This window comes from Denticeps clupeoides, chromosome 8, assembly GCF_900700375.1.
Source record: "Denticeps clupeoides chromosome 8, fDenClu1.1, whole genome shotgun sequence".
NCBI classification, from domain to species: Eukaryota; Metazoa; Chordata; class Actinopteri; order Clupeiformes; family Denticipitidae; genus Denticeps; species Denticeps clupeoides.
The window spans coordinates 15,498,651-15,761,404 of record NC_041714.1 but is presented as its reverse complement, the minus strand read 5'-3'; the positions used below and the strand labels follow the sequence as shown (position 1 = coordinate 15,761,404).

The 262,754-nt window shown below is 44.4% G+C and overlaps 17 protein-coding genes, 2 long non-coding RNA genes and 1 pseudogene across 33 annotated transcripts; 8 read left to right on the top strand and 12 right to left on the bottom strand.

Moving 5' to 3' along the window:
- Nucleotides 1–1,860: 1,860 nt before the first annotated feature.
- On the top strand, nt 1,861–9,239 carry LOC114795762 (zinc finger protein 518A). The gene is made up of 3 exons (XM_028989377.1): nt 1,861–2,164; nt 3,567–3,632; nt 4,378–9,239. Exon 3 carries the CDS (start codon nt 4,396–4,398, stop codon nt 9,172–9,174), a length of 4,779 nt encoding a protein of 1,592 aa, XP_028845210.1. The 5' UTR covers nt 1,861–2,164; nt 3,567–3,632; nt 4,378–4,395; the 3' UTR covers nt 9,175–9,239.
- An 8,439-nt stretch (nt 9,240–17,678) lies between these two features.
- Nucleotides 17,679–37,348, bottom strand: adgra1a (adhesion G protein-coupled receptor A1a). Its single transcript, XM_028987971.1, has 7 exons — nt 37,042–37,348; nt 36,526–36,695; nt 27,999–28,126; nt 26,204–26,327; nt 23,466–23,617; nt 21,472–21,567; nt 17,679–21,123 (listed from the first exon to the last, which is right to left on the bottom strand). Exons 2-7 carry the CDS (start codon nt 36,526–36,528, stop codon nt 19,572–19,574), a joined length of 2,055 nt encoding a protein of 684 aa, XP_028843804.1. The 5' UTR covers nt 36,529–36,695; nt 37,042–37,348; the 3' UTR covers nt 17,679–19,571.
- Nucleotides 37,349–62,622: 25,274 nt separating this feature from the next.
- gabrz (gamma-aminobutyric acid type A receptor subunit zeta) lies at nt 62,623–92,901 on the bottom strand. 2 transcript variants are annotated; one of them, XM_028989466.1, is made up of 10 exons: nt 92,705–92,901; nt 86,158–86,243; nt 76,997–77,097; nt 75,811–75,878; nt 74,141–74,358; nt 73,264–73,346; nt 70,284–70,421; nt 69,868–70,020; nt 69,067–69,260; nt 62,623–64,397 (listed from the first exon to the last, which is right to left on the bottom strand). In XM_028989466.1, the coding sequence occupies exons 2-10, from the start codon at nt 86,208–86,210 to the stop codon at nt 64,062–64,064; spliced, it is 1,344 nt and encodes a 447-aa protein (XP_028845299.1). In that variant the 5' UTR covers nt 86,211–86,243; nt 92,705–92,901; the 3' UTR covers nt 62,623–64,061. The 2 variants fall into 2 exon arrangements, with proteins under 2 accessions (XP_028845299.1, XP_028845300.1); XM_028989467.1 differs by lacking the exon at nt 92,705–92,901 and adding an exon at nt 92,428–92,490.
- A 14,745-nt stretch (nt 92,902–107,646) lies between these two features.
- On the bottom strand, nt 107,647–108,453 carry LOC114796214 (uncharacterized). Its single transcript, XR_003750632.1, has 3 exons — nt 108,440–108,453; nt 107,829–107,927; nt 107,647–107,696 (listed from the first exon to the last, which is right to left on the bottom strand). It is a non-coding gene; the product is annotated as an uncharacterized LOC114796214 (long non-coding RNA).
- A 3,679-nt stretch (nt 108,454–112,132) lies between these two features.
- Nucleotides 112,133–120,434, bottom strand: valopb (vertebrate ancient long opsin b). The gene is made up of 5 exons (XM_028989102.1): nt 119,750–120,434; nt 118,871–119,081; nt 117,905–118,022; nt 116,387–116,626; nt 112,133–113,672 (listed from the first exon to the last, which is right to left on the bottom strand). The coding sequence occupies exons 1-5, from the start codon at nt 120,120–120,122 to the stop codon at nt 113,400–113,402; spliced, it is 1,215 nt and encodes a 404-aa protein (XP_028844935.1). The 5' UTR covers nt 120,123–120,434; the 3' UTR covers nt 112,133–113,399.
- Nucleotides 120,435–126,182: 5,748 nt separating this feature from the next.
- LOC114796247 (uncharacterized) lies at nt 126,183–126,301 on the top strand (annotated as a pseudogene).
- A 5,887-nt stretch (nt 126,302–132,188) lies between these two features.
- On the bottom strand, nt 132,189–135,211 carry gall (galanin-like). The gene is made up of 6 exons (XM_028989213.1): nt 135,165–135,211; nt 133,668–133,713; nt 133,350–133,427; nt 133,204–133,258; nt 132,991–133,041; nt 132,189–132,247 (listed from the first exon to the last, which is right to left on the bottom strand). Exons 1-6 carry the CDS (start codon nt 135,209–135,211, stop codon nt 132,189–132,191), a joined length of 336 nt encoding a protein of 111 aa, XP_028845046.1.
- A 384-nt stretch (nt 135,212–135,595) lies between these two features.
- On the top strand, nt 135,596–143,207 carry cd37 (CD37 molecule). Of its 3 annotated transcripts, none has more exons than XM_028990220.1 (13): nt 135,596–135,743; nt 136,643–136,710; nt 136,908–136,971; nt 137,274–137,404; nt 137,505–137,579; nt 137,676–137,783; nt 137,946–138,113; nt 138,221–138,304; nt 140,103–140,984; nt 141,298–141,347; nt 141,427–141,558; nt 142,219–142,843; nt 142,942–143,207. In XM_028990220.1, the coding sequence occupies exons 2-9, from the start codon at nt 136,645–136,647 to the stop codon at nt 140,172–140,174; spliced, it is 768 nt and encodes a 255-aa protein (XP_028846053.1). In that variant the 5' UTR covers nt 135,596–135,743; nt 136,643–136,644; the 3' UTR covers nt 140,175–140,984; nt 141,298–141,347; nt 141,427–141,558; nt 142,219–142,843; nt 142,942–143,207. The 3 variants fall into 3 exon arrangements, with proteins under 3 accessions (XP_028846053.1, XP_028846054.1, XP_028846052.1); XM_028990221.1 differs by adding an exon at nt 136,311–136,348 and having other exon boundaries at nt 142,219–143,207; XM_028990219.1 differs by having other exon boundaries at nt 142,219–143,207.
- An 80-nt stretch (nt 143,208–143,287) lies between these two features.
- Nucleotides 143,288–147,293, bottom strand: znf668 (zinc finger protein 668). Of its 2 annotated transcripts, none has more exons than XM_028990216.1 (2): nt 146,847–147,293; nt 143,288–146,312 (listed from the first exon to the last, which is right to left on the bottom strand). In XM_028990216.1, the coding sequence occupies exon 2, from the start codon at nt 146,310–146,312 to the stop codon at nt 144,384–144,386; it is 1,929 nt and encodes a 642-aa protein (XP_028846049.1). In that variant the 5' UTR covers nt 146,847–147,293; the 3' UTR covers nt 143,288–144,383. The 2 variants fall into 2 exon arrangements, with proteins under 2 accessions (XP_028846049.1, XP_028846050.1); XM_028990217.1 differs by lacking the exon at nt 146,847–147,293 and adding an exon at nt 146,624–146,802.
- On the top strand, nt 146,586–156,186 carry znf646 (zinc finger protein 646). 2 transcript variants are annotated; one of them, XM_028990214.1, is made up of 4 exons: nt 146,586–147,191; nt 148,529–151,368; nt 152,105–153,124; nt 153,854–156,186. In XM_028990214.1, exons 2-4 carry the CDS (start codon nt 148,721–148,723, stop codon nt 154,686–154,688), a joined length of 4,503 nt encoding a protein of 1,500 aa, XP_028846047.1. In that variant the 5' UTR covers nt 146,586–147,191; nt 148,529–148,720; the 3' UTR covers nt 154,689–156,186. The 2 variants fall into 2 exon arrangements, with proteins under 2 accessions (XP_028846047.1, XP_028846046.1); XM_028990213.1 differs by lacking the exon at nt 146,586–147,191 and adding an exon at nt 147,253–147,551.
- A 71-nt stretch (nt 156,187–156,257) lies between these two features.
- LOC114796228 (tumor necrosis factor receptor superfamily member 12A) lies at nt 156,258–160,985 on the bottom strand. Of its 4 annotated transcripts, XM_028990224.1 has the most exons (6): nt 159,514–160,984; nt 159,109–159,288; nt 158,486–158,584; nt 158,003–158,152; nt 157,307–157,359; nt 156,258–157,215 (listed from the first exon to the last, which is right to left on the bottom strand). In XM_028990224.1, the coding sequence occupies exons 1-5, from the start codon at nt 159,527–159,529 to the stop codon at nt 157,319–157,321; spliced, it is 486 nt and encodes a 161-aa protein (XP_028846057.1). In that variant the 5' UTR covers nt 159,530–160,984; the 3' UTR covers nt 156,258–157,215; nt 157,307–157,318. The 4 variants fall into 4 exon arrangements, with proteins under 4 accessions (XP_028846057.1, XP_028846055.1, XP_028846056.1 ...); XM_028990222.1 differs by having other exon boundaries at nt 159,109–160,985; XM_028990223.1 differs by having other exon boundaries at nt 156,258–157,212; nt 159,109–160,985.
- A 694-nt stretch (nt 160,986–161,679) lies between these two features.
- rnf40 (ring finger protein 40) lies at nt 161,680–170,885 on the bottom strand. The gene is made up of 20 exons (XM_028990215.1): nt 170,760–170,885; nt 170,241–170,386; nt 169,741–169,908; nt 169,199–169,508; nt 168,169–168,366; nt 167,242–167,363; nt 167,000–167,146; nt 166,846–166,920; nt 166,594–166,713; nt 166,313–166,492; nt 166,106–166,241; nt 165,811–165,932; nt 165,224–165,477; nt 165,020–165,137; nt 164,780–164,929; nt 164,490–164,702; nt 164,278–164,403; nt 162,851–162,991; nt 162,149–162,250; nt 161,680–162,056 (listed from the first exon to the last, which is right to left on the bottom strand). Exons 2-20 carry the CDS (start codon nt 170,376–170,378, stop codon nt 161,880–161,882), a joined length of 2,997 nt encoding a protein of 998 aa, XP_028846048.1. The 5' UTR covers nt 170,379–170,386; nt 170,760–170,885; the 3' UTR covers nt 161,680–161,879.
- A 1,999-nt stretch (nt 170,886–172,884) lies between these two features.
- dmc1 (DNA meiotic recombinase 1) lies at nt 172,885–177,179 on the bottom strand. The gene is made up of 13 exons (XM_028989166.1): nt 176,866–177,179; nt 176,043–176,087; nt 175,820–175,966; nt 175,329–175,411; nt 175,123–175,175; nt 174,914–174,955; nt 174,718–174,787; nt 174,041–174,132; nt 173,855–173,928; nt 173,658–173,772; nt 173,514–173,574; nt 173,318–173,434; nt 172,885–173,184 (listed from the first exon to the last, which is right to left on the bottom strand). The coding sequence occupies exons 1-13, from the start codon at nt 176,914–176,916 to the stop codon at nt 173,115–173,117; spliced, it is 1,020 nt and encodes a 339-aa protein (XP_028844999.1). The 5' UTR covers nt 176,917–177,179; the 3' UTR covers nt 172,885–173,114.
- Nucleotides 177,180–178,915: 1,736 nt separating this feature from the next.
- Nucleotides 178,916–181,693, bottom strand: tomm22 (translocase of outer mitochondrial membrane 22 homolog (yeast)). Its single transcript, XM_028988875.1, has 5 exons — nt 181,598–181,693; nt 180,377–180,650; nt 180,085–180,203; nt 179,854–179,971; nt 178,916–179,500 (listed from the first exon to the last, which is right to left on the bottom strand). The coding sequence occupies exons 2-5, from the start codon at nt 180,464–180,466 to the stop codon at nt 179,426–179,428; spliced, it is 402 nt and encodes a 133-aa protein (XP_028844708.1). The 5' UTR covers nt 180,467–180,650; nt 181,598–181,693; the 3' UTR covers nt 178,916–179,425.
- Nucleotides 181,037–185,723, top strand: maff (v-maf avian musculoaponeurotic fibrosarcoma oncogene homolog F). Of its 5 annotated transcripts, none has more exons than XM_028988871.1 (3): nt 181,037–181,263; nt 182,872–182,927; nt 183,467–185,723. In XM_028988871.1, exons 2-3 carry the CDS (start codon nt 182,892–182,894, stop codon nt 183,917–183,919), a joined length of 489 nt encoding a protein of 162 aa, XP_028844704.1. In that variant the 5' UTR covers nt 181,037–181,263; nt 182,872–182,891; the 3' UTR covers nt 183,920–185,723. The 5 variants fall into 5 exon arrangements, with proteins under 5 accessions (XP_028844704.1, XP_028844706.1, XP_028844707.1 ...); XM_028988873.1 differs by lacking the exon at nt 181,037–181,263 and adding an exon at nt 181,308–181,463; XM_028988874.1 differs by lacking the exon at nt 181,037–181,263 and adding an exon at nt 181,517–182,052.
- Nucleotides 185,724–185,866: 143 nt separating this feature from the next.
- Nucleotides 185,867–194,520, bottom strand: tmem184ba (transmembrane protein 184ba). 2 transcript variants are annotated; one of them, XM_028988867.1, is made up of 10 exons: nt 194,295–194,520; nt 193,408–193,641; nt 192,174–192,339; nt 190,673–190,763; nt 190,521–190,596; nt 190,351–190,442; nt 189,782–189,951; nt 189,002–189,196; nt 188,019–188,045; nt 185,867–187,786 (listed from the first exon to the last, which is right to left on the bottom strand). In XM_028988867.1, exons 2-10 carry the CDS (start codon nt 193,639–193,641, stop codon nt 187,557–187,559), a joined length of 1,281 nt encoding a protein of 426 aa, XP_028844700.1. In that variant the 5' UTR covers nt 194,295–194,520; the 3' UTR covers nt 185,867–187,556. The 2 variants fall into 2 exon arrangements, with proteins under 2 accessions (XP_028844700.1, XP_028844702.1); XM_028988869.1 differs by having other exon boundaries at nt 194,366–194,508.
- Nucleotides 190,322–192,870, top strand: LOC114795505 (uncharacterized). Its single transcript, XR_003750518.1, has 4 exons — nt 190,322–190,462; nt 191,412–191,588; nt 191,714–191,833; nt 192,108–192,870. It is a non-coding gene; the product is annotated as an uncharacterized LOC114795505 (long non-coding RNA).
- A 1,864-nt stretch (nt 194,521–196,384) lies between the features above and the next one.
- Nucleotides 196,385–208,862, bottom strand: tnrc6ba (trinucleotide repeat containing adaptor 6Ba). The gene is given in 22 exon segments (XM_028989088.1): nt 196,385–197,503; nt 198,171–198,310; nt 198,417–198,484; nt 198,599–198,817; nt 198,916–199,008; nt 199,182–199,325; nt 199,519–199,677; nt 199,746–199,898; nt 200,042–200,345; nt 200,705–200,845; nt 200,974–201,099; nt 201,581–201,703; nt 201,851–202,060; nt 202,187–202,264; nt 202,332–202,516; nt 202,816–202,986; nt 203,186–204,863; nt 204,865–206,006; nt 206,912–207,262; nt 207,368–207,389; nt 207,595–207,682; nt 208,689–208,862. Coding segments are annotated over 21 exon segments (6,138 nt in total). The 5' UTR covers nt 207,652–207,682; nt 208,689–208,862; the 3' UTR covers nt 196,385–196,929.
- A 512-nt stretch (nt 208,863–209,374) lies between these two features.
- Nucleotides 209,375–216,565, top strand: LOC114795599 (hyaluronan-binding protein 2). Of its 2 annotated transcripts, XM_028989090.1 has the most exons (14): nt 209,375–209,603; nt 210,160–210,315; nt 210,533–210,620; nt 210,948–211,043; nt 212,787–212,897; nt 212,975–213,091; nt 213,401–213,511; nt 213,916–214,087; nt 214,222–214,310; nt 214,390–214,840; nt 215,167–215,309; nt 215,395–215,529; nt 215,927–216,072; nt 216,190–216,565. In XM_028989090.1, the coding sequence occupies exons 2-14, from the start codon at nt 210,256–210,258 to the stop codon at nt 216,364–216,366; spliced, it is 1,896 nt and encodes a 631-aa protein (XP_028844923.1). In that variant the 5' UTR covers nt 209,375–209,603; nt 210,160–210,255; the 3' UTR covers nt 216,367–216,565. The 2 variants fall into 2 exon arrangements, with proteins under 2 accessions (XP_028844923.1, XP_028844922.1); XM_028989089.1 differs by lacking the exon at nt 209,375–209,603 and having other exon boundaries at nt 209,612–210,315.
- Nucleotides 216,566–244,734: 28,169 nt separating this feature from the next.
- fam204a (family with sequence similarity 204 member A) lies at nt 244,735–259,429 on the top strand. The gene is made up of 7 exons (XM_028989697.1): nt 244,735–245,115; nt 245,424–245,514; nt 245,666–245,708; nt 245,974–246,076; nt 247,973–248,062; nt 258,860–258,969; nt 259,202–259,429. Exons 1-7 carry the CDS (start codon nt 244,852–244,854, stop codon nt 259,251–259,253), a joined length of 753 nt encoding a protein of 250 aa, XP_028845530.1. The 5' UTR covers nt 244,735–244,851; the 3' UTR covers nt 259,254–259,429.
- The last annotated feature ends 3,325 nt before the right edge of the window (nt 259,430–262,754 follow it).

Here is a 262,754-nt window from a genome sequence, read left to right as displayed (position 1 = left end):
TGAAAATGTTGTCAGATAAGTAGTGTCCATAGGGATTCTTTATCAATATTATTTACAGTATATTGTATACAGTTATATAAGCAAGATTGTATTTCTGCTTAAATATGCATCCCCTTTTTTTGCATCCACCATGATGTTGGGAAAACTCAAAAAGGTAAAGTCATGAATCTAAAGATAACAAGACAAAAGAAGTTGGCCAGTTTTTATCTGGAGACCTTCCTGCTCCCAGTCAAGTGGTTCAATTGGAGTATGTGGGGTTCATAGGCACCTGTGTTACCCTCTAGGCTATGCTACTGCCCCATAAACCAGACTGTTTTGGTTTTATTGAGTTTTTATTTTGTCTTTTACTGAACAATTTAATTGGATTAATTGGCTAACTGTAATATTTGCCATTGACTGTAAAATTCTGCCACTAAGATACCAAGCTCAAAATGACCCCTGACTATTCCATAACAGTTAGATCCACATTCACTGTGATGATCATGTCAACTAGACTGTCAATTGTTGCTCTCAACATGCACCCAGGCATTCTACCACAATCATGCAGTCCCAGCCGCCTGGGTTTAATCTGGCTCTCTCTGAGCTACTTTGACTTTGAACTTCTGCAGATATGTACCAGCATGGAATGTACCAGAGGGCCACCAAAGCCACAAACACCATATCTGCTGAAGCTAGAGGACTCTTAAAATGAACCAGTATCATCATAATGGTCATACACTGTGGACCATGACACTAGACTAGTTGAAAGCTACGCTGCACTGTCCTGTACCTTCATACATTAACAGATCTTTCCTCCAATACACCATGTTGGACTATTTAATACCAACATTGCTCGTAATATGAAGGTTGCCAAGGTGCCAAAAGCAGAGGACACATTTTGTTGTGTCACTGTGAGCTGTGCTGTGTTTTACAGTCACAATCACTTCACTTTTTTTTTTTTTTTGGACAAATCAACACCACCCGGCTCTGAAACTTATTTCACACTCACTCTTACATATGTGTGTGTTTTTCTGTTCGTGCAGAAAGGTTTTAAGCATGTCAAAATATATGGGTGGTAGTCGCCTAGTGGGTAACACACTCACCTATGAACCAGAAGACCCAGGTTCAAATCCCACTTACTACCATTGTGTCCCTGAGCAAGACACTTAACCCTAAGTTGCTCCAGTGGGGACTTTAGCTGTAACTACTGATTGTAAGTCGCTCTGGATAAGGGCGTCTGATAAATGCCGTAAATGTAAATGTCAATAGTAGGCCTGTCAAATCTCATTGAGACATAGTGCTTGTGTGGCCAGAATCAGATCGCATCATTTCATGACTGCCATTGTTTATTAAAAGCTAGGAAACCAAATGTCAGGCATTGAAAAAGCCAAATATATATATATACATATAAACCTAAAGTCTTCAGAAAAGTTGAATTGTCTGACAATTAATATATGTTCATGGATACATTTGCACTGCTTTATTGCTCGGCTCATGATAAACAGTACATTGTTACATTGTACTAGTATTACCTTAGCATTCTAGCCACATTGTTTCTGCTTTCCCTCGGCATATGTATTATAACGGTCGCATAGATAGCCACAATTAACAATATGAGACGAAAGCATTTTTAAATGTACTTTTGTAATGTAATATAATTCAAGAATGTCAAAGGGCAGTTACTAGAAGGAAACAGGAACGAGCCACGTGAATCCTTCACTGGAACATTTGCATTAGGCGTAATAAATAAAGAATCTGTTTTTAAGTCACTTGGCCGATAAAAACGACCGCGGCGTGGTTAGTCTACGCTTGTCTCCAGGAGCCTAAAAGGGGATCTGCCAAGTGCGCTCGTTGAGAAAATGGCGCTCGGTCACAGAGTAATGGCGTCGCCCTCGACTGTTATAAACGCACGTCGCATGCGGCCGCGCGTCCAGCCGCAGAGCGCGGTCTACTGACCGCCGCGCTCTGTGGCGCTGCCATTTTTTTTTTTTAATCATCACTGTTTTTATTAACATTATTGTGTTTTTTAACGTTTTATCCCCGCGGAAGTGCTGCAGGTAAAATCTGCCTCCATCCGCGTCGGCCGCCCAGCGCCGCTGGCGCGCAGCTCCGCTGCCCGCCGGTACCCGGATGGAGCTGTCATGGCCGCCGTCGAGGACCCGCAAGTCTAAAAGAGGAGAGGAAGGTAGCGAAAAACCGCGTCGCCGGGCCCAGCGTTGCCGTGCGCGGCGTTGCTCGCACGGGAAACGTCCCGCTCGGTTTGCGTTTTTAAAGCCTCGCCCTTTGCGTCCGCGGACGTCGCTGTTATTTTTTAATCCCGGCGTTGGCACGGCGTGGGTGGGGGGCGATTGGTTTATTTTGTTGATTAAACGGAACCCGGTTGCCGAAGTGCGGCGTGTGGACCAAGTCGAGCGGCGCCGAGTTGTCGGCGGAACGCTGGTCCGTCAGGACTTCCGCGAGAGTCTTGCGTGTTGTCGGTTCGTCGCAGGTTTGTCGCGCAAAGTTGGTGAATTGTAATTTGCGCTGCCAGTTCTCCGGGCGTGGAGGCATGGGGCTAAGGGCAGCACCGTGGCTGCATTAAAAATATATAGATATTTTTTAGAGCACGTTTCTGCACAGAACGGGATAAAGCGAGGGTGCAGGAAACTTAAAAAAAGAAAAGACGAGGAAACGTCTTGTGCTTCTCTCCCAGCCATCGCCCCCTCCCCTTTTTAATCGGGGTCACTGGGTTTAATGTCAGCGGGGAGAGAACAAGTTTCCTCTTCGTGGCCATCGCTCACTTCTGGGTTCTGAGCATCATTTGGACTGTTGCATAACTGCAGCCAGGGCACAGTGATGCCTGCTGAGGGGTTAATAAAATACAGATGTGAACTTGATGACCTCAATAAAAAAATATATACTTTGTTTTATTTGAAATGTATTTTAACTTCATAATTCATACCCCGCAGTGAAGGCACTACTATTTGAGAGATTTTTCTCTATATTAAGTGTGAGCATCCATAATAAATATTGCCTTGGTTAGTCCAATTACAGACATTTTAGAATTCCCAGATGGTCTTTGAGAAGAATAGGGAGTTGGACAAAAATTAGTATCAAACCTGAAATTTGTCTTCATATCCTTTTTTAGGAAAATAGAATTAATATGGACCTTCAGTTAAATTAAATCAGCATGCTTAATTTTTTAATATGTAATGGGAAGCTTGAATCTATTGTGTAGATTAAATATTTGATTAATAAAGTGCAGTGATTGTCACATGTGATACACAGAAGCACATTAATATTTCTCTTACATGTATAATATAAAATCTGCATTGCACGGATTCTGTAAAATCATAACAAAATTTGCATGCTGTCCATGTGGTACAGTGGTAAATTCTTTTAATACCCCTTTAGTATATTATGTTTGTTTTATTGTATAGTTTCATATACAATGCTTGGATGTTGCTTGTGTTCATGTATCATGTGTAATCTGTTTGCACAATGCTGTGTGTGTGTTTTTTGGAATAATAATTTAAAGAGGGCTTTGCTAAAAGCACCCATTGGAAGACATAGTCACAGCATCAATAAACCATCTCTTTCCTTTGAAGGTATACAAGCTTATCATGCACCTACATGTGGAGAGACCCAGCTGCATAGCACAGAACCACACCAAGGTCAGGTGCTTTTTGCATGCAGGCCTTGAGATACACGATTGAGAACTGTAAGCTTTCATTATAATATACACTGGACAAAGGATCAGTGAGTCAGTGTTGCGTCTGATTTTGGCTGAGAGACATTTTTCCTTTGCATAGTTACGGTCATATTTCTTGCTATTCCAGTGTCACTGCCTACATAATGCAGGATAAAAATTTTACTTGTCATGGGATGCTGGGCACATGTGACAGACATTATTACAGCAATGTTACATAACATACATTTACTTTATATTCATTTTTAAAAATAGATTATGTTCTCCAATATACAGGGTGGACCATTTATATGGATACACCTTAATTAAATTATATTAACATCCTGTTTGTGGCACATTAGTATATGTGAGGGGGCAAACCTTTCAAGATGGGTGGTGACTATAGTGGCCATTTTGAAGTCGGTCATCTTGGATCCAACTTTTGTTTTTTCAATGGGAAGAGGGTCATGTGACACATCAAATTTATTGGTAATTTCACAAGAAAATGATTTGCTTGGTTTTAACGTAACTTTATTCTTTCATGAGTTATTTACAAGTTTCTGACCACTTATAAAATGTGTTCAATGTCACCAACCATTCCCATTTTATTAAGGTGTATCCATATAAATAGCCCACCCTGTATGTATTGAATGTATATTTATGCAGTGAAAAAATGTTTTGAAAAATAAATCTGATTTGATTTTAACTCATATATATTTTGTCTTGTTCAGGAACCTGCCCTTTGAAACATGGAGGCTGATGTTGTAATGCAGGAGGATCCCCCAGAAGGCCAAGAGAGGGATGAAGGGGAGGAACGCTCAGAAGACTGCACAGCTCTTTCCCCAAAGGACGTCCCCAGCCAGCCTCCAGAACCTCCATGCGCCGAACAATGTGGACAGAAGGAGCTGTTGCCTGAAGACACAGGGCCTACAGACTCCAAGAAAGCCAGGAAGGCATCCAAAAAGTCCCCTTGTAAAATGCAACAAGGGGCAGTGTTCTCTGGCAAAATTTTAAGTTTTTGCTGTTCAGAATGCAAGGGTAACGTCACCTACAGTCCCAATGACTTGTTGAAGCATTTCCAGCGTGTTCACAAAGGGATTCTTCCAACATATCCATGTGACCTATGCAGTTTTGTCACCCATGAGTTCTCAGCACTTCAGTGCCACCGCATTGGGCACAGGAACACTCAGGTCACGTGTGAAATCTGTAACGATGGTGTCCAATACTCGCTGCTACTTCTTACCAGACACTATATAATGTGTCACAGCAAGAATGGTCACTTTCACTGCGACAAGTGTGAGTTCTCCACAAGAGACGCAGGCACTTTTGTCCAGCACATTCACCACCACAACGAAGGCAGACATGACATTCGGCACAAATGCATTAAGTGCAAATACGTTAGCGCAACGCGAGGTGAACTTCAGAGACACATTCTGGTCCACTCTGGAACATTCCCTTATACCTGTCATTTTTGTGGCTATGGGGCTGCAAGGAAGGATTACCTTACGAAGCACATTGCTGCTGTCCATGGGGAGGAGAATGACAGAAAGAACAGGTGGAGATTGGGGGATGACAAGCCACTAAAGGCCTCAACTCCTGGACTTAAACTACTGCTGAAAAAAGGCCCAGTTGCAGGTGGGTCAAGGGAGCAACAGTGGATGTCAAAACTGCACACGTATCCTGGAGTAAGTCTTCTGGACCAAAATGGGAGTCTTTTCAATCCTGAGAAGACATTGGAAGAAACCCAGCAGTTCCTCGAAAGAGCTGTTGGGGTGAAAAAAGAGGGCAGCAAATGGACAAAAGGTGTTGCAAAGAGTGAGTCACAGAGTGGCACTTATCCTTCCTCACCTGCAACACCTCAACCAAAACCACAGGAGAGTGATCTCAGTCTTGGCTCAGGACTCTTGAACCCCAACAGCAGTAATGGTTTAACCATTCTCATGGTCAAAAATAAAATTTCCATTCCTCCAAACTGCACTACGAAGGTCATGGGTTTCAAGATGGTAGATGGTAAGAAACATTTGGTCCTCAAGGTCATACCAACAAAGCAGGAACCCTCACCTCAAAGTGACTCGATTGGTAATGAAATGGACTCTAATTACACAGAGACTGTTGAACGCAAACATCCAAACTCGACTGACGAACAAGAAAATACAGTTGGTTCTCCCTGTTTACAGGCATACGACGTAGAGAGTGAATTTGATGAAGAGTTGCCTGCGACAGTAGAAAATGATGACAGGCCTGAGGAGTCAGAAAGTCATGGCAAGCAAGATTGCACTGATGTGGCTGACGAAAGTTCAGTTGAGAAGTTTTCTGCTGTGTCTGACTGTCACAGTGCAAAAGACAGTATGCATCAGTCAAAAGTCAATACATCACCACTTTCAGAGATTAATGCCACAAAATGTCTTTCAGTTATTAATGAGACCCAGACGACCAATCCAAGTCTGACTGAGGCCACACACACTAACTCTGAGGTGGAAGGTTCATCCCTGGACTCAAAACCCTCGGATTCCCAATCAATGAACGATCCCAACAATGATCAATTACATAAGGCTACAGTTGCAAGCATCAGTATGGATGAGCCTATGGGTTCAGACTCTCCTGTGGACCTTAATCACAGACTGGATGAGGATATGCTTTCAAATTCCAGACTGGGTGAGACGGCACCCTTAGATTCCACAGAGGACAAGATCAGACCCTCTGATTCTGTCCTGGATGACTCTACACCCTCAGATTTCGAATTGAATAAGACCGTATCCTCAGAGCCAATTCTGGAGGAATGTACAACTTCAGATTCTTTGTTGGATGAGTCAATAACTTTAACTCCTGCCTCACTTCCAGAGTTTGGTGGCCAGGAGTTGACTTTACCAGATTTAGTTAAGGTTGAAACTGACCAATTCATTGATGATGCGCCTTTGCACACTAATGCAGTTGTAAGTGGAAATTCAGACCCTGTTTCAGTTCCTTTGTCACAAGAGTCGACAGCTATGGACACCACATCATTGAAAGAACCTTCTCACAATGTTCTATCTTCTCAGATTTTAGTTACAAAGACCCCCGACCATCCTGCTACTGAGACCCCTGAAAAGCCTGCTGGGAAACACTTTGCTCACTCTGATTTAATAGCTAATGAATCGACTAGTGGTGGTGATGTTCATGCACAGATGTGTTGTAGCTCGTTAGATGAAGCTGAGAATAACACTCTTGATGAGTCTCAGGAAGCTCAGCTCAAGAAATGTCATAGTTTTGGAGATGAGAGTCTACCTTGTGAAACCTTTAGTGAGAAAAAACAGCCCCCGCCCAGTGCTAATCAGGTCATTCCCTTAGACTGTAATAGCAACAAAAATATCCCATCTCCGGACACCTCGGGTGATGACAGTTCATTGGTTTTGAATGGATCATCATGCCCCGATTTGGCTTCTGAAATGGAGCAAGTGCTCAATAGAGACAGTCATTCGGACTGTGACGATTCAACTCTTCACTCCCCTATCCACAAAGTCTTCAGTTTCCACAATTACTCTAAGGAAACTTCTGCCAGTTCCCAAAGCTCACTCCATGACCACTCATTGGAGGCTAAAGAGCTTGAGGAGTGTGAGGAAGAAAGCAATGAGGACATAGTGCCATCAGAATGGAGTCTAAATCTGGCTTCTACACCGGTGAAAGATGAAAAGGAAGTACCATGTAGGAAAGCGGCCATTTCAGGCAACAAACCTGATCTTGAGAGAGTGTCAGATAGTGACATTGAGGTGGATGAGTGCATAGCTACTGTAGATGAACAGCCAAGCACAGTGTTAAAGGACTCCACACTGGAAACTTCAGCTGAGGAGGGTGCCAGAGCAGTCGGTGAAAGGGGATTAGGGATAAAGAGTAACGTAGCTGTATTGGGTAAGATACTTGAAAAGCATTCTGATGCTATTATCAGCCAGCAGCTTGAAAAGGAAAGGATGGTGACCTCAGCTGTATCCCAAGATGCTGTTAGGCCCACCAAAACGACCCTGAGGATCCTTCAGACGTCGGAGGGTAAGCAGCAGATGTTCCTGCATACTTCAGAAAACAAGTTTGCTGTGCCAGTACAGCTCAGCAGTGGCTCAGGTTTTAAGTTAATCACAAAATCTTCGCCACAGATTAATGTGTCCTACATGAAACCAGGGATTGAAAGGCAGACCAAGACCACAGGCCTTGCTCTTACTTTGAACGGTGGCAGAATTGGCATGACTGGTCACGCATCTGTTGGTGACAAAAGTCCTGCACAATTTTCTCCTGTTAAACTAGCAACCAGCAGTAGTGGAGGCCATTACCTTGTTAACACTGCGGCGCTAAAACGTCCTGTTCTCTTGTCAAGGACTGTGAAGTCCTCTGCAGGAGAGCAGGCCGTGACCAGGTCACCAACCTGTTACTTGGTTCAAAGACCTGTCCCTATTGCACCGGCACCAGGGAATTCTGACCAAACTAGTGCAGGCACAAGCGCCCAGTCTCAACTGGCATCGCGTCAGGTTTTGGCTATGCCTGTGAGTTCCATAGACGGATCAAATTCCCTACAAACTGGAAGGCAGGCCTACTTGGTGAGGTACCTTACTCCGGCTAAGTCAGGCATAATATGCAACAACCAGGAGGGCAATTCGGTGAGTTCAGTCCTAGGTGGTCAGCAAAATGAATGTGGCAAAAGGGTTTTCCTCAAAATTGTCCGAAGCCCCAGTGGTGCAAAGTTCCTGTCTACTGTTCCTGGCTCCTTAGACACTAGGCCCATTTATCTCGCTACAGGCCACCTACAGTCGCCATGCTTTCTGATGTCTTCGAATAAGTCTGTAGTTAATGTCTTGGGGGACTCGACAACCTCAGACGTTCAGCTTGGCTCCACTGCCTCAGTGCTACCTGGCTTTACTTCAAAAATGGGTAAAAAGTCTGCCGTTGTTCTGAATCAAACGCGACAGCTGAGCCAAAGGAAGAGGCGGCGAAAAGCGCTTTTTGATGAGTACTCTGAGACCTCCTCCAAAGCGAGAAGGGTTTCCAGCAAGTCGGCAACAGAAAGGGCGATTCCACTGGTGTGGGAGCCTGCTTCTAAAGAGGTTGAGAGGATGCTCAGACTCTCTCCGTTCAGCACACGCCAGCACGTGAAGAGCCCTCGTCAGAACCAGCCTGTGGTGGTGCTCAACCACCCTGACGCTGACATTCCGGAAGTGGTTAGCATCATGAAGTCGGTGAACAGGTTCAAAGGCGAAGTTCTCAAGGTGGCACTGTCCCAGAGAACAATCAAGGCTCTCTCTGGGATGAGCCACATGGGGCGGGGCTCTGTTTTCACGCCTCACGCCTCGGTTAGGGAGAGGTTCATCCTGAAACTGAAGTTGAAAAAGACCAGCCGGAACAAATACGAGGTGGTGAGAAAGACCTCCACCGGCAGTTCTGCAGAGCAGTTGTCCACTTTTGCCTGCTGGTTCTGTGGTCGCATGTTCAGCAACCAGGAGGATTGGATAGGCCATGGCCAACGCCATTTGATGGAGGCAACGAGAGACTGGAATAAGCTATTTTAACGCATCCACAAAGCCCCTGGATTGGGCCCAATGCCGTCCTTTAGAAGCAAAGATGTTCTCTCTCTCTCTCTCTCTCTCTCTCATATATATATATATATATATATATATATATATTTTTTTTTTTTTTTTTTGTTTGTTCTCCTTCCTAAAAAGTTTTTATCAGGCATATTGTGATAGAAAACGTGTGGTACACCCAAGTCCATTTGTATGTAAATAATCTGTTATATATTTAAATCGAAACGCTCACTTTGAACTGTGAGAACTGGACACACTGTACATCTAATGGTGCAAACTGAAAGATCACTGGCATAAGGAGACGGTGCTGTCTGTCACACACACTTTAATGCAGACAATTCCCAAATTACTCAGGTAATTTCTTTGTTTCAGAGTGAGACGATCCAGTTTTTGTTTTGTTTTTTTTTTGGGTCATTGTAATTTTGCATACTAATTTCCCCCTCTTTCTGTTTAAGGCCTCAGTCAAATGGTTTTAAGTAAAAACTATAGTTTTATGGGGATATTTGTACGGGTTACAAAATATTATTTTTAATTTTTTTGCAATAAGTGAATGGTTGACTACATGTTCGATTTTCTTCCTTGTACCTGTTCCCTCAGCCTTTTGTTTATACTTTTCGGTGCCATGCATCCATTTTGAGAAAATCTGAGTAAGACCCAATGTCAGAGAAGTAGCAGTATCTGTCTTTAGCGGTCTTTGTATAGTTTTATCTCACCCAGCTTCACCCAGTGTTTTATTTAGATCATTGCTTTTATTTCACATATTGTGTATGTGCAAGAGGATGTGCGACAAATTTTAATTTAATTAATACCAACAGACTTCAGCTAGATACTTCTACTTTGTTTCAGTTGTTTGATTGGCTATTATGTACAAAGAAGTAAGGGAAGATAATCGTAATTTGCATTTTGTTTATGCATTCCACTTTCTTCCACTGGATAAGATTGTCCTATAGTTATTTTTTTTCCCTGTCCAAGTCTGCCTTTGCATGTTGCTTGTGTTTCAGCTCTTAACCACACACGGAAATGAAAATCTCTGCTTATTGCAAAGTTACTGTGACTGTTGGATTCAGTCTCATTTATAAAATTCAGAATTTGTCCAGACGTTTTAATGTTTGTAACGTTCATTTTTAAAGTGGTCATGGTACCAAAGGTCTATTATACCATGCTAAGGGGGTGTAAGATGTTATGGTTAAATACATAGGTTTGTGTAGTGCATAATGGACAAAGTACTGGAGCACACAGCATTACATAAATTTGATCTGGTGAATAATCATAAACCTTCACAAGCTTAGACGGTGCTTCATTTAATTTTTTTGGTTTCACTCATAATGATGTCGATATTTTTACAGGATATAATGGTGCAGGGTACATAGTCACAGATTTTCGTCCTCCTTTTGTCAATTGACAATCACTGTGATTTAACAACAGTCATGAAGTTAAAAGTTTGATGCCATATTGCAGACGAAGAAAAAAAAAAAAAAAGAACAGATCAACACTAGTTTAAAAAAAAAAAAAAAAAAAAACTTCTGAGCCACAGCCCTTCCATGGATTCATCTTTTCTTGGCAACCAGATAAACCAAAAGGACACAAAGCAAGCTGGTTTATTTATCTGTTTTATGTAGAATTCGGGTCAGGTTGTTTGGTTTGGTTGCAATCTAACAGACGTTTATTTTTGTACGCAAAGTGCCTACAATGTGATGTACCAGGTCGACACTATAGTACTGTATTTACCTCCTCCTGCAACCCTCTCTTCTTAAATAAATGTAAATACTTTTAAGCGATGTAAAGGTTGTGTTCTTTTATTTATCAGGGCAAGTTTACAAATCATGTTGAAATGTAATTTTTGTAAGGGCATTTATATCATAACCGTGTTGTAATGCAAAAAAAAAACAATTGCATTTTCACTTTATTTATATTGTGCAAATTGTGATAATATGTGATTCATTTCCCACCTGGGAAAGGCACAGGGAAGCTGCCAATAAAAAATTTACGCGTGTTCTACTTTCTTCCTCTAGAGGGCAGCACAGCACCGATCTTAGCTGCAGAGGGCAGGAAGAACAGAAACGCTGTGGAAGTGCCTGCTGTGGCCACTTTTCTATAAGAAAACCAAAGGGTTTTGTGTTTCTTTGCTACAATGACTGTTCAATATGCGTGTTTCAGTATACCTGCATTGTCCAAAAAAAAAAAAAAAAAGTTTGACCTTGGACCTGAAGCGAAAGCTGCGTAAAAGCAAATTTAGTGTCCAACTGACTGTCTGTCTTGGTTTCTTGATTGAGAGCGAGTTCATGCAGTGGCGTACTGCAGAAAGTTCTGCACGCTTCCTCTAAATTAAAATGGGTCAGGATTGCATCAGAGATGTCTTCGGACTACTTCTGACTTCCTGCCACATAAATTGCCTGGGGGAGGACAAGGGTGGAAGGAGGAATGTGGTACGAGCTCGATGACAAGTGAAGCGTTAACGTGCAGAGATGAGAAACGTGAATCCCGCTCTTTCCTTTTTTTTATCTGCGAACCCACCGATAATTACACACACATATACATGCACGAATGAATGAGCCAGTCGCAACAATTATTCACTCAGAAGATGACTGGAGTCAGACTAAATAATGCATGACGGAGAGTGTCATGCCACAAAATTAAAGTTGTGGTCCGGAGTCTCATTTAAAAACTATTTATTCTCACATTTGTGCGCTACGTGGTTTCCTGACAGGTAAACTCAATCTTTTCGGTGCCATTTGAAGATTCGATGGTGCTCAAGAGATCTTGGAAGAAGTAAATCTTTCATTTTTTTTTGCATGTCCCAGCATTCATTATTCTTGCATGCAATTCTCACAGTAAAGGCCAACTGTATCACTCTATATCTGTTTTATAAATACTGCATATCTGCTTTCATTATGGGGAGAAGTATGACATGCATAATGCAACGCCACTGTTGCAGTTTTGTATGAGTGTATGTGCATCTGTGTGTGTTTTAATGATTAATTAAGCCAGACCTTGCTGAGGCTAGTCTCCATGCCATTAATGATGTCACAGGGGGGCCAGACTGAGAATGAGTAAGGACGCTGACATTTAGACCACACAAAATGTCAAAAATGCGTTGAAACACAAACAAATCCTGGACCAGAAGTGTATAAATAACTTGGAGGAAACGTGCAGCATGCATCTAGAAAGTCCCGTTGCTCTTCTCCCGGCCGCCCAGCTTCCCAGCTCTCATTTCTCTCTTCTCTAATAGCTTCTGCCAACTGACACTTCAGCTTCTGTGGCCCGTCCGTAACCCACTCTGCACACGGTACAAAAAGTGGGGGAAGAAAAGCAGGGGCAGCTAGCAAATCACTGCCAGCGTCTTCACTACAGCACTTCATATAGGTCACACAACCCAGCCAATCTGAATAAATGATAAGACCATAGGTGATTTTCATTTTTTTCACCGCACATGACGAAACGTGATGTGCAATGGGCTTTTCTGGAGACAAAAGGACTAATTCACAGAAAAGACATGCGACTCTCAGCATTCTCCTTCACCGTTTCCGCTGCACTGGTTCTGTTTCAGGTTCGGGTGGTTGAACCTGCAGGCAAATTTCTACCGACACGAGAGCTTAGTGGGAGCCTAACTGCTAGGCCTACTACACAGAACACACAAGGGCTTTCACATCTTCCGACACTGGCGTCCCTCGCTTACTCCACCCACAGGTTCTTGGTTCCAGATCCAGAAAAGTCTTGGGGGACCCATTTCAAATTCAAATTTTATTTGTCACATACACAGTCATACACGGTATGATGTGCAGTGAAATGCTTTCTGCAACTGCTACAGACCACAGTATTGCAAATGTTGCAAGTAAACAGTGAACCAATATGCAAATATTGCAAACATAACCAAGTATTACACTTTTACGTCTTTAACATAAAATATGTGCAACTGGTAGGGTGAAGGTGTGCAAATGAGTTACAGTTTTTTACAATGTTTAAGAAAGAAGAAAGAGCCATAAAAGAAAGAGCAGTAAGGACCTAAAAAGCGCAGAGTCATTTTGTGCAAAGTGATTATGTGCAAAGTGGTTTTGTGCAAACAATTTGGAGTCACCAAAACACCAATGTTTTTCAGTGGAAGAGCGTGACACTGGTTTGTAATCTGAAACTGGCACCAGATCCGAAGGGGTTACAGCAGCCACACAATCACTGGCTGCATTCTGATTGTCCTGTTTGGTCGTGGACAGCACAGGATGTTCTGGCATGTCAGATTCCCAACTACAGTGTGTTAAAACACTCAGTTTAGCACCACTGATTCAGCTTTGCCTTCATCTTACCACCCAGTTCTCAAGATGAATCAGGTGTGGTGGAACATGGAAAGAACTAAGCAGTGACAAAGAGAGAAGTTTTGTCTGCAGGGAACAGGGAGTTCTATTTATGCCTCTTGTGCCCTCCACAAAGGTCATACACAAGAGCCAGAGGATAAAGCAGCTGTACGTCAGCAACTGAAGACCCAAATCATAAACCACCCATTCATAAAAAACAGTCTTGTTCTTGAATCATAAAATCCCCCATTTTACCTTAATTATTAGTCCCCCCACTCTGGGGACTCATTTAATTGGAACCCGGTGGCTTAGTCAATCAAAAATCCCTCACAGACAACAGTCCAGCAATACGAAGGCCTGAAATGATACATGCATGTATACGCTCACATGCTCATGGCTTATTTTTCACTCTTCTGAGGGTAAAAGAACTTTTTTAGCATGTTTGCTAATGCATCCTTTGAACCAGAAACCATTCATATCTTTTTGTACTGACTGATGCAGCATGTTTTTTTACTTCTTATAGCATCTATAACATTATGATGTTATAAATAAAGTGTTTTTAAAAATGGTTATTTCTAAATTACAATAAGCAAATGCTGTAAAATGATGCAAACATTTCTTGGGGTACAGAGGATCTGTTTTTATGGGACTTATCATGAATTTTCCATCCATGTGGTTAGACAAAATCATTAATCACACGCAAGCTTAGTTGGAGCCTTCTACACAGAACACATAAGGGCTTTTACATCTTCCGACATTGGCATCCCTTGCTTACTCCACCCACCATTCACAGGTTCTTGGTTCCAGATCCAGAAAAGTTTTGGGGGACCCGTTTGGAGTTGATTATGCGACACCGGCACCAATGTTTATCAGTGGAAGAGCGTGACACTGGTTTATAATCTGAAACTGGCATCAGAACTGAAGGGGTTACAGCAGCCACACAATCACTGGCTGCATTCTGATTGTCCTGTTTGGTCGTGGACAGCACAGGATGTTCTGGCATGTCAGATTAAAACACTCAGTTTAGCACCACTGATTCAGCTTTGCCTTCGTCTTACCACCCAGTTCTCAAGATGAATCAGGTGTGGTGGAACATGGAAAGAACTAAGCTGTGCACCAAATTCAAATGGTACAATGGTCACCATTGGTACTCTCAGGTGACAAAGAGAGAAGTTTTGTCTGCAGGGAACAGGGAGTTCTATTTATGCCCCGTATGCCTCAAGAGCCAGAGGATAAAGCTGATGTACTTCAACAACTGAAGACCCAATTCATAAGACACCTATTCATAAAAAAAACTTTTTGCTGGCATGACAGTCTTGGTCTTAATCATGTGGTTAGACAAAATCCTTAATCATTATAATTTTTTAATTCCAGCATATAAACATTTTATTCACTGCTCAAACACTTAACACTTAAACAACATAATGCAACTTCAAGTCAATCAAACTTCTGTGAAATCCAATTAGGAAGCAACACTGATTGACAATCAATTTCACATGCTGTAGTGCAAATGGAATAGACAACAGGTGAAATTATAGGCAATTAGAAAGATGTCCCCAATAAAGGCGTGGTTCTGCAGATCCACTTCTCAGTTCCTATGCTTTCTGGCTGATGTTTTGGTCACTTTTGAATGCTGCCGGTGCTTTCACTCTAGTGGTAGCATGAGATGGAGTCTACAACCCACGCAAGTGGCTCAGGTAGTGCAGCTGTATCTGTCAGCATAGTGTTCAGAGCATGGAGGCTCTACCAGGAGACAAGCCAGTATATTAGGAGATGTGGAGGAGGCCGTAGGAGGGCAACAACCCAGCAGCAGGACCACTACCTCCTTTGTGCGTGGAGGGACAGAAGGAGCACTGCCAGAGCCCGGCAAAATGACCTTCAGCAGGCCAGACACACTCCATATAGGTGATAAGAAGGCCCGACGTCCACTCTGCTCGGCAGAGGTAGCCTGACTGCCATTAGGTACTGAGATGAGATCCTCAGACCCCTTATGAGACTATATGCTCATGGGGTTGGCCCTGGGTGCCTCATAATGCAAAACAATGCTAGACCTCATGTGGCTGGAATGTCTGCAGTTCCTGCAAGGTGAAGGCACTGATTCTATGGACTGGCCTGCCCATTCTTCAGACCAGAATCCAGTTGAGCACATCTGGGACATGTCTCACTCCTTCCACCACACACTGTCCAGGAGTTGGCGGATGCTTTATTCCAGGTCTGGGAGGAGATCCTTCAGGAGACCATCCGCCACCTCATCAGGAGCATGGCCAGGTGTTGTGTGGAGGCCACACACACTACTGAGCTGCATTTTAAGTTGTTTTACGGACAGTATTTCAAAGTTGGATCAGCCTGTTGTGTGTTTGTCCACTTTAATTTTAAGTGGGGCTCCAAATTCAGACCTCGTGGATTGATACATTTGATTTTGTGTGATTTCGTTTGCCAGCACATTCAACTATGTAAAGAACAAATTTTTGTGTTCCCTTGTTTTTTTTTATTTTTTGCAATGTATTAAATAGATAATTGTGGAGGTGGACTTTTTTTTTTTTTTTTTTCTGATTCATCAGTCCTGCATTTATATGGGTGTAAACTCCAGTCCAGCCAACTGACATCTTGAAGAAATTCAACTTTCACCCAGACGTCCTGACCCAGTAAACCAGCTGTGACCTGCTCTGGGGTCCTGGGTGACAGCGATGCAGTCTTTTCTCAGGTTCGGTGGCAGTGTAGCACTGTTGCACGGCAGGTGGCACTGTACAGTGATGACCCCAGCATACCGAAGGTGTTCTTGCTGTGGGAGTGCCATTAGAACCGAATGAACTCCATGATGTAGGTCCTTGACGTTTTTTTTATCCCTTTTATCTTTACACTCCTCTGTCTATTACAAAGGTGTGTAAGTCCTGAGTGCTTTTCGCTGTCTTTTTGTCACATGGCCCATGAAGTCCTCTCTGACTACCTTTTCTCCCTTTTGTTGCACAATCAGAGCTCTGAGTCTGCTCTCCTAGTCCTCCACCCCCTCAGATCCTTACAAACGTACACGGTTCTCTCAAGGTTACAATGGTGTCACACTAAAGTGTTCCCCCATGAAATATTGATTACTGAGGAGAAGCCTCACAACGACGTTAGGGGAGATGACATCACATCGTCTAATCCCCCTTGAAGAGTGGGGAGTGCTGTGGCAGTGCAGACATCACTCTTCCTCTGCCTGTCGCTCTCTCTGCTTCCTGTAGCTCAGCAGCTGATGTCACAGCCCTTGACAGCCGACAGAGTTGGATCAGCTGCAGAGTGGAGGGGGATGATGGGTAAACAACCGGCCCTGCAGCTCTAACAGCACAGACACTGCCAAATCAGTCCCCAACGCACCCCCCCCCCCCCCCCCCCACACACACACACACACACACACATACACACACACATCATACAAACCAGCCACTGTCAAACACACACCGTACATCGTGTCCAGTGCAACATATAAAGTAAAGCCACACATTATACATCATATAAGTCCTGCCAAAAACCCAGAATCACACAAACACACACACACACATCATACGAGTCCTGCCACACAAAAACACACATAATGCATGATACATGTCCTGACATAAACAGCTCCTGTCACACACCCACAACTCATCCATTCATCATATAAGTCTTGTTAAAGACCAACATCATACACACATCATACATCATGAGTCCTGGCAATAACAAGCATATACACACACATACACAATGCTGTCACATATGACCTTCAATAAATCACCAAACCCCCCCCCCACACACACGAATCCTGACAAACCAGCCACCATATCACACACTTCACGAATCCTGCAAAAATTCGTCATTGGCACACTCACATACACTCACACATATACACACAGGCACTGTCATGCACATCACAAATTTTGCACACCCACGCCATACATAACGCAATCTCAGCCAATGAACACATCGTCCTCTCAGTCATTTGCACAAGCACTGCCAAAAAACATCCCCCCATGAACATCACTCTGTACCAGATCTGCCAAACACACACACTATACATCATATATTCCACCCTGTCCTGAAATTTCTCTGAAAAAATTTTCATAGTCTTCAAAATAATAAATAAAATTCTAAAATCCAAGCTAATCTACTTTTCCATTCCTGCATGGCCATCTTGCCATGTTCGAGTGACAGCCTTGTGCACAGAGAGAGAAAAAGGCGGTGTTTGCGTTGTGATCAAATACATTTATTTCAAAAACGTGGCAAATGTAGAAAACAACACATGATTTAAAAAAACAGAGCGTTCGGATTCAGGTCAGGTCACAGGGCCACTGATGAACTGAGAGAGAAGGTAGTGCAGCACTCGTGAACGTGGTGGGTGGGAGGGTTGGCAGTGTTACACAAAGACACAAATGAAGGAAACGGACCAGACGTGCGGTGGGGCGTCCGCGGTTCAGGGGAAAGGCCAGTGGTGTTCACAGTAAAAAACATGGATGCTGTGTCATATGTCCATGTTGTTTACAGGTCCAACGAAAAGAAGTCTATTTACATCTACAGCCTGGTCTTGACTTTGTGGACCACTCTCACGTCTTCTCCTAGCTAGCCATCAACACAGAAGCATTCTCCACCCCCAGATTCCTGTACTCAGATTTCTACACTATTCTTCCAGTATTATTATAACAATAACAATAAATGTTTGCCAAAGGTTTGAAGCCAAAGCCTTGGTTCTCAACCGGAGCACATAATTAATGTTCCACAACACTGGAGTGGGCTGAGAAATGCTTGGCTGAAGCAACCATGTGAGCCAAAATTGCATCATTGACCTCCAATATTTCAGTGCGACCCCAGAGGCCTGAAGCACCACTGCACATACTAAGAGTCATAAACACAGACATTGTGAGGACATCATAGTTCTGCCGTGAATCTTTGTCACTTGGAGGCTGGTTAATAACACCATTACGACCGCTTGTTACAGTGAAACAATAATAATGACAAAACATATAAATAAATAAATAAATAAATAAATTACGATACTTAAAACGTTACTAATTAAAGACTAATTAAAAATGAACACATATCCTTATCATGGGACCTTTGCCCTGGAAATTAGCTACATTTGGTGCATGTTAAGTGCTTTACAACAACATGACACCCATGGCTTATGTTTGAGCTAATGAACAGGACTGGATGATGGTTTTTCTTTCGTAGCTAACCTTCAGGAGGAAGCTTTCAACGGGCCAGTATTTTGAACCATTTTTGGCTAATGGAACTCATTTGGCTACACATTTCAAGTGAAAATACAATTTCCATACCACTGGTGTGAAAAACCATCAATGGACATTAAGGATTTAGAGAAGGCATAAGGGTTTACAAGGGATACAGTCTGTTTTAGGACATGTTTGGGGCAAGCACGCATGTAACACATGCAAGGTAGTATGTAGACACTAAAACACATGCATCCTTACACACACACACACAGAAGTGACCAGAAGCACCAAAACCTTCTGCCATGGTTGTACAAGTACTCAAAGACACGCCATTTGCACTGCGTGCTCAGTTTTCAAATTGCCCATTAATTTGACAAATTAAAAGAAAGTAAATTTAGAAACCGTAAGTACATGTGAGACATAGAGCCATATTTTCTCAGTGCTATATAAAACGGTGCACACTGGGCGTGTTCAGTAATGTCCTGGCCTTTATGTGTTCAGAATTTACAGAATAATTTATGTAGAATTAAACAAGAAAGGACTTGATGACGATGTTTTAGGCATGATTGACAGCTCTCACTTCTTCTTTGTCCTGTCAATACGTCACACGCCCAGGTGTAGCGCTGTCTCCAACTCCTCCCTTTCTCTGGTGAGTGACTCTGTGAATGTGACATTTTTTGTATAGTGCAGAGAAAATATGGCTCTTGGACACAAGATTCAGGTCAGTTTTAAAGGTTGCATGAAGAAGGGTGAAATGAAATGAGGAAGAAGAAAAGAAGACTACACAGTAGTTGGGTTGACAAGGGACAGAGAGGCCTAACTCACAGCCCAGGTACTACACAGTAGTTGGGTTGTAGGAAGAAGGAAACAAAACTCCCAGTCCCAGAAATGGAGTGGCTAGTAGCGGAAGGCGGGGCTACACAGTGGTCTCGTTTTTCCAGGGCCCAGTCCGTATGTTCCCCGTGGCATCTGATGCAAACAGGTAGTCCTCCTGGAGGCTGCCGTTGCGACTCAGCGTGCCCCTGCGACTTAGCGTGCCTTTTCTGTTCAGGGTCGCAGCCGACGAGCATGGCAGCGCCACCCGAGGTGGCGGCAGATCCATATGCAGCATCGCCTCTTCCTCTTTGTCGGCCATCTTGGTGCCTCCGAATGTAGTGGCACCTGGGTCCAGATTGTCCGCCTGACAGGCTGCTGAAAAGGGTTCCATTTTGGAACAGCAGATGCCAGCAAAGGGGTCAGCCTTGGGGCAGCACATGTGCCGATGGCAGGAGTGGCTGGTGTCCAGACAGGCAAGCTGGCAGGAGGCGTCTAAGCAAGAGGAGTGGCAGGAGAGACCCTCGTGGACGCTGCCATGGCAGGACAACTTGTCCAGAAGGAGGCTCGGGCTGGGGCAACGCAGCTGGATGTCCGGGTGCGGGCTGTGGCAGCTGTCACGGAGAGGGCTGGTGTGCAGCTCCAGGTGGGTGGTGCTGTGGGGGCTGTCCAGGTGGGAGCCCGCAGCGCTGTGCACACTGCCGTCCATGCTGGTAGAGGTCATGTGATAGGCGTAGTCGCGCAGACAGGGTCGTGGCCGGTTGAAGGAGCGAGATTTAGTCCGGTCCTTCAGGCAGCTTTGCAGGGGCAGCGTGGGCCGGGGCAGCTCGTCCGGCAGCGACTGTGGCCGCGGCGAGCCTTCCAGAAGTGGGGAAATGGGGCCATGCAGGGCCGTACAACAGGGCCCGCCATGATTCGGGGTTTGGGCCACTGGCAGTGGGCTCAGCTTGCAGTGGGGCAAGGGGGTGTGGAGGTGAGGGGTGAGCAGGGGCTTCACCAGGCAGGGGGAGTCCAAGTGGCAGTGGATCTGAGTCTGGGCGGTATGCCCGTGGTTCTGAGGGGGAGCATTGGAGTTGGCGTTAGCATTAGCCGGTGCGGCTGCCGCAGTGGTAGCCTCGCCATTGATGTCCACCTTGGGCCTCGAGGACGGGCAGCATGCCCACCAGCGATGCCATACATCGTCTCGCTTGGCACAGTGCTGGATGAGCAGGAAAAGGCCCAACGTGACAGAGAACGCACCATACAGGCAGCTGAAGATCATGTCCAGGAAATGGCCCTGTGACACTGCCAGTGCCCCGAACGCCCATGTGGCCAGGAACAGGAAGAGGGTGAAGGCCGTGGCCCTCAGCTGGGCTTTAAACGAGTGCTCATTAGCCAACATTGAGGCGGTGATCATTGAGCAGCCAGGATGATGGTGGTGATGATGGTGGGGTCCGCCCTCCAGGCCTCCGGCCATTGGGTCATGGCAGTGGGGACCCATCTCAGCCGTGGCCAACCGCTGCTGCTCCTCGCTCACAGCCTTCAGCTCGTACTTGCGCTCCGGGTGGCGTTTGAGCTGGACAAAGGTGCAGAGGAAATACACACACATGACCAGCACCAGGAAGGCGACGGGACCGTAGAACCCCCCGAGACTCGGTTCCCAGGCCATCCAACAGCTGAGGAGAGAAGAGACGAGATGTATTATTCTGCTAAGCCATTTCATTACGCTTCTCCTTCGCTAGATCAACATGCTTCATGGTCATTTTACACCATTAATCAAGACGTGTCCTCCACAATCTATGCTGCTGTTATTAAGCTGTTCGGCACTTGACTACAAGCACTAAAATAAACAAGATACAATTTAGACAACGCTGCTGTCGCAGGCACGCTAAAACAATTTACACAGGCTGATCTTTATCTGCTCGTTTCATTATTAATAAAGCTCCTATTTCCACAGCTATCAAGCATGAATCAAACGGAAAAGGAGGGGAAGAAGATAAGGTGGGGGAAAGCCGGGGACTCACTATGGGGCGCCATCTCTGGTGCCGTAGTTGTCCAGGCTAACGGCTGCGGTAACCCCCACGATGATGAAAGGTAGCCCGCCACTCACCAAGTAAAATCTGCAAGAAAGACATGGTGGGGGGGAGGGAATCAAGGGTGACAATCTCTGGATATGACACCGTTGGGCTCGTTTTAAAGTAAATATGAGTACAAATTTGAGCATTTTTCTATATACTTCTATTATTACTTCCACCTTTAAGAAGCAGTTGAAAACCCACTTGTTCCTAAAGTATTTCAGACAAATCTAACACTTACACACGCACATGCATACACACTGCACAAAAAAAAAAAAATGTTTTCTTCATCTAGCAATTTCCGAGCATGTTCTTTTTCTGACAACTTAGGTTTTAGCAGGGCTCTTAGTTTTATAAACTCAAAATCTACAGAAATCAAACGAGAATTGCTGGTGTCTTCCTCTTGTAAGTTGCTTTGGATAAAAGTGTCTGCAAAATAAAGTAAAGTAAAGTAAAGTATTATTAAAATTGTACCTTAGTAGAACTAGAGCCGAAAACATTGAGAACACAAATAGTTCCCCCTGCCTGTATCCAAGACAAACCCCATTCTTTTTCGCATGCAGACTTTAAAGGAATAAAGTGATTAAATTACAATCTTTTATCTGCAAAAAATGAACAGCAGTTGTAGGGTTTTGTTCTCTTTCTCTTTGTTTTACACTGTATGCTATATACTCTATATAGCCCACAGGATTATCCAGAGTTTTGATGATTCTATTTGGTGTGTTTATTGGGATTTTATAAATTTAATGTACAAATATATTTTTGCTAACCTCTGTGGACTGCCTACGATCTTTAGCGCACCACCACTGAACTACGTGTAGTTTTTACTCTGTGCAGCAAGAATACTGGTAACAGATATGAAAAAGTCAATAAACAAAGGAAAATACCATGCAATCATTCGCAAATCTCATAAAGTCTCATTTTATTAATGATTGAACACAGAGGACATATCCAATGTTGAAAGTGTGAAAGTAAAACACTTTATTGTGTCATGTAAAATATTAGATCATTTTACAGATAGTTTAAAATTTTGTACTATACGTATATATTCGTATGCAAATATGCATATATGCATATTTGTAGCACACGCTTTGGTAGATTCTGAAGTATTCCACAACTAATCCTGTAACACTCGTCGACTGTGCACTAAATAAACTTACAGCTGGTGTAGGTGCAGTGAACTCAAAGCAGTAGTATACTTCGAATACCCTAGTATTCTGAGGTAATAAGCCATTTTTCGTTAAACTGGTATAGAAGAGTTCGAATTAGCAAGAATTAGTGACTATGTTCCTTTATTTTGAAATTTCTTTAGCATATGTCTGATAATTACTGTAAAACTGAACTGAAAATTATACTCCATGCTTCTATATTTTAAAAACAGTTGACATTAACGAAGTTGTGTAAGGGGGTGGATACTAGAACTTGCATTGCCTTTTGTCGCTGACAAACTCCCCGCACAGTGCCGTGAAACAGCTTGGCGCTGTTGTGCCTGATTACAGCCTGTCATTCCCAACTCAGAGTTGTTTTTGCCCAGGTTTTTCTAGTCTTGTAGCTTCCTTCCTGCAAAACCTCGGCGCTCTTCAGAGAATTTGCCCATTAGTCCACTCATGTATTTTATCTAATTTGCGCCGGCTTCCTGGAAGAAGCAATTACAGGCACGGAAAAAGCTGTGTAGGGCTCCCTTCGCAAGGTCGTAAACAAATCACAGCTCAACGACAGGCACGGCGTGTGGAGACGCCAGGCGGGCGGCGTGATGACATGATGTATCGGCCCTGTTGGCGCCGCGACCTCAGAAGGTTGGCACACTTGATGAGTGTGCTCCTGCCCAGTGGTGCCTCAGCGGCGACCGCTCATCTCTTCTCTCTGCACTTCATTCACACTTTGGCCATGTTTAACAAGCTTCCTGTCAAAAAGGCATAGATCTCACAAGAAGAAGATCTCACCTGAGGATTGTGGGCTTTGGGCGTGGCTGAGCAGGTGGAGCTCTCTCCTGGGCAGAAGGCGGAGCTTTGGAAACCTCCCTGCACAGGTTTCGGGCCGTGAATACCAACCAAAGCATGGCGGAGAGAGAGGAGTAGTGCAAAACAGCACCCACCTGACACAGGATATACACACACATATGTGACATACCATAGCACAGCATCCAGTGCACACAGTGAAATGTGTCCCATCACCTTTGTTGAGCAGTAGGCAGCCATGACAGGCTCTCAGGGAGCAGTGTGTGGGGACGGTACCTTACTCAAGGGAACCGCAGTGGCAGCTTTGGGGTTCGAGATTTGAACCTGCAACCTTGAACCCGTAACGGGTCCGCTTTCTTAGATGCTGTGTGAGGTCAATTTGAGGATCACTTGCGTAACTGCAATGTACTGAACTGCATGAAAGTGCTGGCAAATCCACCTGTTGAAACAGCATGCAAACACCCTCTCCAAACACAGCTGAGTGATGAATATTTCACGTACAGTCTTCTCTCTCTCACACACACATGCATGCACATAGTGCTTTTTGGTACATTATGCATCAAGTGCACAAAGGATGCACACAAACGCACACACACTCACACAGAGTCATTTACATTTACATTTACAGCATCTATCAGACGCCCTTATCCAGAGCGACTTACAATCAGTAGTGACAGGGACAGTCCCCCCCCTGGAGCAACTTAGGGTTAACTGTCTTGCTCAGGGACACAATGGTAGTAAGTGGGGTTTGAACCTGGGTCTTCTGGTTCATAGGCAAGTGTGTTACCCACTAGGCTACTACCATCCCCGTCTGAGGTAATCCTGTGGGGACAGCTGGGCCATGCAGGTGTCCTCATTGTATGTCTGCACTCAGCACTCTCACCCTCACCGATAACCAAATCCCTCACACACACACACACACACACACACCTACCTTTTCTTATACCTAATTATCAATAACTCTAAAAGTTGCATTAAACAGTTATCCTGCATTATTGGAAAAAGATGTGGGGGACAGTGAATACAGGCTACAGCCAACGTTTCCAGCACAACACACACTTTAGTTGTTTTTATTGAAACTGGTGTTATAGGGTTGCGCTCTGCACCCTGAGCCAGCAGGTGTTACTGACACCTTTCCTGCCAGACTGACCACGGAAGGTAGAAGACCTTGGAAGCCTGTAGTCTACCGGCTGCTGGTTATCTACTTTCAGTCTGCCGTCTAGACTACGCTAAGCTCTGCTGAATTTATCTGAAGGCAAGAGGGGAGGAAATTGCATTGCAGCTTCATTATGTCTGTACAGTGTCCAGTGCGGGTCAGTTACTGAGTTAAACAGGTCGCATATATGACTCCGAACACAGGATCATTAGGCCCACGTAATTTGTCTGGCTGATATCTGGAACAGGGGGCTCTGCGCCATGTACTGCTCTGGCTCTGGCCCTAGCAAACAGGCCTGGCTGCAGCTTCCACAAACACAGCCAACGCTGGAGTCAAACACTCTGGCAAAGATGGACAGATGGACACATGTGGGACAATGTACCTAAACACATATATCTATTTCATTTACATACATTTACATTTATGACATTTGCCAGACGCCCTTATCCAGAGGCGACTTACAACATGCTTTCAAGTTACCATTAACAAAGTAATCAGTTCTGGTTCACTAGGACCCCAACTATGAATACAAATCATTTTATTTGCTCAGTTAATAGTTTTTCTTGCAAAAGTCAGACAATGAGAAAGTTAGTCTAAGTATTCTCTAAAAATGGAAGGTCTTAAGCTGCCATTTGCTCCAGGATTGGCCAGCCCAGTCACCAGACATGAACATCATTGGGCATGTGTGGGGTAGGATGAAAGAGGAAGCATGGAAGACGAAACCAGATAATATCGATGAACTCTGGGAGGCATGCAAGACTGCTTTCTTTTCTCTTCCTGATGTTTTCATCAATAAATTGTATGAATCCTGCCAAACTGCATGGATGCAGTCCTTCAAGCTCATGGAAGTCCTACAAGATATTAAATTTGGATCTGACAGCACCACTACTTAATTTGCTGCCATAAATTTTTTCAGTTTCTGTATAGGCGACAAAACTTTTGTCTTGCCAAATTTTTACCCTTCTGTCTTGATTAAATGAGAAATCTTTTTTCAGTGAAACTAATTCATTTCAATGCATTAAACATAATTTGGTAGGGTTTTAGCTTTTCATATGAGCTAATTCTATCACAAATTGATTAATGAAAAGTCAGGTTAATAGCAGGTGTTTCTACTGACTTTTGTCAGTGACTGTATTCTGTATTATTGGTAGAGGTCGGATGGATTTCAGAGGTAGACCTGCTAGAAAGGAGTTACAGTAACCCAGTTGTGAGAATACTAGGGACTGAAGTATCTGAGTGGCCTGTGTTGATTGATAAGGTGGCAATGAGTAAGGTACACACTGCTCTCCGGGCACCCACTGCTCACCAAGGTGATGGGTTAAAAGCAGAGAACACATTTAGTTATGTCACGTGTGCTGTGCTGCCATGTTTCTCAATGACAATTACTTCACTTTCAATTTCATTAATAGTAAGTCGAGTTTGAACGTGTGACTTTGTGGTCTTCTGGTTCATTGGTGATTGTTTTACCTGTTTTACCTACTACCACCGTAAGCTGCATTCATTGCTCTTAAAGTAAAATATGTTATATTGCTGATAGCTCTTTGGAGTAGACATAGTGGGGACTCACCACTTTGCAGATGATGGGGTATGTAATCTGATTGATGCCTCCCGCGAACACCCCAAAAGTCACCGCCGTGTGGAAGAGAAAGTTGAGCAGAATGTGCCACCCTTTCCGGCCGATTCGGATCGCCCTGCAGCAAGCGTACATGCGTTATGTTACATAAGCTTTACTTGAGGGAGAGTCGCTAATCATGACAGAGAAGCTCGGGGCCGTCAAGACAACATCTGAAGTTAAAAAGCTCAGTGAGTGCGGCGTTGCTCACCGGAGAACAACGGGCCGACAGAAATGGCTGTTGGCTCAGATACGTACCTGGCTGCCTTCCTTCACATCACATGAGATACTCTTAGGCCTGGTATATTCTTACAGCGATCTACGGATATCTACAGCACTGTGTGTAGACCACGGAATCGTGAAGAATCTTCTGGTTGTGGTTGTGACGCCAGCACTAATAAAACATGTGTGGCATGAGGAAAACGTGCCAGCATGCTCGCACAAGCAGCTCCAACATTTGTGTCGATACTGCATCTTTTGGGCGAATGTTTTGCGGACATGTTTTTAACAGCGATGAGAGCGATGAGGGCGGCCATGATCTCTGTAAAAATGCTCCCTTGGCCCATTAAATTTAGATTAGATAACGTCAGATTCTTTAACTTTCTCATTACAAGATACAGTTCTACATCTATCTTGAAATGCTAGTGTTGATGGTATGAACACTATATTATATGTCTATATAACAATTAGTTGTTTATATGTGATTATATAAGCATGATATGTGTACAGATAAAAAAAAAATAGATGCTGACAAGGCACGGGGGATGAGACATACATGAAGAATGACATGAGTTATGAATATTTTATTACATACAAGTAGAGAGTTGCAGTGCTTGGTGATAAATAAGTAAATAAACAAAAATAGATGGGTATGGAGCACAGACACTGCAAGGTACTTGACTTTGTGAGGATGGACTACTGCAGGGTTTGGGGGTCGCGCTTGCATTCCTGAACCTCCTGTACCATCCGCCTGATTTGAGGAAGGCAGTGATTTCATAGTGTAGCACATGGGATGTGTTAAATAATTCAAATTCCTTACGCTTGATTTGAGGTGCTGAAAATCTACATTTACGTTTACGTTTGTGATGTCCACTGACATACTCTTTGACAGAAATCCCCCAGGGCCGGGTTGGTAGTTAGTTCCTCCTCTCAATATAAAAAATAACTAGCAAAAACACAGCTCTTTATCTATCTATCTATCTGTGTAAATCCAGAAATCTTGTAACTCAACCTCTAGTCAAATCTCCGCCTCAAAATGAAACTGAATGACCTTAATAACCAATGTCTGACAGCCTTAAACTCTTAAACGTAAAACCAGGGGGTAGCTAGCTATGGGGAGGAGCTAATTATTCCTTTAATTTAAATAATGTTTGGTAAGGTCTGTGTTCCTGTGATACATGACGTGGGTGGATGAGAGGATCCTGGGAGGTTTGTGACGTAGGTGAGGATTATTTGTAGCTGTAGTGGGCTACGTAGATAGTGATAGATCCTTACCGTGGGTGTATGTGGGTTTATGATGTGGGTGAGGTACCGCACTGCTGGGATGAGATGTTCTTGATGGGTTTGTGCATCATGCCTTTGTTTCCAGGAAGCTGGCTATCTAAATACACACTAGGCCAATGCTATGCAGGTGAAGTGCAGTTTTGGTGAATCGTAATTGTGTGAGGCAAAGTTGGTGATGATGACACTCGTAGACGATGAAGATGAGTTCTGGTAAGCCTGTGGCATACAATGTAGGTGAGCTGCTCACCTGTAATGTATGATGTAGGTGAGGATGGAAGCCAGCAGGCAGAGCAGCATCACCGCCGTGCAGGCGTACACCACTGGGTGCAGGTAATCCCCTGGATACGGCGGGAACGACAGCACCCGCTTCAGATCCTGCAGAAAATAAATAAATAAGTCAATTACACGAAGCCCACCTACACTTGGGATGAATTATTAAATTCATTATCTCTAATCCACACATCAATATTCCTTTCAGAATATTTCATTTGTGATCTTGTGACCAATGAGAACTCTTCATGCCTCTGAATTGCGAGGTGAGGCCGTAGCATTTGCTATTTTTAATACTAACATTATTATAATGGCATTGTTCATTATATGGCACTTGCTCCACTGAGTCCTACTGCGCAGCACTGAACAGCGTCCAAAGTGTTGGTGAGAATATTAAACCATTCTGGCCCATGCCTTGGAGCTGAAACTGGCTGCGTCAGGTGATCGCAGGGTGGAGGTGAAACACAATCATTACCTCAATTTAACAGGAAAAACACACTGAACCAAGTCACTTCAGTGAACAAAAACTCTCCATGTGTTACACCCCTTGTATCGTTTAATGCATATTATGGACATGCTATGCAGTGTGTGGGGGCGGTGCTTTGCTCAGTGGCACCTGAACCAGCATCCTTCCGATTTTGGGTCTATTGTAAAACAAAATAAGCAGACGTGAGCTCATGTAGCAACCAAATAATGCAAACAAAGATGCTCTTTAAAAGCAGAAATACTTAGATGACATACAGTCCTGAAAGACTTGCAATGCTTGTCCTTCACTCATGTTGAAGCTGCTCATGATGATGTCAGTAGTGAACAGCCGGATTCATACCTTGTGGTCTTCTGTGTTAGATCCTTCAATATAGCTTCATAGTAACTCAGAGCAGGTTTGTCAAATCAGATGAGAGCAACGTATCTTGACAATCTTTTACTCATTCTACTGACTTTTTATATTCCACAGGAACAGTGAAACGTGTTATGAGCTGAAACAATCACATATCTGGCAACACCTCTCGTAGCTCCATTTGCAGGTATGTGAGGTTTTCAAAAGACGGGGTTTAAAAGTCCAATGACATGAAAAATTCACTTTGTGAGATTATTTAACATTAATACAAGTTCCCTTGGCCTGTCTATGGTCCTGCAGTGGCTAGAAATGGCGTAAAAGGTGTAAAGAGTGCTTTGGTCATTCTGCTTCGCCGTTCAGAGAGCAGCAGCTCAGACGGTCGGATCTGGAATTTGTCCCCTTATGGTGTCATAAGGGGAAAGGTAACCTCCCCTTTCTCATGCCAACATGCAAAGCATTGCAGTTGTTCAGTGATTGGATGTAAAAATGAGCACAAATCACGTGGGCCGTTGCCATTAGCATTTAAAGCATTAGCATTTAAAGCTACACCAAAATGCCGCATCCTGGGGAAGTCTCATTGTGGGACTCGCTAAAAGTGGCTGTAATTCTGCACCACGGCTGAATTTTGGAAAGAGACTTCAGATATAGTATTAAAGGACCACTAAGAACGATCATGGGACCTTTAAACCACACAGAATGAAAAAGTAGGGTGCACAAGAGAATTGTTCAAACCATTTTAAACATAATTACATTTGGCCAGTTAGTTCAGACAACTAGCAAAAAGTCCCTTTTTGTTTTTATCCGTTAATTTCTGTACATTACGAAACATCACACTTGCCCCAAGCAGTACAGCTATTATAGCGCTTTGAAAATAGGTCCCTTAATATTCTTTGAACATCTTCTACAATTCCTTTCATTGGTGTCTATGTATATTTGACACACTGCATGTTGGGAAAACACACTCAGCATGTGCACATTTACACGTGTACACACTCACGGTTAGTTGGGAAAGTGATTTTTATGTAATGGAAGCAATTGTAATTTAAAGCTTTAGCAACGCTTGTTATCCATGCAAACATCTGTTTCTAGCTGAGCCCAGCTGGTGTTCTGCATCACACTGGCTTCTGTAATGGACCGGCGTTTTTCATCAAACCGCGTTTTTTTCTGCCATGCTCTTCCAGACTGAGCAATGGGTTTAAATTAAGCAGCTCTCTACGAGATCTTGTACATACAGAGCACTCTTCAAAGCCAGACCAATGGTAACACGATGAGCCAGTGCGTCATTTAACAAAGTCAAGGACATTATATTCATAACACTCATTTCCAGAAGATGTAAATACAGAATGTTCCCACAAACAAGCAGAACCACAGAAACCGCAACCTAAAACACACACACACAAACATTCCTCCTCCTTCCCCCATTCTTTCATATTTAATTATCAAAAGACAGATTAGGTTCCCCTGTGTGTCTAGTCCTTGTAGCAGTGTGTGTGTCTAAGAGTGTGTGTGTGTGTGTGTGTGTGTGTGTGTGTGTGTAAAATTCCCTTTCTGAAAACTGTGTCCCCGTGAGGCAAAGATCTACACCCACACACTTGTCTCTCTCCCTCTTGCTCAGTAACTCTCTCCCTCCCTTCCTCTTTTTATCCCCAATTCAGTTACCTATCTCCCCCCATGCAGGACCCTCCCCTTCTGATCCATACATGCTGAGGGTCACAAGGGTCCCCTCCAAACCCTGGCATGAGATTTATCTTCATCAAACGTTGAACACTTTGTAAGGCAGTGTAACGTGAGAGATTAAAAAGGACAGCAGTCACGAGAGAATACATCCTAGAAATCCAACCCTGTTTTTTCCAATATATTTTACATCATTTAGAACAAATTTAGGGTGGAACTATTTTGTGTCCAAAAGAGCAAACGTGCATGAGGTAATAATGCATTAATAAGGTGTGCAATAATAACAATATTATCATAGTATTATGGACAACAATGGGTTCCAGTATTACACTGAACTATGATAAGTAATATAATGATAACAATGAATTCTCATTACTTTTGTTCTGGTTTTGATCTTGTTTAGTGTACAGATTAATTACATTTTCTTTCTTTATGTCTACTAACCATATTCCACAATGAAATACATTATTGCTAAAAGTAAATAATTGTTTTAGCAATGTAAATACATTAAACCAACCATAGGATATTTCTTATTTATGATGATTGCTGAATGAAATTGATCTAACAAAATCAATAAACCCTGTGGAGCTTATTTGCACTCCGTCCATCCATTCAATTCCCATAATGCTGCAACATGTGGGATAGTCATACTCTGGCAATAAAGGCCTTCTGTCTGTGTGTGTGTGTGTGTGTTGCTGATCCCTCTGCTGTGAAACTGCAGCCCATTCCTCCTAGGGCATGCCACATCACACACTCCCAAAATCCTCAGCAGGACCTGCATCAAACAGTCTGTGTTCCACCTTTCGCACGCTTCCTCAAAATCCACATCCATCCAAACACTCAGGCCTGATTTACATTCCCCAGCCTGCATCCCAATCCTCCTGATATCCACGCCCGAGCCAACCTGGGCAGAAATCTTTCGATATTTCCGTGTGAACTTTGTGTGAGTATTTGGGGTGGGTTGCTTAACTGGTTAACCATAAGACGCTGCATGGCAAAGACTTTCATCCTGAAATACTACTTTTAAATCTCAGAGTAGAGGGGAATTTAACAAATATATACAGTATACACATTTCTTCTTATAAGTTCTGAAGCAGAAGTCGTGCAAAACTGTATGTATGGAATAATTTTGACTGGACAACTCCTTGTCCAGACGTTGACCATCCTACCTCCTCGACCTGCAGAATCCAGCCCGGGACAAAGAGCCGGGAGTTGAGGACGACTGCTGGCCTGGCCTCAGCCAATGAGCACACAGCCGGGAAATAAGGTCAGGCCTGAAGGACGCTGGCTGTTCTGTGCATTGACATTCTTTTCGCTCCGTGAACCCCCTGGTTCTTCCGGCTGCAGACACAATTGCTTCTGAGAGGAAGGTAAACAAACACAGAGGGCGCGCTGCTTTTGGGAAATCTTTCGTGGTCCCGCTACAGGTCCCCGCAGAAGGCGGGGGTTTGGTCTAGAAAGTGTGAAACATATTCCCGGAAGGACGGTGTGTAAACAGGCGCTTGTACCACCCGCCTGGATCTCAAGAGTCTTTCATCGTTCATATTCTTCAGCAGCCTCTGGGTTGTGTTGTCCGGTATTAACCCCCCCCCCCCCCCCCCCCCTCACACCCCAGCACCATTTCCATGACGACGAAACAACACATATAAATGATGTTACTCGGCTAATTAAAGTAATGAATGGTATTTGTGATATGCACTGCAGCCATCATGTGAGAAGTGGCCATAAACAGCTTCCTTAGGCACCAGGCCACCGCTGGCCCAAAGCAGAGGTGTGACCCTTCACTGATTCGATTACGATTACCAATGCCTCGACATCAATGCATCGCAATGCATTTTCTACATTGTCACATGATGACAATGACGGCGTTCACCTTGTAACAGTTGCATATACGTCACTATGCTGATGCAAAGGGCGTGATGGAAACCCCAGAAAGCAGCGTGAGATTCTCATTCTTCCCCGCCGGCCTCCTTTCTCTGCATGCTTCACCAGAGTTTCCTCCACTACCCACAGACCCAAACCCATTTAAACCTGGAACCATGAACACGTTTAAAATTTCAGTATCATGACAAACCTACTTGGGACACCAAGAAACGTTTAAATTATTTGTACTTTAGCATTTACTGTTTTCTTTTAATTTAAAAACACTAAAAACGTTTTAAATAATTTATTGAATAAACTTGCTTCTAATGTCACATGGTTAGAGTGGGTTACGTATAATGTTGGCTGATGCTTTTATCAAAAGGAACCTACTGACATGGACTAGCATTCAAGATTCAGGAATAACCCACTTTCCATAAAAGATTCATCATGCTACAATGGCAACAGGCTACAGCCCCGAATCACAAACAGTGCAAGAAATTCAGAGATGGACCCTCTCTGCACAAGTCAGTGCAGCATTAGCCAGCATTGGGGCCAGTGGTGGCCTAGCGGGTATGGAAGCGGCCCCGTAATCAGAAGGTATCCGGTTGCCACTGCTCAGCAAGGGTGATGGTTAAAAGCAGAGGACACATTTCGTTGTGTCACCATGTGCTGTGCTGCAGTGTTTCACAATGACAATCACTTTACACCCTGCTCTACATGTACAATATTAGACACAACTCATATTTGTATTCATATTTCTGTTGCCTTGTATAAAATCTGTGTACTGCGTTGTCTGTATATTGATCTTTATTGTATGTTGTATCATCAATTGCATTGTTTTTCACTCTATAAACTCTATTGATTTGTATTGTATTGTACAACTGATTTTTACCTCTACTGTGAATAGTAAAGTAAATAGGTCTACAAATAAATGCTCGTAACAGTAACAGTGAAGGGCGTTGAGTAAAAATGTGATATACTTACAGTATCCTATAGTGATAAAGTGGTAAAAAATAACTCAAAAGGTAGGGAATAGCTGCTAAAGTGGTAAAAAATAACTCAAAAGGTAGGGAATAGCTGCTAAAGTGGTAAAAAATAACTCAAAAGGTAGGGAATAGCTGCTTTTTTTGCTGTTGAATGCATTTTATTCGTCACCACAGTTTCTCCACTCAGTCCACTTCATTAACTGTGGGTTTACAGTGGGCGAGTGACAGCGTTGCACGGGTCGATTTGAAAATGTGACATGACTGAGCGGCACACATTTCTCCAGCGCTCCAGACTGCGAGGCAAACGAACGCAGCCAGTCTGAACGAGGCGGAGGCAGAACTTCGCCCGAATCAAACACGGTTGCTGCTGCCGGGTGAAAAGTGGGGTGGATTTACCACAGTTTACTGCCAGGGGTCAGTCGTGAAGTGTGGCCAATCACAGGTCGCCACGACGGCGAATAATTTTAAAGACCAAAACTCATACAGACTTAGAGCTTCGCGAGCCTGAGACACTCTGATTGTTCAAAATCTGCCGCAGACTTCCTGAGGGCAAACATAGAGGTCTGGCTTGCAGGGTTCTTCTAACTGAGGGTTCCAAAGTAACTATTTTCATGGCGCTACACAGGACATGATGTAATGGGCGTGTTCATTATTGTCACGCCGTTTTCGTCTTCTGAACTTACAGATGAACAAGACGTGGTTGCTTGCTAGTTGGCGGCATGTTGGAGAGGGGGAACAAACTACCCACCAAGCGCTTTTTGTTGGTGTGAAATGATGATGTTTTATAATATTTTTTTATGAACCAAGGTTAAAAGAGGATGATTGGCAGCTCTCACACACTTAAACACCATCCTGTCCATACGTCACACAACCAGGTGTGGCGCAGCGTCCATGTCCTCCCTTTCACCTTTTACATTTACAGCATTTATCAGACGCCCTTATCCAGAGCGACTTATAATCAGTAGTTACAGGGACAGTCCCCCTGGAGCAACTTAGGGTTAAGTTTCTTGCTCAGGGACACAGTGGTAGTAAGCGGGATTTGATCCTGGGTCTTCTGCTTCATAGGCGAGTGTGTTACCCACTAGGCTACTACCACCCTTAGATGCCACTTTCACCTCCGTTCATGCACTCCTAATACCTAACACCGGTGAACACGCCCCGCGTGCTACGTTGCACAAGCTTCATGAATATCTAGATGTTTCAAAGAGCACCTGCATAAAAACTACTTGTGTGCTTTTATCACACCTCCGCGATGCTCTCACCACAGCGCTACTCGACGTTTTCTTTTTGTGCCAGCATGGGTTGTTGTATCACGTATTGACTACCTGAGTATTTCTCCTCCACAATGTGCCTGATTAAGTAGAATTACATCATTACAAATGGAACTAGCGGCGACTGATCACGGTTCACGGTGGGCGCCGCTGACACGTGTCTGGTCTCGCGGTTTTAATGTCAGTAATGCTTCTCTAACACCGAACGGCAGACGTACACGCCATTTTCCCGGGAACGGTAAAACACCACACCTGCACAGCTGCCAGGAGGGCAGAGGCCATTGATTGGCTGTCACCGGAGATGGAGAAGGTTTTATTGTGTGACTCTCTCTCTCTCTCTCACTCACACACATTACCCTACACTGAACCCGAACCAGCGGCACTAACACGCGGCCCCGGCAGAGGCTCTCCTCAAATCCCACAGAGGAGATTTAAAACCGCCATCTGGGAAACGCTGTTTATAAGAATTACTGTATGCATAATGAAGAGGATCAAATGAACTGTGAAGGGAATAAGTTCAAGGCTTTTTTTTTTTTAGATTTGCCAATGTGCTGACAAGCGCCTGGGAAATGGCAATATTAACTTCACTTGGGAAAGTTTCAACATCTATTTATTGCCATTATTTCAGTCACAGCAAAAAGACCTTTGAAGAAAAAAAAGGAAGTAGTGATGTTCTGCATGGAAGCTTCACTTCAGGGGGACGAATCTGCTGATCCTGCTGGAGCTGCGATGAAGAACAAAAAGCAACAGGCAGAAATACCAAACATGAAAACTGGGTGAAAAGCGTGAAGTTTGCCACTGAGCAATACAGTGCGTGATAACAGACTATAGACAAATAGATAAATGGACCAACACACACACACAAATAGAATATATTTCCATCTGAAAAACTGTCCCCAGGGCGACATAAATGCACGCATTCGTGAAGTCAATTATGATCCAGAATATGCCACTAGACCAACTGGCCAACAAATTCGCGAAATATACAATCATGCAAATTAAATTAGATAAAAAAAAAAAAAACTGTGTTCGTGAAAGAGACCCAAGGCGCCACGGCCACGCGCGACCATTGAAATTCGCCGCACGCCTTCTCCCGCTCCCACAGTCCCACCCTCCCTCCCTCCGAGCGACAGCATGTCGCGGCGCGGCGGACTGGCCACTCCGCGCGGTCGCAAATTCCGCGATCAACGAGATCCGGGATCAAGCTAGCCAATCACGCAGAACCGGATTGGTCGGACGACGCGAGAAGTTCGAACTTCGCGCCGCGGAAACGTCACCGTGGCCTCCGGTAAATCGGACGCGGAGGGTTTATATACTGTAACCGTGAATCTACAGCAAATGGCAAATCTGCGCTTTTATAGACTTCGTCAGGGACCGTCAACAAACTACTGCAGGCGGTGCAGAGCGTTTACAGAGAAATTCACATTCGTCGTAAACGTAAAAAAGAACAGATGCTGATTTTCTGAGATATTGATTTGCTTCTTTTCCGCAGAGAAAAAAAAAATCTTTTCAAACAAATCTATTGCTCTCCTTAACCCTTGACACGTGCCGGGGTCATGCCCGTATTATTATCTCTCGCATAAACCCGTGGGTTGTTCTCAGAAATATTGATTTCATTCATTTTATGCCCGGGAAGTCGAGTAAATCCAATGATCTCCTTCTAGTAAGCGGTCAGGCGGTGTCAAACCAACTCCACATGCACAGATTAATGTCCCGAAGCCAAGCAATGAAACGGTATTATATATTGGGGCTTATGGGGGCCACGTTTTGTGTCCAGCTGGACAAAAACTTTAAAGAAAAGCGAGCCCCAATTCCACCGACCCGGGACCCGGTTCTGTCTCGCTCTCTGCGGGTGAAATGAGATCAACTCACCATCAGTCCTATGAAGTTCTCGTCCAGTTTGAAGGCTGCTCCGGGCAGATAGGTCCGTTATAGTAGGGCCCTCGGCCCCGTGGCCCGCGGCACTCCGTTGGGCGTCGCAGGGCTCAGCCCCATCTCCGCGAGGGTAACGGGCAGGGCGCAGGACCCGAGGCTCGGTCCATCTGCGGGGCGACAAACACGATCAGATACGGGCGACGTGGTGAAGAACGCGGAAACGACGGACGCCGGGTTGGAAGGAGCAGACTTTTCGCCGCCACGAGTCCGGAGACAGGTGAGTCCGGACTTTTTTTTATTTATTTTTTTTGGCCGGTGACGTCAGAGACGAGTTGCGTTTTTTTTTGTGCGTTTTCTGTTTCGCATTATCCGAAAGGGCCGCCGGTGACGCGCTGGTGACGCCAAGAGAATAAAAACCGCGCGTCGCCGCATGACACATCCCGCCACGAATGCCAATATGGGCCAATAAAGGCGCCGCCGTCGGTCCCGTTACTCGCCTTGCGCGGTCCTTACCCGAGCGGAGAAACGCAACTGGTGCGGCAGCCTCGGCGCGCCGTCCCGTCATCTGCGGAGGAGCGCAGGACCCTCCATCACCACTTCCAGCAGCGGGGCATCGGCAGATCGGAGTAGATCCAGGGGCGCGATTTGACGTTTAAACTCTCCTCCCGCGCGGCGTGGGGCTCGGCGGCCGGCTCGTGGGCGCCGTGCGGAGGTCTGGCCGCGGCTCCCCGACGCAGAGGTGGAAATGGTTCCTACCATCTGCGCCCCGGGGAACGTCGGCGCCGCAGAGCTGATTTAAAGAGACAACCTACCGGGTCCCGGCTCTTCACGCGCGGCCACGTCACGGCTGCGCCCAGGAAACTCAGAGGATCAAAGTTTGATAGGTGGCATCTGACGGGTGGCACCGCCCACTTCACACAGCTGGTGCCACCGGCGCTGCTGGGACACACGCGGGTTTGCAATTCTGTAGTGGGGTAGTAGCCTAGTGGGTAACACGCTCGCCTATGAACCAGAAGACCCAGGTTCAAACCCCACTTACTACCATCGTGTCCCTGAGCAAGACACTTAACCCTAAGTGTCTCCAGGGGGGGACTGTCCCTGTAACTACTGATTGTAAGTCGCTCTGGATAAGGGCGTCTGATAAATGCTGTAAATGTAAATGTAATGTAATGGCAGATGTTTCATTTAACAAGGAGGACACTGGAGTCCTCATAATTGAAGGTCCTTTTTTCTAATCTTCCCAACAGCAATTCTTAAGTAAGAATGTCAAGTGTAAAACATTCAAAGAATAATGATGAAAAAGTTTAAAAAGGGCAATAATATTCATGTTGATCACGTAGAGATGAAAGTGAAAAAGTGAAGTGATGTGTCCTCTGCTTTTAACCATCACCCTTGGTGAGCAGTGGGCAGCCATGACAGGCACCCAGGGAGAGGTATGTGGTGACGGTGCTTTGCTCAGTGGCGCCTCACTGGCATCTTGGCAGTTCGTATTTAGAACCGGCAACCATTTGATTACTGGTCTGCTTCCTTACCCGCTAGGGCACTACTGGCCCTCTAATGTGCTTGTAACGATGGCTGGACATGGCAAGGAAAAAAAAGCACTCTTACGCAGGACAAGAAAAACATCACCAGACAATGACCCGACAGAGAACAGACATGAACAGGGCAGCTTTATACAATCATACACAGGTGAACTCGATCAGGAAACATTACACAGGACGAACATGAAACGCCGGTCTGAACTCTGGACCCGTAGTAGCCCCTGCCTGATGCCAGCTCTGTACACTACTGAATGATCTCCTACAAGCAAATGGAGAACAAAATTGGATCTATAACAATATCATAACAGAGACTCTTCATCTAGACACATAACGTCATGGTCCGAACGGAACCTGGCACTCCGGCCCAGGTTTTCCCGACGTTCTGTGCCACTGCTTGCAGCGTCGCAGGTTTTTATTAGAACAGCACTGCACGTGTAACCAGTCGATGCAGGTGGAACAGCGATGACCACGGAAGGCAACCGCGCTGTGATTAAAGCAGCCGCCCGTCTCCCCTTCATCACCCATCGGTGTCTTACCGGCCTCGTGCCGCACGTTCTTCCTCTCAGGATCGGCTCTGCTGTGTTCTCCTCCTTGAGAGGCTCATTATATTCAGTTACACTACAGCATTCAGTATGGTTATATTAGCATGCTAATTGAAATTTTAAAATGTGATTGCCCCCGAGAACCACGCAAGGTCCCTCACTCCAGTCGCTGTTGTGCTAAACGCATAAAAGCGTAACCGCGCATGATTAAAACGCGCAACTTGGTTCCCATGCCCCCGCCATGACTGTTTCAATTTAAAGGTAGATGGGCAGACCCTCAGAGGAACACTCAATACAATTGGATTGTGTTGCATTCAATTAAGACGGAAACTGACCTCCCGGCATCTTTGGGCAGAAGGACGCACAATGGCCTCTCTTGGCCGGCCCACGTTGTGAAAAATTGGGCCATCTTTCATCCCTGCAGAGAATCCGTGTCGGGGTGCACTCTGCGATTATTTGGATAGGACGTTATTTATACGCGCAGATTTACATGACTGGCGTTCGAGGCTCCCACAGTCAAATCGCATACGACGCCAGACGTTAGGACGCCCGATGGAAAGTGACAAGTAGCTGGGTGCGCAGGATTAGTAAAGGGCCACTGCGATTGGCTGAGACAGAAGGAGAAGGGGCTGGGGGCTCAGGCCCTGCCGGAGTGCAGTGTCAGGTAGGTGCCGTGCTTGTGCGTGGCTAAGCAGAAAATCGGGCGTGCGCTGCATATACACTTGTCAGCTAAGTCGCTAACAACTTTACCGCATTAATTATGCTGTAAAAGCACGGCAATTGAACAGCGTCGCAGCACGAGGCGCGCAGGCGGCCGCCGAGCATGGGCAGGGTGGAGAATTGGGCAGGTTACGAAACAGGTAAACGGAGTCGGCTGTTTAACTAGGGCAGCGCGAGCAAACTCTTCTCCGGGGGTGCCGCGGATTCCGCTCTGCATTTTAAACCACCAAAAGGCCTGCATGTCTTAAAGAGACACGTCCCAGGTGGCCTCTCAAACTCGAGACAGAGAGAGACATTCAGAAAACCCCTGTTAAGGTTATGTCTGAGGAAGCTGGATGCATTAGTTTCAAATTATTTATCACGATACATGGGACACAATACGATTATATCATGATATATTGTGATACTACACATATTGCGATATTCTACAGTTCACCGAAAAGGTAAAAAACAGAGATGCAATATAAGATGCTGTGTACGATCTGTGTGGATCACATTGCATTAATGACTCAGCCGAAACATCATAACTCAGAATAGATTTTTGGACTAGATTCGTATACCAAAATATTGATATTTGATGTCCCTGTATTGATACAACATCACCACGTAAAACATCATGTATTGATATTTTCTAACATCCCTAAAAAAAAGAACAGCTACATATTCCCACAGTGAACACCGAGAGCAGACGATTCGTTCAGCAGATTCATTTTGTGTTGTGCGGACTTTATTTATGTCTGGCTGTGATGCTGCTGCAAGAACATTTCCGTCCCGAACTAGCTAAAACACTGCTGGTACACGGTACACACACAGTGCATAAATGTGGGGTTCCACAGTTACACACCTCTCTCCGCTTCTGTTTTCTTTAACGAATGTGTAAGACCATGTCGACTTAAGGCAAACTTTTTTATAAAAAATTCTATTACAACTATAAGGTAAAAAAATGGATACGGTAAACTACAATATAATTTCCCTCAGTCTGCAATAGAACGTTAATCTGCAATAGAACGTTAATGCCTTTTGCATGTCCACAATATGTATGGCATTCAATTTATGCTCAGTATGAGTCACTAAAACAATGAATCATATTTTGTCATTTTAAATAAAAATTTACATAAGGTAAGATACATCTGCAATATAAAGGCATAAGTAGCTAGCAAACCATAGCTAGCTAGCATAGGTAACCACCAATACTAATGTGCTCATCTAGTGATGAACTGCGCATGCCCAAAAAAATGAAAACAGTATATTGGCGAAACAAAGTCTAGCAGTAGTACATGTTTTCTGCCATAATGATCGGATATGAAATTTTAGAATGGTGGCATTTTATTGGTTTGTAACAGCTCTGCTCTGACATTTGAGCTCAATAATCTTTTACATTTTTGCTCAACGTTTTTATATTTTGCTCCACTATGCAGCCTGAGCAGTAAAATGTTCTGAAACATGAAAGTCATTATTGTTTATAATGGGCATATGAAACAATCTATCGTCACCTTCGCAAAGCGAGTAATAAACCTTCTTTATTGTCCCAGTTACCCCTATGACACATGTCGACATGCTCCACATTTTAGCGGTGATGCAGGATAAATGCAGCGAGCTCCCGTACGCGGCCTTCGTACAGCTCGAGGACATGCTGTCTTTGCAGAGGTCTTCCGCTGCAAGGCTGATGTTTGACCACGAGCGCTGAGAAAGCCGGCGATACTGAAAAGCACCAGTGCAGAGGCCAAGCCTGTCATTTCGCTCACGTTGAAAAATGTGGTCCTCTCCGGGTCTCTTTTACACAAACATGTGGGAATATCTCGGGCTGTATGCTGCAGGAGGTTCAAAAGTTTCGCGTGCTGCAAATGCTGAAGGACACACACCTTACATGATACTAGTGTTATTTTTTACTTTCTACAGAGCCCTGCAGAATTCTGTATTTTTGTGTGTGTGTGTGTGTGTGTGTGTGTGTGTGTGTGTGTGGCAATAAACCCATCTTTGATTTCCACAACACTACCCTCCTGTGGGGCTAATTAAGTTTTGGCCATTTGGGTAGTGAGGTGAAGTCTCGGCAGAGCATTAAATTCAGCAGAAGAACGAAATGAGGCCATTTAACAAGGGATGAATGGCGCAAGAGAAAGCAGGAGAGAAATGGAAGAATGGTATCAAGCGCGCCTCCTCAACGAAGCCTCTTTATTTTAGCCCTGAGTGAGTGACAGCATTGTCTTGGACAGAGAGGGCCTGTCAGGTGTCACATGTCATTGGGAGGACAGTTTCATTTTTGCCAGCTTGCCTTAGAAGCCACTGTCTGAAGCGATCACCGTTATCGCGAACACGCTTTGTGCTTCAGTTACAATGCGACTGGAGAGGACTCTGGCAGACCGGATTAGCAGCTTGTCCCCGCCAAGGCGGAAAGCATCAGATCCTCGGATCAACCCATCCTAACGAGACCCTTTAGGCTCCGAAATGCTACAGTATTCACTGGAGTGGGATACACTCCGTCAAAGCATTCATTTAACTACTTCATACCATCACAGTGGAAAAGCTGCCTTAACACGCGGCCGTGCATCTACCTTAACAAAAAAAATGCGCCTCTGACAGACCTAAACAGCTTCTGATGCATCCAATTTTCTCCATGCAGTGAAATGATTATTTGAATGAAGTCCAGCTGTGTGCAATTAATGTGATCCACAGGATTTGAGATTAATTACACCTTCCTCCGAGGCTTTCCGCGGTGCCTTGGGCCGGCACCCGCACAAAGTCAAATCTGGGAGAACGTTCTCGAAATGCAACTCGTGGAAGTAATCCTTCACCAGCAGAAGCAGGGAGGGCCATGCGGTCCACATTCAAACGGTGCATGAAGAAGCTTTATGGAAGGCCAACAGTAGGAAAGCTGTTGAAAGTCAATATCCTGATAAAGGCAATATTACACTTACACTGGTCTCTGTACTGACTATGTGAATGGGCGGAAATGAAATAGCACTGTAATTACAAGGATTAAACGTTGTGTAGTAATAAAGTCAGAAACAGTTGCATTGTCTGAGGTTCCTAAATTCCGGTTTTAATGGTCTAATGGCTCCATGTAGAAATGTCGGGGTCAGAAAATGAAATAATGGCGCAGGCTTAATGGTGTAATAGCAGAGGTCTAACTGTTTAATTGTCTGCACTGGTAATGGCAGGGGTCAGCCACGACTGAGACAAAACGGTAATAAGGAAGAGGTGTTGTAGAATAGAACCAACGCTTATATTCCGGAAAGTGCCGCGATCACGTGACTCGCGATCACAGCAGAGGGGGATATTCACCGGGGCACCAGGTTGAGAGTGGGATCTGTGCCTACGTTATGAAATATAAGGACAAGTAATCATCAGCGCTGTCAGCAAAGCAGTAAGCCGGGGAGGTCAGGGGAAGCTGGACTGATGTCATGACAGAAGATATCATCATCTGGAGTGAGTCACTCTCCATCACTAGTGCAACTAACTGGGTCAGTCACTCAAAACCTGGGGGAAGTGGGGGGGTCAAACATTTGCAGAGGTTCCAGAGAGGAATTATGGGTTACAGGGTTAGGTGCTGTATTAGGGTGGTTAAGGGTCGCCATGGAAACACGCATCCTCATGGGATATATCTGAAATGGAATGAGGGGAAGGAGAACGCGTGGTGGGAGAATTCATTAAATGCGTATATGCATGTGAATGGGTGCACAATGACACACATGGCGCATACACACCCACGACCACACATGAATGCACAAACAAACAGACATATACACACATACACACATTTCTGCATGCACCAGTGCGCTCTCTCACACACACACACACACACACACACACACACACACACACATACTGCACAGCAGGGCCAAGACATGGCTCTAACCTTTTAAAACCTGATTGAAACTGGCATCGGCAAACACAGCAGATGAACAGGCCATGGTGCTCTTCCTGATCTGGCTGATGTGTTGATGCTCATTTTTCCTATTTTTCTCATGCGCACGAAGCCATGTGATAATTAACCCAACTTGCACAGATAGTAATTAAATCAATGGTTATTAATTACTGCCGCTTTCAAATCCAAACATGAATTGACTGAATATCTCAGTAACACATTAACAGATTTTCATCGAAGGTGCTCTAAGAGCAATATCATAACCATCAGCGTAAAAAAGAATCTGAAGGGATGTGAAGGTGTCACAGAACAGCCATCCACAATCGTTTAATCTCCACCAGTTTCTAATGTGCGCGTGAAATTTTTACAAACGACTCAAGGCCCCGTTCCCCCGATGCCACAGACGAATCTGTGATCTTTCAGTCAGATATCAGTCCTCGTGTTAAATGGCCTCAAATTCTTCATCCTGCACTTTGGAGGACTCCAGCCGTCTAATTATTGCAGGCATTTTGCATTATGATAAAAAATTTGTTTGGCTAATGAACGATGAGGCCCAGTAAGCGCCGATAGGTTTTTTAAAAATGCAGAAAGCTGCATTAGATGAGCGGAGGTGCGCTTTGGCACCAACTGGTCTTTGATTCGCGGCTGGGTAGGAGAGATTCAACCCAGCACAATTCTACAGCGTCAACACAAACCCACAGGCACCGTGAGGTCCTGCTTTACAAGTTAATCTCCATGCTGCGCCCTTCCTCGCTCCCCTCCCCCTTCCTCTTCTTCTCCATTTTTCATGTGGCTGAGTGGGAAATATGCTGAGATGAGAGTCATGACTTTCATGTATTTAAAAAAAAAAAAGAAGCTCAAAAGGGGGAGAGCGAGCGGTGCTGACTTTTAAACACCCTTCACTTTCACCATTAGACATGAATATGAGTTATGTCTGACCTTCTCACGCGACTGTAAAACGATGTATTTTACCACTATCGTGTTCAGCTCAGCCACCTTTTTTTAAGAAAATGTGCTGTACTGTGACCTGTATCGGTAAAATCATTATTTGTAACGTCCCAGGAGTCTGTGGGAGACTCAAGCTGAGAGGCCAACATTCGTTCCACGTGCCTGGCTTCCTCTGCTGGCTCAGGCTGCAGGCGTGAACTGGTCCTGACCGAGTGTAAAACAGCAAACCAACACAGTGAAACCGAGACAAATATCCTGCAAAATCACACACACGCTGTCATAATCTGAGAACAGCGTCGAATACAAATATAAAAAAACGATGGTTAAGCTTGGGTTGCACATTAAAGTTAAGTTTAAGGACTTTGAGTTATCTTTAACGTAATGTGTTAGATATGGGTTGGCCACATATGTCGAATATCCTCCAAGCAGACAGTTCACTCCCCAGCCAATCCAGAAAACTCTCCTTGAACATGCACGTTTTTTCTTATCACAGTATCACAGTAAAATCACAGTAAAATGATACTGTTGAATTACATCTCTACAGTCAACCCATAATGGCTGTTATAATGAACCCCTCTCCCACCTTGGTTCGAGAGCTCGCTTCGATGCCCCGTTTTTATTGTTTGCGCATCACAACATGTGTCACAACAGGCAGAGGTCAAAGTTCAACAGAGGTTCGCAGAACACCTCTGTCCACTCTTCTGGTCTTCTGAGCACACCATACAAAACAATTTCAAAGCATGCAGTTTTAGAGACAATATATGGAGATGGAGGCAGACAACTTGGTTCTGAAGAAAATGGTAAAACTTTGTTTAAATTCATTATATTGGTGTAATGTAATGCAATAAAGGGCAGAATTATAGAGTATTTATACAGTGATTTAAAAGAAATTTCAAGGTATTGACCTAAATATCGTGTAATGTAATATACCTTAAAAATATACCAAAATTATTTTTAGGCCATATCATACAGCCAGGGTGTTGTGTTGATATGCAAATTCCAAGTATTAACCGGGATGTGGCATAATTTGGGGTAAAAATCATGTGTAATCACATATCAATTCATTTCTTACTAAATAATGATACTGTTCTGTGAGGATTCAAGATTTTTCTCTTTTTCTCCCTATCCCACCAAGACTGCTATGCCAAGACCAAGGCCAAATAGCGTCAAGACCAAGACCAGCTTGACACAACAAAACATTGGTCTTGAGACAAAGGTCTACAGCACTAACAATTCTACACATGCATTAAAAATATGTATTTTAATGCATGTAATAGTAAAAGTAAAGTGGTTGTCAATATCATCATGTATTCTGAATACATTTAACTATTTATTGGAATAAACCGTTTGGTCGATCAAGGTTAAGTGACTCTTACTAGCAAAGATCTAATCTGAGACTAATGTTTCTTTTTTCGACAGGTGAAACCAGAAAATTCACTGCATTTCACCAATGTCCATGCTTTAAGAATTCGGAAAAGCTTTTATATTTGGAAATGTAACAAGAGAGAAAGATCATCAGAGACAGAGTAAAAAATAAAAAGTGAAAGGGGTGTCCACAGGAATAGTGAGATGGATAACGTGATGCACTTCTCTATCCAAGTGTCTGTGCCGATGGTAGCTAAATGGACTGATAGCTGGGCATGCTTTCATTTAATCATGTAATGAAACGATCGTAAGTGGAGCAAATGCAGTGGTGGATATGGTGCGGAGGGGTGGGAGGTCGTAAAATTAACACAGATGAAGTTCCACGCAGATATACAGCCGCTAATGTGGCCATTTCTCAACTAATATAATTATTATAATGATTCAGATAATGATGTTGGCATCCTGACATATTCAGCACAGTCACGAGTCCTTCATCACTGAGGTCTTTACTTCGGAGTGCACGCTTCATAGCCTTGTGGACTTGAAATGGTGCAGGTGATGTACACATCCTCACATAAAGCCCAGATCATAGGCGAGTGTGGCTGCCCATGTCACTACAGTTAACGTGATCCTTCATGAAGAAGCAATGAATCTACACCACAGAACTGGAACTAAGTTCAAAGCACTCATTATGTTTAACGTTGAGTCAATGTCGGATGATGGAGCGACGACATTAATTAAATGTCAGCATTTCAAGGCATCCTTCAACTACACTGATTCAAATATATATAATGTGATTGCTATAGAAATAGAGAGCAACTTTCTGACTTTACAAGCTACCATCAATTCAAATCTGTGGTCCCTTGCTAGTTATAGCTGTTTGGGCATGTTGTCTAATTTACACAAACTGTGTGCTTTGGTTAATAGGTAATCACCTAATAGGCTTATAAACAGGACTAGAGTGAGATAAACATGAGGGGTTCACCTGAAGCTAGAGAGATCTTGACGCTCAATGAAAGAATAATTCTCACATCACCAGTCTGCTACGTACAAGAACAGAAAACGGACAACTACCTTTTCTTAGCATTTTTCCTAATAAAGGCCGTGATTGCAGTCATGTTGTCAGTTCAGTGGAGCATCACGCGGGAGAGGGGCAGTTCCCCCCACCAAAAAACACATTTCACCTCAGACTACACAAAAGTGTGCCCTGGTCGGTTAATTGAGACAATAATGTGCTATTTAACTGTAGCTAATCGGACATGTTGGTTGCATCGCTAATCGTGTCCGGTTGGTGATCCAAAACCTATCCATACTTACAATATGTGCGAGAAGAGCGTTAGCATGCTAGTTACGTATGCTGTGAAATGCATCAAATGTTTTTTTTTCCCACACCAGACTTAATGGCTTTTTTATTGATTTATGAGCAGAGTTCATCTTTTTACACTGCGCGTGTGTGTGTGTGTGTGTGTGTGTGTGAGAGAGAGAGAGAGCGAGCAGCATTACATGGAGTCTCTTTTAGACAATTGCTCTGGCCCACACTGCCCTTCAGTCACAATCATATTCATTTAAATCGATCAACAGGGAGCTCGTTTACCAATTATACCACTTAATGAGGGACCCGAAGCCCTGTTGCTCTGCCTCATCTGCACACTCAGGGAGCCTGAGGGAATTATTTGCCAGGTTGATATGCAAGACTGTGTGTTTGTGTGTGAAGACGGCTGGGTACGTTCTGGCTTTTCTGCAACTTTGACATGGATAAAGCAATATGGGAAATGCATAGTTGGTTATTATAAAACGTATCTTAATGTGGATGCGATTCTGGCCTAAGGGGTTGAGTGTACACATACACAGCCTCCTCAGTGGTAAAAGTTGCTTATTTATGCTGCATTATGCACAAAATTGACATCTTTGTACATGTACATAACACCACCTTCCAGCCATACATGAATAATTTCTACTTCCTTTTGTTCTGGGGAAGCGGTGGGTTGTGGGTAGGTACATGGCATGGCGAGGTGTCAGTGGTTATGATTGATTAGGCGTGTGCCCGGGGCAAACTAACCCCACTCCGGTACCCTGCCCGGCCGTCGGCTCGTGTTAACAGCCACCGGCCGCTCCCTGCTTCCCCCGTGGCGGCCGCCAACACCCCCCTCAGCTCCCCAAGCAGGTGGCTGATTGCAGGAAAAGCACAATCAGCGGGGCTGCCTATTTATAGCCTCCACACATGCTAAATGGCGAAACTCATTTAACGCTACGGCATGAATCTTCTGTAGTGATTAAATCTGGTCATTTTGCCCATTTTTACTCCAAGTACATCCGTTCATAGGGTGCCATCGTTCGAGCTTATAATAAGTCAGGTCATGATGTTGACCTGTTTGTTGGGTAATGAAGACTGCTTCGCAATATGTGTTTTTTTTCTCAGCGTTATGAATTCTGTTGGTGATAGCCCTGTGTGTCACAGTAAAGTACCTTAAGCATAGTTGCAGGGCAGAGGGATGCAGCTGTTCACACTGTTCATGACTACACACACACTCACACACACTTCCTGTGCTCATGAGGACTCTGGCACAGGTCTCACATGCACGTGCGCAACACACACACAACGTGGATGGGCATTCTGTCTGTCTCACGGCTGTGATCCCTTGTCAGTCGGGCTGAATCTCGGTGGCATGGACCGAATCCCCCGCAGTGATGTGGGGCCTGGAGGGAGGCTGCGTTCCCGCCGCTGTTAATTTAATTAGAGCGAAGCTCTGAGCAGCTCGCAGCAGTGCAGGGTGGGAGGATGAGGCAACATTACTTATTATCCCAGGATCTACGCCCTGCGATGAAGGAGAAGAGGAGCACTCCTTTCAAGATCTCTGATGCGGGATCCGGCGCAACGTGTGCCAGTTAAAAATAGCGTGTTTCGCAGAGCCATGGAAAGGGGGCAAATATATATCGGTGGTCAGAGAGCAGTAGAGCTGCATGCTAAAACGCTACACTTCATTCAAGAAGACAATGCCGATCCATTCAGCCATACAGTAATGCGTGGCAGGCTATTTATATACTGCCCGTGCAAAGAAAATACTGGCCACTCTAGTGGTTTTGAATCCAAATTGTCCATCTAAAACGTGAGACCAGAGAACAGAATCATTTATACACTGAACACGGGTTTATACACTGAATAAGGGTGCAATAATTGCCCTCAGCAGTTCAGCAGCTAATGGCAGGAACACAATCAGCCGTAAATTTTAAATCATAGAAGTAAATTGCAGATTATTTCAGGATTTTCCAAGATGTTGTAGGCGTTGTGGGGTTCTGCCGAGGTTTTGTATGCCGCAGGTGATCCACTCAAAATGATTTATGTTGTTTGGTTGCCTGTTGATAGTAGAACGCGCAAAAATATATATATTTTTTTATAGCAGACTGCATATGGAGACGTTGGTTGCACTCTGAGGTGAACTGGGAAAGAACAATTTATTATAAGGCATGTGCTTATGATTTTATAAGGCATGATTTTCAGTGAAAGTGAAGTGATTGTCATTGTGATTCACTGCAGCACAGCAGACGGTGCACACAAGGAAATGTGTCCTCTGCTTTTAACCATCACCCTTGGTGAGCAGTGGGCAGCCATGACAGGCGCCCGGGGAGCAGTGTGTGGGGACGATGCTTTACTCAGTGGCACCTCAGTGGCAACTTGGCGGATCGGCAACCTTCTGATTACGGGGCCGCTTCCTTAACCACTGCACCTCAGGCACCTAATATGAATTTAAATATGAACTAAATAATATTTTTTAATGACGTCTGTCAAATGCTGGTAATGCAGTGGTCATGTTTAAACATTATTATGGAATATTAGCAAGAGGTAGAATATTGCTTGCTAAATGGATTGATTACACAAAATTGAAATCATGATGCTGATATAGCATAATTTTGAAGTTGAATTTTGAACCAGAGAAAACTTTATGCACATGTTCACCAATGAGACAATCACTGCAAATGGGGCCCTGTGCATCATCAACATAACATGCAAAATGTCACCGGAAATGTTTCCCAGTGAAAGTGGTTTGGCTGGGCTTCAAATAGTGTTATTAGTATGTTCCTGATTGATGGGCTCCGGGGTAGAGGGCCAGCAGGTGTTATCACGCCACATGACCGTTTGTAATAGTCGCCTTCATTCAAGCCAGTCTGAGCCTTAAAGGTTACAACTGAGCATCACTGGTCTAAGGGAAATACTTGCTACTTGCTATGAATATTGACATGCCTTTTGACACATTATCATTAGAGTGAACTTAAATGAAAGGACAGACTGGCAAAAGGCAGGTCCGCCGTTACTCCCCCACCCCCACCACCCATCAGCCAATGAGCCCTGCATGAGCTTCTCAGCCTTTACTGCACGTGCTCACATTCGCTGTCTATCATTACATGTGTCACACAGGATGAGCTGGATGAACTCCTCCCGTCTCTCTCTCTCTCTCCATGGCTCTCTGCTCTCATATATGCAGCCTTTCATGTGCTGTGGGCGTTGGGCTTGGCTGCCATGTACTGCTTCACACTTACACCACATCATTTTTATGGCTGTCAACCCTGTTAAGTGAACGAAGAAAGAGGGCACCTGCTGTAACAGTGGGTTCAATTCTGGAGGAATGGGCTACATTCACACTGCAGGAATGCAATATGGCCCAAATCTGATGTTTTTTTGTTCATGTGTGACTCAGATCTGAATGGTAGAAGTCACATGGAATCCCATTTTTCAAATTTCAATTTGGGGCACTTCGGTATATGGTCATAAATCGGATACAGATCATTTTTTTTGCAGCAGCACAACCTCAATCTGAATGAGGAAGTGGGAATTCATGGGACTTTATTCGATGTTCATCACAGTTCTGCTCAGGCAGAAGTCATTACATCTGTGTACCAAACATGTTGGAGTGCACAGACGTTGCCTACTTCCACTGATGCAGAGTGCATCACGCTCGCTGCTACCCCATGCTGTAGATTGCATCAATACTGTCATGTCTTTTTTTTTGTTTTTGTGCACGCGTATGAGGTCTTCGTTGTTTCGTGTGCATGCGCAACCATTCAAACGGATCAATTTGACATTGGCCATATTAAAAAGATTCATGAGAACAGGCAAACAAAGAGCAGACATTCTGAATCGAGCATTACGACCTGTATCCTGAACTCAAAATTCAAAAGCAAAACCTAAATCTTTCATTTATTCATCAAAGCATGTTATCGAAATGAAAAATGTTATATTTGAGAATAGGTAGCAAATGATTATAAACATTAAATGTAATAATGTAAATGTAATGTAATTCTAAAATGTATTGGCTTAATTTTACCATGGGCATGATTCCAGTGGAACCCTGAAGGAATTTCTACCACATAGGAGACAAGAAGAAATCTGCTCTTGATCCCCTTGCTGAAGAGCCCTATGGATCGAGGCAATACCGCTGGCAAGGCAAGTGAAGGGAATTTTATTCCTGCAACAGAGTCACTTGCCCTTCATTCTGCACACTCACATGCCACACACTCACATGCGTGTGTGAGTGCATGACACAGTGCACATTTCATTTCTGGAAGGTTATTATATTTTAGAGCTTGGCCCCCGTGGTGGAACTGACAGTTGTTGTGGGGGGTATAGTCGTTCACCTCACGAAAGTCAAAAATTCATTTCTAATTCTTTTGTAACGGCAGCATTTGGATCATCATTATCTTCTTGACTGTCGTACTGGGGCTCTATAACGTGTAAATCAGTGGAGGCGCTTTCAGCATTTCCCGTCCGGGGTTATGGTTCGGCTGCCATCATGATTCTTGGCTGCTACTTCATTTAGAATTTTAATTGTTACCAGTGAGAGAAAGCAGATTATGACGTCCTGTTATTTCTGGATTTATTACATATGAAATTTTTTGAAGTGAAGGTTGGTAAAGTCACTGTCTCTCGAAAGTGAAGTGATTATCATTGTGAAACACTGCAGCACAGCACATGGTAACACAACAAAATGTGTCCTCTGCTTTTAACCATCACCCTTAGTGACCGTATGACGGCATATGGGGTACCCTGCTCAGTGGCACCTTAGTGGCGCCTTGGCGGTTCGGAACTCAAATCAACAACCTTCTGGATATGGGTCCATTTCTTTGCCCCGTGGTTCAACCATAATACTGATCATGCACAACATAATAAAAAATTGTTTTAAATGCTTTCTCAATCAAAAACATGAAACTAAAAATGCAGGCAACAGTTCATCCCATCAACATTGTCACAAAACAATTTTGTAAAGATATTACAATATATAATAACTGCAACAACAACAAAACGAATTAAATGGACATTTAAATGTATCTTTACTCATGTCAATGTAACCAGTAAAATAGTTTTCTAAATGCAATGTTTCTAGTGTTTTGCAGTCCATATCGACAGCATGGCTACTGAAACACTAAAAGATTCATACGGCATCTGGATGTACTGTTAGATTAATCACAACAGCTAAAAATAAAAACAGAGATCCGCGGAAACAGTCTCCGTGTGAGTAATAAAGGCCAGATTTCATTCTGTGCTTGTTTTTGGTGCGGCAGCGGCACTGTAAGGACCATGTCTGGCACAAACCTGAGGCTTTTCCGCTCTGTCCATCTGGGGAAGAGAGGAAGTGATGGCGTATGCCTGCGATGATACTGATCCACAGTGTTTCTGAGGAGTGGCGGGTGCAGTGGCAAAAACAAATTGAAAAAAGTTGACTTGCAGTGACAGATCTGCTCATTAGGCAGGGGGCTCTGGGAACGCGGCTCTGGGAAACAAGATTTGATAACTGTACACTATGTAAAATTAAGATTTGTACCCTGAGGTGACCCCTTTAGCAAGTTGTCCTATCCCTTGAAGTATGATGTTTATAACAGTGTGTTCATGTGCTTATTGTGTGTGTGAGTACAAGTGTTTGTATGCTATGGGGCTTCTATGGCCTTGGTTTTATAGTTGAGCATTTCTACTTTCATACATGGTCTCAGATCCAGAGGCGAGAAAAAGATTTGTGTGTGTATGATGTGAATATGAATCTTTGGTGGTTAGCTGCTGTCAGGTGTTTCTGAAGGTCGTCTTCACTTTGATAGCGAGATTCGCAAACCATACACCAACAATTGATGAATACAATCAGTTTATTCACTCTGCTGTAGTCAGATTACAAAAAAAGACTTAACAAGACACACAATGTTGGACACCGATGTCCAAAGTTCACATTAAAGTTATTGTTAGGCATTAGAAAAAAATTGACACCAACATCAAAAAGCACTGTGTCACGACTACGGGCTTACGGGGGAAGAAAGCGCAGAGGTTTGACATGCTGGGAAGGGGGTTTTATTAACAAATAAACAATAAATACAAATAAACAGCGGCGCGGTGGCCGAAAACAATTTAACTTAAATAAAGAACATAAACTAACCCGTAGGCGTGTGGCGATTGCCAGAACTCAAAAACATAAAGACATTCACTCACTGAAGTCAAGTTCATGTCTGAGTTCACGAAAATGCCGGAGACCTAGAAAGGGCGGAAACATCCGGCATTTATGGGGCGTCAGGATTGGAGTCAGGTGTGGAGCCCAGCTGCAGGCAATCCTAACACACTGGTTGGGTAGTTAGTTCCTATTAACAAACACAGTATCATTGAATGACATGCAAACGAAGGATGGAAGATCAAAATCACCTTAAAATATTTCCACCACTTTTATTAATATTATTAATCCCACTGTTGGCACCGGCATCACTGACATGGGTCCGGAAGCTGATGCTTCAGATGTCCCTTGCTGAAATATATTAACCAGGGTAGGCCTGACTTGACTCCTCTCCTTTTCCGACTGCGCTCATCATCTTTTTTTGAGCAGCTGGCTGCACCCCCAGTCCTTGCCCCTCCTCCGCAGACAGCTTGTCCTCACTCACTGCTCACGGTTTGTCCTCCCCGCCCGTCTGTTCCAGGGTAACATGACTCAGTCAAACCGAAGCGTTTCACAGGAGATGGAAGCGCGGCCCCCACCTCCACCTCCATTTCCCAGATGTCCCGCAGCCCTAACGGCACCAGTGGCCCTCGGCCCCTTTTTTACACACTCGCGCACAAACGCACAAGCTCATGCACTACTCACTAAAACACACACGCCGTGTGTGTTGGACAGACAAGAGGAACGGAGCAGAGCTGGCCTAGATTCACAGCGTGCCAAAGGGCACCACTCCCCTCGTGAGTGCTGTGTGCTCTGAACCGTACTCTCTTATCTCTTTCTGCTCCTCCACCTCCCTCTTGAGAGCCCACCCTGTCGTTTATTTTATACTGCACCCACTCTCCTGCCATCGCTCCATATATGTGGGAATCTGTGAAATATTTCCTGTCTTGTGCCTCGGTCAGAGGGCCTCGTAATATCTCATTTCAGAACCACAGTAAAAAATTAAGGTAATATAGATATATATTACCTCCATTTTTATATATATATTATATAAATATAAATATATACACACACAAACACTCACATACACTTCTGCATGGTATTGTGTTGTGTGTGTATGCTACTTGTGCATCTTCTGTATTCATTTGTGCCTTTGTGAATCTGGTCCCATGACAGGAGAGAGGATGAATATTCATGAGGACCCCGAAGGGATAGAGCTCAGTACAACTGAGTATCTAAAAAAAATTCTCCTTAAACATGCACACACAAAAAGACATAAAAACATCAGATGCAGAAGTAGCCGCCAGACCTGAGGCTCATCTCCTAGGAAGTGTGAGTGTGCATGTACCACAGTAGTCAAAACAGTGGACACATCTGTCAGGTGTCTCCATTCCTGGACCTGGAGGGAAGTTGCCTTTTTTAATCCTAATTTGAGACATTTCTCTGCTGGTTACCAGCCCAGTCACTGAGCTGAATCAGGTGTGCTGGAAACTAATGCTGCATTTGAAATTGCACATTTGACATCGAAATTGCAATTCACTTTCATCATTCATAATTCATCATTCAAATGTACATACAAAGTGGAACAAAAGTGAAGAAATAACACGCATGAAGTTACTTAACAAAACTTTGTAAGCAATGCAGAATGTTTTGAGGCTCTTCAGTGATAATTTGCTGCAAGGACATCATTTCAAGCTCTTGGCTTCTCTCAACCACCTTAACATGTTTCGGCCAACTTACACAAAGTGGGAGAAGGCGAGGAGAAATGTACCAAATGTACCCTGGCCGTCTGTTGTGCAGCAAGGTTAGTGACCCAATGTACCACCCACCCCTCAAACTGCATAAAAGCAACCTGACAAGCGGTGGAGTTCACCTGGCCTGGCCTCCACAGTCGCCCAATCTAAACCCGGTAGGTGACATTGGGGACAGGTTAACTGGAGAGCAGGTAAAAACAGTTTTAAAAACAATGTGAGCATTTTTTGATGTTGCTGTGTTATAATGTTTTTGACTGGTACTGTACATCGCTGCGTACAGGGGATCAATAACAAACAGTATTTTTCCATGATGTCTGTCCTTTCTCACCCCCAACTGAATCACCGGTCCTCCATTACTGACTTTATGTCATCATCTGGACTCAGAACACTGATGACAGGGTGACACTTCACAGTCGTTAAAACCACAGTCTGTTTGACCTGTGGTATGGCCTGCCATGCAGCAGTACTGTCTACACAGACTTCCTCTGTGCCCCGCTACATTTGCAGTGTTAATATCATCAACATCCTTGTTTTAATTAAAGGATGTTTAGACATGAACATAACTGAATGAAACTGAATGAAGTGATTTTAAAAACTTGTTCAAGTGAAACAAATAAAAACACCAGCTAAACACCAAATAAAAATACTAGATCTATTTGAAGACATTTCATTAGCTAAAACCACTCTTAAATATATAATATTTCATCTTTTCATATTAAGAAGCAGTATTTATTCAGCCAACTACAGCAAACTTTTAATTAATTCTTTTAATAGAGGGAACTGTGCATGGACCAAACTTGTTTTAATGCATCAGCAGAAAAGTTCATGGGGGGTCATACCATGTGGGCGAAGAGTGTTACTTTGGACTAAAAGACTGACCGCTGCTCCCTGGAGAGTGCATTGCGAGCCCAGGAGAGGACAACACAGCATCCGCTCCTCGCTTCACAATCACTTACCATCACTCCGCTTGCTGGAATCAATAATGAATACCTCCATTTGTACCCACAGCTGCAGAGAGGAGGATCCCACCACTGGATTGTTGAAAGCCACAACATGCTCAATAAAACTTTTCAGAACAACTATGGAGATTATAACACATTTGACCTGCAGATGATTTCTGTAATTCTTACAATTTTATTGATTCCCTGCATCTGCAAGTAAGTATATACATTTATATACACATTATGGTAGTGATAGGGTGGTAGTAGCCTAACACACTCGCCAATGAACCAGGTTGAAATCCCACTTACTACTACACTTAACCCTAAATTGTTCCAGGGGGACTGTCTCTGTAACTACTGATTGTACATTGCTCTGGATAAGGGCGTCTGGTAAATGCTGTAAATGTATATACAGTACAGACCAACAGTTCTCATTCAATGTGTTTTCTTTATTTTCATTACCATTTACATTTGTAGATTCTCACTGAAGGCATCAAAACTACGAATGAACACATGTGGAGTTATGTACTTAACAAAGTTTCTTCAAAACTAGAATATTTGCTCTGAATACATTTACATTTACAGCATTTATCAGACACCCTTATCCAGAGCAACTTACAATCAGTAGTTACAGGGACAGTCTTCCCCCCCGGAGCAACTTAGGGTTAAGTGTCTTGCTCAGGGACACAATGGTAGTAAGTGGGATTTGAACCTGAGTTTTCTAGTTCATAGGCGATTGTGCTACCCATTAGGCTACTACCATCCTCATTACTGCTTTGCACACTCTCGGCATTCTCTCGATGATGTTCAAGAGGTAGCCAACTGAAATGAGTTCCCAGAGTTTAGCACTTGTTGGCCCCTTTGCCTTCACTCTGCGGTCCAGCTCACCCCATCTCGATTTGGTCTGGTGACTGTGGAGGCCAGGTCTCCACTTTTTGTTAAGTCCACATGTGTTCATTCATAGTTTTGATGCCTTCAGTGAGAATCTACCAATGTAAATGGTCATGAAAATAAAGAAAACACTTTGAATGATAAGGTGGGTTCAAACTTTTGGCCTGTACTGTATGTATACCGGTGCTAGTAGCCTAGTGGGTAACACACTTGGCTATGAACCAGGAGACCCAGGATCAAAGCCCAGGTGTCTCCAGGGGGACAGTCCCTGTAACTACTGATTGTAAGTCGCTCTGGATAAGGGCGTCTGATAAATGCCTCTGAACTCTTCACTTTCCATTCACTTTGAATGGGCTGATATCATGTGCCAACAAACTGAATTGTGGGTCTGTTCCTTCATGGAGCTTCTTGCAGCAACTTGCCAAGTCCCAGCCAATCAATTTATGTCAGGGGAATGAATATATTGAATGAAAGTGGAATATATGAAATGAAAGTCTGCTTTCACCAAGACAACATTTTGATTTTTCATTAATGATAGCAAGGCCCATTCTAGTCATGGGCGGGGGGTAATGCCCCACCAAATGCTGCCACACTAGATGTGGCATCATGAAGAAATAGGCATTTAGGGAGAGCTTTGGCCTTAAAGTAACATAAAGTTAAAAAAAAAGTTATTATCTGTCCTAATGTTGTGTGCACAAGATAAATAACACAAAATCTAGCAATGCTGTCTAGCAAACAATCGTGTTGTTATCCCCAATTCAATTGCCCTGTGTATTTTGTCCATTTAGCAAAAAGGGGTGATAACCAAGAAAGAGAATATAAACTAATAAAAGACATTTTAAAAGGCCAGGATTTTTTTCCATGTGAATGACATTCAATGTATCCAATTTTTATTCAAAATATCCATTTTAATTCCATTTATTCAGACTTTCATTCAATATATTCAAGCTTCATATTGTTATATATTAATCCAATTACTGTTGCATGTGTAGGGATATATATATATATCCTGTTCACATCTTGTTACACATTGTACTTGACGTGCTTCTGGCTGTGTGCTTGCTTGTACCTGCAGCCACAACCACACTGACACTCTCAGGAACATGGGGCTCATCTGAGCTGAAAGCCCTGTGAATCACTGACCTAATAAACACCACCACAGCTTACCAGCCTGGTCTGCCTGCAGCAGACAACCTCGCACCAGCCACCTCAGAGCTCTGCCCTGAGGGACCTGGCCACAGACCAGGGGTAAACAGAGAAATATCCGACAGCCAGCTTTATGGTCATTGTTTTAATGCCTCTAGCACAGTGATTCATTCAATTAATTTGGGGCCAGTCTTGTTTACAGACTGACCTGTGGGATGGGCGATTAGTAATTAGAGATAATGTGGTAAGTATGGAGAAGGAGACCCACCACTGGAAGCAGCCTGTAAGTGGGAGTGTTGGGAGAACAGGTGTGGAAAGCAGCAATTTAAAACAAATCTCACGCACTCGACTGAGTGGCGAACATTAAACTCAGCACCAAGCGGCTCTTTCAGGCCCTGCGAGCTACCTGAGCCATCGAATGCCACTGATTTGTCACTGTGGCGTCACAGATGACTCCATGTCGGAAGGAAGGTGGAAAGTGAGTGTCGCTCACAACCCCTCTGGCTCACAGCTGTGAGAATTCTGACCAAAACAGCCAGAATCTGTGTCCGGCTCAATCAGTAAATCAGCGTTGCCAGCAGGTCCATGTATCCTTCCAAGATGCAGAAAAAAATCCAACGGAAATAAAGTCAAACTGATTGTGAAGCACAGCACACAATAACCCAATGAAATGTGTCCTCTGCTTTTAACCCGTCACCCTTGGTGAGCAGTGGGCAGCCATGTGGGGCGCAGTGTGTGGGGACGGTACCTTGCTCAGCGGCACCTCAGAGGCATCTTGGCGGTTCGGGATTCGGGAACCGTAACCTTCCGATTACGGTTCCACTTCCTTACCCGCTAGGCCACCACTGCCACCGATTAAGCCACCTTGGTTTTTTTGTATGAATGTGTGAGAATTGAAATGAATTGCGAAAGCCTTCATTTACCTGTGCAGAATGGGACTGAGGTCTCAGTTCCCCACGTCACCCGTCTTAGGGGTGGAACAGGAGAGTTGTGTCATTCTTTCAACAACTCCCCATGTCCTGCCAGATACATGTGCAACTGTTTGGCCAATTTGTTTTAATTATTTCTATTATTTTCATTTTATTTCAGTTGCGGTTTTGATTTTGTATTTGCATGGTTATATGCTTCGTTTGAGTTTCAAATTGTAAATCGACTGAATTGTAAATTCAGCGCATCATAACCTAAAAAAAATTATTTGCCTTACTGGGGCAGTGGTGGCCTAGCGGTTAAGGAAGTGGCCCCGTAATCAGAAGGTTGCCGGTTCTAATCCCGACCCGCCAAGGTGCCACTGAGGTGCCACTGAGCAAAGCACCGTCCCCACACACTGCTCCCCGGGCGCCTGTCATGGCTGCCCACTGCTCACTCAGGGTGATGGGTTAAATGCAGAGGACAAATTTCACTGTGTGCACCGTGTGCTGTGCTGCTGTGTATCACATGTGACAATCACTTCACTTTACTTTTGCAGAGTGTTCTCAAGGCCGGCAAAGTTGTTTAAGTGTAGTACATCTGGGTGGCAAAGCACCAAAAAAAAATCTGATTCATATTATGAATAAATTTGCCTCTGTGTAAACTGTACATTTAGTTAAATAAACGTATTCCACTGTATGTTAATGGCATCCGATACTGTAGGTGCTACTTGGACAGGGTGGTATAAATACATATGAACTTTAAATTGACAATGCACCTCTATATTTAAGATGTTACTTGTGACACGTTGGCTGGTTTGCAGCAATAAATAGTTCGCTGTTATATAACTTTATAACACTGAGGGTTATTTTTCTTTGTGTGTGTACCTGTCAGTCAAAGGCTCTGCCTACCCAGAAATGTGCCTCCCCTCCCGCTGCTTCATTCCCACAATAACCTCCTGCTCCCACAAATCAGTGTCATTTAGTCCGGAAACAAAGCAGCCCTCTTTTCTCCGTCCTCCACACACCTGCGTCAGCTGCTTTTAGAGAACCACCAGTCACCAGCAGTCGCTAAGAACATTTGTATGTAAGCCATTATTATTTCAACAGGGTGAAATGGCACTTGGTTTTTGGAGGAATATAAAAAAAAAAATGACCATTTAATCCCAAATCCCTACCTTAAACTTGTGACGGCCATAATGTGCCAATAGCCAACAGAGAGGTCCATCTGCTATCTAGGTTGGAATCTTGTCTGTTGACAATCATCAAAGTGAAGAACATCAAGTGGCTGGACTGCCAGCTGCTGAGAAATTCAATAAGTAAGTGTTGCCAGCAGTGCTGCTTCAAATGCGCCAAGCAGCAGGCTACTGCCACAGATGTTTGTCACAGATATTGTATATTTCTGAGAGAAGTTTGTCATTTATTAAGAAAAGGCGGCAATGTGCTCAGATGCGTGATTGTCCTGATGCAAGATTTTGACAAAGATCTAACTACCCACCCATTTTGCTGGGGTGTCATTATTTCTGACACCCAGAAGATGAATGTAATGATATTTTTATAATCAAAGTTTTAAAAAGGGAGGAGCCTGAAGACATTATTGACTGCTCTCACACACCCTCTCTCTCCATTCCGGACAATTGAAACGCTATTCTGCTTGTTGGTGTTGGTAATGGGCGTGTTCGTGATTTATCTGGGCAAGGGTGCAGCCATGAGCTCCACCACTGAAGGGCTCTTCCAAATTCAGCGAAACCACCAGGAACGTGGAGGACATCCACCCAGCTGCAGGCGAGGCTCTTTAACGCTGACCTGTCAACGCGTTTCACTGAGCACCGCTGATGAGGAAGGCTTGCCATGACCGAGCAAGTAATGGGGCGTTGAACGCTCTGGGTCTCTAAACTAGACAGAATCACTAATGAATGTTTGCGAGCGCTGGCTCATGTCAAAGGGACCGTTGTCATGGCAACAGAGAAGAAATAATGGACGCTGGATGTTGCAAGTTGGCATCGGTGGGGAATCTGAAGAACTAACTATTTGATGTTCTGATATGTAAAAAAAAGAAACATTGTAAGTAACTAAAAGGAATATACTAGTTGCTCCTTATGAATATTTAGGTTAGAGCTAGTTTAAATATAATTAATTGTATTGTATGTATATTATCACACTACACCATATGTTACACACTTGTAGCTGAACACACTTGTCATTGAATGAAGTTTCATTTGCATGCTCTGATTGGCCCATAATTCAGCCATTACCCCCAAACACCCATCTTATTACAGACTGACCCAATTATCTGAGGCAGTCTGACTTGAGGCCTTAATAAGAAATTCTCATCCTGCACAGGAAATGAAGGAAACATCTGATCGTCTTGCAGCTCCTTAATAACAATATCTGTACTATTAAATCTCCTCCAACATTAGAATTACAGCAGTTGAATAGAAATTAGGGCAACAGCGCCACCACGTGGACGGGCATTTGTTAAATGAATGCTTTCTGGGTAGAATACAAATAATTCCTGTACACTCACTAGAGTAGACTGGGCTTTCATTTTTAATTTATAACATGTACAATTACTGAATGTGGCAGAGATGCACTTAGGAAAAAACTATATTTTTTATCGCCCTTAAACATCAACTTACATACATGCAGAGTGAAACATTCATTTACAACATGTTTAAACCTCTATAAAAGTAGCATAAACATCGGAATGCATCAAACAAGAGGTATTACCTGAAAATTGAGAAAGGAGTGGGATTTCTATATGAGATCCAAAGTTGCTGTGGGGGCCACCAGTCAGCACATCAAACATGTTTGCGCCTATCTTTGATTATGAGTTATGTTAAATTTAGATCTGTGTGGGCAGACTTTTCCTGAAAAGCTGCTTTGATGCTGCTTTTGTTCTTAAATAGTGTGTTCTGTGTGATAAGTCAGCAGTTTTCCTTAGGTGCCTTGCATGCTGCGCCATTCACATTTAGTAGGGTAGCGCAGCAGGGTGCCCTGGGAAACGGCCTATGAGGCGCTGCTTCTCCAGGATAAGATCTGGCACTGACTAAACTGCAACACACATGTGCAACACGCTGACTATTTTCACACATTTATCATCGACCCTATAATTGAAAATTGCTGGCAAGTTTAGTGTTTTGGCCTGGTCATACTCGAGACGAGCGAAGCGACAGAAGCAGTTAAGTGAAAGTGATTGTTTTTGTCATTGTGTCCCACAGCACAACACACGGTGCACACACTGAAATGTGTCCACTGCATTTAACCCATCATGAGAGGTGGGCGGCCATGAAATCTTATTAACCCTTTGGTTACGGGTTCGCTTCCTTACCTGCTAGGTCAGAATTGCCCTAGAACTTGAGGGGAGTATGTTTTGAATTTTTGTCTTTTTTTCCCCAAAATTCTAGGATATTTTTGTCCAGGGCATGCATCCTGGAATTCTAGATTTTTTTCATTCCCGGACAATAACCATCTTGGCCAGAGTCCCAATGTTCTCGAAACCTAATATTTTCAGTATCTGTAGTAGCCTGTGATCATCGGGATTAAAGCGTTGCCAAATGTTTGCTGATCGGCGTTTCATAATCTGTCAAAGGCTCACAGAGACGGAGAGCAAAAGAAAGGGAGATCAGAGAGCATCATCTCCCAGTAGGCATGGGACAGATCACGAGATCGCTCTAGTATCATTGAATAATACATGAATTACGTTGTGCTGAACACACGTTCTGCTTGATCACAGCGAACATACGCAGTGACAAGAGGAAGAACGTTGGAATGTATTGCTCTTTATTATGGCCATGGGACAAATCAAGGTATTTTGTCCAAAAAAGTCCTTCAATAATGGGTGTATATATTAAGATAATTAAATTTATGTATTGTGAATCCTCTCTTGCATTAATATTGGATGACCTAGATACCACAAAGAAAAGAATCTTTATGTATATTGAATAAAAGTTTACTTTTTTGGGGGGGATGCACTAATGGGACAGTGAAACCTTCTTTCAAATCTGTCACTTGCGATTTCAAAGAACAAAACAGTTATGTTTTTTTTAATTGGAACATAAACAGACGTCATTGGATGAATGCATCAGGAAGGTTATTTTATTTTTATTACATGCATGGCAAGCATGCCCGACTCTGCGGCATCTCAGAAACAGTTTCACAAGCGCGGCCGGCATGCAGATTACAAAAGTGTCCATTAATCCAAACCTGCAAACCTGCTCCGATCGGTCGTAATATTATATCGAGGGCAGAGAACAGAGGAAAACGATAGATGCTGCTGGCAGCACTGGGCTCTATTGCAGTTGGAAGACGTGGTATCTGTACAGCGCAGCTTGCACACACTGCTGCGTTCAAATACAACGAGCAAATACAGTAATATTCCAATGACAGAAAATAGACATTTATGTACAAAACGCAGGGAAAAATTAAGATCATTATGCATGGATATTTGCATGTTTGCATGTCTGATTGCTTGTTATTAGAAATAGCGGTAATGCCTTGTTTCCTCTCAATGAACAGATAAGTATGAGGAGTATGTAGTAGATTAAATAGCACTGTGAACCATGCCACCAGAGCATCATTAATAGTGTTAGTTTTCACTTGAAAAAGGTGCTGACCACACACAAGACAGGTGAAGGGCTCAAAACAGGGCGTAACTGGGATTTGGATCATGCAGAGCTGTGAAACTGGTGAAGAACCAAACAAGGACGAAATCATGTACATCAGAACAGGAAAATGATTACAAATGCAGACATCCTTGATTATGCCAGACAACTTGTTAATAGGGCTGTCAATGGATTCATTAATCATGGCTAATTACTTGCTTAATGAATTTTGGGTCCATCACAACACGGTGCTTGCTAGAGGCAAGAGGCTAAAAATGCGGAGCAAGCACTAGCCAGTCAAATCATTTTATTTCATTTTAAACCATTAAATATTTCAAATGAATTGCAACGATTCACATGTTAATTTTGACAGCCCTACTTGTTCAAAATATTGAGTTGTGTTGCCTGGGGAACAGTCTTTGGTTCTGCAACTTTTTATTTCTTTAAATAGGGAGCTGCCATCCATCTTTCACATCCAAATAAACCTCCGACTGGTTTTATGGATTTAATCTTAGTTTTAGGTGAATTATTTGGGCCATTTTGAAACATTCACATTACTTGTTGTTTACACATGAAACTAAAGAAAAATCTGATTTTATTGCAGTGCAGAGTCCATGGATTTTAAATGTGTGAAAAAAAATTATCCTCTAAAATACAAAGGCCACCTGTTGCTGGCATAGAGGTACAGTAACACACACACACACATTTTCCTCACTCATGTACACTCTGCATCCTGTGCATAGCTATACTAATTACTATATGCACGAGACGGAGGAATGATCATGAACAACCCAAACGTGTAAAGAATCTATGCTCAGAACTGACTAATAAACTAATAAACTAATAAACATGCAGCTGAGAATCACACACAAAGTGCCTGTTGATGTTGGATGAAATTCTCACACACACATTCAGAAGTACAGGTAGTACGTCCAGTAGATCAGGTTGATGAAGATGAATGACAGAGGGAAGCTCAGCCGGGAGTAGTTGTCGATGTAGTGCGGGTTCTCTACGTGGCAGCAGTTCAGGAAGCGGGCGACGCGGCGCACCACCCTCAGGGTCTTGGCGCAGCGCCCGCGCGGCTCGTCCACCGCCGACTCCTCCTTGGCCTGGCTGTGGGTGGGACTGGTGGTGCTGCCGGCCCGGCTCAGCATCTCCTCGCGCTTGCGGGCGCGGAGCGCCTGGGTGCCAACTGACGCCACAATGCCGTTCATCTCCTCCTCGCGCTCCTGCATCTCCTGCCCATACTGACCAGAGCACAAATTTAGGACTGTGTTAATTTCTTTACAGTAAAGTCTGGAATAACAAGAAGACTAAAGTAAATATGGGGACCAGTACTATGTCAACAATGCATATAAGACAAAGCAAAACTTTAATATGATGCTGACATGTCATCTAAACTCCATCTATTTTATTCCACAGAACACCAGATGAAAAAAATACTAATGGCGTCTGTCATCATCTCCATCAAGCAGTGCAAGTTCATTCCATTGTTGTCATGATCTTGACCTTTAAACTTTTCAAAACAGCCTAAATACATTCCATTCCTTCTGAATCCTTTTATTTTGATGGCTTAAGCTCATCTTTCGGCAACGTGCTCTGGCAGTGCTCCTTGCACAAAGGCGGACATAGCTTCAAGATTCAAGATTGGTTTATTGTCAGTACAACAATATACACAGTATACCATGTATTGAAATAATGTTTCACACAGACCCCCCATAGTGCAATCATATGGGGTGGTAGTAGCCTAGTGGGTAACACACTCGCCTATGAACCAGAAGACTAGAGTCACAGGTTCAAACCCCACTTACTAAGATTATGTCCCTGAGCAAGACACTTAACCCTATGTTGCTCCAGGGGGACTGTCCCTGTAACTACTGATTGTAAGTCGCTCTGGATAAGAGTGTCTGATAAATGGCATAAATGTTATAATAAAAGACAATATATATGTACATACACACATACTAACTAAGCTATACTAACTAAAACTAAAGCTTAAATACTGTACAGGTTATCTCTATAGGACAAAAGTAAAACTTTTCTGTACAATGAACAGGTTGAACAGGAAATAACAGGACAACATCATGTAGGAGGCTTGTAAGTAATGACACACAAGACAACACAAACTTGCAAAATGTGCAGGAATGTGGAAGAAAAGCAGAGATGTGCAAAATCAGTTGAGATGTGAAAAATCAGGTGCATAAGGCTAGAAGTGTATTGTTGTTGTAGCAGGCCTGCTGCTGGGTTGTCACTGGTCTGTCTCCTGGAGACTCCATCTCATGCCACCACCAGAGTGAAATATCAGCCAGAAGGCATAGGAACTGACAAGTGGTCTGTGGTCCCCACCTGCAGAACCACGCCTTTATTGGGGATGTCTTGTTAATTGCCTATAATTTCCACCTGTTGTCTATATTCTATTTGCACTACAGCATGTGAAGTTGATTGTCAATCAGTGTTGCTTCCTAAGTGGACAGTTTGATTTCACAGAAGTGTGATTGACTTGGAGTTACATTGTGTTGAGCAGTGTTTTTTTTGAGCAGTGCACAATTAACTGCAGCAATTAACACTTCAAGCCGACAGACGCGGCTTGAAGATTACACATTACAGAGACTTTTACTGAATGAGCAAATGAACTGTAGAAGTGTAGTCAAACGTAAACTTTACAGCTGGTATTTTTATTACTAGCAACTAAAATAAAAGAAATGACCACTCAAAATTAGAGACCTGCTCAGTATGCAGGTTGCAGTATGTGGTGAAAATGCTGTGCAGTACAATGCAACCCAGCTGACCTGGTCATAGAAAAAGCTTGTAATGGGACTTTTGCTTTTTTGTGTGTGCCGAAATTATCATGCGAGATGGCAGTCTTAAATTATAGGCAGACATCGAGTAATAGATAATAGTGCAGCCGCGCTCGCTCATTTTGGAGATCAAACCTTTGAAATGCCGCTGTCCATTTTAAAATGCAGACAGACTGCGGCGCCTGGCATGTGTAGTGGAGGGAATTCAGCCAGCGTTCATTCGATTGCTGCCATCTGCTGAAGGGACCAGCTAAAGTCCATTACGGCAAACTGTTATTATTCCTGTGAGAGGTGATAAACGTCTTTTATCCATTTACATGCACCTTTCTAGGAGGTCCAGCCTCCTTGGCTGCTTTACAATGGTTTGTCTGGGCATTTCTGGACATTAGTCTGAGACCTTTATAACAAGCACGTGATGCGTTCTAAAGTGCTTTTCAGTGATGTTATAGAGTTGAGATTTCAGCACACAGAACACATGCACTTTCGTTTCAAAATACTATATTTAATACTATAATACTATATTATAAAGTTTTTTCAAAATAAAATGCGTTCGTAGCTAATAATCAAAACCGATTCATCAATAAGAGAACCTTAACTTCAAATGAGAAATGTTTTATATACATGCACAGTAAATTAAACTCTTTTACAGCACACCTTTTATTCAGTGTCCTTACGACCTCCTCACGTAACCCTTTCCAGGCTCAGAATTGGGGAAGTTGCCAGGAGACATAGTTAACAGGACCAAAGTTGTTTATCTTGCACTACACGGTAATTAATTAATAATTCATTATTCATACAGATTCTTCAATGGCAAAATAATGTATTATTCATTAAAAACTGAACAACAGAAGATTAATGTTCAACACTTTTGTCTGGAGGTATATTTGCAACTTAATATATGTCCTCAAATGTCAGGTCCGTGCCAGTTCAGCCACCCACGACATGCTTCCCCTCTCCTGAGTATTAGGGTCAGTGTCTGTATCTGCGTGTCATGTCGCCTGTAGCCACAGGTTCCCTGTTAAATTCAATCCCATAATTTGCACTTGACGTTACCTCTCGTGCTTTCGGGTTCCTACTCACATTCCCCTCCTAGGTCCCCTAGGTCACAGGGGTGATGATCCTCAGGTGCGGCTTCCACCTTCCACCTTTTGTCCAGTCCGCCTCCCCTACATAAACCCTGTGGAATTTGGAGTCTGCTGAGCCATTATCCACTACGCTCCCCAAGGTGTCTCCCCCATCCTGTGCCTTTATTGTGTCGTGTGTGTGTGTTCGATTACAGGATATGGCCTGCGGAGGTTCTGATTGACCTAACCCAGGCATAGGAGCTGGTGACAGAGGCACTGCAGAGCCAAGCAGGCGGAAACAGTGTGTTTTGACTTGTTTGTACATTTTCTGAACTGTTAAAGAAACCCTGATTAATTTTCGCTACCCTCGGTGTTCATCGTCCCTTTCTGGCCTCGGGCATGACAACAAATAATATACTACACACTTAAAAAATATATATATATGAATGGAAACAAAGGCTTAATGTATTTGACTTGATCCCAGGCATTGGCCAATGCACACTATTGGCATTTTGATTAAAAAAAATTTACTCAAAAAGCTTTGTTTTTAATTCAATGGAATGTATAAATATCGGTCCTTAATATTTCTCAAAATTACCAAATTAGTCTACATGGTAGTGTCAATACATCTGTTTGTGTTAGAGATATTACAGTTAAATTAGATATTGGCTGAGCCTCCCTTTCTTTCTACCCTTTTTGCTTGATTCCCGATTCAGCAGAAGCACTTCATAACAAATAGCAGCATGAGGAGAGGAGAAGGTCACATCACTCGCCTTTGACATGCCACAATTGATTTTAAGACTCATTTATTGGTTTGCAAGAATTCTCCTCACACACATGGTCCTGCACTGTTCTTGTTGTGTCTCATCCGCGCCCCTACATAAGCCATTAAATTTGGAGTCTACAGAGCTTTAAAGTTTAAAGTGAAATGATTATCATTGTGATACACAGCAGCACAGCACACGGTGCACATAGTGAAATGTGTCCTCTGCATTTAACCCATCACCTTGGGCAGCCATGACAGGCGCCCGGGGAGCAGTGTGTGGGGACGGTGCTTTGCTCAGTGGCACCTCAGTGGCATCTTGGCGGATCGGGATTCGAAACGGCAACCTTCTGATTACGGGGCCGCTTCCTTAACCGCTCGGCCATGGCCCTCGCTAGGCCACCACTGCCCCTTTCAATAGGGTGGTATTAGCCTAGTGGGTAAAACACTCGCCTATGAACCAGAAGACCCGGGTTCAAACCCCACTTACTACCATTGTGTCCCTGAGCAAGACACTTAACCCTAAATTGCTCCTGGGAGACTGTCCCTGATTGTAAGTAATCGCTTACTGATTGTAAGTCGCTCTGGATAAGGGCGTCTGATGAATACCGTAAATGTAAATGTAAACCTGAATCCAGCTGTCCTTCAACATGAATCCTGAGGTTTTCCATGTGTTCCATGTTCCCCTATACCGGTATGTGCTGAGTGCTTTGTTGTCAGTGATTGTTTATGTACCATACAGGATCGTGTGGAGCCATGAGGATGCCTGTACCAGTCTACACAGCCATTTCAAGGCGTAGGACTTGGTGGACTTTTAACACAGGTAGCTGTGACTGAGTGATGTGAACCTTGGCACACTCAGCGACAACCTTCCTTCAGCGTATTGCACGGTGGTTTTGTTCTTTCCCCTTATTGCTTCCCCTTGTGTTTACCCCCCCAAAAAAATGTTTTTTGTCAACCCTCAGTTGGGCCGTGACATCTCAACATTTTTTCACATTCTTTTAACTGTTTGTGAGGCAATCATGTATGTTAGTCTATTTTAATCACCTTTTAAATGTATTTTAATTGCACCATCCTTGTACTGGTCAACTGTGTTGTCTTTTAATTGTGCTCTATAAATACATTTTCATTTGACCTGATTTGACTTTGTGAACAGATGCCTGATAAAAAATAAACATATTTTCATTTAGAGCATTTAGCAAATTTCACTGGATGGAATTCATTCTTTTGTTGTACAGCAATAAAGAGAAAAAAAAGTAGAAAAAAAGCAGCATTGAATCTCTGTTCTTACCATGAAAGCATTGGTGGCATTGGGCTGGTGCAGTGTGCAGAAGTGGGCCACAGCGTATTCAATTAGAGCCCCAAAGATGAAGCTGAAGCAGATGCCCAGGTACACATCTATGGCCTTGATGAAGCAGTTGGCGTTGGGCAGGGAGGTGCGCGCTCCCATCATCAGGGTGGTCATGGTGAGAACTGTCGTCACCCCTTTCAAGAGAGATGTACAGGGAAAAAAATATGTGAAGGGCTGTTAATTTATATATATATATTCATGTAACAATACTTAATTATATTATATTCCACATCCATAAAGTTTTTTTTATATATTTGTGTTATAAAGAGAAAACTGAGGCATGGCATCAGGTCTCTGAGACAGTTGTTAATAGGTTAAACTTTAACTCTTTAAACTTTTTGTGTCTGTCTCCATTTACATTATTGGCATTTATCAAACACTCTTCTCCAGTAATTACAGGGACAGTCCCCCTGGAGACACTCAGGGTTAAGTGTCTTGCTCAGTGACACAATAGTAGTAAGTGGGGTTTGAATCTGTGACTTTGTGGTCTTCTGGTTCATAGTCAAGTGTGTTACCCACAAGGCTACTACCACCTTATTAAACTTCCAGAAGAACCGTTGAGGTGAAGGTAGCAAAGTTGGAACTGGTCTATATTCTCAGTGTCGGTTTAAGCAGCCTTTCTGTATTAATGAAATCATATTCATAGTAATATGAAATCCTATTGCGTGAAGAATCAGAAGCCAAGTAGATTCTAGTACCTTCAACTCTGGGTGTGTGCAGGTGTGTGTGAGCACAGCGTACCTATACAAATGCGTGCCGGCACGGACGACTGGCTGATCCAGAAGGAGACCCAGGAAAGGACCACCAGAGCGCTGGAGGGGACATATGTCTCCAAGATGAAGTAGAGGATGCTCCTCTTCAGCCGGAAGTGGAAAATCAGTTTAGGATAGTTACCTGCAGGAGTGGACAGATGCATATATCTGGGTGGCTGCATATGGACAGTGTTTGTGCATGTTGGTATATTTGTTAGCATGCATTTGAAAGCATTTGTAAGCATATTGGTCCTAGTATACAGCCAGAACACTATAAACATTTGGATGTTGCACACGTGCAGTTGTGATTATTGCACAGATGTACATGCGGATTTTAAAAATTAATAATGAAACAGTACAGTTGTTGGACTTTGGCATGGGCAGAAGAAGGTGTGGCTGTTTTACCAGTCTCATATACTGCCTCAGACTCGGATGTGTAGTGGTCCTCCAGTGTGTACTGAGCCAGCTGCAGGGTGTCAAGCCCACTGACCGACTGATTCCCTCTGGTCCAGTAGAAAACGACGTCCTTCACATTGTAGCCCCCTGCAGAAACACGCACACACTCATGCTGAATGCACTCAACCTGAGCAGCAGACAACGGCTTGCAATTACCTGACGCATTGAGGAAAAAGGGGAGGAAAGGGACTGGGATTCATCAGGGTTTCAATGCAGTTTCTCTGCCCAAAGGGGGCGCTGCAGACTCAGGCATAGAGCCTGAAGTTGTTGCAACTGGAGCAGCCAGGTCAAAGCGCACCATTCTTTTCATTATAAATATTTAAAATGTCTTCCACAAAATAACCAGGACCAAGACATAATGTTGTACATTTGTGGGGCTGAAAAAAAAACCCAGCTACCAGATCAGAGCCTCTCAGATTTCCATGGTTTATTTAAAGCCACATCAAACAGCTGGTATCCCTGCTGAATGGCAAAGTAATGATTTGCGACAAATGGTGATCAGTACCACTGTGAATACAGAGTTAGGCTGTTAATAGTGGGCACACACACACAAAAAAAAAAATCGGAATAACTTTCAACAGATGGGTAGATTGGTCGACATTCTTCTACATCATGGGGCCACATAAATTCTCACACAAAAGACCACCTTTTGAATGAAATGAAACACCTTCTCTTTGCATTTTCTATCAGTCAGATTGGGTCAGAATCAAATTAAGTCATTCTAAACTTGCAGACCATGGACCGTGTTTAATACATACAACATAATACTTACACAAGATAGTGTATAAGTATAAAAAAAACCGAACAAAATGTATATGTAAATTAGAATTAAGGTCCTATCGCCTTGTGCACAGGGGCATGTTCGCTAATGTACATTTTTTTATTGTTAACAGACAATATGAGACGTTATCGTACCTCTTATTCTCAGATCGTTGTGTGAACATCATTTTGTTCCTGATGTTGTCTTTCATTATTTTTTGGACATTGGTACAATTATCTATAATTAACACATGCAAGTTCCATAACTGAAATTAGCCATAGACTAATTAATAAATGAAGTGTTTATTACTGAATCCCTACATATTTTTTACTCCACACATGCAAGTTACAAACAATGACACTAAAATGTGAAGCTGTGCAAGAATCTGAAGCTCTTCAACACATCCCAAAGGTTCCACAGGTGAGAAAGTGTATGTGGAACAGACTGTGAAAGATCAGCAGCAGGACGGCACAGTGCCGTGCCGTGATGCAAGCGAAGCAACATGATGAATCTTTCATCACACTTATAGCAGGACTCAATTTTCTGTCGTTGCAGCATTAATATTTCAGGAAAAATCCTACACATTACAAGAAATCTTCACAAATGTGTCCATTCTGGGAGCTGTAGAGTGGCTTTATATACAATAGGTTTCAATAATGTTTTTTAATAACCAGCAAGAGGGAAGTGCTCATTATATTCACATTCCTGTCTTCCTTTAATATATAACTTAGTTCTACTGTATAAAAAAAGTCATAATATCAGCCATGCACATTTTTTTATTACTACTGTAAGATGGGACGTCGCAGAGCCATGACATTTCTGTGCCTTTGTTGTGCATGAACATGTCCGTTTTTGCATGTCTTTGCCGAATGGCATTGCAACATTTGCCGGGCCTCCCCCGCGCCAAAAGTGTGAGGTGCCAGCCGTCGGGACCGCCTACTCTCTTTGTCTTCCCCAGACGGGAGGCACTGGGGGCGTGGCGTCAGAAACAACAGGTTCTGATTGGTCTGTGAGGAAGGGGCTTTTTTCTTTCTTTCTCAGCTGTTTTTCCATCGGAAGCCTTACGGCTTCCGAGTCTTTTCTCTCCTCCCATTTTTCTCCTGGATCCAGAGAGTAGGTTGCAATGCCGTTCGGAAAAGACATGCAAAAACGGAGGTGTTGAATCTTCATGCACAACAAAGGCACAGAAATGTCATGGCTCCGCGACGTCCCATCTTACACTATACTTTCGTGATGTTATATAAAACAGTGCTTGGGTTTGTTCACTTAAGTCACATTCACCAGTTTCCCCCTCAGAACACTAAAGCGATAACTAGATGTTGGTAGTGGCCGTGGTCACATTTGTGACGTCAAACGGTATTAGGAGTGTAGAGAACGGGGAGAAAGGGAAGAGATCTCCAGCATGAGAAAGTCTTGCCTTCAGGATCCTCCCCTTTTAAACTTTGTTTATAAAAAAATCATTAAAGGTAATCCTCTGGGTGTCAGAAATAATTACACTTCAACAAAAACACGCAAATCCGTGAAGCGTTCCATATTTTTTTTGGGCAGTGGTGGCCTAGCGGTTAAGGAAGCGGCCCCGTAATCAGAAGGTTGCCGGTTCGAATCCCGATCCGCCAAGGTGCCACTGAGGTGCCACTGAGCAAAGCACCGTCCCCACACACTGCTCCCCGGGCGCCGGTCATGGCTGCCCACTGCTCACTCAGGGTGATGGGTTAAATGCAGAGGACAAATTTCACTGTGTGCATCGTGTGCTGTGCTGCTGTGTATCACATGTGACAATCACTTCACTTTAAAAAGGGTCGGTGGGTCATTAGTTCCTACACTCCATCATAGAGGCAACTAACAAGCAGCCATGTTTCTATCTGATTATTTCTGCAAGTCATAAATGCTATGACGTTATACGGGTGCCACGTCTTATATAAATCCAAAAAAAGTATGGCTCAAAGTTGCAAAGTTTACTTACTGGTTGGTTGCCATGGAGCTATTCAATATGAAAATTCTCCTCCTCTCACCTGGAGTAGAGTGAATGTCAGAAAAGCAGTATTGTAGCCTCAGCAGGATAATGTTCCTGAATATAACCCAGGTTGGCGGTGCACGCCTTGTTGGTTTTTTGAAACCTGTCTAAAAGGAGAGTGTGTGAGGGAGGTGCAGCGCTGCCTCTGATCTTACAACTCTCCAGCTGCAGGGTGCACGTCTGCCTGTCCATGGGATACTTGGTCAGGTCCATTCTGCAGGCTACAGTGGTCGTAATTCTGCAGAGAGAAAAGACGGGAAGTGAGAGGAGGGGATTTATTTTAACAAATGAGAAATTGTGGAGGAGGCCGATGGTTTGCTGTGAAAAGCCGAATTGTTTCCGTGCCACCATTCTGCAGATTTCTGTCACAGGCTGAATACTGAATAAGTGAACAATTATTGGGCCATATTTAAATACAGTACGGGTGGGTAATATACGGTTCTATAAATCCTTCTGTAAATCCTGAGCACATACAGGATGTGAGATTAGCAAACACCTATTTAGATCATTGTCTCTCTAAGTCATGACCATTTACACAACTATAATCAGCTCATTAGCAATTGTACAATTTCAGATTTTACATTAATTCATTGACACATGTTAATATTGGTATCATGCAACTACAACTGGAATCCAACATATGTTTCTTTTTATAGTTATGTACTATTTTTGGAAAGCCTTTACATTTTATCTGATGACTATACATTTTTTGCTTACTCTCTCGTTCTGCATCTAAAAAAACACACACTGCTGTCTTGGCATTATTTACTGTAAATGTGCTGCTCTTGTATTTTTTGAAAGCTAAACAGACAGCCATCCCTTTGATTTGTGATGCTGAGGTTTTGTTTCTCTTCAATAAAGGTTATTATTCTTCCGCTCTTCCTGGCGACGAGCGTTTTTGTTGCGGAGCTTTGATCCTCTCAGTTTTCCTCCTTCGGGGACATATTCCAGAATCTGCGGTTAAAACACTTCACTGTCTGCCCCATCGCTGTCTCCACCCGTCTGCAAAGCCAGTCCAGCACAGAGCCTCACCTGAGGGCGTACAGAACCGTTCCGTTGGGGAAGATGCGGATAAGGCGGTTCTCCACGGTGATGTCATGCAGGAAGGACTTTTTGGAGTCGACGATGAAGGTGTCAGGCACCCAGAGCAGCTCCACCAGCCGGCCGTCCAGACTCAAGCTTTTATTGCCCTCAAAACACAAACGCTCATCCGTCCAGCGCTGCCGCAGGAAGATAGTGGCCGTGTAGTCCTGCATATATAGTGAAATTTGAAAGTGAAAGTGAAGTGATTGACAGAGCCACACATATTACACAAGCACATTCAGCTAATAAAGAACAACAGTTTTCATAACACGTGTTATGTTGTCAAGGCCCGACTCTAGGGCGTGATCTGGCTCCTCGTTCCGGTCCAGAGTTTCACGTTGTCTATGTTGTCTTACTGATTTACTGATTGTGTGCATCTTTCTTCATGTGTATAAATGCCTTCTGTGTCATGTCCTTGTCCAATCATTTTCCACGTCTCATCACAAAACCAATTTCTGTAAAAATTTATTTTGCAAATTTTATTTTATTTTAGTATGCAATAAAAAAAAGACCAAATCAACTCCCCGTCATTTCCCTCTTTCCCAAACTAATCTCTGTCCTAGTTGTAAATATGGATTATAGCAAGGTCTGTAATCATTATTAATGTGCTGTTACGATTCATTGTTTAGCTCAATGTGATTCATATTTATATAAATTATGTATTTAGATACATATATAAACAGAAATAATAAAAGGAATATTGCATAGGTCACGTGACCAATTTGACTGAGGCACAGAAACACATTACAGTGGCACAGGCAACGAGTGTGACAACTGCTACACACACACACACACACACACACACACATAGACACTCAACATTTACATTTTACATTTACGACATTTGGCAGACGCCCTTATCCAGATCGACTTACAAAGTGCTTTCAAGTTACCATCGATGAAGAGATCAATTCCGGTTCACTAGGACCCCAACTATGAATACATCTATTTTATTCACTCTGTTGTAGATTCTGTACACAAAGTTCGACAACAAGAAAATTACAATTTAATCTAAATATTCTTTAAAGAGGAAGGTCTTCAGCTGTCATTTGAAGGTGCTCAGTGACTGAGCTGTTCTGACCTCGAGGGGAAGTTCATTCCACCACCGAGGGGCCAAGACGGAGAAGAGTCTAGATGAATGTTTTCCTTTAACCTTCAGAGATGGAGGGACCAGGCGAGCCGTACTGGAGGCTCGGAGTATAAGAGGTGCAGTGCGAGGTGTAATAAGTTCTATGAGGTAGGATGGTGCTACTCCATGTTTGGCTTTGTAGGCCAGCATCAGTGTTTTGAACCTGATGCGTGCAGCTACTGGGAGCCAGTGGAGGGAACGTAGCAGAGGGGTGGTGTGGGAGAACTTGGGAAGGTTGAAGATTAGTCGTGCTGCTGCATTTTGTATTAGTTGTAGAGGTCGGATGGCACATAGAGGTAGACCAGCTAGAAGGGAGTTACAGTAGTCCAGTCGTGAGATTACTAAGGACTGAACCAGTAGTTGGGTGGCCTGGGTTGACAGACAAACTCAACACACAAACATGCATCGAAAGATAACTGGGTGCAGCTCGGGTAAACAAGCACAGCAGGGTGTATGAGCTGCAGCACCCGGAGTACAGGAGAAGTCTCACCATGTTGATCTCTGATATGGTGTCGATGCTGGCAATATCCAGACTCATCCCCACTGTAACTGGGCCATCTGTAAATGCACACACAAAGGTTTAATGTTCTCAGAAAGACTGTAAGACAGTGACCATGTTGTTGCGTAATGGGGGCTATAAGGGTTGGGAGTCACAGAGAATCCCACAAAAAAAATTGGATCAATATTTAACTGTACATTTTCGACATTTGCCTGACAAGCTTATCCAAAGGAACTGACTTAAGTGCTATAAAGTGTCAAATATTGTAATCCTTTGTAATGCCATGGAGTTGGCCCAGGCAATCAACATTGAGATAAATCACTAAAGGTAGTAGTGAGGTAGCAGCCTAGTGAGTAACACACTCATCTATGAACCAGAAGACCCAGGTTCAAATCTCGCCTACTACCATTGTGACCAAATTGCTCCCGGGGGGGATTGTCCCCATTCAAAAACCAACAGGGAAGTGTGAACACTCTCCAACATATATACTCTGCTTCTAAATCTGAAACAGGTTGGGTGATTAGTGTCCCCAGTGTCCCATATGACAATAAAAATGTTTTTATTCAGCATCTGTTCATGAACTGTGTGTGTATGTTGCATGTAAGTATGTAAAGTGTGTAAAGATGGAAATGAGGGCATTCCCTCTTGTACTAAAACGTTTGGAACAAGTGCTAGCCAATCAGATAAATTCCCCCAAAAATAAAATTCTGCAAATTTCCTAGTGCAATCACAAGTCAATCAATTGGGTTTATGGCAGTCAGCCAGCTGTTGTTGCACCGCTTTTGTGAGCAACCAGTAAAAAAAAAACACTGCTGCAATGAAAGTGTTATTTTAATTTTATTTTAAGCTGTTAATTTTGACAGCCGTAATTTTTAGCTATTCTTCCTATCCTTTTAGTATTATAATATTGGTCATTTTGACTATTACTAGACTATTTAACAGATAATAGATATTAAGTGTGCTTTTGAATGTGATATTCAGCAGCAGCAAATAAGCAAAAGCTCAGGTTGTGCACATGCACACTAGGACAAGTTGGAGCAAACTGAGGAACAAATAATGAGAAATTCTGATTACAAAAAAAAAAAAGGGGGAAGATTAGTGGTGGGACAGCACATGGATGGTGTAAATGCAAGAAAGTCAGAAGCTGTGCTAGTTGAAGTTGTAAAAAAATACGTACTGCCAAAGAAAGGCCTGAGGTACTTGTTGTATCCCTTCATCAGCTTCTGAATGGTTGGAGGCAGAATCTCCTCTGCGGCCAACACCGAATCCCCCATCATCCTGCAGAGAGGAAAGAGAAACAGTCAGCAGCGCCCTACCATTCCACAAAGCACCGACACATTCGCCAACATCAATTGTTAATGTGGATTTGAACCTCAAACTCTGTTCAATCAGGGCACATGTATTATACAAAATGGTTAAAATGCTATGCAAATTTAATTACACGGCCCATTTGGCTGGATTTTAGCGACTGTAAAATGAAGAGCATTATAAGCAGTTTGCATGTTCAGCGGCGTGAGAGGCTCCACCCTCGGCCCTCTTTTATGGGAAGACTAAAAACGTCTGCATGGGCCACTGCTGCATCTTGCAACTTTGGAAGAGAGATTTGGCTTTCACATGGAGACCTCCCACATCACAGAAGCGTGGGCACATCATGTCAAAATACAACACAGTGGAGCTCATAAATTCTGCAGGCCCAGGAGAACATGGAGGAATCACACACCTCACAGGAAACTGTACTGTTCACTTCAGCTGAGAGCAAAAAGTAGCCAAACCTTGCAGATTTAGTAGAAACTCCAGGTACTTGAAGGTCTATGCATTTTAATGCGCAAGGAGGAAATAAGAAGAACCATGTAATGGTTTACTGGTTTAATGTTTTAATGATTAAACATCACTGGTAATATCTGTGCATCAGAACTGAGCACTGAGGCAGAACAAAGTATAAGAAATTATCCAATTATGACTAAGATTAATCCATAAATGGGAAACTGACCAAAACTAAACAGAAATGATAACAGTAGATTGTTAAAGATGTCATTTTTGACCCAAGAAAGCAGGAGTGATACTTGATACGTTCATCTCACACAGCAGCACACAGATATCTCCTTGCAAATCCTTGTAACATTTGTGAGTGGTTTCTGTTCTTTTATACTCCTTCATCACTTCTGTAGATTAATGCTAAAAGTAATTCACTCAACGCACCTACAGCAAAAAAAGTCTTCAGTCTATAGGTGAATCCAAACCACAGGAAATTCCCCTGCGTCCTATAAGCTGCACGTGCTTATAGCTGCATGTGCGTCTTTGTATCTGTACAGACACATGTTCCTTAATTTATCCTCACCTGAGGTAAAGGCGCAAATCTGTCACGTCAAGCACATAAACAATTGTTAATGTGCCAGATGATGCGAACAAAGAGCAGGACTTGGTATGTATGTGTATGGGTGGGTGTGCGTGCTCAATTTTGCAGATTTCATCATCATTGGTTAAAATTCTTGAATTTAGCATAGCGTGTTATCTGAAAGCTGAACCAGAAGAATGAAAAAAATACTATAACCTATAAATTATTAAAAACTAAGATGCTTCTTACTGTGGGTCCATCAATTTGCTGTCCTTGCAGGGGTGAGCAACCGCCAGCCAATGCAAACCATTAATGCAATTTTCCCAAATGGGTTGGCCAATCAGTTGGGTTTATTGGGGGTTCGGTGGCTGTGGGACTGTGACTGAGAAACGATGACTAGTTGCCACTCCTGTAATCCCTGCAGAGCAGACACAGCCATCGTCAAGTGTTGATGCTTGTTGTAAGTGTACAGTAATGGTGTTAAGTTATTTAAATCAAATTTTTACAATTAATCAAACCAGCCACTGGGGACACATGTGAAAGTGTACTTATTTATTTTTTTGGTGTCAGTGGGAGAAGCTGAAGGATTAATAATAAGAAGAAATTTTTACATTTAATCGCAGCGATAAACATGTGCATTTGTCACTAGTATAATCTAAATTAATTTTGATGGAAAATTTGAATATATCAAGATAGATACGTAAAACTGTCTTAACAAATCAATTTATTGCTTGACACACCCTCAGGCAGAACACTGTGTATTTATAGGACAAACGGCCGCTGGTTCAGTGTGGGTGGAGACGCATCCTTTCTGAAGCGTCCGTCTTGTCTGCAGCTGACAACCACTCGTGCACAGATGACATCCTGGATTGGGCTCGATGCGTACCGTGTCACTATTAATAGGTACGAGTACTGTAGCCCCACGTGTCAGCGCACGCGTCCGCTTTTAGCGACGACTCACTGACTCATTGAGTGTATTTCTGAGATGCATCAGGCCCCCAGTGGAATCAGGAGCCCCGGGACAGTTACTGAGTCAAAGGCTGAATCACAGCACGCTGCAGCCTGCAGACATTTACATTTGGCGCCATGCATTAACACCACTGTCTGTGTGTTGCATGTGTGTGCACACGAGTGCCACTGTAATTGTCATTACTAGAAGTAATAAGTAACAAAGGTTACAACAAATGAAAAGTTTTTACCCTGAGAAACCTTACAGACTGAATTCAATGCATTTCATTGTTCCATTCCAAAATGTTGTCACTTTTAGAAAGTTAAAAATTAAGAATACTTGGACCATCAAGGAGTTGTGGTGATTTTTCAGATCCAGGTCTCCCTGTCTGTTTTAGAATGTCAGTGGACCAGTTTTATATGCTGTGAGCCATAATTCTCTTCATTTCTATAAACCAGAATAATGATTTTCAACACACTGTTAGGACTCCCTGAAGCTACTTTTGACCATGTGCAACACTTACTGTTGTCAACTCAGGAGCAAGATTATGCACCAAAATATCCCACACAGTCACAGCAAGATGTAAACAACTGTTAGTAATTGTGAGTTTTTATTTGTAATTTCTAAAACAGTTTACATTTAATGTAAGTAATATTGTGATTATTTGTTAATTTATGGTGACTGTGCGTGTGCATATGTGTTTGACTTGCTCCACTTCTGCAGTCTTGCTCTGGCGTGTAGTCCACCAGAAGTGTGTGGTGTGCTGGTGCTCACTGGAGCAACTCTGCCATCTCCTTTGATGTTGCACAGCTCGCTGATCCTCTCTGTGGCACCAACCTGCCCAAATCACGTCCAAGCCCGGCTCAAAGGCACGAGAAACCCCAAAGGGTCCAACGCAAGAGAGTTTCATGCCCGGCTAACTCTAAAGAGTTAGTGTCTCACGCAGACACTCCAGATGTTTTTTTTTTTTTTTTGTGCTTCTCCACAGTGCCACATTTGCCACAGTGTCAAAAATTAAATTTTTATGTTAAAATCAATAGCGACTAAATAACGGCTACATTATTTAGACCAAATGGTGCAATGTGTGCAATGCACATGAGGGCCCTACCCTGAATGAAACTAGGGATTCTTATGTATTTAAAAAATGCTACCAAAATGAACAAGAAATTCTGAAAACAAGCCTTGTTTTATGAGAGAGATTTGAGACTTGATTAATTATTTTATTTGATTTATTTGGCAATAGAATATTGGCAGAAAGTCTGCTAATTCAGGGTAGAGGTGAGTACTTCTTCCTTTCTTCTATGATGAATTGCCTCATGGATGAGATTCCTTCTCTGTAAACATTATGTCAGCCTTACTCAGTTCTCTTTCTCTTTAAAACATACTAAATACAGTTTTCTGTTGATCAATTACCAGCCTGATTGTGAACACTCAACAAAAACAGGACAACAGTACCTTCAGACAAGGACTAAAAGGGGGATAAAATAATACTATAATACATATACTATAAACATATTGGACTAATATTTTCTCTTCATGGCATCCTTTCAGCATCCTTTTTGCTTGAATTTTGACTTCCGAGATACAACCTGGCAACCAGGTGATGCAAGCCCAAAACCCTAGTGTAGCTAATGACCACCTGCCTCCATGCCACACTCAGCATGTTTACAACGTGAGCTGGACATGCCCTGAAGGCATCTTAATAGACAATGCCTAGAGAACATGCAGCAGGTGACCCATGCCCACAGTTGCTGCTGACCTATCGTGTTTTACATGTGAGCGTCCCTGCTGCTGGACTCATTCGCAGACTCATTCCCAGACTCCCTTCTGCAAAAGAAACACATCCGTGGACGGCACTGAGGTTTACACATTAAAAGTGGATTTTTTTTAAATGATGTGCTGCATGCCCCTTGAGATTCGAAGCTAACTTCTGCAGCACTTTCTTTTCCGACAAACTCCAGAGAGGGGATAAATACCAGTCAAGTAGTAAACATCAAATCAGGCTGATCAGATCTGATATCTTAGTTACATTTGAACTTGAAACCAGTTTTAATGCATCTGTGGGGAGAGAATCAGGCCTTGTTTGCTCTGCCTACTGCAAAACACTGCCTACGCTTTGTCCCAGGGTATCTATTATAAGGCAACAGAGGACACTTTCCTAGAAAAGAAGATGGGCCTTGTCTCCAATGGGCGCTGCTGCACTCTGAAACATACATCAAAAGGATATATTAACATGTGATGTGCTTTCATCCAGAGTGGGGTTGCTGAGATTCTTACATCTAGAAGGTCGACTACAGTGTATACAAGTAAACTTTATATAGAGAATTTGGACCAATATAGGACACTCTGGGCCTATTTATACTATGCTATCTGGGCCTATATACACTGGACTCCTGCCTGTAATGAGTAATCCTCTTGTTAACACAATACGTAAAGTAATTTTCTCTGATGAAGCCTCTTTCTGATTGTTTGGGGCATCTTAATCCAATTGAGAATTTGTGATCAATTCTCAAGAGGCAGGTGGACAAATAAAAACCCACAAATTCTGACAAACTCCAAACACTGGTTATGAAGGTATGGGTCGTCATCAGTCAGGATGTGGCCAATAAGTTGATTGACAGCCTGCCAGGGCAAATTGCAGAGGGTCAACACTGCAAATACTGAGTCTTTGCATAAACTTGATGTAATTGTCAATCAAAAGACGTTTGGAACTTATAAAATGCTTGTAATTATACTTCAATACACCATAGAAACAACTGACAAAAAAACACATAAACACAAAAACACAAAAAACAGCACACTTTGTGAAAACGAATATTTGTGTAATTCTCAAAGCTTTTGGCCACGACTGTTCAATGCCATACTATATTTTTACTTGAGTAAATTTGTGAGTTACTTCACTACTTTGGGCAATGATATCATCACATGATATCATTTCACTAATCAGTCATAGCCACACAGTCACATGACCAAACACAAACTGTGGCAGCAAAGCACAAACTCATCACACAGCACAGACACGGAATGAAAAATAGGAGATACGACTGTTTCCGGTGCGAAAACCAAAGGTTACAGGAAGAATACAGAATCCCAGTCTTTCATATAGATGCTTTTAGCATTTGTAAACATTTTCTTAAACGTTGCCAAAGTAGACCACTATATAGATATTAATATAAAGGATATCAATGCAACATATAATTAGCATATAGGCTAGTTTGTATGCTCTTATATAAAATCATATATAAGATAGTTTGTATGCTCTGATTTAGTTAATTAATTACTACAAAATTATTTAATAAGTTATTATTATTTTGAGGAAATACCATAACAAGCACATTTGTATTTTTTCTTTCTAAAAATAAATGAGATATTACAATACAACAAGTAATCATATTACTATATACTTCCCTACCCACCTCTGATCATGACATCACTTATTCCATAGACTTTTATGAAAAGTTGGCCCACCCTTTGCAGCCTTAACAGCTTCTGGATATACTTTCCAAAAGGTTTAGGAACACAACCCCACACCATAATCACTCCTCCACCAGGGCAGTTTGGCAAGCATTGTTCTCCTGGCATCTAGGAATCCTTGAGCATGCATAGTGAAAACAGCCTTACTGGATACTTTACAGACAGCACACAACCAGTCAAAAGTTTGCATACGCCTGCAAACTCTGACTGCTTTGCACACCTCATCATGAGCAGCTACATAAAACTCATTAAAAGCGTTCATAAGACGATCTTAAACATGAGTGAAGCAACAGCAGCAAAGAAAACGTGTTTGAACATTGAAATTCTTTCAGGACCTTTGTAAACCCATCCCTGTTAAATTTGGCCTAATAATAAAATAAAATAATTGTAATACTTATATCCAATTTCCATTTCCCCCTAAAATGTCTTTATTTATTAAAAGTCATGTACAGCACAGCCTCCAGCAGCTGTACTGTGACATACACAATATGAAATGTGACATTTCAAGTCCTGTTGCCCGCTATTGTCTCTCAAGTTGTGTTAACACAGATGCAGGAGTTGTTATGTGTAAAATAACACACACATTTTCAACATTTCAAGTTTGTTGAAACCTCTGACTGGTTGTGTACCTTGAGGTTCTAGTTGCACTGTAGTCCTTGGCACTCTCCACAAACCATTTTAATTGTCCCTGTTTTGCCTTCACACTCACATCTCACTCCCTCTCTGTGCATTCAGAAAAGCACCCGCTCGTCTGCTTGACAGGCAGGTTTGCAAGCAGTGGTCTGTGTATGTGTTGGCATGTGTGTGTGTGTGTGTGTGTGTGTGTGTGTGTGTGTATGACAGATGGTTAGGCAGTGGGGTGGTGATGTCTGTGCCTGTCCCAACCCCCCTGCCAACACACACACTCCACTTTGATCTGCCCCAGGGAGGCCTGTCCATTCATAGAAAATTCAGCCCACTGGGGCTCGAACCGAAGCCAAATGAACAGGCCTTCGACCCTCCCAATCAGACCTCGGTCGTCTGATGAAAGGTGCCCCAGAAGTGCCACCGTCAGTGAGGAACCCAAATCCTCTCCTCCATTAAAAGGACTCCAGTGTCCCTGCTGTTTAATGGGTCATCTGTAATCATGGAAAGCAGGCGTCGCCATAAGAACTGATAACGCGTAAACAAAGCAGGTTTCACCCGCCCACCTGCCGCCCTGCGGTGTACAGTCGATCTGCTACGAGCCCCTGCGTGGATTAGCTGTATTTCCAGCCCACCACCAATGCCTTTGCTCAGCCTCCCATTTATCCACTTGTGAATGTGTGCACCTAAGGGGCCCTTGATGTTCCACACGGTCCTAACAGGGCTTTTTGCAAAAATACATCTTAAAGTAAAAATGATACGAGCATTGTCTGCGGTGACTGCATCACCGCTGGGAAGCTTATCTTCCTCAGGACGAGAGATGCGGCATGAAGCAGCTCCTCTATGCAACTCAACAGTTCCCACACGCTCAGCCTGGAATAGCGAAAAAGGCATGTTTCTGCCTGTTTCACACTGCCTGTCGGATTTGAAGATCCGAGTGCGTTTGGAGGCTACAGCAGCGCTTAGACCCGGGAGCTGTCTGCATGGAGCTGGGTTATTCTGAAAATTGTTTGCTCCAAAACATCAGAACATTGTTGTTTGGCCTGTTCAATGTATGGAATATCTATATATACATCAATCAGGCATACCACTATGCCTAATATTGCACAGATCCCCCCTTTTGCTACCAAAACTGACCTGACCCCATTAGACCTCAGAAGGAATGCTGTAGTGCAGCAAGTCATGAGGTTGTGCCTCCATTTATTGTTCTTTCCAGCACATACCACAGATGCTCAGTTGAATTTTGGTAATTGTGTTCCCCAAACCATCCTTGAGCCTTTGCAGTGTGACAGCGTGCTTTCTGCTGCTACCATCAGGGAAGACCATAATTAGGAAGGGTTGTACTTGATCAACAAAAATGTTCAGGAAGGTGGTATGTCACAACCAGACTCGATCCACATTACGTGAGAGAAAACGTGATTCATCAGATCAAGACACCTTCGTCCAGATCTGACTGCTTTGCTTTCTCTTTTCTGAAAGCTTTCTATAAAAAAGTTTGTGATCAGAGGAACCGTGAATTTCAACTTTTTAAATAAATTTACATCATGCTCTACAGGAGCTTAAAATATATTTAACAAGCCATGCACATATGATTTTCTGGCATGGTTGAGTTTAAAGAGTTTAAAGCACTGCTTTAGTCATCACTGCCCACTTATATAACAGTTTGAGCGCATTTAAAAACCATAGATGTGGCCAATAACAATTTAATGAGCTATTGATGCTGCCTTTTTTGCCTAAATAACTAGCAATACCCAGATGACAGCAATGGCTAAAGCAATGCTTGTGCGTTGACGGATGAAATTGTGCAGTTCGTAGCTCACATTTCTGTCACTGCGCATGACAAGAAGGTGGATTTTTTTTCTACATCTCACAACACTGACACACAGGATCTAGTCATATTGAACAGGGCCTGATCTAATTTATTTCTACTAATGTGTGTAATGTATTGCAAAAAGGTTAACTAGAGTCTGGAGCAAAGCGGCCTGTTGCATGTTGCATGGCGTGTCATTTAATACTCAAAAAAACACTTTTGCATGTAATAGAGAAGAAACCATTATTAGCTATGCATGTACAGATTCATGCCTTAGTATAAAGTCCACTAGGCATTCCAATTGGCACACGCCAATGTTAACTTGTGTTGGTCACCTTTCAACCTGTTCAACCCTCACATTCATGATGCAGGTAAAGTGAACGGTTGAAATTAAACTATATATCTCAAGTGGACACTTTTTGCTTTACATTTTTTTCACCAACATTTAGCCCCAGTCTGGAAGTGTGATTAACAAATGCCGTTAATAAACATGCACAAATGCAATGGAATTTAAAGAAGGGAACTTGCAATACATTTTTAGGGAAGTAAAAATGCAGTTTCAATTTCACTGGAATTCAGATTCAGTTTGAACAGTTCAAATTCAGTTTTTGCAATTCTGATTAAAATATATTAAATTCAAGTTCAGTTTCTATTGGCACAAATATCAGCCCAAAAAAATCGCTCTTCAGACATGCAGTGCCAACAGTGGGTTTCAGTGCTTTCTGATTTTTGTGTGAAACTGCCTTTAAGATGCACTCATATGTTCTGTTTGAGGAGCTGAGCGGTAACCAATCATTGTTTCTCTCTTGTGACAAACAGCCGGATTAACTCGCCATATAATAGCTGGAGTTTGTAACTGATTGGCCATAGGGTTCACATGGAAATGACTTTGTTTGGCTGGTGCTTGCACCACGCAAAAAAAGTTACATATTCTAAAGATGCCTGCTGCAAGCAATGCTAAGTAATGTACCCATAATTCAATTCGACAGCATGTGACATCACCCATTTAAAGTTGGGCTTGAAAATATTCGTCCTGACAAGTGGGAAATAATAGAAAAAGTGTGTGGCCCAAATGACTTATTTATTACAAAAAACAAAGAGCTAAGTGCATAAAAATTATAGCGCATATGCTGTTTATTAACTTACCCACAAATGAGAAGGATGAGGAGAACAGGTCTTTTTGGAGCAGGCGATATCATGGTTGGTCAAGTTTCAAGAATCTCTAAGAGAAGCTGGAAAAAAAAAGAATCAATCATTAGAATTAATTATGGTTGCATTCATCTCCATCTCTACGTGTTCCTGAATATAAAGGCCCCTGCTGAAGCTAAGGTGTTGCACACAGAGTCATGTTTGTTGGCTTCTTCCAACAGTCAATGAATGAAAATAATCTCGTAAAAACTGATTTGCTACCAAATTACTGTGCAAGGAAAGGATAAGCAACCAACAACCCAACCAGAGCTTTTCTCATTTATAATAATGCAGAAGACCAAATAAGAACACTTATGCAGTATGACACATTAATATATGCTCATTAGGGTGGACATACGTGGATTAACTCCAACACAACTATAAATTCCTGAAAACCACACATTGTGTACAGTTCAAGGCCATTGCCCAAGGTCTATACGTGACCGCTGACTGTCAAAATCTAAGTTCATCCTTAAGGCAAGAGAATTGCCTTGATGAGACATCTTCGTAAACAACATGAAAACATAATGCCCGAGGCCATGGCTGTCTCTTGACCATTGTCGACCAGTTGTGACTGCATCATACATCATATTTCTCCAGCAGTGACACTGACGCACGCGCATATATATATATATATATATAAAACCAGAAATAAGTGCCTTGGTTCAGATTTGCCTTACTGAACTGTTTAGCGCAATGCCGAAAAATATCTGATTATGTCTGTACAGCCATCAACAAACTATTCCATCCTCTGATCAACAGTAATGAGACCTGCAATGACGCGGGATTCCTTTTTTTAATGGCTGTGCCCAACTTGAAAGGATGTTGATGTCGTGCCTCTCTGTGGGAAACTTGTTTTTCTGCTTAAAGCTCACACCAATTTAAAAGCAAAAGTTCATATTTCAGACTGTTATCCCCGAATAGTAATCCACTTTCAGGACTTATTTTATAACTTGTTTACGCTACTACAGTAATGGGAATTATCACAGTGTGATTCAAATGCTGAAATATAGGGTACTTGGGAAGGGCTAAAATATTTAGTCCTCTTTATGTAATGTTTGCAAGATGTACTTAGTGTTGGTGGTGTCCATGCTCACTCAACAAAGTAACTTGAAGAGCTGGGAATGGTTCCTTTTGGAAACAAACAGGCTTAGGATGCAAACAATGATGGCCACATCATAAAACAAGGCAGTTGTGTGTGTGTGTGTGTGTGTGTGTGTGTGTGTGTGTGTGTGTAGGAGCACAATTGTCCCCTGAAGCTCAGTCTATGCCCCTCGATTTGGCATATTCACAGACATCAACCCACACATAGAATTGTGTCCAGATTTTTGATGTACATTAACAATGACAACTATTTCTCTTGTCCCCTTCTGCTTTATTGACATGCACGGGTTGTGTTCCATATGAACTAGTGCAGGTGCAAACACACATACACACGGAGCGACCGTTCCCAATAATCTAAAGTTAATTCATGTTCTGCACAAGTGACGTTGAAGGTCCAACCTGCTCAGATAATATCTGCCGGCTTGTCCTATTTTACTGCCTTATGCTACATATAGCAGCTATTAACACAGGCCTTATCATTTACATACTGTATGTGTTCTTTACTTTACATAAACCAAGCATTGTGCTGGTATTCAAGAGCTTACAAACTTGCAAAATCCAAGAAAATGCAATAGCAAAGAGTCTTTTTTAACAGAGTAGTGGAAGAACTAAGATCCCTGATGCACAGGCACTGTGAAGACAAAAAAAGTGTAAAACTGAAAATAAGAGTAAAACTGAAGTCTCAGTTGGTTGTACCAGGTGTAAAAAAAAGTGGTTTACCAAGAGAAAGTGGCTGAATTGGGTCTGTAAAAAGAGACATGATTCTGTGATGCAACAGAAGAATGTTTCTCAGCTTCAGGGTTGGGAAGGAGAAAAAATAAGAGGGCTGGGATTGGGAAAACTGTCTTTGTCAATCATGTGTTGACATCTTGAAGGCAGAGCTTCTTAATCCATATATCCATGTATCCAAAATGGAGGGAAGTGGAGGAGAAAAGGAGAAGAGTGATGCTGTGATGCACCTGGATGTGTTTGATGCTTTGACAGGAGGGAAGTTTAAATCTAATTTGGTTGCCAGCCAAGGTTGCTGGAGAACCAGGCAGAAAACTAAGATGTACCAACGTTGCTCATTGTTTTATTTAAAATTTAATGAATCACTCAAAATGTCTTTCCAGCCTAAGGTATATAGATATTTATTATTTTTATTTATGCCTATTCCATGTACATATGTGATATACAGGGTGGGCCATTTATATGGATACACCTTAATAAAATGAGAATGGTTGGTGATATTAACGTCCTGTTTGTGGCACATTAGTATATGTGAGGGGGCAAACTTTTCAAGATGGGTGGTGACTATAGTGGCCATTTTGAAGTCGGCCATCTTGGATCCAACTTTTGTTTTTTCAATAGGAAGAGGGTCATGTGACACATCAAATTTATTGGTAATTTCACAAGAAAAACAATGGTGTGCTTGGTTTTAACGTAACTTTGTTCTTTTTTATGAGTTATTTACAAGTTTCTGACCACTTATAAAATGTGTGCAATGTCACCAACCTTTCCCATTTTTATCATATAAGGGGGTGCTCCAACAACCACAACCCCAGCAAACCGGAAGGACTTCGCAAGCCCCAAACACAACACTATGAAATGGTGACCAAAACAACAAAAAAAACATTGTGTTGACGTGAGCCTTTTTTCAGATTGACCTTGTTCCATGCTGAATACCCTTTGACCCTGATGACGACTTTGGAGTACCCCTTATTGGCATTGGGTTTGACCTCGATGTTTTCGACCCCTTCTTCAGTCCCTGACAAGGATTCTCGTATTCCCTCCGACATTCCATCCCACCCCGAAGAACCCCACGTCTGACGACCACGATTACGTCCAGCCCCCTTCCAGTACCAGTACTTAGAGGCTAGCGCTGAATCTTCCCACGCCTTTCACCAAACTCTTCGTTCAGCCCCCACCGAGCCCCCACCGCCGCTCGGGACTCGGTTCAATCTCCTCGTCACCAACTCCCACAGCACCTGTTCCAACCCACGAACTGCCACCCGAGACCGAAGCGTGGGCTGCTATTGCGACCGATGTCCGTCGTTCTGACGATATACCTACTCTGTATTGCCGTAACTAGAGCCTCACCATCTCTTCATTCTTTATATATTTTAGAAGACAATAAAATCTACTTTGACTTTGACTAATGGGCCCTAATTTTGAGTGCAGCGCCTTGTGCTGAGCGTGGGCTTTGTTCAGTAGTGTATGGTCAATAAAGATTTTAAGTGTTTCGTGGATAATACAAACAACCTGCTCTTTCTGTTGGTGTGTAAATATTGCTGTTAAAATGTCACATGCACACCTATCATTTAAGACTGTGTGTCTTTCTTGTTTTATCTGTTTTTTTTTTTTTTTTATTTAAATGCTGAGGCCTCTTTTGACCTTACACCAGTTTGCTGATGACTGGGGTTCACAACCCTATGTGAAATGTGTAGGTGTAATATTAGTCTTTATGTTTATGAGGAACAGGGCACCCAGCGGGAAGAAGACGGACTATCCACTGGGGATCAATGTGCTTCCCAACTGGAATCTGGAGTAAAACTTTGCTTATGAGTTAACTGGTGCTAAAATTAGACTCCGTCAGGAAGAAAGACGAGTCACATTTGAAGCACCGCAGAGGAATCGCTGTGATGTGAGGGGGCTGATGTCACATGGCGCCCTGGGAACCTAATCTGCCCGTCAAATATCCTGTAAGAGACATGATTACAGTGTGTGCCTGAGCCTATAAAGATAAGGATTTAAAACACACAAATTGAATATTCCTGACAGGGTGAGAATGCTGGGTACTGGCACCCGAGTCCCCAGAGACGGCCATGATGTCCTCCTTCAAGGAGGGTAATCCAATAAATCCCATAAGGGCTTCTTCTTCTATCTGTGCATTGCAGTACTTGTGGGAACACTCATTTCTCTCCTCACAGTTTCTGTGTGCACAAGCGCCTTTTCCTTCCGTATCCAGTCAAATTATGAATTTAAGTCTGAGGCTGAATTATAGTTGATGCATTTTACACACTTCTAGTATAAACTACCTCCATGGTACTTTCAATTGCATAAGATCAAGCTTTTTTATTTTTGAAAAATAATTGTCTATGGTAAATTTGATTTAGATTTTTTTTTTAATGGACTGTACTGATAATCATTAAACATTGAATATAATTTGCGTATTAGTGTACCCCTACTGCTGTTAAAATGTTTAATCTGACACACCATGCCATAACATACATCGTCTGTAATAAGGGTTGCAGAACAAGGCTCACTGCTGGTCGGTGTTGGTGGACCAGCACGAAAATGTATGTGATCTATGAAATAGTTTTATTGGTTTAATGAATTATTTTTTCCTTCAGTTATTTGTTTCTATTGCATATAATAATAGAAATAAAACATAAACATTCTCAGCTAAGGACACAGACATCCTGCATACATCCTCTCAATGATTCAAATAAAACAATGCTGGTATAGAAGAGAATGAAGAATCAAACTATCCAAAAAGAATCAATGCTGCACGTTTCATTTATTTAGAACCGTTAGCGAATTCCCTCGATCACCTTGCCTCTGCCCACAGTGGGGAGTACTATGAAGTGACTCAGCATTACCCACAGGCCCTGGGGACACTGAGGTGTCACTCATTAAGGCTGACACGGGACATCTGCAAGGGACCACAGACCTTGAGCGCCTGAGGAGCCCCTCTCACAGCAAGAACCTGGGAAATGTCTTCACCTCCACCAATACGTTGAGACTGCTGCACGCTTCCCTAATTTTTGAGAGGTGTGGGCTTGCCAGGGTGGACATGGGTGTTATTAGCAATGAGGACCATGGACATGCGTCAGCATAACTGGCTCGCTGCAGACTGTTAGGGGTGTCAGGCAGCTGAAGAATGCTTCAATGCTGGGAAGAAAGTAAAAAAAAAATGATATGCAACTCCTCCAGTTTCTTTTTATACTCTGCCGACTTGATGGCTCCACAATAAAGATTCGAGCGTGAGGAGGAATCTAGGTCAGAAATAACTACACCACACACCAAAAATACAGATTATGAACCATATATACGTCTGTGTATATGTGTGCATGTGTGTCTTCTAAACACCGAGATGCATTATTTAGTGTCAAAACACACTGCGATTCTAAGTCCAGTTAATAACCAGTACCTTTATCTTCCCAACCACCACTACATATAGCTTCTAACTTCTTATAACAGCATAACTTTTCATTAAAAGTCAATATTTGATGCTTTGCAGTTTCATCAGAATCTAGTTATTTATTTGTTTATTTATTTGGTTGTTGTCATACACAGCACAGCACACGGTGCACACAACAAAATGTGTCCTCTGCTTTTAACCCATCACCCATGACAGGAGCAATGTGGAGATTTTACCATGCTCGGGATTTGAACCTGCTAGGCCACTACTATACCCGCTAGGCCACCACTGCCCATTTAGTATTATATGATTCTTCATCTCCTAAATGTCATTAACGCAGCAACTTTAAGGCAATGGGATGAGTATCTGGTGCCACAAATGCTCAGAGGTTCTCAAGGCGCAGACTGAAACTAAACCGCACACACTGCTCCCCGGGCGCCTGTCATGGCTGCCCACTGCTCGCCAAGGGTGATGGTTAAAAGCAGAGGACACAATTCGTTGTGTCACCGTGTGCTGTGCTGCAGTGTTTCACAATGACAATCACGGACTGCAGTTCACGCGGCTGCTGTGCATCTCCAACAACATCTTTCACATCTGATGAAGAGCTCACAAAGAGCTTCTGCAGGAAAGTTATGACATATTTGTCAGGACATATAAATCTAATAAGTCTGGAGCGCAGTTCCTTATGATTATTAACATAATTATGATTGTCACATTAGCGCCACCAGCTGGCTACAAAGTGTTCTTCAAATTCTAATCCCACAGGACCCAATAATGATAATGATTATAGCCCCTGACCCATCACAGACTGCAATCAATAGTCATCACTTACTTAATTACAGTGATCAGACATCTCTGGTTCTGATTGAGGAAAATAATTATTTTCCATTATACCGTCACTGTGTAGATTTCTACAAAACAACCGCCCTCTCCATATGCTCCATTTACATTTTCTACGATAAATGATAAACTAGGAAAAAAAAAAAAGCAAGTCCCCTTACCATCATGCACGTTACGCACCGAGTTAAATATTTGTCATTCCCCGTCACCTGTTGGGCCACCAGCGTGTCACCGTACACAGCATCTCTGCGCAACATCTGGGACAGCGTTACACAAGAGTTCTGCAGGCCTGTCTGCACGTGTCTCGTTTCTGGATGACGTCCACGCAAACCGATCACAGGTCTCTCAGCAGTTCATTAACACGACACAACGCCCCACAAAAGCCCAAAAAAATAAAAAAAAATAAAAAACCTTGAGAACAGTAAAAAGTACACTTACCGACTCGTCTCCGCGTGAAACGGGATCACGGTGTGCGTGATCTGCGTGCGCCTCCGCAGAGCCCCCGAGCCATCGGTTACTCGTGACGCGTCGCGGTCTGAGCTCGAAGTAGAAGAAATTCCGCTCCTGGCTGCGCGAACTACAGGTTGCGTGTCGCCTGCGCCGCGCGCTCCCGGTGTGTGAGGGTTGCGCGCGGCGGGCACGCGCGGCTGGCGGCGCGTCGGTGACGCGGGGAGAGGGGGGGGGGGGACTCCGAGGACACCCCGAGATGGAAACGTATTAAAAATGATTGAAAAATTAGATTTGTGTGAATAAATATGTAAATAAGTACCGGACCGATCCTCTGTGATACCATGTTGTACCTTGTAAAGAACACGATTTTGGGAAAGTACATAGTTGGACCCACGAACCTGCACCACACGGAAACGATCCACATGAACCCCAATGTACCAACAAAATGCTTGTAAATTGCTAGATTTCAGCTGCACAATAGTGATAGAATGGATGGTGGATCTGACAGATTTTCCCAAAAGTGGCTGATGTTCATGTTTGTAAAAGTAATTTTTTCACAGCAGCAAAACACAACAAAGCAAAATACATCAGTGACAGAAAAAAAACCCTCACAGACAGACAGACAGACACAGAAGCGTATAGCTCAGTGGAGTAAGAAGGTTCTCCCCGCGTCTGTGGCTCTTTAACCCCCAGCTCCCTGCTGCCCCTTGCAGACCGCTGCATCATACTTATATGAAAATATCATTCTAAATTCCAGTCATGACAGGTACACGGTTGTGCCTTAAATAGTACAGATGACAAAGGTACAAAAAAGTACCTGCAAGGACAGGACCGTTATTGTTCTTCAGAAGGGTTCTGCATCTGTACCCATATAGGTACACAGTGGCACTTCCAATTCTCTGTGTGCTTAATAAAATTCTTCTTCTGAAAAACTCCTATTCAGATTGTACCAGTTTGCATGATGAATGTCCTGTGACCTGACACTGAAATGAACGTGCACTTGTGACAAACTAAAGCTTTTCTGCAGTTCATGTCAAAAATGAAACGAGCTGTCCCATTAAGACAGCACATGTGTGTTTGTGTCTAGACAAAAGACGCTGGCCTGGTACATTGGTGGGATTCAGTCGTGTGGTGGTAGTAGCCTAGTAGGTAACACACTCGCCTGTGAACCAGAAGACCCAGATTCAAATCCCACTTACTGCCATTGTGTCCCCGAGCAAGTCATTTAACCCTAAGTGTCTCCAGGGGGGGACTGTCCCTGTAACTACTGGTTGTAAGTCGCTCTGGATGAGGGCTGATAAATGCTGTAAACGTGAAATGTGAATGTACAGTCGTGCTTGTGCAAATCAGAAGTTTATTAAGCTTATGCCTGACAGGATTCAGGTTTATACACACCTCACCCACATGCCTGGCAGGTAATCCGCTCCCAGTGTTCAGGAGGTCCGTCACCGCTTTAAACCCCCCTGCTATCGACTCAACACAACACAGTTTTCCCACCCGTAATTAAGCCGGGACATGAGCAGTGAACATAAAATAAAAGATCCAGCCGCCGCATTTTGAATATGTGGCGTGTTTTCAGCATCGCTGGTTTTAATACGAAAACGCTGTTTGATTTCCGCGTTTTTTACTCGTTCTTTTAACACACTTACATTTCATCCAGTACTAATAACCTTGTGAGCTGTGTGAGCTTCCTGTCTTGCAATCCTTGAGAAAAGCTACGTTTCTCATTCGTTGATGAAAATTTTGAATGACATAGAAGATTAACTAAGATGAACTACCTTGTCTGTGTTAGGGTGTCATCACAGGCCGTGGGGTGTGTGTGTGCGTTTGAGAGTGTTTACAGCGTTATCCAGCGAAAGAAGACAGTACAGGTGTGAGTGTGGGCATATAGTGCCATAGGGGGTGTAGTAACCCTGTAGTAACCTGACTGCAGGACAAAAGATGAAAATCTGCTTCTGCATTTCATTCTGATTGCAAACTGCCAGCAACCCACCTCTGGATCTGAAGTTTTTTTTTTATTGATGCTGCGCTTTAATAGAACAAAAGATCGGGGCAACTCTATTTCCCCCTGACTTTTGCAGACTCGGCAGCGGAGCATCCATCATTTCCGCTCCTCCCCCTCCCTCGTGAACCTTCTGGCACAGGTTATCTGTCTGCTGCCTCCATACGATCTGTCGAGCTGAGGCCGTCTCCACGCCTGACAGCGCCCTAAATAAAACCATCAAAGGTACCTGCCTGAAGCCGCTCCATCGCGGAAGGAAACAAACAGGTTTATTTCGCAGATAATTACCTTCCCGCAATCTGCTCGCGTCCATTAGCGAGAAGCCCGAGCGACAGTGAGGCTGGATCGCAGCAAGCAAAGAGAAGTTAGACGGGAAAGCGTCAGAGCAGTCGGCCTTCGACTTCAAGCCCTTCAGAAGCCGTAAGCGGTGAGCAGCACAGATGCCGGCTGTCTGCACGGAAAGGTGTTTCGGCACACGTATGAAAGGTGTTCAATTCTACTTTTTTTACGATATTTATTCATTTGTTGATTGCACTCGCGTCGCGAGGTAGAGTTGAATTATTGAAGACGGCACCTGGGCAAGATGCAGCTTCTGCTCAAAGTTGCGATTACCGCGCAGCAGACGACTGGGAAAATAGAACAGACTCGCGGGACTGTGCTTTTCTTGGTGCTGGTTCCAAACGGGTAGTGTTGTGTCAGGAAGGGCATCCGGCGTAAAACCCTTTGCCGGGTCGGTTGTGCAGATGGCCAGACCGGTTGATTCTGCTGTGGCAAATTCTCTTATCCAAAGTGCTTTAAGAGGCCTAATTAATCAAAGTATTTCCTAGAAAGGGATGTTCTTATCTTTAGTGATTCAACTGTTAGAACATCTACTAGAGGTTCATTCCACCACCTATAGGAGCCAAGACCGAGAAGAGTCTAGATGAATGCTTTCCTAGTACCTGGAGAGATGGTGGTACCAGTCGAGCGGTGCTGGAGGATCGGAGAGATGGAGATGCAGATCGAGGAGCGATGAGAGGTCTGGAGGGTAGGAGGGTGTGAGCCTTCTTTGGTTTTGCAGGCAAACGTCAGTATTTTGGACCTGATGCCGTGTTCTACAGCAAGCTGGTGGAGGGAACACAGCAGTGGAGTTGTGTGGGGGAATTTGGGCAGGTTGAAAAAAAAGTGTGCTGCAGCGTTCTGGATCAGCTGGACAGGCTGAGTAGTGCTTAGAGGCAGACCAGCCAGAAGTGAGATACAGTAGTCCAACTGTGTGTGTTTGCTTTTTCTTTTTATTCTCACTCATGTTGATTCCTATTCACACACACCAAAGACTTTGAGTTAACGTTTGTCTCAACCATTTATCTTACTGATGCCAGAAATATGCAGCAGAGGTCAGGGGACAATTTTGTACGTCGTGGGTATCGCAGGCGATAATGTGAAGGTAGATAATGAAACAGATCAAATCAATAAGAGTGAAATAAAAAACACAGATTAACTTTGGTGCTGCAGTCGGAATACGACAGATAGTCTCATTTTGGGCTGGGACTCTGGACTCATGTGCACGTGGGGCAGCGCCGATCACTCAACACCCACAACCCCAATCCATCATCCACACAGGCATTCTCTTCCCATTCCTTTCACTCTCTCGCTCTCTTCCTCTCCCTCTCTCTGTGGGCGCTCGATGCTTCGCGGGCAATCAATCTGTCATGCAATAGGGACTCTACAAGCGCCCACGGTCGGCGCGAAACAAAGGCCCCCCTTCCCTCTCCTCCCCGCCGCAGCGCCTCACCGCAGCCCCGCTCGCTCGGGTGAAGGCGGCCTTCTGCTTCCATGGGACGAGGCTGAAGGCCTTCTGTGCTGAGAGGCCATGTTGCGGGACAGGGCACCATATGGTCCCGCCCGGAGCCAGGCACGGGCCCACCGCTCGCTGCTCCTCCACTGGCATGTTGGAGTTGGTAAAAAAAAAAAAAAAAAGACTTACGTAAGTGACAACAGAGGAAAAGGGCCCTCTGTGTCATCAGGGGGAGAGAAAGGGGATCAGCTAGTGCCGCGGCTGTCACCCTGGGACGGGGTGGCCGAAGTCCCGCAGTTCTCCCCTGCGGGAAAGCAGTGGGACAGTGAATTAATTCGTTTCGAGTGAAATCTACATCTATATTGGGTATGGATGTAGATGCTATATTGGGGGAAAAGAACACGCCAAGACATCCCGCGTTCTGTCTCTTTCTTGAGCACGGATTGAAGGGATGTTTTTGGAAGAGCTTTTGAAATCCGCCTCCTGAGCTGAAACGCAACCTCACACAAACCCTGAGTGCTGACAGCCATTAAGGCACAGACACAACAGGATCCGTCTCCCACGCTGCCAATCAGCCCTGCGGCTCATTCCCCACCCCCCACCCCCCACGAGCCGGGCTTCACTCGGCCCGCCGGTGCAGGAGACTTCTTCTCGGGGGTGACCATGAAGGGACATACTCGTCTTGAACTCTGCCCATCGCTGGAGCTTTGTCTTCTCACGTGCCCGCCACGCGACACAAAGCCGCCCGCTGAGCTCCGCCCTCGTGGGTCCTGCTGTTTGAAGATCTGTGGGAAGTTTCCAGGCTCTCAGAGAAGAAAAGGTCTGGCTAGAGCTCATTTCAGATGCCATTTTGGGTTTTATTCCATGTGTCGTTTCAATTATTTATTTTAAACAGTGCTGCGAGGCAGCAAGTAATTCTGCAGATTCAGTCGGTGAGTCTTTAAAAAGAGTATTTAGATAAACGCTCACAAACGGCTGAAGTGATCCCATGTATCATTTACATTTACATTTAGATTTACAGCATTTATCAGACGCCCTTATCCAGAGCGACTTACAATCAGTAGTTACAGGGACAGTCCCCTGGAGCAACTTAAGGTTAAGTGTCTTGCTCAGGGACACAATGGTAGTAAGTGGGATTTGAACCTGGGTCTTCTGGTTCATAGGCGAGTGTCTTACCCACTAGGCTACTACCACCCATGTATCCAATGGAAAAGAAAAGCTTTTTGTATTTCACCAGCCAGGGAAAGTTCATTCAAATTCTCCAGGCAAAGCAAGGAACTGCAAAATGGCCGGCTACGAGCGAAAGCGCTAAGAAACCTGCTTTACATTTACATTTACATTTACATTTACGGCATTTGGCAGACGCCCTTATCCAGATCGACTTACAACGTGCTTTCAAGTTACCATCGATGAAGAGATCAATTCCGGTTCACTAGGACCCCAACTATGAATACATCTATTTTATTCACTCTGTTGTAGATTCTGTACACAAAGTTCGACAACAAGAACATTACAATTTAATCTAAATATTCTTTAAAGAGGAAGATCTTGAGCTGTCGATTGAAGGTGCTCAGTGACTGAACTGTTCTGACCTCGAGGGGAAATTCATTCCACCACCAAGGGGCCAAGACAGAGAAGAGTCTAGATGAATGTTTTCCTTTTACCTTCAGAGATGGAGGGACCAGGCGAGCAGTACTGGAGGCTCGGAGTATACGAGGTGCAGGCCGAGGTGTAATAAGGGCTGTGAGGTAGGATGGTGCTACTCCATGTTTGGGTTTGTAGGCCAGCATTAGTATTTTGAACCTGATGCATGCAGCTACTGGGAGCCAGTGGAGGGAACGTATCAGAGGGGTGGTGTGGGATTCCTGCCATTCCTACAAATCTGCTTTAACAAGTACCAGAGAAGAGACCTCCTCTGTAACCTCAACATTGAGGCGCGCTCCACCGGAGCAAGGGGATAGATGTTTCTAACAGGGGATTACATCTTGACAGCTCAGGCATTGGCTTCTCAGGTTGAACCATATCAGTAAGCTCGCAAAAGATGTTTAATCTGAGCTCTTACTATGGGTATAGATGTTACAAATCTGGCAGAGTATTAAAGACTTAAAAAAAACCCCTCAGATTTAGGAATTAATCCCTAAATGCCCTGCCCTCCCTGAAGAGGACACAAACTCGAAATCGCTCGGAAGGCTGCCGCTGCCAGGTTTGACTGACAGTCGGGTTTGTGCGTGAGTGCTGAAGGTGTGGGGACACCCCCCCGAGATACCCTATTATGCCCCACAGTACCCTATCTCCACCCTATCTCTTGGCTCTGAGTGACTAAGTGATGACGAATCCTCCATAGTAAAAGTCCAATGAGGTTGGAAAACTCTTTTCTTATGTTTTCAGGCTGTTTGGCGAGCACTCCAGCTGACGAATGGGGTGCCTGGCCTCCTGCCTTACATGAACTTTTGAGCCCCTGTATTAAGCTTGTGTTTGCATGTGCGTAAATCCCCTGGGATTGTCGGGCCTTTGCTCCATCTCCGCCTGCGTAAATGTGTCTGTGAGGGTTTCTCAGGTTCTCTCTATACCTTGAGGCAACTTGAGGTCATCCTGCGAGGGGACTGAAGGCGTTTCTGACTTCATGCATTTTACGTTCTCATGAATTGCCATAGTATTCAGATGATGAGCTTTAGATTCAAGTTTTATTTGTCACATGCACGGTCATACACGTTATGACATGCAGTGAAATGCTTTAGATTTCGGGGGGGGGGGGGGGGGGGGGGGGGGGGGGGGGTGTTCCAGGTTACCATGACCCCACTCTGCCGTGGGAATTCCTGCCATGTGGCCGCACAGACTCTGTCAAGGACAGCTTTTTCAGTCTCATCCTTGTCCCATTGTCTGTGTCGGTCCTGTCCACGTGTCCTCAACCCTGCTCTTCCGTGTATATCCCTGCCGTGTGCTTAGTCTGTGGTCCCATCAGTGTCGTACGGTCTGCTTCTGAGTTGTCCTTGTGTGCATTCGTGTCATGACAGTTATCCTGTAAATAAGAGTCTTAATTAAAATATTTACAGGATGCAACAGGAAGAAGGCAAAACCGATGAGCCACACTTCACTGACTGTCTTTTCGACACCTTGACTTGTCTGAAGTTTATGTCGCCCCGGGATGAAGTTTATTTAACAACGCAACTCGGTGCTGCACGAGACCGTCATCGGCATGGGAGGGTTATTGTGAGAGACGTGCTGATGCCCCTGAGAAGAAACAGCGTCTAAATGGAATTGTCATCTCACCACGCATCTAATTAGGATATCAGCACTGCTCCAAGTTTTGTCATGTAGATGCGAGCGCTTGAATCTTTTTCAGCAGAGATCCTGCGGGGCTTTCAGGATCACAACTCATTAAGTCGTCATGGCACACAACAGGCATTCGCTCAATGAATGTTATTCTAATTCCATTAGTATTAATTATTCCTGGTAGATTATTCATCATGTTAAGAGCAGGGCACGTGAAGAGATGTCGTCTGTTCTGTATTATTGATGCTATACAAAGGCCAGATGGAGATATGAATCAGTAACAACCCGTTTACGTTCATGTCCATAATTGAAATTGAATTGTGTCAGAAATGCAAAATGAACACGGTGAAGACAGGAGATTGGGGAGGACTTGAGAGAAATCCTTAGCTGCCCTCTTTTTCGAACAGACAGGGCTGGAGCTGTAAGGGCTGATGATTCGCAGACATCTCGCTCGGATTCTCACAGCTGTGCTACCAGCTTCCCGAAGCTCTGATGCTCTCACGTGGGTCTCCTGCTGACTGAATGAAGCAGTGCATATGGCATCAGTCAAGATGAATGGAAGTCTTAAATCTTTCACGAGCTGCGGCGAGGATCCCGAGAGGACGCACTTCATAAAGCTCTAATTATTTATGAGGGAGCAGAATTGTTGTACACAAAACATGTTACTAAATCAACGTCATCTATTAGTTATCGTCACTTACTTCATATTTGATTTACATAACACATTTTTGTGAATTATAAAAACAAGATGACCTCCCCTCCCCTCCTAAGAAGGTTTATCTGTGCAAAAACGTGCAAGGCTACACAGTATTCAGGTATTCCAATGAGAAAGTTAACTACAGCCATTAAAGTGCTCTAGCCCATGGATCATTGCTCTATTCTGGGACCTTTTCTCATCCCACCAAATCTGCTGTACTGTTATCTTAAATCCGCAAAATGCTCTCATTAAACTAGCAAGAGCAGTATGCCTGTGTGTTCTGCCTATGAACATAGAGAATCGGCTTGAGGAAACATGATCTGGCGATCAGTCGAGACTGTCCATGTTTAAAAAAAGATCCGCTGGATGAGGGAGAGACCCAGCCAGATGGGCTCCTGCTTTCAGACTCCAAGGACCCATCTGGAATGGAAATCCATGAACATCTAACCCTACAGTAGTTCTAATAATAGCTTAATAAAATGCTTGGCCTACATAAGCCACGGTAAAAAGTCTGTATAACGTTGTTATGTATTATGCGGTTCTCGGCTCTGCCCTGGTCTTTCAACTGAATGAGAGAATATCACAGTGTCTCTTTTACAGTCATGTCACTTTATTTCAGTGACAGCATTACGAGCAGCTGCTGCCCGGTCTGCTCAACTCGAATGAACTTGCCAATATCTCATCATCTATCTCAGCCTCTTGCAATTCTCTGAGAGAATCATCAACTGTTTATTGTTTCATTGTGTCACTGCGCAGCATTTAACGTGTATTAAATACGGCTGTTACAGCAAAATGATTTATTTAGATTGAGATTGAGTTCCCATGATGAAATATTGGAAATATTGATCCATCCGATCTATAAGATTATTCTGACTGCAGACAATCAAATGATATTTAACATCAGAGTGACAATGTTGTGAGAAAAAAAATCACTTCCAGGAACCCTCTCCAGATCCTTCCGTGAATTATGCTATGTGGCCTGCGTTGGATAAGGATTACTGCAAAGCCAAATCCCTTCTCTTCTAACTCTTGATGCAATTATGAATACTAATCCCACCCATTATCGTCCAAAATCTCATTGGCGAAGAAAATTAAAGACAAGTCGATCTTTAAACATGCATAAACTGGAATAATCTCATGTTGACACAAAGAAATTAATAAATTAGACATTTTATTTAACTCTGCTTGTGTTTTGGGGGCTTCCTTTGTTGCTTTGTTTTGGAAGGGGCATTTAAACTGTTTTAAAGGGGCTTTTTTTGCCTGGCTCATGATCTGCTTCATCCTGAGGCGGGTTTGAGGCCATGTGCTGCTCATTTGCTGGGAGCCTGCTAAGCGCCTCTCTGAGAAAAAACGGAACTGAATAAAGTCAAGTCAGCCAGGAGACCCGATCTCTGTGCCTCCACCAACAGCTCTGTCACTTTTAATCAGACCCTGTGATGATGCGGACACTGTGTGTTTTGCGTGTCCCATCAACAGAACGTCTACAGACCTCAGGCCTGCGGTTGCCCAGAAACATGACACTAAAGGCAGAGACCTCTCACCAAAAGCTGAAATTATTCATCTGAACAGGAAAAAAAAACATTAAATTATACCACATTCTTAAGAGCCTCAGAGCACATCAAATACCACTTCACCTTATTATTTTGTTTACAGTCGCAATGTCATGTGACCAGCAGCTGCTGAACATTGTTGCTCAGGAACAGCAGGACCAGAGGTTTCACCAGCAAGATGTGTGTGGACATCTTCCATTAAATCAACTCTCTCTTCTCCACTCAAGTTAATTCCATTATATTCCAGTATATTCCATTATTTTATAATGTGCTGACTTAATATTGACTGAGCACATAAAGTCACATTTTTTCTTGGTAACACTTGAAATCTTGAATCGTTATTATTATGTTATTAGACCACAGCTGTCAATTATTTAATATTAATCTCAATGAATTCTGCTGTGTTTGGTCATGTCCTCATCCAGTCATTAGTCTTTTATTTCTGTATTGTGAAAGTGAAGCGATTTTCATTGTGAAACACTGCAGCACAGAACACGGTGACACAATGCAATTTTTCTCCTGCTTTTAACCATCACCCTTGGTGAGCAGTGGGCAGCCATGACAGGCGGCCTAAGACCAGTGTGTGGGTGCTTTGCTCAGTGGCACCTTAGTGGCACCTTGGCTCTTCAGAACTCGAACCGGCAACTCTCTGACCGGCATCCGTCCACTTCTTTACCCGCTAGGCCACGACTGCCCGTCACAGAATATTTTCTGTGAGTTAATTATTAAAATCCCTTGTTTGGGGTTTTTCTCTGCCCTGCCGTGCCATTGTGACAAATTGAATTGTGGTTGATTGTGGCAGAACGTTTTGCACTCATGCAAATTTTCCCCCCAAAGAGTCAGATTTATGCTAATTATCTCACATTAAATTTACTTTTCCATATTTTACCCAGAGGCAAGGAAAATGCAACAAAATGGTTCTGAGATGGTCAAATTTGAGCAATACCAAAATTGGTTGATTTGAGACAGAATGAGCAGAATGAACCTGTTAACTAATTCCAGGTTTAGCACCCCTGAAGGAAAGCGTGGGTTCATCTTCCCAGATATGCTGGATCATCAGCAATAACTCGGTTACGGCCAGGAGCCCAGGCGTCCACATCCACACAGTCCAGGATCAGGTTATTGAAGCTCGCGGTATCACATTTCTCATCTGATTCTTGCCATTCAGCACCTCTCCGTCAGTGTCATTAATCTCGCGGCAAAAAGAGACAGAGATGAGAGAGGTGGTCCCGCTGGCACCTCACCCCGGCCGGCTCTCGATTCTAATGTTTCTCGGGGCACTTCAGCAGGCGAAGAAAGAAGAAAGGAGCCCCCTCTATTTCTGCTTTTAATTCCACACCCCAAGCCACAGTTTCTGTCCAACCCTGATGCCTCAGTGTAGATCTACTCCCTTTCAACTCCTGCAGTGATGCCTGCGCGTCAAGTCAGACCTTACAGCATGGCGGAGCAAAAGAAATTGTTGAATTTCAATGCCTGTTTTTACCAACAAAGAACACTGGTGGATTTTGTACGTTGAGGTACAGAAAGATCAGCCATAGCATTAAAACCACTTATTGTGATTTTCTGGTACCAGACGAGGGAAAAGTACAACGTTACATTAGTACAACGGGGACTGTGATCTGGAGCAGCCTAGGTAGCCTATGTTCATGTGCAATTAACTGGTAAAGAACACTTGCCTAAATAGATATATCTTTAGCCAGGATGCAATGACAGTGAACCCCACGGTAGGACTGGAACTCAACCCTCCCCTCTAGTCTCACTACAGCTCCGCCACGCCGCAGCTCCCGGAGACACCGGTTCGAGGCCAGTGAAGGACAAAGGCGATCGCTGAAGATCGCCTTCGCCACGACCTCTTGAGGAGAGGCGTGGCACTACAAGCAAGGTCATTTCAGTTGTTTCATTTTTTCCCTGAGTTTCAATAAAATACGCATTTCTCATTTTCAACCTGCGTCCTCCATTTATCACCTGAGCTAGAGGGGAACGTGACACTAAAGTGAAACCAATGCACCATGTATAAAGTGAGTTGGTCCTGTTGGGATTATAGCAGCTGCATTTTGAACTTTATTGTTGAGGATTATTGTGAGATGAGGCAGGACATCCCAGGCGACTCTAGACGTTACAAATGCATGCATCAGTTTTTCTGCATCATGCAAAGTCTGTGTCCTTCTCAGCTTTGCAATAGCCTGCCGGTTCCCTGATGGCCTTGCGCAGCAATGCTTTCATGCCCAAATGAGGAAATCAGATCGATTATTGGAGCAAACCCATACTTGTGGCACTTTACTGTTGCTTGGTGGGAGAAATGCCGCATGGTCCATAAACTGACTCATTCTCCCCAGAGCAATGATGACAGATTTAGCTGCCTGATGCTTGTGTGCACTAACATGCCTTCAGACTGTCTTTTGTCCCAACTCTGCATTGTTACCATCATATAGCCCCAAAAAGAAATCTGAAAGGCTATAAGAGGAAGAACACATGGTCCATAAATCCTTTAAGATGCATCTGGAGGTTGAATAGCAACAGTCTTTTATTTTATGATGGAAAATGGAGATGTCATGTGATAATATTTCAAACCTTAGGCTGTAACAGCTGAATATGCACAAGTTCATCTCATTTTCTTTTTCCATCTTGGCATAATGTTCTCTAGCCAACTGTCACTTCCCAGTTTGGAACCGTCCCGTTTCAAGTTTTGTATTTGTTAAATGAAGAGCTGTCGTGATCCGAACATTACCGATCCGAACACTTTTCCTGATGTTCCGTGTTCTCCTTTTATTGTTAGCACCTGGTGTTTTAAATGTTCTGGCCTGTTTCTAGTCGATGTGTGCACAGTTCCATACCCTGTATGTATCATGTCTTGTTGTGTTAAATCTGATTCCCTGGAGTCGCGAACTTGTGCCATCCCTGCCTCCGTGTCAAGAGCCTAAGAAAGCGATTAAACAGATTCAGCACCATAGACAGCGTCCACCTAAAAACACACAGGCTACATGATGGAAATGCCTACGAATGTTGAATCACACCAACTGCATACCAATAAAACATCCTCACAATCTGAAATGGGCCAAAACAGTTTTAAATTTTAAATTAACACATCATTTACCATTCCATTAGTTCAATTAATTAATTAAGAAATTACAAATGTCACAGGAAAAGTTGAAGTAATAATCATTTTTGGTTTTGGACCACATTAGAGTGAGGTCATCATTAGGTTATGAAGTAGTTTCATAATCTAATGATGACCTTTTTTTTAAATAAATAAATAAACAAACAAATATATAAATAATATGTTCTTTTTTTTAATCCCGACCTGTTGTGTCACATGTTTTGTTTTTTTTTTTTAAGTTAAACATGCTGTATTTTCATTAATTATGCTGTATTTTCATGTCACGTGACCCTGCCAATGTTATTTTTGGAGACATGATGATCCTGACTGAGTCTAGGACCCCTGTAGGACTCATGAGGACCCCCCCACACACTACACACACACTCCACCTCCCCCAGAGATGTCCATCAGAGAAGGCTCACAAGTCACACATTCTGCAAATGTAAGGTTCCACAGTGGCAACCCTAATTAAAGCCATAAATTGTGTAACTCCCGGCTGTGAAAGAAATGCTCAGAACGGCCCAAAGCGCCGTACAGAACCAGTTACCAACGCAACTGGGTGCAGCTCGGGTCTAAAATTATTTCTTGCTCTGAACATAATAAGAAAATACACTGAGCCACACATCGTCCACCCACCAACCAATCACCACCTACTTCTGAAAACTGAGTGGCCATCCACCTCCCATTTAAAACATTTTCATGCTGTCACGTACATTGTTAGAAATGCTAATTTCTACTCGCTGCAGTAATTGTTAAAAAGGAGAACTGCAACAACAAGAATTGCATTGCATTGAACAAAACTACCACACACTTCCAGCAACTAATTATCTTTGGTTCGAATAACACATCTTGTGTTCATTGAAAAAAAAAAAAGTGTTGTGCGAAGCAGCAGTGCAATTCCTGCTTAAGACAGGATCCGGCAGGTAGTAGAAGAGAGATGCGATGGTGGGAACATGACTATCAGGAATAAGACACAGAAAATATGTGTATCACACTCAAATAACCTCTCTAATCTGCTTGTGTGAAGTTTTTTTTAGCTTTCACTGCTGGCATGGGCTCACCAGCCTACGCTGATGGAGTCACAATTAACACTTTCTTTCGCTGTGGATATGATGAGTCCTTTCTGCAAATCCATATGCACGTTTACATTCACTTAAACACACACACACACACAGTTCACTTCATTAAAGCTTGTGAATTTATTTTAACTCAGCGAAGACCTTGTGGTTTCATTACATTTTAATCAGTTGTGATTTAGTCTTAAAAGGTCTAAGTTGAATTTATTCAGCCATGTGTAGGGTAGCAGAGAGATCTGGGTTTTATCCATTAATAATTTGTCTTTCCAATTCAACCTGTGTCTGAAAACTTTAAGGAAATGGGAAAAGTGTTGCAAAAATTCCCAATCTCTCACCTACAATCACACCTACACTTATACGAAAACCAGCGCATCTGATATGTGCACACCCAGTATTTTTCATTCCAGTGTGGGGGGGCAGTCTTTTTCATTACAAAGTGCCGGGCCGAACACAATATGCACTGAGTTGTCATTAAATTGTCGGACCCAGAAATTAGCTATCTGGGTCTTTGCCCGGGGCTGAGGCAGCTGTGAAGGGGAAGCTCCAGAGACAGAGAGACAATGGAACAGGATCCCTGTCTGCTGCAGCCAACGAAGGCTTTGAGATTCGGTGAGTGGTAATTGTCAGCGAGGCGGCCTCTGCTCACGCTGAGGTGCTTGGCGGCCTCTAGATGGGGAAAACAGTGAAGATCTGAGGCCTTCTGTGATCAGTGAGGAACACGTGGATGGATGAGGAAACATCGTCATCTGCTGGTCAGATGAGGGTTAACACAACAATAATAACACAACATTTTGAATGCAGAAATGTTCCCTAGTCTGTGCGTTTTGGCCTGAAAAAAAAAATTAAAATGCAATGAGAATAGATGGAATAGATTTCAATAGATTAGTGCATAGATCCATGTTAGATACACATCAGCATTCGTCCCCAGGTCTGCTGACTGAATGCAACTCACACTTTTGATATTAAAATAATTGTTCTGTTCGAACAACAGCAGAGGGCAGCAACATCTCTTGAGATCCTCCGCTCATCTCGTACTGTGAACTTGTGAACTGCATAGAGAAAACAGGAGAAATTTGGTAAATTCGGTGTCAGAGCATGGGAAGGGTGAAGGAACACCCAAGGGACCTTCAGGGCAGCTATGAATATTTCAGCAGCACCTCATAGCTCTGCCAGCAGTAGAAGGATTTGCATCAGCCCAGCAGGAGCAGGGTACCAGGAAGCCAGTTAAATTATGGAGGAGACTGTCAGCCGGCCATCCAGACTTCCAAGCTCTCCGCACCCAGAGCCTCTCAACATATAGATAAATATCACACACACACACACACACACACACACACACACACATGCTGATTTAGTAAACAATTACTGTGGAAAAAGAGCCATCAGTGAAACGTCTCCTTCCCCGAAGAAAGTCTCTGACCCACCAGCCCTGACAGCAAAGCTGCCCGAACTCCAATTCTAGTCTTTTTATTTCTCCAGAACTTCCCAGGGAGACAATTGACAAGCCACGACTGTAATAAAGCAAACGAAAAAACAGATTTGTCTTCCGAAGTCACCACAGAGAGCTGCAGCTCAGGGAACTTGAGAGCTGAATGACTCCGGAGTAGCAGGTGGAAGAGGGTGGAAGAATAAGCGACATTTACCAACGGATTGTGGGTCTGGCAGAACCAGAGGGCTGAACTCTCTTCTGGTCGTGCAGCATGAATCCATGTGCAACGTCAACACACCTTCTTCAGTTAAAACTAAGAAATAATAATGAATGTTAACTTGAGTGCATTGTTACAATCATATATTTTGAGGGGTGAGAACCATACGGTCACATTTTACCAACAAAAATAAAAACTTACTTACTTTAATTTTTCTGCATTTTTTTAAACATTTGTTATTTGTTTAAAAACAGTAAAACTATTTAGACATTATCCATATCCTGCAGAAAGAGCTGATCAAGAGCATTAATTTTATATGTTTGACTCAATGAACGCAGGTGGTTTGTCCCTTGATTAGTGAAATGTTTTTTTTGACCTTTTTCATAAAAACAATATGTTTATTTATTTTAATTTATTTCAATCAAACACAACTTCATAGACACACAGTTAGATTATTTATATCCATTAAAAAATTTTTTACTGTGGTCTCATTAACGTAAATTAAAGTAAATTCTTAATCATCAAAGACACTGAAATCGATACCAGCTAAATAAACAACATGCATTTCGGCATCTCGGCAGAACCCAGTTCACATTCCAAGCACTTACCTAAAGAGTTTCCATCACCTCCGGCTTTGAAGAGCTCCTGTGTCGCTTTATATCTGATGTGATACATCACCACAAATCGCGTAAACCTTCTGGCAGCGTTTGCTCACTTTCAAGATATTGAGAAAGAAGGGGCAGCTTTCTGGCGCCTTGGTGTTCCTATACTCTTTTTTTATTACAGAGTATCCTCCTGGGTTTAGCGGCTCATCTGGCAGAAAAATAAGACATGAGCCCTTTCCTGACCGGGAACATGTTTTTTTTTTTTTTTCCCATCAAAAGCATTCCCATGTGGGATTTTCAGCAAGGAGCAAAACAGCATTTAACAAGATTTATACCCTCTGGGAGCAGATTACAGCATTTATAAAGTTTTTTTTTTTTCATTTCTGACACGGAGCTGTAGAATAAAGTGTAAACACTGTGTGTTCAAAATACTGCCCAGTCATTTCCTTATCTTTTTCTCATTACCTGGATCTGCTTTAAATAAAAATACAATTTAATGAATAACTTTACGCTCATCTTCAAGCGAGCGTGATATTTAAGCAAATCTACTGACGTGACCTGGCATCTATGATTTGGCAACGCGTTTGAAAGTCGTTAGCAGACAACAGACCAAAGGGCTAAAGGACCACAAACAGCAGAGGGGATCAAAGCTAATCCCTCAAAGTGGGCCGGGGCGTTAAATGAGCCTGGGAGGGGGAGATAACTCAAGAATGACACCGTTCGTTACTGACATTACATAACCGCCAATATTCCCAACTCATCTTTCTCTCTCCTTGGGAGAAATCGGAACAAACATAAAGGCCTACATTTTGCAGACAATGTCAATAATGGGAAAAAGAAGAATGTAATAAATCCATGAAAACATGACCTGCTGTGTTTACTGTGGTCGTGCCATCCTAGGGTTCCTAGGGAGTTAAAAGAAAAAAAAAACTTTATGATGGTTTGGCCTGTCAGCCTTTAGTACATGCAGAACAGGCCGTCTTCAGGTATCTCCAGGTCTCTCCAGGTATCACGCTGCCTCTGAGATGGAATGCCTTGACGGACGTGAACCAGGGATGGAAGAAAGCACTCGAGGCAGGGAAACCAGATCCAAAAAAAAAAAAAAAAATGACAAAAACCCGACAGCGGAATTGAAAATCCATGCCAAATAAAATGGCAAAGAACAAAGAAAGAAAAGACGGCAGAACTTGGAAACGGTGGGGGAGCGGGAGACGGCAGCCAGGAATAAAACAAACCTGCGGCAAGACATCAAAAAAGCAACACGGCGGAATCAGGAGGATTGTTTATGAGCTTTCCTGTGTCCACTTGCCTACCGTTATCACATAATCACACTGACCAGGAACCTTCCAGAAGAAGCTGGAGCTGTGCATCCTCCCACAGTCCTACCTGTTGAATTTAGCATGAGGGAACACACCATGAGTGTCACCATGAAGTCCCCGGACACTAAGAAATCCTCTCCAGAGCCTCGCAGCCTCAGCCAACCCACAGAGCAACTCATTGCCATTACTGACGACTGCACTGAAGCAGATTTATTCATTCACGCAAATGTCTCGGGTTGATTTTTTTTCAGACGCAAGCGGCAGTAAAATTAATGAAACATGATGAACGCCGCTGCTTTCGGACAGGCGCGCAGAAACGAACACCCAGCATGATCTCAATGTGAAATCTAACGGTAAATCTTACATTTGCAAGGATCCGAAACGGCAGTATTGTGCGTCTGCCCACTGCTCTGTGCAACCGCATGCATAATAAGGTTTGAGCGCTTAAAACACGAGGAAATTGCTATTGACTGGTGGTGTTCGGCAAATACACACCGCCAAGAGTTATGGCAATCATACAATATTTTGGGAACTAGCGCTGCAGCCCGGAGAAGCTGATTTTGCCAGCTTCTCGAGCGGAAAAACAGTCAAACAACGCAGCGAGGTCCCCATTATCCCTGACCTACGAGAATCGCCACGGGCCCAACCAACTTCTGTCTGTGGCTTCCAGCTGAAGGAGAAACAAAGGAAAGGAGGGAGACTTTAGATACCACAGGCAGCGAGGGATTCTGGTTCAGGATTTCCTGTTTAAAATGCAGACCAATCTGGGCCTGACTGCTGAAACATGAAGATACAGAGCGGAGAAATTAGCATGAAGACGAGACAGAGAAAAAGGGGAGGGGAAGAAGGAGTGCAACGCACCAAGCCGAGTAAGAGAGATCTAACATCGGGGATTTCAAAGGCCAGGTCTATTTCAACGTTACATCAAACAAAAATGAGTTTACTACGTACAAGCATATAAACGTAAAAACAGCAGCAAATAAAATGCGTTTTTTCCCTCTCAGGTGAGTAAGCAAAGCTCTTTGAATCAATTCAGCAGAGACTGTAAATCAAAAAGTAAATCAGTCTGGCGAGTTTTGGCAAGAAGCCTTTCTGTCAATTTCAGAAAATTCAAACATGACAAAAATATCAATCATGTGCTTAAAAGCCACTTAGCAATGGTACAATTATTTAATACTCGAGTTCATCAAATTGGAAATTAATTTGATTAGGAGTCTAAATGATAATGGGGTGAATTTCACGGTAACATAATGTCACTCTGGTGGCATTAGATTGTTCATTGTCTTTGATGTCTTCAATGTCTTCTATTAATTTCTTCCCAAATTTGATTCAGCAGAAGGCCTCTTGAATTAATTGGATGATAGACACATTAGGATTAAATGCTGTATCAGCTAATTAGAACAGAATGCAAGTCTCTTAATTACTCATGTTTCTATCACATATATAAAAAGCTGAATCTGTTGAGTATCACAACAGTCATTCAGACCACGGAAAAAAATTCTGTGATCTGTTATTGAATCACAGCCTTTTAAGAACCCAGGAACTGTGAGCTGTCTGCCTTTCACAGCAGACAGAGCAGAAGAGCTTTTCCGCACGACAATATATTTCTCACCTGCACAGTGACCCAAAATCACTCCTGTGAAAAGCCTTTGATGTTCCAGCCTACCTTGGTCACTCTGCCACTTTATGGTAATGTATTGCTTCACCAGTCATCTCCTGCAAACTGCTGTTTGAGATCTACTCTGAAGAATTCATGTAGATACGATGGGTGATACATGTTTTGTGAACAAAAATAATCACAATCAAAATAATGTGTAACATGTTACATGTTCTTTGTATTCGTCAGCTCCCATAAATACCAATTACATTCCATCAGGAGCACACACACAAGGTCTGAAGTTGTTCAAACGCAAACAATGTGCATGAAATATGCTTACCAAATTAAGAAACCAGTATTAACAAGTTTATTTCATTTTTAATTGGATCTCAGTTAAGATAGGCGGCTAAATTTAGCCCCGCTGGTTGTCTAATTTGCTGTGAAGGAAAAAAAAACATGTTGAGGCCAGCTGGTTTGATTCATGCTGGTCATGCGGGTCACACCATAGAACCCTATGAAGATCAGCTATAAAATATCTGCAAAACATTATTTTATATCAATCCTTTGAGATTACTATCCTGATAGGTTTTGTTCTTTATCACCTAACCAGGCTTCATGCATCAGTTAAAGGCTTGTTTTAGATTTAGATTGCTGGTTAATCCAGGTCTGCGTGTCATCTCAGTTGTGAGTTCTTCATTGTTCGGTAAATTCGGTATCAGAGCTTGTACAGCAGCGTTCAGACCGGAAGCGGGGAAAAAAAACAAACAAACAGCAGTCTTATAATATTAATGGGTGTTTATTTAGTTTCTCTCACATTTGAAAAATAAAGAATATAATAGAATATACATATCTATTCCAGAGGAAATACATCATTTGGCAACGTGTTTAATTGTTTTGTTTGGTTTTGCATAATAACTGACAGGAGAAATCGCTACACGCACGAGGCTCAACACCAAGAAAAATCATTAAGTTATTACATGCGCAATAAAATGAATAACAAGCAACTGGGCTCTACAGGCCAGCCGGAAATGGAGAAAGAAGTTGTAACCAGACGATGGACCTGAGTGATGCCCCCTTCTTCCAAACTGACCACCAAAACCGGCAAACACTTGAAACAGAATAGAATACAAGCACATATTCACGCAGACTACTTAAAAGCCGAGTGTACTCATTTCTGACTCATTTAATACAGTGGTAAATAAATATAATCCAAAATAATAAAAAAAATCATCTCCCATTATTGCCAAAGATAAGCGTCTCTAACTATTTACAGAAAATATTGTAGCATTATATTCATAATGATACATTTTATTATATTCAAAAAGAACACACACACACACACATAAATTTCCATGAAGCCCTAACACAAGCAGTTTCTAATATTCACAGACAGTATTGCTGTTATTATTATTGTTTTATATGGTTTTGCAGCCAGACAGTTTTTTTTTATTCATGTATTGACGATTACAAAATAAAAGCATTAATGGGGTCTGTTTCTTTTTTTGCAGAATTATCTGCGGATATTGAAAAATGTGATGGCGTATTGGCACTGACGTTCAAACAAATGGTCAACAGCAGGCAGGATGTTACACACACACACACACACACATGCGCACACACTTAACACTTAGACCCCACAGGAAGACAGAAGCACAGAAACACTAAACAATTTACACACATCGTCTAACATAAACCGATATCCACTTCCTGTGCGTGGGATTATGGGATTTGGCCACAACACGCAGTACACCATGTTGAAGACACACGGACCGGCTACACTCACACAGGGCTGACGTACGAGGCGAAATGAGGGACAGTCGTACCTCTGGGGCAGACACCCAGCACACACACACCTATCCTCAGTCCACATATCCTGCAGGTACAGATAATTAAGGGCTGCAGATGGCGTCTATGGGGAGACCTGCAGGACACGCGGCCTCGGGGCCAAATGGCGTGCTGGTGCTGTCAGGGAAGGCAGGGTCTGTCAGAAAGGAAATTTGGAGTTCGGAATGCTGTAGGTCCCTCCTGCTAATCCCACCGTGGCACCTCAGAGGGGGCAGACTTTGTTCTCAGTCATGGGCAGCTGGTTGGTGCCACCGTCATTCTCCTTTGGCTTCTCGTCTTCCGCCTCGCGCTCGTCCTCTTCCTCGGTACGGTCCATGTTGCAGGCGGAGGACAGCGGCACCCGGGCGGCGATGGTGGACATCTCGCCCATGTGGCTTTCGGCCGTGGCCGCCCCGCGGTCCGACGTCTGGTTTATGTGGGTGGAGTCCAGGTTGGCATTGCCACCCTTGAACATCTGGATCAGGCACTTCCTAAACTGCACATATGAGAGAGAGGAAGTTGTCTTTATCAGTCAAGATCTCACACATCTCACACACACACACACACACTACACACAACACACACACATACACATACACGCTCACAGAAGGAATGCATTCAATCCTAATCAAACACTGGAATCATCCTCAGTCAGCATCACAATAAAAGACAGAATAAAAACAGAAATAAAAACACACACACAATCACACATGTGCCCCCCCCCCCTCTCGGCTTTGATTAATAATTCCTTTATTCTGGCCCGCAGGGTGAACCGCTGCCCTGGGCCACAGTGCAGGGCACCACGGCACACTCGAAAGCCCCACATTAAATAAAAACGTCAGAGGAAAAGGTCATTATACCATATGTATTCCGTGCAGAAAAAAAACAGGGGACACTCTGACCCTAATTAAAAAAGAAAAGGTCACGGTGAGCTTTGCGCCGCAGCATTTGTATATTAATTTCCTCAAGGTTTGTGCTGGATTTCGTAGCAAGCATGTGGAATCTCGGGTAATTATCCGGGAAGTCCTTCCAGCCCCGTGTTTGAAATGCAAAAGGAAAACTGCGCTGAACCACTCCTCATAGGACGTATGCACATAACACACATAAAAAAAACAACCGAATTAACTGGAAGACAGGGTGACATTTGCCCATTTTTTACCGCCTGAGCTCATTACAGAGCTCTTTAGCATTCGGCAAATGCAGCGCGATAAATGCCTCAAAAGAGAATCTTTTATTAGGGTCGAACCTCTTTATTCAGGATGCATTGTTGACATGGTTACGAACCGCCTTTCTCGAGCCTCTCCGCCAACAATGAGCGACTGGAAGCGGCAACTCCAATACAATTCCTTATTGTCTCCTGCTGGCGTGGTTGCTAAGCAGCGTTGGGCGGCACTTCATCAAGGACCGACTCATAAAAGCTACGTTAATTTCAGCACGTTGACACTGTTTGCACCTGAATGCAAGCAGCAATGCAACTTGCATAAGAGTTGCACTGTTTACTAGGGATGCGAGTGCCATTCCTGAAGCATTTTTTCATCCCGCTGAAATCTTAAATCTTAAAAACACATCACAGAAACAATTAGCGAATATATAAAGTGAATATATAAGTATTTGAAATACAAATACAAGCTTACTGTACATTTTAAGCAGCATATTCTATTGACATTGCACACTTATTTGCATTATATTACCCTCGTGTAATATTGTAAAACTGAACATGATTTGCAAATTCCAATTTTATTTGTCACATACATAGTCCTACATGGTATGATATGCAGTGAAATGCTTTTAATAGAAACAAGAGTGTCTCTACTGTATTTAATGCGTTCCATGGTGGTAGATTTGCCGGTGTAGGGTTGCTGAAAAAAAGACCTCACCGGCGCCATCTTGAAACCATCTGAACTACTATTATGAATGGGAACAACCAATGTCGACCATGATTGAATTTTTTTAATTTGTTGCAGAATGTTTTAGGGCTCATACCCATTGGCAGATATACACACTTGTGCTTGTTCTCCATTCTCCTTTTCTTTTCTTTTTTTTTATTGCCGCACACTACTGCACATCCAGCCATACTTACACAAGGGTGCAAATAAAATGATTAGCACTGTGACTTTTAAAAGTTTTCCTCTCCGAGAAGTCTCCCTTGCAGTATCGGTGTCATTAGGTAATTTTCTTCTCACTCGAGTGATCCGACCCTCCCTGTAATCTCTTCATTGCCGCCTCCTAATTGCACACCCTCGTTTCAGTTGTCCGATCGTTGCTTTATCATAATCAGCTCAACCCCCTCCGGCGCCAATTCTCATCATCACTGTGTCACTCCTGTCACCCTCCGCTGCTGTCATCTCCGCGCTCCTTCTGAGAACACGCTGACCTTGTGACCCGAATAGGCATTTGGGGAACAGCTGGGCCATAAGTGGGTCATTTTTGGGAGTGGAATGGCGCTCTGGGCCGCTCAGTGCCGGGCCACCTGGGACCCCAGGCCTTCGGGTGCTTTTTAGCTAATTGAGCTAATAGGAGAAACAAGATGGGAGGAGACCGCCAGTTCCACACGGCCTCCGCGTTCACAAGCTGCACCAACGTCACGTCTGTCTTCAGATGCAGAAAATGGCAATTTTTGCTTCCTCTATGGACGCATGCAATACGGAACTGCACCAGTGGCGATCCCAGCAGCACGGAAGCGAAGGGCTCACCCGCAGCCGCGCTGAAGAGGCTGATGATGAGGATCCAGGCACCTGGGGCGAGCTGAAGGTGAAGGAGCACAAGAGGGAGGCAGCGCAAGACCTCTTCTATATTTCATCAGGCCCGCTGGAGCGCTCGCAAACTCTGGACTTTAATTATTACTGCTCAATCCATTATTGAGCTTGGCAAAATCTGAGCCACGCCAGCCCCGGCTGTCAGCTAAGCTCTTGTCACGCGCCCGTCACATCGTACGTACACGCGCGCGGGTGACGCCGAGCGGGAGAAACAGATTGCGGGGTGAATTCTGCCAGTGGGGAATCTGTTTAATCCCACTGTGTACTTTCCAAAAACATTATTAGGCATTCTGAAACAGACTGATGGATTTGAAGGGGAAACTCAATTGTAAATCAGATTAACAGGGAATTGCAAAGTGTTACGTCACTTCCTGAGAATTCAGAGTGGCGGATTAAATGTAATATTTACAATTTGTCACCGTGGCCAGTGATAAGGCCTAGAATTGGATCCCACCTGCTTGTTCATGAAGACGTAGATGATGGGGTTGTAGACGGCGGCTGTTTTGGAGAAGAACGCTGGGGCCGCAGCGAGCCGCGGGTCGATGTTGACGGTGGGCCAGGCCGTCACCGTGATGGAGAATGCGGCGTACGGCGTCCAGCCAATCATGAACGCAATGATCATGACGATGACCATGCGTGCCACCTCTCTGTCGGGCTTCCGGGCGTTGCCAAGTCTGCCGTGGCTGTTGGACACCTGGGGAAAAACATGAACGAACAGGCTGCAGTCAGACGGGGAGCCAGACTCAGTCCACAGTGTCGCTGCTGCACGAAAAGCTCATCGTTTATTCAGCCATTACATCTCCAAGATAGGCTTTTTATACTTTAATTATATTGTTATTAGGAGTTTTGATTGTATTTTAGAAACATAATAACACAGGAAAAAAAAAAACTCCGGATCCAGAGTAGCCCCTTCCGGACCGGATCCTGACAGAAGCACATTTATATTAACTGGAACATAATCAATAAAGACTTTATAGATTATGCTCAGATATTTTTTGTCCCTCAAAGCAAGTGTTCAATTGAAACAGAAGCTATTTCCTTTGGGATCAGATTGAATGCTATTATAATAAAGTCTTATTTATTTTTAATTCATTTTTTTAACAATTCCCTCAGGCTATGAATCTGTTGCCGGTTTGCAGCATTTATCAGACGCCCTTATCCAGAGCGACTTACAGTCAGTAGTTACAGGGACAGTCCCCCCCTGGAGCAACTCAGGGTTAAGTGTCTTGCTCAGAGACACAATGGTAGTAAGTGGGATTTGAACCTGGGTCTTCTGGTTCATAGGTGAGTGTGTTACCCATAGGGCTACTTCCACCCTGATAATGATTTGACATTATGCCACTCATGTGATCAATAACTATTACATTAACCTGTCAGAATTATTGAAATATTGATGATTGAAAATGTGAAAATGTATTTAATTCTTGGGGCATTTCCAAATAGGGGTTATGAGCCCTTTCTTGGACTTCTGGAACGTTTTTACACCCTTTTCCCCCAAACCATTCGTCTGTAATGCTTAAGTAATATTTAATGGCCAGTGAGCAGATGACCGGCTCATTATCAACAGATGACTAATTATGAACTGTATTCACAGCTAGGGGATACGTCACAAACATAATCAATCTTAGACCTCTTAGGGCATGTGGGTCATGCTGCGATTTTTCAGTCTCAGTTCTTCTTAAAAAAGAAGAATCAGAAGCATGTTCTGTTGCGGTCATCAGCGTCTCTCAGGCAACCCACTTAAATATAATAATAATTGAATTAATAATATAATTACTATTACTGTACCTCGTAAATGTCTTCATCTCTATTTTCTAAAATACCAAGAAATGACTTGCGCTGCACGCACTGAAGTAAGCAAACCCGTATTATTCTGAGTGTGCGACGTGACTTCCATGTTCGCGTTAAGCAGCTTGAAGACAGAAGGTTCTGGCCATTAGTGTTAATGGGAGTGGCCTCTGGCGACACGTACCTTTTTGAGCTTCTGCATGAGTTTGCCGTAGGAGACGATGATCACCCCCAAAGGCAGGATGAAACAGGTGGTGAAGAAGGTGATGATGAACGTGTGGTCCGAGCGCTCGGCCGAGTACCTGGGAGGAAACCGGAAAAAAAACCCACACAGGTCACCTCCCGATTGCTTCTGCCTCCGGACACACTCGCCCTCAGATGCTCACGCTTTTGCCATTGCTTGGACGCCAACAAACCGGACAAAATTGTCTTGTTCGAGACAAACCTCTACCTCTCCCGGGACAGAAAATGCCGCGTGAGGGCCAAGACCGCCCGTGTGAGATATGCGCTGGAAACAGCGAGATAAGGAGTCCCTGGAGGCGGGCCACCGGATTGAACCAGGGGAATGTCAGCAGGACAATGAGCATTGATCACGCGGCTCGATATACATCCCTGCCGATGGCCGCCCCGGCGCCTTCCATCCAGCCCGTCCTGGCAGCGGCCCTCGGTTGCCTTCGCACGAAAACCGGCCCGCGCGCGCGTACCTGGGCGGGCGGGGTCACGTGCGAGGCATCTGCGCAGGGCGCGCTGCTTCAAGGCCAGGCATCAGGCCTTTTAAACTCACTGGCATTTGAAGCGAGTCAGAGGGGCTCCGGAACAATCACTGCCTCCATCAGGCCGCATTTGTCAGCTCCAGACGACGGGATGGGAAAGGTGGAGCACGGCCAAGTGGATGTCAGCGGGGGGGGGGAGAACACGGGGGGGAATCGTTTTTACGTCTCACTGAGGGTACATTTATTAGAAAAAGAATGAATGCTTTTACCAAGGACATTGATTTTTGGGGGAAATAATACACTGAAAGTGTGTGTGAGAGTTTGATCGCTGAAGATGTTTAACCCCTACTGGGCATCTCGACAGTAGCCACATCAGGCGATGCTAACCGAAATGGTGAAAATATCCGACCGGGAGCACCAGGAGTGTCTGTTCTCACCAGTTGGGTTCGCAGGTGGTGCCGATCTTGCTGACCGTGTAGCTGCTCCAGCCCAGGACGGGCGGGATGGTCCATATGAAGGAGAAGACCCACACAAACAGGATCCCCAGCGCGGCATGCTTGCCCCCCAGACGGACGTCCTTCAGCGGCCTGCAGATGACGAAGAAGCGCTCGAACGCCAGGATGGCCAGCGACCACAGAGCCACGATGCCTGCGCAGAGCGATTCAGCGGCAAAGCCTGGTTAAAGTTTCCTAATGGCCTTAATGGAAGTGAAAGTCATTGTGAAGCACTACACGCGGTGCACACCACAAAACGTGACCTCTGCATTTAACCCATCACCCGAAGTGAGCCACAAAGGTGCCCGGGGAGCGGTTCGGGATTCGAACCGGCAACCTTGCGATTACGGATCCACTTCCTTACCCAGTGGAGTGAGGTAATTGAGCAGGGTAGTGCATTTCACTTAAAGACAAGCAGCCAAAAGAGTGGGGTAGTAGCCTAGTGGGTACTTCCTACCCACTTAATACCATTGTGTCCCTGAGCCAGGAACCTTACCCTAAGTTGCTCCAGGGGGGGACTGTCCCTGTAACTACTGATTGTAAATCGCTCTGGATAAGGGCGTCTGATATATGCCGTAAGTGTTCAATTGAAAAGTTTGTCTCTAAAATCCAGATAAAGCCCAATATGAGATCAAATTTGAACTGGACCTTGGAACAGGCTTGCTTGGAACAGAGGGACACACGTTTCATTTTTCACCAGATTACGGAGATTTGCTCTCAGATTAGGCTCCCGCTCATAGGCTCATAGGCCGACTAATAAAGGAAACCCTGTAACGCACAGAACCAAGAGTTGCGCAAGTTCGCGCCCGTCTTGCGTCTTACCGAAGTAGGTGACGGCGAAGCCCTCCAGGACGCACGCCCAGTTGCCCAGGAAGAAGTATCCTTTGGCGTTGGTCAGGAAGCTGATGGTCCCGCCGATGAGGGACACCAGGAAGTCCGCCACCGACAGGTTGACGATGATGTAGTTGAGCGGCTTGCGCAGCTGCTTGTAGCGCAGCGTGACCAGCATGACGGTGAAGTTCTCGGACAGCGACAGCGAGGTGACCACGAACATCAGGCAGGCGAGGAAGGTGTAGTTCCACGGCGCCACGCTCTTCAGCGGGCCCTCGAACGGGTTGTGCGTGTCCGTGGGCTCCAGCGTGTCCGCGGGCTCCGTGGCCGAGACCCCGTTCACCGAGAGCGCGAACGACTCCATGGCTGGGAATAAATCGAACCGCGAATTTAATCGAACGGAAAAGATCGCGAAAGCAACTTCAGCTACAAGTTTCCTGACGCCTGACGACGCAGAGCGGAAGATCGTGAGAACGAACCGAGACTTTTATCGGCCACGGAAACATGCTTTATAATAATTCTCATCGCTGCGCGCGTGTATCCAAAAGTCGCACTTTGACTTTTTTTTATTTTTTTTTAAATCCTCGGTTGTTCGCGGCAAAACAAGACCGCAGAGAATAACTAGAACAGAGTTAGAATATTCGGGGACGAAGACCTGCGCCGGACGCCGCGCATCGGCATGTTGGCCGCGTGCGCGCGTTTATACCGGCGCGGCGCGCGCGTGCGCGCTCTCTCTCTCTCTCTCACACACACACACACACACACACACACACTGTCACTGTGATCAACTTGATTGATCATTGTCTGAATTTCTGAGGTTTACTTTTTTTGATGATGATGATGATGATGATTATTATTATTTGTTCTATTAAATATGTTTAGTCTACGCAGAAGACCAGCAGCCATCCTGCTTTGTTGTTTTGCCTTTTTTTTTAAATCAAAGGAGTCCAGTGATTTGTCTTTTAAAAAAATGAATCTGAAAATGCACCCATCTGTCGCAACTTTAAAACCACCTGTTCAATCACTACAGTGAATTGTCATTGAGACGCACAGCACAGCATGCTGTGACACAACAAAATGTGTCCTCTGCTTTTAACCATCACCGTTGGAGAGCAGTTGGCAGCATGACAGGCGCCCGGGGAGCAGTGTGTGGGGACGGTGCTTTGCTCAGTGGCACCTCAGTGGCACCTTGGTTCTGTGTTCTGACCCACAGAGGTGTGAGACCTCTGAACGTTGTGAGGTCTCACTGTAGGGTGGTAGTAGCCTAGTGGGTAACACACTCGCCAATGAACCAGAAAACCCAGGTTCAAACCCCACTTACTACCATTGTGTCCCTGAGCAAGACACTTAACCCTGAGTGTCTCCAGGGAGGGACTGTCCCTGTAACTACTGACTGTAAGTCGCTCTGGATAAGGGCGTCTGATAAATGCTGTAAATGTATATATAGGTAAACCAGACATGTTTTTCCAACACGTCCCATGTGCGCATGGCTCTGCCACGATTTTCAGGCAGAGGCAACACGGACAGCAGACCAAGCCGCCTTTTTCCATTGCTCCCATTCCCATTGTAGAAGCTTGAATGGGGAATGGGATCTGCAACTACAAGTGTCCTATCATGGGCACATGTTTCCAGCAGAATTCTCCTGCTTCCAACGCATCGTCTTTAAGAACTGTCTGTCTTCTACCTGGACATATACTTCCTGCATTCAAGGGAACACATAATCATGGCAAGATTTGCACTTGATCTTGTGAAGGAGTGAATATGTATGTACCAAGTCTTTCGTACACACAACCCCGCTGAATGCATAGGTGCACATCACCCCCTGACAGGTGACATAGTAATGAGAAAATCCATGGCATTGACCTGAACAGTGTTGCAGAACTGCTTTTGCACCATCATTCAGAGTCTGTTGCGCTTAGAGCTCCTTTTCATGTGACACGGTTGCTTTTCATGTCAATTACACATGATTTGGTTTCTAAAGAATTTCTGCAGCTAGTGGGAGGGCATTTGAAAAATCATTAAAAGCTCTCTCACATGTATCTCATCTTAAAAAAAAGGCATTTTGTATGTTCTAAACCACAGAGACAGACAACATAAAGACTGCGGCTGGTGCTGATTGGTCAGTGCCCTGTGACCATCATGCATGCAGAATAATTTGAAAGCCAGACACAAGCAGAAGTACTAAAGAAACTCAAAGCTGGAGCTGGAATTCTGGAGTCACTCACCTCCAAATTGGCCCTGGAGGTTTAATAACAGTGTATTATATTTTTTTTTCTTCCTACCATTTATTAAAAAAAAAAAACATTTTATACAATTCTCAAGGAACTATTGAGAACCTCATTGTTTTGCTGTTATTGACATGTCAGACAGCGGGAGATGATTCAGCCGGGAAATGTCAAACGGCAGTATACCTGTTCCTCCATTAATCTCGCAAATTCGGCGGCCGACTCCATGAAAATACCAGTGGTGATTCATCAGCAGTACCTGCGGTTTTCTCCACTGATTACAGATTCAGAAGTGACAAGACAGATGGACAGAAAAAGAGAAGAAGACAGTTCCGAGGGAGCATCAGTAATAGTGCAAAAGCGATATCTGGTCCACTGAAATGTAGAAATAATAACAACTCCTGATTCACAGGGTCCAGGCTTCCGTTTATTTATTACTGTATTTATGACAATTTAGAACTATTTTCTTAACAATAACGAAGGGCGCACATTTTTTTTTTTTTGCACTTGTTTTTTATAAATATAATTATATTGTCAATATCAGATTCTAACGGGAGAATGTTTAATTTCACTAGACATTTAAGGAGTGGAGAGGTGGAAAGCACCTCATACCTCAGTTTTGAGTTTAAAAGGAAGAAAATGATCATGGGGATGGAACAGAAAGCGCCAAGTTGGAACTTTTGGAATGATACGTTGCAATTCTGTACTGTACATTGCTCAGAATAAGTCATGGCCCCACTTTGCTCTCTGCTATTTTCCGGCAGATAACCCAGAATCGCTCACCTGCAGTGTGAATGTTGGAAAAGTGTTTACGGGCAGACCTTAATTACATTTACAGCATTTATCAGACGTCCTTATCCAGAGTGACTTACAATCAGTAGTCAAAGAGACAGATCCCCCGGGAGCAACTCAGGGTTAAGTGTCTTGCTCAGGGACACAATGGTAGTAAGTGGGATTTGAACCTGGGTCTTCTGGTTCATACCCCTTCTTAAAGGAAGTCGCCATCACAGGGAACTGAGTTAAGATGGCTGTGTTGCTCTCTTGCAAAGATCTTAACAAGCAGTGTTTTCTCCTACATGGACACCTAGCTTGCTGTCTGAGCATGGCAGTTGATGCAGGGAAACTACAATTTACAAGAAATGCTGCATGAACAAGCTAGCTAGTGATTAATATGAGACAGAATTGTCTGATACCCCAAAGTGTGAAAAATGCCAACTTTACATTGAAAAACAAAATTATCTTATTCCCTAACAATCCATCATGTTTCATCTTAGCTCAGAAGTGACTGTTAAATAAAACGATTTCTGAGGGTGCTTAAACCAACACAGTGTACCCATTAAAAATCAGGGATTCATATGTCATACTTCCCCAATTTAATATGAGAACGCACTACACCCCGGGCAACGCTCCCCTTAATGGTGGCAGCTGATTGGTCGACCTGCCAGCGATTGACGCGAAGACCGAGTACCAGAGCAAGTAGCGTTGCTGTTAAGGTGTCGCTCTGAGATTCAGCGACATTCAATCCGAATCATCTACTTCGAACTAAATCTATTTGCATTCCTCAGAATTTGCACTTTTACTGTTGGATTAATGGACTGAAGCAAGACGCTGCCCGTCTCAAACCTGGAGGTCTATCAGATGCATTCCAGAAATGGAACGGTCAACTGATCCAGACAATTTAATTAACCTGAGTAGAGTCCATCTGATGCTGCGTTGCTTTGAGGATGAGACCCTGTCTTTTACGGCAGATTGAGTGTGTGTGTGTGAGTCTTCCGCCTCTTTGAGCTCTGCGATTGAGTTTTACGTTGGCAGGATGGAGCAGTTGATGTTGTACTCATTAAAGCGCATTTCACCCAACCTCACCCTTCCCCAAATACCATCACCAATTGCCATCGCTAACATCTCATTTTCAGCCGTAATGCCAGAGACGAAAAAAAAAGAAAAATGCCAAATGCTTGGTATGCCAAAGCGGCAGGAGCTTTTTATATCCCGTCTCCGCACGCACACACACACATACACATGCACACACAAATGGCCCTGACAGAGACCATGTCCTGCTGGGTGCTTTAACACTGACCTTTCAGCACTGTCCACTCTTATTGGACTCTGTACCCGCCCGATGATGACCTGTCTGTCACATTCAGCACACCTGACATCCTCACCTGTTTGACTGTCAGACGTCAGACGCTGGGCGGATTGGCCTGGGGCACACAGATGCGATGCGGTCCGCCAGTGGCCGAGCTTGGAACTCACCTGTCACGTGAGGGCGATTTGGCGTTGTATGTTCGTGAGCGCATTGATTACTACGTTGACGGCCGTGCATGTGATTCAGAAAGTCCAAAATGCAGTAATCAAATTAGCCTGCATCACTGCGTGTTTCATTTTCTCAGCAACTTACAGCACTTCATTTTCTGATTAAATGTGCACACATTGCTAAGAGCCTCACCGATTGATTTGGGCCTGATTGTGGTAGCGTTTGATTGAGATTAGCCCTGAATGCGTAATCCAATGCTGGCCGGACTGGGCTGGCGGTGGGAGGTGTTTCAGCAGCGAGCAGGGCTGGCGTAGCAGAGCCTGTTTAAATGGAGAGAGCCCCTGGCACACATGACAGACCCTGCAGTTTTCCCATCTGCTCCACTTAGGTCCAGTGAAATTTTAATGGCCCCCGACAACATGGGATAACCTGGAGAAGATGATGTGCTCTGCCCATAATGCTGCCCAAGTGGCAACCGACCTGTAATAACCCCAGTCAGGTTGCAAACATTTCCTGTGCAATGCATGAACACTGTACAGCTAAATAATATATATGTACATACATTACACAAATACATATAAATGCATTCAGGTAAATATAGTACACGCATACATTTTTAACATGATTTACAGTGTACCCCAGTTTAAAAAGTGCGCTAAAACATTTTTAAACATACTATTAATATTCTAAAAGTTTGCAAATGATAGTTCATTAATTCAGTTAAGGATATAGGTAAATACTACCAGGTTTACTTTACTAGAGTTTTAAGACCCTAACAAAGTTGCATAAGTATACAAATATACTTATAATAACATGAAAATAAGCAAATAAAAATCTGTATTTAGCATGTACCTGGTGTGATAAAGCATGCATTATTTATACTTGTGTAAATAATTTACTGCAGTTTTCACCTGTACAAATGTACATATCAGGAATATGAATGAGCTTCCTATCATCTAAACATGAACATTCACTGAACACTGAAAGCTCAATATTAGGTGCTGCAGTAAAAAAGAAAATTGTGGTGTTGTATGCTTTATATTACAATTTATTTATATTAATATTTGAATAAATTGAATACCATAGAGAAAGAAATATACTTGTAAATAGTACATTTTAACAGATTTTTGGCTTTAATATTTTAGACATAAAACAGTAATGTGCTAGAAAACGAACATTTTTGTACATAAATGCTCCTTTTACCCAGCTGGTACTATGGTTCTGGCAACAAAGGTTTAACACAAACTTTCTAATGATAAGGGCAGAGATCAATGATAAAGTTAGAAAGGGCCTAATATAGCACTGGCAATGATTGGCTGAAAGGAGCAAAGGGGGCGGGACCGGCAAATGAAGGTTAGCTGCCGTCTGCGTCGAATGTCAAGTGCTGAAACGCCGTCTGCATTCGGAGCAGGGACTCCAGCTGATTTCCCATGGGGCATTTCTCACGCATGCCATGGCTTCCTGTGGATCCTGCCACATCCTGAGCTGTGCCTGGCGTGATGGCGGCGCTCGAGGGGTGCACAAGTGCAGAGGCCACAGAGACAGGGACAGAGTACGCTGTGCCACAGTGGCAACCTGAGTCTTGATTGGATGGCAATTTAATAGAATTAAACCGATCTTGTATTTATGAGTGTAAAATGAGTATTGAGTTAAATACACAAATTAGTAGACATACCTTGTATACAAGGGGTGTTAGGAGTGTAGAGCACAGAGGGAAAGGGATGGACTCTGCACTACACCTGCATGTGTGATGTATTGACAGCAGGGGGTTTAAGTTAGGGTTGGGACAAAAAATCAATAATGCAATATATTGTGATACTTACATTGCTGATACATTATCAATAGCTGAAGGGGTGGATATATTAGACTGCAAGTGAACCGTTGCAGGATGCATGAGTCCAAGGTCCATGAATAGATTTTAGTTGACCTGTGAGTAAGAATGCGTGAGTACGGCGATACCAACCGTAGAACGCCCAATCTCGTATGATTTTGGAAGCTAAGGAGGGTTGGGCCTGGTTAGTATTTGGATGGGAGACTGCCTGGGAGTACCAGGTGCCGTAAGCTTTAAGAATGGGGCAGTGGTGGCTTAACGGGTAAGGAAGCGGACCTGCTATCGGAAGGTTGCCGGTTCGAATCCTGAGCCACGTCATCACCACTGAGGTGCCACTGAGCAAAGCACCGTCCAACACACTCCTCCCCAGGCGCCTGTCATGCTGCCCACTGCTCACCAAGGGTGATGGTTAAAAGCAGAGGACACATTTCGTTGTGTCACCCTGTGCTGTGCTGCAGTGTTTCACAATGACAATCACTTTCAGAACAATGGGAGGAAATTAAGGCAAAATCTCTAATTGTACTTTGATGTATTATTTTCTGCTTAAATTGCACATATGTCATTATTATAGAGAATTCTGTTGCAGTGTGTAATATTGGGTGGGTAATATTGCTATTGTGGACAGCATTTGGATGTTTCATCACTAGACTCGTGAGTTCCCAGAGTTCCCAGAGGTGTTTAGCACTTGTTGGCCCCTTTGCCTTCACTCTGCGGTCCAGCTCACCCCAAACCATCTCGACTGGGTTCAGGTCCGGTGACTGTGGAGACCAGGTGTCCACTTTTTGTTAAGTACATAACTCCACATGTGTTCATTCATAGTTTTGATGCCTTCAGTGAGAATCTACCAACGTAAATGGTCATGAAAATAAAGAAAACACATTGAATGAGAAGGTGTGTCCAAACTTTTGGCCTGGGTGTGACAAATTAGATGACTAGAAAGCAGAGATTTCTTGGTGTAATCTTGTAATCTGTCGTAAAATCAAGCAGATGCTTTTCATGTTTTAGCCCCCACGGAAGTTGCAGAATGCCCACACCTCTAAGGCAGCTACTTCACTTAACACATATAGCCTGGCAGCCTCACGCATCTCGGGCAAGGCGACCTTTCCAATCTCCGCCGGCATCTGCTGAGCCAGAGCCGAGATGGAGCCGTGGCGGCTGTGAAAAGGATTTTCGCTTGCCGACCGTTGGTGATTGTCAGGCAACCTTTTCTCCTGCGGCATCGGGGCATGTGCCACGCGCAGCATCGCGGTGTTTCAAAGGGAGCGAGAAATGTTTCCACAACAGCGAGAAATGTCATTCCTCTGGGAACTGAGGGATAGAAATCTCATTAGCTTGTGGATTTTACGTGGCCCAGACGCAATGAAAGGAGGAACATTAGAAAGGCGGAAATGAAGAAGGAAAGAAAAGCCAGGAGACACGGGCTGTGGTACGTGTCTGCATGAGAGTGATAGTGAAACAAAACTGCCGAGCCCATCCGTAAATTGCTCAGCGGATGGGAGCCCGACTCTAAGCCCTGCTCCAAGCCCCGCTCGTAGTATCTCGCATCCGTCCTGTCTGAGTTAATCTCAAAAACACTTACGTTGCTCCACTCTCATCTCGTCTCTCTCTCTCGCTACCTTTTCTCCTCCGAGAACCTGGTCCGTCCTTCCCAGGCCTCTCAGAATGTGATCATGTTTCGAGCAAGCTTTCCTTCCCCTCTGAACCTGTTCAAACCAGAGTGGCAATTAAGCAATTACGGTGACCATGGCCAACATAGCATGTCAAAATGGCCAAACCTGAACGCCTTTAGAAAAAAAACTGGACCAGAACATGCAAAACGGAGGTGGAATTTAGATCCCAGAGGCTCGCGAGAACTGTGGGAGGCAGAGGTTGTTCCCTGAAGAGCGCGCTTCGAGCTCAGATGTTTGGCCAGAAGCTCGTCCTCGGTCACGTGACCACATCCGTCCCCGAGAGGTATAGGGCAGCCATACTCACATCGGACCCCATCTGCCCCAAATGCCCATCCTTTCCTCTGCAACTGCCCGCTACCCATCTGCCTCATAGCCCATCGGCAAACTCGACTTCCCCACCTCCGGTTCTAGACTGTTCTAGATCCAGATCTGCATGAGATGATGTCAGTCGTGACCATTAGACAGAAAAGGGGACAGGAAATCCTTATTCAGGAATTTATGTTTAGCCAATTGATTTTGAGCGTCTGGCCACGTCTAGCTCTTGCTGTCCGTACCCTTGGTATCTGAAAGGTGGAATGAATTACATCCATCTTGTGCCTGGAACTGAGGTGGGTCTGGGTGGGCTCCAGGAGGAGACTTGATGAATAATACAGGAGTCGGATGGAGAACCTTGAACAAGAAGCATCTTTCTGATGCTCTCAGTAAGCAACTGTGATTTATAAATGTTCAAAGGAATTTTTATGAAATCAAATTAAAGCTGTGACTTGGAGAGGAAGGTTTTGGTTTACGCTTACTTTTCTGATAGATAGATAGATAGATAGATAGATAGATAGATAGATAGATAGATAGATAGATAGATAGATAGATAGATAGATAGATAGATAGATAGATAGATAGATAGATAGATAGATAGATAGATAGATAGATGGATGGATGGATGGATGGATGGATGGATGGATGGATGGATGGATGGATGGATGGATGGATGGATGGATGGATGGATGGATGGATGGATAGATAGATAGATAGATAGATAGATAGATAGATAGATAGATAGATAGATAGATAGATAGATAGATAGATAGATAGATAGATAGATAGATAGATAGATAGATAGAAATATGTAAAATATCTTGTTCAATTATTTTAATTACCAGACATTTATAATTACATGCTTCCTTCCTACGTGTGTTCTGTGAACCTGCTCAATTATGTGTTGACCTGGAGGGGATGTTATCTCTGGAGAAAACACATTCTGTCATTCTCTCTCTAAGAGCTGCCCTGATTCAGACTGCTTCTAAGAACCATGCATATGATGTTCCATGTATTCATTGACACCCTGCGTAGATGTGAAGGTTTTGGGCACAAAATTCCTTTAACACATTCAGAATAATGAAGGAACTTATTTTATAAGAATAATGAAGGAACTTAACTTATCTTCAGGTATATGGGTGTGATTGGTGGTATTACATGACATTTTTACAGTGGTTCAGAATGATATAAAAATAAAACTCATAGGATGGTAGATCAACAGGAACAGTTAAAGTAGATAGATCATCATTTGCTTACAATAAATAAAAGCAAAATACAGTAAAGTAGATCATTATAGTGGTATGACATCATGTCTGGTGGATTGGCAGGGCCACCTGTTATATTGCGCCATCTTGTGGAAAGGGTTTTCGGAAAGGTCTGGCATGGGAGCTGGATTAGAGTTCACATGTGCAGTAGCAGGTTGTAAGCAGACGGTGGCAGCATCAGTTTTGTTTTGTGCTGTTCAGAGACTCAGAATCCCGTTAATTTGCCACAAATGGAAGAGAAAACAATACATAATGTTAAAAAGTAGTATAAACAAGAACCAACAAAATATACATGAACTGCATAATATGATAATGTGTGTAACTGATGAAGTGATGGAAGAGACTGTTGGCTGGCTCTGCATCTTCAGCCAGATATAAGGACATTTACATTTACATTTACGGCATTTGGCAGACGCCCTTATCCAGAGCGACTTACAACGTGCTTAAGTTACCATCGATGAAGAGATCAATTCCGGTTCACTAGGACCCCAACTATGAATACATCTATTTTATTCACTCTGTTGTAGATTCTGTACACAAAGTTCGACAACAAGAAAATTACAATTTAATCTAAATATTCTTTAAAGAGGAAGGTCTTGAGCTGTCGTTTGAAGGTGCTCAGTGACTGAGCTGTTCTGACCTCGAGGGGAAGTTCATTCCACCACCGAGGGGCCAAGACGGAGAAGAGTCTAGATGAATGTTTTCCTTTTACCTTCAGAGATGGAGGGACCAGGCGAGCAGTACTGGAGGCTCGGAGTAAACGAGGTGCAGTGCGAGGTGTTAAGGAGTTAGTAAGTGCTCAGGATGTGTGGTATCTAAGATTTTTCTGCAAGGAGCACAACATGGAATGCACTGTTTCATCATATATATGTATATATACATAGGTGAAAGTGAAGTGATTGTCATTGTGAAACACTGCAGCACAGCACACAACCAAATGTGTCCTCTGCTCTTAACCGTCACCCTTAGTGAGCAGCCGTGTGGGGACGGTGCTTTGCCCAGTGGCACCTCAGTGGCACCTTGGCGGATCGGGTTTCAAACCGGCTTCTTTAACCACTAGGCCACCACTGCCCCAAAGATTTGGGCTGGAAACTGCCAAAGGCAGGTTAAAGATACGATGCTCCAAGTGTGGTTCAAACTCAGAATCATGGCAGAGTTCATATAAGTACCACTGGAACTGCACTGTGTGTGTCAGTTCAGTTCATACCTCTGTATCAGATTTATGTAACGTATAATCCAAAGTAAATCATGATATTAACATCACTCCTTACAGAGGCGCCTGTGACGGGGTAGAAATATTAGACTGCAGGTGAACTGTTGCAGGAAGAATGTAAGACAAGGGCCAAATTATGATGTAAGACATTCTCTTATTAAAAGCCCTAATTCTGTCATAATAGCAAGGTCAGCACACCCAGCTTGCCATGTATTGGCCTGTGTAGTTGTAGACCAGACTCCTGTCCGCCACAGAATCCTTGATACGGTGGGCACACAATCAATGAAAAGATTTCGCGATTTGAATTGCACAGCGTGAAGCTCGCAACTTGCAACTTTTTTGTAGTCTGATGTACGTAAGAGAAACTACAACAGAGGATAAAATGACTGTGGCGGTAGCTGTGGTCCCAGTGAACCAGAGCTGGTTACTTTACTGAGGGTAACATGAAAGCACATTGTAAGTCGTGTATGAGAGCGTCTGCCAAATGCCATAAATGTAAATGCAGAAGTGAACTTTGGGCACACCCCTGCATGTCAACCTGCAGCACAACACGCCCTGCCAGATGGCAAAACTTGCTCAGGAAATGGTTTGAGGAACAAAGATCTGGTAACCCACCCATCTAGGAACCAGGTGAACCCACGGGTCACAGGTTCCATCTCCAAATACCACCGTTTTGTGTCTCTGAGCAAAACATTTCTTAGGTCTGCTGGAGTCCGTGGCTTGAGCGATCTGAGTTGTTTCTGTATTATTATAAAGAATTGAATGCATATTTTTAGCATTTGCAATAAGGGGTATTAAAGGGCAAGCTTTTTTCCTTTTATATGTGTGTGCTGTCAAGTTGTCTTTTTTTAAAACATTTCCTAAAACGCATGGTAAATATTTCATATTCACAACCACATGCCATTAACCACGTGGTTCTCACAAATGAATAACAAATGTTTCACAATAAACCATCATTTTCAGTTCTAGATATGTGTTTACAGCAACACCTGGGCAAAAAGAGAGTAGCTTTATCTAACCCTGTCTCTACATGGCTATTAAAGCATGAACATCTCATTTAAAACGAGTTCCTGCCCGAACCGACTGAGAGCCTCACCCTTAAAAACCTTCTGTCTCTTTGGGCCCATCGTGTCATCACAGGGCATGAATGATGTAATAATTCTGTAGAAATTTTCACTTGAGTTAATGAAGCCGCTTGTGTGCACACCATGCTGTGCTATGCCTCAGCTGGTGGATGAGCAGTGAAAGAAATTGCTTTTTGTCCCCCACTTCACCTTCCTCAAGGCCCAGTCTTCATTAGAACCCTTCATTCTGAAGATGGTGTCAAAAAAATTAACGTTTCGAGAGTCCAGAGGGCCACCTGCTCCCTTTGTTTGTCCTTTAGTGTCTTGCCGAAGAAAAAAGAATAAGTGGAGGACACCAGCACCTTTATTTTACAATCAAAGTGATAGGTGGTAGAAATGACACGCCATAATCGAAAGACAAAGAAGACATTGGTACGCTTAAGGTTAAACGAGGCGACAGCATGGAATTCATCAACATGCAAGCAGCTGAACAATGACATCGAATATCAACAGGTTTCAGGGCGTGTCCGTCATGACTCTTCTGTGTTCCCAGGGAGAACAGAACCAGAATGAGCAGGAAAGCGGAGATGAAAGCGCTAGGCACTCGTGTCTTCGAAGACGGGAGAGCTGCTGAACTCCTCCACAGGCCCTATCTCTGAGAGAAAGAAATCATTTTGGTTCAGATAAAAGTGGAATTGAAAAAGAGAGAGAGAGAGAGAGAGAGAGAGAAATGACGTTCAAATGTTGTTAAGCTTAGTGAAAGAGAAGAGGGGACAGAAAGCCATCAGAACCTTTCATACGGAGGTATGTGATGAGGTCCCTGAGAGTTTGCAGGTAGGAGTCTTCATTGCCTGAAAAAAAATGAATAACGAATTGTTTGCATGAGCAAGAGCTGCCAGAGCCGCTGCTTCTCCATCATGTACCAGGGCCGTTTCCACAGTGCTTCCATGGTGCAGTTACATGGAAAAAGATCATGTCCTGAGGGTCTATACTGGCTGGCCAGAAAATAATTTCTTTTTTTACATTCTGTGCAACTCTTGTGCACGAGAGACTGTGAGGTAGAGAGACAATATGAAAGAGAAGTGACACAACGAAATGTGTCCTCTGCTTTTAACCATCACCCTTGGTGAGCAGTGGGCAGCCGTGACAGGTGCCCAGGGAGCAGTGTGTGGGGACGGCACCATGGCACCTCAGTGGCACTTTGGCAGATCAGGATTCGAACCGGAAACCTTCTGATTACGGGGCCGCTTCCTTAACCGCTAGGTCACCACTTACTGTGATACTGAGATACTGTGTGTGTGTGTGTGTGTGTGTGTGTGTGTGTGTGTGCGTGTGTGTGTGTGTGTGTGTGTGTGTGTGTAGATTATGAGATTATGTAATATAGGAACTTCTACGTACCCCTTTTTCCCACCGCAGAGCCATGCCTCAGAGTTAGGGTCCGGTGTGCATCTGGAAGCAGAATCACAAACACATGCACAGATCATGTATGCTGCTTAACAAGATGGCTCTGGTTCCAAAACATGGGTCCATCTCTTTTAACAGATTTACATGAGTTCACAAAACCATTAAACATATGTATACACTGCACATCCAGGTAGAGAACATGCTCACAAGGGCCCAGGAGATATCCAGCGCTGTTCAGCGTCCACCCTTTCTTCTCTGGAGCCTGGCAGACACAGGCAGTCCCAGAATATACAGGGTGTTTTGTTTTTTCTGTGGTCAGATTTTTTTCATATCCTTCCATGTGCAATACTTACCACCAGTACCATTCCACACGATACAGACAGCAGTGCTGAGAGAAGTAGAGACACACACAGCACGGTCGAGCTCTGCATCTGGCAATCACAGCCATCAAGAAGAGTATGAGGTCAAAAATTCATTTAAATCTGCAAATTTACTCAGTAATGCAGCTCCACGATATTCCACAATAAAAAAACAGATAATGTCAGAATTGTGCGTGTCCATTATTTTAAAATATTTGAATAATGTCAATAATTTCTATCATGTAAAATCATCCAGTTGTTAAAAGAAAAGTGCATATATAACATATGCATAACATTTATTTTAATTCCTACCTCTCTTGTTCCTTTTCGTTTCTTGATGTTTGCAGTAAAAGTGCTTCTTTAATTAGAAATAACAAGAATGTCACTCAGTACAAAATGATGATAAGTTGTTTAAACCCTTTGCATGGCATGGGTTCGACTGATCCTGCCACCTGTTTGTGTGTGAGAGACAGTGCATGTGCGTGTGTGTGTCATTTATATAACGCTGTATCAACATCATGAAAATGTATTAGTGTGAATTTCATTTATTATAATTGGAGGTGCTACTACAGAGTGAAAGAGAGAGAAAGAGAGAGAGAGAGATGACTCAAACCAGGATTAAAAAAATGGGGGGGAGAGGAATCTGAAAAGGACCTCTTACCAGGCAACATCAAATAAGGCATAAATCACCCTTTCAAAATAATAAGAAACCTGGGTGCAATCTGATATTAAATTGATATTTTTATCAAACAAATATGTGAATGTGAGTGATAAATGAAATGCCACCTAATTTTACAGGCACACTCATCATCACCGCCGTGTCGAAATAAATAAATAAGTTGCAATAATCTGCATCGGACGTAAAGTATGAAATAATAACGGCATTATTAATGTTTCCCTCTCTTCCACAGCATTTAATGATAATGAGGGGTTGATCTTTCTGATTCTGAACCTACTGAGTAAACATTGCTAAGTATGTGTAATTTCTCTAGCCTTAAATAAAGTGAATTTAAGTGAATTGTTGTTGTTAAGTGAATTAAATAACGAGATAAAAAGCCAGGCTCCAAAATTCATATTCTCCTATAAGACAATGTAGGTTTGCTACTTCTGCCTGCTGCTTCTACAAGTGAAACTGAAATGATTGTCATTGTAATACACAGCACAGCACACGGTGACACAAAAAACATGTCCTCTTTTACCCCATCACCCTTGGTGAGCAGTGGGCAGCCATTACAGTTTGTGGGGATGGTGCTTTGCTCAATGGCACCTTGGAGGATCGGGATTCAAACCGGCAACCTTCCAATTATGGGTCTGCTTCCTTATAGATAGCATATGCCTTTATGTGCAGAAAATTCTAAATATTTCCAATTGAATTTCTTATTTATCTTTATTACTTTCAAAGCATACTGACCTGACAATTTAATAATGTTAAATATAGATTAACTGGTTAATTGGTTTATGTATTGACAGGTTCTGTTAATTAAAATAAATTGCTTCATTATATGTAAATAGAAGGTGTGCTTTTCGTTCTGTCTGCATATGTTGATGGTTGCGGCAGTGAGTTCAGCCAAAATTACATATCCTGCATACATATGTACTGCTCACCTACCATGTGTTTGTTACCCCCTCGCAGCTAATGTCTGAGGCTCACGAAGGGTACAATTACACTGGTGCTCTCCCACTCCCTGCCACCCATTACCAGCAGGGCTCTAAAACGCCACGGCTAATTAGCAGGTAGTAATTACGCAGCCCTGAGCCCCAGAAAGCGGGCAGAGGGGGTGGACTGTGACCCGCAGGGAATTAACTGACCTTTCTGCCATTTGCCTTGTCCCTCTTTTTTCTGCTGCTTTTGACATCCACCCTCAACAGTTTTGCGTCGCCCCACGCTGCCGTGACACTTTTGTAGGTGATTTCCACCACCGCCTCCCCTCCCCTAGACAACTCTGTCAGGCAACCAAGTCGAGAATTCAGCACTTATGAAGGAAAGCAAATTATGACAGCCAGCAGGCTTTTATAAGCTATTGTCATCATGTGATGGTCTCACTGAAGGCTATCTGTGTAACAACACATCGACCAATACAAATTATTATTTAAAATCTTGAGTTGTGGCTTGTTGTTCTTCCAGATCAGAACATATTCAAATGTCCGTTCCATGTGCTGCTGAATAGCATGCGCTTTTCTAGGCACATGCATTATTTATGGCCTGTACGCCACCTCCTCGAACGACGGCGTGCTGATGAGAGGCAGGAAGCTCGGCCACAATTTCCCACCGTAGGAGTGTAAAAATGAAATCATTGGTTGCATGCAGGGTTGATTTACATACCCTTGTGCAATGATTCTGCACTCCACTGGTTTGCTGAGGAAGGCTGTGAGAGTCACCAGCAGCAGGTAGGTCCACAAAATAAAAAGAAAAGATCTTTTATTCTGGGTAGACAGAATTACCCCACAGACACTGTTATAGATACAAAATGTGTATTTAGATTTTGGTTGTGTGCTTGTGTTAAAATGGGGTGAAGTTGTTATAGAATCATCTGTTTACGGTGCATGGATCATACACTTCCACACGAATAACAACTGTAGTAAAAAAAAAAAAAAACGCGGTATTCCTGAGGCACAGCTGATCGCACCTCGCTGGCGCGAGTTATGCATATTTCATGCTGCAGAGCGCAACCGAATCGCTGCGCTGACGTCACAGGCGGTGGGCGGGGCGGTGGGCGTGTCCCCACCCCGCAGTGGGAGCGACTGAGAGAATAGCGCCACAGCCATCTCAGGGGAGAAGAAGTGAACCCTGATATCCTGGCCAAGAGTTCAGCTTCCCCTTTTTGAAATGTTCACAATGTTCATTATAAACAGATTTGTTTATAACTGTATTTGGTGTTATACTGTTATGACTCATTACTTGTCACTTGACTCTGAAATAAATTAATGTATGAATAATATAACTTTTTGTACTAGATATTTTATTACAAATCCAGACTTTGGACGTTCATGAGGTAATTTTTTTGCCATTTTTATTTTTAAAAAGCCCTGTTTATTAGGTTCACTGTCACGACACAATATAATGCAGAATTATGGAAAACGTGACCAGGCTAGGCCTTTATTGTGGGTCTGTTCATATTTTGTTTTCTGTAAAAGCACCTGGACCATATTCATGTTACACCATGTATAAAGTGTCATATAATTAAAATAGGTGGAGGAATAAAAAAATGTTGTTAATATGTATTGTATGTTAAAATTCCCCAGAGCAATAACCAATAACCCTCTTTGTATGTCTGTGTGTGTTTCAGATATGGCATCAGAGTGCTGTCTCAGCTTCGCCAAATACTTCCTGTTTGTTTTTAACCTGATCTTCTTCGTAAGTTTGCTCACTTGTGTGGGTCACAGTGTCAATAACAGTTACTTAGAAATTGTGAATTTTAGTGAAATTTATGTGAAAACAAATATCTCCCAAAAAATCATCCTGTAATTATTTTATCCATTAGGTAGTTATTGCTACACAGACCGACACTGTGGGCTGCAAATAAAGTGTTCCTGTTTGCTTTCTGGTCAAAGTTTTTAGGGGCGTTCATGCTTTCTATGGGGGTATGGATCTGCTTTGCCGAGTCCAGCTTCTTCAGTAAGTATGGGGGCACAAACTATCATTTACTTTTACATATAATTTATCAGATTCCCTTATGCCGAGCAACTTCCAATGAGTAGTTACAGGGACAGGATTGAGTGTCTTGCTCAGGGACACAATGGTAGAAAGTGGGGTTTGAACCTGTGACTTTGTGGATTTCCGGTTCAGAGGCAAGTGTCTTACCCACTGGGTTACTAACACCATCACTCCCCCACATATGCTATGTGATGTTTATGAACACATGATGATGTACACATAATATAATGATGTGCTAATCAATGGTATTCTGTGATTGGCAGTGGCTCCTCCTTCCTACATGTCCATGTCTCTGCTGTCCCTTTTCCTCCTGGCGATTGGCTCTCTCACCACGGCGCTCGGCTTGACCGGATGTGTGGGGGCCATTCACGAAGTGAAGTTCATGCTGGCATTTGTGAGTTAAAGCTTTGCTTACTGCCAGTGTAATTGCATGTGCATTAAGCAGGTCAGGTCTTCAGTACTACTGGAGCAGCAACAACGTGTTCCCCTTGCAGTACTTCATCCTCCTCACTGTGCTAATGGCCGCTCAGACTGTTGGAGGGGTGCTTTTCATTACCCAGAGGAGTTTGGTAAGTGGCCAGGTTGCATCTCTGACATTGTGTGTCGGACCCTGAAACAGAAAAAAAGTTATTAAGCACTATGATGCTGCTTCTTTTGTTTTCTAGTTTGAGAGCAATCTGAAGAACCAAATGCAGGACATCCTTACGTCATATGGAAACAATGAATCTCAGCTACACCATTTTGAGAAGACGCTGGATTACATACAGAAGGAGGTAACGTCTAAGCCACCATTTAGCCACCATTTCTTCTCGCTTGGTTCATGTGTATGACTGACCTGAGGGTCTTCGTGGGTCTTAGGCCATCATGGTTCATGATTTGAAGTTTCATTTCACATTGTCCTTATTCCTGACATTTTTTAACCATCTGCTAATTAGGCAGGGTGCTGTGGGTGGAAAAGCCCATCCGAATGGAACCGCATTCCATGTTTCTGCTTCATCCTAAATGCCACCGAACCAAGCATCACAAACATCTCTGAGATCTGCAACTGCCCCCTGTCTGGGAATGAGCTGTCCAGAGCACCATCTGAGTGTCGAACCTACCCTGTAAGTTAAGAACCGTGGCATTTTTCCGGCCACGTACCTCACACAGTTCAGAGATGTGCATGTCATCATTGTTCTCATGCTGCTGCTTCTCTTGCTGTCCACTCCAGGGCTGTGAGATGAAAGTGAAGGATTGGCTGAACAACAACATGTTCCTCGTCATGGTGGTTCTATTTGCCCTCATTGCAGTGGAGGTGCGTGAAGAGCGGCTCTGTGATGTGACCCTTTTAAACAGCAATCAGCATCTTCAAACAATCAATAACTTTGTTTAATTCCTTTTAAAGTGCATTTAAATGTGCATTCAATAACTTTTAACTTTTTAACTGTTGCTGTGTCTGTCCCAGAGTTTACAGCTGAACCTTCTGGTTTTCGCTTGCCATAACTGCACTGTGCGCCGTTGCTGCCCCACCAAGTCTCCCGGCAGGCCTCTGAACGTCACCAGGTTTCTGTGGGCTTGTGTTTGCGTCGTGGCTGCTGAGCTGTGTTGAGTCGGTGCTTTTACCGTGGCCGTTAACAGGCCTGGGCCACGTGGATTTTTCCCAACTGTAAAATATTTGATCAAATCTGAATCTCTGATTGCATCCATCTGACCCCTTTCGGAATTGCATTGGTTGCAGTGTGCCTCATTTATGCTCAATGGCCACATTATTAGATATAGCCTCCTAATGCCTTCAGAATTCAAGTTGTTGGAAACATTCTTCAGATATTTTGATCCATATCAACATGACAGAATGAGATGCAGATTTGTCGGCTGCACATCCATGATATAAATCCCCTGTCTGAATCCGTGGAGGCCATTGGAGTACAGTGGACTGTACATGTTCATGTTCAAGAAAACAGTCTGAGGTGATTTCAGCTTTGTGACATTATCCTGCTAGAGATGCACTGTGATCAATAAAGGATGGACATGGTCAGCAACAGTACTCAGGTGGGCTGTGCTGTTTAAACATCACTACTAATGGGCCAAGACTGTGCCTTAGTCATTGATACAAGGCAGGATGGATCCATACTGTTCTGACCCGGCCATCAGATTGTCGCAGCTAAAATCAAGACTCAGTTTTTCCAATATTCTGTTGTCTAGTTTTTAAATTGCAAATTGTAGCCTCAGTTTCCAGTTCCCAGGGAAAGAGTAGAAGGCCTAGTAGAAGGTTTGTCCCACCCAGTGTAGTCTCCTGTCCCTCTGGCCCATCTGCTTGAAAGTCTGGCATGTTTGTGCATTCAGAGATGGTGTTCTGCATACCATGGCTGCAACAGCTGGTTTTTCAAGCTACTGTTGCCTTTCTATAATCTGGAACTAGGCAGCCCGTTCTCCTCTATGTAAAACAGGGCATTTTTGTCCACACAATGGCCATTCATTTCCCCATGTTCAAACTCACTTAAATCCCATTTCGTCCACAAGGGCAGTGGTGTCCTAGTGAGTAAGGAACCGGCCTCGTAATCAGAAGGTTGCCGGTTCGAATCCTGATCTGCCAAGGTGCCACTGAGCAAAGTACCATCTCCACACACTACTGCCCACTGCTCACCCAGGGTGATGGTTAAATGTCGAGCAGACAATTCGTTGTGCTGCAGTCTTTCACTTCTAATTCCTTTTCATCACATCTAGAGGCACCTAAACGCTCTAAGTTTGCTATTTCGCTATTTGTGTTAATTGAGGTGTACCTAATAAAGTGGCCGGTCACTGTATTTTGCTCTTTGAGTGTGTATGTGTGTTGTAAACACTTCCCATATTAAGTTACTAACCTATGTTTGTCCTCTCGCCTCTTGCAGTGATTTTTATATGGAATACTGTCAAGGTATCCGTCTTACTGCCCTAAAGCAGCATGTGACTGCTTTTCTCTTGTGTGACGGAGTGTTCCCTACTGTAAAAGTTGCTATTTATGCCCCCCCCCCCCAATTTCCTCATTCTAGACTGAACAAGGCTTATTGATGTATACGTGTGATGGACAATTTGTGCTTTGTTGTCTGCTAACAGGCCCCTGTGTCTCTCCTCAGATTTGTGGTATGATCCTTTCGATGTCAGTGTATAGACAGAGCAGCACGAGCTTCAAGATGACTCTGTACTGAACAAGAAGGAATTGCTGGAAGAGGAACATCTTATCATCCTTTTTCATCACAGTATTGAGTATTTCTGTCTTTCACGTCATAGAAGCTAATGTACTCTATTGCCTATAATTGTCACTGTTGTTAAACACTTTTAATAGTTGTCATGGACTGACTCCAGAGTGGGGACTCCACAATTCGGGATAGAGCATTGATTATGCTTGTGAGGTTTAGTTTCTAAATATAAAAACACAAACATAAATTTAGATATATTTTGTGTTTTGCTTTTTTCTCTGTCTTTCTTGACTTGTTGCATTTTATACAGGAAGTTGTTCCAGGTCCAGGGTGGGATGGTTTCATATTCCCCCTTTGTTATGCGCTCACAATAAATGACCCTGATTATGTCACCGAATATTTTCCTTTTCTTTTAAATTGTTGGGAATTATGTTCATTTTGTGTTTTTGTCATTTTTCAGTTATAATGCATGTATCATTTGTTGTATCATATGATGTTTAGTCATGAGTACAGTTTTAAATGATTCTTACTCACTCATCAGCAGTGAATAAAACCCAAATGACCTGATAACCAAAGGCCACAAATTAATGTCAAAGACGTAAATGAACATCAAATCAGAGGCTTGTACTACAAGGTTCATTCCCTTTAGACTTCCTGTTTCATACCGAAGTTGAAAAGAGGGCAGATAGGATATGTGATCCTCGTGAACAAGCTGTTTCCCAGGTGCCTGGGGATAAGGTTGTGTGCCGGGCGTGGTATATAAGGCTGGAAAACGTATTCCCTGTCAATTCACACACACTCACGCTGTTCCAAATACAGGTAAGAGCCTGCTTTCCATCACGCCAGGCAAACGTCACATTCTGATCAATATGAATTGTTTACTTCCGCAGAGAAAAAGTTCAATTTGAGTGATTGTGTCATTGCTCAGCCTCTTTGTCTTATCCATAACTTTCAGACAAGGAACATGTTTTCATTTGTGAATAAGTAAATGCATTTCCATTGTATTCCATATATTTTATTTTTAAATATTATTTATACATATATATATATATATATATATACATATACATATATATATATATATATATGAATTTTTATATTTATTTCATGCTTAAATGTACATTTGCTTTAGGATGGGATCTTTAACACTGTCCCTGACTGTGCTTCTGGCAGCCTTCTATGGTGAGTTTTTTTTTTAATGGCAAGTTTTTCCTGATCATTTTCAAGGTGGAAGACTCCGCTCCTTCCTCTCTTTCCCCAGGTTCCTGGGCACTCAAGTGCAACCACTGCATCCAAATCGACAAGAACCAGCCAAACTGCACCCAGGTGGAGGAACGGCTGTGCGCCCCCATGTTCACCCACTGCCTCTGGGTCATGTTGCATCCACCTGCCTGTGAGTGAGAGCCCAGATTTGTTTGGTCACTGGCATTCAGTCGAGGATTTAAAAAATAAAATGTTGTAGTAGACGAATGACTGCCCTCTAGTGACTACAGGGCCCGTTGTGCAGCAGCTGATATTATAAATATGTCCCACCCTCTGGTCCTCAGTTTGTCTGCCAGACACGTCCCGCGTGCAACACTGATCCCATCTGGCAAGACATTTTGTTTCTTAAGCCCTTTTTGTAAAAAAAAAAAAAAAAAAAATTTAGCCCTGGCACGCCAGGCCAGGCACGCATCATTTAATCCAATAAGCAGTGGCGTAACCACCCAAGGCGGGTCCCTTCCCTGGGCCCTGTTTAAAAAGAGAGCGTGAGTGAGCAAGCAAAACTTAATTAGTTCATGGCAGTTGTGCATCACATTTTTTAAAGTCAAAAGGACACAAAGGTGTGGATAGATGTCAGAAGATCAGTGATGCGCCGGGCCAGCAGCAGTATCCAGTAAGAACTGTTTCTGAGGCGCAATCAGATTTCTAAATGAAACCGATCTTTCTCGGGTTTCTATGCTAAAAGCTTTGTATCGTTAGACAACAATGACAGCAGGGGGATTTTTTTTTTTCCTGGTAAGATGTGATATCTGCATTTATCATCTCTTTTTCCTTTTGTGCCGATGCGCAGATGGCGAGGTGCGCAAGTGCGCCACTGAGAAAGAATGCAACAACGACGGACCAGCCATCGTGGTGAAGCACTGCTGTACTGAAGACCTCTGCAACTAAACTCATGGAGGAAGACATCGTTGGTCATATAATGCACCATCATGACATATAATGCATAGACGCCATTGCCACTGTTAATTCGTTTTTTTGTTTTTAATTGAAAAACCTAATCAGACATGTTTGTTGGTGCGAGGACAGAGAAAAGCTGAAATGTATTTTCTCAATAGAGTTAATAGAGTTGCTTTTTGGAGTCCTTTTGTGTCACAATCATCACAGCCATTCACTTTTTTGTTAAAAGAAGTGCACGAATTCCGCTGACTCCCAGACACCCCCGCTGCATTATTTACAAGCCCGTCCTGACGTGAGGAGAAATAAAACCAGGCACGCTGAGGCCTGCTGCCGCAGCGCCGGTGTCCGACCGCGTGCATGAAAATCCGACTGCACGCCGTTACCAGGACTGACGTAAACTCAACGCCCCCTCAGAACGCCCAGTTGGATGGATCTCACGTGAAAGCGGTCTTGTTCATGGCCACCAGGTTGGCGTTCAGTAGGCAGCGCACCAAGAAGTCCTCCATGACTCTCAGCAGGTAAAACAGCAGCGTGGACGTGGTTGCATCGAGGTCGAGCATCATCGCTTGTTTCTCTTTTTTTTCTTTTACTCTGTGCCGCTGCTCGGACGTGGTAGGAGAGCAGCTCCATGAGCGGGACGCTGAGGAGGTCAATGAAGCGGCTGTTTAAAAAATAGGTTCGGGTGCGCACACTGCCGCGCGTTCCGTTGCAGCTGAAGTTGGTGTACGGCTTAGACCACGGCAGATGGGCCAAGAACAGGACCACCAGGCCACCAGCAGGCCAAATCACATGGCATCACAGAACTAGGATCATCTCTGTCACTATGGTCACCATTAGGATTATTCTCTTTTAATGAAAGAAAGGATTAAAAAAAAAAAAAAATCAAAAACATAATATTCTGGAAGGAGAACAAATCCAGCACTCTAAATTCAATATACACATGCAAATAACATATGGAAAGAAAACTTTAGAAAAGCCTTTATTGGATCAAATAAAACCTGTTTTCAACCAGTGTAGGCCATTCAAATTTTAAAGACCCATAAACATCCACATTTGAGAATCTCATAAATTGTAGAAAAACAAACCTTAATTTTTTTTTTATATATATTTTTTTAAGATATAAAAACATCCAAAATTACATAGTCTATACCTGGGTTGAAGGTTTACCTTCTTGAATTAAATTCAGAACAGTCCATCATTCTGAGATGCGCCAAAGTAGTCACATGACCTGACCTGTCAGAGCACTAATTCCAAACAGTGGGACAACCTGAACACTGGTGCGTAATTGACCTGTTTGTTGGCTTCTAATCAATAATCTGTGACACAGAAATACTTGCCTGGGATGAAGGACGTCGAAAAGACAGTGCTTGAGTGCATCTGAATGAACTTTAGTGGTATGTTTGCGCTGTACGGGGTTTTAAACTGCCATGGTCACCCAAAGTCAAACTTTTTTTTTACGTCCACTAGTCCTAAACGTAAGAACCCACAATATGTATGCAGTTATGATATGATATGACTGTAATGATGTCAGGCTGATCGTATATGTTGTCCGGGTGCACAAATATCCACATTTTATGCCACCTACTGTTTTAAAAGCTGACGAGTAACTTTCTGTAATGAAAGTTGTATGTTAGGAAGATGTGTTAAATCCCACTAATGTGTCTGGATGTCAGGTTTTTTTTGGATGTCAGTTTTCCATTAATTGTTTTCCTGGTTAGCCCTATACCATTCATAAATACATACCATGAAAATATCCCCCGAAACAAATGTACATTAATAAGCGTAATAAATAAAAAAATTTGGATGCAAATCCATCATTGTTTGCAGCAGAGTTAAAAACGGACGCAGCAACTGGCGCGAGAGCTTCTGAATGAGAAACGGCTGGTCACATATGGAACGAGACGCATGGGGCTCTTAATTAAAAAAAAAAAAAAAAAAACCCACAGCATCATCACGCCTGTTCCAACAGAATCCTTCAAAGGCAATTTTTTAAAATGATTATAAAAGACACTTTTGCGTCCAGAAACGTGGGAAGTTCCCAGAAGGACAAGCGTTCGTTCAAAGGCCCTCGTCCTTGTCAATGTACACATGGGCCGGCATGGCCTGAAACTCGGACACCGGCACGGCCGCGGGAACGGCGAGGGAGGCGGCGGGTTCCCCGGAGGACGAGGAGTCTGCCCCGTAGGGGGAGGGGAGGGCCCGGGTCAAGGCGGAGTCCGGCTCCAGCTCGCGGTGCGTCCGCAGGTGCTTGCGCAGGTAGGCCGCGAACAGGAAGGCCTTGCCGCACTGCGGACACGGGTGCGGCCGGCTGGCGGAGTGGATGCGCTGGTGCTTGCGCAGCCCGGCCCTGTTCAGGAAGCCCTTGCCGCAGCTGTCGCAGACGTGCGGCCGCGGCTTGGGGTGCATGCTCTCGTGGGCCCGCAGGTCGGCCGGCCGGTCGAACTCCGCCTGGCAGGTGGCGCAGGCGTGGCGGTGGAGGGGGGGCAGGGCGTCGACGGTGGACGCCGGCGGCGCGGGGAGGCTGTGCAAGCCCTCGTGGGCCTGCACGTCCTCCCACGTGGCGAAGGTGACGTCGCACTGGGCGCAGGAGAACTGCGGGAGGGTGCTGGGGAAGGGCTGCGCCGGCTCGGCCGGGGCCTGCGCCGCCGGCTGGGGCCTCTTGGCCGCGTGCGTCTGCTCGTGCTTGCGCAGGCTGGACGAGACCACGAAGGACTTGAAGCACAGGTCGCACTTGAAGGGCCGCTCGCCGGAGTGCACCCGCCGGTGCTTGTTGAGGCTGGAGCGCTCGGCGAACGACTTGCCGCACTCGGCGCAGGCGAACGGCCGCAGGCCCGTGTGCACCAGCATGTGCCTCCGCAGGTCCCACGAGGCCACGAAGGCCTTGTCGCAGTTCTGGCACTTGTAGGGCCTCTGGCCCGAATGCACGCGCTGGTGCACGGCCAGGTCGGCCGGCTGCCGGAAGCGCTTGGCGCACTTGTCGCAGGGGTACGGCTTGAAGCCCTGGTGGGCCCTCTGGTGGCGCCGGAAGCTGGACGGGTCGGAGAACATCTTGCCGCACTGCGGGCAGAGGAAGGGCTTCTCGCCGGAGTGCGTCCGCAGGTGCGACTGGTAGGAGGAGAGCTGCGTGAAGCCCTTGCCGCACTGCTCGCACCGGTACGGCTTGCTCTGCGAGTGGATGCGCAGGTGGCACGCCAGGGACGAGGAGCGGGAGAAGGCCTTGCCGCAGTCGGAGCACAGGTAGGGCTTCTCGCCCGTGTGCGAGCGCTCGTGGTTCTTCAGGTCCTTCAGCTCGGTGTAGGTCTTCCCGCACTGGTCGCACGCGTACGGCCGATGGCCCTGGTGGTTGCGGCGGTGCTTGCGGTAGACGGACGGGTCGGCGAAGCTCTTGCCGCACTCGGCGCAGAAATACGGCTTCTCCCCGGTGTGCGACCGCTGGTGCACCTTGAGCTTGGACAGGGTGGGGTAGCTCTTGGAACACTGCAGGCAGGAGTAGGGCCTCTCGCCGTTGTGTTGGGTCATGTGGATGCGCAGGCAGATGGCCTGCATGAAGGCTTTACCGCACTCGGTGCAGATGAACGGCTTCTCGCCCGTGTGCGACCGGACGTGGTTGCGGAGCTCCGTGGGCGTTTTGTAGGCCTTGTGGCACTGCGAGCACTGGAAGGGCCGGTGGGCGGAGTGCGAGCGCTGGTGCTTCGCCAGCTGCGTCCGGCCGGGGAAGTTCTTGCCGCACTGGGCGCAGGCGTGCTCCAGATGCTTGTCCTTGCCGTGCGCCGAGAGCTTGTGGCTCTTCAGCGTGGAGGGGCTGGAAAACGACTGCTGGCAGGCGGGGCATTTGAAGGAACGCTGGGACTTGGATGGCCGGCCTTTCCCCTTCCTTCTGGTCGGTGGTGCGGTCATCTCCTCTCGCTCCTTGGTCACCACACTCTCTGCAGGTGGAGGTGTGTACTGCTCTATGGTGGGTGGACTTCCAGGTTGGGGTGATGCCATCTGTTATTACAGTTAAAATAACACACACACACACACACACACACATACACACATATATATATATATATATAAATGTATTTTAAAGCACTAAAACAAACAAAAAAACGTTCCCTCAATAATAATGAGTAGTTGAGGAGTAGACGATCTCAAAATGGCCGGCTTTAGGACCTCAGGGACAATCAGGCAAAAGGAAGTTTTAACGCTGGCCCGTAATCTGCAGGACAACGTGTTCAGCTCGTTCCTTCTCTTTATCTCGACACGATGTTAACGACAACGGGGCCATTCCGGGGGGGGGGCGGCCGTTTTCATACTTAAAGCGACGAACAATGGTCCCACTCGGCGCCGGGGCCGCGGCCAGCTGGCCGAGCGCGGCTCCGACCCAAAATGGCTGGCTTTAGGACCGGCTGAACAGGCTCGTTCGTCCGCGCTCCGCCGTCATCCGCGCACTGCAATCGCGGTCTGATGCTCGACGCGGAACTTTTAGGGGGGTTTTTTTTTAACCCCCTTAAAAAAAAAAAAAAACGTTACACTTACCGGAAGAGGCGGACCAGGGGACGAAGGCTGCGACGATCGCGGTAAAAGAACGGAAATAAAAATGTAATAAAAAGAACTGTGTGCGCGTCTGCGTTTTAAAGGACGGCGTTAGGACCATGACGGGAGACCCGGGCGTGTAACCGTGCGGTCCCGCGGCAGCTCCGCCGCACCCGGACCGGGTCGCATGCGAGGCGGCGAGGGGAGTAAATGGAGTAAAACAACAACAATAATAATAATAATAATAATAATGTCGGACGTCGCGTATATCCAGAAGTGCCTGAGCGGCTCCGAGGCGCGAAGTGGAAAGAAGAGGGAGGAGAGATGGACGGACCGGGGAGGGAAGAGGTGGGAGGAGAAACGCGACTCGGCCCGTGGCGACAACGCAGATCTGTGCGGCGTCGGAAGAAAAAAAAAAAACACGACACGGACGCAGAATCCGGGCAGAATCGACGACCGCGCCGCGTCGTTGAACGACGTCCCGCTATTCCGCTTTTTAAAAAGACGGGACATTGGAGGGACCGAGTTCGGCGACGCACGCTTCCGGTTTCCTAGCAGCCTGGGCCGGAAGTGTGTGGAACGGGGGAGGAACGGACGTAACGCCGCCCGTCCCGAAAGAACAATGAGAGCCGCGTTTAGTAAAAACCTTTAGCCGCGGATTAAAAACGAAGCAGCCGCACGGTGGTCGGGATCGCTCGCCGCGTCGTCGTAAGTACGCCGCCGCGACCCTCCGGGCCCCTCCGGGCGCTTCTGCTCCCCGTGCCGGCGGAGCTGGGCGAAGCGGCGCTAGCCGCGTAGCCGGCTAGCGGCCCGCGCCGCTGGCAACTTGCGGGGCGCGTCAGAAGTTTCTCGCCCGCCGGCACCGCGGCCGGACGCCCTCGCCGCGTCCGGCGCCGCTCGTGTTTAACCCGCCGCGACCCTCCGCCTGCCTGCCTGCCTGCTCCCGACGTGCGCGTATCCCGCCGACCTGCCGCGGCTCGGCGCGTTAGCCGCCAGCTAGCTGTTTACTGTGTAAACAGTGGACGGTCCTGCGCGCCGCTCCGTCGGCGTCGACTGTCCCGTCCTGCCCCCTCCACGCAGGAGCGGAATAAACACGTTCACGCACAACTTACAACTTCTGCAAAGTGGCGTCCGTGGTGCAACAGCGCGAAATCGGAACTTTGCTGGAACCGCTTTAGATTTCAGTGTTGGTGCATTGACGATCATTGTGGGTAATCGGACGGTTGTGGGTTCGAATCCCGAACCGTCAAGCTGCCACTGAGCAAAGCACCGTCCCCACACACGGCTCCCCGGAGTGATGGTGATGCTCACCAAGGGTGATGGTTAAAAGCAGAGGACACGTTTCGTTGTGTCACCGTGTGCTGTGCTGCAGTGTTTCACAATGACAATCTATTCACTTTCGTGGTCTGGTTGACCTCCGGGAACAACTCTTGGTTCTCCCCATCCCCAAAGAATTAATCTTAATGTGGGGGGAGGCTGTTTGACGTTATTGGTACATCAGTGGAACTTTTTTTGGTTTGTTTGTTTTACATTGATCATCATTATGCGCTTAATATGTAAAGGCGGTCATTTATAAACGGTCAACTGTTCACCTTTTGAATGCACAACATTTGCATTGTGTTAAAAACAAGTAGATTAAAATGTCTTCTGATCTTTTTTTTTTTCTATTTGTTTTTTTCTTTTAGTGGGCCGGAAGCGAACGAATAACCAAATTGACCCCCTACGTGTAGACGTCTCAGGGCCGCTATGACTAAGATGAGGTTCTAAGGCATGTGGTGCTTTTGGTGCCCGTTTGTTTGCTGAGTCGTCGCCGCCCCATCACCAGCTATGGTCCTGGATCTGACCGTTTGCCCGGTCAGCCTCCCTGCTTCTCTGTAATGGCTATGCAGGAGCCAAGGCAGGTGAAAGGCTTGTTATGCAAACATTGTGGTGTTGTGTGCCCGAACATGCCCAGCCTTCTAGAACATATGGACCGTCACCTCCAGCCAGAGGAGGAGGACCTGAAGTTCAAGTGTGAGGAGTGCGGGAGAGGTTACCGGCATGCAGGTAGCCTGGCCAACCATAAAAAGACACATGAGGTTGGCTCGTTCCAGTGCCCGATATGCACCAGGAAGCTCTCGAACACTTTAGCTCTTAAGAACCATTTGCGCATTCACACGTCACGCAAAAAGTACTCGTGCCCCGAGTGCGGCAAGGCCTTCAGACTGGCCACGCAGCTGGCCACGCATCAGAGGGTCCACCGTAACAGGGAGGCCAGGGGCCAGGTCAGCAGAAAGGACCACGCTGAACACACCCGCGGCGGGGTTGAAGTAGGCTTCGGCGGCGACGACGTCTCCTACAAGGAGGAGCAGACCTTTGACGTCGTGCCGGATTTAGAGCCGGACATGGGACTGGACCTCCCTTTGGAGAACAGCTTTAGCACCAGCGCAATGCCGGAGCTGATTCCGAGCTCCGCCTCCGACAGCGACAGGGCGGCGGCAGAAGACGCGGAGGACCGGCCGTTTAAATGCGGCCTGTGCGAGAAGACGTACAGGCACCACGGAAGCCTGATCAACCACAAGAAAACGCACCAGTTGGGGACCTTCGAGTGTCCCGTCTGCTTTAAGCAGTTTAATAACCTCGCTGCCCTGAACAGCCACCAACGCATCCACAGTAAGACCCGGGGGCGGCCAGGCGGCGCTGCTCCAGAAGCCCCCGCGGCGGTGCGTCCGCCGCAGAACGGAGACGCGGCCGCGCACCTCTGTCACCTGTGTCAAGTAGCCTTCCCCAGCGAGGACGAGTTCCGGGACCACGTCCTGCTGCACAACTCCTCCTCCGCGTCGTTCGAGCTGGCCGCCGGCGTCCCCGACGGCAGGTTCCCCTACCACGCCACCCGTTCGCCCGAGTCCGACACCCCGCTCCTGGACAAGCGGGGGGCCTACGAGCCGCCGGCCGAGAACGGCGCCGTGTACCTAGCCCACCCGTATCACCACGAGCCACCCGCACCGGACACTCAGGGAGAGCCCAGAGCTTCGGCCGCCCATCACCTCAACCCGCTGCCGGTGAAGGAGGAGGAGTGCTGCTCCCCCGGCTCGGACCGGCGCTTCAAGTGCAACGTCTGCGGCAAGAGCTACCGCCACGCCGGCAGCCTCATCAACCACAAGCGCTCCCACCAGACGGGCGTCTACCAGTGCTCCATCTGCCGCAAGAACTACCCCCACCTGGCCGCCCTCCGCAGCCACCTCCGCATCCACCGGGCCCAGACCTCGGCGTCCAGCCACGGCGCCGAGGGCGACTGGCTGTCTTCAGAGCCCCTGACGCACGAGAACCAGCCGGGGGGCTTCACCGCCCACGAGGGCGACGTCGGCACCATGCTGGACCTTCCTCAGGACCTGGGGGACGCCGACCACATGATCCCCGGGGACCACGGCCACGCCGGTAACCGTGACGACGAGCAGGGGACCGCGGGGTTCCGGTTCGACGTGAACTTCTCCCACGACCAACCAGTGCACCTACCTCAAGACGAGCCGCTCATGGAGAGGCACATGTGCGCGGACTGCGGCAAGACCTTCACGGACATCGCTGGCATCAGGTCCCACGTCTGCCCGCTGCTGCAGCACTTCCAGGCCGTGATGAACGGATCCGGTCATTCGGGACACGTGGACCTCCAGGGCCAGCACCTCCAGGAAGCGCCGAGGGGTCACGCGAGTTTCGGCGAGAGCCGAGACCCTGCGCAGGGCTACTATTATTCTGAGCAGAGCTTTCACCGAAACGTTCACAAGCAGATGGCCGCCGGCAGCAGAGACCAAGTCCACGCGGGTGATGAAGAGGACGGTGGCGAGGAGGAAGAGGACGGGGACATGTACCATTGCTCGGTGTGTGGGAACCACTACACTAGCATGAGGGCGCTGCGCACCCATCTTCGTGGCCACACCCAAATTCATGGCACGCCTTCCAGCTCAGGCCCATCCTCCATGTCCTCCATGGAGGCCGAGAAGGAAGAGGAGCCCGGTGGGTGTCAACAGGGCGGGGCCAGCCTGATCATTTGCAGCACGTGCGGCGAGAGCTTCATCACGAAGCAGGACCTGCTGGCGCACCAGCTCCTGCACGACGGCTCACCGGGCGAGGAGGAGAACCCGCCGTATCCCTCGGAAGGCGGGGAAGGAGCCCTCAAGCTGGTGCCCAAGCAGGAGATGGAGAGCATCATCTGCGGCAAGTGTGGCATCGCGTGCCTCAGCTTCCACCACCTGGAGAGCCACGCCTGCTCAGGGCAGAGGGAGGGCTGTGCCCAACCTGGCGACTGCAAGCTGGATGCTGCTGCTTTTGATGGACCTGACTCGGGGACCATGGAGGACGGCCCTTGCTGCGGGGGGGGACGTCTGTATACGTGCGACCAGTGCGGGCGGTCGTACCGGCACGCCGGCTCGCTGCTGAACCACAAAAAGTCTCATAAAACGGGGGTGTTCCGTTGCTACGTGTGCCAGAAACGCTTCTACAACTTGCTGGCTCTGAAGAACCACCAGAGGACGCACTTTGATGTCAAGAAGTGAGCATTTATCTCTCTATGTATTAAATAAAATGTAATATTTACACGGGGTTCCACAAGCCAGTCCCGTTTCCGGGGACGTTCCGGCTGTAGATGCCCGGTTTGGGATTTTATAGAACAGATTATAACATTTTTATAAAGTATTAAGAACGCAAATGCAGGGTACATCTCATCAGATATGCGTGTGATATTTTATATAATATTCTGAAACGTAAGTATAAATATGGAACCTTATGATTATGGAACCAAGAAGCAGTGGAAACAAAGTCGGTATTTTATTCCGGCGGTTTTATGCGCGTTGTTTTTGTGACGTCCATGCATTCATTGAAAGGCCTGGTTCAAGTTCCCCTGGTTACCAGTGACTAGCAGACCTGCTTTGCTAATAATGTATAAATACATTATAATTTTTTCTTAGTCTAGCACCCAACAATCTCTGAGCATGCTCTTCACTGACAAGTCTGAGCCTTATCAGGGCTCTTAGTTTGTAAACTCGATATTCTATAGAAATCGAACGAGAATTGCTGGTGTCTTCCTCTTGTAAGTCGCTTTGGATAAAAGCGTCTGCTAAATAAAGTAAAGTAAAGTAATACAAACTTCCTGTTTACTTGTGAAGAGTGGTTCTATTCAGAGATGTTCTTATAGTTAGAAAAGGTAAAATAAAAGCATCTTAGAATAATCCTCATTGACATTTGACCCCTACATTCATGGCACGTGTGTTCTAACGTTTGTCACCCAGGCACAGGTGCTCCGAGTGCGGGAAGGCGTTCAAAATCCACAAGCAGCTCCTCAACCACCTGCGCGTTCACCAGGAGAACAAGGCCAAGATCCAGGAGCTGAACAGGCAGATCCAGACCCTGATGCAGATGAACGGCGAGCTGGCCCAGAACGGCCTGCGAGCCCTCGGGTCCAGGAAGGCACAGCGGCGCAGGCGCAGAGACGCGCCCCCCGCTGAAAAGGACGCCCAGGGGGCGGACTCGGACGACCCTCGACCTTTCGTCTGCGATCAGTGCGGCCGTAGCTATCGGCACGCGGGGAGCCTGGTGAACCACAAGAACTCCCACAAGACCGGGGAGTACTACTGTGCCGTCTGCAACAACACCTACTCCAACCAGCTGGCCATGAAGAACCACCTGCGCATCCACTTCGCGGCTAAGAAGCACAGCTGCCCGGAGTGCGGCCGGGCCTTCCGGGGCAGAAAGCAGCTGCAGAGCCACCGGTGCTCGGCAAAGCGGCGGAGCCAGCCGGCCGGCGGAGCCAGGGGCCGAGGCCGCAGGCGGCCCAGGGAGCTGGCCTGCAAACAGTGCCGAGAGGTGTTCACCTCCGCCGACCAGCTGACGGAGCACGCCTGCCCGGCCCCGAAGAACGAGGAGCGTCCCTTCAAGTGCGCCGTCTGTGGGCGGAGCTACCGGCACGCAGGCAGCCTGCTGAACCACAAGAACACCCACAAAACCGGCCACTTCAGCTGCACCTTCTGCGCCAAGCCCTTCTCCAACCCCATGGCCCTGCGCAACCACACCCGCATCCACACGCAGAAGAAGAAGCACGTCTGCCCCACCTGCGGCAAAGCCTTCCGCCTCTCCAGCATCCTCCACAACCACCTGAAGATCCACGCCCGCGGCCACGCCCACCTCAGCTGCCAGACGTGCGGGAAGAGCTTCCAGGGTCGGTCCGGGCTGAAGAGGCACCGCTGCGTTGGGGGCCAGAGCGACGCGAGCAAGGCGGCGGCTGCTCCCGACACGGGAGACAAGTGCTACATGTAGGAACGATGACCGTACAATTACTCAATTAATGTGGGATTTAGAACAACCCACTTACACCGGGAAATTACAGCTGGGACAGAATGGGGAAAAAAAGAATCCATTCTATGCAGTTATTGTGCGTAAACCGATTTAATATTGTCGGATAAAGTTATTCATGCATAGTGCTCTGAAGCTGTCTGGCCTTAATGGCAATGCAATGAAACGATAGAAAAACTGCTTAGAATAATGACACAAATTAGTTAAATGTATTAAAAATAAAAGCAACTGAACATGCAATCATTACGTGAAGAAAACAAAATGACGAAGTGTAATTAAGGCAGCATTCCGTATTATCAAAAGAATGCTTACGATCTGGATAATCTGGATACGTTTTTGCATGATTTTTATTTATTTATTTTTTTTGTCGTGCATATTAATCTCATGATCCCAACATCCTCTGGTAAATCCAGCATATATTACAGTGTAATCTGATTTCACAGTCAAGGCGAACTAAAGCTAGCAAGTTTTAGCAAGTATTAATGTGTAAAAAAAAAAAAATAACTTTTTAGCAGTGTTGATGCACATAGCTGGACGCAAGGACGTGAATCACATTAGCCATGAACCAGGAAGCCACGATGATGTAGATGACAGGAGAGAACCTATTTGACTGAAACGGGAGGGTTTGGTTTGTCTCGCCGGGGTTTAAACGCTGTGATTTACCAGCTACGCTCCTCTCCCCTTTTCAGGTGTGACCAGTGCGGCCGCTCCTACCGCCACGCCGGCTCCCTGCTCAACCACAAGAAGACCCACTCGTCCAACCTGCTCCACTGCTCGCTGTGCCTCCGCACCTTCACCGACCCGCTGGAGCTTCAGAGCCACTCCCAGATGCCCCGCCACTGCTGCCCCGACTGCGGCAAGACCTTCTGCGAGTTCGCCCACATGCAGAGCCACATGGAGGTGCACAGCAAGGGCCGGCCCCTGCAGGGCTTCCAGCAGCACCCGGAGCCGGGCCAGTCCACCCAGGCAGCACCACAGCATTCAGAGGCAATGTCCATCGAGGACGACCTGGACTGGGACTCCGGCGTGGGCGTCTCGTCAGACCTTCCAAAGTATGGCCACATCCCGGTCGACCTCCAGGACCAGACGGAAGGTGAGGGGTCGGAGGTCAAGAGTCACGTTTGCGAGCACTGTGGCCGCGCCTATCGCCACGCCGGCTCCCTCCTCAACCACAAAAACAGCCACAAAACCGGCACCTTCTTCTGCTCCGTCTGCCAGAAGGAGTTCTCCAACCTCATGGCGCTGAAGAACCACCGGCGCATCCACACCGAGCCCAAACGCTACCAGTGCCTGGAGTGCGGCAAGGCCTTCCGGGTCTCCACCCAGCTCATCTGCCACCGGCGCATCCACACCAAAGAGAAGCCCTTCTCCTGCCCGCTCTGCGACAAGCGCTTCTCCAGCAAGTCCAACCTGCGCCACCACCAGAAGATGCACCAGAACTCGGCCGCCGCCTTCGAGGCCTCCTTCGACATGGCCGCTGCTGCCGGATCCTTCATGGGCCTGGGCGTAGACCCGTTCCTGTGAAAACATCCCGGCCCCGCCCCGCCCCCTCGGCCCCTTGCCAGTAATTGTCAAGCATCAGGTTTCCTGTTCGGACTGCCCCCCCCTCCTCCCCTCTCCGCCTTCTGCTTCAAAGGGTGCAGTCAGGCGTAGGCCACATTCTTCTACCTCCGGTAGGGACGGTGACACTGTACAAGCTCCACCACGTGCTGGTTGTGCCTGACAAAACACTCAAAGACTGTTCTTCGGATTCGAATGTGTTCCCGTTTTATTTTGTAACAGAGTGCACAAAAACACACACAAAACGGAAGAACGGTGCGGTACGATCTGAACCGCGGCGGCCTGTAGGTCTTCTTCTCAGCCCTACCGACTCCACGACTAGAGTCCGACCGATATATAGCGAATTCGGGACGTAGGGAAGGTGTGTACGGTGCTTCCTTCTGTACCTTCAGGTGTGTTTTCACTGATCATAAGCTTCTTTTTTTTTTTTTTTTTTTTTTTTTTTTTATATAATATGACGACCTACTGGCCTCTCGTTGGAGTGCAGTGGCGTCATGGCAATGTCACTGAATGCTGTCAGACAGCAGGAACGCTTGTGTGTCCCCCTGAAATGTTATCTACAAGATATCAAGTGTATTTATTTAAAAAAAGAATAATGATATTTATACTCTTCAAGAACTATATATCTATTCTGTCTGTTCCGTTCTTATGTGTGTATGTTGCTCTTACGTCGACTTCAGACTGATTGTAAATGAAATTGTGCTGCCTTGGAGCTAGAACAGGGCTGGATCCACCTCTCCCAGAACATTTCAAATCAGTATCTGCAATAATAAGAATTTAGTAGAACTTACTATTAAGATTATTTTTTTTTTGTTCTTTCGTTGTTTTTATGTGCGCCGTTGTGCTACGTCACTGTTTCTTTTCATCTTGTGCAGGTATTTTAAAAAATATATACATATATTTACTGTCATGCACAAGGGCGGAAGTGTTAGTGTACGACTTCCGATCGGTCGGGCTGTGGTGATGGGACGGGGGCCTTGTAATTTACGTAGCTCAGGTTTTACACCTTATTACACAGCACACACACAACCAATTGCATTACTTTATACATATATATATCACAGGATTTTTTCTTTTCACCAAAATGCACAATCCCTCATGGGACAGCGTCTGTGCGGTTGAGTTGCCAGGTTGGAGCTCTTACATGTGCCATTTCACACTGTATTTCTCAGAAGCAAGTTTCCATCCTCTGCCTATAATTCATTTTTTTTAACCAATATGATTAGGAGATGCCGCTCTGTGTATTACTGGCTTAAGTGCATTTGAAACTGACTTAACTTTTAATAGAGACCTCTCTCTCTCTCTTATCTCTCTGTAATCAGTTGCATATATCTTTAAGAAAGTATACAGAATATTTATTTTTGTTTTTTTGGTCGATTAATGTTTCTCTTTCTGAAGTAGAGGACTTGCAAATGTTCATTTGTAGATGTTCATGCCCTCACTTTCTTTTAACTAAAATAAACACAAGGTAAAGACCAAGTTGTTTAGTTGTGTAGTTCTGGGTGTGTTAATAAATGTGACAGAACACACACGGCCGTGTTAAAACACTTTTAATACAAACATATAAAAAGGATGCCTTGCACCCCCCTACAAGTGAAGGAGGAATCCCATGGGAATCATGAAGTGGATTCTATTGGCCACTCGTGGTCACGTGACCTTTACAGTCAGGTTAAGAGCACTGCAAACGTGCACGTCAGATGAGTGACGGCTGTGGCTGTTCCTGGGGAGCCCTGGTGGCGCGCTGGATTTCAGAAGAGCGCCGCGGATCTTTGGCTGTTGTCATGGCTGCACTCAGCCAGCTGCACAAACACAAGTTCGGAATGAGGGCCCCGCCCTCCCCCCCCACCTCAGTAATCCGCGCCGCTCGTGCTTGTGCTTCGACCGGCCTCTGACTCAGCCCAACTCTGCATAAAGTGCGGCACGAAGCTTCACTTGTCCTTCTCGTACAAGGAGGCCGCGAGAAGGCGGGCGAGGCTCTCGCCACGAGGTGAAGTGCACGTCGCTGAAGCGCGTATCAATACATCACGTTCTATAAAATATCGTAGAAAAAAAAAAATGTAAAAACTAATGTGCTGTTAGTCTAAATTGTACATTCACGTTGCCACGGGCCGGCCTGCCTGATTAATGCCTGTATACGGGGTAGCCCTTTATAATGTCCCGCTCGGCAGGGAACGGCCACCGGCGTGGGGGGTGGGTGGGTGGGTGTGGTGACAGCGCTTCTGGGATGACCGGCCCCGGGGACGTCAGTCAGTCAGTTACAGTATTTGTAGGCCCTCCCCCCCAACACGCCGCCTTTTACAACACCAACGAGTCCAGCGTCACATCTCGATCGTGTCGACGCGTGTCCACTACCGGTACAATAAATAAAATAATTAATAAATGCTACTCTGAAATACGCTGTGCCAGCGGCTGGTTCGACAGTTCGGTGGCGTAACAGATGCGGTCCGAGTCTCGTGTCTCCTCTTGTCGCTTGGTCCGTCTGACCAACCTGCTGATAAGGGGGGTGTAGAGGGTTAGACCTGGCCTTCCTGTTAGCATATAATGTATCTGATATAGTAATAATAATAAAAATAAAGTTGTACCATCTGGTGCAGCTATACTGGATACAGAGGACCTGTTGTCTCTTCGATGGGCTCTACAAAAAAAAAACATTGTTCAGGGTCACAAGGTCATGTGACCAACTGCTGCCGAATGACGTTGCTTATGAAAAATCTGGATCGAATGTTAATTCAATTTTGGAAGATCTTAAAATTCTTCGAGTGGTTCCCCAAAGGGCCAAGCTGAAGTAAACAAAAAATAATAAATCACAGTCACCCAATGGCGGTTTGCTGTGGCATGTACCAGTGTTGATATCTCACCCTGCAGAACCACCAGTGAAGTGATTGTCATTGTGAAACACTGCAGCACAGCACTCGGTGACACAACGAAATGTATTTAACCCATTGCCATAGTGGTCAGCCATGACAGGCGCCCCGGGAGCAGCGTGTGGGGACGGTGCTTTGCTCAGTGGCGGTTCGGGATTCGAACCCACAACCTTCTGATTGCGGGTCAGCTTCCTTAGCAGCTCTGCCCCTGTAAAGTGACTCTGGTGGGACTTGAACCCACAACTTTCGAATGGCTGTGAATGTCAAGTCCGATGCGTTGTCCCCACACGCTGCTCCCCTTAATGGCTGCCCACTATGGCGATGGGTTAAATGCAGAGGACACATTTCGTTGGGATGTTGTGTCACTTTTTTCATAATTAACCTCATACCCTGGTAGAAAGTGAGGACTCTCACCTCGCAGGGTGCTTCGGCGAGTCCTACACTGGTGCACCAGAACCCCGACCAGAAGCCCCCCGAACACCAGAACCGCAGCCAGCACGGAGAAGCTGGTGATGGCTGCCAGCCTCCATGCGTCCGACAGTCCCTGAGCAGCCGGGCCAGGACCTGGGAAAAGCAGGACGACGTTCTACTCAACCCAGATGGTTTAAACCCGACACCACGTGCGCCGAACAGCCATAACATTACGACCGGCCGCTTAATATCCCCCTTTTCTGAAGGTTTCAAAGCCTGAAAGCTTGTTTTTACCGATTTGACTGAGATTCCCGGCAGAACCTTGCCCACGGCGTCTTACCCCGGGGCGTCTGACACCCAGACTCCTGGCCATTGAGATCTCGTAAGATCTCCACAGCCCAGGGCGAGGCGGACCATCATTAAAAGGGGCGCCAACGTTACTCATGACGTCACGCCGGACACACGGGCCACACGGGCCACACTCACACTTGTCGCAGCCCGGGGTTTTGGTGTAGGTCACGCACATTGCGCAGGGCAGGCATTCATCCACGTCGGGGTTCCAGGTTTCCGTGGCCTTGCACAGACCTGCAGGGGGGAGAAAAGGAAGGAAATCAGACGCAACTAACGACGCAAAAAAAATTAAAAAAAAAAAAAAAAAAAAAACCATCTGCAGCAGCGCGGAGTTTTTGAGGTCTGTTCAGGAAGTCACGCTCGTTCTTTCTTCTCCTTCTTGCCCTCAACAGGAGGAGCAGCACGGCGGCGGACACGGCGACGCTTCCGAAGAATCGGGCCGGGAAATTCCTGCCGACGCGACGCGGCCGCTTGCTGGGAAGCGGAGACGTTCGGAGATGCGCAGCGACGCGTTTCCTCGGTCGGCCGTCAGCGAGCCGCTTTATTCGCCGAAGATCACCAGCTTCGAACCGGCTTGCAGCTCGCGGTGAACGAATATTGAACAGAAACGGAGGGGCTTCTTAAAAACGCATCACTGGCGGAGTTAAGTTGAAGAAATTCGGGTTGAAACGCACACGAGTTTTCTTCCATGCTGCTCGTGTGCTTTGCCTCCGAAATTTTACTTGAACCGGAATTGCGGGAATCCTATTCCGACTCACTCCATCGCAGAGTCCGTGGTTCGGATCTGGCGAGTCCGTGGTTCGGATCTGATGAGTCCGTGGTTCGGATCTGATGAGTCCGTGGTTCGGATCTGATGAGTCCGTGGTTCCGCGCCTGGCGAGTCCGTGGTTCGGATCTGGCGAATCCCTGGTTCGGATCTGATGAGTCAGTGGTTCCGCAGCTGGCGAGATCGTGGTTCGGATCTGATGAGTCCGTGGTTCCGCGCCTGGCGAATCCCTGGTTCGGATCTGATGAGTCCGTGGTTCCGCGCCTGGCGAATCCCTGGTTCGGATCTGATGAGTCAGTGGTTCCGCGCTTGGCGAGTCCGTGGTTCGGATCTGATGAGTCAGTGGTTCCGCGCCTGGCGAGTCCGTGGTTCGGATATGATGAGTCAGTGGTTCCGCGCCTGGCGCGCCACATGTCGGCGAAAACGAAACTCCGACGAGACAGGACGAACTTGCGACTCTTCAGGAAACCAAGGCAGCTTTTCTAAGAAGCTTCGCAGCGCGGTTCTTCCCTCGGCCGCAGGCTGAGGTCAAATCATGGTGGTGGTGGAGCAGAAGAATTCATTCATAAATCTATACGGTCCCTCGCCGTATCACATCATAAACCTCATATCCATACTTGCTCATCTGTATATGAATCACCTTTTTCACGTTCATAGAATATAATGTACACATTAAATATACAACACCGTGCGAAGGTTTGTCAGTAGTGACACCAAATGAAGGTATTTTTCATCATCCCAAAAGTAACTGTTAAATAGTTCAGGAAAAAAAGAACAGGTTTAAGCACACAAGTAACGGTGATTAAAACGTGGGCGTGGTGATAACACAATGGTCTCTCCCAACTCCTACAAGCAAGAGTCGGCAGAGAGAGAAGAACATCGTGAGAACAGGGTCTCTCTCTCTCTCCCTCCACACACACACACACACACACACACATCACATCGCTTGCAGATCAGATGGACGGAGACCCCCCCCCCCCACACACACACACACACACAGTAGATGCGAGTTTTTATCTTGTTCCAGGTGGAAGCCGGTTCCTCGTTTGAAGATGATGCTGGAGGAATTAACGGTGATCGATTTACATTTATCAGACTCGCCTTTGAACCAGAAGGCCCAGGTTCGAATCCCACTTACTACCATCGTGTCCCTGAGCAAGACACTTAACGCTGTGTGTCTCCTGTGGGGACTGTCCCTGTAACTAGCTCTGGACAAAGGCGTCTGATAAGTGCTGTAAATGTAATCGGTATTTAGAGGGACGCCCCCCCCCCGGTAGTAAGTGGGGGACCTTCTGGTTCATGGGCGAGGAGGGTGGGAGGAAGGCTCCCTCCTCCCCGAGACCCGCGGTGAAATAACGCGATCGGAATGCGGAACCGGTGAGGACATCGGCGCGGGGCGGAAACGGTCCCACCGAGACCCCGTCCGCGCGCCCCCGCGTTCCGGACCTCCAGCTCCGCGTCCGCGCTTCCACCGTAACTCATACAAAAAGAGCCCACGCGTGGATCCGGCCTCGGACCCTCGTCCGAGTAAACTCTCGCTCGTTACGAACTCGTACCTTTCTGCGCGTCGGCGACGCTCGCCGCCAGCAGCAGCAGCAGCAGGAGTCCCCCGAGCGCGCACAGGGTCGCCGCCATGGCAGGAGCCGTCGTCGGGACGAGCAGGGCGAGTGTCGCCGCCGCCGCGTCTCTCCCGTTTTGAATGAGTCACCCCGGGCGGCGCGAGCGCGGCTTTTTAAACGGGGACCCACGCCCACGCGCGGGGCGGCGCGGCGGCGCGCATCGGCGGCGTGACTCACTTCCTCAGAGAGTGCGCGGCGGCGCGCACACGGGCTCGCATTTTCACACGCAACTCTACACACACAGTCGTTTACGTACAATATCGACCAAAAAAAAAAAAAAAGTTACAGCGATTGAAAGAAAAAGAAAAGAATAATAAAAAGAGAGAGAGAGAGAGAGAAGGCGTCTGCTTTGTTTTAACAGCGAGACTCACCACGCCCGCCTGCGTCATGCGGCGTCTGGTTCAAGTTTACGGACTGGCACGGATTCAGGGGGGACGGGGGCTCGGAACACACGGCGTCGCGTTCACCAAACCTACAAAGCTTTTAAACTTTTAAGAAGTTTTTTTTTTTTTTTTACGGCGGGAGGGTCGACGTCTGTTACAGAGCGCGACGTAACCCCTGACCCCCCGAGTGGCCTCTCACGGACGCGCGCAAACATGCATTCATCATCATCATCATCATTATCAAGTCGTCATCGTTTCGCGAGAAGCTGGGCTGACGTCAAGTGAACGAAAGACGCTCTCACCTCCGCTACGAACAAAGAACTTTTTCTTTTCTCTTTAACAAGCACTTTTAATTCCACTGGAAGTGGCTGTTTTTCAGCTGTTTTTTATTTATTTTTTTGGTTGTCTAGCACCTCTGAAGAAAAGCCACCTTTGAGGGGGTCACCACGCCTGGCCGGTCCACAAACGTTCTCACACACACAAGCAAGCAAATGTTTTACATAAAAGCACTTCCTGTGGTGACTGAAGAAACCCGATCTGGTCATGAAATGTAACAGTACAGCGGTAACACAAACTCAATTTAATCTTGAGACAAGTTCCAGAAAGAAACAAAACGTACGTCAGCGAGTAACTGTCACTACAGGCGAGCACGAGCGCTCCGCCGTGGTGTTTTACTCCAGTCTTCACACACACACCACTAAACCATCCTCCTTTACAATCCCAGTCCTTTGGTAAGGGTCACTTGCAGTTGTGGGGCGTGCCTAGGTGATGTAGATGCGGTGGAAGTCGTTGGCGCCGAAGGCAGCGTTGCACTTGGGACACTTGCGCTGGCGCGTGTCGTAGCGCGTCTTCAGACACTCGTAGCAGAAGACGTGGAAACACTTGGTGAGCACGGTCTCCTTGTCGCGCGTGTTGCAGCACGGGCACCGCAGCTTGGCCTGGGGAAGCAGAAGAGCGGCGCGCTGTGACATCGTACACTTAAGACCGGCGCGGAGTGGCGAGGCGCCGCGAGCGGAGCGCCGGCGCCTACCTTGTACTGATTGATCTCCTCTTGAAGGATCTCGTCCGCGTCAGTGTAGACCTCCATCTTCTTCTGCTTCTCCAGCTTACGCCGCAGCCTGGACAGATCCTCCTACGAGGACAGATGCAGATCTCATTAGGCCTCACGGCAGGCCGGTCCAAAAATGTGTTCCAGCTCAGCTCCGGGCCACCAACAGGGTGGGGGTGTAACTCGCCCACGAGCCAGATGAGCGCAGAACTTACTGCCACAGAGTCCCTGAGCAAGACCCTGAGTTGCCCCAGGGGGGCAGTGAAGGCAACGCTGAATAGTTAAAATGTGTTTTAAGGGTGGTAGTAGCCTAGTGGGTAACACACTCGGCTAGGAACCAGGAGACCGAGGTTCAAATCCCACCTACTACCATTGTGTCCCTGAGCAAGACACTTAACCCTGAGTGTCTCCAGAAAGGGACTGTCCCTGTAACTACTGATTGTAAGTCGCTCTGGATAAGAGCATCTGATAAATGCCGTAAAATGTAAATGTGTTTTGACCAAAAGCTCCACCAAATGAGTGGGAAAATAATACATAATTTGTACATAAGATCTCAAATCAGACCTTCATTAAATAAACAGATTTATAGCATAAAACAGAGCACACATCGGCACTTTTTGGCACCACGTAGATAGAGGCGGTCCGGTGTACAGCATATGAGGGATAAAAACGTCCGGCCGGTACCTGTGCCCGGTTGAGGTTGCCCCTCTCCCGCTCGCGGGCGGTGCGGTTGTCAAGGACAGACGCCTGGATCTCCCTCATCTTGGCCTGCGTGTGCTCCAGCTGCACTTTCAGGTCCTCCGCCAACTGGGCTGCCTCTACCGCCTGGGAGGGGAGGGAGAGAGCGAGAGAGAGAGAGAGAGAGGGTGAGCCACACAAACATCACGCACCTTCATAACCTGAAGTTAGCGTTCAGCCGGAACCAGCATGGACGGCAAAAGCACCGGAGGCCCGTCGCAAAAGTTCCAAATCCACACTGGCTCAGAGAAGCAATGCTGGCTAACCGGCCGCTCTGAACTCCGGGCCAGCAGCCGCCATGGCGATCGCTGCGCGCAGCTACAGGTTGGGCCGGCTGGAACATCAACACTGAGATCATACTGTTTTAGTTATGAGCTAAGAGCATTACCGTGTGTGTGTGTGTGTGTTACTTGACTTCCTCCCAAACTTAAATAACTTCAGCATGTAATGACTTTTCCAGGGTTCCGCCATTCTCCTGCTGCGTTCAGAAACAGAGCCTGAGGCTGAAGGTAGGGGTTCCCCCTCCTGGATTCTGGCTTAATATGGTGAAGCCCTTTTTCGAGTCAAGACCCTACAAATAACGATTTCCTTCACGTTATGGGAAAATGGAACATCTCAGCGATTTCTCCCATCTGTGCAATGTTGGGTATTACTTCTTAGATACATTGCAGTGCAACAAAAGGGATCCACAGCCCAGAACTCTCCAGTTCCGGGGCGGATAAGTTACGATAAACATGTCACCTAAGCGGTCCTAGACAGACTTGCATCCAGGCATTCTACCTCATTTCTCTGGATCCTGACACCGAGCTGGACCGGTGGGAGATGTACCAGAACCAACAGTGTCAACGGGATGTCAAAATGTAACAATATAAATCATAGTAGACATACCCTGTGGACAATGACACCAGACTACATGAAACCTACTTTGGGGCAGTGGTGGCCTAGCGGTTAATCAGAAGGTTGCAGGTTCGAATGCCGATCCGGCAGGGTACCACTGAGGTGCCACTGAGTAAAGCGCCGTCCCCACACACTGCTCCCCGGGCGCCTGTCATGGCGGCACACTGCTCACCAAGGGTGATTGGTTAAATGAAGAGGACACATTTCGTTGTGTGCACCGTGTGCTGTGGTGCAGTGTATCACATGACAATCACTTCATGTACAAACACAGACCTCCATGCTCCATGACGGACTATTTAATACCAAACGTACCGACCCCTGTTGCACACTCAAACTGCCCTGGAAGATTTGTTCTCCAGGGGAGATTTTCCTTGTTCAGAGAGTCTGTCCCAATGGAACATACCGTGTATGATTTGCGTTGCTGTAGATCAGTCAAGGACGATTGCTGAAATGTGGCGGAAGGCGCGTGAGCTCACCTTCCTCTTGTTGAGCTCCAGGGCTTGTGTGCGGATCGTCAGCTCCTTCTCTAGGGTGGCCAGGGAGCTCTGCAGGATCCCCTCTTTCTCTTCCAGCTTCTGAACCACCAAGAGCTGTGCATCCACCTGCCGGCATCATTCATAAATTCACTCATCGGTCACATTCAAATCCTTCTTCAGCTGACAAAAAAAAAACAAAAGAAACATCTCACCTGGGTTTTGAAGGTGAGCACCTGGTCGGCGAGCTCCTCCTTCTCCTCACGCAGCAGCTTGTATATCTGGTTGGATTTGATCCGCTCACTCATCAGTTTGAAGTTGGCGTCATCCTTCTCGCGCAGCTGCTGCATGAGGCGGCTGTTCTGCTCCTGCATGTCCTCAAAGGCCTGACCGGTCACGTCCATCTCGCTCAGCAGGGCCTCCTCCTCCTGGCCACACACAACATACTCCATCGTACTCCACCACACTCCTTCATGCCCAGAAAATCTGTGCCTGCGAGGATAACCTGTTTAGTTGCAGCAAGCTTCTTCTGCAGATGGTCGATGGTCTCCTCGGCCACGCGGATCTTCCTAAGAGCATCCTCGTCTGCCAGCTTCTTGCTCTCTTTCCTCTCTCTCTCCTCCAGCTCACGAACGCGGCCACGCATGTCATCAACCTGCCATCACACACACATTTATACTCAGGAACATACACGTTCCTCCACTTCACACAGTAGGGGAACTGGAGGTGGAATCCATGGACTGACCTCTGCCTTGGACTTCCGTTCGGCAGCCATGAGCTGAACTTTATCCCTCTGCTCCTTAGGGGCATATTTATACATGTCCAGAAGCAGCTTCATCTCCTTCTGAGACTCCTGCGCCTTCCTGCAAAGCGGCAAAACCTCGAGGTGAACATTTCCGCACGTACGCGACTTCTACTCAACACAGTGCTGGACAGACAGAACGTGTACTTCAGCTCAGCCCGGAGCATCTTGAGCGTGTCCGAGTCCTTCCTCTTCATCTCCTCGCTCCGCTGGCGGTCCCTCTCTCTCTCCCGCTCCACCTCCCGCTCCCGCTCGCGCGCCCGCTGTCTCTCCAACTCCCGCCTCCGCTCCTCCTCTTCCTCCTGGTCGTCGTCTTCCTCCTTCTTCACCTCCGCTGCGCCATCTCCCACTGGCTCCTCCAGCGCCAGGACCGGCGCGGCGTCCCCACTCTGACACCGCAGCTGCGGGGAGAAAATGATCAGAAGAAAGTGATCAGAAATCACTTCGTGCGGAGAATATAAAACTGTTCATCTCTGTAATTATTCAACAGCCACAATTTGGATCAGCAATGCAAATCTCACATTATTAATGTACTGATCAGTTAACCATTTCATCAACTACAGATATTAGCATTAAAAAAATTGCATTAAAATCACAGACAGCATAAAGGGTCGGAGAAAGAGGGCATAAAGGGAGATTCCGGGCTAATTCTGGAGAAGACTTGGCAGTTTTGAGACTGGTTTGAACGATTAGATGGAGCATCCCAAACTAGACAAGGTGAGATGAAGGCACACCTTGTTGATCTCCATCTGTGTTTCGCGCAGCTTCCTTTTGAAGCGCTGAACATCCCCCTTCAGCTGGTGGTTGTGGTTCTGCAGGCTGTTAATAAGGTGCCTCATCTCACGATTTATTGGCCCTGGAGGGGAACGGAAAGACGCATCGCACATCACGGACTACTTTAACAGATTTAATATGGTGTCCCACTTGGTGATCACAGCCTGGAAACACTTTTTGTAGGCAAGTTTCACTTATTATATTGGCATCTGTTTCCGGGATCAAAGATTTACTGAATCTTAAAAGACGTCTAACCTGCTTGCTCATTGGCTGCCAGGTTCTGCTCGAACTCAATCCTCAGCATCTCGTACTCCTTCCGGACCTGGGCGAGCGTGTCCTCCAGCTGGATGACTTCTGTGCGCAGCTTCTTCTGCAGGGAGAGCTCGTCGCTCTTCAGAAAAAGAAAGAAAGTCAGTTTTTCGTATGGCACGCCAGCAGTGGATGAGGAAGAGGAAGTCTCACCTCCATGTGCTCGATCTGGCGCAGGTGAGCGTTCTTGGCGGTGAGCAGCAGAGCTCTGGCCTCATCCAGCTGCGTCTTCACACCCAGCGACTCGTTGTACAGCAGAGAGAACTGCGACTGCAGGCACTTGTACTCCGGAGTCTCTTTCACAACTTCTTCAGGAATGTTCCGCAGGTCCATCTGCCCCAACAAGTGATGGAAGGGAAATCCATGATCCAATCAGCGTCTTAATCTGGCAAAAAAAAATATGGCAAAAACATCTGATCTACTTCAGGCTTTACCTTAAGATTCTCGCTCTCTCTCACAGCTTCTTGAAGCTCCTGCTGAAGTTTCTCTAGCTCGACCATGCGACTGTTGGCCAGCTCCTGGTTCTGCTCTAGCTCAGCATTCAACTGCTCAAACTGACAGAGAGAAATAACATTGTAGTGATCAAAGTTCTCCAAGTCTCAAACCAGCTAATCCCAGAAAAGCACAGGTCTGGTTTATGGAACACTGCAGTTTTGGATCAAAGTAAAAGAAAGCTGAACCCTCACCTTCTGAATGTTGAGGGTTATCTGACCTCCAGGTAAGCCACCTGAGCTTCCAGTGGCATAGTATCCTGAATTTAACTAGAACGAAAGAAGGCAATCAGCATAAATTCCCTCTGCAGACAAATGCAAGCATGTTGAGGACAGAGGTGCAGCGTACCTGCTCTAGCGCCTCGGCCAGGTGCTTGTTGAGCTTCTGCTCTCGGTTACGCAGCTTCTCAATGTCCCACTGGAGATCCTCTACAGCAGTCTCCATCTCAGACACCTTTGTCTCAGAGGTGGTCACCTTGTCCACCAGCTCGTTATACTGATTCACACAAATCAATCATCCCATGAAAATTAATTTCAGCTATTTACCCGAGACTATAATAGAACAGAACAGAATTGAATAGAGAAACAGACCTCCATGGACATTTTGTGGTGTTTCCCCAGAAGTGAAGATGCTAGGTCCTGCAGCCGGTTGTTCTCGTCCAGAAGGGCCCGGTTTTGAGACAGCATCTCTCTCTGTCTGTCCCCTTCACACACTGTGGTAGTAGAAAGAACAGGTTTTGCCACTATTAATAAAATCTCAACCTTTAGGGATTCTGTGCTCAGTTTAGTAGTAGAAAGAACAGGTTTTGCAACTATTAATAAAATCTCAATCTTTAGGGACTCAAATTTTGGGTGTAGACTCAAATGCCAATGTCACCAAAATTTCACAATTCACACAGGTGATTGATAGGGCCATCAAAATGGAAACTGGGAGGAACAGAAAAACCCTTTTCCAAGTGCAAACGCAACAGCCTGCCAGCACGTTGGCCTGGCCTCTCATGGCCCCAGCTGTAGAACATGCACGGTTCTCAACAATATGGTTGTTGTCCCTCCCAAAGTCAACAGCATCACGTCCACACCTCCTAAGCTCTGCTGCAGACACAACGAGGTCTCCAATTCACAATGCCTCTAAGCCCTGGGAACAACTCATCTCCAATTCCACAAATGCTGCATGCTTCAGGCAACCGCTCGCATTTTTGGTTTGGCAATGGTTCCTGTGGTCTCATTAGCAGCAGTTTCAGACCATATGGAGGGGTTCACATCAGTGGGAAGATAGCTCCGACATGCGGGGGATGCAGGGGGAAAAAAAAAAATAAAATTCTGGCCATTCAGATAATCTGTACCAAAACATTATTTAATGCAAAACCACAACTTTCGATGCTCCTCTAAAGTTAACTTGAAAATGCACAAAACTCAACATAGTTACTTGGTTACTACCGCATATAGTAAACCTATTAAAGGGTATTAATTCTGTCAGTTGACTGCTAATTTACTTGGTGAGCGTGGGGAGCACATTACCAGCACTCTGAAGGCGGCTGCAGAGCTCCTTTATCTCTGTGTGCAGCCGGTCGAAGCTGCGGACCATGCAGGCCACGGCCTTCTTGCTGAACTGCATCCGGTCCTGCAGCTGCAGACTCAGCTCCTCCTCGCTGCTGTGGTCCAGCGTGGCCAGCAGGGCCTTTGCACTCTCGCTCAGAGGGGCGGGTGGGGGAGGTGCTGAAGACAAGATACCATCTTTCATTTAAACAGGAAGCCGGGAGACAGAACTGCCTTACAGTAGCGCTGTCGTCATTTACAACACACACAGTCAAAAGTTCATACACACCAAATACCTGAATTGAATTTATTGTAAATATCAAAGAAATGTTGATTCTTAGACTGAAAAAAAAAAAAAAAAAAAAAAAAACAATTAAAAAATCCACCTTTAGCCTTAATCATAGCACACATTGTTTTGATGAGGTTCTGCCATGCCACACCACTTATTTCAATCCAGAGTTGCATTCATATTTCACCAAGATCCTGTAGTGATGATTTACATTTACAGCATTTATCAGACGCCCTTATCCAGAGCGACTTACAATCAGTAGTTACAGGGACAGTCCCCCCCTGGAGCAACTTAGGGTTAAGTGTCTTGCTCAGGGACACAATGGTAGTAAGTGGGATTTGAACCTGGGTCTTCTGGTTCATAAGCGAGTGTGTTACCCACTAGGCTACTACCACCGGACACTGTACATATCCCAAATGTTTTCAACAAGGTTAATGTCTAGACTCTTTGGTGGACAACCCATGAGCGAAAATTGTCCCATGCGCCCTAAACCACATTCACATTTTGAGTCAGATGAATCCTTTATTGTCCTCTTGGAATTGATTGAATAACCAGATAAAACAGTCACTGATGTAACAGCCAGCTACTCACTGCATCAGTTAGTGTTAAATAATTTATTACCTATTTGTGTCATTAAATCAGATGGGGACTTTTTTGGCAGGTCTAGTTTAATATAAGTCGCTTACATGAAAACGTGAGTAAAACCACAGAAAGGGCGTGTACCTCTGATGGAATCCTGTGGCGTCTCATCAGTGGCTGGCTTCTCTCCACCTTCGTGTTGCTTCTTCTGTGCCTCCTGCTGCTGCAGCCGGTCTTCATTCTCCTCCGGGGGTGGCTTGGGCGCTACCTCCTCTTCCTCCATGGGGACCGTTGGCTCAGTCAGGGGTTCCGAATCCGGCTCCGGGACCGACTCAGGGCGCAACTCAGTCATGGGAGCAGGAGGTGGGCCGGGATGAGGTTCTGAAACTGTAGCAGGTTCAGGAGGAGCTTCCGGTTCAACACGCTGAAGCAAAACGTGGACATTTTCCTCGAGCTGAGAAAGAAGCAGACAGAGGTCTTGGTAACAAAAAAAAAAAAAAAAAAAAAAGGTGTGCAAGTTCCTGCAGGTTCTAAATTCAACTTTAATCGAATGCACCTGTTACCCTGAGCGGCTTAATCAACGCTCGCAGGTGTTCTGGATCAGGGGTGTGTAGGATGCAGGGACTGAAGTCAGTTTAAATGCACAGAAAGTATGAGGGGGAAACAGCAGCGAGCATCTTCTATACCCGAGTCCAGTAACGGTTGACAATGAGCAGCGTGGTGTCGTCCGTGGCCTGCCGTTTCTCCAGCTTCTCTATCTTCTCTCTCAGCTCGTCCTCTATGGCTTGTCTCTGCTCCAGTCTCTCCAGGAGCTTCTTGTTTTTGAACTGAAGGACCTTCATGTCCATCTCCTCCTGTGGAAACATATGGGATTTCTTCTTTATGAGTAAAATGTATTAAAAGCAAATGTTGACCATGAAATAGGTTTAAATGGAAACTAAAAGCAAAAATAATTGGGTTACTGAACACAGCATTCCATTGAAACTCAAGACTAACTGTTGTTAATGAAGTTCCTCTCTACATGTGTGCTGGCTTTTACAACACAAACAATACCTGGACATTCATAAATGGCCATAGACTTAGTGTGTTCATACATGTAGGCATATTGTTTTCTCTCTTGTTTATTTTTTATTATTATTATAATCAGTGTTGACAAGTGACTAGGGTTTAAGGCGCGGAAACGAACCGTGGACGACACGCCTCCGATCCGAATGGGCTCGATGAGTGTCGTGGTGGTCTTCTCCTCCATCTTCACCTTCTTCTCAGGTGGACCAGGAGGGCTGTCCCCCCCGGGGGTCCGCTTCCCTCCACTCGTGCCAGACATGGTTCCCCCTGAGAAAGAAACGAGGTCAACACGGGCGACGAACGAGAGATGCCGCTTTCAAATCACCCTGCCACCGCGTCGTCCAGTGAAAAGGGAAAAAGGAGCTCTCAACCCGAACCTGCGGCTACACACAGTCTGACCAGAATAATCATTAAAAAAAAAAAAAAACGACGCACGCAGCATTTCACGCGTTTGAACGTCCTACAGGTTTCAAAAACAGCATCCGAGGGAGTTAGCTGGGAGGCTAAAGTTAGCTGCGATGAGATGTCACATCTTTCAACATCCACGATGTAAACCAACTTCCATTCGGCCCGCGACGCAACGCCGTTTGCTGCGGACGCGTGTGGCTGCTTTAGTGACCAGATCTTTCAGTAGACAAACCTTTTTAGCGGCAGTGCGAGCCTTCGGGACGCATAGCTGACTATCAAAGGGAGCTGGCCGGCTGCCGGAAAGACGTCACGACACTTCCGGCGTTCGCCTCCTCCGTGTAGTGGGCTGAGTGGGTACTGTCGCGTACCATGCTGCTGCCGTGTGCGGGTTTTGTAGGGCATTTATCTTGTACGTGCAAATCTGGGTTGTGACTAAGATGAAAAAGTAAGAAAAAACTTAGACGCTGATATAAACTATCATACATATCAATGTGTCACCACATAATATTGTTGCCACAGACTAGCATCCTCATTAGTGTAAATGGTCAAGAAATGCACGATTCAAATCTCAGTGAAACTAATATAATCAGAGTTTTACTTTTTAAGCTTTTACGGTTGTCTATTTTCATTTTCTGTAACTAGATCACAGATGGGGATGATCCAATAATAGTGTTAGATATTGGTGAAAATTACTTATATAAGTGGTTTGGGATCGTACATCAGAGTGCCAATCTACATAGGGGTGTCTGTTAGGGGACAATGGTGGCCTAATGGTTAAGGAAGCGGCTCTGTAATTAGAAGGTTGCCGGTTCGAAACCCGATCCACTGAGGTGCCACAGATGGTGGTGTAGTGCGCATGCGCAGACCCTTGATCTCTAGTTGAATGGGGCGTCTATGGGAGAGAATGCGTCAGTAGAGCCGCCATCTTGGGAGGGGTAGGGGTCTTCTGTTAAATGGAAGAACGTCTATCAGAGCGAAGGTGGAAACAGAATTAAAGGACCATAAGACGGCAAGTCTGACAAGCAAATTTTATTGTCTTGGTTCGTTTCAAATGTCAGACATGTATTTTAGACCAAGCCAAAAAATAATAGAAAATTTGAATTTTATGTTCAAAATGTAATATGTAAAAAGGTATTTTTAATTCGAAATAAAACTACATTCCCACTACATGCACAACAATGCACAAAACACCACAAAAAATATCCAGCAATGTTAGCTGAAAGACACTGGCAACCTTCATGATAAGCCGTTACCACTCACACATTTATATTTACATCCATTTACCTGCATATTTGGAAAAAATAGCTACAGACACAACAGGTCCATACAGAGAGGCATTTTGAATAGATTTGTCAAGAACTATAGACAATGAACTAATTGTGCAGTATATACAGAAGCTGTGCCTTTTGTATGGGGTGAAGGTGGGAAAATAGATGCTCTGGTCTGCAACATATAATAATAACGTTATTTGTCGAACACAAAAATTTCCTAACATACAAGATTATACAATAAAATCTTACTTATGAAGCCTTATGTCTTGATCCTTCGTTACTGCAGCAGTACGCGGCGCAGAAGGCCTGCGTCTTCGCTCGTACCGCCAGAGAAGCGTGGTTGAATGCGGCATGTACTGACACTGTGAGGCCTTAACTCGAACCTAACTAACCCTATCCGTGGATAAAGTTTGTGTGTTTCCTCCTGCTGTGGAATGCACAGTGGCCAGTTTCCTTCGCTACGCATTAATGGAATACGTGCTTGAAGCTGAAAGCTCTGGTAAACGTGAGAAAGGCCACGTGTGACATGTTGAAATGCATGAGACTTGAGAGCCCCGACTTCATGGTTGCTACACCAACATGTTCCTTGTCTACTTGCTATGTCTGCTGCCCCATTGTTCTGAGGGAAGGCCAAAAGAATCACGCTAAAGAACACATGGGAGTTCAGCAAAACAAAAAAACGGTTCCAAGAACTATATACACATATTTGTGAAATTCGTGTCATATTTCCTTACAAGTAAAGAAAACAGTATTTTTTCTAATCTTTCCTTAAACATAACAGAGTAATCTCATTCTCCCCCTCATTAAATAATAGTATTGGATCGGCCAATATCCAAACACGAAAAAGTGCATCCCTTATCACAGACACAATGATGTTGAGGTGTAGCGTGAACTCGAAACACCCTGTAACTGGACGTTCCATTATTATTGTGGGAAACGTCTGAGTGCGCGAACCTGAGACAGGCAGCAGTGTTGTTCCTGGAGAGCCACAATTTCCTCTTGTACCTCCCATGCACGCCTGTCCTGTTTGTCTTTGGTTACTGCAGAAATGATCAAATCCACCCACAAGAACATCTGAGGCCTGGATTTTGTTCCCATAAAATTTTATTGTTGACTTATTTATTAGTACCTGAAGAAGAACAGGCAATGGGCAGAAATATTCACAGGTGTTTTCCAATGTTAAAATATTAAAAATAGAAAATGTTAAATACAGTGGAACATTCAATTTAATGCATATGAACTTAAGCCACAAATATACAAAACAATGACAACAAATCTGCTCTCAAAGGCATCTTCTCATTGAGCAGATGCCCGCTTCACTCTTTGGCATCAGCAATTCCCCCAGGAGTGATGGAAAATGTGGCCTCGTTTTCAGGCATTTCAGGACTGCAAGAGACAAAGAAAGTAGAGAAGGGGTGAGCACACACAACTCAACTCTCAACTAGGAATCCAATTCCATTCACATTTTTACGGGAAACAAATTCATGACAATGGGAACGTGTCAAATAATTTTCGTTACCTGTCAAATATCTTTGCAATTCTCATCTCTCCCCTGCCCTTCCGCAGACTAATTCGTGTGGTGGAAGCATGTGCCAGAATATGTCCTCCAATAGGCTTCTTGGGATCTGCCTGGAACCTGAGTTAATAGCTGGCCTTTAAAGGGATGTCATGACACAGTTCCCCCCCAAAAAAACAACAGTTAAAATGTCATATACGTCATCCCAGCTCCTGGGTCTGCAGTCATCTGGTTGGTGATGAACACGGCCACGTTGTATTCTGTAAGACGCGATTAACAGATCAATGTCCCATTTATCATAAAATGGTTACATTAATTTAATGGTTAAATAAATGTCACTGACCTTCAGATATCTTCTGAAGCCTGGAAAGCATCTGGGCCAACTTTTGCTGTCTCTCCGCCAGCTCGCCACGACCCGAGAAATCCACCCGGAACAGCGCCATGATGGAGTCTATGATCTAAACACAGGAGGGACCACAGTGTCAGGCACAGCAAGACAGGCTGGTCAAAGAGGCTGTGAAATGCAGAACTGCAGTATACCAACAGCTTGAAGACACCTCCTTCCTCGTGAAACTTAGCCGCCACAAAGTCCAGCAGCTCCATCTGGTGTTCACCTGGAGAGCGCAGAAGTTCGAAATTCAAAACATGTACGCTGTACATTTTAAAACATGGCAGAAGAAAAAAACTATTGATTTCATGTGATAGGATCAGCACAAAAACTCTTACTGGTGTAGGCACGAGCATACAGAACATTGTCCAGCACAGCCTCGTGATCAACATTGAATCGATTGGCTATGTCCCTCAGTCTGTCTGGGCGACTGATCCAGCCACATTAAGGAAAAGGAGAACAAAACTAAAAAAAATAACATTCAAGAAGAATCCACCAAAATTGTAAACAGTGCAAAATGTTTCATATTTGTGGCTACTGAGGCAAAGTCGTGAACTTTAGTGGTGGTGACAGCATTTCACATTCTCGGCTTCTCTCAACCACTGGATTTCCTTCAGTCAAGAGTTCCTGTGTTGAGAACCTGTTATTGCTTTTTTTATTTTTTCTTATTTCTAACCTTCATCTCATTAAGCTGATTATAATTTGAAGATGCCAGGTAGTCAGGATGTGAAGCACTCGAGAAGGCAAGGAGATCCTGAAAAATCTGATTCGCAAAACATATTTCATTTCCTTCTGTGTCCTGTATTAGATTCTCCAGAAAAGCACATCATGGTCTCCACCCAACCTCCACAGACTGTCTACCTCTGCCCTGGAGATTCACATATTTCCATAAATGATTCTAGACGCGTTCATCTGAAAAAAAAGTGTGTTGAATGTTGAGTAATACAGCAGTTTGGATCACTGTAAACAGTTTTTTCCAGCCGTAAGCAGCAAAAGAGATCACTGAAATGGATACAAGGTGTTCTCAGTGTCGATGAAGATCACTTTCCCTCCGGTGTAGCCATCTCCTGGTAGCTGGGCGGTGACTTAAAAAAATTACAATTTAATCATTTTTTACATCTTACTCATTGGTTCACATTGCAGCAGTGTGAAAGTCCTTTGTTTGTCTGAACAGCTCTTCCTCTCCACCGCGGTGAAGTAATGCAACTCACCACACAGCGTGTGGGAGAGCTGAGTCTTTCCTGTCCGGAATTCTGCATGAGGAGAGATTTTAAATGTTAAACTGTCCTCTGAGAGGGTCGCGATGCAGAGGAGTCTGTGTTTTCAAGCCACACCCCAGCATTTCAGCGTTAAACCTAGAGGCAAGACTGAGCCAAGCAAGAGGGGGAAAAAAAACAGGAAACTGAGCTGTTCATCTCACCGCCAAATGCTTCCGTAATGGCCATGCTCTCCATGCCTCCTCCCAGGAGCTTACTAATGAGAAACAGACGAGAAATGCAGGAACATCATGAACCTGCACTTCACGAGCCAACAGTATATTTTTTTAGCTCACAGCCAAGCGGTGATATGATTACGTAAAACCTTATACGTCAATTTTTTTATTGTTTGACAGTGCGAGTTCTTTACTCAAACTCCAGGCTGCCCGTTGTGATGTGGAACACCTGCTTCCTCTTTTCACTGTACTCAAAAGCGGTGAGAAAGCCGTTGTTCTAGAAACACAAAAAGGATTATCCACGAAAATTGTTTTAACAGAAGCTTATTGTTCAATTGTAATTATATAAGTGTCTTCCTGAGGGACAGTACGACTACAGCAGGATTTAAAAAAGTGGACGTTGAACCTGTGACTGTGGGTCAGGCCATTTATGATCTCTTGGACCTTATCAACACATAATCCAGTACCCTGGTTACATTCCCTCACGTTACCTTATGTTAATTTGATAGACACTTGCGTACAACGAAAGATGAGGATTATGTGCAGGAGGTAATCATGGCATGGATCAGCCATCTCGCATCGTTGTGTTAACTGTTGTGAAATATACTGTATATTTCGGTTACACCGATTATGTGATAACATGGTTGGTTAAATGCATCTGTTGTAAGGTCTGGAGGCTGCTCACCAGAAGTTTCCCAGCAGCCTCTTTGATCTTGTCCACTTTTGCTTCAGAAAGACCCTTGATGTTGCACAACGCCCGGCGCGTGGTCATCTGTATGCCTTTTACAGTGCAGATGCCCACAGACTTCAATTTTTTTATATCGGCCATGTTCTGTGAAAAGACAGATGGACGCCGCTAAAGCATCAGCCCACCGCACAAGGGTTCCATTATGGCCGTGTTTACCTACAATGCCATACTTTTGCAGGAGGTCAATATCTTGGAAAAAGGATTCCTGGAGACAGAGCACAGTTGATATATACGTTAATGCGGTAGTGAGGCGTTGTTTTCTCTGTGTGTTATGGGTTCTAAAAGCAGTTTGTAAAGGCAAATCGAAAGTAGCCTTGGCTATGGAAGCGACCCCTGCAAGCAGAAGGTTGCCGGTTTGAATCCCGGTCTGCCAAGGTGCCACTGAGCAAAGCACCGTCCCCACACACTGCTCCCCGGGCACCCAGTTATGGCTGCCCAGGGTGGTAGTAGCCTAGTGGGTAACACACTCGCCTATGAACCAGAAGACCCAGGTTCAAATCCCGCTTACTACCAGTGTGTCCCTGAGCAAGACACTTAACCCTAAGTTGCTCCAGGGGGACTGTCCCTGTAACTACTGATTGTAAATCGCTCTGGATAAGGGCGTATGATAAATGCTGTAAATGTCAATGTAAATGCCCACTGCTCACCAATGGTGATGGTTTAAAGCAGAGGACACGTTTCTTTGTTTCACCATGTGCTGTGCTGCAGTGTTTCACAATGACAATCACTTCACTTTTCACCAATCCATCTATCCATCAGTTGGTGTTGTTTTATTTTGTCTTGCACAAACTAGAAAATAAACTGTACAAAAAAATTATGTCTCTGTTTTTGTATTGTCCCCATTTTTATTTAGAATACATTGAAAAATGTATAATTTTACTCCGAGATCCCAGATCAGTGACAACATTTTGGTAAACATTTTTACATTCTTTAGTTTACCTGACCCAGCCTGAAAACATTTTATGATAGGGTACCAAAATTACCTCATCATCTTGATACCGTGCATCATCCTCAACAACCTGGTCCTGGTTCATAATTACTAAAACAGAAAAAAATTCCAAACATTTATGTAATTATGTCAGAAAAACTGTGATGTATTAATTCAACCTTTATTTTTTTCATAAAAATGTTATAGTTTTAAAGCATTTATATAGTATTTGTATTTTATAGAAAGTATTATTTATTGAGAAGAGAAGACATTATGTTTGTACATCACAGTTGGTCCAAGTACAATTTTTTGGAATAAATTTGTGAAACATATCACTAAACTAAATTAGCTCTGCTAGTTCTGTGAGGAACGATAATTCCAGAAGAAACATCCAAACATTTATGTAATTATGTCAGACAAACTGTGATGTATTAATTCAACCTTTATACATGTCATAAGGCTTTTTTCATAAAAATGTTAATAGTTTTATAGCATTTATATAATATTTGTATTTTATAGAAAGTATTATTTATTGAGAAGATAAGACATTATGTTTGTACATCACAGTCGGTCCAATTACAAATTATAAATTAGCTCCGCTAGTTCTGTGAGGAACGATGCTAACTAGCAGGCTAACACTGTATAAATATTTTTTATTAAATAATATATATCCAGCATTAATGTAACAATCGTCATTCAGTTATATAACATATAAACATCAGATAAAATTAGTTGTATGCCGTATTACCACAACTTTATCCCTGTCAATGAAAAATATTTGAGCGCTCAGGTCCTCGCTGATCTTGTCGCTTCAGGGACTGTTGCCAAATCTTTTAACATAATCACGCAGTTTGGGGGATGTGAACACAATATTGGTCAGCTTGAAACTAAATTTGAACAGGTTTTATAGAGAAAGGCCACAAGCCATTAAATGTTGTATACAGCTGTTCCCTGAAATTTTATGTTAAAGACGTAAAAGTGTAATATTTGGTTATGTTTGCAATATTTGCATATTGGTTCATTGTTTACTTGCAACATTTGCAATACTGTGGTCTGTAGTAGTCGCAAAAAACATTTCACTGCACATCATACCGTGTATGACTGTGTATGTGACAAATAAAATTTGAATTTGAAATATGCCGCCCCTGCCAATCTACAAACCATTTTTAAAAATTAGGTTAGACCTAGCAACCCGGACAAAAGGGTTGCCTTCTCTATCGAAATATGTCCAGTCTCTTGTCTGCTACTGTTAATGCTTCTGGTCAGAATTTGGAAATTTATTTTGCAATTACGGCATTAACTAAATACATTTTGGACAACATTAATTCCACAGTTGCCAGATAAAGACGCTTCTCTGCACCAGAACAATAAGAAAAATAACAGACACATACAGTACAGGCCAAAAGTTTGGACACACCTTCTCATTCAATGCGTTTTCTTTATTTGACCATTTACGTTGGTAGATTCTCACTGAAGGCATCAAAACTATGAATGAACACATGTGGAGTTATGTACTTAACAAAAAGTGGGGACCTGGCCTCCACAGTCACCGGACCTGAACCCAATCCAGATGGTTTGGGGTGAGCTGGACCGCAGAGTGAAGGCAAAGGGGCCAACAAGTGCTAAACACCTCTGGGAACTCCTTCAAGACTGCATTTCATGTGACGACCTCTTGAAGCTCATCGAGAGAATGCCAAGAGAGTGCAAAGCAGTAATCAGAGCAAAGAAACTAGAATATAAAACATGTTTTCAGATATTTCACCTTTTTTTGTTAAGTACATAACTCCACATGTGTTCATTCATAGTTTTGATGCCTTTAGTGAGAATCTACCAATGTACATGGTAGCGTATCTACAAATGTACAATGTACATGGCCTGTACTGTACTGTACTTGACAACCACGCTTTTAAAACCTCAGACTCTCAGCCCTGTTCTCTAAACGTCTCTGTGCAGCATTTTGTGCAATCAAAAGAAGCCTCTGATTATTAATTATATTGTTTCAGTCAAGCAAGCACACATTCAGCTGGACAATGAGTAACAACGATGAAAAGCAATGCCAAATAATATGCAGATTTCATAAAACACCACAATCCATGCAACACGGCTTCAACTGTACAGGCAGGACTGTGTTTTATTTCATGTACTCGACCACATGGTTGAACTGAAATACCTAAACACGTAGATGATCACAAAACTGAAAGATGGCAAGTAATACATCTGAAAGTAGTCACCACACTGCCCTTTTATAGAAGCTAGTGCAAGTCCCCGGTGGAATGTGACACTCCATGTCATGAAATCTGTTTTAAGCTAAAGGTTGGAGCACTCATACCAGGCTAACAACGCTCCTTTTGAAACGTGTAAAGGATTCTTTAGACACAGTAATAATAATAAAAGAAAAAGAAAAGTAAAAAGTGGAGCTCTCAGTCTCTGCGGGATGTAATCTGGGAGGCAGAGAGAAGGAAGCCGGTCTTTTCTGCGCCATGCCTCCTCCTTCGTGCCAAGCCTCGGTGTTGGAGTGAGAGCACGGGCATACTGGGTGTAGCTTTGTCCTTTCTCGGTAGCCCTCCCAGTCCAGTTCTCCCAACTTCCCCCCTCTCTCTCCTTATTCCCCCCCTTCAGATCTTCACCGGAGCAGGGGGCATCATGCCCGGCACGCCTCCTGACATCCCCGTGTTTGGCCCCAGCAAGATCTGCAGGAGAATAAAAAACAACTCCTTAAACATTTAACAAGCACGTGGCAAGTAATAAGATTTCAGAATATCGTCCATGCCGGGGCAGAAGTGGACTAGCGCTTAAGGAGGCGGCCCGTAAATCAGAATCCCGAACCACCGAGGTGCCACTGAACAAAGCACCGTCCCCACACACTTCTCCCCGGGTGCCTGTCATGGCTGCCCACTGCTCACCAAGGATGATGGTGAAAAGCAGAGGACACGTTTGGTTGTGTCACAGCGTGCTGTGCTGCGGTGTTTCACGATGACAGTCGCTTCACTCTCACAGTCCAGCATAAATGAGAATTGGTGCCTGATGAAATGGAAGTCCGTACCTGTCTCTGCTGCTGGAGCTGCTGCTGCTCGAGCTGTAGTCGCTCCGTCTCGAACACGACAGGCAGGACCAGGATCATGAAGGAGGTGGTGCCGACCCAGAGCGCCGAGCGCGACAAGCTGGCGCGACACCGGACGGAACAGAGGTGAAGGTTTCAGCTGCAGATACGAGCATCGGGAAAGCGGAGCTCGGCGCGGGTTGGTATTTTTATTTTATTGTATCTCCTCGTTACCTGTACAGCTTCTTGGCGACGGAGAAGGAGCACTGGGCCGAGACCTCGGCCGCGGAGCGCAGCGTGTCCGGGAACATCTCGGTAAGTCCCCACAGACGCTCCAGCAGAGTTTCATCCAGCTGGGGGGGGAAACAGGAAAACCCGTTCAAATGGGTCCCACGACCAGGTTAAAATCGACACATTGCTTTTTAATTCGTGCACGATCGGGTATGTGGCGGAAACGGCCGAACTGTGCAACGCGTTTGGAATGTAATGCTAACAGCAAAATGCTAGCGAAAAAAAATTGAGTTACGTCTTCATCCTCGTCGTCTTCGATCTCGTCTTCAGGTGGCCGGGTGTCGGCGGGGCCCGCGGCGGAGGGGAGCTCCTCGATGGTAGCCATTTGCTCGGTCCGGGCGGTGGAGATCTCTGGACTCTGGAACGCTCCGAAACTCTCAGTTGATCTGGATTCCAGCGGTGGACGGAGCGTTCAGCGCCGGCTATGCGACAGCCCGAGGTCACTTGGGTCGCATGTGGCTTAGGGGTTTCCGTTCGTCACGCACGGGGTCGAAACGCTTTTGCGCCCCCTATCGGCGCGGAGAATTACCGCTTGTTATTAGAAAACAAGCGGTTTTTGTTTTTAAAAAAAATCATGTTTTGAGCACGTACGGGGCTAATAAACAAACAAACAAGTAGATAAATGGTTGAGATTTTAAAAAGTACAACAGTGACGCAAACGAAGGGGAAACCAAGTGCGCATGCGCAGAGGGACACCGTCCAAGCGCCGTGCCCTGTGCGGCAGATGAATATGGCGCGACAACCCACGTGAAACTACGGCAAAGTTTAACCTCGTTCGCGTTTATTTTGTGCTTTTTTGCCCCCTCCCTACACGTCCCACGGCCGTCGCCCGCCCGGCCCGGGATGCGGAGGCGCGTCCCCTTTAAGACGCCGCCGCTCGGCCCCGCCCGCATTCCTGGAGCCTCGCGTCACCGCCGCTCCGTTTTTATGAATGGAAGGAGGCGAGCGGGGAAGGATGGTTCGCGATTCCGGGAAAAGGCGGACGGGCCGCGTCGACGCGCACGCTTGAGGGCGACGTGCGTCGGTGGGGGGGTACCGGAGCCGCGCGGACTCGCGTGTGGACTCGCGTGTGGACAGCGCAGCTCGCGGGACGGGACCGCGTCGGTTCGGGGCGGGAGAAGAGTGAGTTGTCGCTGCGTCGCCTCTGTTTTTTTTTTTTTTTTCCTTCCCTCCCTTCTTCTTCTTTGCGGCCTGCGCGCGTCGCGCCCGACGGCTGCGTGACGTCCGGGCCACTCCGAGCGCGACACCGAGCGCGTCGTGTGGATTTCGCGTCTCCTCCGACGCCCGACGGCGCATCGAACCCGGTTCGAGTCATTTCCTCGGTAAACGCCGCGAAATATAATGTTTTTGGGGCGTTTTGGTGAGCCGCCTCCATATAAGGAAATGGGTGGGTGGTGGCGGCGTCGGCGGTGGTTGTTGTTGTTGTTGTTGTTATTATCGAGACTAAAATACTTACCTTGAATTATTTATATACATATATATATATATATAAAAGAATATTTTTCCCGTGATCTAGTTTTCGTTTCGCCACAAACACGTGACTCGTGTCTCCGAGCGTAGTCGCTTGTTCCGTGTTGGCCTGGTCATGTGGTTGAAACGTGAAATATTTATATATATATATATAGAGAGAGAGAGAGAGAGACGAGTTCTCCGCGCATATAAGCATGTGTGTGTTTCTGTGTATGGAGAAGAGACGCCTTGGTCGTGTGCTCGCCGCTCCATGTCGACTGTGAGACGGGCCCGCAGGGGACAGGCCTGCTGCCGGGGCGGCTTTGCTGAATCACTGTGACTCGGGAGACTTTTGCTTTCTGCCCACACGCCAAGGAAACGCAGGATCCGCCGGATTGGGGGGCTTTTTAAAGCAGCTTTACAAATCACGCTGCTAACCACCACCAATATAATGGCACCATTGTAAATATTATGTATGTATGTATATATGTGCGTATATGTGTGTATGTATCTGTAGATCTGCCATCAGATCTACACTATTAAGCAAAATCATCAATTTGGGCACATATGTATAGGTTTGTGTGTGCGTGTGTATATATACATACATATAACAAAGATCGAGCATCCCTACTGAAACCACTTCCTCACTTTCATTGCTCCAAAACTGGCCGTATGTGTGTGTATAGAGAGAGTACCGTGTAAACCCATAAAAACAAGAACCACCGTTCATCGTTTTGTTAACAGAACAAAAAATTTTTTTGATAGAATTTCCTTATTTTTGTGAAACAATGACGCAAGGTGTGTAGAGAAAGAGACTCGTCTCTCCTGTTGTTCTCCATCTGTAGATGTCTGCTTGTGGAAAGTAAATCGTCAGTTTCGAGTTGGGAGAGACTTATCTCTACATAACATGGAAATTATTGCGTTCCACTTTTTAAATCATTATTATAATCATTACAAGCCTGCCAAACGCTGTAAATGTAAATGTAAATTATCTAAACTATCTAGATAATTTCTAATTGTAAACTATTACAAAGAAGGGGAAACCTGTAATTAGTTTCACTACTGCCTCTGTGTATGTGTGTTAAAAATAAGATGGGAATCCACCACCGCCACCCCCACATCTCTTAAATTAAGTAATGTGGGAAATTGCAGCTTTCAGAACCGTATGAACTCTCTTCCCTTTCACATAGCATCCATTAATACTCTTTAACCACAAAAGTGGAACGCCATCGATGAGTGTATAAATTGACCGGCGTGTTCATCTGTTTTTTTTTTTGTCAGGACTCAGAACGCAGGAGGAGATGACGTCGGACAGCAGAGCCAGCAAAGCGCTGAAGGTACATGTTTTTATGAACACAAATGCCACCGGACAGGAGCGACCCCGTCGTACAATTTAATTCTTTAAAAAATGAGGATATGCTGTAAATGGCATTTCATTCAGATGGTTCAACCTTTCAGCCCCAACCAAGTACTGGCTGTATAAATAGAAGCTTTTTAGAAATATAGTACTTTTCAGAAACGCGAATAGTTTTTGGATTGTGGGAAATATTAGAATAATGTCGTCTTTTGCACGTAATTAATGGGGATGTGGGCAGGTTTATGGGGCAAACAGGCTTTTGTGTCACGTCCTCGCTGTGGGTGCCACTGGCATTGTTAAGTTGAACGGGTTTAAAAACGCCGCTGTCATCTTTTCCCTGTTAAGTTGCATCTGAGGTGGGTTTAGCATTTTGCTATGAACCATAATGTTGTATTTCGCCATGTTCTCCACATGTCATCGTTCATGTTGGCCAGGAAGGGTCATTATGAACGCTCAGAAGCACCGAAGGCTCGGGCAGGGCGGGTTGTAAACGCTGTGGCTGGTTTGTCCCCGTGTCAGGTGAAGAAGGAGTGTGGTGAGAACGTCCCGGTGCTGACGGACAGCGAGCTGATGTCCCTGTCGGTGCGGGAGCTGAACCTGCACCTGCGCGGCTTGTCCCGCGAGGAGGTGCAGAAGCTGAAGCAGCGTCGGCGCACGCTGAAGAACCGCGGCTACGCCGCCAGCTGCCGGGTGAAGCGGGTGTCGCAGCGGGAGGCGCTGGAGCAGCAGAAGAAGGAGCTGCAGCGGGAGGTGGAGAGGCTGGGGGCCGAGAACGCCGGCATGCGGCGCGAGCTGGAGGGGCTGGGCGCGCGGCTGGCCGCCCTGCAGAGGTTCGCCCGCAGCCTGGAGCCTGGCGTGGGGGTGGGCCTCCTGGCCACCGCGCCGCGCCTCAACACCGCGTCAGTCATCACCATCGTCAAGAGCCCGCAGTCCACGCTCGCACCCAGAGAACAGGGCGGGTCTGACGGCTGAGACCCCGCCATCCTCTCTCTCTCTCTCTCTCTCTCACACACACACACACACACACACACACACACACACGCCTCAGCCGACACCCAGAGCAGAACGACTGACTGACTTACGGCAAAAAATGAACTGGTGGCCTTAGTCAGTGACAAAGTATCACGACAAACCCTGAACACACAATCACACGCACCCACACCCCAAGGTAGTTTTAAAGAGACAGAGAATAATGACATGATAGGACCTCACTGTAGTACAACATTTGCACAGAACACACCAGGCGCAGGCTGTAGTGTGCAAGTATCGCACTTCAACCTGCGTTCACCTGCTGTAGGGTGCAACTTCTGGACCAAATGACGTAAAATGTTTCACGGACGAGTTCTAAAAGGCACAATAAGCAGCGCCTGACCCCACCCACCCCAATATCACGTTTGTGTTACTACAATAAACTTGCGTTGAAGGCTGAAGTGGCGCTTGCTTTTGACGTTGTGTGGACCTTAACTAGTGGGTGGTGTCACCAGGGTGACACTGAGGGTGAAGCAGCTCAGGGAGGAGAAGTGGGGGTGAAACGGAGGTCCGATACGGTTCTGCCTGGCACGTCCCTGGGAAGAAAAAAAAAATCTTAATTCCTGAAGATGCGGTTTATTGAACTCACTTTGTGAGTTTGCCTTTTGTGGCTTTAAAACTTACAACCGTGAGGAAAGCTGCTCTCATTCTCCCGTCCATCCAGGTTGTAAACCACGAACACACACACACACACACACACACTCACAGCTCTATGTGCAGTGCTAAGCTAACGCTGTCTCTGACTCTCGACCGTAGTGAGTTTATAAAGTCGTACTGGAACCACAGATTGGCCCCTGTACCGTGGTGTCAATGCAAGTCAGTATAATGCTTTACTCTTTGTTGTTTTTTTTGTTTTTTTTGTCATTGGTGTGTTCTATCGTTTGTTAAATTTAAAGACGGACAGGCAACATTTTATTAGATATATTTTTATGTGTATTTAAATGACAAAGCCAACTAGTGCTGTGACGTCTGTCCAAGTCCAAATGCTGAAGTGTGACTCCTGTTTTAATGATGATTAAGGCTTTGCTGGGATTATTTTTGTACAGGTATCTGTTGTGATGAGTAATGGGGTTTTGTGTCCGTAGGCAGGTAGTCCAGTTGCTGTAATTATTACGTGAGAAAAATATGTGAAACATCATATTCGTACTAATGTTTTAGTTGTTTATAGCGTACCTTTAGCGGTACTGATTTATTTTTTGCCCCCAAAGTTGATCTTTTAACTTATGATTTTTGAGATTCATTTGGATTATGGCAGGAGTGAGGGGTGCGAGAATGTGAGCAGGAGTAAAGAAAGAGGATTAGCGCGATGAGGGAAGGTGACAAGGAAAGTTGACCATGCGGCAGATAAGAGGATGGGGATTTTTTTTGGGGGGGGGATGTAACACGTTGAAAGAGGAAGCTTCTAACCCGTGATAGAATTTTTTTAACGGTCAGTCATGCTGACTGGGACAGGGGCTTTGTATGACTATTCAGTAATAAAATATATATTAATATATTTTAGATTTAGTACACAATTGCTCAAATTTATTTTAGATGTCCACGCAGGGAGGCATTTAACTGTAGTAATGACCTGGCAATTTTTTTTTGTTTGTTTCTAATTGTGCTGAATGTTTTATAAAGCTGCAAAGCATAAAGTGGTATCATTCGTATTTATTACATGTATTTTTTTTTTCTATGGTAAAGAAAAATTAAGAACACTTTCTATTTTATACATTAATTGAAATAAATGTGTATATATTGTACATAAGATGCTGTGTCGGATTTGTTTGTGTGTGGTGGGGGCAGCTGAAGGAGAGAAACCTCCTGACTCTCTGGCTGTCATGTGAAGAAGATCAGTGCTGGATGCATCAGACCACAGTTCCAATAAAGGAAGTAGAAGAGACCAGCAGGCTGAAGCATAAATCTTTATTTGGTTTATTCAGTTTTTATTGACCTACGCGAAGGAGAAATATAGAGACAAGTACAAAACTAATCCTAGTTAACAACTAACGGCAAAACCATTTTACCAGCTCCAGCTTCTGATTTTTACAATTTAACATTTACACCTCCAGACATTTATTTAGCACATTCCAGATTATCTACACATATTAAACAACTCCTGCAATTACGAAAGTATTGTGCAAATGCCTCATGTTCAATTTAATTTCTTATAAGAACTTTTCGTCCAAATGATGGTGTTTGAAGCATTACTTTCCTTCAATGAAATCTCTTGCAGCACATAACAAAACACATCAATGTAAGACATGGTAATATTTAGTGGAGAAAAGTCATGAGAAAAAAAAAAGTATATAAAGGTCCAATACATGAGGCCTTCAGGGCACTACCTGTGAAGGAGTGCATTTACACTGACTGAGTGGGAATTACTCCAAGCTGGGTGTCACCTTAAATGGTGCAATTTAAATTAATTAAATCCTTCATGCTCATGAATTGTGTTTTGGCCAAAATAGAAATGACATAACTGCACTTCAGAGATCTGTCTTATTTCAGTTTGGTTACGTGGGGTTGCTAATTGTAAGCTGTCGATGAATTGGTCTGGAAAAGCGTAAGCGCAAAACTCAACACACTAGCCCCACCTCCACCACTAAGACGTGTGTAAATGTGAGATAATGGCTCGTCTGTCTACACAAGATATGAGGAGGCGGAGCCTAAGTGTGTGTTTCCTCCCATTTCTGCCCTCTAGCGGTAGAGATGGGAGGAACACCCCGGTTTCTATTATTGGAATGGTATTTGAAACTGCTGGAGCTTTCGGAATCAGTCACCTTACCTACCACAAAAAATGAAATTGTCCTCCATCTTACAGCACCAGAGGCAGTGGAGTTTAAAGCCGCTCTGCGTAAAACCATCTAACAGATTATTTCCTTCATCAAGAGCACCACTGTTAATCTGTGGCAACGCTTTTCTCTGGTCCATGCACAAAAAAAAAAAAAAAACATTCCTTGGATATCTAACCCAGATTTTCGGATTTTGCGCACTGGTCGCATGGCTGATGCAACACAAAATCCCGTGCTAATTTGTCGCTTGCGAATAATGCCCCAGTTGCACCCTGCTAATCCAGTCAGACGAGCGCTGCTCAGTCAGACCCAGGCCTGCATCACATTCTGTCCTAATCCGTAATCCCATCACTGCCCACGCACTCGCGCTTCCCTCGCTCATCCATCGGCAAAAAAGCACGAGAGCTGCGGTAAGATCCCGCTGTTACCAAGGGGACCTGACAAATGGGCACATATTTAATAGTCAAATAGAGCAAAATACTACATAGAACACTACAATACCACACCACCTTACCATCCTCTTAAATCAATATCCACGGAAAAAAATAGCATTTTCCTTTGACCCAGTTTTCACACACGAGTCCCTGTGGAGACCTCTCGTCTTTCGGGGGGTCTATAATGTGTCAGCCCGAACCCAAAAATACACAGCCGATGCCACTGCCTAGCTACTGCACTTATGGCCAAAGAGATGGCCGGCACAGTAGGGACGTACACCCTTGTCAAGTAAGGGAATCTATGTTTCTGTGAGTCTCAGTGGTGGTGGGAAGGGGGTCTATTATTATTATTATATTAACAGGGGAATGGCGTATTTAAAACTCATCGTCAGAGCTGAGGAGGAAGGTCTTCTCGTTGTCGCGGGATGTGACGGTGCTGTGGCTACGCGAGACTGGCGGAGCAGGAACGCCCTGCTCCAGGGTGGACTGCTGGGTGTACTGCTGGTAGGCTGGAGAGAAGTTGTGGATGGCATCCTGGACCATGTCACCGGGGTTCATGGTCTCCTTCAAACTGCTGGAGATGCTCTTCATTGGGGCGGAGTGACCTGAATGAAAGAAACGTGATTAAAAATCTCCCACTAAGGCAAATGGCACTAACAAAAAAGATCCAGTTTACTGCATTAACATTCTGACATTGAACAGACATGCACATACTCAATACACATATGCATTTAAAAAATCTGTTCTGTGTGTTACGTATTACATGTTTTACACGGGATGGAGGCATGTTAGATCATAGAGCGGTGAGGGAATACCAGACAGAAAGTGGGCACCTACCATTCGGTCCGTTATCAGGAAAAGGCCCTTCAGAGCAGCATGTGCAGATAAAGCGAAACATGCAGAGGGAGGGAGGAGTTGGGAGAATTTTGACAAAGATTGACACATTAGATGGATTGTGAATGCAAAAAAAAAAAAAGGTTTTGAGGCAGACAGAGGTGAGATGGAGGGAAAGGAAAAAACAAAAAAGTCAGTAAGGTAGTGTGCTGCAGTTTGATCTCTCCAGTACATACAGAACTATACATAGTTCAACCATAACATCATGACCATGTACAGTACAGGCCAAAAGTTTGGACACACCTCCTCATTCAATGTCTTTATTTTCATGACCATTTACGTCGGTAGATTCTCACTGAAGGCATCAAAACTATGAATGAACACATGTGGAAAAAAGATGAAATAACTGAAAACATGTTTTATTCCAGTTTCTTCAAAATAGCCGCCCTTTACTCTGATTACTGCTTTGCACACTCTTGGCATTCTCTCGATGAGCTTAGTCACCTGAAATGTTTTCCAACAGTCTTGAAGGAGTTCCCAGAGGTGTTTAGCACTTGTTGGCCCCTTTGCCTTCACTTTGCGGTCCAGCTCACCCCAAACCATCTCGATTGGGTTCAGGTCCAGTGACTGTGGAGACCAGGTCTCCACTTTTTGTTAAGTACATAAGTCCACATGTGTTCATTCATAGTTTTGATGCCTTCAGTGAGAATCTACCAACGTAAATGGTCATGAAAATAAAGAAAACATATTGAATGAGAAGGTGTCCAAACTTTTGTATGTGTGTATGTGGTATTAGGATCCTTTAAGTCCTATTAAAGGTTCCTATTAAAGTTCCTCTTCTATTTCTTTGAATGAGCCAGCCAGGAAGGTCCCACATGAGCTAGAGTTTTGTAGATACTATAAGCCAGATGTCTAGCCAACACAAGTGGCAACTGCCCACCATAAAGCTGATTTGTGAATTCTGTCGTTTATGATCGCTAACACACCCTGTGGGTCGAGTCTTTTGTCCATGTAGACTTTGTAGGTGAACGCGTGACGCAGGGCCAAGGCAGCGAAGAACATCTCGATGCAGATGATGAAGTTCTGGTAGCCCGCAGCCACCGTGCCCTCGCCCACTGACACCTTGACGCCGCTGATCTGAGGGATGGCCCCGCACTTCTCCAGGATGGCCAGCAGCATGCCTGGTGAGAAACGACCCCGTACCAAAAACACGTACCAACGGTCATATGCCAAATATAATAAATGAAATTTAATTGCATTATTTTCAGGCCACGCCCGCATTCAGAGCAGCAACTGATCCCCTGTACTGGAGCTACATGAGCATTATGTAAGGGATAATCCACAGTGAGGTGTCTGTTAAAGGGTTTTAACAGCAAGCAAAGTGAACATCCTCCTCGGAGTGGATTATTCCACTTATACCCGGGTCTTGTCAAGGGTAATAACAAAGGTAAGACATTTGTCTTGTGTGTTCAACTGACTAACATTTGACTGGTGCAGCACACTTGTTCATAGTAGCGGTGGTCAATTCACATTTTTCTTGCCCAAATTGAGTATTTAAATGCACTCCTACCAAGCGAAAGTAAAGTGACTATTAAATTCAAATTCACGTACACAGTCATACACGGTATGATATGCAGTGAAATGCTTTTGCGACTGCTATAGACCTCAATATTGCAAATATTGCGAGTATTCAAGTGAAGAACCAATATGCAAATATTGCAAACATAACTAAATATTACAATTTTGTGTCATAGTGAATTACTCACCTTGCCAGAAAGACAGGAAGATGACTGATTTGACCATGAAGAACTTCAGCACGGGCCTGTAGGGGCTCAGCAGGTCTCGGGTGGAGAAGTAGAAGAGGAAGAGTGCGTAGAGCGACAGGCTGACGGAGATGTTGTAGATGATGGTGACGTAGAGGTAACCGCTGGCCACGCTATGGAGAGATCAGACCGGCATGGTTTTAACCAGTGGCCAGTGTCTCTGTGGCACATTATGCATAGATATTTTATTTTATGTGTGTCTTTGTGGGATAAGAGAGAAGGCCAGAAACTGCCTATATAAAATGAAAATACAGCTAATATAAAGCCTAGGCTGATTTTTTATATTTAACATGTGAAAGTAAATGAACGTTGTCAACACAGATATTCTTGCTAGCTATCTGTAATGTGACCCATGCAACAAATGACAGGAGTGATTTGTAAATGCATCGTGCATGCACAGTCAGCACAGCTAATTACACCCTCGTGACCACCAACAACAAGTGATGTAAGCAGCAGTGCTGGTTAATGTTCCCTCCCAGGGAGATGACTAATGAGAGGAAGACAGGACGCACTTGAAGTCTCCGTCCCGGTACTTCCCAAAAGCCTGGAGGATGACCGTTATCATCGCCATCAGGGGCTTCACCACGCAGAACTGCAGGGTGGCCTAAAGGTCACAAGGAGAAGGTCAGAGACCATAAACGAATTCAGAGAACTGACAAGGATGAAAAGAGCTGACGCCGACCTGCTTGCAAAATCTAAGAAAGCCAATGGAGTAGGTTCTACCCCGGAGACAGCAGGTCCCGTAGACACAGCTAGACCTGGGAAGAAAGAACAACTTGCTTAGAGCAATAAACACAGAGAAATCCAATATTTTTTTTAAATTGTAAAACTCACTCGATGGGCTTTCCTCTAATCTCGGCCATGATGGCACTCTCCCCTCCCAGGTACTCATAGCAAAGACTGAGGAAGTTGTAGATGACGAATGCTGCAGAGGAGACACACAGTACAGACAATAAGGGATATTCACACATGCATCTTAAAAATGTTGAATATGGTGAGAAAGGTTCTTTGTTAATCTAATTTGATTAAGAAAGATAAACCCCAACCAAGCAACTGTATGAATGCCAATACGATACTTTTCAAAAGCTGGACATTTCTGTATTATCAATCCTTATGACCTTAAGTAATTATAATGACTCATCCAATATCCGATTTTCCTGTGCTATCAGCCATAATAATAAATAAAAATAAATAAATAGACGAAAAACAAATGATCTTTTCACAATATTCTAATTTTACAATTAGAATTGGTTGGTTGATTGACAAGTTTGTGCAGCAGGCTTCCCACTGGAGTCTCTCTTGTTTCCAGTTTGTGAGTGTGTGTGTGTGTGTGTGTGTGTGTGTGTGTGTGTCAGCATGGTTCTATAATTAGAGGGTGGAGACAGCTGCTGGTAGCTGGAGGACAGCAGGCCTCTCGTACCTCACATTTTCATCACATTCCCCTTCATAATTCTGTACTGCACCAACAGTTCATGTTTCTATTTTAAATATGTTATGGCCACTGTTTAGCAGTTGTGCCGAAGTTCAGTGACATTATTTATCTTTTATGTATCTTATATTTTATTACATGCAGTATTCTCTTTGGGAGGCAGCAGTCACCCGTTGCCACGTAACAGGCGTCCCTCCCAAGAAATCCCAGCAGACCTTGGAAACAAGGGGACAAAGATGCAGCCTGCATTCACCCAGGCAGGAACAGGGACCCGAGGCCATCTGTCACGGGCGGAGATATGGATATGTGCGGCCAGACCATGTATTAAACCTAGATTTAATTTGATAAGATGTTGCTGAATGTGCTTAAATCAACCAGTCGCACGTTTATTGCACTGCTTTGTGGGTTTAAATCTGGCCTTGTAGGTAAGACACTTCTCTTTGCAGCAGAAGAGCCCAAAGTCCAGGGTTCAAACCCCACCCTTCTACCATTGCTTCCCTGAGCAAGACACCTAACCCTGAGTGTCTCCAGGGGGGACTGTCCCTGTAACTACTACTACTACTACTGTAAGTCACTGTCGATAACGGAATCTGATAAATGCTGTAAATGTAAATCTGTAAAGGCAGACAAAGCCAGCACAACCCAGTGAGTGGAAACCGACACACCAGTTCAGGGTGCTCCAATGTATTATACCTACAAATATAATTCACCTAAACACTTGAATTTGTTACAGAGGCTAAAAAAAAAATCATAAAACCATAAATCATAAAGAGAAATGTGCATGCATAAACACAGTATGGCCTGCTTAAGCCTGTAGCTAAATGCATATGTTGTTTCTAGGTTAAGCTGACTCTCGCCCCATTTATTCATACTGGGCTTGGTCTCCAAGATGGCTGGATGGCTCACCCTCATAGCAGTCCCGCACTGTGTCGAAGTACACGTAATACTGATCGTTGGTGAAGAACAGCAGGCTGAGCCACGAGTCGAAGGCGTAGATGGGCACGATGAAGAGGATGCGGACGATGTGCCTCTGCTCATTCGGGGAACTGTAGTAGCGTAGATGCATGTAGATCTAACAGAGATGGGGCAGAGGCTCAGCCCACACCTGAACATGTGCACAGGTTCCAAAAACTGCTCCACAATCCATCATATATGCCCTAAATACATTAATAATCATTATGCATTTTCACACCAGCTTGTATTGTACCATTACATTATGCAGTAACCTTATTAATTTAACATAAAAAAGGACAAATCGCATTTAGCTTCTGAATATTTTCATGTATAATGTAATGTGCATTAGTGTAATTAGGGTGGTAGTGGACTAATGGGTAACACACTCGCCTATGAACCAGAAGACCCAGGTTCAAATCCCACTTACTACCATTGTGTCCCTGAGCAAGACACTTAACCCTAAGTTGCTCCAGGGGGGGACTGTCCCTGTAACAAGTGATTATAAGTCACTCTGGATAAGGGCGTCTGATAAAAATGCCATAAATGCAAATGTAAAACTTTTTGTACACTAGTCACACTATAAAAACGATTATACACACTGTCCTTAATGCAAGCATTAACACATAAATTGTCCTTTTTTCAAAGAAGTTCTGTGCCATTTACAAAAATCTTTGTCTTCCATGACAAATTCAATAGAAAATATTATAAAAAATAAGAAGAAATAGTCACTGAAAATGAAATAATGATAAAAGCCACATATGCCGATACTCAGACTAGTGTGAATTAGTCGAGTTTTAGTGCTTGTTTTATCAGAGTAACTGTTTTCAACTCTACTAGGATCATTGCTAAATGGTTTTCTAACCATACAGACGTTGCATTAGTGAACGCAGCAACATAAAAAGTTCCTTTTTACATGTATGTCGACAGTCCATCATTAACAGCCATTTACAGGGTCATTTACAACATGAATAAGGTCTGGACTGGAGTTTTGATCAATCTGATGTCTATTTCTAAATGACCTTAAACATCTTTAAACTGAAAACAAACAATGAAATCTCATGTTTCAGTCCTTCACGAGAGCCCAGCAATTAGTGGTTTTGTCATTGCACTGCGTCATACACAGCAGGTGCTCTTTGGAAATTGGCCCATTGTGAGCCTCAGTTCGACAGATGCCCTGTTGGTTTACCTGGTGGCAGGTGAAGAGCAAGGCCGTCCACACAAAGACCCCGGACACCACCTGAGCCGCGGCGGTCATGAGGAAGATCGGCTGGTCCGGGGTGAGCAGAGGAGCCTCCGGGAGCCAAGAGATGTTGGGGCCGGCGGGGAGCTCAGTAGCTGGGGTCCCTGGAGACCCTCCAGCGGGCGAGGACTCCCCAAAACGGTCAGACATGGGGACATCTCTTCTCCACAGCTTGTGCATCTGATGGACGAGGGCCACAGCAGTGTTTACACACCCGATCCGACTCACCTCCCCAAACTACCCACAATTCCACTGTGTTATAGGTCAATATGACGTACACACTGCCTGAGGTAGACTGTGAAAAGCGGCCAGCCCAACTGAAGGCAGCGGGACAGGCCAATAAATAAAGGGCTAAAAATAAATCAGTGCCATGATAGGTCAGGGGCCGAGGGCCTGCACTTCCTGTCCAATCATGGGACCCCCCAGGCCTTACACAGGCACAGCAGGATGCCCCACTGTACACATAGAGGGCAGTTTCATTAACCACTACTGCATTAGAGGATGAGTACACAGTCATTTTTTAAAAAAGTGTAACAATATCCCGGCCCCAATGACTTGCAAAAAATTAATAAAACAATCCCCATTCATTTTCTACAACCACCTTGTTTTCAAGTGCAGTTCATAAATGATGTACATTATAATAACCTGACTGTATAACACAGTAAGAACGGTGCTGCTTTGTGTGGAATCTTTAAATATTCCACAAATATCGCCTTTTCAGTCAAATCTCACAAAAGTAATGTTTCCTCATTCGCATTTGGCGGACAAATTGCACGAAAAGAAAGTAATTATTTTAAGGTGAATGCGAATCAGAGGACCAAGTAGAAACTGACCTTGATCGGCAGCGGGCAGGGTTCGGATTTAAAGCCCCCGCGGCAGCGTCATGCTTTATCTTTCACGTTACCGAGTGTTGTTGAAGCGGCGAATAAAATCCCGCACGGCTCGGGCTGGTTTCATGCGTCGCTCCGCTCACGATTCCCCACGTTGTTCACGCGTCTCGGCCGAAGTTCGCCCGCGATCCACGGATTCGCTGAGCGAATGTTCCGTTCCACCTTAAGCGCGGATCGGACGCCTGCAGTACCCGCAACGCGCCGGTAGGGGCGGGCTTCCCGACGTGGTTTATATACGGACGCTTGATACAGAAATCTACACTTTCGTCTGTATGCAGTGATGCTATTTCAGGCCGACTATTGATCAACTTTAAATCCACCAGAGACCTTATAGGCTTATTTGCACTACTCATTATGTACAAATGTACAGGTAGGACACCAAGAGAAACCTGATATGGGAAACGACGAAGGCTAAAACTTCTGTCACTTGTTGCTGGTCTAGTGCCTTCTTAATTTTTAAAGCCACTTGATAATTTTGCTTATAGACATGGCTCTTTAAATTAGAGGATTCCTAGCAGGAGATCGAAGAGTTAAAACACAAATACAATCTGCATTTCCCCCTCTACCGTGTGTGTTCAGGTCAAATACATTAATCTGTATTTGTAAATTTATTTTCTGTATCTTATTTTCCTTCAATGTAACGACTGAGGCTAAACGAGCCCCGCTAGGGGCTCTTAAGGTGGGACGGAACACGTCAACCCGGTTATTTACTTGCGCTCAATCCCAGCGGATTAGTCCAGGGGCGGAACTGCGCATGCGTGCATTAAAAAAAAAAAGGCTTCTTACTCCCCTCCCTCTCACACACACACACACACACACAAACCATAAAATGTTTAAATTACATTACACCTTCAAAAAAAAGAAAAAAATATGGACCGAGCAAAACAGGTGCGCAGAGCAACTGAATGTGGATGTGATGATTTTTGAAGTGAAGATCTGCACTGGACACACTGGCCATATCATTGATCTCTATATCCTCATGCACTTAACTTTTTTTTTTGGGGGGGGGGGTTAGATGAACATGAACATAAAATCTTTAAACTTTTAAATCCTCCAAAGGACCTGTATAATCACAACTTCTCATGACCGAGATTAACACACGACTCTGAATCGCCCATGGCAGAACGGGTGCAATCAACAACGTTCAGGATTTTCCAGAAAACCTTAAATATGACAATTATTCAATCTCTAATTCACTTTAAAAGGGCTCCAGAGAGGGAAAAAAACATGATTTCAAACAGAGTTTTAGGCATATCTTAGTCACAATGTCCTAAAATTCCTGTACAAAAGGAAGGCACAAGTCAAATTTAATTCAACCTTTATTAATTCTCTTGTTCTTTTCTTTTTAAATTAAGTTCTTTTGTAAAATTGGAAACAAAAACAAACAAAAAAACCTGAACAGGAGTGATAAAGCCCGGCTTAATTTAAAATGATACACAAGACAAAAAAAAAAAAAAAAAAAAAAAAAATACAAACCAACTAAGTGTTCCTAAGACTCCCCTCTAGTCCAGCTTGGTGTGACATATTTGGCATGTCTCAGTACGAATGCATTTAGTCGGTTGTCTTCTAAAATAATATATTTATTATTGCAATTCATACAATATATAAAACAAAAGAAGAGTTCTGCTAAAACCACAACTTAAGAAACATTTTCATTAGTGCCGATGTTGTTGAACTCACTCGTTCACTCACTCGCCTGTTCACCTCCCTGACAAGCAAAATGTTAGCAATCAAGGCCACACCACGCCCTGCCCCGCCCCACCCCAGTAACTCTAGTCACAACTCCTGCTGCCCAGAACACGTTCCAAAGCTGTGTAAAGCTAAACATCACGATTGAAGGAATGAGAGGGGAGGAACAAAGAAAAAACGGGGGGGGAGAATAACAACCAAAAACATACGAGGTCAGCATTTGAATGGGGGAAAAAAAATTATTTCACTGTTCCACACCAAAAAAAAAAGAAAACGAACGAACGAAAAAGGTACAGTTGTGTGAACGTGTTTGGTTCGCTGTTAAATGGGCACTATTTGACATCACATACAACACCTATATGATGCATATCTTCTTTTTTCTCCATAGTTTTTATCCTGTAGTTTTTTTTTTTACAGTGCATGCCTGAGTGATCCCGTCTCAGTATGCGGAAAGTGATAAACTCAAGGTTAAGGATTGATCCAGTTGCTGTAACGAGTCCAAATGGTTTCACCTTTTTTTTTTTTTTTGTCAATTGTTCAAGTCTTGCTGCAGTCTTCATTTAAGGGTAAAAGGTACACGTGCATGTGTGTCTGTGTGTGTCCGTTTAACGCTGTTTCACACACACACAAACACACACACCTTTTGGCGGCGTGCCGATTTCTGGCCAGTGTAACCAAAACTCAGTATTGTGGTTGGAGATGTGTGTGTTTGGATGTGAGGGCTCGCTTTACCGCTCAAACGAAGACTTCCGAGTGTGTGCGCGTAGTCAGTGTGCTAAATGGAACTATGAATGTGGGGTGCGTGTGAGTGTATCGGTATTTATGCTCAGGTTTAGTTAGGCTGTGGCTCATTGAATAAGGTTGAATGTGCATCTGTAAGATGTTTCAGTCAGATAGAGTCGGCTCCACCTCCCAGCAGATCTCCAGGCAACAGCGGGGCGGGGCTGCTCATCTGGTGCCTGTCGTCCAGGGCAGGGGACCCCCACAGGCTGCTGCCTGCCGCGTACCCCGAGGGAATGCCCCCCCACAGCCCATGGCCCCTGCTAGGCTCTACGGCCCCTACGACCGCTGGCCCTCCACCACCAGCACCATTACTACTCCACTGGGCAAAAATACTGAGGCCGGCCCCCTGGCCAGAGGAGGTGGGGTCTGGGGAGCTGCCCGTACCATCCAGACTCCAGCTTGATCCGGAGGGCCCCACCCCTGCTGAGCCCCCGGCCCCTGAGGCAACGCCTCCATTTCCTCCTGGGCCAGAAACACTTGCTGATCCTGTCCGGTCCCGCTCTGCTCCAGGGACCCCTGCGCTCCCACCAGTCCCTGTACAGCTGGATGCTCCGGGAACCCCGACACCAACAGACGCCCCGCTTGACGTAGCAGCGCCAGCCTGGGAGTGAGCAAAGTAGCGGGTGACCTCCTCTTCACTTACAAACTCGGCCAGGATTGTGGTGTTGCCCAGGACACACCTGGCAGGAGACATAGAAAGATGAGAATGAAATCACAACTAGTTTTTATTATTATTTACATTACAGCATTTATCAGACACCCTTATCCACAGCAACTTACAATCAGTAGTTACAGGGACAGTCCCCCCCTGGAGCAACTTAGGGTTAAATGTCTTGCTCAGGGACACAATGGTAGTAAGTGGGGTTTGAACCTGGGTCTTCTGGTTCATAGGCGAGTGTGTTACCCACTAGGCTCTTACCACCCCTACACCCCTAGTATTAGTCTAAACAGCAAAAAAAACAGCTACATATGTAAAAAAGCAGAAGACCTATAAACTAGTACAGCGGTTTAAGACTGAACGCCATAAAAGCCGTTTGGTTCCTCCTTTCATTTACATTTACAGCATTTATCAGACGCCCTTATCCAGAGCGACTTACAATCAGTAGTTACAGGGACAGTCTCCCTGGAGACTAGGGTTAAGTGTCTTGCTCAGGGACACAATGGTAGTAAGAGGGATTTGAACCTGGGTCTCCTGTTTCACAGTAGCCACTAGGCTACTACCACCCTTTCCTGCAGTTTGAACTGCCAATCGGAAAAAAAAAAATCTGATGCAAAGGAGCAAAGCAAATGATTTAGAATTGCGGTTTTGAAAATAAGTACAGGACAAAGTATTACTGAGCGACTCACATGTGCAGTGCACTCTGGGCTTTGGCTGCTTCCTGTCTGGAGCTGTAGCGAATCAGAGCGCTGCCCTGGTTCAGGCTGAGGTGAAAGGTCAGCAGGGGTCCGTGCTGCATGCAGATGGTTCGCAGGGTGGAGCCGTCAATCTGAGTGGGCAAAAGACAGAAGCTCAGATGATGTTGATAATTATTTGTTTTATGTGTAAGGACTCAATCTTTCCTTTTGCTTTGAATGAGTCCTCTCATAGTTTACCTGAGGTGTGAGGTTACTTAGCAGCAACCAACAGCTCCCTCTGGAGGATCCATCACTCCATGCAGAACCTGTCACAATATTCACATACTTAGGAGTGACGGGCCATGGGACATAATAAATAACACTAAATAAATAAATAAATAAATAAATAAATATGCAAGCAAGAGTTTGCTGGTCTTTACCAGGCCCATATCTGGATTCTTGGCTGCTGCCAGGGCCTCCCCATCCTCCCCTAGCCAATCGAGGGCCTGCTCCTGCCCACGGAGAGAGGGTTGGCTGTTTCTGATGGGACAGTCCAGGCGGTGGGCGTGGCAGCTGGGAACTGTTGCGATTGGCCTTCCATAGTTTGTTGTGTCCAATGGGTTCTGGGGGCCAGCTGGGCTTGTAGTCTGTGTACTTAGCTGAAAGTAAAAAGAGAAATGGGAAAAAAAAAAAAATCAAGACACACACACAAAAAAAAAAAAAAAATTCCATGATCAGCTGTAGTCCATGCAGATACCTGTGTTGTGTGCACTGTTGATTGGGCTCTCCGAGGCACTGTAGGGCCAGGCACCAGGTGAAGGCAACAAGGTGTTCAGGGAGGGGTTAGAATCTAAAAAATAAATCAGGACAATTTAGAGCTTCACCCGTTTCACTGAATAATCCAAATTAATACAAAGAAGAAGCTTAGATAGTGCTGTTACAGGGTTAAATTATGTTTATATGTTAAACTCGCACACACACATTAACATTTAGTTATTGGTATGGTCTGAGTGCCAACAGTACCAATGTTGTCTCTCAGTAACTGATGATCACTGTCATTCAGGTTGGGCGCTCCTGACGAACTGAGCATGCTCCCAGGGGTCATGTAAGGGTCAGACTCCGGGTCGACATTTTGAATTCCCTTCCACGGCACGCCGGGCTGAAATTCTGGTAGTGAAAGCAGCCACAGTAAAGTCATTGTTACAAAAAAAGATCGCATCACACACCCCGCAGAAATTTGCCACTATCTGCCCCTGAAGCTTAGTGCTGTAAAGCAGCTCTTCTGCTAATTATTAAGTCTGTGAACATGATGTGACAGATTGGCTGAGCAATTAAAATTGTCTAATGGATTTTTTTGCACCTGGGGGCCAGCTGGACGTGCCAGTTTTTGGGCCCATCTTTCCTGGAGTCCGATGCCAGTTGTCAGAGGGGAACTGCGATGGCACCCCTTCTCCACCCATCATCTCATACGAGGTGTACGGAGAGTTCCCTCTTGGCTTCATGGGGGCTGAGATAGGACCTGAGGGAAAACGTCAGGTCAAATTCTAAACAGGCAATCCACAGTGCCCCGGCTAACACGGCACTCACCGTTCTTCAGTGCGGCGTCAGGAGGTGAGGGGGCCGGGGAGTGACCCTCGATCATCCACTTGAATCGGGACTGCTGCCCCCCCGACTCTTTTAGCCCACCACCAACCACAGAGCCCAAGTCTAGCCCTGACATGTTCACCCCAGAGCCAAAACCTGCATTGACGATGAAAGAGACATCCTGAGACTGAGCAGGAAAAAGTAAAGGACAACAGACACAGCCCAAAACCAACATGGACTGTAATAGAAAAATTCCGTTGCAACTGATGATTTATCGGACCCGTGATCGCCTGACTCACCAGAGTAACCCCCATGTCCTTTAGCTTGCAAGTCGGCCACTGAGCCACCAAGGCCACCGTGATGCAGGGAGTCAGTCATGGGCATTTTGGGGGCACTCCCAGTCAGGTGGGAGGGGGACAGCTTGGATCCTCCGCCCGATCCACCCAGCTGCTGCTGCTGCTGCCGGATCACAGCCATGATCCTGGCAATTTGCTGAGGGTCGGCCTGCTGCTGCACACTCTGTGGAAACTTCCTCTGGTTTTGAAGCAGCTGCTGCTGCTGCGGCTGCTGCTGCTGCTGCTGCTGGAGGAGCAACTGGCACGCCTGTGGAACGAGAAACGAGACCACAGATCCACGTGATTAGATTCGCCAAAAGCAAGGATGAAAGAGAAAATGGGATGGAAAATACACAAGACAATTGCCAAATAGACAATTAAGCATTTCCGGCTGAATTCAGTTTAATGCAAGTATTTTATTTCAATTAAATTGTAAGCGAAAATTGCAATCATATTGTGGGACTGGTTTATTCTTCCCAGAAAGAAATCCCAATTAGCACAGTCAAGAAAAAAGGAAACATTTTATTCTTTGGTACAATACCAGAAAATTACTATATTTATCTTTGGATTAAGACTCTCACACAAGGAGCGTGAATGGGCATAAAAAGTGATTCTATTAGCACTCACCAGCTGGAACTGTATAGGAGGGTAGATGGTGCTCAACATGGCAATGTGCTGGGGGGACAGCTGTGGTGGGAAAACTCCGCCCCCAACACCTCCCACTCCCCCGCTTGGAGGGGGCATCTGCTTCAGCACAGAGCCAGGCACCTAGGAGAGATACAAGACCACAATCACCATAGAAACAGCCACAGCTAACTGCAGACTGACAAAGCATTAGGTATAAGAAGCAGAGAAAATGCAGCTCAGCAGTGGGAGCAGTGGGAGCTCCAGCATACCTGAGGCGACAGGTACTGATGAGGCATTTGCGCTCTAACCCCAGGGGTCGGGTTTACAGGTGGCACACTGGATTGGTGCCTGGACTGGGCCATCCCTCCTCCACCAAACACGTTGTGACTGCCCACCTGTGGAATACAGCATGTGAATGAGTTTCTACCTTATCCAACATACGTGGATATAAGTCAACAAGAGGGAAACACTGTTATAAACATATAAATGAGGCGAGACACAAAGCAGCAAGAAGAAAAAATGGAGTGTTGGTCTAATGTCTGTGTGAACATCCCATGAGCACTTTCACCATTTCATCCTTCTTGGGTCTACTATTCCGTGTGCACTATTTTGGTCAAAAATAAAAAAAAAAAAAAAAAAGATCAGACTGGCTCCAACCCTCAAATAGAGGTGCACTACATTAAGCAGACCTGAGAATGTTGAAACAATGAGCAGAACTCATGAGTCAGAAGTATTTGGACACATTTACAGAAGGGTTGCTCAAGGTAGAGAATAAAAGTTGTAAAGTAGAGAGTACTGAAAAATGACTGACTGAACGAAGCTGGGTGGATATTGTGGTTAACGGATGGGGAGAGACGAATCGTGACACAGCCTTACTTGTCTAGTGGGATTAGGGTGGTTGTAGAGGGGGGAGGGCTTGAAGACAGTGGGCGGAGAGAACGGAGAACAAGGCCCCTCCTCCCCAAGGCACCCATCCTGATTGGTGAAAGGCAAGTTCTGCTGAACACAAGTGACACCCAATCGAGGCAGGAGGGGGGGCCAGTGGGAAAGGAAATAGATAAATGGGAAGAATGGTGAGGGTTGGAGGTGAGGGGACCAGGAGAAATTTGAAAAGGAAAACCAATACGAATCAGAAAATGTTCTTACCTTGTCACAGTAAGGGCCCGTCTCGCCAGGGCCCACTTCCTTGGAATTGGGTGAACGGAAGACTAATCCTCCCCCTGCTCCTCCTCGGCCACCTTTGCGCATCTCTCCATTGTAGTCATTTAGACCCATGCCTCTCCTGTCCCCATCTAGCTTCTTATCTTGGGGAGGTCCAGGTGCTAAATCCAGAGGCCTTCCAGTGGGGTCCTCACCCTGAGACAGAAAGGGGAAAAAAAAAAAAAAAAAGACCATGTTATGTTATGTTACGTTAGCATTCCCACAAGCAACAACACCAATCATGAAATAACTTGTTCATTGGTCAACTGAACATGAACCTACCAGAAGACCCATGTTGGTAAACTGTCTTGTCATGGGGTTCATCCAAGTGTCGCTGCCACCACCACTCTTCATGGAGCCCTAAGTGTGAAATGTCAGGCATCATCCGGAACATCACAGCCTTTAATGCCAAATTTTCGGTCCGTACCTTGATGCCCTTCTTGGCTCCATGGCTCTGCCCCCAGCCACCAGAGTTATAGGAGGAGCTGCTCCCCTGAGATCCCGTGCTGTTCCACATGCCACCTCCTTCCTCCTCTTCCTCCCAGCTAGAGTGACGCGATGCACTCTGTGAGCCTTCTGCCTCACCCCAACCTTCTTGCATAGGCATTGAACCTGCAGACCATAAACAGCAACAATATGAACTCAGAGCTTCACATCCATTAAATTAGATGTACAGCATATATCAAAAAAGGAAACATAACCTGAGCTCTAACAACTCAGTAAACACATTAAGGACCTCTTATAAGCAAAACTCTGCGAGTTACTGTCTTACGAGTAACATAATGTTGGACAGGAGGTCAGAGAACACATGCAGGATAACAGACGAGGGACCTTTGTATCATATTTAGGTAAATCATGAAGAAATTTGCACAACGCCGTATAAACATGAAGATCCGCAGCGGCTGCCTCACCAGATTTGATTGGATTTAGAGTAGGGCTTCCCCAGCCAGCAGCCTTTCCCGAGTCAGGATCACCCCAGCCTGCAGGCTTTTCGCTGGGATTGCCCCAGGCTGCCGTGCCGTTGTCCACACAAGGGCTGTTCGGAGTGCCACTGCTTCCACCACCACCCCAACTGGAAGGAGCTGAAGACAGAAAAAATCAAACATGATTAAAAAAAACAAAACAAAACAAAAAAAAAATGTACCCAAAACAAGGACATCATTTTTTCATCATTATAAATATTTTTTTGATTTATCGTATTGTAATTATAATATGAGAAACAGGACTTCTATGCTTTTGCAGTATTCTGGTATGCATAACAATTTCTAGATCTTTCCTTACCAATTGGAGGACCCTTGCTGTGTGCATGGTTCATGTCTCTGTTTGCCAGGACTGAAGGCTGCCGTACAGGCATCTGTTGCACAGTAGGCGGCGCCTGCTGCTGTTGCTGAGATTGCAGTGATTGTGGCTGGCCTGTGGCGCCGTTCTTGTCCCACAAATTGACGCTCTTGTAGTTGTAGTTGGTGGGATCGCCCCAGGCAGATGTCCCATCGTCGATTTCCAGCTTCCTGCTGATGGACTGTGGCGAAGGCTCCTCCCAGCCGCTTGGCTGCGGAGCCTCCCCGGGTCCACTAGACATCTGAGGGTTGGGTCCCGAGGTCAGTCCTGAACTTTGGCTCTGGGATGGTGGGCCACTTGGTCGCCCCCAACCCCCTTGCATTGCCCCTGGGTCCAGTGACTGAGACTGGGGAGGCTGTGATTGTTGCTGCTGCGGCCCAGGACCTTTGAGCAAGGCCGCCTGACTGTTTGGCATCTGTGACGGGTGCACTTTTCCACCCCAACCTTGACCGGCTTTGCTAGCCACATCTCCTCCTCCTTCTCCTCCTGCCCCCCATGCTCTCCTTGGGGCTCCATCATCCCAGCCGCCCCATGTGCTTCCATCTGTGTCCCCAGCTGGACCTCTGGCGACCCCGTTCCCATCTCCCCATCCACTGCTACCTGATTTGGGCTCTGGCTCACGCCACTCTCCTCCTCCACTACCACCTCCACACTTCTGACCCCACCCACTTCCATCTCTACCCATTTCCTTCCAACTTCCTGTCCCTTTGTCTTCTTGAGTGCTCCCCCAACCTCCTCCACCACCCCCACCACCTCTGGTTGGGTTACCCTGTTGACCCAAATCACCCCACCCACTTGCTGCCCTACGATCAGTCCAATCCTGGTTCTCACTGCCCCAGCTCTTCCCTTGACTTTCAGACTGGATCTCTCCTCCCCAGGACCCGGTGGGCCTCCCCTGCCCAACCAGACCTGCCGATTGAGCACTGCTGTTGGACAGTGAACCCCGCCCTTGCAGGGAGGCACCCACACTGTTACTGTTATTATCCCAGCCTTCACCAGGGCCCACAGCAGATGAGGCCATGGTGGAGCTGGAGTTCAAGTTAGCACCCGAAGGCACCAGGGAGGATGAAGCCGATGGATCAGCACTAGACGAGGCAGTGGAGCCGGAATGCGGAGCAGATGAAGCCTGTGCTGCAGAGGACACTGAAGGATTGGAAGACCCGCTGACCAGGTCCCACGCCACATTCTGCCGGATCTGCGTCTGTCCCCAGCCAGTGTTAGAGAGCACTCGAGGGTCCAGGTCCGTCCGGCTGAGCAGGTTCTGTAAGGCCACTTCAGCATTGGGGGACTGGTGTGAGCGGTGGTGACCATGGTGGTGCTGATTGTGAGGGCCGCTGCTGCTTCCACTCCGGGAGTTGGCCCCTCCGCTGGAGGAGGACGTGCCGCCGTCACCACCTCCCCTGCTCCCCTGGCCTCCCCACTCTGCTTGGTCTCCTGCTCCTGTATCTCCACCAACACTCTTCTGATTGTCCCAGGCTCTGGTCGTAGCGGAGGCCGCAGAGGACAACGACGTGGGCCGGTTGCCGGCGCTCTCCCTGCTGCTGCTGCTGCTGCTGTTGCTGCTTGAGCCATCTGGATTGCCAATTACGCCAACGCCGCCCATTCCGCCCCCGCCACCCCCCCCACTCACCCACCCCGCCCCACCCTCCCTGAGATACACCACCGGGGGTCTGACAACTCCCCCCATTCCCCGCACCCCAGCTGCCCGTCGACATGCTTCCTTGCCTGTCCGATTCACTGCTGTAACCCCAGGAGTTCCCCCCTGCCTCTGCGGAGGCCGGGCTTCCTCCTACACCCTCCCAATCATCAGTCCTTGAGGCACCCGTTTTGGAGTTGTTGGCGGGAAAAGGCAGGGCCCTCCACGAGGATGAGGTCGTGGAGGATGATGAGGAAGAGGCACCAGAAGGTTCGCCCCCGTTCCCCCCGCTACAGTCTATGCTGCCCTCCTCGGTCACCCCTGGGATTTTTGGTCCTGCTCCTTGTTCCAGTGCTGCACCACCCCACTCCCCACAGGATGGCTCTCTGGATTGCATTTGGTGAAGAGGGTGATTCACAGAATGTGGGGGGTGACACAAAGAAGGGTTGTTGGCAGAGGAAGATGTTGAACTTTGGAGGGAAGTGGAAAGTCCAGCCTCGCTCACAGCTGCCCCAGCCCCATCCTGCACCAGGGCTGGCCAAGCAGAAGGGTTGGTGTTGGGGTTGAAGTTGGCACCAGGAATCCCACCGCTGACACCAAGGGAGCTGTCTGGAGTCCCTGGGAGAGAGGAGGCTTTGGATATGGGGACCAACGACCCTGCGACTAATGCATTTCCTCCTAGAGACGCCTGGTTGGAAGAGCCCCAGACGCTACCACCAGACTGCATACATTCATTAGGTGATCCAGAGGAAGAGGGTGGAGAAGTGCTGCCCGACTCGCCGCCTTTCCCTCCGCCCGCTCCCACAGCCTTTTGCTGCTGGAGGTGCCGCTCTCCCCACGAGGCACTGCAATTTGGCATTGCGCTGCCATCCAACCCCCTGGCGACAGCTGAATCTCCCGTCCTCACTCCTCCATCCCCGGGGGCAATTGTTGGCCATTCCTCCAGGTTTGACCCGTCCACTATCACCTTCTCCCTGCCCTGAGAGAGGGGCTGGCTAACAGAGCTGGCCCCCCACATGGAATTTGCATAATTTGAAGTAGTAGTAGTAGAAGAAGCAGCGATTGATGAGGATGACGACGTGTGGGGCAGTGAGGGAGCAGCAGGACCCACAGAGCCCTGACTGGAATCTGAGAGGGAAGCAAAAAAGAAGATGAAGTGATTGTCCTTGTGAAACACAGCACTGCACACGGTGACACGACTAAGTGTGTCCTCTGCTTTTAACCATCACCCTTGGTGAGCAGTGGGCAGCCATGACAGGCGCCCAGGGACAGTGTGTAGGGACGGTGCTTTGCTCAGTGGCACCTTCGTGGTTCGGGATTCAAACCGGCAACCTAGCGATTACGGGTCCGCTCCCTCACCGCTATTGATACGTATATTGATAGGTGGAAAAACTATCAACGTACGTTCAACAGGTAGTGAAAATGTGTATGTTATGCCAGCTACAAAGAACAATTCTGTTAAAAGCAGAACTTTCAGATGTTGTACAACTGAAAGTTAAGCTGGGCATACACTGTGCGACTTAAGTTAATAACTAAACATCTTGTCGTCAAATTCATTTTTGCGATCTGCCTGCTTTCTAAAGTGTAGCGGTGGCACCTCTTTTGGATTTTTCTGTGCACAAAATGGACAAAGCATGCTTTGTTCAGCATTGCTATTGTTGCAGGTTCTTCTTCTTCAAATGTGTTCATGTTGCTTGCATAGTGTGAGCAGTCAGGTTGCATCTGAGCATCGGACCGTACAGTGTGTGCACAAATTGTGAGCGTTTTGTTTTCTTTGCATGCGATTTAGTCATACAATTTGAGTTTGGGCGTTCACCAGACGACTGGAAAAATCGCAGTCTATGCCCAGCTTTATACGGCATGTTCCCACCTATAGAAAAGCACAACCCCAAAAGGATATTCCAACTCAACTGTTCAACTCAACTTATTATCATTACATGAATGAATTTAATCTCTCCAGCTGCAATTCAAAAGCACTGTCTTTATTTTTTCCTAAGATCAACAGCAAAGAGCTCACAGCACCAGGGTCTCACCTGATACAGCAGCTACTGTCGTACTGGGGCCGTCACCCCCGCCGTTGCCTCCCCCCAGCAGCATGGACGACAGTGGTGGTTGACCCCTCTTCAGTAGCACTTTGTGGTCCTGCTGGCAACGGAATCGAGGGGGCACTTCGCGGGGCATGTAGCGCTGGGGGGCCTGGGTGCCGGGGGAGGGCTGTCCGTTGGCCACCGCCGGCCGCTTACCATTGTTCCCACCCTGGAGGGGGACACCTGCAGCTGCCGTGGCAGTGGAGGCGGGCGCTGAGGGGACCGGGCCAGGGCTGGGGGACGCCGAGTTGGGGGTGGCAGGAGACTGGGCAGATGGGGGCTTGGTCAATTCTGGCACTGAGTCAAGAATACAAGAAACCAAATCAGTTCATTTGGACGTTCAAGAAGAGGAACATGACTGCGTAAATAATTTTTTTTTTTTTTTTTTTAAAGTTCTCTTACCTTTGTTTTTTTGCTCTGCAACCTGAAACAAGATAATTTGAGAAAACATTTCAGAAATGCTTAGATAAAGAATCGTACATATAATATAATATAAAAAAAAAAAATCTTTGGCTACTGTCAGATTAGGCGCAGGAAGACAGTTCGAACCTTAAGTCCACTTACAGAGGAACATGTGACGAAACGAAGGAATCCAAGCAATGTGCAAGACACAAACACACCCACACTACCTTCTGCGAGGTTTCCCTTTTCCTCTTGTCTTCTTTCTTCCTTTTCTTGTCTTCCATGAACCGCTGTTCCCTTTCCTGGTACTCCTTTCTAAAAAAGTTGGGGGGGTACAAAAAAAAAAAAAAAGGGGGGGGGAGAAAACGCTGTGACCAACAGTTCAACAAATGAACGAAATGCCTTACTAAGCAACGCGCCGACTATTCTCTTAAGACTACTCAGATCAAAACGCGGCAATAATGCACACCTCAGCATACCTGGTTATTTCAATACACGCCAAACCACACGCACATTTGCACAGGAAGTGACTAAGCGGCATATGCCGAGACGCAATACGCTCAGGCCGCTAAAGCCGGGGGGGGTCCCGGACCCCGAACTTCTCCGTCGCGCTCCCATCACAACCCTGTACGTAGGCGAAACGGGATCCGGCCACCTGGAACACGACCCGCAACCGGAGATCCTGCACCGTCCCTTCATGCATGCATGCATGCATGCATGCAAGCAGCCATCAGTCCGTCGGTCCGTCCGTCCAGACGTAGTACAAAACCGGAATTCGGCGACCGAGCAACATCCCTGCAGCGAGCACGATTATCCGTGCGCATAACCCCGCGAGTTACGTTTAATCGAGCTAGTTAATTAACATGCGGTAAAAAAAACTAAAATCACCTCACGTACCCAGACAGCGTTAAATGTAGCGCTTAGCACCGGCCTAATGTTGCCTTTATGCAATGCAACGAGTAAAAAAAATAATAATCAGGTTTTAATTATTTTTAACCTGGAAGCCCAGAACGCCAGCTCCGTGCCACTACCAGCTGGCCCGGGTAGCAGCGAGCTAGCATCGCCCCACCTCGGCGCTCCCACGGACATTCGCGGCGTTAACTCGACACGAAAAGCGCCGCACGCCGCGTCCGAGTCGCGATCGCGCCGAAATACGGCTGTCACTCACCTCAGGAATCACATATGAAGTGCGGCTAGCGCGCGGGCTAGCTAAAGTGCTTCAGTGCGAAATGTTTCGGCTTTCGAGGCATCCGAGGCGACAACAAAACACGAACGCGAACAGCGCTGCGGCTAGCAAGGCGGGGGAGGGAAGAAAACGCGCCTTTCCGTGGATTCGCACGCGTGTAGCAGGTCGCGTCGACCAGAAGCGAGCAGAACGTCGGTTTCTAAAGCGCGGAGAAGTCGGCTGTTTGACGGTCGGCCATTTTGCTGCTGCTGCTGCTGGCTGAATTGTGTGTAACTCTGACGGAAGGGGGACGAGGGACATTTTTGACCTTCAGTATGAAACGCACGGCGGTGGTTGCCAGATCCGCGCCTCTCGGTCCACCGCCTGGCCACCCGCGCGACTCGATTACCTTTCTTCCGCACTCAGGCCAGGGCCTTGGCATTTCTACACAAGTCCGATTAAGCGTGTCTGTCCACAAATGGCTGGTTTGAACGACTCAACGTTCCACGTACAATAATCGCGCATTTGTCCTCACACCTGGCAACACTGACGTACGTCGACTATTAATTTTCCCGTGCCACGAAATTTAAAAGTACAGCGTGACTTTAAACACCGTCTCGGCCCACATTTCTGTATGATGTGCATCGCCCCGCTATTCTCAACTTTCATTATTAAAAAAAATAAAATAAAGGTTATTCCAAACAAACTCTAATACATATTTACTACATTTTAAAGTGAGTTTTTATTTTCCAGGGTATTGCATCTGTTTTGCATTGCTCCAATTGCCCCTTTAAGAAGCTTACGGTCGTTTACGTCACTAAAGTTCTTCAGCGGAGGGAAAACAAACGTTCCAGGCAAAGCGCGCGTCTTCCTCAGTTTTCATCACGATCACTCGGCGGATGCACCAACTGCAGCCACGCTGCTGGGCACAGACCGGACTCGGCGACCGGCAGTAGAGCTGCACATCCTCATTTTAAGCGGCTAGATGGCAGCAATCATGCTTTCGAATTTACGCCTGCATCATAACATTTACAGGCTGGCACTGACTGCTGTGAAAAATATCATTTATCTGTATGACCCTTTTTCATTAAAAAAAGAAAAGAAAAGCATACAGAATAGTGAAATCGCGCCACCGGGTGGTGAAATAGTGAAGCGCGGGAGCGCAGCAAATGGATCACGATCATATTTAATGAAACGTTTTTGCAAGTTTGATTTTGAAGGCTCCAATGTTTATGTCAAATGTTCCGTCGTTTTCTATTATGGTTTTTATTGCAGACTGTAGGTCATGTAAAAAAAAAGTTTATTCCGATGTACAAAGTCTAAATTTGTAAACAGTTTGCTTTGTCAATAGGACTTTTGACCAGATTTTTTTCTTTAAGCTAATCTCAAATGCCAACATTAACTGTATGTGTTTTGCACACTGCATCACACTGAATTATTAATCAATAATAGACTGGTTATTTGCGAATGTTTATAATCCCTCCTTTATAAATCCCTCCTTATTAGTCTCATCATTCTTTGGGTATGGTACATGCATGGGGGAAGTTGGGGTGCACAAGGACATTTGCACTGCAAGGCAGAGCTGTGCGCACACTATGCCGTCCAACCAATGTTTGAATTTGCTCAGTGGCAGGTCAAAGGTCATCTTTCCTAAAGAGGGCAAGGAGTGAAAAGAGCCTCTCAGAAATTACTGCCCCCTCGGCCCTGACAGACGGTCACCATCATGGACCTCAGGCTTCTGGCTCTTATGCTCTTCCTCGCTGGGTTTATCTCACCAGCTGAGGTAAGCCTCACGTCTTCTCACGTTCTGCCATGTAATCTAGTCAGTGAACACAAATTCAGCATTTTTATTTTGCAATATGTTTGACCAGACGGAAAAAAATCTTTAATTACAAAACATGTCATTTGTTTGTTCATATCATGTATGATGTCCTATTGCAATGCACAATTTAGCCATGCAATTCCCTCTTCTGATATTAGTGCTCTTTTCATTTACTCAGTTTAAAGAAAAACACAAGAAACCACCACATCACAAGGCTGGTGAGCATGAGAAAAAGCACGGGCCAAAGCAGAGACGCAGACTAGAGGGTAAGCTCTTCGCCGTTTTTTTCAAGTGAAGTGATTGTCATTGTGATACACTGCACAGCACACTGTACACACAACGAAATGTGTCCCTTGCATTTAACCCATCACCCTTGGTGAGCAGTGGGCAGTCATGACAGGCTTGTGTGGGGACGGTGCTTTGCTCAGTGGCACCTCAGTGGTACCGTGGCGGATCGGGATTCGAACCGGCAATTTTCTGATTACGCTAGGCCACCATTAAATGCCCCTTAAATTTTACTTGTACATTCTAGCTAATCTACGTAATATGGAAGATGGGAAATTTTGATGCTCATATCATGTTGCTTCATGCAGATCTTCTGAGAGATTATGATGTCACTGACGACACAAGTGATGACGACGATGATGAAAATGATGGCCAGTGGCTTTTTGAATTACAAGCGGTAAGAGGTAAGAGGTAGAATGCTCACATTCATTATTCCTGTGTTCTCGCTGTCAGTTTTGTTTTCATATTTATATACAGTGGGTTGCAAAAGTATTCGGCCCACTTGAACTTTTCCACATTTTGTCACATTACAGCCACAAACATGAATCTATTTTATCGGAATTCCACGTGAAAGACCAATTCAAAGTGGTGTACACTTGAGAAGTGGAACAAAAATCAAACATGATTCCAAACATTTTTTACAAATAAATAACTGAAAAGTGGTGTGTTCTTATTTATTCAGCCACCTGAGTCAATACTTTGTAGAACCACCTTTTACTGCAATTACAGCTGCCAGCCTTTTAGTGGATGTCTCTACCAACTGTGCACATCTTGAGAAATTCTTGCCCGTTCTTCTTTGCAAAACAGCTCCAGCTCTGTCAGATTAGATGGACAGCGTTTGTGAACAGCAGTTTTCAGATCCTGCCACAGATTCTTGATTGGATTTAGATCTGGCCATTACACATGGAAATATTTTGTTTTAAACCATTCCATTGTTGCCCTGGCTTTATGTTTAGGGTCATTGTCCTGCTGGAAGGTGAACCTCCACCCCAGTCTCAAGTCTTTTGCAGACTTCAAGAGGTTTTCTTCCAAGATTGCCCTGTATTTGGCTCCATCCATCTTCCCATCAACTCTGACCAGCTTCCCTGTCCCTGCTGAAGAGAAGCACCTCCAGAGCATGACCACCATATTTGACAGTGTGGATGGTGTGTTCAGAGTGATGTGTTAGTTTTCAACCACACGTAACGTTTTGCATTTTGGCCAAAAAGTTCCATTTTGGTCTCATCTGACCAGAGCAGCTTCTTCCACATGTTTGCTGTACCCCCCGCATGGCTTGTGGCAAACTGCAAATGGGACTTCTTATGGTTTTCTTTTAACAATGGCTTTCTTCTTGCCACTCTTCCATAAAGGCCAACTTTTTGCAGTGCACGACTAATAGTTGTCCTATGGACAGATTCCCCCACCTGAGCTGTAGATCTCTGCAGCTCATTCAGAGTCACCATGGACCACTTGGCTGCATTTCTGATCAGCGATGTCCTTGTTCGGCCTGTGAGTTTAGGTGGACGGCCTTGTCTTGGTAGGTTTAGAGTTGTGCCATACTCCTTCCATTTCTGAATGATTGCTTGAACAGTGCTCTGTGGGATGTTCAAGGCTTGGGAAATCTTTTTGCAGCCTAAGCCTGCTTTAAATGTCTGAATAACTTTATCCCTGACCTGTCTGGTGTGTTCTTTGGACTTCATGGTGTTGTTGCTCCCAATATTCTCTTAAACAACCTCTGAGGCCGTCACAGAGCAGCTGTATTTGTACTGATGTTAGATTACACACAGGTGCACTCTATTTAGTCATTGGCACTCATGTCTTTGGGAAACTGACTGCACTCAGACCAAAGGGGGCTGAATAATTTCACACACCCCACTTTTCAGTTATTTATTTGTACAAAAAGTTTGGAATCATGTATGATTTTTGTTCCACTTCTCAAGTGTACACCACTTTGAATTGGTCTTTCACGTGGAATTCCAATAAAATAGAAAATGTGGAAAAGTTCAAGGGTGCCGAATTCTTTTGCAACCCACTGTACATGTAAAATTTTTATAAATACCTTCAAAATAAATTGGATACCAATAAACCTCGATAACATTAACAGACATTAAAACTCTGAGCTGTCTTTCACGCCATCTTTTCTTCATGAACCCGTCTCTGTCCCTCAGGCACCTGCAGGCCAAACCCCTGCCTCAATAAGGGGGTCTGCGAGGAGAAGAGAGGGGGCAAGTTCAAGTGCAGATGCACCAAACCTTTCAAGGGCCGGCGGTGTGAGAAAGGTTGTATGTGGCAACATCTATCATGCATCAGACCACAAATTATTTCCAAACTGAAGTTGAGTTTGCATCTCCTTCAGGTAAAAGAGTTTGTAAGAAGAACATGTGTGGATATGGCCAGTGCGTCTTGACTTCACTGCCTCCCTTTTTCCAATGCAAATGCAAGGAGCCGTTCAAACCTCCGTTCTGTAAACATGGTAAGGAATCCTACGTCCATTTCTCGCATTCCATAAACATATTTCCGACCTAAATTTACAGTTGACATTGTAATATGTAATGTTCTTTTGTCATTCAGTTCACAGTCAGTTAGCAAATGGTACAATGATGGTGTCAAGTCTGAGCCTTGTCTGGGGCATGCTTTATTTAAAGCCTGTAAAGTTGCGATCAGCAGAAGAGAATTAGTTAAAGTGCTGCACAAAACATAAAGGTTGAGGACCAACTCATTAAAGATATGACTGCTCACCTTGGTTATTTGTGACTTTCTTCTATGCATTTGTCCGCTCAAGTCGCTGCATGCAGCCCAGGCCCCTGCTTAAATGGTGGCACGTGCATGAAGGATGAAAATGATTTCCACTGCCAATGCCTTGATGGCTATTCTGGGAAATTCTGCCAAGTAGGTAAGTGCAGATGATCGTTCCATCAAACCTTGGTCATGAAACCCGAGACCGGTGATAGTCAAATAAGGACCCCCTAGGAGGACAAGCTTTATCCCAACTGCACATTTTAAATTAGAACTGCATATAAACACTGATACAAATAACAATGACAGAATATTGAATTATAGTAAAGAATTAGTGACCTGGGCGAACTTATATATTGCTTCAGCTTTGTCAGATTCACGGCCTAATTTGCTAGCAAATGAGATAAGATAAGATGATCCTTTATTAGTCCCACAATAGGGAAATTTACAAATGAATGTACCTGAAACAAAATTCACATTCCCGAGATTCATCCTGCATAATAAAGTATACCATAAACACAAAGTATTTATCGTTGAATTCCACCAACCGTTGCCTTATAGTGCCAAGTGACTGCTATGAGGGAAATGGTCAATTGTACCAGGGGAAGGTGTCAGAGACCGATGATGATGATGAATGCCTCCACTGGAACTCGTACTTTCTGCTGGAGAAAGGTGTTAACCCATTCAACATCTTGGAAGATCATCGCGGACTCGGCCCACACAATTTCTGCAGGTATTGAAAAGCAACTGGGCATCATGATTCATCACCTACATATTACATTATTGCGTGTTGAGAATAAATTATGAGATAACGCTGTTGGTCCATAACATTGTTGGTCCATTTTTTGTACACTCATGTTGTTCCAGGAACCCAGATGGGGATATCAAACCCTGGTGCTTCATAAGGAAAGGGAAGAAACTGAAGTGGGAGTTTTGTAATGTGAGGAAATGTTCAGGTAATACATATTTAATCACACCTTATAAATTAAATATTGACAATATTAATTTAGTTTTTGATAACATTTTTTATCATAGCACCTTCTTCTCCATTACCTGAGGATGCAGCCCAAAGTGCCCAACCTATACCCTCTCCTGCTTCAGAAATACTAGTAATACTAAATAGTAGTATCACCATGAAGCCTCCAGAGACCCCAAGTAAACCTCCGGAGATCCTAATTAAACCATTTGGAGCTACAGTTCAGCCCCCCAAGGCCCCACTTCAACCCACTGAGACACCAGTAAAACCAGTCAGTCCTCAGCTTCAGTCACCTGTACTCCAAAATGCCACAGTCAAGGAGTTCGCTACCTGTGGAAGGCCCTTGGCCAGGAGAAATCGGATCTATGGTGGCCTGAAGACTGTCCCAGGGGCACAGCCATGGCAGGCATCGTTACAGGCCCGGCTTGAGGGTTCCAAACAAGCCTTTGGACATGTCTGTGGCGGTGTCCTCATCAAGGCATGCTGGGTGCTCACAGCAGGCCATTGCATGTGAGTTTGATGACGAACAATAAGTCAGGTTTTTATATTTTACGTCATGTGTCAACTCTCAGATCAGAACATTCTAAATAACTTTTAAAATGTCCAACACATATAATAGTTACACATATAGGGAGGTTCCTGCCAGGCAGGAACCATGTCCATAAAGGAAGCTGAAAGCTTTTAAGACCACTCCAGACACGTCCAAAGCTCTGACATATGTGGAATGTCTCCATTCACGATCCATCGCAACGTCTGCCAAGAATGCACGGTTTAAATTACAAACAGCACATTCCCCCCGGATTCATGCTGCAGACCAGCTGTTTCATGCTTTTCAGTGACAACAATAAAGAGATGCAAGTGGTCCTGGGAGGTGTGGACCTGATGAAGCCTGAGTCCACAGAGCAGACGTTCACAGTGGAGAAGGTCATTCTCCATGAGAACTACAAAGAGACGTCCGAAGCAGTGTACAACGATATTGGTGACTAATTCTTTTGAAGGTTGCATTACTAATAATCAGACGTGTATCATTTGGAAGGGACTAATGTGTGTGTTCTGCGTTAAAGCGCTGTTGCAGCTGAAATCCACTGAGGGGCAATGCCCTGAGGAGACTGAGTTTGTGAAGACTGCGTGTTTGCCCAATGCCACATTTTCAGATGGCACTGAGTGCACCATCACCGGATGGGGGGCAACTCCGGAATGTATGGACTGAATTTATCAACATGAAGCACACACATGACTATAATACATACAGTACTGTGCAAAAATGACCGAAACAAATATTGATTTAGCAAAAGCGTTTCATGCAGAATTTCTACTGGATGGGGCAGTGGTGGCCTAGCAAAGTAATCCCGTAATCAAAAATTATGGACCGTAAGGTTTGAATCCCCAGCCACCAGGGTTCCACTGAGGTGACCTTGAGCACAGAACTGTCTCCACACACAGCCCATTCATGGCTGCCCACTGGTTAAACGCAGAGGACACATTTCACGGTGTGCACTGGGTGCTGTGCTGTGGTGAAAAATGTTTGCACAGTGCTGTATGCAATATGTTTTATGTTTCATAAAAAGTCATTTACTGAAATGAATCCTTCTTCAGCACAGTACGGCTCTGACCAGCTGCTGGATGCCGAGGTGCTCCTGATTTCTCAGGAGCAGTGCAGTAGCAAGAAGGTCTATAGCAATCTTCTAGATGACGGCATGTTCTGCGCAGGCTACCTAAAGGGGGGAGTGGACTCCTGCCAGGTAACCGAAGGCCGTAAACGAATAAATGCAAAATGCAGTTTAAATTAAACATTTTGAAAAAAAAGTAGTGGATTGTGCCAGCAGTGAAGTTAGAAGAGAATCTGCTTTATCTTTCAGGGTGACTCAGGAGGCCCTTTAACCTGTCAGAAAGATGGGGTGCACTACCTTTATGGCCTGGTGAGTTGGGGTGACAGCTGTGGCCAGGAGAATAAGCCCGGTGTCTACACTCGTGTCACTAAGTACCTAGAATGGATCAACTCGAAAATCACTGGCACAGCTAGAAAGGCATTATGATGTGTGTCTTGTGGGATTTACTTAAAGTGGACAGAAAAACCTTCCAGACACAATGGACCAACGAGCTGGGTACAAATTAGCCACGTGCACTAATTTTCATAGAAAATAAATATTTCAATAAATATAATTTAAATAGGTATCACTGGTATGTAATTGAATGCTGCATACCACAGTATCCATTTTATCAATTCTATGAAGTGAGGATTTATTTTACGAACTACTTTAAGCAGTTGCTGTCGATTTTACAAAAATAGAATGTAATGAACGTACTTTCAAAACATTTTTCAGTAGTAATAAGAAAGTCATTGCTTTTATACTTTTGATATTTTGTTTGTAATTCTACACATTTATGACACTTGTTTGTAATCTAAGCTTTGAAAAACAATTATATTGTCCCTATTTTAGGGCAAATTTGCTTCACTTTTGTGGAATTAATTTTTTATTTTTGGAAATGAATTTACTAATTATTGTACTTCCTTCCTGCATTTCCCAAAACTGACCATAAGATGGCAGCAGACGCTGCATTCATGAAAATCTGCTTATTGGAAAATGGGAAAGACACAAAGCATCAAAATACACCAACATCTCTTTTTACACATTGTTTCAGCAGCCATCTGATAAAAGGCTCGCAGATTACAGACTCATTACATTACAAACTCATCCCTTTATTTCAGGACTCGTTGTCTGTCTATGGTCTGTGTGCTTCCTCATCCACACCATTTGAGGTACACACAGGCGATAAATGTCCTAGCTTTCCTTGTAATTTCCTGTAAAAAAAAAAACAACCCAACCCTCCCTTTAGCCTCCAAGAGCATGACCCTACAGTAACCTTTATCTTGAGTCACAGCAAAAGCCTGAGTCAGTTATGAGGCTCAGAGCAAATCCGTGCGGCCGGCCTTTAATAAGAAGATATCGGCCACCAGTCCTTAACTTGCTTAGCAAATTTCCTGCCGTAAATTTGTCTAAATATTTCCAGTGCCCCGTAGTGGCGATGGCGCAGGAGGTGCCTTGTTGTCACAACGCGGGGGGTCACGTGAGAGCACTGTTTCAACGCCGTTACATCACATGGCGACGAGCATAAAGAGCACGTTCTCTATCCCCGCGTCTAATAACAACAGCATGCATTGCTTCACCTGCCTGACGTCTTTCAGCATAGAATGAAGGTTCTACTACCTACCTCCACTGACCAGCTGACATGGTCTGAATGCAGGGACATGAGGAGACATTACAGCTGTTTTTTTTTTTTCAGGACCTCCTGCTAAAACAAATAACACATAAACCAAAAAGTAGTATTGTAATTTGAAAACAACTTTACTGCCTGGTGCAAGCAACGTGTCCAAATATTGCAATACAAGTCCCATTTATCGGCCGGAGGCTTCATGGCCGGCCCGTATCTCCTCCAGAAGTCGAGCCGCACTGTTCATTGTCTCTGAGAGAAAGAGTGCGGTGGCGGGGACCAGCTCAAATTAGGGGCTGCGCGATACTGTACAGCTCATCTCACATTACGCCTCACTCACATTACCATCTAACATACTGTACGTCCTTGGCCGGCGTAAGTAATCCACCGTATCTGCATCGGTAATAGCGCCTTTTAGAGGGGTTTTAAGGGGGGGAGCCGGAAACAGGTTTGCAACCCTGCAAAAAAAAAATACAAAATAAAAATCTGGTAATGGAAAACTGGAAATGCGGTGGGGGTGGTGGGTGAGTGGAAAGGGGGGGACGGTGTCCGTGAGGGGCTGGATGAGCTGAAATGCTTTTTTTGGATGATACCCTGCATTTAAAAAAAAAAAGGGAAGGAGAGAGAGAGAAAGCTGTGTTTGGTTTCTCATTTAGAGTCACCAGCAGGGTTCATTGTGATAAGGACATAAGGCTAATGTTACCTGATCTGGTATAATGTGAACCAATTACCACTCCATTGCACTTCATTACAGGGCTGTAATAGGGCCGGGGTCAGCTCTGTAGCTGGAGCGGCTGGAGAAAATTGAGTGGTCATTGATAATATGATAAAAAGTGACAGCGAGAGGCCCCTCCAACAAATTATTGAAATTTACAGTCAGTAAGGAAACAGTATAACCTCATTTAGGCGAGCCGTTGGCCAGCACTTGTCTGAAGCAGCCCTCCCAACACAATGCGAGGCCTATAGAGAGAAATCTAAAACGATCAAAGAATGGTATTAGACAACGGACGTTCGAATCCCCTCCAGGATGTCCGAAAATATAGTGTTTCTTTCATCCTCACGGTGCATCGCTTAAGAGGAATCTTTTGTATCATGAAGTGAATGCAATGCAATTAAATCCATAAATATATACAAGGGAGAATGTGAAAATCTTTGGTCAGAAAAATTCACAACAATGAATTTAAATATTCGCAGGAATTTGCTTTTCACAGGTCTTTCATGAAAAGTCCAAATCCAGAATGTGTAAAGTTTGGATCAGCAGAGTTGTATAGTGAGGTCCAGAGAGGCCAAATGCAAATGCCTTTTTACATCTCCTGCCAGTGCACATCATAGTCCATCCGTGCTTTGGAGACCAACCTTTTTTTTTCCACAACAAGCTGTTGTCCAGCAGGATAATGCTCACACTGCAAAAGACAAGTCCATCAGTCTCACCCTTTCTGGTCAGACCCTAGATACATGTCCTATAGAGGTAAATGGTTGTCTTCTTCTTACTGCAAGACCTAAAAAATTTCCAAAGGACTTTATATGTCTATGGGTATATGGTCCAAATACTTAAAAAATATGTAATTCAAATTCAAATAACGTAACAATGGCCTGCTTTACATCTACAGTTATTTGAAGTTTGGGAGGCATTTATGGCTGGTAACCATATTGGACACCCTGAGCATGTACAGAACAACGTGTGGACCCGCTGGCCCAGTGGTGCCCTTTAGCAGAATAATGCACAGCCGTATGGATTGGAGCAGGAAATGCTTAGCCAGCGTGGTGGCTGTGCCGCTTGGTCTCTAGGTGAAGCTGCTTCATTTGCAGTCCTTTAGGACATGCGTCAAACAAATCCGCTGCCTCTTCAATCCATCAAGGTAATCGCTTTGTGTTTACCTGAAACTTGACAATTTCTAAATCATTATTAAAAAACTTAAATGGAGTTTAGGTCAAAAAGGAGGAAAATGATGAAATTGTGTTCAAACAAGGGGGGAGATTGCGATCATTATTTAAACAGGCACGGCGCTGTCTAGTAAAAAGAAAATTACCATTGAGACCGTCCTCCGTTGATAAGCACGTTGCACTACAAACGCCACTGAGAGTGCCACTAAGCCTGAGACGGTTCTCAGGACAAGCCATTTAAATATGACTGCATTAATAGCATTTCAGAGCCTTTCATCTCAGCATGTTGGTTTTATGTGTTTCTTTAATATGACCCATAATTGTAACTTGGTCTCCAAAATGAATACATTTGTTGTTATGTTCGAATGCACATATATTTCCATAAGCGCTCGTTTCTGCACGTTCTCCCTGGAACCGTTTTATTTGATCAGTCGCTGCATGCCTGGAACCACATGACAATAAACACAATTAAAAGAAAAGATTACTACAGCAGGATTATAAATTAACGTGCATTAAAGGTCCACTTAGGCTAATCGCGCGGATCTAAATTGGCAATATACGAAATGCATGCTCCATTGATCAAAACTGTTGTGCCACACAACTTATCAGGTCGCCATCTTAAACCACTGTTTAAAGATCACTCAACTTCCATCTACTGTCTGCGCCCGAGACATGATAAACTGACTCAATTAATATGACAGCTCCGGACTGCAGTAATCACTGTCCAGATTACTGTACGTTTTTATTACGGGTTTTATTACGTAAACTCTTTCCACATTAAAGCCAACTTGAGAAGATGAACAAGGACCTCATGCAAGCAACGGAGGTCCTTACAATAAAATGCAATTTGCAAATAATACATTTGCATTGGCATTTTGCCCCTGCCCATTATTTGAATTCTGATACAGTTCAGTGAAATAATGTATAACCATATACCTGTCAATTTTCTGGTTTGCACAGGATTAGTCATTTTATAAAGAATTCCTTTAATGTGCTTTTCAGAGGCATTCACCGGGCTTCAATTACATGGCTGGCATTGTGCACGTTGTTGACAATGGCAGTTTTTCCTTAAGCAACCCAGTTTACGCACACATTACACTGAATGGGAAATGCCACGAGTCTGCAGACGAAGACGTTAGAGGTTTCTGGAAGGCTTGGTAACAAACAGCCACTTGCCTGAATGCAAATTGCCCTGTTGGGATTTGCTGTTTGAACTCGCGCAACGACGCACAAAGGCCCGTCTTTGTACCTGAAGCAGCCGCAGGTTATTCTTGGCCCCATAATGCATTTTAATCCCTGTGCAGATGCCATTACGCAAGTGCAAATACGGAGAAATCCTGTCGCTTTGTACATAAGGAGTAGCAAATAAACAGTAACGTTATACAAATTATGGAGTTATTTTTTTCCAACAGATCCATTATTAGCACGTTGTACCAAGCTGTACTTGTATAAGTGCACATACAGTGACTGGCATTTCAGTTAAAATGCAGAAAGGTACAACAAACACCAAAAAAGCAAGTTCATACCCATGACATTGCAGGAAATGTATAATTAAAATCTACTTTGTACTAGCATAGTGGATAACACTTATGAACCTATGAACCAGAAGACCACAAAGTCACAGGTTCAAACCCCACTTACTACCATTGTGTCCCCGATCAAGAAACTTAACCCTGAGACTCTCCAAGGGGACTGTAACCGTAGTGAAGTTGCTTTGGATAGGGGCGTCTGCTAATTTGCCATAAATGTAAATGTAAACTTTATGCACCAAGAAAAAGAAAGTACATGTTTACATGTACACACGCAAATAGAGAGTTAGACCAACATTTATCATGTGGAATAAACATTTCACACTCAAGACATGCCAAGTTTAAGACTGGTGAATGAATGATTATAAGATCTTTGAACTGTTTCTTACAATCTGTTGAATTATTGTGGACACTTGGTTTTAAATAAATGGGCATAAACCTTTATAATGCTGGAGCAGAGGCTGTCAAGGAATGCTGAAGAGACTTGTGAACAAGCACTGCCATTGATGGTAGCATGATGAGACAGCCACTGGGGAGGATGTGCAGGTTTCTGGGGTCAAATGCATCTGTCACCGGGCTTTCAGGTGTGGTGAATGGCAGCCATTCATTTGGAATGTGTGCAGGGCTTCTCTCTCACGATTAATCCAGCTCTAAATTTGGCAAGGTGATGGAGAAAGGTCAACTACATTCTATTTTTTTATTATCTAAAATAACCACCTCCAGCTGAACCTCAGCAAGACCAAGGAGCTGATGGTGGACCTCCACAGGGGACAGCAACTGGACTACAAGCTTCTCAACATCAATGGAACTCCAGTGGAGAGGTTGAGCAGCTTCAAATACCTGGGTGTCCACATCTCGGAGGATATGACATGGTCTGAACACATCCAGGTTCAACACACCAAACAACACCTGTACCACCTGAGATCGCTGAGGAAGTTCAGGGTGTCTCCAGGCATCTGAAAGTCTTTCTATAATGCCACTGTGGAGTTTGGTAACAGCTGTATCCAGGATCAGAAAGACCTACAGAGGGTAATCTGTGTGGCGGGATGCTGCTGTAGTTCACCTCTTCCATCTCTGCAGGCCATTTACATCAAGAGATGTAGGAAACGGGCCATCAAAGTTACTGAGGACGAAACACACCCCAACAACAGCCTGTTCCAGGACCTAAAATTTGGGCAAAAGACTCATAAGCATCATGACCAGGACTGAGAGACTCAGAAGGAGTTTCTATCCTCAGGCCACATCTGAATGTTCATCACCACTTGCTACAACAGTGAAGTGAAACACTGCAGCACAGCACACGGTGACACAACAAAATGTGTCCTCTGCTTTTAACCATCACCCTTGGTGAGCAGTGGGCAGCCATGACAGGTGCCTGGGGAGCAGTGTGTGGGGACGGTGCTTTGCTCAGTGGCACCTCAGTGGCTGATTACCGGGCCGCTTCCTTAACCGCTAGGCCACCCACTGTCAGTGAATGCACAATATTCTTTTTGAACACTACTGTTCTTTATTACACACTACTGTACCCTACTTGACTTTTACTTAACATTGCATTTGCTACATACTGTGTCAGTGCAGTATCCAAAGTCATCCACCGCCCAGCGATGTCTGTCAGTGTTCTCCTTGAACATTAATATTTACTTGTATTTTAGCTTTAGCCTTACTCCTCTTATAATCTGTTTTATTTTTTCCCCCATTGAGTCTATTTTGATTTATTTTCTATACTTTATCCTTAACAATGCACAGCAAAAATGAAGCGATTCAGGATACAATTCACTGCATGTTGTACTTGTGTAACTATGCACATGACAAATAAAAATCTTGAATCTTGACCATGCATAAAGAAAAGCAATGGTCACTAAACGCACTCTTGATGTCAATCAAGAGATCTTAAAAGTAATGTTATATAATATGTTATAATATGTTGTACATTCACATAACCTTGAGGTGTGGTTACAGCAATAAATGGGTGTAAAATATCCTACAAAAGAGAAAATCTGAGGAAAAAAACCTTTTAAAGGTCCCACATTGTGAAAATGTCACTTTATTTAACATTACTACTTGTTCCCCTAGCCTGTCTATGAGCCTGCAGTGACTAGAAATGGCGATAGGTATAAAGAGTGCTTTGGCAATTTTGCTTAACTGTTCAGTGAGCAGCAACTCAGATGGTCGGATCTGGAATGTCTCCCCTTATGTCGTCATACGGGGAAAGGTTACCTCCCATTTCTTATGCTTTGTCCACCCAGAGAACTTTCCACCCCTCCTCTAAAACATTACTCCCACTGACTGCCATGGCTTCCAAATGTGCAAGGCATTGCAGTTGCTCTCCTCTTCGTCCCGCTTCTCTCATCCTCATTTGCATTTAAAGCTAAAGACACCGAAATGTTGCCTCCTGGGGAAATCTCATTGTGGGACTGGCTACAAGTGGCTGTAATTCTACACCACAGCTGAAGTTCAGAAAGAGACTTCAGATATAGTATTAGAGGACCACTAAGACCTATATAAAAGCAAAAAAAAATAAAAATCATAACGGGACCTTTAAGGCCCTCCTGAGAGATGGTGCAGAGTGAAACTGTCTGTGCTGAAGCCTGAGCCTAGGGGGCTTTAAGAAATGAGACCTTATCCTTCCGGACACATCCTTCTGTGTCCCCTCTAACTGGCAGCACAGGTCCTCACTGCTTCCCGCTGATAAATGTCCCATCGATACTGTGACCAGTGTCGGCATGTTAATGGGAACCCAGCTCCCGGAAATTATGAAGCACACATGCCCACTATTACCTTACAGCTCAAAGCCGTCATGTCACCAGGACCACACACGTGCGCACGCAGCAGAACTACCGCTGTTCAACAAATTAAACATTAATTAGAACTAGAATGGCAAATTAATTGTTATGAGGAGCGAATGACCTGTAAATTGGGGCAGTTGTGGCCTAGCGGGTAAGGAAGCGGACACATAATCAGAAAGTTGCTGGTTCAAATCACAAGCTGCCAAAGTGCCACTGATGTGCCACTGAGCAAAGCACCATCCCCACACACCCTGCTCCCCATCCCCACTCCCCCGGGCGCCTTTCATGGCTGCACAATTCTCACAAAGGGTGATGGTTTAATGCAGAGGGCACATTTCATTGTGACACCGTGTGTTGTGCTTGCTATGCATTACAATGAGAATCACTTCACTTTCACTTTAAATATCTCAACAGCAACATGTGTAATCTAAAAAAGGATAATCATGGACTGTGATGATAACTAAGCATTATGTATGTCTTTATTCAGATAAAACACATAAAGATTGTTTTTTTTCAATACATAACAAGTCAATGTTTGGTGAGCAGATCTGTATGAATAACAGGATGCAACAGTCATTCAGGCCATTCTGCCCACAAATTACCTTGTGGCATTTAGGATTCAGTCCAGCAGTCATTTCTGTGTAGAGCCTGAAACACACACACACACACACACACACACACACACACACAATTTTGAGTCTTGTTTTATGGAAAATTGCCCAGATTTAAAAATGCACTTGGCACATGGCCAATTGTGCTTTTTTTTATTGTAACAGGTTTTCATTTGCCAGGTGAGGTCGACTGCAGTCCCTCTGCCACATTAGAGGAACGTCAGAAAAGTTAAAAGCAGCAATAAAACACAACAACTGCACTTCACTATTCACTATCCCTATCTGCACTTCACATCAACTGTTTATGCACTATTTATCCAGCAACACTTTTGTGAATATTTTAACTTTAGCGCATCCACAGGAAATTTGTAATCAAAATTTTAATTTGATAATATTATTGTACTTATTTCATGTACACAACCTTGACCTCCATAAATTAGTGTATGTTGCAGCTGGGTTAACCCTAACCTAACCTGTATTTTCACAACCTGTGTGCTTCTGGTGCCCAACCATGCCCATATCCTGGCGTTGCATGTGTATTTTTTATGCAATGTGAAGGGTTAATTATATACTATAGAGGTGAAAGTTATATCATATTGCTTTGAATGGAATGGCAAAAATTAATGTGGTAATAATAACAGTCTAATACCCCCAGGATGGACTCAACATGCACTTCCAACATGGAACCACGAGAGGTCAGAATTCCACTAGTAATGACCCCAGACAAGGCCTTGGCCATGCATGTCAGGTAATGCTTATCTGCAGGACCTGGGCCTGAGAAATTTATATTGAAATAAGTTAGTTTGAAAAAGTCATTATGATTCCAATTAATCTATATAATGTGATGAATCTTGATTAGTCCTTTGACAATATTGTTAAAAGGATTTTCAAACAATTTGTACGTTAATAACTCTAGGTTGCCAGGTAACCAATTCCATCCCAACAATGATGTGTTTTCTTGGAATAAAGACATTTAATTGATAACTACCCCGGCTACTCCACTAGAATAATTGTAATTCCTCATGTCATTTCCCCCCTAAATGATTGATTACCAGGCGTGTGGACAGCATTTTACTGCTCTTTATTAAAAAAAAAAAAAAAAAGGAAATCAGTGCATGGCACTGAGTCAGAGGCAAGCGGCAAACCCAGGAAAATAACAGAGCAGAGATAATGAAGTCACAACACAAACAAACGCGGTGATGACGAACGGAAACCTGTCTAATTCACAGCCCCACACAATATTTTATCAAGACGGCAATTGCATACGGTGGGTAATCTTTGGGGACTTGCAGCCCGTTAAATGTTTTAATGGTGCAGTGAGTTGGAGTGAATTAGGCCCACATGCTGTTAAATTTAATATAAAAGCCCAGTGCAATATTTTTAGCAAGCGAGGGAACAACTGATTTTCTGGACTTAATAAGACCTGTAAATTGTGTTCTTTCCACAGAAACAATAATATAAATGAATAGCTATTGATCAAGAAGAGCGTTGCACTAAGTTGAAGTTTACACATAAATGTGCAATTAAAATGATCATTTCCGGCACAGTAGGACTGCAGCCATTGTGGCAGCTCGATTTCAAGATTTCTAAGCAAGGCCGCAGCAGGATCTGCAGACGTCGGACCCCCAGTCCCAGTCGACACAATGACAGTCAAATTCACCCCGCTAAAAGATACCACGCCAGTTTAATATCACGGTGGGACTGAAAACCCCCCCAAGCCTACTCATCTACATGCTCTTCGCTTTGACATGAAGAGGATTAGCCCAGTGCTAAACCAATAATAACACGGTCGGTATAGATTGCTCAGTGGATGTATACGGGCTTACTCAATGGCTTTCTTTAAAGAAAATAACGGTGACTGTCAAACAAGGCAGATTCACCATCAGTCGCATCATCATCCAATCACAGCGCAGCATGTTACATGGCATTTATCTTTAGCATTAAGGCGTGAAATCATGATGTCAACTCTTAGCATTCTCCAAATCTAACAAAACACAGGGTACATCTTCAGTTTGTTGGAACTGCCTGAATGAATTGAAGTAGCACTATCATTTGCTGTTATACACATTAAGTCTATTCTAGTTATAAATGATCTATAAGTAAAAAATCTTAAATATGGGGTCTTGAACATTCTGAGAGTGATTCAACCACTCTTAAGTCCCTTCTTGGAAGTACAGTTTGGGATAATGGATGGATCTGAATGTTTGGAACAATGGCCAAGGGCAGGCAGAGTTCAAAGAGCATCACTTAACCCAACAATTTTGTATGTATGCAAGAAATTGGCAATAACAATATGTAATGTATAATCATTTTACAGTATGGCTTGGGTTTAAGATGGACAAAACCTCAACCCCAAACTGACCTTTGCTTTCTTACAAATTTGATCTCTGAGTATTTACAAAAACGAAAATAGCAGACACTGGCTGACTCGTCTGGGCTAGCTATTCCACTCTCAAGCCCTTAACAAGCATAGTAATACATCAGTCAAAAGCAATAATTTTACAATTAATGAAATTCCAATTTGCCTTCAGTGCATTTCCACATTGACATTTTCCCCCATTGCAGCTCTGCTTTGATAAAGTTTTTAAAATGCAAAAGCGCATCTAAGAGGCTAAAGACCAGTGCGGGTGTCAGCGTGCCTGGCAGAGGACTATGGTACTTAATTTTTTATCGCCCGCTGCCCCAGGCCACCGAAGCCTGAATGTTAACATTGGCTCCATTTTCATTATCACCACATGATTATGGACTTTACTGCATTTAGCTGATAATACAACTAGGAGCTCACCTTAAAAGAATTTGCTGGAAGCTTCCATTTCTGCCCAAATGAATTTTTTTTTAATTTGACAAACAAGTACAATTAGGCTGCACTACTTGTTCAGTGTCAGTCTGTTTTCTGATTGAACTTAGACCAATTTGCTGCCACTAAATGAGTTTGAATAATTTACATCCCACATGTCTCGGGGACATTAGCTTTTGGAGTGCTAAGTGGCAGCTTGCTTTTTGAAGTTGCAATTTTTTTATGAAGCCATTGCCCCTGTACCTAGGCCTATAGTTTTTTTTAAAAAAAACTTACTTCAAAGTTAAAGGGTAAAAAAAAAAACACATATACCTCAAAGTACAATGACAACTTAAAAGTGATATTTTCCAATTCTGCAAGGCATCGGGGAAATGACTTTAATATGTGTGTAATGCGCTTCGTTAACTTCAATGCACTTGACCCCTTTTCATTAGTGTCTGCCTTTATTCGAAAGGCGTCCTGTGTGCGTTTGAACGAGTGGATTTGTTTCTGCCGAAAAATGTAGAACTAATAAAACTATATCGGTGTCATTTAGTAAAAAAAATAATAATCCAAATGAACCAATTAACCAATGTAATTAACCATTTAACCATTTAAATTAACCAATGAGCAGGTGCATTCAAATCAGCCAAATGACCTGAGCTGTGTTTACATTTTTTTACTGATCATCTGGCTAATGACAATTCGAGAAAAAAAGTATTCCTAAAAAAAGTGACCATATTACTCAATATTGGTAATAAAACAATTTTGTTTGTGTGACCATTGAGCTTTGTGCATTCCTTGAATTACCTAACCTTTATTTTTATAATGATTTAGACTGTTTGTCTACTGTTAAGGTCCTGGTATGAAACCCTTGTTTTATTCTTCATGTGATAAAAGTTAGAATATTTTTGCTCCCATTTTTAAGGAATTGTTTCTAAAAGCTTCTTTGTCTGTCTTTAGAAGATTCACTCATTTGCTATATTGTGCAGTATATAGTAAATTGGCCACTTTGCCCTGCCAAAAATCTCCACTATAAATGTAATTCCCTGTATAGTGCAATAGATTGTGAAATGTAACAGTACCCCACTTCATTAAACATAGCCCACCATGCGTTGTGGTCGGTTTTGTGCAGAAACAGAGCAGTTAGATAACATGGCCTTACATATGGGTTGCATACTCTGCTGATAAATGCATCAGATTTAATGATTATGAATGCCTGGCACATTATTTTGTAGCATTGCAACATATGAGTGTTGTCTGGAACTGTGTTTCTGTCTTCGCTCCCTATTTATTCTACTGTAAACAAGTCTACTAAAGGTCACAGGGCTTTTTTAAGGTTGTGGAAACCTGTCTTCTACTCTATGACTCACAAACACCCAAAAATGTACAAGGGAGGCCAGAGAGCAAACCTACTGATGAAGTTGCAGTAACATTGTCTACAAGGACCAAAATGGCCTCGCAGGAGGAGTCCTTTAGCGTGGACAAGGATGAGATTTCACAATCTCGCCGCTCACACCAGGCCCAATTGTTTCTCCAGCCGCCGCTCTGTGAATGCAGTCATGGGTTATGCAACACCCCGAGAACCTGAAACCTATCCGGAGCTCTTCAGAAGTTCACCTGGCCTCCGCGGCGCTCTTCATTTTTAACCTCACTCTGCAGCAGGCTAACGGTTTCATTAGAAAAGGATTTACACCCATTTACATCTGCTAATCGTGAGCATTAAAACGCCACTTATGCGCCGTAACCGTGCACTGGGCCGTGCAGAAATGAAATCAGCTATTTGCTGAGATATCGTCCGCCCGTCCACTTAGCCATCAAAGTCTTGGCCGAAGCCTCTCTTACTCAATGACATCCAGTTGTTGTCTTAGAATGCCGTGCGAGTTTATAGTTTCTTTTCGGGATATCCCCTTTCCCTTTACAAATGAGCCCATTGTAAGTGCTTCTTGGCAGAGCAGCAATACTTACTTTAATATTTGCGGGACTTGATCGCCCGCAGATACAGAGGAGGACATTTAGCCTCTCCGGTGGCTTACATTTCTAGATAATAACTTGTTTCCATGATTGCATGCCAAACAATGCTGCTTTTATCGCTGCTTGGGACTGTACCTCTGAGCTTAATGTATAAAAAAAAAAAACAAAGCCTGGCCTTAAATACACTAATTAAATAAGTTCAAAAAGTTCTAAGAGCGTCTACTACACACATCAACACCAACACACATTGTGCTACATGAGTGCAAAGTATGTAATGGAGGAATCGGAGAAGGCATCGGAGAATTTTTGCAAGCACTGTTTCTACTTGGTATCAATCCTGTAGACATTTTTCTTTTCATTATTATTTTCCAAATGACTCAGGCTCTCCATCATTCCAGCGCAGCACAATAATGTAAGTATATTATGAAAAAGAAATCGTCTGAGAGATTACCTCCCATCAATGGGCCGCTAAGCTGTTGGCTCAGCACCAGGCGATGGGGAAGTGTGCAAAAAAACAGGTCACTACGGGCAGGAGAATAAAGCGGCATCATTTGTGCGCTCGTTCGGCTAATTGTTTGTTTGTTTTTTTTTTTTAAGAGAAAAAAATGAAAAAGAACAAGTGGATTTGGACTTGACCTCGAATCTGAGTAGCAGCTATTTCTGAGTAATCCATTCACGCTGGTGAATGTGTACACGGAGGGAGGGGCGACATGGAAAGATGGGGAATAGGAGAGAAAAAGGGATCACAAATAAAGCATGCGGAGGGATGAAAGGCGATGAGAATTTTTTTACAACGTGATTAGGAGGGAATATATCGGAAAAAAGGGGAAAATTCACATTAAACTGACAAAGGTCATTCCCCCCATTAGACGAGTTCTGCTGATACATAAGTCATTACGAAACATTACGATGCTGCTCATCGCTGTCGAGGAACAATTAAGCGGTCTGTCCTGCCCAATCTGAAAACTCTCATTTTTTTACTGTACAATGGCTGCTGTACGGTACAGTAAAAGAATAGCAAATTAAGGAGCCACTGCAGCCTAACACACAGCCACGCACACACAAGCCCTTTAAATCCAGGTGGAAACACTTCACCGTGTAATGGTTCCGTGGAATTCGGGAGAGTGACCCCTATTGGTTTCCCTCCACGCCGGGGCCACGTGCACGTGCGGGTCCCGGCCCTGCTCTGCTGCCGATGCAGCCAGTGCAATCAGAGGGGCATTACTCAAAGCCGTCCTTAATGAGACCGGAGTACAGAGGGTTTTGGTTTTCAAACGTTATTAAAAGAAACTCAACAAGGCTGCTCAGAAACAAATCAGAAGCCTCTCGGTAATACAGGCCACTATTGTGCAGGGCGAGTGGCTTTCTCACATGAAAAACGCTCCGGCTCAGCCTGGCGTGCACTTAATCAGGTATGACCGGTGGGAAAAACCGACAGCCATGGCCTCTCCGGGTCCATCTGCAGGCAAGAAATTGAACAAACTGACATGTTTTCAATTTCCAGTGGTACTTTCTAGCGGCACAGAGCAGTGAAGAGACTGTACATTTTACGACGGTTCTCTGTCCACTATTACTATTTTGAATGTTTCTTTCCTTGGGACACGACCTGCAATGACAAAAAATAGAAATGCAGCTTTGTTTACCATGCCTCACATGTAAGTTCAGAGGGATCGATTGCAGGTCTGCTGCCTTCCACATTAAAAGTTGCATGAAGTCTGAACACAAGCATCTGGCCTTGGGACTGCTGAGGGACAAAGAGGAGTATTGACAACAAAGTGGAATCATTTTAAAAGGTGGTCTTGGGGGCAAGATGGAAAAAAAATGTAACAAACAAAAAGCAAAACAACCATTTCCTCCGAGCAATCGCTCTCTATTCAGTGTTACATCAAAAGAAATGTTGTATAAAAAAAAGTGTTGAAAAATGGCATTTTCTGTTCAATTTTACAGTGTTGGTAGACTATATGCTTAGAACCCAAGCCATGCCATTCAGAATATTTTTGATTTACTGTCACCTCAGTTGTAAAAGCAGAACCTATTGACTGTTCTCTTCATCTGCTTCTTTAAAGTGCTCCATAAAAGGTCTAGGAATATATCTTACTTAGACACAAGTTGACAAAATACTTCTATATACTACAATTACAATGACGTCATGGTACTGTTGATTCTGTGATCCTCTCAGAACTGCAGGACAGTTCTCAGTTATTATACTTTTTAAAATCTGCTTTTTATGTGTATTTTTTAATGTGCTGTATTTCAACTAGGGTTGTGAATCGATTAAAAATATTTACTTAATATCACATTTTGCTAAGCTATATGTTTAATTCTATTAAAACCTTTTAAAAAAATTATGAAGGCAAGACAGAGGCCTTTCCCATTCACTTTTGTGTTACTTGCAAAAGAGGAGTGGCAGCCAATTTTGTCCATTTACGTAATTTTCTTGAACGTGTTGGCAAATAAGTTAAGTGCTATGTTGCCATGAGTGAGAAATGAAGTTTGGCTGCCGCTCCTGTTCTTCCATGAATGGCGTGACTAAATTACAAAGTGACAAATCAAAATTCAGCTGTGTTAATGAGGTTAATTAAAAAATGTTAACACATGAAATATGTAAAATCAATCACAGCAAATGATTGTACAAATGAAATATGTAAAATCAATCACAGCAAATGATTGTACAAATGATTGGTTTGTTGTTTATTTTATTTTGTACTGTTTTTATCAATAAATCTCTTCAACAAAGTAAAAAAACCCATGTGAGTTCATTTCTCCCTAAGATATCAAAGTGAAACACAAGTGTCCTAGAAGTGGCTCAGCATGGCCCTGCCTTGTTTACATGACAAAAGCATCTGTTCACAGGTGATTAAGGATATTAGTTAAAAGTCTTCTAGTCAATTGACTATCCTGTGGGTTTTATAGGTAGAAAAGCCAAATGGCTGCTCTCTGGGACTTCTAGTGTTAAGGCATTAATCTGGCATCTTAAATTTTATAACTGCTGTCGAGCGAGAGGACATGGGTGCGTGTTAAACTCAAATTTGTTAAAGATGGACACCAGCATATCAGTAATGCATCATCAAAATGAGTCTCGGAATTCTCCGGTGGAATTGACCCTGTTTGCAGACCAGTGAAAACCTCGTGAATACCTTAATCCATGTTTTGCTAAAACATCTCTCAAAATGCGAAATAGAATGAACATGAGCTCGTGTCTGACCACAGCCCTGCACTGGAACTCTCATCCATGCTCTGGTTTACGTTGGCGTGACATGGTAGATCAAAAAATATTTATATGTATATCTGTCTATTCTGATGATGATCGCTGCGGTCGGTATCTGCTCACTTCGCCGCATGGTGAAATACATGCACGTTGGGGCTCCAAAGCACAGCACGGTCCCCCTGAATTCAATGCTGTAAATCCAATCAGGATGGCCTTGACGTTCCTGTGTCATTCAAGCCGCCCCGGCCTTACATCGCTCACGATGCGCCGCCTCCGACGAGCCGCTGTGAAATATCGTTTGGCCGAGCGGAAACGTGTCCTTTTGAAACCCGGAGCCCGGGGGCGGAGAGGGATCGGGTCCCAAGTGTGGCGCAATCAGATGCCGCGTACCAAAACAACGCGGCCCAGCAATCTCGCAAAGTTTCGAAACTAATTAAAGCTGGCGGGATTGTGTGTGCTCTGCGCGCTCCCTCGACAGGGATCTCCAGTAGATCTAGACAGGCCAAATCTCTCCCAGAGCACTCAACAAACAAAGGGCTGAGTAATAAATCCTAAATCTGATTTTGGTATCTGCGTTTTACAGTGCAGGCATTCCCGCCCCTAACAGAGAGCCTTTGTGCTGGCGGCGGCCTCCGCTCGGAATGCTGGGATCTGTGTAAATCTAAGACACCAGACATGGACGCGGGATTAAGGGTGACCCTTTTTCTCCTGCACGCTCACTGGGTAAGCAGGTTAAAACACACGAGTGGCGTGTATGCTGCCTGAAAACGAGAATAGAGGTGTAGCACATGCCTTTCACGTTTTGTGTTATTTAGGAGCTAAATTGCTTGTCTGATTTGCAGCATTTCCGAACAGATTTTATAGAACAAAAAAAGAAGAAAACAAGGTCAAATATCTGCTGCTTCAAACGTGAATAAAGCTGTGGGCAACTTCATGTAAAGCAACAATATAATTCAATATGGTTTCTTTATTTTTTCCCTGGAGATGGATTTTAAATTAGAATAAAATAAAACGTTTTCATTGTCATTGCAAAATTAAGGCAGTGAGATTAGATGTGCTTTAATGAACAATCACAAAACACAAAAACCTATTACAATAAGAGAAAAATAAAACAAAAGGGCAACAGAAAATACTTTAAATGCTGACATTTGAATACCAGCAAAATTATACATGACATCAATATCTATAAAAACATGAATATCAACAAACAGCACCAGTGTATAAAAGTGCAGAGTTAGAAGGTATATTTTATTGAGGCGTTTTCATTTCAATCTGTTTCTTCTGATTCTCAAGCTCCTTTAGTGCCTCCCAGAGGGCAGGAGGGCACACTGTTCATGTCTTGGAAGTGTACAATCCTTTATTATGCTCTTGGCCCTATTGAAGCCAGTCAGTGTGAGGATAGCTGGTGATCTTGTTTGTCTGATTTTGTTTGTAACTATGCCTCGACATATTTTCAACTCAAAGAGCCTGACAGTGTGCCATGCATAATATTCAGAAGATTGATAATAATTCATCATAAATGCTGCATTAAGCTTATCCCACATGTGGGACATTTAAAATACGTATCGTATTTAAATGCCTATGCCCCATCCTTTATAGCCCAGAATTCAGGAAGGTTTCTGGCATATTGTGACATATTGTTTGTCACAACACATCATCTGTGCCGGTGACAAGTCTGCGAAGGTTATAAACAAACCCCTGAAAGCGAGTGCAACCCAATCCTCTTACAGTTCTCCTGCCACCCCCAAGCAGGAAGGTGGGGCAGCTGTAAACATGATGGACAGGTGCTTGTACACTTGTGCGACCCATTCCACACGTTATGAAGATGATATCTGCATGTTGACTCAACAAGCCTTGGATAAAAAAGGGAGATGGGGCGGAGCATGAAGTGACCAGGCATGGGCTCAACAGTTCCGTTTAGGGACATGGACATCTTCCTCCTGCGACGTGAAATGAGAGAGACGGGGAGGTGGGGGTCGAAGAAGAAGAGAGGAAAGGAAGGCTCGAGGGGTGTGGGTCGGGTGGCAAGGGGGGGGACTTAAACAAACGGTGGAGAGTGGAAAGTTTGCATTGCCCATACCAACAAGCTCCTATCTCATTAACACAGTGCTGAAATAAAAGAGGGCTTTTTTGGCTCACAGCTATGAGGGAGGGAAAAAAAATTATCATAGTGATGATGTTCCTCTGCCGTCAACAGAGCGGCGATAACGTTGTTTGATGATGGCTTTCCCATGAATGTTAAGCAGCCGCCGCGGCGAAGGAAAAGGAGCTTATCAGTGCCTAATGCCCATCTCTAATTCCTGCCCTTCTTGAACCAGCCATTTTCCAACAGCGTTAACTGTCAAATTTACATCCCGTTTTAATGCCACTAAAGAGTACAGGGGATGAAGAGTAAATGACAGCAACGTAATGAGGAAGGCATCCCTCTCTCGCTCGCCCTCGCGCTCTCTCCCTCCTAAATGCAGGAGATTTTCCACAATCAGGGAGCTAAGATGGAGAGCTTACCTAAGCACTTTGTGGCAGATGGGCGACATTAGCCCAGGAGTCTTTTGTACCTGAAAAATAAAACGACTGTCATCGTGAAGATGCAGAGAGTGGCGCAGAAAAGGGAAAATGTCCGCCGTACGCAGCGATATGAGCTGGTAATGTGCCCCATGTCGCCCAAATAAGCACCTGAATAAGAGCTGAATTTTATCCCCCCCTCCCCGTGACATGACCCGTTTAAACGTTTAATACTCTAATTGCCTTTTGCTAAGTCATCGTCTTGTCAAGGCACAAAAATGTCACCAGGTTTTTGCCATTTTATTTGACAGTTGCAGCGCCAATGAAGGCTGTGGTTCTCTGTGCCTTTAAGGTGACACTTCACTTTAAACTTCATATCTCCAAAGCCTTATGAGTACATTAGTAATGCATTATAATCCACGCATCATTGGTTACAAAGTAGTTATAATGCATTGTGTGCCTTGCAGTAAGACTATATGGCCAGTTTCCCAGATGGGGATTAAGCTTAGTTCTGAACTAAATTGCATTCTGAATGGAGATTCGCTGCTGAATGCCAAATTTAGTCCAGCTTTAATGCCAGCCTTAATCCCCTTCTGTAAAACTGACCCTCTGTGTGCACACGCAAAGCCATTTTTATTATGCACTTTAAAATATACGCAGAGTCTACATACAATTCTACAGACCCTAATTGAAATGTCAGATTTTGGTCTATTTCAGATTCGTTCTAAAAATACCAAAGCACATTAAAATCAGCTCTGCATTGGTTGTGTTGATCAGAATAAAAGTGATTTACATGCTGCGCGCCTTAGAATATACAATTTTACTAACTGCTGTGAGAGTTAAAGGTAGCGTTCTAGCCCCTGCTCACAAAATTATTTCCCATTTCAATTGGGTTCATAAACATAGGTAAACAATTTAATGGAATTCTCTAATTAAGACATGGGCTCAACTGATGGGACTATTTAGCAAACAAACCTGCATGTACATGGGCATGGAGTGCAATTGAATGCTAATTGTGTGGTGTACATTTTTTTAATAAATTCTAAGACATTAGGAAAAAAAAAGATTTAAGATGTTTTGCTGTACTGGTGTCACAGGAACCGATTGAGCTCAGCCCTCAAATTAGGTGTACAGCACTAAAAATAGTAAAAAGAAAACTTGCATTATGTTCATAATAATTACAATAATACATTATTCATCATTTGCATGATTTAATTTCTAGACTAATCTTGTATTATGTTTATAGCCACTATAAGTACACCTTACTACTCTTTTTACATTTTCTACGAATTAGTGCATGAAATGCACACACCAAGTACCACGTAATATGGGCCTACAGATAATCCTTGGAAAAGATGACAGCAGTCAGCAATTATACTGCCTACTGTATGTGGTCTTGCTAATTGTGCAATTTGCAATTTATTACAGCAACTGCAACAATTAGTCTTTTCAGGGTATGCAGACTTGTCACACTGGAGCAAATGGGGCACTGTTATGCAAATGAGACAAAATGAAAGTTTTTTTTCCCAATTCGTGCACGTAATTTAAGATGGCATTTAATCTTCTTAGCCCACTGATGATATCTCTCAAATTAATTCATCAGGTAATATTTCCCATTTTTCAAAAGCATTATTTTATGTCGCAGAAGTTAATGATTACAGGCCTGTGAACAGAAATTTGCAAAAGAGCGTGAACATTTTCCTCAAGAATGCAATAGTGGGAGTGTCTCCAAATTAATGCACAATAAAAATAAAAATACTAATAACCATCCTGTCTTTGAATGGACTTACGCAGACACAATGCTCACTCACAGAGTTCACAAGGCCAATTTAATTTGTATTTCTCTTTCATGTATAATGATATTGGCTGATTCTTTTGTTCATATTTTGATTGCAGCCCATGCAGTGACAGTCTGAATGCTTTATGTTCTCACATAAAGGGGCTGGGGGGGCTACACAAGCGCTCCTCATGAAAGAAAGTCTGTACCTGCTATCTCCTGTTTCATAATCAGCCATGTAAGTGAAGCTATGAATATGTAAGCTATTTCATCTGGGTGGACTCACTCTAGCAGGGACGGCTGGAGGTGATTACATCTCGGCTCATCTGATTAGACCATGTGAGGATTCATACTGAGCTAAATTTCATGCTAATTTGGCTGCCTCCAGTGAAACTATCCAAAATGCAAGGGGTCTAATGATTAAAATATGTAGACAACAGATAAATGGTGGGTGGAAGTTGAAGCTCTTTGGAAATTGAAAGGAACTATTTCCATTTAAATGTATAATTTTATCTTGTTAAGATAATTCTTTTTAAAGCTGAAGATGTGAGATAAAACTAATTAAACTTGAATTGTGTTCAACTCTAGCATTACAACAAATATATTTTGAAAACGTATCCTTCATTACAGCATACTGAACAGAATTTGTATTATTGATGATTGTACTGATGATTGTAGGGTGGTAGTAGCCTAGTGGGTAACACACTCGCCTATGAACCAGAAGATCCGGGTTCGAATCCCACTTACTACCATTGTGTCCCTGAGCATGACACTTAACCCTAAATTGCTCCAGGGAGACTGTCCCTGTAATACTGATTGTAAGTCGCTCTGGATAAGGGCGTCTGATAAATGATGTAAATGTAAATGTACTCTGAGCTTGCATTAAAATATACTGGAAAACACTGTGAGCAATAATGTGCAACATTTCAAGGCAGCCTGGTAGAGTCCATGCAGTTTCCTGAGTTTGGCTTCCTGGGTATGTGAAGATGAGACCTTTTGCAATTGCATGCTATTTAATGTTAAAAAGGTGCATTTTCAGTCAGGAAGACAAAGATTGATTGTTGCCCACAGCTCTACACAGCAGGCATTTTAAATCATTTGTGTTTACACTTAATTACTGACCCAGAACACATTAAGGATTTTGCTGAAACACACTGCACAAGCAAGAAAGGCAACAAATGTCATATGCACAGGCCGTGGGCTTTGTTTAGTAGTGCATGCAAATGTCTTAGAGTTATTTATCCGTGTTGTCATGGTCAATCTCAAACTAATGAAAGTGAAGTGTGGCTGTCATTGTGAAACACAGCACAGCACACGGTGACACAGCGAAATGTCATACCATCACCCTTAGTGAGCAGTGGGCAGCCAGGACAGGCGCCCGGGGAGCAGTGTGTGGGGACGGTGCTTTGCTCAGTGGCACCTCAGTGGCACCTTGGAGGATCGGGATTCGAACCAGCAACCTTCTGATTATGAAGCCACTTCCTTGACCACTAGGCCACCACTGCCCCATGCCCCAATCAACAACTTACATATTATTGGTGGTCACAGAAATAATTATTTTAGGAAACAAGCTGCAGGATTATTTTACAACCTTTATGTCAGTTGCATGGGGAAGCTGATAGATGTTCAGAGCAGGGTTGCCGGGGTAGTAGCACAGTGGGTAACACACTTGCCCATGAACCAGAAGATCACATTGTGTCCATGAGCTAGACATTGAACCCTGAGTGTCTCCAGGGGCATTGTCCCTGTCACTACTGATTGTAAGGCGCTCTGGATAAGAGCACCTGATAAATACTGTAAATGTGAATTTAAAGGCCAGATTGGGCAATTTTTACTTCTACTTTGCAGGTAAATGTGCCCAATGCCCAGGGATGGGCTAGAATTCAGTGGTGATGGATAGTGAGGTTGAATTGAGACCGAATACCTTGAAACATGGAGCAAATATGCATAAAATCCAGCTTCAGACAGGAGTGATCAGGACTGGTGACCAGAACATCTTGAAAACTAGTTGTCTTCTCAAAGCAAAATGCAAAGAAGTATTTTCTTACCAGGAATGTGGCACCAACACAACACTGCTTGTGAAGCATATAATTTGCCATAACTAATGTGGTGTTAGCATTAGTGTTGCTGGCAAATGCAGGGAGGTGAGTCTGTGAAAGTGAAAAAATGCATTCTTAGAACGTTATTGAAGCTGAAGTGAGAATGAAGAAAGAAAGAAGAAAGTGAAGTGATTGTCACATGTGATACACAGCAGCACAGAACACGGTGCACACAGTGAAATTTGTCCTCTGTATTTAACCCATCACCCTGAGTGAGCAGTGGGCAGCCATGACAAGCAGTGTGTGGGGACGGTGCTTTGCTCAGTGGCACCTCAGTGGCACTTTGGCAGATCGGGATTCTGATTACGGGGCCGCTTTCTTAACCCCTAGGCTCCCACCACTCCCCCAATAAAAAAACGCCAGACCTTGGCGTGCCGTGCCCACAAACGCCGTGCCTATGGACCGTGAGACCGGTGATATTACCCCTGAGCTACCTGGCATGGCCATTAGCATGTGTTGTGGGGAAGTTAACTGCAGCCTAACTAGCAACTAACTACATTCATTTATGCTTTTTTTTTTAACTGTTTACTTGTTCAGAAACAAAGTCAAAAGATGAATTCAATATGATAATGGAAACTTGCACAGCTCTAGTGAAGCAAAGCCCTATGACTTCATAACTCTCTACACTAAATGGCATCAGCTTCTAAAACATCCGCCGCTGTCTCCTGGAATTTCCACGGCTCGCAAAACGTGCCGTGCCCCCAAAACTAGTCTAACTCTGCCAGCCCGTGTTAACCTTGTGTGTAAATTGAAATGTCACGACGCCAAACGGTTATTGTGGAACAGTGTGGAGACGGCTCAACATAACTGCCACACTAAGTGCTTCGGGTTGACAGGTGAGTCTAAAGAACTAAACAGACGAGAATGGCGTGATGGAATTATCCAGAGAGTACATGTACCATTAAAATGTATGACCCCCCCCCCACCCCCCCACAACGTGCTACCTAATCTACCACAATGGGGAAATTATCCAGACTGTCAACCTCTCCGCCGTGCCAGGGCTGTCAGAACCGTGGTGAGCATTTTAGCAGCGGCGAGCGGTGAGAGAAGGTTAAGCTCGCGAGAGTAGCGGCGGGTTTTGCCGTGCCTCTGTTTGTTTTTTCCAAGGCCGGGTTGTCAGAAGGGGCCTTTAAAACAGGATTTGCGAAAGTTACTTGCCTGTTATGTATTTGTTGTTGCCTTTGGTGTCAAGAACCTTGCGCTAAGCAGTGAAGCTTCAAGGAGATTGTGGGAGGACCTCCGGGGGAAAAAGCCTTTGATGAGGTAAGAGTCGTAAAATGGATCTAGAGTTTCTAGCAGCAGCTGAGAAACACCCATTTAAGTTTCACCCAAACGCAGCATTTATGGGTCTTGACATGACATTGATGCAGGTGACTAAATCATGACTTATAAATGGTTGTAACACAGAAGAGAACAAATGCAGAACAAGCCATCGATGCTTGAAACAACAGGGGCAAAATTAGGGCTGAGGATAAACATGGAAAAGGTCAAAGTCATTTAAATCAATAACAGCAACAGCATGGTCAAAATGAAATTGCAAGATGGAAAAGTTATTTATATATCTAAGGAGACTAATAGATGCATCCAGGGCATTGGAAAAGCAAGGGAAACTGTGGAACCAAGGAACTATCAAGGAACCAAGGAACTATCATCACAAACAGACATCGGACTCTTAGATAAAAACGTCAAATCAACGATACTGTATGTATAGAGAGATGGAAAACAACTGTGGTGCCAGACAGAAAAAGTCAGGACAATGGAACTGTACTGGATGCACTCTCTGCAAGGATCCTGCTAACGGCCTGAAACAGCACTTAGATGGATTCCCCAGGGAGAAAGGCTATATAACGCCTAGCAATGGTTGTGGGAGGATGAGATGAAGAAAGGAGGGCATAGTTGGCACACCCTTCGAATGGAACCCATTATGGAATCTGGCTAGGCTGCGCATAGCAGTTTAAGCACATGCGAAGAAGAAGCTGTTACTTCATCATTAGGGTGGTTGTATGAATAATTTACACTCACATACGCAATCGGAACCCACACACAATAACAAGGGTTATTTTGGATGCCTGCTGTGCCACTATACTGCCACCATATTGGATACCATAGTGAACGTCAGACATATTTTTAGCCACCACATGTTTGAACACATTAAATGAGGAGTTATATGTACATGCAGGAATGTGTAAAATAATCATATTGGTAGATGCCATGTGCGGGTTGGAAAACATAATTGAAGATGGAAATAAGTGTGTTTAAAATACGCACAGATTATTGCGTGGGTGCGTGAGGGAGAAGTTGTATAGTCTAATGGTGGTGGGCAGAAAGGATTTTCTGTGGTGTAGAGTGGTCCGCTTCAAGTGCAAAAACGCAAAGTTTAGCAAAATCAGTAAGAGTTCACCTTCATTCCAAATTAAACAAAAATATTATATTTTGCAGATATGACGTAACTGCTTATTTTAGAAAACACAATCAAATATATCCTTGAATTCAGACATTGGCAGCATGTTGGGGGGCCAGAGGGTTGAGATGTATATTCATATGATATGTGTTCATGGGTGAAGGGTGACAAGTTGTGGATTTAATGATCAAAAATCAACAAATCACCATCACTTCTATTCCAAGTCAACATCAAGGTTAAGATTACAATAACAGGAATATCACCCAAATGACTGATGTTTATTAATGGTGCACTTGGGCACAGGGTTATCTACAGATGATGCATTTATGACATTTAGCAGATAATACAGGTATGACGGCAATAGTAAATCCAATCATCCAATACGTATGTGCTGTATTGATTGCAATACACTGTAGTTTCTTTTTGGCAAGCCTTACTTATGTTATAATCTGCCAAATTTGTCTCAGCAACAATTTGCCTGAGCTTTAGCGAACACATTCCGACATACCTGACATGTTCCATGTTATTAGAACAATAAAAGCGATTACGTACAGGCCATGGATAGAATGTGACAATTTCCAACAGAGTAAATATGGTTTAATAAATGAATTAGCTCCATAAATAATGGCTGTAATGACATTTTAGGGGACAATAAGTCAGAGCATTGTCGGGAAATGTATGATGTATGAGTTTCATGCCTCAGCAGTTCCTCAAAATGAATAGGCTCAGGAAGATAGCTGGGGCCTGCAACTGGCCTATTCGCCAGAATTATCTACTTGTTGTCAATTTGCACAGTGGAATTACACATGCAAATTGCACTGCCTGCACAAACACCACTTGGAGATGATAAAAACAAATTAACAAAGGCTATAGAAGGAGGATTTATTTCACTGGCTAACCCAGGTCAAGCAATACATGTATTTGACGATTGTGTGTACCCAATTTTGGTGTAATTATATCAGTAAATTATTCTTTATAATCTTATTTCCCTCACCCCCCCCAACCTTCTCCTTACGCACGTAATTAGCTTCCTTCGTTTCACTCTCAAAAACAAACCCGCTTGCTGCCCTTTCTGATATGGGTGGGGTTTTTTTTCTCCTCACGTGGACCATTTTTGATGCCTCACAATACACAAGAGGGTGAAAAGTCAAGGGTTAGTTGTTTGTGTACTTCTGCCGGCTGACGGTGCAAATGGGGCACCGGTAGAGCAGGTTACGCAGCCACCTATTCGCACACGGATCCTCGGACCTCCGCGTTTGCTATTAGATATCTCATTTACTTTGTACACACTGTGCTAATCTGCACTAATGAATTCCGCCACCCCGAGCCAGATCGAGATGACTTAAAATTATTACCACTTTCACAGATATGCTTTTTCTCATTTGAGGCTCAACTCGGCTGGCTCGCAAAAACTGCCTGTCACACTAAGATACTAATAATTAGGGGTTTAAGATGATTAGTTTATCTCGCCGCACTTACTGGCTCTTATCCGCCATAGCCAAAACTTAATAAGGGGCTCCAAGTTTTAAACAGCCAACTCCAAATTACCAAGACATGACAGAAATAATGAACTGGCACTACTGCCAGAATAAGCGGCCACAGCAGAGAGACAATAATTTGGCTGTGAAATAAAAGACAATGTCTAGTAGTCAATAAGAAAATAATTTAGCCACTAAATGCCACAGCATGCCGAATTAGGTTTTCCTTTCCTTTTTTATCACTAATTTTGCTTTAAAACAGATTTGTTGTTAACGCATGCACGTTGTCACATAGGCAATTAAACTGGGTATTAGGTTTTTGCACAAGTGATTGGAGCTTGACAAGCCAGGGTCTCCATCCGCAAAAAAATTTAATATCTTTTACTGGCATTAGTCCTATCTGAGATTAAGTCATATGGCTCTGTATATTAAACCGAACTTTTCACCTTTGAGGATAGGCTGATGGGGTTGTCTAACCACAAATGTTCTAGAGTCAAAAACTGTTGAGAAATTCATATAGGGAATCTAGATACATATTAGGATCCTCCTTATTCTAAGGCTGCTCCTTCTTAATTCTATTCTTTCCAAGAATTTGTTCACTGTGAATGTGCTATTTCACTTTGTAAGAAAGAAGATCCAATTATTACAAACAGGACACTTATACTCATCTATACGCACCGCAATTAATTACAATTAACTTCTTGCTCTGACGGAAGACAATAACATTTTCTGTCATTAGCAGAGCACAAATGAATACGTTAATCATTGTACACAAAGTAAACAACCATTAAGCTAAATAGGTGGTTTTCCTTTTGGGGCACAAAGCCCATCCTTATTAAGTAAAGAAAAAAAAAAGATTACCGATGTCGTTTGATATAAATAATGTTGCAGCAGCCAGTGCCAGAGGCTATACAAGATTTGCATGCTAATCATTATAATGACAATGCGATGCCCTCGGCAGTTATAATAAAGTGTGAACAAGGGCTTAGAAGCATTTTTTTTCTTTTCAAAACTATGTCACTAATAATAATGATAATATTAATAATAATAATAACAGCACCTTGATTGAACAGTAACAGTGCCATGTTGTCATCAAATTACTTTTTTTAGACAATTACAATTAATCATATTGACAGTCATAATCTATTTAGCCTACAGTGAGGATTAATTAACATACATATTAAAACAGAACACAGTGCATGATGGCAACACTGGCCATCAAGACACAAGTGATGCTTGATGTTTTGGCCCAAAACGCCAACTGTGTGTCCTATACGTAATGCGTTTCAATTCATAAGAAATGTGTTCATGAGAAATGTGAATCTATACACTTATTGTTCAGTGTTTTGTAAATTCGCTACATGCGCATGTAGTGTAATGAGCCAGTCAGCCAACAAGAACCACAAACCAACCAAGAAGGTAATGTGAAAAAGAAAAAAGGAAAAAAATGAATGATTGTGCAAATAAAATGATGGGCCCCAAAGCGATCAGAGACATTACGAGTCAATCTCTGCATGCGGCAGGTTAGGCAATTAAAACTCATTTTCATTTCAAGATCTAGAGACAAGAATTCAGACCACAGGCGAGCACCAGCACATGCGGCCAATGGAATTCAGTTCCACAGGACAATCTGAGTGAAGGGTCCTGAGGGCTAGTTGGAACATGCATTTGATTTCCCTCTTTAAAATATAATCAAGGCACCTCATTCCGTATTGCATGATAATTTGCAAATGTGTGAATACTGCTAATAATCATCATCAGAATGGGTCAGAATGTGTTTTCATAAATTGAGTTTGCAAAGGGCCAGAAAATTCTAATGGCCATACGCACACACACACAAAAAACAAGAAAGTAAAGAAAAAAAAATAGTGTAACGTTATAGCTTTGTGCATAGCATCCATTATAGAAAGAAAGGGCACAGGCTTCTGCAGTTAGCACAAAAAGCATCCAGATGACGAGTAGCAGAAACAGCTATGATTAAGAGCTATGCTAAACTCATTATATTAAGAGAATAACATTGTTAAGTGGTTTGTTTTGGGGTTGTTGTTTTTTTTTTTTGGTGCGTTGTACTTTTTTCATTCCTAGAGCGGTTACCACGTGACCACAATAGCTGCGCTGCTATTAGTCGTTCCCGGCTGAGCCTGACCAATCTTGCGCTTTGTTTTTGAAAACACGGAAGTGAGGGTTCCAATGTAGCCGTGCGTTTAGCTATTAGCGCGTTTATGTTGCATTTCGAACAGGCAGACATTCGAACAACTACACAAATGCAGACAGAAGCGTAACATGTCACTATTCCCCTCTCGGGGAAAATCTCGTTCCTGCAGCGGGATGTACAGCGGACTCCTGCCGAAGGGGCTGTCAGAAGCGGATCTAAGTTCCAGCGAAGAGGAGGACAACACGACCATTGAAAACAAGGTAGCAGCCAGGCGTCTAGACGAAGGCGTGTCTGCGGAATGCAGTGAAGGGTTTGCATTAAAGGCTGAGCCTACGGAACATGGCGGTGGGTGTGAAGAGTGCCCGTCAGGAGTTTCACTGGAGACGTGGCAAGTATGTCTTCTACACAGCAGTATATCTCATTACCCTCATGTTGCTGTCATCTGTCATTCTAAATATCACGACACAACCAGAAATACAATGTTGGGAAAAGTCACATTGCTTAATTAGGATCAGAAGGTTGTAAATTATGTATCTGTCCATCTGGAATATAGTTGCTCTGTCGAGAGGTCATGATTACAACTCAACTCATGGGAGAATGAAGCACAATAGTCACTGTTCTCAGATTATGATGAAAACATCAATGCTCCATATTCTTTTTACACCTGTGCTGATTAATAAAAGTTTATTTTTTTTGCTAGAAATTCAAAAATCTGCAAAAGAAAAAAGAAGAAACAGTGAATTTGATGGTCGCAGCAAAAACACGCCGTAGGAGAAAACATCATAAGAAAGGTCTGTTATGTTTAGAATTTCATGATTGGTTGATTGAGGGATTTCAATCAAGGGTTTGCCAAGCAATCACATCTCAGTTTTGCGATTGTTGCCAAAAATGTGAATTTCATACTCAATTTCATTGCAGACATTTTTTCTTTAATTTCTTTAGGTGCAGACTTTAAAACACAGAGCTTGGATTCAGAAAAAGAATGGTAAGCGTAACAAATAGAAAAATTAAGTAGTTTTCTTTGATTCAACTCCACTGAGCCTTGGTTGTCAATTTTTTTTTAGATTCTACTCAGGCTTTGTTAAACATATGTAAAGAATCATGGTAGAACCATGGGAGTGACAGTTTGGGGAGCTTATCTTATGAATGGGTTACTGCCATGGCTCATATTTCACTATATGCGGTACGATGTGCAATGCACATTAAATCACTTTTTTTTTTTTTATTATTATGATTCAAATGTCTTTCAGTGAGCTGAGAAAAAAGCGGGAGCAACACTGGGAAGGCTTGAAGCAGTACTTTGGCGTCAATGACAGATTCCAACCCCCGGCCTGCAGCAAGCACCCTGCTAAGGTAGCAGTGATTACTGTCCTCAGATTTATCTCCCCTAATTCCACATCCGTTTTCTCCACATGCTTCCGTCGAGCGCGCAGCAGCTCTCCATGCTGAATAGGAAAGAGCGCCAAAGAGATTCTTTTTTCCCCCTCCTCCCGTCTTAAGCGTGGCATTGAGTTAAACATAATGGATCATCTTATATTTAATGAAGAGATTACCTTAATCTTGACACAAGGCTGATTGTGATACCTGTCTCTTCTCTGGTCGAGATTTGAGATTTTAAGAGGTGGATTTCGTTCAAGATGGCAGCGAGCAAGGCTCTGGCACGAAAGTTAACTGGCGATGGCACAGCACCTACGCGACACTATTCACGTCAGGCTGGAAGATGGTGAACTAGGGATGACATGGATTATGTTATCTGTGCCCGCTCACACTCTTGGCAAACTGAAAAAAAGCCTCATCCCTTATATAGCGTTGTGGAAAATTTTTCCGCATAATTTTGAAATAGATCATTTTTATAAAGGTTTCTGATGCTCTTCCAATCAAAGATAGCTTTGTCAGTTGAGTTGGGTTTTCTGTCTTTTAAAATAAGTCTGACAGAATATCTGTGTAAACCAAAGTAAAGGTTTAACGTGAAATCGAAAGACAGATGGACTCATTTGTGCCTTATGAAAGTCTATATTTTCACAAATGAAGTTGGTGTAGTTTTTGCCGGTTGTTCAATCTCTGATTTAAAATTAAGGCCAATTTTTTTCTCACTTCAAACAATTTATGAAATAAATCCATTTGAAGTCCCTTATTTATCTGGTGTCTTCACGTCAGAAAGAGTTTTATTATGCTTCACCCAGACATTTGCAATTTGTCATGTAAGCAAAAATTACAAGGAATTTTAATTTGTCGTAAATGGGAAAGTTGCCGCTAATTCAGTTGAAACAATCTGCGAACGCTAAAGTGAAGTTAAAATGTTATTTTGAGTGAAATTTATCTCTACGCACCATTAAATTAGGTGGGTTTCGGGTGCCCTCTTTTCTCACTTTCAAAGGCTTGTTTTTTCGTGGGGATAAAAACCATTATTATGGAGTTACATTAAGGAAGTAAAAACTTTAATGAAATTGTCAGTCAGGCTAATTAAAAAAAAAAAAAAAAAGTCCTCCAGTCTTCACTTTTAATGTTTATACTGTTACAGCAATGGTTTGAGTTCGCACCCTCGCCTTTTTATTTCCTGTTCTGAAAAAGAAGGTCCTTGATTGTTAATTAAACAGCGTCCACGTGGAGTCAAATGAATATGAATATTAAAGCGTCCTCATTTCGCGCACAGTCGTAGCTGAGTTGATGGGTGTGTTGGGCGGGGTTTATGTATAGTTACAGACGAACAAACATCGCATTCCGGGAGGTCACGGTTTTTGAAATGACTGCTTCATGTGTTTGATGTGGAACAGCCCATCACGGGTCTCTTAAGTGGCAGTAAATGTGCTGGCGCCCGATCGACGGCGCATGAAAGTGCGCCGGTCAGCGGGTGGTGGGAATGCGGTAAATGACAAGAAAGTGACGCTCACCTTCGTCCCCGACCCCGGGGCCTCCTCCTTTCAGTTTCCTCTACTTGTAATGGAAATGTGTAATTAAAGAGCTGCGTTTACGTTTTATGGTAATCTCCTGTAGATTTTCTGCTTAATATTTAAAAAAAAAAAAAAAAGATTTTCATTTGTGACGAGGAATCTACATATTTGTTGTAATAGCATTCGTATAAAAAAAAAAAAAAAGAATGCCTGGGGAAAGTTTAAGTTTCTCTTTGATTTCTGCTTACCCCCCCCCCCCCCCCCCCCCCCCCCCCCCCCCATCTTCTCCCCTCTTTCTAATTCAAAAATCATTTTCATTCCTTCTCTCTCCTTCTCTCCTCCCCCTCCTCCGCTCCAGTCTGGCCTGGAAGAGAGCATTGAGAGTGCCATCGCTGAAGGGGACTATGGGACGGCGGAGGATCTGAGTGACAGGCTGGCCACTCGAGAGGTACGCTGCGCCGATAAGCCATCTCGGGGGCACTCCCACCGTGACCAATCGAGATAATGGCTCCCGAGCCATTTTCCTCGTCGCAAAGACACAGAGGGCCGCCAAAAATACCCATGATCACATTCGCCATTGATGCTGGGGTGGCGAGTCCTGCAGCCCTGTTTCCATTGAGTTAATGGAAAACCCACCCTGCCTACACCCCCCCCCACAACAGTTTTGAAGTGCCACGGTGTCGGCGAGGCGACTTTTGGCTGCGGATTTTAATGAAGGGTACATTGCTTTCAAGCCGACTGCTAAAGCATTTTTTTCCAAGGTGCAAGTTTTGTGGCTTTGAAGTGCACACGTCCGCTAAACGCAGTGCCTGCAGTTTTGGGGCGATCCATCAGGAGGGTGTGTGGGATCAAGCGCTTTGCAGCTAATTTAGCAGAAAATGTTCGATTCACACACTCGTAATTGCAGTTAAAAAGACATTCGGCTTCTTTTTTTTTTTTTCTGCGGCTGCGGAGTAGCCGCGATCAAAGTGTGTCGGGTTTCGAGAGTCTTCAAACTTCGTAGCGGTGGCCTCTGGATGCAGGTTTAACTTTTAACTGAAGGTGGAATGAAAAGTGTAGCAGAAACTGTGCAGACAAGGGTGGACACAGAAACCTAGAGGTTTCAAGAAAAAAAAAAAAGAAGCAGAAACTGATGGTTTCGTGCAACTTCAGGGGGACATTTCACTTTCAGAGCCAGAAAACTAAAAAATAGTCCCCTGAATATTCCTGCTATAACCCCTGCTAGAATGGGGTTTTCAAGCTTTTCCACAAAAGCAGTCTCCAGCGTGTCCATATAAGGGTGAATAAGGCAAGGCAGGTTTTATAACAAAAAATACGAAAGATAAAGGAAAAATCTAAAAGAGTGTGCAAGAAAAGACCTAATACATTGAGTTATAAAAATAATATTAGTAATTAAAAGACATAATTAGATCAATAAATAATACATCAAAGGACCTATACGAATCGATGGTTTTAGCTAAATGCAGCAGTATTTTGAAGCTTTATAAATCTGAAATGTTTAAATGAATAGTCATTTGATATTCAAAAGTCATGATAATTGTATTTGTTACAGGTAAAAGTATTTTGCGTGTGATGATCATGGGCAAAACGTTTTTGAACATGCGCTATGCGGTAAGGTAAGGCATGCTCAGGATTTACAAGCCTGATGATTAACAGCCACGGATGATTTTAACTCGTGCCCATCAGTTTGTTGTGTTTATTGTTTCACCTATTAATTTATGTAAATCCTGAGGAGGATTAGCAATAGATTGATAATACAGGGTGGGCCATTTATATGGATACACCTTAATAAAATGGGAATGGTGGGTGATATTAACATCCTGTTTGTGGCACATTAGTATATGTGAGGGGGCAAAATTTTCAAGATGGGTGGTGACCATAGTGGCCATCTTGGATCCAACTTTTGTTTTTTCAATAGGAAGAGGGTCATGTGACATCACATTTATTGGTAATTTCACAAGAAAAACAATGGTGTGCTTGGTTTTAACGTAACTTTATTCTTTCATGAGTTATTTACAAGTTTCTGACCACTTATAAAATGTGTGCAATGTCACCAACCATTCCCATCTTATTAAGATGTATCCATATAAATGTCCCACCCTGTAGTGCCATAAGGCATATAAAATCAGACACACAGTGATTATTAGAATATTATATGTGGGCATTATAGAAATGTCAATCTCCTCAAATGGATGTGCATTTAAACCGTCTTGGTGGGCCTGACGTTACCTGGGTTACCTTTTTTAATCACTCATTGTGGACATATTTTGAGATACATATTCTCTTCGCTCATGCCGCTGTCTCGACAGAGTCGACAGAGTCAGAGTCTCGACTGCTCGCTTTCAGGTTTTTAGTAACCAGGTCATGATTCCATAATGCCCCCTTTCATAGCACTTAGATGACGTCCCAGCTCAGACTCTAATAATCATTAGATTGAGACGGCTTATTTTTTCCTCTTTATGAAGTTGATTCTATTTGATGATTAATCAGTGGAGGTTTATTTTGGTTCAAAGAAGGGTGAAAATCTTGCTCAACACCGCAGCGTGACGAACGAGACTTTTTTGAGCAAAGCATCCAGGCAGTTTATGTAGTCGGCATTACACTTTTTAAAGAGTTATTATGTCTCATTAATACAGCTCTCGCTGTAAATCCAGTTCCAAATGTCCATTCGCCGTCTGATTACCTCTACAACTGAGAGTTATGAGTGGGAGCGTTGCTCTTATATTAACTGATACCGAAGCTCGGACGCCAAACTCCATCACCGTAGAGTCAGGGGTGAGAGGAAAAACCGGCCACTAATGACACACTCCATATCGCGTCTTAATTGCTGTTCTCATCGTGTGATCATTGGTAAAGAAATGTGCGCGCTTGAGGCCATTTTGTGTCGGACTGCTTGTGGGATGGCGGCGGGCGAGGCTAGTCGCTCTTTTTGATTGACGCCGCTGAACCAGGCGGACTCAGAAAGCTTCTTAGTGCACCGCTGGATTTGGGCCGACCTGGTGAGGGGCGCTCCCTCTCACCTGCTGCCACGCTGCCAGCCGGATGAGGGATGGTGCTTGGCAGCGTGCAGGCGCTCAATTCGCTGTTGTGCAACTGCTTATGTGTGCTTTTTTTTTTTTTTGGACAAAAAATTGTTCCCGCAACTTTTTCTCATTTCTAAAATACAGACCTTCAATTTAAACTCCATTTGCACCAAACGCTGGTAGGAGAGAATTCATTCATCCATTCATTTTTACTGCTGGGAATTTCTGAGTGAGGGTGCTTTTAGAATTCAAAATTGGAACTAAACCATGGAACTAAAAAAAGATGCTCAAGCCCTCAGGCCAAATGTCAGTGGTACTGAAGGCCCATCCGCAGTGCGAACTTCTATTGTAGTCAGCTTGGTATCATCAGTAGGTTGTGCAGAGCCTGACGTCTCCAGTCACCTGTTATTAAACTGGTCTGTAGGTCAGATTTGGCTGGACACTTTTTTTGTAGGCATAGGCGCAATTTGCAGACTTTAACTCACACGTCCTCAAATGTGTCTTATCGACACAGTTTCTGTTAAAACCAAAGTTGAAATGCCAAAGATTGAAAGGCTTTTTCCCGAATGCTGAAATACAAAGAGATCGTGTGCTTCTACCATGTGTTGAGCTCCTTGAATCAATTAATGATTTTTTTTTTGTTGTTGTTGTTGGGCCGCTTTCTTCTTTTAATCACAATACTAAAGTGATTTGCAAAAGCAGTTTCTTTTTTTTTTTTTTGAAGGCTCGTGCAAACTGTGTGATGCGTGCGCTTTCATCTACGTCCAAGTTTTGAAGCAGGCAAACAAGGATATTACAGGTTGCTTTGAGATTTGCCTTAACATTTAAGTACATTTAAAAGTGTTCCATAGGAACTTTAAGGCTTTGCGTGTTAGATATTCAAAGCTTTTCTGGAGCTTGTTTCACTTTTAAAACCTTTGGAAAAAGTTTTGTTTCCCTTTATTTGGGTAAAAAAACACTTTGCTAGACTAAAGTGCTGGACATCGAATCCCATTTCAGGCAAATAACATAAACTAAGGTTTCAGGACCGTTCATCTGACATTTCCTCCTCAAATTGTCTTGTGTTTTCAGAGTTTCCTATTCTGAGAATTGCTCCTGTCCTCTAATGGACTCCTCAAATATTCCTTCAGTAGATTAAGTAATGCAAGCTTCCAATTAAGAAACACGTGTCTCTCCGCTTTGATTGCTTTCACATTGTGCCATACGGCTGCGCGTTGCATAAGGACTAATTAATTTCTCTAATTAGCATAACATTAAGCTATTGCTATATATAACTCAGCCTATGTCAGGAGAATTCATGGGAGTTGTGCTCTCGATTACGAAAAATCTTTTATTTTTTAAAATTTACTTTGGAAGTGGCCACTATCATGGACGGTTTGTTCTTTGATCAGTTAAGTTTTGGCGTCCCTTGAGATCAGAGCACATTTATAGGTTTATTATTGACTGTACACACAATGCCATCTCTGCATGTGACACTGTAAAAAATGTGCATGTGCTATGTAACACGTACTGCACCTGGAGAGCGGTGGTTCCACTGTTCCACCAGTACAGCGGAAGTGAGAAGAACGTAGCTGACACCACTGTGTGGGATCTCAACAAAGGCCTGTCACACCACGTTACTTCCCACAGTTTTCCCTTCGTACTGAGCACAGTTATTAGCTTGGCATTACCACTTCAAAAAGGAAACTCTTATGTCTCTTACAATGGGGGCGTCATGTCCATTTCATGTGTTTCAAGAGCCGGAGATTCTGAAAGCTATTAAAGATGTGGAGTCTTAAGAGAATGAGAGTGAGAGAGAGGAGCGGAGGAACTGCAGTGTAGATTACATAATGTTTAGTGGGGCGGAGGACTTTCCGTAGCTGCCTCCAATAAAAGGCTTGCGTGTCACTGGAATGAATATTCATCAATATTCTTGTCATCATAATATGTTTCATTTTGTATTCCTCTGTGGACCTGGTTCTAACAGACAATCTCTGTCATGATTGAAAACTAGACTTGAACTGGTGTATTCTGTGCTGAGAGACCCACTGACGTTTAAAACAAAAATATGGCCTCTAGAAATGTTTTCTGCTTCCCTATCTGATAAGGACACAGACCCGTAATTGAAAGGTTTGCGGGATCAAATCCTGGATCGTCAAGGTGCCACTGAGGTCCCCTTGAGCAAGGTATAGTCCCCACACACTGCTCCCCTGACCTTTTGACTTCCCTATTATGAATCTAAAATAATTGGTGAAAAGCATCCTGGGAAAGCCAGCTAATTTTTGGATAAGTTGATTTTAGATGACAGGGTAAGATTGGTATCTGTATATATGGCCTTATCTGTAATTTTTGGTGCAAGGTCTATATTGTGGCTAGTATCATCCAATACCAATATATTTACAGCATTTATCAGACGCCCTTATCCAGAGTGACTTACAATCAGTAGTTACAGGGACAGTCCCCCTGGAGACACTCAGGGTTAAGTGTCGTGCTAAGGGACACAATGGTAGTAAGTGGGGTTCATCCCCATGAATCAGCTGAGTGCTGCTATTTCCGATTGGGACAAAATGATGTATCAGAGAAGCAAAATCACAATTCCGTTTGCTGTATGAGGTTCATACCACTTGGATAATATGGACTAACCATTGCTCTCTGTATGAGATTTATAGGAGTAGTCTGATTTGTAATACGGTGGAATCTAGAATTAGATCCTCCACAGGCTTCCCAAAAAAAAAAAAAAAAAAAAAAATCCTCTGCCTCTAATGACTGATGGTGGTGGTATTAATGTAGAAGCCAAAATCAGCCCCCCTCCCATCCCCACCCGATATTCTCAGAAAATGAACCCTCAGTTTCTGCATGAACCCGTCCCCCCCCAGCAACACGACGACTGCTCAGAAAAAGTCTCAGTTTTTTTTTTGTCCCCCCCGTCCTCTTCAGTGTAAGCAATTTATCACCAAATGAACTTTTATTATATCTCAGGATGACTCACATTATATTTCGCCCATTAATTTTGAAACGGGGTTTGAAATGGGTGCTAAGCTTTTATCAAATGCTGCCGAATCTCATTTGGATTATTGTGTTTCATTAATTACTTGATAGACAAAGCATACTTTTCAATGTAGATTTTTTGTGCTGTTTAATTAATTAGCATGTTTTCCCTTTTAATTAAAGACATTTTTTTTTAAATTAAAGCCCACAGCAAAACACATATATAATTTGTTTGTAATTAGCCCTTAATTGGTGGTAGTGGAAGCTTAGCACCCTTGGTTTCTTTTTCTTTTTTTCTCATGATTGCCATTTTATTGCCAGTCAGTCATTAATTAAACTGTTTTTCTAATTAGCTTATAAAACTGTTGATGGCACATAATTGTAAGTGTGAGTTCAAAGCGCTCTAATAAGCCTTGCCTACTCAGAAGATAATGGAACGCGGCGAACTTTCAGACTCGTGCCTTTTTTTTTTTTTTTACCCCTGGAGATGACAGTCTTGTGAGTCTAGAATCAGATTACGGGGACAGAAACACAGAGACAGGCATTATAGTAGAATGTGTTGCTCCGTCCCCCCTCAAGCAGGCGTTTCTTGTCGCATAACGCTGTTTGTCAAGTTGGAGGGGAGATTACACAAACCCCTTGCCTTTTCTCTCCCTGTTTTCTTTCAGCTCCCTCTCCTCTTAAGGCTGATAATCTACGTTAGACGGATAGCAGGGGTGAGTTGGTGGCGGCATCACTTCCCTCACTTTTTTTAAGCTTTTCGCTTTATGATTATTCCAGTTTCTTTCTTAAGATTATTTTGGTTTAAAACTAGATATTGGAATTCATGCGATCTGTATAGTAATAAATTACACCGACAGATGAACTGCAGACTCACAGTGTAAAAAAAGGATTAATCCTACATAATGGTCATACATAATGGTCAATAGTATTACCCGTAAAGTTATTTGATGTTATTACACACATATGAATGCTTATCAAAATGTTTTAAAAAGAAACTGTACTGTTAAGTCAATCTCGTATCAGAAAGCTAGTCGGTTACGGCAAGTACCTGGCACCAGCATCTACTTCTAAGTCTGGTTCATATCATTATACAATGTGAATTAATAATACACAGCTCATAATTACCTTAAACTAAATTCAGATTTCAGTCCATCAACCAGAGAAGTGTGCATTAGCATCCGCATTATATGATGCATTGATCCTGATTGTATTGTGGTAATGATCCATTCGACTAGCCGAGACTACTACCACCTTTAAGAAGCGTCTGCAAAATAAAGTAAAGTAATGATATAGTGATATGTTATATTGAATATTAAACCTTGTTTTGACATTTTACAATAATATGATGCACCTCATATTGTGATGCGTAGGTCACTGTAACTTTTAAATCACATAGAATTTAATGTACGTACGCTTTGGTATATTTAGCAGAGGTTATTTGCAACAACATGTGCACGTTTCTCCCCTTTGACCCATCAGGCCTCGACTCTGAGGAAATTACAGCTAAATTGAGTTCTCTCCCATCTGATAAGTCTTCCCCTCTCTAACACAACCCTGCTTTCCAGGGTTGACAGAGGCCACGTTATGTAGGCATTAAGGTGGCGCGATAAGGGAATTAGGTTGGTCATTAATTGTTTACACGTCAGACGCAGCGAAGCAGCTAAGGAAGCAGATTTACGGAGCCAGAGCCACATAGCCTGCCTAATCCAGCTCTCGCTCGTTTTAATTGGAAGAGGCTTCGGCGGAAAGGAACGTTTCCTGAATGGGATTTTTGAATATTCCCCAAAACATGTCATTCATTTCTGAGAGCTAATACTGTCAGCAACGCTTTCTCAATGTGAAATAACAGTGCTGATGAATTACGGTTACATGTTCTATTTATTTCTTTATTTCATGGGTAATATGTGAAATCTTGTCTTCTCCTCATCAGTTCTGCTAAACCAGTAATCTTACTACAACCAACCCAGTCCTGTTGTGCTTCAGTATTTCCTGACTGCTTGCAACTGCAAAGCTTAAACTGAAGCACTGTGTCCTTAACTAGAACTCTAATATACATTCATACATACATGCATACTTACAATAGTAATATGTTCATTGTTTTTAAGACCTGGCTCATGTTACACAAATTTGCACAAATCCAAATATATACAATAGAATATTTTATCTGTCAAAACAACAAAGCATTAATTATAGGTATAATGTTATTATATGTTTATACATTCATATTGTGCAAAGGTTTTAGATAGTAGTGAATTTTCCCAACAGTAACTCTGAAATGCTTCAGGGATTATCTAAACCTCAAAAATGCACAAATAAAAACGATTAAAGAGTAAAAGTGCCAATAATTTCATGTTCATATGCTAACAAATGATCTCCTAAACAATATTGTATGGTTGCTCAGAGAACAATAGGATAACAATCTCTTTCTCGACACACACAGCATGTCATTGTATCATGAAAACAAGAACATTTTGCAAAAATCATTTTATGAAAATCTATGTTTGATAAACTATTTTGTTGTTACATTAGTACAATTTACTTCTGCAGAGTGCTGTGTGTGTAGAATTGTGTAGAATTGTATGTTTTAGAATTAATCTTCCACCAGATAATATATATGCAAATCCACTTTTCCCCCCAAATTGTTAGTCTTTTAATTGGGTGTCTCCTTAACTCACCCTTCAGGCTCAGTCTCCACCTCCACCTAACCTGCCTCGGGCCCTGCACTCTACATCAGATCCACCTAGTGGCCCTGACCTGCAGCTGCAGCCTGTTGCCACTCAAGCCATTTGAAAGGTCACGTCATTAATACCCCAACCCCGCTGCTGAAACGAACGAAACACAACGTGGTATCCAGACATAAAAACGAGAGATGCACAAGCATGTCAGTGCTGCCTGTACAAAGCGCGGCTCTTAAAAACACACAGGCCCTTAAAACAAAGGCTGTGCAAGCATTTTTTTTTTGTTTGTGTGTGTGTGCGCCATTTCTACCCCCGCTCTTCCCCTCACATTGTCGTGTGTGTGTGTATTTTCCCCTTTTCCCTGCATTTTCAGCTTTGCCTGCTTCCAGTGTGAAAGGATTTGGGGGACTAAGATGCACATGAGGGGAGGGCAGGGGGGAGGTGGCGTTTGTCGAGCGAGGGGCAAAAATCCCCAAAAGTGGATCAAAAAAAGTAAATGAAAAATAATGTCACATTACGGAAAATATGAGGGGCTAATTTGCGGCGACTTTTTTTTTTTTTTTTTTTTTTTCTTTTCCTCTCCGTTGTTGTTGCTAATTTTTTTGTTCCCGCCGCAGAAAGAGGCGCCGTCACCTGCTCTGCGCCGTGGCGTTGACAGTGCCAGTGATCCATGAAATAAGCTGCCGCTGGCTTTGTTCAGATAAGAATGAACAAATCTGCACAATGTACTCCTCTCCGAATCTCATTTTCATACTTGCATGCGGGACTGAAAGAAATAAGCTGTTTGCAAGGCTTGATTAATCAGACATTTGAGGGGCGTTTTTTTTTTGGGGTGTGTGTGTGTGTGTGTGTGTGTGTGTGTCTCTTTGATCTGCTTGGTCTCCTAGGTAACTTGGTTGACATTAATGTTGAGCTTTGGCTAAGACAATCAAGGACTGTAGACTGAACTGATAAAAAAAAGACCTTTTAAAGCTTTAAATATAGTAACCGCTTAGGGTTGGGTTTGAAATGGGAGGGATTGTGTGTGTGTGTGTGTGTGTGTGTGTGTGTGTTGATGTGGGGGGTGGTATGCTGGGCTGTTTAGGAAGCCCTGCTTGATAGACCTTCCTTTTGAAAGGCTCCCCACAGGAGCGCAAGTTAATGTGGGTAATCCTTGTGTCGGGGAAAAAGGGTAAAAAAAAAAAAAAAAATAACAGATAAACCTCTGGGTGTAAACCTCAAAAGAAGCCATTTAGCGCCCTCCAATTTCTGATTTTATAAACTTAGCGCTTACCAAAAAAAAAAAAAGGAACTATATTTAGAGTGCATGAAAGCGAGAGCCATGCCATTGTGTTAGTCGAGTTTAATGTAGCCCCGTCCCATGATCTCAGCATCCTTTGGCGTCGAGACCAGCACCTACACCACTTCAGAAACCACCTTTCGTAACGACAGTCAAAAAAAAAATGGAGAGAAGGATCCCGGTGAGAATTATCTGCCTGCGAAATCTACGCCGAACAGAAGCGTGATCCGCCTTTATAACTCGCTTTTTTTCTCCGTTGTCTGTCTAGAAAACATGATTTTTGCCGTTTAAACCTCCAAAAAATGGCAAGGAATTAAAAAACTGTCATAGTGCGTTAGCTCCGGGTTACGCAGACGCTTTTTACAAATCTTCCAAGTGACTGTATAGATGAATGCCCCGAGGGCTCAGCCAGAGCCCGGCACTTGCAGCCGGCTAAAGGCCTTATCTTAAATCCAAGCAAAGTACCATTAATCTTTTTGAAAGACCTTTATGGCTTTTAATGTATCCCAAATTAGAACATTTTACACCCTTGGTTCCTGAAATACGGTGATAAAAAGCCTTTAGAGTTTAATTTTTCCTGCCTGCTTGCTTTGACCTGCTTAATCCCAGCATGCATTAGGCGATATTTTAGTTTCAGTCTTTCTAATAAAGTTTATCCCACTTAATTATAATTGAAACATTTTTTTTTCTTCTCCCTGCCCAGGTTTTTTTTTTTTGCCAAGCTGGTGAATAGTGGCACTCTTCTTCATTACCTAAAGATTTTTTTACATTTTTTTTTAATCCTCTCCCCTTTCTCCATTGATTGTGTTTCCCCCCTATGAAGGGAACTATGAAGAATTACTCTATTGCCTCCGGTGAATCCTTTCTCTTTGTTTATCAAACTTTTCCTGATAGAAGGGCCTGGGTTTTCTCCAGAGGGTCCAGTGCATCCGAAGTTACTGGATTCGCTTTGTGCCGTGACACATGACACAGCCTGAGTTTTAGAGTGGCTGTGAATATTAGACGTTTGCTTTTATTCCCATCTGTAGGTCCTCCTTCTGATAAAGTAATTAAGGGGAGGAGATAATGGCGTTAATTGTGCACAGCTGCGATAAACGAACAATGGGCAAACCGCGCTGTGACTTATTATTTTAGTTTTTTCTGTACACCGCTGCAGTTGGGGTGGGAGAGAATAAGGACTGGAGGCCCTTTCTTTTGGAAGAGGCACCCCGACACGGCGGCGAGAGTGCCAAGGCTTGCCAGGCAGACTGATTTACATCCACTAATGGGCCTTGTCTCTGTCTCCCTCTCAATAGCTGGCCGTGAAAATCGCGCACGCCACTGATTGCCGTGACTTTGTGCAAACCAAACAGGAAGCGGAGGCATCCCGAGCCACCCAGAAAAGGAAGCAGCAAGTCGCTTGGGGGTTTGTCTTTATAGATTTATATAAACCTCTACACATCTTTACCAGTGAACATGCACAGTATGCATTATGGTATGATGTTCTTGTAATTAATAAAAAACTAATGATTTATTTATTTATTTAATTAATTGAAAACTTTTTTGCACATACGTTTTACCATTGTCATTCATACTGTTGTGCACGTAATAAATTCACAATTTTCATTGTTGTAACTAATGATTTTACATCCTTGCAGCTTTGAAGCAAAGAAAAGGTGGGAAACCAAAAGCAACATGGGATTCATGTGATTCGCCTGGAGATTCTTTTTTTTTTTTTTTTTGGGATGAGGTGCATTTTTTTTAACAATACAAAGAAGATGCTTCCACGTACCAAATATTATATAATTTTTTTTTTATTAATTCTCAAACCTTTCATCCATGTTCTTTTGCAATGCTAATAAAAATAAACTGTTTTGCAAAGAGTACCAAGCAGGTTTTTATTAAATTTTTGTTGAAAAAAAAATATGGCTGAATCTCTGCAGCATTATTCTGTTCTCCCCCGAATCATTTGCATGATTCCAGCATCCGCTGCCTTTTTGCCTGCTAATTAAATCTGTGGCACATAACTGCGTGATGCGTTTATTTATTGCTGTAAGTAGGCTAATCAGCAGGCTCCTTTTTCTTCCAAGGAGGTATAGGGAGTGCGGAGAAAAAGGGGAGATTAGGGGCCTAATGCAATGTACAGGATAATGTGCAATGGGATTTGCCAGTGCAAAATGAAATTTTGGGCTCTGTAAACCAGTTTGAACGGTCGTAAACGAGGAGTTTAGCACCTCGAATATGGGTGAGATACAAAAAGGCAGCCTTTGAGGCTGGCCCTCACCCATATGGCTACCGGTCGTGCAGATTAAACACAAAGACACCAGCAGAGGCAGCCTGGGAATGAGAGTCTTGCTTTTTTTTTAGTTTTATTATTTTTCTGTTCCTTTTTCTTCACATGATCTTCAGTGAAATGTTAAAATGGTCACACATCCATGGTGTGGGTTTTTATATTCATGTGTATTTCAGCCCCAAATGTAAATGAACCTGCCGGCTTTAGTTTAGTTTAGTTCCTTGCCGGACTAGTCAACACACTTCATCTCCAGTTGATGCTCCTGATCCTTTTGTTAGTATTTTGTCATACAGGCTCTTCAGAAAACATTCAATGCTAAAACTGTAGAGATTAGATGATATTCAAATTGTCATTGCACACCATGCATAAAAATGCTATTTGATGTAAAATTTTATAATACAGTGCCGAGTAGGGTAATGTGCAGAGTTAATTACTAAGGTATATATTATGATGAGAGGCTCCAGTATAGGTCTGTATGGGTTACAGATAAACAGAAGCTAAACACTTTTCCATTTTCCAAAATAATGATAATAATTTTATTATATGTAAACATATGTAGCGTTAGTGTGGAATCTAGGATTTAACCAGACCTCACCTGTGGAGTATCCTTGCACCCTGTGTATACATGTAACATAACAAAAATCAAGTGATACAACCTCCATCCTAATGCCTTCTCTTCAGATGACCTCGCAGTGTCTGTCTGGCTCAATTGAAGGCAAAACGGTGCGAATAAATAACCCTGATTTATGCTCCAGTGACCTGCTCCTCCGAGGTGGCTGTAAATAATAATAATAATTCTAGGTCTTCTGACAGCCGAGCCGGCTTTGACAGGTGCGATACCAACCTGTCTGTGTGGCCTGCGGCAAGGAAACACCTCCTCCCGTCTGCCAGGTGGAGAGGCGGCGGGCGCTCGGCAGGCCGCTCAAGTGTGAGTTTTCAGAGAGCTCCGTGGCCGCGGGAGTGATTTACTGCTGCGGCAGATCAGGTTTGGTCGGGTGACTGGGGTGACGTCTTGTTTTGATTGGTTGAGTAGATCCCATGTCCGTGTCTGTTAGTGTGGCTGCTGCTCTCATCTGTCTCATGTGTACGAGGCACAGCATCGCATTGTGGCCTAAACAGAGAACCAGGTTTTTCCACGACACGCGCTGTGCTTTCGGACTATAGATGGAAACTGGAGTGGCCAGAGGAACCCTGCAAGAACACACAGAGGCTGGTGATGCAGATGTCATATTATAACACTTTGTGTTTGGAAGTGAGGCCTGTATGGGGTTTTAGAAAACCTTCACACTCACTTTATTAGGTACGCCTTGCTCGAAGGTTCGACGTTGTGTGCATTCAGGTATTCTACTTTTGCCTGTCTATCAGCACTAGCCAGTCTGCTCATTCTTCTCTCACATCAAAAAGACAAGAGCTACTGTAGTACAAAGGTGTGCCACAGTCTGTTGGGAGTGCGGCTACGTAGCTGCAGACAGACCAGGGTGCCTATACTAAACCATGAGCCTTGGCTGAAGATCCTACAGTTGTCATTGGAGCACAAGAAGTGGACCGCAGAGCTGTGGAAGAAGGTGTCCCGGTCTGATGAATCATGTTTTTATTTTGGAGAGATGTAGCACCAAGATGCATGTTTTGGGATGAAGGTAAGCTGATAGAGGTGGCGTGATGCCTTGGGCAATGTTCTGCCAAGTCCACCTTTTCATGGAAACTGTATACTGACACATTGCAAAAATAGTTTGAGGAACACAACAACTATTGATTTTTCATTGTCATGCACAGTATATGGTGCACACAACAAAATGTGTCCTCTGCATTTAACCTATAACCCTTGGCGAGCAGTGGGCAGCCATGAAAGGCGCCGTAGAGCAGTGTGTTAGGACATTACCTTGAGCGTTCCGGATTTGAACCTGCAACTTTTTGGATACGAGTCCAGTTACTTAGCTGCTAGGCCATCACTGCACAATATGATAGCATGGCTTCAGAGATCTAGAAGAATCCACTGAGTTGTTTTTCTTTCTTGGCTAGAGGGACCTAGTTAACCTTATAAAGCTTCTAGTCTATAGAAGTTTTATTATAGCATGCATTAAACACATGGGGAAGTGAATTCATGAATTATAATTCAATATGCTGATGCCTCACAATTTATTGATTAAATGTTTTTATTGATTTAGGGATCATAGTTGTGATCCCTAATCAATTGAGTTAGGGATCATGTTTGTATCATAGTTGTGTCTTTCGCTTTTTTAATGAACATGCTGACATGCTAATCAAAACTGAAATAATTGAGCTTTTTACCAGTTTATTCTGATAGATGGCCTTAATTATTTCTGCTAGATGTGGAAATAACTTCTTCACACATGAGATTAAATGCCTGATTACTTTGCACACCAAACACTTTTTAAAAAAAAAAGCAGTGTTCATTTTAAGCAAAAAATTAAGCCTTAGCAGAACAAAAAATAAAATGACAAGAATTTGAGCCTAAATAATGAATGAATAAAAGGAAAACCTAAACTGTTAAGTAATGGGCTATAACCAGTATATCATATTTAACAAATTCAAATTTTATTTGTCACATTCAGTCATACACAGTATGATATGCAGTGAAATGCTTTAGTGCACTGAAATGCTTTAGACATAGTGTAACATAGTAAGCAATTATTACATACAATCCAATAACTATTTGCAAGTTAATTGCTAGTTTTTTTTTAAAGAAGGGTACATGGGAAAAAGTTTTCTTCATATTGAACCATGCCCCTCAGTTCTAGCTTTTCATTAGAAACGTAGTCTTCCTCAGGTGTAAACCACTCCTTATCACATGGAAACAGGGTCTCTGAGTCTGGCACATGAGGAAAATGTTGGTAGTTGACTCAAATGACAAAAGTTTCCATGAAAGGTGTGCGGCAGCCTCGCAGGATCACTGCACA

Coding starts and splice junctions, on each gene's coding strand:
- tmem184ba (XM_028988867.1), bottom strand. CDS start 193,641: ATGCACAAGCTGTGGAGAAGAGATGTCCCCATGTCTGACCGTTTTGGG. Junction 192,340..193,407: donor TGCTCTTCACCTGCCACCAG/GTAAACCAACAG, acceptor CATCTCTGTTAG/ATCTACATGCATCTACGCTA. Junction 190,597..190,672: donor ATTAGAGGAAAGCCCATCGA/GTGAGTTTTACA, acceptor CTTTCTTCCCAG/GTCTAGCTGTGTCTACGGGA.
- dmc1 (XM_028989166.1), bottom strand. CDS start 176,916: ATGAACCAGGACCAGGTTGTTGAGGATGATGCACGGTATCAAGATGAT. Junction 174,133..174,717: donor ATCGACACTGAGAACACCTT/GTATCCATTTCA, acceptor TGGCTGGATCAG/TCGCCCAGACAGACTGAGGG. Junction 173,773..173,854: donor GAGGTGTCTTCAAGCTGTTG/GTATACTGCAGT, acceptor TCCTGTGTTTAG/ATCATAGACTCCATCATGGC.
- gall (XM_028989213.1), bottom strand. CDS start 135,211: ATGTCAAAAGCAGCAGAAAAAAGAGGGACAAGGCAAATGGCAGAAAG. Junction 133,259..133,349: donor CGTGTGGAATGGTACTGGTG/GTAAGTATTGCA, acceptor TGTGTCTGCCAG/GCTCCAGAGAAGAAAGGGTG. Junction 132,248..132,990: donor CTCTGCGGTGGGAAAAAGGG/GTACGTAGAAGT, acceptor TCTTTCTCTCAG/AGATAGGGCCTGTGGAGGAG.
- znf646 (XM_028990214.1), top strand. CDS start 148,721: ATGGCTATGCAGGAGCCAAGGCAGGTGAAAGGCTTGTTATGCAAACAT. Junction 151,369..152,104: donor ACGCACTTTGATGTCAAGAA/GTGAGCATTTAT, acceptor TTTGTCACCCAG/GCACAGGTGCTCCGAGTGCG. Junction 153,125..153,853: donor ACGGGAGACAAGTGCTACAT/GTAGGAACGATG, acceptor TCCCCTTTTCAG/GTGTGACCAGTGCGGCCGCT.
- tomm22 (XM_028988875.1), bottom strand. CDS start 180,466: ATGGCTACCATCGAGGAGCTCCCCTCCGCCGCGGGCCCCGCCGACACC. Junction 180,204..180,376: donor AAGACGACGAGGATGAAGAC/GTAACTCAATTT, acceptor TTCCCCCCCCAG/CTGGATGAAACTCTGCTGGA. Junction 179,972..180,084: donor GTCGCCAAGAAGCTGTACAG/GTAACGAGGAGA, acceptor GTGTCGCGCCAG/CTTGTCGCGCTCGGCGCTCT.
- fam204a (XM_028989697.1), top strand. CDS start 244,852: ATGTCACTATTCCCCTCTCGGGGAAAATCTCGTTCCTGCAGCGGGATG. Junction 245,116..245,423: donor TTTCACTGGAGACGTGGCAA/GTATGTCTTCTA, acceptor TTTTTTTGCTAG/AAATTCAAAAATCTGCAAAA. Junction 245,709..245,973: donor TTGGATTCAGAAAAAGAATG/GTAAGCGTAACA, acceptor AATGTCTTTCAG/TGAGCTGAGAAAAAAGCGGG.
- znf668 (XM_028990216.1), bottom strand. CDS start 146,312: ATGGCATCACCCCAACCTGGAAGTCCACCCACCATAGAGCAGTACACA.
- rnf40 (XM_028990215.1), bottom strand. CDS start 170,378: ATGTCTGGCACGAGTGGAGGGAAGCGGACCCCCGGGGGGGACAGCCCT. Junction 167,147..167,241: donor ACCACAAAATGTCCATGGAG/GTCTGTTTCTCT, acceptor TGTGTGAATCAG/TATAACGAGCTGGTGGACAA. Junction 166,493..166,593: donor GAGAGAGCGAGAATCTTAAG/GTAAAGCCTGAA, acceptor TTGTTGGGGCAG/ATGGACCTGCGGAACATTCC.
- gabrz (XM_028989466.1), bottom strand. CDS start 86,210: ATGATATCGCCTGCTCCAAAAAGACCTGTTCTCCTCATCCTTCTCATT. Junction 77,098..86,157: donor CTCATCCTTCTCATTTGTGG/GTAAGTTAATAA, acceptor TCCTCTCTGCAG/GATGATGGGGGATTCGGTGT. Junction 64,398..69,066: donor ATGCCACCAATGCTTTCATG/GTAAGAACAGAG, acceptor TGCTCTGGTCAG/TATGGGCAGGAGATGCAGGA.
- LOC114795599 (XM_028989090.1), top strand. CDS start 210,256: ATGGACCTCAGGCTTCTGGCTCTTATGCTCTTCCTCGCTGGGTTTATC. Junction 215,530..215,926: donor ATGGGGGGCAACTCCGGAAT/GTATGGACTGAA, acceptor ATCCTTCTTCAG/CACAGTACGGCTCTGACCAG. Junction 216,073..216,189: donor GGGGAGTGGACTCCTGCCAG/GTAACCGAAGGC, acceptor TTTATCTTTCAG/GGTGACTCAGGAGGCCCTTT.
- LOC114795762 (XM_028989377.1), top strand. CDS start 4,396: ATGGAGGCTGATGTTGTAATGCAGGAGGATCCCCCAGAAGGCCAAGAG.
- valopb (XM_028989102.1), bottom strand. CDS start 120,122: ATGGAGTCGTTCGCGCTCTCGGTGAACGGGGTCTCGGCCACGGAGCCC. Junction 118,023..118,870: donor ACCACCTGCGAACCCAACTG/GTGAGAACAGAC, acceptor GTTTCCTCCCAG/GTACTCGGCCGAGCGCTCGG. Junction 116,627..117,904: donor TCATGCAGAAGCTCAAAAAG/GTACGTGTCGCC, acceptor GTTTTTCCCCAG/GTGTCCAACAGCCACGGCAG.
- cd37 (XM_028990220.1), top strand. CDS start 136,645: ATGGCATCAGAGTGCTGTCTCAGCTTCGCCAAATACTTCCTGTTTGTT. Junction 136,711..136,907: donor TTTTTAACCTGATCTTCTTC/GTAAGTTTGCTC, acceptor TTCTGGTCAAAG/TTTTTAGGGGCGTTCATGCT. Junction 138,305..140,102: donor TTGCCCTCATTGCAGTGGAG/GTGCGTGAAGAG, acceptor GTCTCTCCTCAG/ATTTGTGGTATGATCCTTTC.
- adgra1a (XM_028987971.1), bottom strand. Junction 23,618..26,203: donor ACCCCATCATCTGCAAAGTG/GTGAGTCCCCAC, acceptor ATCCTGTGTCAG/GTGGGTGCTGTTTTGCACTA. Junction 21,568..23,465: donor CCAAAGCCCACAATCCTCAG/GTGAGATCTTCT, acceptor TCTTTCTTGCAG/ATTTTACTTGGTGAGTGGCG.
- LOC114796228 (XM_028990222.1), bottom strand. CDS start 159,529: ATGTGGCGCGCCAGGCGCGGAACCACTGACTCATCATATCCGAACCAC. Junction 158,585..159,108: donor ACCACGGACTCTGCGATGGA/GTGAGTCGGAAT, acceptor TCCCCCCTGCAG/GTCTGTGCAAGGCCACGGAA. Junction 157,360..158,002: donor TCGCCGAAGCACCCTGCGAG/GTGAGAGTCCTC, acceptor TTTTTTTTGTAG/AGCCCATCGAAGAGACAACA.
- maff (XM_028988870.1), top strand. Junction 182,928..183,466: donor GAGCCAGCAAAGCGCTGAAG/GTACATGTTTTT, acceptor TCCCCGTGTCAG/GTGAAGAAGGAGTGTGGTGA.